Source organism: Oncorhynchus kisutch, linkage group LG19, assembly GCF_002021735.2.
Source record: "Oncorhynchus kisutch isolate 150728-3 linkage group LG19, Okis_V2, whole genome shotgun sequence".
NCBI classification, from domain to species: Eukaryota; Metazoa; Chordata; class Actinopteri; order Salmoniformes; family Salmonidae; genus Oncorhynchus; species Oncorhynchus kisutch.
The window spans coordinates 23,753,490-24,041,847 of record NC_034192.2 but is presented as its reverse complement, the minus strand read 5'-3'; the positions used below and the strand labels follow the sequence as shown (position 1 = coordinate 24,041,847).

Genomic DNA, 288,358 nt, shown 5'->3' with positions numbered 1-288,358 from the left:
CAACTGTATTGTAAAGTGGAAATGTCTAGGAGCATGGTAATCAGCTCAACAGCTCAGCTGCGAAGTGGTAGGCCACACAACCTCACAGAATGGAACCGCAGAGTGCTGAAGTGAGTAGCGCACAGCGAGCAGCCACACACAAGCTTAAGATCACCATGAGCTATGCCAAGCGTCGGCTGGAGTGGTGTAAAGCTTGCCACCATTGGACTCTGGAGCAGTGGAAACGCGTTCTCTGGAGTGATGAATCACACTTCACTATCTGGCAGTCAGAAGGACGAATCTGTGTTTGGCGGATGCCAGGAGAACGCTACCTGCCCCAATGCATAGTACCAACTGTAAAGTTTAGTGGAGAATGAGTAATGATCGGAGGCTGTTTTTTGTGGTTCGGGCTAGGTCCCCAGTGAAGGGAAATCTTAACACTACAGCAACCAAACTCAACTGGCAGACCGAGGTCCGTGTCCAGACCCAGAGAAAGGTCAATCCGGACCGGACAACATTTTGTTTAAAAAAAAAAGTATACTTTTATTTGACAGCTTTATAAAATCAACGAGGCGCAGCGGCCTCTTTAACTCAGCAACCTATCTTTCTAGCTCTCTCTCGAAGCAACACCCACCTCTACTAGTGCCCCGTCTAATCCAATCATGTGGTTCTATGCAAATACAAGAGGCTGCGTCTTGCCCAATCACATCAATCCAATTATCCTCTGCGGAACCTTGGGACAGTCAGGCAGAAAGAAACACACATTGAAGGAGCTTAGATGTTAATATATGGCTTGTTCAAAAAAATACAAGTTGACTCTGAAAACCGTATATTCAAAGACTAAACAGTATTTATTAATCCTCCCCGCAACTAGCACAAAATATGCAGCGAGTCCGTAGCTCTCGTGAAAAGTGCCAATGTAAAGCGCCATTATGACACCAGGCATAGTAAATTCGATCAGATGTATCCCCTGAACACGGAGGTGAGAACAAACAAGATTAACCAACTCAAATCCCAACTTGAGAGGTCCACCAAAGTCCTTGTCAATTCCCTGCCAGCCCAACAATGTACAATGGAGTGTTCACTGAGGACAACTTGGGTTTTGGAAAAACATTAAAAAAACATTTTCAGACACTGAGATGGTAAAAGAATGCATGTGTGACACCTTCCTTGTAGCTGAATAAAAATATGAGGTCAGGGAAAGATAAAACAGATCCCACTTTCAGATTCCATCAGCAGTGAGGAGAACTGAAATATTATCTGAAGACTTAACTTCACAACATGATGAGGACATTCAGAATGCACCATTGCATTTCATTAGTTGTGGATGAATCAACAGATAACACTGATAATGCCCAACTTCTGAAGGAATTCTGCAATGAGCTGTTGGGTTTAACACATCTAGAGGCACACACAAAGGGAGAGGGTATCCGTGAGGCCACCGAATTCTGACAAAAAGGGGAATAGTTCTGAAGTCAATGATCTCCATCACCACAGATGGAGCTCCAGCCATGATAGGAAGAGGTAGGGGACTGATTGCTTGTTTGAAAGAGGACCACCCTGACCTGATATCATATCACTGCCTCATCCATCAATCTGTCCGGTGTGCCAGTCTGGTAAAATAGTATTCTGAGGACATGACAATGATGATGAAACTTATCAACTTTTTGAGAGCAACATCATACCTACAACACCGCCTGCTACGAGGCATCCTGACAGAGGCCAATGCCAGTTTTGATGACTTACTACACACAACAATGTCAGATGGGTCAGCAAACGCAGAGTTTTGGAATGGTTTTGGGCCATTCAGGAGGAAATCAAAGCTTTCTTATCAGAGCAAAAGAGTGACAATGCAACTGTCATTGAGTTTTTGGAAGATGAGCAGAAGATTGAAACAGTTGCGTTTTTGTCAGAGATTACATCACACTGTAATCAATGGAATGTTACGCTGCAGGGACAATGCACAAAGTGATGTCCATACAGAAATGGTTTGTTGAGATCGGTGTGGAAGAACTTGACTGGCCTGCTCAGAGCCCTGACCTCAACCTCATCAAACACATTCGGGATGAATTGGAATACTGACTGAGAGCCAGGTCTAATCGCCCAACACCATTACCCAACCACACTAACGCTCTAGTAGGCTGAATGGAAGCAAGTCCCCGCATCAATGTTCCAAAATCTAGTGGAATGCCTTCCCAGAAGACTGGAGGCTGTTAAAGCAGCAAAGGGGGGACCAACTCCATATTAATGCCCATGATTTTGGATTGTGATGTTCGACAAGCAGGTGTCCACATTCCTTTGGTAATGTAGTGTATGTTTCCAATTGAGGGATGATGACCATCATTGACCCTGTTTTTCTGTTAGACAAAGTGCACAGTTGGTGCCAGACTTGATCCCCTAGTCATGAATGGATGCCGGGACCTACCCGAAGGAGCAAAGGTGGGTATCATAACATGTCCAATATTGTGATTGCAATGGTTTAGGAACCTCTAAAAATAAATTCAATCACTGTTCACTTGTTCACGGCTTGTCAGCCAAGACTTCAGAATAAAAATGTGTCATGCAACACAAGTAATCTTGTGATACCTCCTCCGTTGTTGGCAGAGTCTCTGTCGACTCCTATGAAATGGACACGCCATCATGAGACCTCTGATAGTGACCTGAGTTACTGCCCTAATGACACAGACGGAATGTGTGTTATGTGAAAAGTTGTATTAAAAATTAACTGGCTTGATAAACTAGTAGGCTAATTCACCAGCCAATCAGATACAACTAGTAGAGTCATTTTGGTTGTGAATTGCATTAGCAAAAAGCTTTGTCCTTTCTTTAGAAGAAAATGCAATGTACCAACTTTCTGTCTAATATAACACCCTGTCACAGGCACTCTCAGTCAACACCACCCCATAAGAAGTGTGTGACTGATAAGGGGCCTGTAGCTGATCTACGCTCTGGCAAAGACCTCAGCTCCAGCCTCACCTCTTGCCTGCTCACCATTGGTCATTAGTGGGAAGAACAGAATTAGGTATGTTTAGTCCGATCTTTTCAAAATTCAACATAATATATGTTTAACGGGTGTCTTTCTGGAAATGACCGGACCAAGGTAAAGCGTGGTGAGTGTACATTTTCCTTTATTTTATATAAATGTCGCCAAGAAACAAAGAAACGACCCTGAAGCTTCCTAGGGCTATAGTGCCTCTAACAAAGTAAACTACCCACTAAATACAAAGGGAAAAATGCTGCCTTGTATGTTTCCCAATCAGAGACAACGATAGACAGCTGTCTCTGATTGAGAACCATACCCGGCCAAAACATAGAAACAGAAAACAGAGACAAGATCAGCTACAGGCCCCTCATCGCAAAACCTGACTTTAAAGGAGAGGGTCCGGGTGGGCATCCCTTACGGCGGCGGCTATGGTGCGGGACGTAGACCCCTCTCCGCCTCTGGCTCCCCCCACTTTGGTGGCGCCTCTGGTGCGGGAACCCTCGTTAAGGGACTGGGAAACCTCGTTGCGGGCCCCGGACTGGGGACCCTCGTTGCCGGCCCCGGTCTGGATACCCTCACTGCCGGCCCCGGACTGGGGACCCTCGTAGCCGGCCCTGGACTGGGGACCCTCATTGCCGGCCCCGGACTGGGGACCCTCGCTGCCGGCCCTGGACTGGGGACCCTCGCTGCCGGCCACGGACTGGGGACCCTCGCTGCCGGCCTCGGACTGGGGGACCCTCGCCGCAGGCCCCGGACTGGCCCGTGGAGCAGGCACAGGACTCACCATGCTGGGGAGACCTACTGGAGGCCTGGTCCTTGGAGGAGGCACAGGATGATCCGGGCTGTGGGGAGCACTGGTGATCAGGTGCATATCATTGGCACCACTCTTCCAGGCTGAATAGGGAGCAGAATTTTCACTTTTGGATAAATAGCGTGCCCAATTTCAACTTCCTGCTACTCATGCCAAGAATATAAGATATACATATTATTGATAGATTTGGATAGAAAACACTCTGAAGTTTCTAAAACTGTTTGAATCATGTCTTTGAGTATAACAGAACTTATGTAGCAGGTTAAACCCAGAGGACTAACTGTTCAGAACTTTTTTTCTTTTCATCTCTGTTCCCTATACTGTCTTTGCCATGGGATATTTCATAGGAACCTATTTTCAGTTCCTACCGCTTCCACTGGATGTCGCCAGTCTTTGGAATTTGGTTGAGGTTATGCCTTTGTGCAATGAAGAAGTAGGCCAACTCGGAACTGGGGACACTTTTGTGAGTTGCGCAAGACGTGAAAAGCAGTGCTGGTTTCTTTTCTTTCCTGTATTGAATACAGATTGCCCCGTCTACAATTTGATCGATTATTAACGTTTAAAAATACCTAACGTTGTATTACAATAGAAGTTTGAAATATTTTGGCAAAGTTTATAGGCAACTTTTGAAATATTTTGTAGTGACGTTGCGTTTTTGTAAGCTGTTTTTTTCTGGATCAAACATGCTTTATAAATGGACATTTTCGATATATATGGACGGAATTAATCGAACAAAAGGACCAATTGTGATGTTTATGGGACATATTGGAGTGCCAACAAAAGAAGCTCGTCAAAGGTAATGCATGTTTTATATTTTATTTCAGCGTTTTGTGTAGCGCCTGCAGGGTTGTAATATGCTAGCTCCTTTGTTTACTGCTGGTGCAGATGGTGCAGGCTATCAGATAATAGCTTCTTATGCTTTCGCCAAAAAGCATTTTTTAAATCTGACATGTTGGCTGGAGTGTAGCTCTAATTGAGTGTCTTACATGTGTGATTTAATGAAAGTTTGAATTTTATATCATTTGAATTTGAATTTCCCCCAGCAATTGGCCAGTTGAGACATTAGCTTCTCGCCTATCCGTAAGAGGCTAGTAAATGCAGCCAGCTAGCCTACTCAAACACCCGGCTCAAACAGAGAGGGATGCTATGTTAGCTAGCTGGCTATGGCTATCCAACATTGGGACTCTTCCAAGGTAAGCTTTGGACCAGCAAATAATGTGTATGTGCCACCTAGAGTTTCAATACCAATCATGTCTGTGGGTGTTCATTCAGGTTGAAGTTCACTGTGGAAGAGATGCAGGGGTTCATTGTGATCGTGGAGGCAGACACTGGCACTGCAGAGAGCCAGAAAAGACAGAAACCAAATAAGTGCAAAGGTACATGGACCTATCTTACATTTTTCACTGACTATTTTATTTTTTCCACTGCCCACAGTACAAGTCTGGGCTGTCATTTCTATAGTACAGCACATTATCTTAGTTTTTTCCAGGAAGTACTGTCAGTATAGTCAATTCAACCATCAATTTAGAACATTTGGGCATTTATGAAAAGGTGTTGTAAATTACACAAAACCACAAAGTAAGCAATTGCAAATGTTCATAAAGGGCCAGAGAGAATTAATCAAATGGAAGCCATGCTCCTGGTAAGTAGGCTGCTATGCCACTATTACTATCTATTGGGAAATATGCAGTGCTTGACTTGGGTTGGAGCTCACCACAGCTGAGCACCGGCACCTCAGATTTACACTTGCTTAAGATCCTGTTCCTCTTATAGAATATGAGCTCAAAAGTATTGTGGAGTTTCTGCAACTAAAAATAAACAGTACCAGCACCCAAAATGAGTACCAGCACTTACTTTAATCACACACACTTATCTAAATATAATAAAACCTCTTCAGTTTCCAATGTGTGGTCTGTGTTTTATGAAGACATTGCTAAGAATTATTAGGATCCAATATAATCCTATATTATTGTTTAATGGCATAAACATCTACATGCAGTATGACAGATCTACATGTTGTACAATGAATCAGGAAAGAAGCAGATATGGAAATTGGCAGAGCCTGGATGACACAATGGTAGATGGCATACATGTAGCCTGTCAATATGCAATGGTACCAGGGAGGACAACAAGCTATTCCTCTATGACACTTGTTGTAATCTACCCAATTAATAATGGTTTATCAATTGTTATTACATGTGTATGCCTAATATGGAAATTAGTCTGCAATCACAGATTTTTTAAATTTGTATTAACGTTTATTAAACATGGAGTCACATTGACATCCAAATATTTTTCAAGAGAGCCCTGTATACGTTTACAAATAAAACCCAGTATATACATAAAACACAACAGCCCTTCATATACATTACAAATAAAACACACTATAATAAAACGCATAATACACATAAAATATATTTCATATTTATGAAAAGGAATCACATTCTTTAACAAAGTCTCCAAACAATAATTTAATAAGGCACCAGAATATCTAATTGCAAGGAATTGTGTCGTGGTTATTTCTGTATTATCAAATTAGGAAAGACAAACTTATCACACAAGTCAGAGTTATACTTAAACTAAATCTTTATTAACTTATTAATAAGGAAAGCATGCCACACCATACACACAAGTGAATGATGTGAGTGCTCTACAATAACGATGACTGGTCTACTAACCACCTTTAGATGATTAGTTGAGATCCCCGACACAAAGGATACAAAGATATTTTATAGCAAAGGTACACCCCCTAAGTCTATATGACAAACAACAGATGGGTGGAATCGGTCACAAGGTTAAGATTCGTATGAAAGAAATGAATGACAGTGTCTGCTGTAAAAACTGTTCTCATTGTGTCGAAACCAGGGCCTTGCCCCCAAAACAAGGATCCCCTCATCATTATTCATACACTAACTATCTCTCTCTGGTACCTTCCAGTCAGACCGAAGCAATCTCCAGACTTTCAATATGCTTTATAGGGATGGGCATTCTACAAAAACACTATTTACACATATGACCGATGATTGGCTGACAGAAAAAGATTGGTGTTTTGCTAGACTTCAGTGCGGCTTTTGACATTATTGATCATAGTCTGTTGCTGGAAAAAAATGTATGTGTTTTGGCTTTACACCCCCTGCTATATTATGGGTAAAGAGTTACCTGTCTTACAGAACACAGTACAGAACACAATATTAATTATTTAGTGTCTCCAACAAAATCAAGGTAGATTCAGGAATTCACCAGGGCAGCTGTCTAGGACCATTACTTTTATCTCTACTAACGACATTGAATAAAGCCAGTGTGTCAATTTATGTCGATGACTCAACACTGTGCACATCAGCTACCATAGCGACTGAAATGACAGCAACAGCTGAGGAGACTAAACTCCTTGGAGAAACGCTGGATTGTAAACTGTCATGGTCAAAACATATTGATACAACAGTAGCTAGGATGGGGAACATTCTGTTTATAATAAGGAGCTGCTCTGCATTCTCAATAGCACTACCAACAAGGCAGGTCCTACAGAACCAAGTTTTGTCACACCTGTACTCCTGTTCAGTATTGTGGTCAGGTGCCACAAAGAGCGACATAGGAAAAATGCAATTGGCTCAGAACAGGGCCTCACGGCTGGCCCTTGTATGTTCATAAAGAGTTAACATTAATAATATGCATGTCAATCTCTCCTGGCTCAAAGTGGCGGAGAGATTGACTTCATCACTACTTGTATTTGTGAGAGGTGTTGAAAGCACCGAGCTGTCTGTTTAAACAACTAGCACACAGCTCAGACACCCATGCATACCCCACAAGACATGCCACCCGAGGTCTCTTCACAGTCCCCAAGTTCAGAACAGACTATGGGAGGTGCACAGTACTACATGGAGCCATGACTAAATGGAACCCTATTCCACATGAAGTAACTCATGCCAGCAGTAAAATTTGATTAAAAAAAACAGATAAAAATGTAACAGCAGGGACTGTGAAGCAACACAAACATAGACATATGCAAACAAACACACAATAACAAACACACTATAAAGACATGGATTATGTGATATAGATACAGTTGAAGTCGGAAGTTTACATAAAAACTCAGTTTTTCACAATTCCTGACATGTAATCCAAGCAAAAATGCCCTGTTTTAGGCCAGTTAGAATCACAACTTTATTTTAAGAATGTGAAATGTCAGAATAATAGTAGAGAGAATTATTTATTTTAGCTTTTATTTCTATCATCACATTCCCAGTGGGTCAGAAGTTTACATTCACTCAATTAGTATTTGGTAGCATTGTCTTTAAATTGTTTAACTTGGGTCAAATGTTTCGGGGAGCCTTCCACAAGCTTCCCACAATGAGTTGGGTGAATTTTGGCCCATTCCTCCTGACAGAGCTGGGGTAAGTGAGTAATTTTTGTAGGCGTCCTTGCTCGCACACGCTTTTTTCAGTTCTGCCCACAAATTTTGCTAGGGTTGAGGTCAGGGCTTTGTCATGGCCACTCCAATACCTTGACTTTGTTGTCCTTTTAAGAACAGATGTAAAGAGAGAGGACAATGGCTAAGCATGGTCTTAAACTTGCGGTGCTCCAACCCCCTTCCAAATCCCCCCGCCAATCCACCAACCAGAAGGATGCCCGGTTCCGGAACATTCCAGGCATTCCCATGGTTGGCAGATAGCAGCTTAACAGGCATGTCAGACTGGTAAGTACAACACAACAAATGAACAGCATAACTCATAACACACAGCTGTCTGTGTTGGTCACTACAATATGTACAGGGCATACATTCATTAGCTGGCAATAAAAGTCATACTTAATCGGTATGTTCCTGGTCAATTTTGAAGTGTTGTTATAGTTTGTACCACCGACACAAAACATTTCTACGTGACCGTTCTGTAACGCTGAGCCCTGCTGAACAGGTCCCATATTTTTGGCAACAGCGACGTTTGCTAGTAAAGCTCGCAATTGCTTGTATTATTATTAAAATTAGACAAAATACATTGAACATTTTACAGGTTTTACTGATCATAACAACAGCTAAGTGTAACCGATGTGAAATGGCTAGCTAGTTAGCGGTGATGCGCGCTAATAGCGTTTCAATCGGTGACGTCACTTGCTCTGAGACCTTGAAGTAGTTGTTCCCCTTGCTCTGCAAGGGCTGCGGCTTTTGTGGCGCGATGGGTAACGATGCTTTAGGAGGGAAAAGGGAGAGGCTTGCAAGCCGAATAACCACATCCCAACCATGAAGCAGTGGGGTGGCAGCATCATGTTGTGGGGGTGCTTTGCTGCAGGACGGACTGGTGCACTTCACAAAATAGATGGGATCATGAGGCAGGACAATTATGTGGATATATTGAAGCAACATCTCAAGTTTTCCAAATGGACAAAGACCCCAAGCATACTTCCAAAGTTGTGGCAAAATGGCTTAAAGGGGCTTTACTATTCTTAGGTAGGGGACAGGTCTGAGGGCACACACTTTCTAGTAGGCTTGAATTTAAGATATGTCAAAAAGGGGTTGCAATATCGTCCGCTATTATCCTCAGTAATTTTCCATCAAAGTTGTCAGACCCCAGGGGCTTGTCATTGTTGATTGTCAACATACCTTTTGTCACTTTTCCCACACTCACTTTACAGCCAAGATAAATGCATGAGAGGGTTATGGACAAGTCTCTGAATGTCCTTGAGTGACCCAGCCAGAGCTCGGACTTAAAACCGATCAACATCTATGGAGAGACCTGAAAATAGCTGTGCAGTGACGCTCCTCATCAAACCTGACAGAGCTAGAGAGGTTCTGCGGAGATGAATTTGGAGAAACTACAGAAATACAGCTTTGCCAAGCTTGTAGTGTCATACCCAAGAAGACTTGAGGCTGTAATCGCTGCCAAAAGTGCTTCAAAAAAGTACTGAGTTAAGGGTCTGAATACTTACATAAATGTGATATCAATTTTTACATTTTTACAAATTTACAAAAATGTCAAAAACCTGTTTCTGTTTTGTCATTGTGGGGTATTGTTTGTAGATTGATGAGGGGAAAAAACTATTGAATCCATTTTAGAATAAGGCTGCAACATAACAAAATGTGGAAAGCGTCAAGGGTCTGAATACTTTCTGAATGCACTGTATGTGTGTGTCGTCAATGTCTATATGTATATATGTGCGTGTGTGTCATCCATGTGTACAAGCATAAAGTTTGTGTGTGTGCGTGTGGGCAGCACAACAGTACAGTCTCCCTTGGTTTCCTGGCAGGCCTAATCAGCTGAACGGGAATCGTGGCAGCGGGCCCTGAGAGGCCGGCTGCCCGATGCTGCGCCCCCTGCAGTTCACCGGAGGGGGTTCATCATCTGTGGCCCCGGCCCGCTGCAGCCCGGGGCGAGATAATGATGGATATAAACGGAGACTGACGTCTCTGCTAGCCATTTCTAAACATCACTGAGACATGCAGACCTCTGATTGAGCTCCGAGCCCTCTGCAGTAATAACCTCATTACCAGCTACCATGACAGGCCTGGACATACATATTCATGTTGGTCTCTGTGTGTGTGTGTGTGTGTGTGTGTGTGTGTGTGTGTGTGTGTGTGTGTGTGTGTGTGTGTGTGTGTGTGTGTGTGTGTGTGTGTGTGTGTGTGTGTGTGTGTGTGTGTGTGTGTGAGTTTTAGAGCGATGACTTCAAATCGGAGGCATGAAGGTAACAACACTAGAAAAGTGTTCCATTCCAATGTTTTTTTTTCTAAACCTTTCTTTCTTCACCAAAATATAAGTCTGCGGTATAGTCTGATTTCCTAACGGTAGTTGTTCTACTTTCATTCTATCAGTAGAGTTTCTCTGGAGGAACGCCGCTCTAGCCCATTGAGAGTACTATATTTTCCCTGTAGTGAGCTGGTCGCTCTAGACTTTCCCCTTCCCCAGGATTGTGTCCCCACTCACAGACACAGCCCTTCCATCTATAGGAGAGTTTTGTCTTCTCCAGTTTTAGCACATGTAAACAAAATGTAGGTTTGTCTGTAACCTATTCTTTTATTTTATTGAATACATGTCCCTGTTTGATAATGTCTATTCAGTTGACCGTTAAGTCCGTAACTCTAAGGTTCGTGTCTTTGAGGTTCTACTGTAAGACAGTTGAAAGACCACGTCTGGAGCGGATCTACCAGTGAACTTGTCATTCTGAATTGGAGGGTTAAATGGATGAATCTATCCAAGCCTTTCATTTAAAATTGAATGGATGAAAACAGAAAAACTGAAATAATTAAATGTATTTGTAAATATAATCTCTGGCAAAACCAAGTGTATTTAATTAACTACCTCTTTTTTTTAAATACATATAAATCCAAAAATCCTCCTCCTTATTTTCCCGTATGTTATGAATATCATTAGATTTTCATACACTCTCCTTACTCTGTAAAGCCAATGTACTGCAGAGTAGAGTCGACCATTTTGAGAACGCCCTTTATTTCTGGTCCCGTTATTCAATGGTTGTGCTTGACAGAGGAGGCTTTAGACCCAATCTGGAGGTGGTTATTTCTTATTCCCTGCGATGTCAAGCCATTAACTTCTAATGTTCCAATCAAACACTGCAAAGGACTACTCACAGCAAGCAGCGACCTCTCCAATGTTCTCCCGTCTTTAACGTCAGGAGAGTGATAAATTGTTTGTCCTCTTCTAACTGGACTGCTGAGACGGATGTAGGAAATAATTAATCTCCTAGCTGCTTCCCCATCTGAGAGAAAGATCTCAGCTCGTGGATTCAGAACCAGCCAGTCTGGCAGCTCTATGGGAATAGAGAATTAAAGGGCTATTGGACTTCAAATTCAAACTTTGTCAGATGTTTTCTCGTAAAAATAGTGCTCTGTTGAGACAAATCCACGCCCCAGACTATCTGTTTTGTAGATCCAGCTACACTGACCAAAAGTAAATGGACACCTGCTCGTTGAACATCTCATTCCCAAAATCATGGGCATTAATATGGATTTGGTCCCCCCTTTGCTGCAATAACAGTCTCCACTCTACTGGGAAGGCTTTCCACTAGATGTTGGTACATTGCTGCAGGGACTTACTTCCATTCAGCCACAAGCAGTATTGAAGTCGGGCACTGATGGAGGGCAATTAGGGCTGGCTCGCAGTCGGCGTTCCAATTAATCCCAAAGGTGTTTCATGGGGTTGAGGTCAGGGCTCTGTGCTGGCCAGTCAAGTTCTTCCACACCGATCTCGACAAACCATTTCTGTATGGACCTCGCTTTGTGTGGGAGGGCATTGTCATGCTGAAACAGGAAAGGGCCTTTCCCAAACTGTTGCCACAAAGTTGGAAACGCAGAATCGTCTAGAATATTATATGCTGTAGCTTTAAGATTGACCTTCACTGGAAGGGGCCTAGCCCGATCCATGATAAACAGCTCCAGACCATTATTCCTCCTCCACCAAACTTTACAGTTGGCACTATGCGTTTGGACAGGTAGCGTTCTCCTGGCATCCGCAAAACCGTGTTTCCACTGCTCCAGAGTCCAATGGTGGCGAGCTTTACACAATTTCAGACATCGCTTGGCATTACACATGGTGAGCTTGTGTGCGGCTGCTCGGCCATGGAAACCCATTTCATGAAGCTCCCGACAAGCAGTTCTTGTCGGGAGCTATAATATTCTAGACGATTCTGGCAACAGTTTGGGAAAGGCCCTTTCCTGCTGAAGTTGCTTCCAGAGGTGGTTTGGATCTCGATAGTGAGTGTTGCAACCAAGGACAGACTAATTTTACGTGCTACGCGCTTCAGAACTTGGTGGTCCCATTCTGCGATCTTGTGTGGCCTATCACTTTGCGGCTGAGCTGTTGTTGCTCCTAGAAGTTTCCACAATAAAAGCACTAACAGGGCAGACATTTGACGAACTGACTTGTTAGAAAGATGGCATCCTATGACGGTGCCACGTTGAAAGTCACCGAGCTCTTTGGTAGGCCATTCTACTGCTAATATTTGTTTATAGAGATTGCATGGCTCTGTGCTCAATTTTATGCATCATAAAATTGTGTGGATGAAAAAGCTGATTGTAGTAACTTCCCTTTAAAGAAACAGTCTGTCATATATCCTGTTTTCAGTAGTTAAATTAATTACAGGCAGTTGAGGTATCAGATTATGTTTTTTATAGTGCTCCTAAATGCCTGAGCTGAGAGATACTCTCACTGATGTGACCATGAAGATGGCACTGGGTGCTGAAGCCTTTGTTCAGTAATAAATTATTGGGAGTAATATAGTGCATATAGAGATTGTATATAGTAGTACAGAGTGTGCATCCTGCTTCAATTGATCATCATTGATATGTTTGTACAACTTGATTGGAGTCCACCTGTGGTAAATTCAATTGATTGGACATGATTTGAAAAGGCACACACCTGTCCATATAAGATCCCACAGCTGACAGTGCATGTCAGAGCCGAAACCAAGCCATGAGGTCTAAGGAATTGTCTGTAAATGTCACGCCTGCTCCCGCTCCCCCGTCCCTGGCACTCAAAGGCCAGGCAATTGTAGGCCTTTACGCACCAACCGGCTGGTCCAGTGCCCAGGCCTCGGTCGGCCCGTTAGGCTCGCCCTGGTGGGACGTCGGGTGGCACACCTAGAGGGGGAGGTACTGTCATGCCTGCTCCAGCTCCCCTCCCTGGCACTCGAAGGCGCCAGGCTCCCCGGTATTACGCACACCTGCCAACATCATTACGCACACCTGCTTCACTCATCACACGCATCAGTGATCATTTGGACTCACCTGGACTCAATCACCTGTGTTATTTTCTTCCCTACATCTGTCTGTCCCCCTGTCATTGTGTTACCCGTGTGCTGGCGCTGTTCCTGTCTTGTTCCATGTCTGTTCCTAATTAAATGTTTGACTCCCTGTACCTGCTTCTCATCTCCAGCGTCAGTTCTTACAGTAGAGCTCCGAGACAGGATTGTGTCGAGGCACAGATCTGGGGAAGGGTACCAAATTTTGTGGTACCAATCTGGAGAAGGGTACCAATTTTTGCAGTATTGAATGTCCTCAAGAACACAGTGGCCTCCATCATTCTTAAATAGAAGACGTTTGGAATCATCAAGACTTTTGCTAGAGCTGGCCTCCTGGTGACCAAGAACCCGATAGTCACTCTGACAGAGCTCAAGAGTTCCTCCATGGAGAGGGACGACCATCTCTGCAGCACTCTACCAATCAGGCCTTTATGGTAGAGGTGCCAGATGGAAGCCCCTCCTCAGTACAAGGCACATGACAGCCCACTTGGAGTTTGCCAAAAGACAACTAAAGACTCAGACCATGAGAAACAATATTCCCTGATCTGATCAAACCAAAGTTGAACTCTTTGGCCTGAATGACAAGCGTCACATCTGGAGGAAACCTAGCACCATCATTATGGTGAAGCATGGTGGTGGCAGCACCATGCTATGGGGATGTTTTTCAGGATCAAGGGAAAGATGAACAGAGCAAAGTACAGAGAGATCCTTGATTAAAACCTGCTACAGAGCCCTCAGGACCTCAGACTGTGGTGAAGGTTCACATTCCAACAGGACAATGACCCTAAGCACACAGCCAAAACAATGCTGGAGTGGCTTCGGGACAAGTGTCTGAATGTTCTTGAGGGGCCCATCCAGAGCCCCTTGAATCCGATCTAACAACTATAGAGAGACCTGAAAATAGCTGTGCAGCAATGCTCCTTATCCAACCTGACAGAGCTTGAGAGGATGTGAAGAGAAGAATGGGAGAAACTTCTCAAATACAGGTGTACCAAGCTTGTAGAGTCGTACCCATGAAGACTCGAAGCTGTAATTTCTGCTAAATGTGCTTCAACTGCAATGTAACAAAACGTGGAAAAAATCAAAGGGGTTTCCGAATGCACTGTACCTTCCCGCTAGGTAGATGGGGCATGCCAACCAACTTGGATGATGACGATGTTTACTTTAAATGACCAACACACAGTAATCTCAGAACTTCTCTAGGCAAGGTTCTTTGGAAAACTTTATTTTTCACTAATGTTTGTCATCATGCCCGTGTGGTGTTCTGTGTCTGACTGTACTAATTACAAACAATTGTGAAAATGAGTTAGTTATCTTTCACCGTTCAACCTACTAGAGATTATCCCCTGATGCTGCCAGTGATGCAGAAGACATGGCAGCTCTGCTTCTTGCTCCCAAGCAACTTTGCAGTATTTTTGTGTGTTATTTATTACATTATTAGCCCAGAACTTTTTTGGTGTTATCGCAATACAGCCGGAAATAACTTTTGGATATCAGAGTGATGGTAACTCATCAGCAATACGACCAGGAATACGATTTTCCTGAATTGGATCCTTTGTTCGTACCCACCACTGAACTTTTTCCAGAGGCTGCTCCAAGATGCCGCCGGTGGAGAATGGCATTCGGAGTGGACTTCTAGTCCGACTCAGGAGACATGCACAACGTCCCCCGTTTCTGAGAATATTACTCGCTAATGTTCAGTCTCTGGATAATAAAGTAGACGAACTCAGGGCGAGGATCTCCTTCTGGAGAGACATCAGGGACTGTAACATACTCTGCTTCACGGAATCATAGCTCTCTCCAGATATACTGTCCCCGTCCATACAACCAGCTGGGTTCTCCGTACATCATTTAGACAGGAATAAAGAACTGTCTGGGAAGAAGAAAGGCAGTGGTATATGTTTTATGATTAACCACAGAAACATACAGAAACATACAGTCCTTTTGTTCACCCGACCTAGAATACCTCACAATCAAATGCAGACCGTATTACTTCCCAAGATAATTATCTTTGGTTATAGTCACAGCCGTGTATATCCCCCCTCAAGCCAAAACCACAACAGCCCTCAAGAAACTACACTGGACTTTGTGCAAACTGGAAACCACATATCCTGATCCCGCATTTATTGTAGCTGGGGATTTTAACAAAGCAAATTTGAGTAAAACTCTTTTTTTTATTATCCATTCATGTGATTCTCCATTGTCAACTGAGCCAGTAACATCCTTTGTACATCTCCTATAGAGTTTTATAATGTCTCCTGGTCTCACCTGGTTCTGTAGGCTCTCAATAGTATCTGATGCCAGAAAACTTAACAAACCCGAACTATTAACATTAAAATGTAGACTGAAATTAAGTCCAGTGATTCCGCTGGTACTACCCTCCAAAACTCTCATTCCACAGGAAACACTGAAGACTAAATAGTCACTTTGTTTCTAGTCCCTCACTTAGAGTAGTAGTAGAAGTTGCATTTATACAGAAACACTATCCACTATTTCAATTTGTGTACTTACCACCCAACTGTTCAACCTCTGGGGTGCTGCATCTAGATTGTGGGGATCTCTCCAAGATCAGGGTTGAGGAGGTGGATTCGTCAGTCTCATCAGTGGACATCTCCTGGCTGTTCTGAAATCTAAGGCTTCGTGGCCTCTTTCTTGAAGGGGTCGCTCCCTGCATCTTTTTGGGGGTTGTCACATACTGAATCCTTTTCAAAAGCTGCTTCTGCACAGATTCCTAACAAACAACAAATTGTTTGTATTATAAATCACATGAACTTCTTCTGGCTGGGGGGCAGTATTGAGTAGCTTGGATGAATAAGCTGGCCAGAGTAAATTGCCTGCTACTCAGGCCCAGAAGCTAAGATATGCATACTATTAGTAGAGTTGGATAAACACTCTGAAGTTTCTAAAACGGTTTGAATGATTGATGTCTGTGAGTATAACAGAACTCATATGGCAGGCAAAAACCTGAGAAAAAAATCCAACCTGGCAGTGGGAAGTCTGAGGTTTGAGTTTTTCAACTCTTTGCCATTCCAAACTCTTTGCCTATTTGTGATTTTGGATTTGTGAACTAAACACGCAAACAAAAAGGAGGTATTTGGACATAAATGATGGACTTTATCGAACAAAATAAACATTTATTGTGGAACTGGGGTTCCTGGGAGTGAATATTTATAATGCTATTTCTGACTTCTGTTGACTCCACAACATGGGGGGTATCTGTATGCCTTGATTTTGTGTCTAAGCGCCGTACTCAGATTATTGCATGGTGTGCTTTTTCCGCTTTTTTAAAAATCTGACACAGCAGTTGCATTAAGGAGAAGTTAAAGTTCCATGCATAACACTTGTATCATTTATCAATGTTTATTATGAGTGTTTCTGTAAATTGATGTGGCTCTGCAAAATCACCGGATGTTTTGGAAGCAAAACATTATTGAACATGACGCACCAATGTAAACTGAGATTTTTGGAAATAAATATGAACTTTATCGAACAAAACATACATGTATTGTGTAACATGAAGTCCTATGAGTGTCATCTGATGAAGATCACCAAAGGTTAGTGATTAATTTGATCCCTATTTCTGCTTTTTGTGAGTCCTCTCTTTGGCTGAAAAAAATGGCTGTTTTTCTGTGACTAGGTACTGACCTAACATAATCATTTGGTGTGCTTTTGTCGTAAAGCCTTTTTGAAATCGGACACTGTGATGGGATTAACATCAAGTTAGTCTTTAAAATGGTGTAAAATACTTGGATGTTTGAGGAATTTTAATTATGAGATTTCTGTTGTTTGAATTTGGTGACCTGCACTTTCACTGGCTGTTGTCATATCGATTGCATTAGCAGGATTTCAGCCGTAAGAAGCTTTTAAACAAAATCTAATCCAGAAATGAAAATACAAGCAGACACATGTTGCCCTGATTGATCTGGATGAAGCACATCCCTCCTATTTTGAGAGTCAGATGTTTGCACTTTGGCTGCCAGGTATCCAACAGTACTGCGTTTGGAAACATGTTGAATACCTGAGTAGTGACTTACACACTCAGCTCCACTGGTTGTAGATCTGTCCCGCAGCATTGGGTAGTATTCTATGAGACGCTTCGCCATTACAGTGAGTTCACGGCTGCATGGATACTGGAATTCATTCCCTACTGCTCTCTTAATGTAAATCATGCTTGTTACTGTATTCCTGATTAACCGACAGCAAAGATCTTTGGAAAGGATATAGTCTCCTTGTCCAGCACGCTGTTAAAAAAAGGTGCTTCTTGATTGCTCCAACTCTGTGTCTGTGTATAAGACATACTGTGGGCTGACAAGCTGTATGGTTGGCACCATGTTGGTCTCTTGGGTTTGGAGAGGGGTAGATCTTAGATACATGTTTTGTAATGATGGCCAGGAAATGCTACTTTGAAAACAGGAAACACTGTCTGCATGGTTAGACTAAATGTCTCCCAAATGTCAAAATCTAACATTACCTAATTTACACCATGAGTAAATCTCCAAATGGTTCTCCTTCTGAAGAAGTGCTCTGGCCCGGGAAAGAGATCACGTAAATCCTCCTTAGAGAGGCTGGGCAGCATGTCTGTGCTTAAATTAACAGCTGAAAAACACATTTAACCACATGGTAAATAGTTAAGTCACAAAATTTGACTACCAATATCATTAACGTTGACATCAATTACTTTAAACCAAAAGATAGTGCAAGCGAATGAAACTAACGTTAACGCCAAATTGTCTCCCATATTGAAAATCTTAGTTGCTTGTCTAGCTAAGATTGTAGACAGACTGACACCATCGATAATTTAGCTTCGCCGTCTTTGGCTCCATTTCTATTTATTTTCAATTGTCAATAGAAAGGTCGCCAAAGACGGCGAAGCTAAATAATCGAAGGTGTCAGTCATTAGGGCACATTTACACCTCATTAACACTATTTCTCGCAAAAAGCACTCTCAATCTAACCAAAGTTCAAGTGTTTTCAACGAATGACCGTTTGTGCAGTTATTAACTGCTAACAGTCAACGTTACCTAGTTCAAATTAGCATGCTAACTTGGCTTGCCAACTTTCCAATTCAAATGAATGCTAGCTAACGTTAGCTTGCTAAGGAGAAAGGTAGACGGGGATAAACAAATGATCATTACCTTTCAATACTGCGGTTGATATATGATCCATGCCTGGATATGTGTCATCCATTCCATCTTCATTCATGGTGTTGTTAGATGACTCAAAGACTTGGACCGTCTTTGACTTTTTAGTTATAGGCCTCCCTTATGTATCTAGATAATGTGATGAACATACATCAGTTAAGCAATATCACACGAGAGGGAGTGCTGAATATGAGCACAGCTGTGATTCGGTCGTAGGTACGAGGCCACAGGCAGAAGATAATAATATTCAGTATAACAGCACAACCTCGAGTGTGATGTTGCTTTTATACAACAGTTCTACAAGCATGATTTATTAGTTAACAGTAATAAGTGACAACAGATTATGATTTGTTTATTTATTTAATCATTTATTTGGCTCCGCCAACACACATAGTTCCATAACTGAACTGGGACACATAGTTCCCCAACTGGTCTGGGACTGGTTTGTTGCAAAGCACCACATATACATTTTCCTACACACTAGCTTGCTACTGCTACTTTGTGTAGGTCTACACGTTACTGTCCTCTCCTGGCAACCATTCATAATTTAACTCACATGTTATTTGTGGAAATATGTTCATCTTTGTGGTGCGAAGTTTGTTACAATTTAAGATAGATAACGATCGTTAATGTAATTAACAGTCAACACCTGTAAAGCGGAGTGATACATGTATAGTTCAAAGCTCCAGTGCTGATGTTCTCTACTCCAATCAAATTACTTGGTCGTATTATAAATACATTTTCAGTTCTTTCTGCCCTTTTCATCGAAAGCAGTGGGAACGTTTTACTTGCGTTTTCTTTTAGGTACATTCAAGATGCTTTGGGGGTACATTATCTGCTGTGTTTTTAATGCTTTTTCATTGAAACTGTTATTGATTCATATCAATAGATTGCAGAGTCACAGCCCTGATTTCTGGTTTCTGGTTGAATATAGAGTGTACAATTCCTTCTATCATCGTGTAAAGAGAAACCACCTTCAACACCTACTTGATTTCACCCGACCAGATGAACAGCCATCAGAGAAAAGCCAAGTACCACCGGAACAAGTAAGTAGCTAGCTAGCATTTTTTTAATCTCTGGATTAAAAAAATTATAATTTAATGAACGGACGATACATCGACCAAAGTCCATAGGCTATTCAATCATTTTAGCAATAATGACTCTTATGGCTGAAGCTGGGTTAATGTGAAAATAATCAATGATAAATAGGAACAAAACACTTAAATAGCTCTATTTGTATAACTAAATACAATTTCAAATAATAAATCTGTTTCTTTGATGTGCGACGGCGACAAGACAACATTCAACCCGATCAGCTTCTACCTAAGCCCAGCATCACTGATCAGCAACTGCATTCATCTGACTCAGATGAAGCGCAATGGGGCATTGACCAACATGGAGCTGTCACGGTGACACAAGTAAGTTACTTGGTTGGTGGCAATCTACTGAAATTGACCATATTTTTTTAAGTACTTAGATTTACTAATAGCATTCATAGTCAGTCTTTGCAACCACTTCTCCTGTCACAAACATTATACTTGTCATGAACTAGTCATGTCCAGCCTCAGGACACTACATTCAAAGTCAACATTTTTTAGGATTTGACAACACATGCCACTGCTTTTGTGATAAATGCTAGAGCCAAGTACCGTCTCTCACAGGTAAGATACTTTTTTCTGAACAGAGCACAGCATTTGGTTTGTTACATTATGCAGAGCATTTTGTAGTGGTTCAGTGATGGTTGAGTTCATTCTCAGTGCTAGGTTGTCCACCTTACTATTGTTGATCCCTTATGTCCTTATGTTAATAAATATGTCATAAACAAATCTGAATATCATAGGTATACAAGATGGTATGTTCCATCCTCCATGATTGATGACATCCCCACCTCTCTCTCTCTCTCTCTCTCTCTCTCTCTCTCTCTCTCTCTCTCTCTCTCTCTCTCTCTCTCACTCTCTCTCTCTCTCTCTCTCACTCTCTCTCTCTCTCTCTCTCTCTCTCTCTCATTTTCAAAAGGTGTGAATGACATTGTTGCTGGGGTACAGCAGTATCAATCATCACTATTGGACAACCGCAGGAAGCAGATGGAGGTGGTGCTAAAGAAGCATTCAGGAAGCACATCAGGTCAACTTGAAAAAGATGCAATGGATATATTTGACAATTTCATTGACCCTTTTGCTTGCAACAACATTTAGATAGGACAGTGTTATTAAGAAGCAGTTTAGCTGTTTGGACGTAGAGGAAATTCCAATTGCTCGAACCATATGCAGGATGAACTGTGGAGGCTCAAAAGACATTTTCATCAAAGACAAATGATTTCATTATGTACCATTAGTCAAAAGTCTAGAACAGTTTTTATCACACCCAAGGATTTTATCTATGGTTGAAAAGGGACCCCGGATGTGCAGGGGAAGTTTTTTTCATGACATTGTTGATGGTGCTCTTCTAAAATCACATCCCTTATTTTCAGAGAAACCAAAGGCATTGCAGATTGTTCTGTACACAGATGAAATAGAGATCTGTAATCCACTAGGATCCTTTGCATCAAAAAACAAGTAATTAATGGTGTATTACACCCTAGGAAATATGAATCCAAAATAAAGGTCTAAACTGGGTGCTATCAGGCTACTTGCCATCAGCAGACCTCTGTCAATCTGGTGTATATGGTGCCATGGTCTCTCTCTGTGGAGACACCCTGCCACAACATGAACAAGCAGGGTTCAAAGAGGGTGTGGGCCTTGCCTACAGTAAGTGCAGACACTCTGAGTGTTCTTTTGAGGATATGCAGTCACACTTCAATGAGGATGCATATACTAAAATGACATTGGAGAAGCATGTGTGATGAAATAGATGGCACAGACAGACTTGCTTCGCAACAGCCTGAGAACAACATATGGGATCAATAGAAGGAGCAAGCTAGTTGAATTCCCAGTCTTTGATATCATACAACAAACTCCGCAAGACATTATCCATGTAATTCTGGAGGGCATAGCCCCATAGGAAATCAAATGTGTTTGAATCATCTTTTTGTGTCAGGACAGATTGATCTGGACTCAGTAAATTCTGCTATTCTTGGTTTCCCTTATTCCCTCTAGATGTTAGAGATCGGCCATAACCAAATTCTGTTAATACATTAACTTCAAGTGATGGTAAACTAAAACAGACATCTGGGCAAATGTTTGTCCTGCAAAAGATATTGCCCTTTGTTTTGGAGAGTTTGGAAGTCAATGCATATATACGACTGATAATTGAGCTAATAGAGATGGTACAGATAGTATTTGCACCTGTTCTTTCCATTGTGACTGTGTCTAGGTTGAAGTTACTCATTGAAAATCATTTGAAGCATTGGAAGGAGCTTTTTCCAGACTGCAATGTTACACCTAAACAGCATTATATGAAACATTTGCCATTGCAGATAAAGTCATTGGGTCCAATCGTTAGACATATGTATATGCGGTTTGAGTCTAAACATTGTTTCTTTAAATGGGCTTCCAAGCTCAATGTAAAAAATATTTGCAAGTCTTTGATCAATCAGAACCAAATATATGAAAGCTGCCAAAATGTTGACAGTTCAATGCACCCAATTCTTTCAAATTAAAGGGAGATGGGACCTGTATCAGTGGTTAAAGATCTACAATATTTACGTGGAAAATTGAGGGACTTCCTAGGTTTCAATGATATAAACCAAATGGCTTGTAATATATTCTAATAAATACATAACTCAGAAGTCAGAATTTGGACTGGTCAAAAACATATTTCTTGTTGATTCTAGGCTTTATTGTTTGGAATATCAACCATTTCAAACTATACGCTTTGATAGAAACGTCATGGCTTATCAAGTTGAGGTCCCACACCTTGCACAGGCCACTGAGTTAGTGGATGCTGAAAAGCTGGTTGATTTGACCTCTTATTACACAATTAGCAACAAGAGCCAAACTTATGTACAAGTCAAATACCATCTTGGGGATGTAATAGAATTGTACAACAGTTCAAATGACTCATACTGTGTTCCCCAGATATGAAAAGTGTACTGTCTTTGTTCTGTACTGTATTTTGTCTACCTGATTGCTGTGCTGTGTGTAAGATTGAAAATAACAGTGGATTCCATTTGGTCGTTATCTGTTCTTAATATGTGAAGAGATGAAAAGGATAAGATGCTTGAAATAATAAATTCTGACTTTGACAAAGCAGTTTTGTACTTGTCAGTGTTGATCAAACAGCTTTATAATTCTGGTAATTCTAGTTTCGAGCATTAAGTTACTCAGAACCAGTAATCCAATCTCAGTAACAAGTTATATTATCTTATCAAGATAATTAGGGACAAAAAAAGCTTGAAACAAGTGAAATGCACCAACGTAAAACTGGCTGATAAGAAGAAATATCTTGTCATACAAAAAACAAGAATATATTGCCTTGACTTAAGATATTTAATCTTACTTAGATTTCAATTTTGCAGCCCCTTCCTCCAGTTCCAGACTGTCAGTGTCTTGCTCTTTAATACTAATTGTTTGAGAGCTTTCTTAAGCAAAGCCCATTAATGAGTCAGGGGTTATTAAGTGCACTTCCCATTTGGTATCGTTTCCTAATCTCATCAAGCATCCTGGTGATTCTCCTCCTCCCGCACATTCTGAAGAGTCAGTGTGGAGTCTACACACATGCAGAGGACATACACACGGGCACACATGTGCATGTAGATATGTGTGCACACACATTTTACATTTTAGAAACGTATTTTTCACAAACACATGCAGATGCACACACACTTTCGAGGTGGCATTTAACACACACACACACACACACACACACACGTACACATTCCAGCAGATGCACACACACACACACACACACACACACACACACACACACACACACACACACACACACACACACACACACACACACACACACACACACACACACACACACACACACACACACACACACACACACACACACACACACTGTTCCTAAGCTGTCATTGAAAATAAGAATTAGTTCATAACTGACTTGCCTGGTTAAATATAAAATAAACACACACACACAGGACAGGTTCTTACTGCTCCTAGCAGAACTTAAGTGTCCATAAGAGCTGGAGAAAAACTTGCCAAATACCAAAAATGTCACAAAATGTTGTCACAATATATGCACCAACTGTTTCTATTTGGAAACATGGTGTGTTTAACTTGTGAACTGTGGAATGCATTTTTTTGGAAACTTATTTAGTTAACATGCTATTCTGTGCTGTTTGTCAACATTTACTTGACCATTTTACTTGAACAATTTACTTCAACATCGTTGTTGAAAAAAAACGTGATTTTGTTTTTGAGTATACAAAACATTAAGAACACCTGCTCTTTCCATGGCATAGACTGAGCAGGTGAATCCAAGTGAAAGCTATGATCCCTTATTGATGTCGTGTTAAATCCACTTCAATCAGTGATGATGAAGGGGAGGAGACAGGTTAAAAACGGTTTCTAAACCTTGAGACAAGGTGAATGGACAAGGCAAAAGATTTCAGTGCCTTTGAATGTGGCCAAGCTTCCTGCTTTCTAGAACCTCTATACCAGGTGGTGTCAGAGGAAGGCCTTAAAAATTGTCAAGGACTCCAGCCACCCTAGTCATACATAGACTGTTCTCTCTGCTACCGCATGGCAAGCGGTGCCGGAGCGCCAAGTCTAGGTCCAAGAGGCTTCTAAACAGCTTCTACCGCCAAGCCATAAGACTACTGAACATCTAATTAAATGGCTACCCAGACTATTTGCATTGCCCCCCCCCCATCTTTTACGCTGCTGCTACTCTCTGTTATTATCTATGCAAAGTTACTTTAAAAGTTCTACCTACATGTACAGATAACCTAAATCCCTTGACTAACCAGTGCCCCTGCACATTGACTCTGTACCGATAACCCCTGTATATAGCCTCGCTATTGTTATTTTACTGCTGCTCTTTAATTATTTGTTACTTTATTTAAAAACATTTTTAGGTATTTTTCTTAAAACTGCATTGTTGGTTAAGGGCTTGTAAGTAAGCATTTCATTGTTGTATTCGGCACATGTGACAAATACAATTTGATTTGATTTGATGTCATTAGGTACTAGGCGCATCGGTTTGAGTGTGTCAAGAACTGCAACGCTGCTGGGTTTTTCACGCTCAAAAGTTTCCCGTGTGTATCAAGAATGGTCTTCCACCCAAAGGACATCCAGGCAACTTGACACAACTGTGGGAAGCATTGGAGTTAACGTGGGCCAGCATCCCTGTGGAGGGCTTTTGACATTTTGTAGAGTCCATGCCCCAATTAATTGAGGCTGTTCTGAGGGCAAAAGTGCCAGGGTGCAACTCAATATTAGGAAGGTGTTGTTGCTGCTGGAGGTTCGTCAGGTCAATGTTTACATTATGCCTACCCTTCATAAATGTAAACTTCTTATGGCACACCACAACACAACAAAGTCAGTTTATCCAACAATAGATTACCGCCTAAAATAAAACTATAACCTGTAACCAAAACTATACCCTGTAACATCATTCCAAATGGAGGAAACAAGCATGCTTATCCTGGAGAGAAGTGTGCTAGCATGTCATAGGAATAGGCTATTAATGAATTTATTTATTTTTTATTTTTTATTAAAAGACGAGCAAAATAACAATATATGAATCAACTCATTGGTTCTGAAACACAGATTTTATTCAAACAAACAATTAAAAATAGTCTGCCAAAATACATAAATCACAGTCAAAGCAGAATTGCATACATTTGTAGAACATTCTTTCTTGTGTTTCTTTTCGGAAAAAAATCGAAATGAGCGATAACATCAGAATGATTGTTAAAGTTTTAACAGTGTTTATTTAATTTTTTTGAAGAGGAGGGTTAGGCCATGGTGCATTGGATTCAGCAATGAGTGATTGAAACAAAATAAATTAGTTGTAGACACACAGTAAAGGGCCCGGGTGTAGATTAATTAACACGATGTAAAGGTTTTCCAGAAGAAGTTCTTGCATCCAGCCTTGCGTTCACGTGGAGCCAGTACTGGGCCGGGTGCACGCTCCAGCTCGAGATCCACATCCTCCTGCTCCACGCCATGAGACATGTCATCCAATTCAATCGCCTCGTTCTCTACGTGTGCGAGCTCTGAGAGTAGCTCTACGAGTGTATTCCTGGCAAGCTCCTGAAAATAGATGAAATAAGATGAAATAGTTATTTTTTCTGTTTTGTGGAGACAGAAAATTTCACATTTTAGCAACAAGATCCACTGAAATAGAAAGAAATCAACATGCTTTTAAAAAAAAATGTAGCATACCCATTTAGGAAGGAAATCAGTGTTTGAATGTTGCTAGAATAAATAGATGTAGGCTATTCAATCTGCATTATTTCAATTTATTTAAGCTGTCTTCAAATCTATTAAAATGACCTTTCCAATGCTGTTACGCATGAATCGATCACTTAAACCGAGATGTATAAACTACTTTCCCATCATGTACATTTTTTGGCGAAGAACACTTTTCATTAAATAAACATTAGGTACTTTTTTACCCATTCTACCGTATGTTCTGACTATGCTATGTAATTGACAGCTAACTACAGCATACCCCAAATTCCAGAGACCTCTTTCGTTCTTATTTTACGTTTTTCATTTTAAAGGTTGATTTAAAATATAGAACAATATACATTCATATTTTGTTAGTTGCTCTGATACATATTATTAAGTGCTGAGGAAATATTGGTATTTCAACCTGTCCTGGCTCTAAGTAGAGGAGAGATTGACTTCATCACTACTTTGTGAAAAGTATTGACTATTGAATGCTGTCTGTTTAAACTACTGGCACACATGTCAAACACCAATGCAAACCCCACAAGACATGCCACCAGAGGTGTCTTCACAGTCCCCAAATCTAGAAAAGACAATTGGAGGCACACAATACTACATAGAGCTACACAGAACTCTATTACACATCAAGTAGCTCACACAAGCAGAAAGATCAGATTGAAAAAATGATAAATATGCACCTTATGGAACAGCATAAACTGTGAAGAGACACATACACAGTCATAGACATCCATACACACACATATGATAACATACGCACTATACACACACATACACATGGATTTGTGTTGTAGATATGTGGTAGTAGAGTAGTGGCTACTAGTTGTGCACACACAACTATGTTGTGAAAAGTAATGTAATGTTTTTTTATTGTGTATAAATCCATTAATTTTGCTGGAAGACTGCCAGCATTTAAATGGGGATCCATAATAAATTAAAATACTTCATTTCTTGGTTGCTTCCCTGCATCATACTAATTTCCTCAATTCATTTCCCTGTGCCTGCCAGTAAAACCAAAGAGTTAACTGTATGGCAACGCATGTGCTTAAATGTACATTTCTAGAAGGTATAGTCGCTAGACTCTAGAGGTAAATCTACTTAAATTGTAGTTTACAGCTGTGCCATCAAACTCAGAAAAAAATCATATAATATGGCCACTGCAGCCTGAGATATATGTTGTTTAAGAACAAATTCTAATAATGAAAGTCTGATTGAAGGTATTTACCTGTTTGCCTGCAGGTGCCATGAGTGACCGTTGGAGCAGCTGGCGGAGTTTGGCATCGGACGGAGCGGCAGAGACGCTGCTGATGGCCAGGGCTAGGGAGAGTAGTGCTAGGGCGCACTGGACACGCGTCGAGAGCATCTTCTTCTGGGTCTCGGGGGAGGCAGAGGATGGATAAAGGTGGTTCAATTGGGCAGACAATCGTTGAGATTGGCTTCTCTTTGAGTTCTGCTGCTCCTGTTGTTCTTGTCCCCCCTCCGAACCTGTCTTTTAAACGGTTCATCTGACGTCAGGTGGTAAGGGGGGTTTCCTTCTGGTGGGTAACGTTTGGGTATGAGTGATGATTCCAAGTGACAATGTTTCCACCGATTAGAGAGTCGTGCGCATCCTTTGAGATAAGGGAATTCATGATCCTTTCATTTGTTGAATATTGTTCGATTAGTGAAAAATGGTTTCATTTGTAGAGACTATCACTTCGTGTGGATCTTATTGAATTTCAGAAAATGTTAAGTTTTATAAAAGTTCAACAACTTCGTTTAGGGGGGTGTTAAGCAAATGAGATGAACTCAAGGCTCTGGAAAATGGAAAATCAACAACACATAAATCAAGAATAGGCTACTATGTGTCAAACCTGGCCTCAACTTTAATGATTATAAAACAACGTGTCTGAACGTCACTCATGCCTGAACTGTTATCGTTCTTCATAAATACACCTGTTGAAATGTTTAACATGTTGTTTCTTCATATAGGACATATATGTCTCCAATTAAGAGGACACTTAAACATATTCAAAACACTTCTCATATAGATATTTTCACTCACTAATTCACATCCTTATGCACGCCTGCAATGGTGGTGATGATGACCCTTTTGCATTTACAACAATTAAATTATTATCATACAAAATATCAGTATGAATATCTCCATATGAGACAAATATGCCTACATTTGGAATAAAACTAGGGAAGCAGCAAATGGATTTCACTTAAGCCTGCAGTTTCATATATTATATAAAAGAGGCACTTTTATTTGAAATATGGATTTAATTTTTCTTTATTTCATTCATTTTTTGGCACACACTTACAAGAAAAGACTCATGTTGACGTGCAATGGATGTGGAGTGTGTTTCGTAGACGAGTTCTTCTGAAGACCTGTGGAATCCTCAGAATAGCCTACTATCCCACTCACTTCCTTTCATTTAAAACTGTAGCACACTTGCTCTCCAACTAAATATCCCTTTTTATAGTCACATACTGTCACGATAGTTTGAAATTTCATGGACATTTTATATAACAAATCCTGGTGTAATATTTGTTTGCCAGCCGCATGAGCTTCCCGATGTCTTGCCTGCATGGGTAAAGCGTCATAGGTACACAATAGGCTCTATTTTTAGCATTTACCTTCTAAGCCATTGTAATAAGACTTCTAAAGAAGACAGACTGCTAAATAGATAATCAAATGGCTACCCAGACTACCCACATTTACCCTTTTTTTACACTAAGTCTATTGACTTTATGCACACATACTGGATTCTACCCACACATTCACACATACTTACACTGATACCCCAACACACACACACACACACACACACACACACACACACACACACACACACACACACACACACACACACACACACACACACACACACACACACACACACACACACACTACATGCATATTGACACCACACACACATACACACCACAATTTCACACTCACCACATACGCTGCTATCACTTTACCACTACCTGTCACGTTCTGACCATAGTTCTTTTGTGTTTTCCTTGTTTTAGTGTTGGTCAGGACGTGAGCTGGGTGGGCATTCTATGTTGTGTGTCTGGTTTGTCTATTTCTATGTTTGGCCTGATATTGTTCTCAATCAGAGGCAGGTGTTAGTCATTGTCTCTGATTGGGAGCCATATTTAGGTAGCCTGTTTTGTGTTGGGATTTGTGGGTGGTTGTTTCCTGTCTTTGTGTTTTGTGCACCAGTCAGGACTGTTTCGGTTTTCACGTTTATTGTTTTGTATCCTGTTCATGTTTGAGTTACCTTATTAAATTAACATGAACTCTAACCACGCTGCGTTTTGGTCCGCCTCTCCTTCCCAGTAAGAAAGCCGTTACACTACCTAAATGTACAGTACATAGCTACCTCAATTACCTCATATAACTGCACAACTATACTATGAAACAAATATAACTGATATAAAGAATGATAGTAAAAAGCATTGGAGCACCTCAAATTAACATTTTTGGGAAAAAAGGCAAACTCAGCTCCATCATTCATGAATCAGATGGCTCATACATCACAAAATCCACTGATATTGCCAACCACTTCAAGGATTTTTTCATTGGCAATATTAGAAATCTTAGGCATTACATGCCAGCAACAAACGCTGACACTACACATCCAAGTATATCGGACCAAATTATGAAAGACAAGAATTATACTTTTGAATTCCGTAAAGTCAGTGTGGAAGAGGTGACATTTTTTGTTGTTGTTTATTAACAATGACAAGCCACCGGAGTCTGACAATCTGTATGAAAAATTACTGAGGGTAACAGCAGACGATATTGCCACATCTTCAATTTAAGCCTACTAAAAAGTGTGTGCCCTCAGGCCTGGAGGGAAGCTAAAGTAGTTCCGCTACCCAAGAAGAGTAAAGTCTCCTTTACTGGCACAAATACTATTTTTTTTTTGACCAGATACAATGCTACTTCACAGTAAACAAATTAACAAAATGATTTCACAATGCTTATAGGGAAGGACACTCAACAAGCACAGCACCTACACAAATGTCTGATGATTGGCTGAGAGAAATTGATGATACAATGATTGTGGGGTTGTCTTGATGATAGACTTCAATGCAGTAGTGATGTAGTCGATCATAGTCTGCTGCTGGAAAAACGTGTGTTACGGCTTTACACCCCCTGCTATAATGTGGATAAAGAGTTACTTGTCTAACAACAGAGAGGGTGTTCTTTAATGGAAGCCTCTCAAAAATATTCAAGGTAGATTCAGGAATTCCCCAAGGTAGCTGTTTAGGCCCCTTGCTTTTTTCAATCTTTACTAATGCCACTGATTTTGAGTAAAGACAGAGTGTGTATGTATGCGGATGACTCAACACTATACACATCAGCTACTACAGCGACTGAAATGACTGCAACACTTAACAAAGAGTTGCAGTTAGTTTCAGAGTGGGTGGCAAGGAAAGATTTTGCATGAATATTTCTAAAACTAAAAGCATTTTATTTGGGACAAATCATTCACTAAAACATAAACCTCAACTATATCTTGTAATAAGTCATGTGGAAATTGAGCGACTTGAGATGACTAAACTGCCTGATGTAATCCTGGATTGTAAACTGTCATGATCAAAACATATTGAAAAAACAGATGGGGATAATAAAGCACTGCTCTACCTTCTTAACAACATTATCAACGAGGCAGGTCCTTACAGGCCCTAGTTTTGTCACACCTTGACTGCTGTCCAGTCGTGTGGTCAGGTGCCACAAAAAATGACTTAGGAAAATTGCAATTGTCTCAGAAAAGGGCAGCACGGCTGGCCCTTGGATCAACACAGAGAGCTAACATTAATAGTCACATGTTGAATGCATCAAGCTGTCTGTATGAACTACTGGCACACAGCTTGGACACCTGTGCTTTCCCCACAAGCCATGCAACAAGTCCCCAGTACGGAACAAACTATGGGAGGTGCATAGTACTACATAGAGCAATGCAGTAAAATGAGATTTTTTAAAAACTGATAAAAAAAACACCTTATGGAACAGCGGGGACTGTGAAGCAACACAAACATAGGCACAGACCCATGCATACAAACACACACTGTAACGGATGTCGTCTGGAGATAGAGAGGAGAACCAAGGTGCAGCGTGGTAAGTGTTCATGTCTTTTTAATAACCAAACGGAACACTGGAACAAACAATAAACGATGTGACCAGTACCGTGTGGCCCAAACACTCACACGGAAACAAACACCCACAAACCAAAAGGGAAACCAGGCTACCTAAGTATGATTCTCAATCAGGGACAACAATTGACAGCTGCCTCTGATTGAGAACCATACTAGGCCGAACTCAAAAACCAACACAGAAAATCAAGCAGACTGCCCACCCCAACTCACGCCCTGACCATACTAAAACAAAGACAAAAACAAAGGAACTGAGGTCAGAACGTGACAGTACCCCCCCCCCCCCCAAAGGTGCGGACTCCGGCCGCAAAACCTTAACCTATAGGGGAGGGTCTGGGTGGGCATCTGGGTGGGCTCTGGCGCGGGACGTGGACCCCACTTCACCATAGTTTTTTTGCGCCTATTAGCCCGCCTCCATGGCCTCTTTAGAGCGGCGACCCTTGCCGCCGACCTTGGACTGGGGACCCACGCCACGGCAGCGCCGGAGTGAAGGGCGATTCTGGCATCGCCGGCGTCACAGGCAGCTCTGCCAGCTCCTGGCTGACTGACGGCTCTGGCAGGTCCTGGCTGACTGACGGCTCTGGCAGCTCCTGGCTGACTGATGGCTCTGGCAGCTCCTGGCTGACTGACGGCTCTGGCAGCTCCTGGTTGACTGACGGCTCTGGCAGGTCCTGGCTGACAGACGGCTCTGGCAGCTCCTGGCTGACTGATGGCTCTGGCAGCTCCTGGCTGACTGACGGCTCTGGCAGCTCCTGGCTGACTGATGGCTCAGGACAGACTGGCGGCTCTGGCAGCTCAGGACAGACGGGAGACTCTGGCAGCTCAGGACAGACGGGAGACTCTGGCAGCTCAGGACAGACTGGAGATCGCTGCTTCTGCTGCAGTGTGGAGAGGAGGAAGGCTCTGACAGCACTGGACAGGCGGGAGCATCTGTAGGGAGAAGACGGAGAGACAGCCTGGTGCGGGGGGCTGCCACCGGAGAGCTAGTACGTGGAGGTGGCACCGGATAGACCAGACCGTGAAGGCGCACAGAAGGTCTCGAGCACCGAGCCTGCCCAACCTTACCTGGTTGAATGCTCCCCGTAGCCAGGCCAGTGCGGCGAGGTGGAATAGCCCGCACTGGGCTGTGCTGGCGAACCGGGGACACCATGCGTAAGGCTGTTGCCATGTACACCGGCCCGAGGTGACGCACTGGAGACCAGATGCGCTGAGCCGGCTTCATGGCACCTGGTTCGATGCCCACTCTAGCCCGGCCGATACGAGGAGCTGGGATGTAACACACCGGGCTATGCACACGCACTGGGGACACCGTGCACCTCATGGCATAACACGGTGCCTGCCCGGGGTCCCTCTCTCTCCGGTAAGCACGGGAAGTTGGTGCAGGTCTCCTGCGATCGCTGCTTCTGCTGCTGCTGCCCGTTACCACGCTGCTTGGTCCTTTTTGTGGTGGGTGTTTCTGTAACGGATGTCGTCTGAAGATAGAGAGGAAGACCAAGGTGCAGCGTGGTAAGTGTTCATGTCTTTTTAATAAACAAACTGAACATTGGAACAAAACAATAAACGATGTGAACAAAACGAAACAGTACCGTGTGGCCCAAACACTCACACGGAAACAAACACCCACAAACCAAAAGTGAAACCCAGGCTACCTAAGTATGATTCTCAATCAGGGACAACAATTGACAGCTGCCTCTGATTGAGAACCATACTAGGCCGAACTCAAAAACCGACATAGAAAAACAAACATAGACTGCCCACCCCAACTCACGCCCTGACCAAACTAAAACAAAGACAAAAACAAAGGAACTAAGGTCAGAACGTGACACACACACACGATAACATATGCACTACACATGAATTTAGTACTGTAGATATGTGGTAGTGGTGGAGTAGGGGCCTGAGGGCACACAGTGTGTTGTGAAATCTGTGAATGTATTGTAATATTTTTTAAATTGTATAAACTGCCTTAATTTTGCTGGACACCAGGAATAGCAGCTGCTGTCATGGCTCCATAATAAATACAAATGCAATTACATATCAGAAGAAAAAACATTATGATACATTTGTGTGTCAAAATTGGAATATTTCAATATATGTAAATGTATGTTTTTACTGTTTATATGCTCGCAATACCTGTTAAATGACATATAATAATATTATTATATAGTAAAGATATTGAAGATAACAAGCAGACAGTAAGTACTGATACAAAAAATCCCATAGCAATATTTCTCCATTGTCAATACTCACTAGCTAAATTGCATTCTTTTAATGGGAAACTCAACTGCCTGGTAGTGTAATGAGTGCGTACTGGCGGCAGAGAAGTCAGGCGCAGGAGAGCAAAGACTGTTACAATGGTGCAGTTTAATAATATAATCACTGTGAACAAAAACAATAAATATATACAATGGGACAAAAGTCCTTTGCACGCCAGACAAACGTGCACAAACACTTACAATAAACAATTCCGGACAAGGACATGGGGGAAACAGAGGGTTAAATACACAGCATGTAATTATGGAATTGGAACCAGGTGTGTGGGAAGACAAGACAAAACAAAAGGAAAATGAAAGGAGATCGTGATGCTAGAAGGCCAGCGACGCCGACCGCCGAACGCCGCCCGAAAAAGGAGAGGGACCGACTTCGGCGGATGTCGTGACAGGTAGAGCATATTTTTTTAAGAGTTCCTAAAATTATAAAACAACTGATTGAATTTTTCCAAGTCTTGTAATTGCCCATTTTATGGTCAATTAGAACTGAAGATGTGTGAATAAAGGAGATGTTCACTCAAAATCCAGAAACTCCCAAGTGATTCCATACATTGAAACTAACTGCCTGTAAAAGGGTTAATCATTTTAGGACTGATCTTTTACTTGTCCGAAAGCTCAAATAGCTTTATAGAAATAAGACATGATCTGTACACAATTGGCCAAATAGGTGACTGAAAATTGCGTTATTGTGTTATAATGATGCAAGAAACCCCTTTGCAAAATTGTATTCATTATCATTATTATTAGCATACAGAGAATCATACAAAAATGAATGCTATATTCTGCCTATAGGCTTATTTGCATATTCAAGCATGTCTTGAAATAGGACACTGTCCCTTTGAGGTAAAAAAAAAAGCTCTTTATTTGACTTGCTTTTCAACGACAGTAAGATATGTACACTACTGGTCAAAGGTTTTAGAACACCTACTCATTCAAGAGTTTTTCTTTATTTTTACTATTTTCTACATTGTAGAATAATAGTGAAGACATCAAAACTATGAAATAACACATATGTAATAACCAAAATAGTGTTCAACAAATCAAAAATATATAAATATTTGAGATTCTTCAAATAGCCACCCTTTAGCCACCCGGTGGCCTTTATCACGTTTTGGGGAAGTCCCAGATGCAGTCAGTGTCGAAGTAACAAAAGTTTGTTACTAGAACGACAGGTCAAGGGCAGGTAGATGTCATTCCAAAAGGTACAGAACGGCAGGCAGTCTCAGGATCAGGGCAGGCAGAGGTCAATAATCCAGTGTGGTGGGGCAAGGTGCAGTGAGGCAAGGCAGGCAGGGTCAGGAAACAGGAGACAAAGGGCTGTGAGACATGGGTTTGATTTTAGACACAGGAAAAGTGGGATGCATAAGGAGGGTACAGGGCAATGGAAGACGAACAGCAGAGGGGCTAATGAGATGGGGAAAGGGACGTTAATTAAACCAGGGGAAAAGCTTGCGGAACTCCATCCGGAGGGGCAGATCCCGGGTGGACAGCCGGAGTCCAGTGGTGGTCCGCTTGTTGTCGATACCTGGAGGTTGTCTTGAGAAGGGCCGACCAGGCTCTCCTCCAGGTACGACGACAGTGGTGGACAAACATCTGGGTCGAAAGGTATGCCAACCTCTTCCTCTTGCTCAGGGAAGAGCGGGGGCTGATAGCCAAGGAAACACTCAAAGGGTGAGATACCTGTGGCAGAGCAAGGAAGGGTTTTGGGGGTGTATTCGTCCCACACTAGTTGCTGGCTCCAGGTGGTGGGGTTGGCGGAGACCAGGCAGCGAAGAGTCATTTCCAAGTCTTGGTTAGCTCGCTCCGACTGGCCATTGGACTGGGGGTCGAACCCGGAGGACAGGCTGGCTGATGACCCAATGAACGTGCAGAATGCCTTCCAGAACCGGGACGTGAACTGAGGACCCCTGTCAGAGACCATGTCCACTAGGAGTCCGTGGACCTGGAAGACATGCGGCACCATGAGCCAGGCTGTCTCTTTGGCGGAGGGTAGCTTGGTGAGATGAATGAATTGGGTTGCTTTGGAAAACCAGTCCACTACCGCCATGTCTTTGTGAGAAGCGTTGTGGGTGAATGGATGATCTCCACATGTGTATTTCCCACTGTAAAGCATGGAGGAGGAGATGTTATGGTGTGGGGGTGCTTTTTTGGTTACACTGTCTGTGATTAATTTAGAATTCAAGGCACACGTAACCAGCATAGCTACCACAGCATTCTGCAGCAATACGCTATTCCATCTGGTTTGGGCTTAGTGGGATTATTATTTATTTTTCAGCAGGACCATGACCCAACACACCTCCAGGCTGTGTAACGGCTATTTGACCAAGGAGGAGAGTTTTGAGGTGCTGCATCAAATGACCTGGCTTCCACAATCCCCCGAACTCAACCAAATTGAGATGGATTGGGATGAGTTGGACCGCAGAGTGGAAAAGCTGCCTATGTGGGAACTCCTTCAAGACTGTTGGAAAAGCATTATAGGTGAAGCTTGATGAGAGAATGCCAAGAGTGTGCAAAGCTGTCATCAAGTCAACGGGTGGCTATTTGAAGAATCTCAAATATATAACATATATTGATTTGTTTATTACTTTTTTGGTTACTACATGATTCCATATGTGTTATTTCATAGTTTTGATGTCTTCACTATTATTCTACAATGTATAAAATAATAAAAAAATGAAGAAAACCCCTTGAAAGAGTGTTCTAAAACTTTTGACTGGTAGTGTACTGTACCCGGTTTGTGCTCTTTTAGGAAGCAATCACTCCTGACCAAAATTACTAGGCTATAGCTGAGCTAGTAACTCACTAACTAAGAATATCAGCAAATATACATTTTAATGAAGATCAATAGTGTGCGTTTGCACACGCTGGCAATTTTTCTGTGCAGGGCTGCTCCAGGAACTGGGCGGCCAGGTATGTGCGCAGTTTAAAGGGAACATTACTCGCAGCTATGGTGGGATCCCAGGTTGGCTCTTGAAATGTAATTTGGAATATACAACAGCGAAAGTTAACATGACAAGACCATCTAAAGTGCAGGAATAATCAGGGATGTACTTTTTCTTTTCTTCCCCTTTTGATTACATTTTTGACTTTGCTATTTTGAGAAGTGGGGATACAGGCTGCTGGTGTGAGATTGGTGGGACCTGTCCTCAGTGACAAATCTATCATTAATTTGTCTTTATTTGTCTTTTTGATTCATTGTAGGCTGAAACTGTAGGCTATGTATGACGTATGTGTTGACGGTGTTTGTTGTGTCTGTTCTGTTTGTTGGTGTTTATTTTTGTAAACGGGCCTCATTAGTGATATCATTGCAGTAGGGGAGAGCCAGGACAAATGTAACATGCAGCTAAAGTAACATGCCCATTTCCTCAGATAAGACAGCAGCTGGAATGACATAGTGAAGTCAGCATGTTCCTAATGTGGAGGAAGAGCTCCCTGCTTTAAACTTAGCTGAGTTCCGGTGCTTCGGAAAGTATTCAGACCCCTTGACTTTTTTCACATTTTGTTACATAACAGGCTTATTCTAAAATAGAGTACATTGTCATTTTTTCCTCATCAATCTACGCACAATACCCCATAATGACAAAGCAAAAACTGTTTTTAGACATTTTTGCAAATTAAAAAAATACAAAAATGAAATATGACATTTACATAAGTATTCAGACCCTTTACTCAGTACTTTGTTGAAGCACCTTTGGCAGCAATTACAGGCTCAATTGTTTTTGGGTATGATGCTATAAGCTTGGCACACCTGTATTCGTGGAGTTTCTCCAATTGTTCTCTGCAGATCCTCTCAAGCTCTGTCAGGTTGGATGGGGAGCGTCGCTGCACAGCCATTTTCAGGTCTTTCCAGAGATTTCCGATCAGGATCAAGTCCGGGCTCTGGCTGGGCCACTCAAGAACATTCAGAGACTTGTCCCGAAGCCACTCCTACATTGTCTTGGCTGTGTGCCTAGGATCGCTGTCCTGTTGGAAGGTGAACCTTTGCCCGAGTCTGAGGTCCTGAGCACTCTGAAGCTAATTTTCATCAAGGATCTCCCTGTACTTTACTCTGTTCATCTTTCCCTTGATCCTGATTGGTCTCCCAGTCTCTGCCGCTGACAAGCATCCCCACAGCATGATGCTGCCACCACCATGCCTCACCATAGGGATGGTGACAGGTTTCCTCCAGACGTGACACTTGGTGTTCAGGTCAAAGAGTTCAATCCTGGTTTCATCAGAAATAAATAGTTTAGGTGACTTTTGGCAAACTCTAAGCAGGCTTTCATGTGTATTTTACGGAGGAGTGGCTTCCGTCTGGCCACTCCACCATAAAGGCCTGATTGGTGGAGTGTTGCAGAGAGGATTGCCTTTCTGGAAGGTTCTCCCATCTACACAAAGGAACTCGGTCAGAGTGATCATCGGGTTCATGGTCACCTCTCTGACCAAGGCCCTTCTCTCCCAAATGCTCAGTTTGGCCAGATCTAAGAAGACTTTTCCATTTAAGAAGTTAATAGAAGCATAGAATATAAGGAGTGAAAGAGACTGTGTTTTTTGTCAGAAGTTAATGGTTCTCTGTGGAAAGACAGAGTGGCTGTGGAATGTGCTGGTTGGATGGGAGGAGATCAAAGGATTGCTATAGGGGAAGAAGATGGGCATCTGTGGATTAGGCGAAAGAGGGGTTGAAGTCAGGAGGTGAGGTCAGATCGCCTGAAGGGAGTAATAAGGGTTGGATTGGAGAGAAGGAGGAGTGTCTTAAATGGGATATTAATTGGGATCTTAAGTGAGATCACCTGTGATGGTGAGAAATGTGTGTATGTCTGAATACAGCTGTGTAGACCCTTTGGGAAGAATTCAACTTGGTTAAGCTTCTCTAGTGTCCGTGTGTTATTTACTCTGAAAAATACTAACCTAACAGACCTCATGGCTTGATGTTTGCTCTGACATGCTCTGTCAACTGTGGGACCTTATATAGACAGGTGTGTGCCTTTCAAAATCATGTCCAATCAATGGAATTTACCACAGGTGAACTCCACTCTGTAATGAACACGATGGGAGACAGAAAATTGGTTTCAATGGCAGGGCGCAGCAGTTGTTTAGGGCCACAGGGGCAGGCAGAAGGTCATACACAGCGCGTCTAAAAAGGCAACAGTACAGGCAGGGAAAAGGCTAGTAACTTCATCCGGGAGATCAGGCAATAGGTTGATAATAGGTTGATAATAGGTTGATAATTGGTTGATAATCCGAAATCCGGCTAAGGTACAGGCAGGGAATAGGCAAAAGTGTCGTTAGTGAGGCAGGCAAAAACTATCATACACAGGAGGATTAAATTACAGGAAAAACAGAGCTCCGAATAGAAGTGTGTCACAAAACAAACAATATCTCACATCGATGGGTGCAAAGAATTGAACTAAATAGTGTGTGATAATGACAGACCGGTGTGTGAACAGGTGATCAGAATTCAGGTGATTGGGATCTGGAAAGTGAGCTGCGGTCAGGGGATCTGTGTGTTTGAGAGTGTAAGTTGGAAGCAGATGTTACACACTCAAGTTGTAGAAACATCCCAAGGATGATCAATGGAAACAGGATGCACCTGAGCTCAATTTTGAGTCTCATAGCAAAGGGTCTGAATTATTATGTAAATATCGTATTTCTGTTCAAATTTGCAAAAATGTCTAAAAACCTGTTTTCGCTTTGTCTTTATGGGGCATTGTGTGTAGATTGATGAGAGAACAAAAATATTCAATCCATTTGAGAATAAGGATGTAACGTAACAAAATGTGGAAAATGGAAGAGGTCTGAATACTTTCTGAATGCACTGTAGAGCCATCCTCATCAACAGATTGGGAGGTCAGAGAGAGAGAGAGAGAGCGAGAGACAGAGAGAGAGAGAGAGAGAGAGAGAGTGTGAGAGAGAGAGAGACGCAGCCACTTCATGCACCATTAGCACATCTGATGTGTAATTACTCTTCTCTCACTCCTCCCTCTTCTTTCCCTCTTTCTTCCTCACACACAGACACAGTCTCACACACACACGTTGACATGATGGTTGTTTGTGTTTAATGTACTGGTTTGTCTTCTCTTCCGCATGGATCGCCAGCCCTCCCTCTCTGCCTCCCTAACTTGACAGCCATTATTCATGAGCAGTACAGGAGAGTGGTTTTTTAAACAAAGATTTGAATCATACGGCTTCAACGTCAGCTGTCACATTCCATACGTTTGTCTGTGTGTGAGCGTGTTTCTGTGTTTGTTTTCGTGTTTCCATTTTACTGTAATCTGTGTGTCTCTATGGCCATGCATGTTATGTATATGTACTTGTCACATTCCCTGGTTAGACATCCTTTGTTTTGGTCTTGCTCACTATTGCACTCAATCTTGTTTTTTTTTGTCGCTCATTTCTTTCTCTCCAGGTGTTTAACATGTGAAGGTTGGAGGATCATGTGTCAAAATGATTGAGTCACTGACAGGTATTCTAAATATTACCCATCAAGTTCAGGTGTTATGGTCACATGTAAAGGACAAGATGCTACTTACATGTTCAATGGTATCAATTGGTGTTAGGGACTGTTTGTAAAGGAATGTCGGGGAGGGTCATGCTCTTAAAATTTCAGTCCGGGGTATTAATTTTTATTTTTATTGATTTAGTCCAGGGGAGGGTCATGTAATTTCTAAATGAAATGTATATATTTCTCAGTGTTTTAAAAGTAGTTGCTTATTAGCTTATTATATCTCAATGTGTGTGTCACACCCTGACCATAGTTTGCTTTGTATGTTTATATGTTTTGTTTGGTCAGGGTGTGATCTGAGTGGGCATTCTATGTTGTATGTCTAGTTTGTCTGTTTCTGTGTTTGGCCTGATATGGTTCTCAATCAGAGGCAGGTGTTAGTCATTGTCTCTGATTGGGAACCATATTTAGGTAGCCTGTTTTGTCATTGTGGGTTGTGGGTGATTGTCTATGTTAAGTTGCTTGTTAGCACAGTGTTTCATTAGTGTCACGGTTGTCACTTTGTTGTTTTGTAGTGTTCAGTTTTTCCATTAAAATTACGAACACTTACCACGCCGCATCTTGGTCCTAAGAGGAGAAAATCTGCCGTGACAGTGTGCCTGATGCTCAGCAGCAGACCACCATTCTCCACTGAGCGAGCAAGGTCAAATGTGCCTATAATTTAGTGTGGTCTCAATAAATATTATCACAAGCCTAAAGGTTATACAAAGTGCATGCTCGAAGAAGCACAGGACAAATGTTTTTTCTAAGAAAATGTACTTCATATTTCAAATATTACTTTGGGTAGAGGGAGGGTCAATTGCTTTTTTCAAGCATTCAAGGAGGGTCATATGAGAATATATTTTGCTTAAAGATTTGATGTCCTTGTGAAAATGTAATTAGTCAAATAAAAAAATCCCCATCAAAATCCGTCAGTTATATCCACCTGTTGAGGCGAGGCGTACCCCGAGGGGAACTACACCCCCTTAAAACCTCTTACGTTGACCCGAGACGCAATCGTCTCATCTAGCCATCAGCAAATGCAAATGCGCTACGCCAAATGCTAATAGCACTTGAACTCAAACGTTCATTAAAACACACATGCAGGGTAGTGAATTAAAGCTACACTCGTTGTGAATCTAGCCAACAAGTCAGATTATTAAAATGCTTTTCGGCGAAAGCATGAGAAGCTATTATCTGATAGCATGCAACACCCCGAAATACCTGAATGCGACGTAAACAAAAGATTTCGCGTAGCCGCTACACAAATAGCAGAAATAAAATATAAAACTTTCATTACCTTTGACGAGCTTCTTTGTTGGTACTCCTATATGTCCCATAAACATCACTATTGGGTTTTTTTTCGATTAAATCGGTCCATATATACCCAAAATAGCCATCTATGGAAACTGTGTGATTCAGAAAAAAACACAGTTTGAAAACGCTACGTCATTTTTTTAAATTAAAAAGGTTGACAATAAACTTTCACAAAACACTTCGAAATACTTTTGTAATCCAACTTTAGGTATCAGTAAACGTTAATAATCTATCAAATTGATCACGGGGCGATGTGTATTCAATAGCTCCACGATTTCAAATCATCTTCCAAAATCTCTCTTCCAAACCTTCCTGTCGGAGACCGGATGGAAAGTGATCTCTCTAGTACGTTTGACCAAGAAACAAAGGCACCGGAAATGACGAGACTGGCGACATCGTGTGGAAGCTGTAGGAAGTGCAATGTCGGCCCCATTTAATTTAGTTTCCATTCAACAATACATACAAGTGGTGCATTGATACTTTTTTCAGTTTTCACGCTCTGTTATAGTCACAGCCGTGATTTAACCAGTTTTAGAAACGTCAGAGTGTTTTCTATCCACACATACTAATCATATGCATATACTATATTCCTGGCATGAGTAGCAGGACGCCGAAATGTTGCGCGATTTTTAACAGAATGTTCGAAAAAGTAGGGGGTCGACTTAAGAGGTTTTTAAGCAGAAAAGGTGGCGCAGGGAATGCAAAAATATTATTTAGAAATATTTAACCTCCACACATTAACAAGTCCAATACCTCAAATGAAGGATAAACACCTTGTTCATCTACCCATCGTGTCAGATTTTCTAAAAAAATTACAGCGAAAACACAACATATATTTATTTTAGACCACCACCAAACCAAAGAAAAAACGTAGCCAAATTTTCCAGCCAAAGATAAAATCACAAAAGCAGGATTAAAAATAAAATCAATCACTAACCTCTTGAAAATCTTCATCAGATGACAGTCATATGACATGTTACACAGTACATTTATGTTTTGTTCGATAATATGCATTTTATATCCATAAATCTCGGTTTACATTGACGCCATGTTCAGAAATTCCTCCAAATTATCCGGAGGAATTATATAAAGCTATGGCAGATAACAGAAATACTCATCATAAACTTTGACTAAAGCTACATGTTCTACATATAATTAAAGATACACTGGTTCTTAATGTAACCGCTGTGCCCCTTTTTTTTAAACGTTACGGAAAAAGCCTAACATTGCAATAATCTGAGACGGCGCTCAGACAATATTTCTCCGCCATGTTGGGTCAACAGAAATACAAAATTACAACATAAATATTCCCTTACCTTTGATGATCTTTCATCAGAATGTAGTGCATGGAGTCCTAGTTCATAATTATAGTAGTTTGTTTTGTTCCATAATGTCCAATACTAGTGTCCAAGTAGCAGCATTTGCTATCACTTTCAGCTCACATGCCCAAAAACTGACTTCGGGTCCAGGAAAACTTGCATGAAAACTTCCAAAAGACATATTCCAGGTCGAAAAAACTGGTCAAACTAAGTGCAGAATCAATCTTCAGGATGTTATAATCATATATATCCAATAACATTCCAACCGGATCATTCGTTTTCATCTGGGGCTGATTGGAACAGCCGTAGCACTCAAAGAGAAATGCGCCACAACAAAATGGCATTCTCTTGCGACACCGACTATTTTCCCTCCCATTAGGTCAAAGTTCACAGCAAATGCTCCATTGCACTTTCTACTGAATGAGGACATCTAGTGGAAGACGTTGGAAGTGTTTCCAGATCCATAACTTGTTGGGAAGGGAGGGGGCGATGACGTCAAAGTTGCCCCAACTTTCAGGATTTCAAAACTTGTTTGGAAGATTGCCTGCCCTGTGAGTTCTGTTATACTTACAGACATAATTCAAACGGTTTTAGAAACTTCCGAGTGTTTTCTATCCAACTGTAATAATACTATGCATATGTTAGCAATTTAGGACAGAGTTTGATGCAGTTCACTATGGGCACGCAATTAATCCAAAGTGAAAATACTGCCCCCTATCTCCAAAAGGTTGCTCCAGTAGGGAAATACTGATGTCATCAATGGCCACACCATGAGGAAAATTATAGATTTCCCCATTGGCTGTAAGGATCCACAGTCAATGTTTTAGAATGAGTTACAGTAATAATGATGAAGATGGTGCATAATCGAACCAGAGAATATTAGGGGCCTCTTTCTGTCTTGGCTGCAATTACTTACTTAGACCCATCTCCACATGAGGAGCATAGGCCATCAACGACGCCTCTCTATCGAACTTGACTTGGCTAAAATAGGGAATTCCATTTCTCATCAACAGCCATGCTGAGTAAATTATATACTGTAGATTCCTCTCAAACCTCTATTTAACTATCTACATAGTCCTCCTGTGCCATTGGTGTGCCATTGTGGGATGTAAGGGTGAAGGGATCTGGGTGTATGTCTATGGGGAAAGTTGTCATGTAAACTGAGACAGATCAGTAGGCTACAGTCTAACAAAATTATCAAAGTGAGCAGGTCAAACACACAGCCTTATGGCACCTTTCTATTTCTTAAATCTTATATTAATCTGTACTGCAGATTAGACAATGGAGAGTAATAAACCATGTCTGATATTACTGGTTGCAATCTCTCGGCTGCAGAGGGGACTCTTTCAAAATCAGCAGGCAAATTGTGAAAGAAATGACCACATTACAATCAAAATGAATCTCTGTGGGTATGCTTACACTGACATTTTCTCAAACAGAAATCCATCTGAAGTCTTTTAATTATGCTAAAGGTCATGTATAAGGGCACAAGGCGAGACCCAGATGCAGATACATGAGGCAGATGGTTAAAGTCCAATATGTTTATTAACAATCCAAAAGGGGTAGGCAAGAGAATGGTCGTGGACAGGCAAAAGGTCAAAACAAGTTCAGAGTTCCAGAGGTACAGAATGGCAGGCAGGCTCGAGGTCAGGACAGGCAGAATGGTCAGGCAGGCGGGAATGGAGTTTAGAAAAACAGGCAAAGGTCAAAACCGGGAGGACTAGTAAAACAGAATAGAAAAGCAGGAGCACAGGGAAAACACGCTGGTTGACTTGAAAATACATGACAAAGTGGCACAGAGAGACAGGAAACACAGGGATGAATACACCAGGGAAAATAAGCGACATCTGGAGGGGGTGGAGACAATCACAAGGACAGGTGAAACAGATCACGGCGTGACATCATGGCTGTTTCTTCTCTCTCGCTCTCTCACTCTCGTTCTGTTACTTGTGTCCAAAAGACAAACACATCAAACTCTGGGGCTGCAGTCAAAGTTATTCATACAGTGGCAAGAAAAACTATGTGAACCCTTTGGAATTACCTGGATTTCTGCATAAATTTGACATAAAATGTTATCTGATCTTCATCTAAGTCACAACAATAGACAAACACAGTGTGCTTAATCTTGGAACTACCCATCCCGGATCTGGGAGAATTGTCATCAACTACACTAATTAGCATAGCGCATCGGTCAAGAAATATTACTAGAAAATATTCATATTCATGAAATCACAAGTGAAAGATAGTGAAACACAGCTTAGCCTTTTGTTAATCACCCTGTCATCTCAGGTTTTGAAATGATGCTTTACAGCCAAAGCAGGACAAGCGTTTGTGTAAGTTTATCGATAGCCTAGCATAGCATTATGTCCAGCTAGCAGCAGGAAGCTTGGTCACGAAAATCAGAAAAGCAATCAAATTAATTGTTTACCTTTGATGATCTTCGGATGTTTTCACAGTTAAACCTCTTAAGTCGACCCCCTCCTTTTTCGAAAATTCTGTTAAAAATCGCGCAACATTTCAGCGCCCTGCTACTCATGCCAGGAATATAGTATATGCATATGATTAGTATGTGTGTATAGAAAACACTCTGACGTTTCTAAAACTGGTTAAATCACGGCTGTGACTTGAACAGAGCGTGTGTTTCAGCGAAAAGCGCAAGAAAATCTGGTCACTGAAAACGGAAAAAAGTATCAATCCGCCACTTGCACCTATTGTTGAATGGAAACTAAATTACATAGGGCAGAGATTGCAATTCCTACAGCTTCCACACGATGTCGCCAGTCTCGTCATTTCCGGGGTCTTTATTTCTTGGTCAAACCAACCTGAGAGATCACTTTCCATCCGGTCTCCGACTGGAAGGTATGGAAGAGAGATTTTGGAAGATGATTTGAAATCGTGGAGCTATTGAATACACATCGCCCCGTGATCATTTTGATAGATTATTAACGTTTACTGATACCTAAAGTTGGATTACAAAAGTATTTCGAAGTGTTTTGTGAAAGTTTATCGTCAACTTTTTTAATAAAAAAAAATGACGTAGCGTTTTCAAACTGTGTTTTTTTCTGAATCACACAGTTTCCATAGATGGCTATTTTAGGTATATATGGACCGATTTAATCGAAAGAAAAGACCCAATAGTGATGTTTATGGGGCATATAGGAGTGCCAACAAAGAAGATCGTCAAAGGTAATGAAAGTTTTATATTTTATTTATGCTATTTCGGGTAGCGCCGGCTACGCGAAATCTTTTGTTTACGTAGCATTCAGGTATTTCAGAGTGTGGCATGCTCTCTTATAATAGCTTCTCATGCTTTCACCGAAAAGCATTTAAAACATCTGACTTGTTGCCTGGATTCACAACGAGTGTAGCTTTAATTCACTACCCTGCATGTGTATTTTAATGAACGTTTGAGTTTTAACGAGTGCTATTAGCATGTAGCGTAGCGCATTTGCATTTCCAGATGTCTAGGTGGGACGTTTTCGTCTCAGGTAGGAGCAAGAGGTTTTAAACAGCAAATGTTCCTTTTGTTCCATAAAGATTATTTTTATACCCAAAATACCTCCGTTTGTTGGTCACGTTATGTTGAGAAATCCACCGGAAATAGCGGTCACGACAACACCGAAAAAAAAATCAAAATTATATCCATAATATCGACAGAAACATGGCAAACATTTTTTTATAATCAATCCTCAAGGTGTTTTTCAAATATCTATTCAATAATATATCAACCGGGACAATTGGCTTTTCAGTAGGAGCGAGAGGAAATATGACTACCTCTGTCTTTTATGCAAGAATCACTCTGAGAGCCCTCAGCTGGCCACTTACGCAATGTAGTCGTTTAAGCTCATTCTTCAACATAAAGGCGTGAAACTACGTCAAAATGCTGTAGACACCTTAGGGAATCCGTAGAAAAAAGGAATCTGGTTGATATCTATTTCAATGGCTAATAGGGGTGCATAGGAACACAACGGTTTCAAAATAAGAGGCACTTCCTGATTGGATTTTCCTCAGGGTTTCGCCTGCAATATCAGTTCTGTTATACTCACAAACAATATTTTTACAGTTTTGGAAACTTTAGAGTGTTTTCTATCCTAAGGTGTCAATTATATTGTAGCATCTGGTCCTGAGAAAAAGGCAGTTTACTTTGGGAACGTTATTTTTCCAAAAATAAAATTAGTGCCCCCTAGTTTCAAGAGGTTACATTAATAACACACACATTATTGTGTTTTTTATCGTCTATATTGAATACATCATTCAAACAATCAAAGTGTAGGTTGGAAAAAGTATGTGAACCCCTAGGCTAATGACTTCTTCAAAAGCTAATTGGAGTCAAGAGTCAACTAACCTGGAGTCAAATCAATGAGAGGAGATTCAATTTTGGTTAGATCTGCCCTGCCCCATTAAAAACACAAACAAAGTGTGCATTTGCTATTCACAAGAAGCATTGCATGAGAATAACCATGCCTCGAACAAAAGAGATCTCAGAAGACTTAAAGACTTGTTGCCCTGCATAAAGCTGGAAAGGGTTACAAAAGTATCTCTAGACAAATTGTCTATAAATGGAGAAATTTCAGCACTGTTGCTAGTAGTGGCCATCCTGCAAAGATGACTACAAGAGCACAGTGCAGAATGCTCTATGAGGTTAAGAAGAAATCTAGACTGTCAGCTAAAAACTTACAGAAAACTCTGGAAGATGCTAACATCTCTGTTGATGAGACTACAATACGTAAAACACTAAACAAGAAAGGTGTTCATGGGAGGACACAGCTGTCCAAATTTTTTGGGGAAAAGAGCACCTGGATGTTCCACAGCCCTACTGGCAAAATATTCTGAGGACAGATGAAACTAAAGTTGTTTTGTTTGGAAGGAACACAAAAAGCACAGTACACCAACATTAAAACCTCATCCCAACTGTAAAGTATGGTGGAGGGAGCATCATGGTTTGGGGCTGCTTTGCTGCCTCAGGGCCTGGACAGCTTCCTATCATCACAGGAAAAATAAATTCCTAAGTTTATCAAGACATTTTGCAGGAGAATGTAAGGCTATCTGTACACCAATTGAAGCTCAACAGAAGTTAGAAGACAACAACCCAAAAGACAGAAGTAAATACGCCTTCTGGAGTGGCCCAGTCAGTCCTGACATCAACCCGATTGAGATGCTGTGGCATGACCTCAGTTCACACCAGACATCCCAAGAATGTTGCTGAACTGACACAGTTTTGTAAAGAGGAATGGTCCAAACTCCCCCTGACTGTTGTGCAGGTCTGATCCGCAACTATAGAAAATGTTTGGTTGAGGTTATTGCTGCCAAAGGAGGGTCAACCTATTATTAAATCCAAGGGTTCACAAACCTCTTCCAACCTGCACTGTGAATGTTTACACGGTGTGTTCAATAAAAACATGAAGAATTATCATTCTTTGTGTTTTATTAGTCTAAACAGACTATTTGCCTATTGTTGTGACTTAGATGAAGATCAGATAACAATTTATGCAGAAATCCAGGTCATTCTAAAGGGTTCACATACTTTTTCTTCCCACTGTAGTTACGGAATGTTATAAAACTGTAACGGATGTCGTGGGTTGAAGAAGGTGAGGACCAAGGTGCAGCGTGGTACGTGTTCATCTTTTATTATGTATTGAACACTGAATGGAAAAACAACAAAAAAGAATGCACGAAACCGAAACAGTTCTGTCTGGTACAGAATACAAAAACAGAAAACAACTACCCACAAACACAGGTGGGAACAGGCTACCTAAGTATGGTTCTCAATCAGAGACAACGATTGACAGCTGCCTCTGATTGGGAACCATACCAGGCCAAACACATAGAAATACAACACACAGAACAAAACATAGAATGAAAAACATAGAATACCGACCCCAACTCACGCCCTGACCAAACCAAAATTGAGACATAAAAAAGGAACTAAGGTCAGGACGTGACAAAAACCCTGATTTATAACAAACCACAGTAGTTCAATGAATTGTCATCACACCCATAGAGAAAAGTATATACGTAGTAGTGCCATCATGCTCAAGCTCTCGATTATATGCTCAAGCTCTCGATTATTATTCTGTTCCACAGAATTACAGTGTTTATCTAGATTTTAAATGTATTAGTCCATCTGCAAAAACACAAATTCATCTTCTGCGCTGCTCCCACACATATCAGAAATGTACACACAGTTTTCAGGGAATCACAATAGATATGCGGTGCAGCACCGCCTGGAGCTATTTTGGTGGTCAATTGCCTTGCTCCAGGGCACAGTGATAGAATATTAAAATCAAGAGCATTTCAATCGCTATTTTAAAGTGCCAATTTGTACAGGTTAATTAACCTTGGATTTGATCCAGCAGCTATACATACAGCACACTCCTGAGAGGAAAAATATGTTACTGTGATGAATCTGATACATGTGAGAGCCTATTCCTGTAGTTCACGATCAGCTCCTTTGTCTTGCTCACATTGAGGGCGAGGTTGTTGTCCTGGCACCACACTGCCAGTTCTCTGTACATGATTCCATATGTGTTATTTCATCACATTATGATGTCTTCAATATTATTCTACAATGTAGAAAATAATAAAAAATAAAGAAAAAACCCTGAAATTAGTAGGTGTGTCCAAACGTTTTACTTGTACTCTATGTGTGTGTGTCTTTGAGATGTGGGCCATGTCTTATCTTGTGCGGGACAAGTAAAGAGACAAGCCACATCTCCCCCGATATGTTAGTCTGTCAAGTGGCAAATTCCATTCAATCTAAGCCTTGTGAAAGCGATCAGAAGACTCGGAATCACTCTATTGACGTTGAAATACTACCTCTAAGGCATTCAATTTATCTATCTGCATATCACTAATGTACCCTTCATCTAATCTAGGAATGTGATGACGTGGAATGGGATGCGTGTGTGCTCATGTGTGTGTGTCTTTGAAGGGAGTTTTCCCCAGTGTTAGGGGAAGAGGTTGTTTTGATTGATGGCTGTGATGCAGCAGTCTTATCTCAGGCTCCATGCCCTGGTCACTGGCTGTCAGCTGGTCAGATGGACCAGTTTTTTACAGTAGTGACAGCACACAGCAGCTAGCCTTATCTTAGCCAAGACACTCTGACTGCCCACGTCAATGGTTTTTTGTGCATGTCTCTGTGTAGATGTATATGCATTAATGTATTTTGTATGCTTTGTTTGCTTTTTTAGTTTTGTACTGTGAATATGATTATGTTTATCTGAAAGCATTTATGTGTTCATTTGTTTAATTTGTGTGAGTGATTTCTTTCAGTGTGTGTGTGTGTGTGTGTGTGTGTGTGTGTGTGTGTGTGTGTGTGTGTGTGTGTGTGTGTGTGTGTGTGTGTGTGTGTGTGTGTGTGTGTGTGTGTGTGTGTGTGTGTGTGTGTGTGAACCACTGATAACTCACACCAACATTTTTTGGGCAACAGTTCAACAGGTTTGAATGGGGGAATATGAACAGATAATCAATAGAAAACTATTTGACTTATCTCCTTCTCTCATATGGCACAGTCATTATTCCCCCCCATTATTTTACAGTCTGTAATCAACATGAGTCTGAATACCATCCCTAACCGAACAATCTGTAGAGCTGTTACCCACAGGAGGGTGGTGTCTCCTGTAACTCCTCATATACGCCTCAGCAGAATACATAAAAGGATAAGCCTACTCTTTCCTTCCTTCTCTTCTTCCTCCCTTCCATTTGTCTTTAGAATGCTGCTCCAACTCCTGGGGGAGATAGTAAACAAGTTTTTGGTGAAGCCATCCATGCACATCATATCCCAACTGTTAACCCTGAAATTAATTCCCACATTATATAATCTATTGTCAAATATTGCCACCTAATCAACATCCTTCAAAACATATTGCTGTTATTGGAATAGGATAATAGAACACCTGGGTCTGATTATAGGCGTGTCAGAAACAACAAAATTTGAATTGATAATGTATAGAGCAGTGGTCCCCCCCCCCCAACTCTCAGCTCTCACTCACTACAGACTAGGAATTAATGTTTCATTTATAAATTGTTTAAATTTATTACAATAGGGAGCCCATTGAGAGGTTTATTTCACAAGGGAGCCCTGCATTTTACATTTCACACCTTTTACAAAGTACAAGAGAATACAAAAATACAGACACACTAAAGAAAAACAATCACATTCCTCAACAAATAGGTTCTCAATCAACATTTTGAGCTGCCTGAGAGGCAACAATGTTCCATACTCTGGATTCCATACTCTGAGTTCCATGGAGTACATCAAATCAAATCAAATTATAACGCCCTTCTTAGCTGATGTCACAAAGTGCTGTACAGAAACCCAGCCTAAAACCCCAAACAGCAAGCAATGCAGGTGTAGAAGAACAGTGAATAGGAAAAACTCCCTAGAAAGGCCAGAGCCAAGGAATAAACCTAGAGAGGAACCAGGCTATGAGGTGTGGCCAGTACTCTTCTGGCTGTGCCGGGTGGAGATTATAACAGAACATGGCCAAGATGTTCAAATGTTCATAGATGACCAGCAGGGTCAAATAATAATAATCACAGTGGTTGTCGAGGGTGCAACAGGTCAGCACATCAGGAGTAAATGTCAGTTGGCTTTTTCATAGCCGATCATTCAGAGTATCTCTACCGATCCTGCTGTCTCTAGAGAGTTGAAAACAGCAGGTCTGGGACAGGTAGCACATCCGGTGAACAGGTCAGGGTTCCATAGCCACAGGCAGAATAGTTGAAACTGGAACAGCAGCACGGCCAGCTGGACTGGGACAGCAAGGAGTCTTCAGGCCAGGTAGTCCTGAGGCATGGTCCTAGGGCACAGGTCCTCTGGGAGAGAGAAAGAAAGAAAGAGAGAAAGAAAGAGAGAAAAAGAGAGAAAGAGAGAGCGAATTAGAGAGAGCATACTTCAATTCACACAGGACACCGGATAACACATGAGAAAAACTCCAGATATAACAGACTGACCCTAGCTCTCCGACACATAAACTACTGCAGCATAAATACTGGAGGCTGAGACAGGAGGGGTCGGGAGACACCGTGGCCCCATCCGACGATACCCCCGGACAGGGCCAAACAGGCAGGATATAACCCAACCCACTTTGCCAAAGCACAGCCCCCACACCACTAGAGGGATATCTTCAACCACCAACTTACCATCCTGAGACAAGGCCGAGTATAGCCCACAAAGATCTCCGCCATGGCACAAACCCAAGGGGGGATGCCAACCCGGACAGGAAGATCACGCCAGTGACTCAACCCACTCAAGTGGCGCACCCCTCCCAGAGACGGCATGGAAGAGCACCAGTAAGCCAGTGACTCAGCCCCTGTAATAGGGTTAGAATCCCAGTGGAGAGGGGGGAACCGGCCAAGCAGAGACAGCAAGGGTGGTTCGTTGCTCCAGTGCCTTTCTGTTCACCTTCACACTCCTGGGCCAGACTACACTCAATCATAGGGCCTACTGAAGAGATGAGTTCAATAAAGACTTATAAAGGTTGAGACCGAGTCTGCGTCTCTCACGTTGGTAGGCAGACCATTCCATTAAAATGGAGCTCTATAGGAGAATGCCCTGCCTCCAACTGTTTGCTTAGAAATTATAGGGACAGTAAGGAGGCCTGCTTATTGTGACCATAGCGTACGTGTATGTACAGTGGGGGGAAACAGTATTTAGTCAGCCACCAATTGTGCAAGTTCTCCCACTTCAAAAGATGAGAATGGCCTGTAATTTTAATCATAGGTACACTACACTTCATAGGACAGACAAAATTAGTGGGGTGAAAGCGCTTCCGGCTTGACATTCTTGGATCCCAGGCGGTATTAGAGGGAGAAGTTGAACCAGGTGAAGAGCAGGGCCCACCAAGTTTGTGATAAATACACCTGACTAACGCGTAAATATGAAGTTATTTCAGAATGAACATTAACTGGCTTGCGCATCATGCTTTGTGACATTATGTTAGCTAGCTATCTCTAGTTAGATAATGTGTTTTCACTTATTGCATCTGTATGCTTGTTGCATTCTCCCTAATGCACTAGTTTATTCATGAGTTGACTGCTCATTTTAAATAGTTTAAATCTAACCTGATCAAAACAGTGGCAGCATGTGCAGCAGTGGTCATTGGTTTTTAACATGCAAAAGTATAATAGGTGTATTTATGCTGTTGTTCAAATGCAAGGATCGCTTTATATGTCTTCTCAAAGAAACTACCAGTAGTTCGAAAACTTGACAAAATATTTCTGTCATGCTGCTTTGCTGACAACTCCAACCATCTACCACCCCTGTAGGCTGAGTTTACAGGGAGCAACAAACTAGTGGAAATGTTCTGTCAAAGCCACGTGATGTCTGAAGCAACAATAGCTCAATGCACAGTCATAAAAACTACATTCAAAAGTATTTTGTTTGGGTCCCACGGTATCGCTGGCACGTTTTTGACTTCCAACCTCTCTTAAACATTGTGTGTTTGATTGGATTAGTCAATTTCTTCTGCTTCCATTGCTACCAACAATTCATCTGTGTGATTAACGGCCGTGTTTGCGGATCCCAAAAACCATTCCTATCACAAAAACATCTGTCTGAAAGTCTGAATGGTTTGAGCTACAAACTATTATGACCCATCTATGAAAAGCAGAGACTCTTAAGAACACAAGCACTCACAAGCCACACAAGAGTCGTTAGAATGTGAAAAGTTATTCTACATAGAAGATCATTGGATCATCTCAGGACATATTGCCTATAACACTGTAATAAGCTTGAACAAACTCCACACAGTTGTCACTGACTGCATATTGCATATTCATGTCACACAAAGCAAACCATTTCTGAACTTACAGCATTCTTTAAAATTATTTTTTTATCAGGTTTCTGCTTGGCGGAACTTATTTGTTTATTGACATATATACTTTTCTAAAAACATGTTTTCACTTTGTCATTATGGGCTATTGTGTGTAGATGGGTGACAATGTTTTAAAAGAAATACATTTTGAATTCAGACTGTAACAGAAAATGTGGAATATGTCAAGGTGTATGAATACTTTCTGAAGGCACTGTTGCATTAATTTTTCACATTTTGTTGTGTTGATGCCTGAATAGGACGCCCACAAGCCACCACCATTCGAAAGTTTGGGGTCACAAGCAGTTTTTGCTAAGTATAACTCCTTCCACGTCTTCTGATCAAAGAACATCAAAGGTAAGGGAATATTTCTGTGTTAATTATGGGTTTCTGTGGACTCCGAGATAGAGGAGACATAATGCTAATTTCTGAGCGCCGTCTCATATTATAGCCCAGTGAACGAATTCTGTAACGTTAAAAATAAATGTAACACAGCGGTTGCATTAAGAAGAAGTGTATCTTTCTATCTATATATAGAACATGTATATTTAGTCAAAGTTTATGATGTGTATTGCTTGTTATCTGACATTAGCTCCGGCAGATATCATCATTTCTCCGGACATTTGAGTAGCATTTTGTGTAAATATGTGCTATGTTTTCGCCGTAAAACATTTTAGAAATCTGACTTGCTGGCTAGATGAACAAGGTGTTTATCTTTCATTTGAGCTATTGGACTTGTTAATGTGTGGAGGTTAAATATTTCTAAGAATATTTTTGCGTTCCGTGCGCCACCGTTACAGCTGAACGTGGGAGGGGTCGTTCCCAAAAGGGAACCTGCCCCGTCAAACTTAAGAACAAATTCTTATTTTCAATGATGGCCTAGGAACAGTGGGTTAACTGCATGTTCAGGGGCAGAATGACATATTTGTACCTTGTCAGCTCAGGGAACTGAGTAATCAACGTACTTTACTCAAAATATAAAAATACAAGGCAAATATTCGAGCCCACAATAACGGACCGATTTACAAAGAACAACCACTCACAAACAAACATGGGGAACAGAGGGTTAAATAATAAACAAGTAATTATATTAGTGAAGCCAGGTGTGTAAGACACAGACAAAACAAATGGAAAATGAAAAGTGGATCGGCGGTGGCTAGAAGGCTGGTGACGTCAACCGCCGAACGCCGCCCCAACAAGGAGAGGGACCGACTTCGGCGGAAGTCGTGACAAGTGAGTACACCTCAGCAATTTATTAAACACATTTTTACCAGAAAGGTGAGTTCCAGACCTTTGTAAAACTGTGCAACATTACCAGTTATTGTTTATGGCTATGTCATGAAAAATAATTATGTTTGGCTATGTCTATTAAGGTGGAAATCAACATTTTAAGGTGCATTGGCTGGGGGGTATTCTGAAGAAGTGGTAGGGGTGGGGGTAGAACTCATAATTTTCTCAGTGTATGCATGGGTGTGTGGTTTGCTGACTCACACCAAGACATGTTACGTACTCTTCAAGCATAGCCAATAAAACCCTGAGCCACCGTGGCACATGCAGACAAAGTCTCAAACAATCAACCAGCAGCCGATGCTCAGACAGGCAGCACATCCACCTAGAGACTTGATCACATACATTTATTCAAGTGAAGTGTACAGGCTTATCCTCCTTGATCTCTGAAAAACAGCCCAAATTTCATATAATTTAGTCAATTAGCAGCGATGTAGTTGGAGAGTGGGGTTTGTGTGTTGATGTGCATTTGTGTTGTAGTCTTAATGTCGTCTGATGCTGTTGAAAGCCCATTAGATCACACATTGAGGCCACCACTGCTGTGCGCCACAGACACACACACACACACACACACACACACACACACACACACACACACACACACACACACACACACACACACACACACACACACACACACACACACACACACACACACACACACACACACAAGCATACTGAGCGTCAAAACACACACAACACATCCTGACTCTCTGTGATCCCTTAAGATCTATGGCACTTATGGTAAGAGTATAGGTGTTAACCTGGTGTCCTGGCCATATTCCTAACCTGGCCCCATTTCCATCATGGCCACCAAATCATCATCTCCACCATGGTAGCTGATGTGTTGTGAGTGTTCTGGCATAAAGTGGTTATGCCATGCATCACCCTAGGATGCTACACATTGGTGGTTGGGATGAGGTGAGTTTACTAAATAAAGGTTAAATGTACCGTTTTTTACAATCACTTTGGCACTAATTTCAGAACGTTGTGGTCATTTTTCAAAACTCTAGACACAAAACTCAAAATGGTCATCACTTGTAACACAGGCTGTCGAATGTTCAAAACATTTCATTGTGCATTCATATCTTTAAAGAAACCTTACACTTGCAGCAATATTGGTTCAAATAACTCATTTATCATGAAATACCATAGGAACATTCATTTAGATCACCCACACAGAAGATACCGATAGTTTCACTGTGTAGTTGTTCGTACAATCATTAAATATTGTAGTACAAAATATGTAACACATGTTTCATTATGCTACTACACGTAAATACATCACTGTAAAAGGACTAGTAGAGAGAACACTACAGAGACAGTGGAATCATTGAACAAAATTTGAAATTTATTGATGAAATACAATAAAATCACAACAGGTTTCTTTGAATCAAAGGAAAAATAATTAGCTACAAAAAAAGAAAAAAACTTCAGTAAAACATCAACTGCAGTGTTCCTCACCTGGCTTACTGTAAAAAGCTAAACAAAGGATTGATTACTTCTATATTTCCCTCAACCCTATCTTGTGGATTTGGTCCTAGGTTCTCATCCACATCACAATGTATGTTTTCATTAGCCAAACATCTTGGGAAGAATCTTCTGGCATGGCGAATCCAGACTGGTCTGCCATGATGTCATTGCATGTGTCATCCATATCCATCATATACCTTCCACCTCCATGTGTGTCAGAAATATGTGTATAGGTGGCAGGGAAGTCAGGCGCAGGAGAGTCAAACGGAGTGTAAAATGGAGTCTTTTAATAAATGTCCAAGTAACTTTGCTCCATAACACTAATAAGAAAAATGAATATAAACAAATATGGGTACGAAGACCCGACGCGCACCTATACAAAAAACACTACACTGACAATAAACAATCTCTGACAAAGACATGAGGGGAAACAGAGGGTTAAATACACAACAGGTAATGAATGAATGGGATTGAAAACAGGTGTGTGGGAAGACAAGACAAAACCAATGGAAAATGAAAAATGGATCAATGATGGCTAGAAGACCGGTGACGTCGAACGCCGAGCACCGCCCGAACAAGGAGAGGCAACGACTTCGTGACGAGGCAACGAGTCGTGACAGTACCCCCCCCCCCCCCCCCCCCCCCGACGCGCGGCTCCAGCCGGGCCATCCGGATGGAGACGGTGGAATTCTGATAACATGGAAGGATCTAACACGTCCTCCACCGGAAGCCAGCTTCTCTCCTCCGGCCCGTAACCCTCCCAGTCCACGAGGTACTGAAGGCCCCTCGCCCGACGTCTCGAATCCAAAATGGATCGAACAGAATACGCCGGGACCCCCTCGATGTCTAGAGGAGGTGGAGGAACATCACGCACTTCAGCCTCCTGGAGCGTGCCAGCCACCACCGGCCTGAGGAGAGACACATGGAACGAGGGGTTAATACGGTAATTAGTGGGCAGTTGTAACCTATAACATACCTCGTTCACTCTCCTCAGGACTTTAAACGGCCCCACAAACCGCGGACCCAGCTTCCGGCAGAGCAGGCGGAGGGGCAGGTTTCGGGTCGAGAGCCAGACCCTGTCCCCTGGTGCGAACATTGGGGCCTCACTGCGGCGACGGTCTGCGACAATTTTCTGGCGCCTATGGCTGCCTCCCAGGTTTCCTCAGCGCAACGAAACCAATTGTCCACCGCAGGTGCCTCGGTCTGGCTCTGATGCCAAGGAGCCAGAACCGGCTGATACCCTAATACACATTGAAAAGGAGTAAGGTTAGTGGAGGAGTGACGTAGCGAGTTCTGAGCCATCTCTGCCCAGGGCACGAACTTCGCAGACCGCAGAAACCTACCCACATCCTGGTTAACTCTCTCCACCTGCCCATTACTCTCGGGGTGAAAACCTGAGGTAAGACTAACCGAGATCCCCAGACGCTCCATGAACACCTTCCAGACCCTTGATGTGAACTGGGGACCCCGATCAGACACAATATCCTCAGGCACCCCATAGTGCCGGAAAACGTGTGTAAACAGGGCCTCTGCAGTTTGTAAGGCCGTAGGGAGACCGGGCAAAGGGAGGAGACGACAGGACTTCGAAAACCCGATCCACAACGACCAGGATCGTGGTGTAACCCTGTGACGGTGGAAGATCAGTCAAAAAATCCACCGACAGGTGCGACCACAGCCGTTGAGGAACGGGTAGAGGTTGTAGCTTACCTCTGGGCAGGTGTCTAGGAGCCTTGCACACCGAGCAGGAGGAAACATAAATCCTCACGTCTTCAGCTAAAGTGGGCCACCAGTACCTCCCATCAAGACAGCGCATCGTCCGACCTATCCCAGGATGACCAGAGGAGGGTGACATGTGAGCCCAATAGATCAATCGGTCGCGGACAGCAGACGGAATGTACAGACGACCAGCTGGACACTCAGGGGGAGAGGGCTCTGCACGTGACGCCCGCTCAATGTCCGCGTCCAGCTCCCACACTACAGGCGCCACCAGACACGAAGCTGGGAGTATGGGAGTGGGATCCATGGATCGCTCCTCTGTGTCATACAGCCGAGACAATGCGTCTGCCTTAACGTTCTGGGAGCCTGGTCTGTAAGAAAGAGTAAACACAAAACGAGTGAAAAACATGGCCCACCTTGCCTGGCAAGGATTCAGTCTCTTCGCCTGCCGGATGTACTCCAGATTGCGGTGGTCAGTCCAGATGAGAAAAGGGTGTTTAGCCCCCTCAATGCCTCCACACCTTCAAGGCTTCTACAGCTAACAGCTCTCGGTTCCCCACATCATAGTTTCGCTCTGCCGGGCTGAGCTTCTTCGAAAAGAAAGCACAGGGGCGAAGCTTCAGTGGCGCACCCGAAAGCTGAGAGAGCACTGCTCCTATCCCAGCTTCAGATACGTCCACCTCCACTATGAATGGCAAAGAGGGATACGGATGAGCCAACACAGGCACCGAGGTAAACAGAGTCTTCCGGTGCCCAAAAGCCCTGTTCGCCTCAGCCGACCACTGCAAGCGCACCGGGCCCCCCTTTAGCAGTGAGGTAATGGGAGCAGCCATCTGACCAAAACCCCGGATAAACCTCCGGTAGTAATTGGCAAACCCTAAAAAATGCTGCAAATCCTTTACCGTGGTTGGAGTCGGCCAATTACGCACGGCTGTAATGCGGTCGCTCTCCATCTCCACTCCTGAAGTGGAAATCCGATGCCCTAGGAAGGAGATGGATTGTTGGAAGAACAAGCATTTCACAGCCTTGACATATAGATCATGCTCCAACAGGCGACCAAGCACCCTGCGCACCAGGGACACATGCTCGGCGCGTGTAGCGGAGTATATCAGAATATCATCGATATACACTACTACACCCTGCCCGTGCAGGTCCCTGAAGATCTCATCTACAAATAATTGGAAAACTGATGGAGCATTCATCAACCCATATGGCATGACAAGGTACTCATAATGACCTGAGGTGGTGCTATAAATGCCGTCTTCCACTCATCACCCTTCCGAATACGCACCAGATTGTAAGCACTCCTGAGATCCAATTTTGTGAAAAAGCATGCCCCGTGCATTAACTCAATAACCGTATTGATCAGAGGTAGCGGGTAACTATATTTCACTGTGATTTTATTAAGACCTCGATAATCAATGCACGGGCGTAAACCGCCATTCTTTTTTTTCACAAAAAACAAAAGCGAAGAGACGGGTGAAATGGATGGCTGAATGAACCCCTGATGTCTCCGCTTGCGACAGGGGAAACACGTGACTCTTGGGATATGCAGCGTCTACCAGGAGATCTATCGCACAATCCCCCCGTCGATGGGGTGGTAATTGAGTCGCCTTCTTTTTACAGAAGGCGAGAGCCAAATCGGCATATTCGGGGGGAATGCGCACGGTGGAGACCTGGTCTGGACTTTCCACCGTAGTAGCACCAACGGAAACCCCTAAACACCTACCTGAGCACTCTCGCGACCACCCCGTGAGAGCCCTCTGTGGCCAAGAAACAGTGGGGTTATGACAAGCTAACCAGGGTAGGCCTAGCACCACAGAATACGCAGGAGAATCAATAAGGAAAAGGGTTACCTCCCTGATAAACCCTGACCCAAATGGTCAACTATCTAAGGCATGAATAGGGAAAGGCATATCCACAGAAACAATAAGGATCCTGTGATAACATGCGTCTTGGTGAGAGGTGTAGGAGTCAGGCGCAGGAGAGAGCAGGGATGTCTGAGAAGCGTGTTTAATAATATAGTCCAGCAATACAAAAACGGCACAGACAAAAAAAAAAAAACTACGCTCTCGAATAGTCAGAAACTCGTGCAAACGCACGGAGGAACAAACACAGTTCCGACACTTTACATACACGTGCGTAATAGCGAAAAAACAACAAACATCAAATACAATCGAGCGCAATGCACACAAGTCTAATCCTGCACGAATTACGGCAGGTAACAGGTGCCCTATATACCCACAGAAATCAAAGCAATGAAAACCAGGTGTGAAAAGGAACACAGACAAAACAACCAGAAAATGAAAAAGGGATCGGTAGCGGCTAGTAGACCGGCGACGCCGAGCGCCGCCCGAACAGGGAGAGGAGTTACCTTCGGTAGAAGTCGTGACAGATCCCTAAACTATGAGCTAAACTTTTATTAATGAAATTCCCAGCCGCACCTGAATCTACTAGCGCCTTATACTGGGAATGCAGGGAAAAATCAGGAAAAGAGACCAAGACAAACATTAGTGCAACAGAGGGCTCTGGATGAGAATGGTGCCTACTCACCTGGGGTGATGCCAAAATGCCCTGCCTGCCTTCTCTATTCCCAGAGGAACCAACCCGGCACCGACCAGCAGTGTGCCCTCTGCGACCATGAATGGTGCTCGAGCGGGAACCCCCTCCGGTCTTCCTGCGCACCATCCCTCCTAATTCCATAGGTTCAGGAGAGAGGGTGCGGGAGGATGGAACAACCAGACCCCGATCTAGACATCCACGAGTGGCCAGCATGTTGTCCAGCCTGATGGACATGTCCACCAGCTGGTCGAAGGTGAGGGTGGTGTCTCTACAGGCCAGCTCCCGACGGACGTCCTCGCGTAGACTACAACGGTAATGGTCGATCAGGGCCCTGTCGCTCCATCCAGCGCCGGCAGACAAGGTCCTAAACTCCAAAACAAACTCTTGTGCACTCCTCGTCTCCTGCCTCAGATGATAGAGGAGCTCTCCCTCTGCTTTGCCTTCGGGTGGATGGTCGAATACTATCCGGAATTGGCGGGTGAACTCCTCAAAATGGTCCAACGCCGCATCCTCCTGTTTACACACAGCGCTGGCCCATTCCAGGGCTTTCCCGGTGAGGCATTAGACGAGGGCATAGCATAACTCTTCTCACGGTCAGATGGTACTGGGGAGACCGTGGCCAGATACAAGTTCAGCTTAAGGAGGAAACCCTGGCAGCCGGCAGTATCTCCATTGTATCCTGTGGGTAGGGTAAATGGATCTTCGGTTCCGGAGGGGAAAAAGCAACCCTCCAGGCAAGCTTCAATGCCATACAACTCTCCTTCCGTGGCCTCCAATTGCTCTTAAATACAAGTAAAACTAAATGCATGCTTCAACCGATCGCTACCTGCACCTACCCGCCTGTCCAACATCACTACTCTGGACGGCTCTGACTTAGAATACGTGGACAACTACAAATACTTAGGTGTCTAGTTTAGACTGTAAACTCTCCTTCCAGACCCATATCAAACATCTCCAATCCAAAGTTAAATCTAGAATTGGCTTCCTATTTCGCAACAAAGCATCCTTCACTCATGCTGCCAAACATACCCTTGTAAAACTGACCATCCTACCAATCCTCGACTTTGGCGATGTCATTTACAAAATAGCCTCCAATACCCTACTCAACAAATTGGATGCAGTCTATCACAGTGCAATCCGTTTTGTCACCAAAGCCCCATATACTACCCACCATTGCGGCCTGTATGCTCTCGTTGGCTGGCCCTCGCTTCATACTCGTCGCCAAACCCACTGGCTCCATGTCATCAACAAGACCCTGCTAGGTAAAGTCCCCCCTTATCTCAGCTCGCTGGTCACCATAGCATCTCCCACCTGTAGCACACGCCCCAGCAGGTATATCTCTCTAGTCACCCCCAAAACCAATTCTTTCTTTGGCCGCCTCTCCTTACAGTTCTCTGCTGCCAATGACTGGAATGAACTACAAAAATCTATGAAACTGGAAACACTTATCTCCCTCACTAGCTTTAAGCACCAACTGTCAGAGCAGCTCACAGATTACTGCACCTGTACATAGCCCACCTATAATTTAGCCCAAACAACTACCTCTTTCCCAACTGTATTTTATTTGTTTATTTATTTTGCTCCTTTGCACCCCATTATTTTGATTTCTACTTTGCACATTCTTCCATTGCAAAACTACCATTCCAGTGTTTTACTTGCTATATTGTATTTACTTTGCCACCATGGCCTTTTTTGCCTTTACCTCCCTTCTCACCTCATTTGCTCACATTGTATATAGACTTGTTTATACTGTATTATTGACTGTATGTTTGTTTTACTCCATGTGTAACTCTGTGTCGTTGTATCTGTCGAACTGCTTTGCTTTATCTTGGCCAGGTCGCAATTGTAAATGAGAACTTGTTCTCAACTTGCCTACCTGGTTAAATAAAGGTAAAATAAATAAATAAATAAAAAAGATTCCGGTTGTGGTGGTGGTGGCGCTGGAGAAACTCCCTGTCTCTCCCAGCGATCCATATTCTGGACAATGTGATCTATGACGGAGCTTAAACAGTCAATATCCTCCGCTTGTTCCCGGACGCGTTCCTCCACCTCCATGAGCGTAGTGTTCTCTCCTGCTGACTTCATCATTTATGGTCAGAGATTCTGTCAGAAATATGTGTATAGGTGGCAGGGAAGTCAGGCGCAGGAGAGTCAAACGGAGTGTAAAATTGAGTATTTTAATAAATGTCCAAGTAACATGCTCCATAACACTAATAAGAAAAATGAATATAAACAAATATGGGTACGAAGACCCGACGCGCACCTATACAAAAAAAACTACACTGACAATAAACAATCTCTGACAAAGACATGAGGGGAAACAGAGGGTTAAATACACCACATGTAATGAATGGGATTGAAAACAGGTGTGTGGGAAGACAAGACAAAACCAATGGAAAATGAAAAATTGATCAATGATGGCTAGAGGACCGGTGACGTCGAACGCCGAGCACCGCCCGAACAAGGAGAGGCAACGACTTCGGCAGAAGTCGTGACAGTGTGGAGAGAAATTCCTCAATTGTGTTAAGGATAGGAGAGTATGGGGGTAAGTACAGGGTGGTAAATTTTGCCTACATCAATGTTGTAGATGGTTGTTTGCGCAAATGTGAAGAAGTTGACAAGAGCATCATCATATGTCAGGTTAACGACAAAGTGGGCTTTGAACATTTCATCAAACGCACACAGACCACTAATTTCCTGGCAGGGAACAAGCCTCTTGTCCACCACAATGTAGTATTTGTTAATCTCGCTGTGTCTTCTTCCAATGACAAGGGGGTATGACTGTTGACCATGGTTCCCATCAAGATGGTCTTCAATGCTGCAGCATGACTGCAACACACAATGGGTCTTTTTAAGTCCCTCTCCACATGTTAAGACAACGAAGATGCAACCCAATAAAGTAATTACACAACAATTACTGTCTCTTCTTACCTTATGAAAGTGCACTAGTCTACCCACAGCATCACTGGCACTGATCTTGGTCCTCTTCCCTCCTGCTGGTGGTGGGATGAGATGAAGCAGCAGCAGCATCAGGGAGGACATATCATTGTCCCAGTCTTAGTGCAAGAAAAGGCAAAGACCCCAAATCACATAAAACAATATCACTGAGTTTGAAATATTGCACTGTCCACGAGAGAATCTACTTACTGGTTTCATTGTCATTCTCTGGTAGTTTTTCAGTGGTCGTAGTCAGGGATTTTGCCAGTTTGACGACTTTAGGCTTCAATACAGTGTCCTACTTTTCAAGGAGCTTGGCAGATGTTTCATCGTCAAACATCAGTAGAAAGTACTGATTCGCTTAAAAAAAGTGGACCAACTCAACTTCATGACCAACACAAATCATGTTCTCAATCAGACAAATAGCCTGTAGTTCTGATTCCAAGACATACTACATACTACATCACTCACCAATCCTTTGATGTCCAGAAACCTGGGAAAGACTGTGAGGACATCTGTGCTTCTGTATGGACTATAAACTAGCTCCTGGCGATACTGGAACACCTCCTTCATCTTCTGATAGATTTCTTTTTCATTGGCCGAGTGGACAAGGAATGATATGGCCTCCTTGCTGGTGGTGCAGGTCAGTCTTCCTCCTATTAGTTGGGCCTTCCGACTGGGGTGAAATACTCTTCTTGATGTGTCTTCAGGTGGTAATTCAGATATACTTTGCCTGTGTCAGGATCATAGAAGTGTTCCTTAGATTGTGGAAAAGATGACCAACAAGGGAGTCAAATGGTTATTATTTTTAGACTTGATTCTATGACTGTTTGATGTCCCATTCAGTCCACAGAACAAGTGTCAAAATATTACCACAAGCATGGTCTACCAGCACTTATATATATCCTTTGACAGAAAAAGGATCTCTCAATGAAGGAAAGAGAGTCACAATTCCAAGAGCATAACATTCTCTCTGTTGAAGAATGTGAAGCCTCCTGCTCAAAAACAATAAAGCATACTTTATTGTATCTTTCTACAGTCTCATAATGATGCCAAATAACATGAATGTATAGTTTGATTGTTTTGATCCATTGTTTGTGGCCAGATTGGCTAATGAGAAGCTTACCCATGCATCTCTTTCATGTGGCTGACTAAAATGGCAATCATCTCTCTCCTAGTTCTATGGTCCAATGTTTTGGTTGTCTGGTACTCTTCTAATACGTCTTGCCCACCAGGTCTACTAGTCAGGGCATCTTGGACCATCTATTAAGACAATAGAAAAGTGAAACAATTTAGAGTTGGTTTATGCTGTCGGAATCTCCATGAAGAGAAGACACAGAAATGGGATTATCAACATCCAATATCAGTTAGCATTACTCCTAAGGGTGTGTTGGCCTTTTTAAATGGTCTTTCTGGAGATATCACTTGACGAGAGGGACAATGGTTCAAAGCAATCAATCTATACATTCATGTTATTTGATAGCATTATGTAAAACTGAAGAAAGACACCTTCAATCAAGATCTTTGATTGTGAGACACAGGTCTGGATTGGCCTCAATCAGGTCTAGAAGGACATCCTCCTCCTTCTCAGTTTGGGAATCATAAAAAATGTGTATTTGTGCTGCAGAGGGCAGTCCAAACTTATTTTGGACTACAAAAGAAAAGAGTGACTTATCAGAATAGAGGGACCTAGGGGGCAACATAATGGGTCTGGCGCAAATCAAGGGTTCAATTACGAAAATACATCAGACAGTTCATATATTCACCTTGATTGATGAAATCTCCATAAGAGAACACAGGCTGCAACTTCATGAACTTGCATTTTTTATATTGGACCTTCACCAACAACACTGCACATTGTGTGCAATTACACACAATGTCATATTTAAGTTATATTTGGTTGCAAACATGTTATAGTGTAGCTGTACATATAGAAACAATCACTTAAAAATCACACAATGTGATTTTCAAAATTTTTGTTTTAGATTCCGTCTCTCACAGTTGAAGTGTACCTATGATAAAAATGACAGACCTCTACATGCTTTGTTAGTAGGAAAACCTGCAAAATCGGCAGTGTTTCAAATACTTGTTCTCCCCACTGTATCTCATGGCTCAAAGTGGAGGAGAGATTGACTTAATCATTACCTGTTTTTGTAAGAAGTGTTGACATACTGAATGCATAAAGGTGTCTGTTTAAACTACTAGCCCACAGCTCGGACACCCATGCATACCCCACAAGACATGCCACCAAACGTCTCTTCACAATCCCCAAGCCAAGAACAGACTATGAGAGGCGCATAGTACTACATAGAGCCATGACTACATGGAACTCTTTTCCACATCAGGTAACTGATACAAGCAATAGAATCGGATAAAAAAACTGATAAAAATACACCTTATGGAACAGCGGGGACTGTGAAGAGACACACACACAGGCACAGACACATATGCACATGATAAGACACGCAATCTACACACACATGGATGTTGTATTGTAAATATGTGGTGGTGTAGTGCTGGCCTAAGCTAACACACTGAATGTGTTGAGTTAGGTGTTATTAAATGTAATGTCAGGTAGTATTTTAAACTGTACGTTTCAACTGTATGTTGTCTTATGTTGCTGGACCCCAGGAAGAGAAGTTACTTAGGCCTTGGCAGCAGCTAATACGGATCCGTAATCATTAAAAATACAAATTATTAACCTGTTGATGTGCATTGCAACCACCTGTCATCCACTTACATGAGTGAATTATCTTAGCCTTCCTGGACATAAGCCTTTCTTTACCTCATCACCAACATTCACAAACACCGAACCTTTGAACTGCAGTCAATGGACACCCTGTACCCTACTATAATAATTCTGCCCAGGACTAACCAAATGATTTAGAGAGACAGCCATCCTAACCATTCCCATCAGGGACACCTGGGCTATGAAAACCAGACCTGGATTCAAAAGGCTATTTTTTTGTTTTTTGTTTTGAGTGTTTGAACCCGTCTGATGCTTGTGTAAGATGGACAGGGTTTGCACTTTTGGGACGATTCCATTGGTTTCATTGGGACAAGCTAGCTCAATCAAGTGGCGTTAAAGTATTTGGTGGAAATAACAATACTAGGGACATCTCTGTAATGGTGGCCTTTCCAGAGGCTTGATCACAGCACATCCATCAGACGGCAGTAGATTCGATTCATAACAACCATTTCACCACAACATACTGAGCATTCACTGCATGGATTTACCTGCTTCACAAAGAACATACACACATTCGCACAAATAGAAAGAGAGTGAAGAGAGGGAAAGACAGAGAGAGAGAGAGAGAGAGAGAGAGAGTTTAGGGTGCGAGAGAGATAACAGAGATAAATCTCCCTTCTCAGTAAACACCACAGTGCTAAGACATTTTAATGACTGACAGTCACTTCTCGAGCTCGATAATCAAGCACCCCAGTTGTGTCTAAATATTTGCATTGTTTCTGAAGCATAATTAAATAACAATTACTGCTGGCTAAATGTCTTTTCCACATTGTCGGTTGTCAAAACCCGCAGGGGAGAAAACACGCTAGAGCGGTTCCTGTTTTCACAGCTAATAAGCCTGTAATGAAAAATGCATCAAACGGCCCATTAGTCCTTGCCTGGAGCAGCTTAATCAGCCCGAGCACACGGGCAGAAGTCTGCGGCTTAATGCTTGCACTCGTGCTCGAGAGCCCCATCTCCAAACACTCGCCGAGTGGGTGCCATCTCTTAATGCTGTACGCCGCAGTGGTTTTTCTCCATTAGGATGGAAATCAGATTGTTTTTCGCTCTCCTCAGTGTCACTCTATTAAACAGGACGGAAGTATCCCTCGTGGCCGCTAATTAGCTATAATCATAGTAATGTGGCCGGGCTCTCGGCTCGGCTGTGGCCGGCCTAACCAGATCCTCTAAAACACAGTGTCAACAAGAGCACTGTGTGTGCGTGTGTGCGTGCATGTGCAAATGTGTACAGTTTAGGTCAGAAGGTTACATACACCTGAGCCAAATACATTTAAACTCGGTTTTTCACTATTCCTGACATTTAATCAGAGTAAAAATGTCTTAGTTCAGTTAGGATCACCACTTTATTTTAAGAATGTGAAATGTCAGAGTAATAGTACAGAGAATGATTTATTTCAACTTTTATTTATTTCATCACATTCCCAGCAGGTCAGAAGTTTACATACACTCAATTAGTATTTGGTAGCATTGTTTTTCAATTGTTTAATTTGGGTCAAACGTTTCAGGTAGAACTTCCACAAGGTTCCCACAATAAGTTGTGTGAATTTTGGCCCATTCCTCCTGACAGAGCTGGTGTCAGGAGTCAGGTCTGTAGGCCTCCTTGCTCGCACACGCTTTTTCAGCTCTGCCCACAAATGTTCTATGGGATTGAGGTCAGGGCTTTGTGATGGCCACTCCAATACCTTGACTTTATTGTCCTTAAGCTGTTTTGCCACAACTTTGGAAGTATGCTTGGGGTCATTGTCCATTTGGAAGACTCATTTGCGATCAAGCTTTAACTTCTTGACTGGTGTCTTGAGATGTTGCTTCAATATATCCACATAATTTTCCTGCCTCATGATGCCATCTATTTTGTGAAGTGCACCAGTCCCTCCTGCAGCAAAGCCCCCACACAACATGATGATGGCACCCCCGTGCTTCACAGTTGGGATGGTGTTCTTCGGCTTGCAAGCCTCTCCCTTTTTCCTCCAAACATAACGATGGTCATTATGGCCAAACGGTTCTATTTTTGTTTCATCAGACTAGAGGACATTCTCCAAAAAGTACAATTTTTGTCCCCATGTGCAGTTGCAAACTGTAGTCTGGCTTTATTATGGCGGTTTTGGAGCAGTGGCTTCTTCCTTGCTGAGCGGCCTTTCAGGTTATGTCCTGAGCGATATGATGGCTGCGACATCCCAGAGATGTCCCCTGATGTTTATACTTGTGTACTATTGTCGGTACAGATGAACGTGGTACCTTCTGGCGTTTGGAAATTGCTCCCATGGATGAACCAGACTTTTTTTTTTAGGTTTTGGCTGATTTATTTTGATTTTCCCATGATGTCAAGCAAAGAGGCACTGAGTTTGAAGGTAGGCCTTGAAATACATCCACAGGTACACCTCCAATTGACTCAAATTATGTCAATTACCCTATTAGAAGCTTCTAAAGCCATGACATCATTTTCTGGAATTTTCCAAGCTTTTTAAAGGTAGAGTCAACTCAGTGTATGTAAACTTCTGACCCACTGAAATTGTGATGCAGTGAATTATAAGTGAAATCTGTTTGTAAACAATTGTTGGAAAAATTACTTGTGTCATGCACAAAGTAGATGCCAAAACTATAGTTTGTTAACAAGACATTTGTGGAGTGGTTGAAAAACAAGTTTTAATGACTCCAACCTAAGTGTATGTAAACTTTCGACTTCAACTGTATATACTAGCTGGTGTCAGATGATGGCCCAAAAAATTGTCAAAAGCTCCAGTAACCCAAGTCATAATAAGGTCTGCTAATAAATAATAAAGCGCTACTCTGCCTTCTTAACAGCACTATCAACAAGGCAGGTTTTACAGTCCCTGGTTTTGTCGCACCTGGACCGCACCGCACCTGGTTCAGTTGTGTGGTCAGGTGCCACAAAGAGAGACTTGGGAAAATTGCAGTTGGCTCAGAACAGGACAGCATGGCAGGCTCTAAGAAGTACACGGAGGGCTAACATTAATGACATGCATGTCATTAATCTCTCATAGCTCGAAGTGGAAGAGAGATTGACTTCCTCATTACTTGTTTTTATAAGAGGTGTTGACAAGTTGAAGGTACCGAGCTGTCTGTTTAAAATACTAGCACACAGCTCGGACACCCATGCATACAAGACATGCCACCAGAGGTCTCTTCACAGTCTCCAAGTCCAGTACAAACTATGGGAGGCGCACTGTATTACATAGAGCCTTGACTACATGGAACTCTGTTCCACATCAGGTAACTGATGCAAGCAGTAGAATCAGATTTAAAAAGCAAGTAAAAATACCCTTCATGGAACAGCGGGGACTGTGAAATACACACAAACATAGGCACAGACACATGCATACACACACATGATAACATACGCACTATACACACACATACACACAGATTTTGCATTGTAGATATGTGGTAGTGGAGTATGGGCTTGTGAATTCTCTAATGAATGTATTGTAATGTTTTTAAAATTGTATAACTGCCTTAATTTTGCCAGACCCCAGGAATAGTGGCTGCTTGCCTTGCAAATAGACTGTTCTCTTTGCACGGCAAGCGGCACCAGAGTGCCAAGTCTACATCCAGAAAGCTCCTTAACAGCTTCTACCCCCAAACCGTAAGACTGCGAACAATTAATCAAATGGCCACACTGACTATTTACATTGAAACCCCACCACCCTTTTTGTTTTTACACTGCTGCAGCTCGCTGTATATTATCTATGCATAGTCACTTTACCCCTATCAACATGTACAAATTAACTCGACTAACCTGTACCCCCGCAAATTGACTCGGTACTGGTACCCACTGTACATAGCCTTTATCGTGTATTTTTTATTACATTTTTTACTGTAAGTATTTTCTTAACTCTATTTCTTTAACTGCATTGTTGGATAAGTAAGTAAGCATTTCACAGTACGGTCTACAACTGTTGTATTCGGTGCATGTTGATTTGGTTTGAAATATGGACCTGTAAGGACAGATATACAATAGGCGGAAATATCAACCATGAATATTTGTTATACTTTTTGGTAGTTGATTAATAGACAACTTTCCAAGTCAAAATTGTTTTCATCCAGTGCTGTATGGTCCTGAAAAAAATACATACAGTTACACATGTCGTTTGATGTTAAAGCTTTTGTAGTCGCCTCTCAGGAAAACAAGTGGGCTCCAAAATCAAAATGACTTTTTTGGGGGTCTAAAGTTCCTTGAAGCATTTTGTATCTTTAGCCCCTACTCTTGCAATTTAGTCAGGGTGCCACCACAGATTATCTTTGGGGCCACACAGGATATTGCCACAAATCCAATATGGAGTCCAAAATCCATAATGGCTGTCATAATACCCTTTGATGGAGGTTAAAATCACATGCAAATAGGAATTTTGTATATGAGAGTCATTTTTTTCTGAATTGTGTACAACACTCATGCTCATAAAGAGTGTTTTGGTTGAAATCATTTTTGTCTATTTTGCCCAACATAGTTCCACTCAAACAACTTCGCCTGCATATACAATGAGTCTACAAAAAAATGTAAAACACCTTCCAAATATTGAGTTGCACCCCCCCCCTTTTGCCCTCAGAACTGTCTCAATTCGTCGGGACATGGACTCTTCAAGGTTTCGAAAGCGTTCCACAGGGATGGTAGCCTATGTTACCTTTAATGCTTCTCCCAGTTTGTCAATTGGCTCGATGCCCAATGGGTGGTGGACCATTCCAGGGTTACTCCAAGCAGTTTAGTCACCTCAACGTGCTCAATTTCCACATTATTAATTTCAAGATTAAGGTAAGTTTTAGGGTTTAGTGAATGATTTGTCACAAATACAATGCTTTAAGTTTTTGAAATATTTAGGACTTACTTATTCCTTGTCACCCATTCTGAAACTAACTGCAGCTCTTTGTTAATTAAGTGTTGTAGTCATTTCACACTGGCTTTACTCAAGGCCAGTGCCATGTTGTTAGTAAAGATTGAAAAAAGACAGCTGCCCTTGGAATTGTTGATTTTATCTGAATTATGTTGGAGAGGCTTCCATTAAAGATCACTCTCTGTGTTCTGTTGGACAGGTAACTCTTTATCCACAATATTGGGCGGCAGCGTAGCCTAGTGGTTAGAGCGTTGGACTAGTTAACTGAAAGGTTGCAAGATCAAATCCCCAAGCTGACAAGGTACAAATCGTTCTGCCCCTGAACAAGGCAGTTAACACACTGTTCCTAGGCCATCATTGAAAATAAGAATTTGTTCTTAACTGACTTGCCTAGTAAAATGAAGGTAAAATAGCATAGTTCTACAAATGTTGGGCTACATGTTTAGATTTGTAAAGCCATAACTAGGGCTGTGGCAGTCACGAAATTTCATCAGCCTGTGATTGTCAAGCAAATAAATGTCAGTCTCACAGTAATTGACTGTTAATTAACATAAACACATTTAGCATATCCTGGCTTACACACAAGCCACTGATGCAGACCTTTGGAACATCTACATTTTAAAAAATCTAATAAATCTATTTAATATAGCCTACACAAATCCATTATTTATTTTAGACAGGTCTATATAAGCATGATATGAAGAAAGTGTAGTCTATTTCAGAATAACAGAATAGCATACTCTGAAGTGTCCTTATGTTAGGTCCTGATCTGGCTATGCTAAATGGCTGTGGGCTACACTAGTTCATTTAGCAGACAAGATTTGCTTAGAATTCTTTGGCATTATTTTATAGTATGAAGAATATAATTGAACAAAGCTGAATAAAATAGAAAGGATGTTTTCTCCAAACTTCAGGGAGTGCGCACATACGGCTATTCTGCGTTGAGCGGTTAATAAAAATAGGTATTCCTATGTGCTTCATTTAAAGTTATTAATGAAACTTTAGTTGTTCTACAAATGTTGGGCTACATGTTTAGATTTTTAATACATTGTAGGGCTACATCATGCAACTCTAATGATGATATGAAAAAAGTAACTTGAAAGGCATGAGCTCTGCTTAGTTTTTTGCACATGCTGTACACCAGTCACTCATTCACAATTTGACAAGCAATTGATCATTTCTAGAATTTCATGGTGGCATCCTCTTTGTGTGGCCGTAATGCACCCTAAAAAAATCCATGTCTTTTGCGGCCAGTGGCAGCTGTGCCCTTCTCTCTGAGTGCTGAGCGCTCCGAATCACCTTTCACTCACATGGCTCTCCATCACCTGATCGGGTCTTTCTCACAGGCTACAAGTGAAGATGGACACATCGGGAACCAAACTGCGTGTGTCCTTTTCCAATTCTGAGGTGCATATTGAATATATTGAAAGAACTGTCCACTTTTACTTTTCGTCAGCCAACAAGATGAATAGGCATAACGAACAGCAAAAGCACTAGCCTTTGTCAATCTAGTATCCCCCATAGTACAAAAGTCGACCTATTCTGTGCGAGAAATAAATATTAAAAACATGGTCTGGGACAGTGGTGGGATGCGATAGATGCCAAATTAATACAACCAATAGAATCCCCAAAAACTTTTGTACGCATGTAGCTGAAGCAACAGATCAGAACGTTTAGCTTAAAATGTTGATAATCTATTAGGCTACTTCTTCACATTATAAGCTGAGCAATTATAATGTGCACATGGTAGTAGGCTATAAACGCAAATGTTCCATTAGTGGAAAACATCATTATCCAAAGTGACCTCAAATGCAATTATGCATGTAATGCTTTTATTATGAAGGTGAATTTTTATGGTGAAAATGATCTTCCCCAAACTTGAAACTCACGCGCTGCTTATGTACGCCAGTTAGGCTCTACACTCCTTCTAAAGCGGATTAATGTGCTAACTTTTAAGAAGTTATTTGGCCACTTTAGTTGTGATACAAACCTTATCGAAACTATAGGCCTATGGTCTAGGCTACATGAGGTGTGCGACTACGATTCGAAAGAGTTGCAAAAAAGTAATTGCTTCTTATGGAAGGCATCATTCACAAGTGATAAAATATTATTCACAATTGATAGGCTAATATTGTTACCCATCAGACTATTCTTGATTTAGTATTGTCGTAAGGGTCCTATGTGTAGCTGGTGTAGAGAGTCAGGCGCAGGACAGCAAATATGAGTAATCAACATACTATAACATAAAATGACAACACGTAACAACACGAGCACACCATGATGGACCGAACATACAAGAAACAATCACTCACAAATACAACATGGAAAACAGGGGTTTAAATAATAAACAAGTAATTGATTGAGTGAAGCCAGGTGTGATAAGACAAAGACAGAACAAATGGAAGATGGTGGCTAGAAAGCCGGTTACGTCAACCTCCCAACGCCAACCGAACAAGGAGAGGGACCGACTTTGGCGGAAGTCTTGACAATTGTCTTGACACATACAACATATTTTCCGTGTAAAATTTGTTTTGATTTAGAATGTACCATTATCATGCACCTGTATCGAAACAGTGGCAGCGGGAAAAAATACATGTCATCTATGCACATAAATAACGAATGGAGGGTGCATTTCGTGTGGTTCATTTTCATGCCAGTCAGGTAGGCTATACTCCTGTTGTAAATATAAGCAATGTGCTTCATATTGGGAAAGTTGAGAAATAAATAAAGTAGGCCTAGAAAGCTGATGGGATCCTCATGTTTTTAGTAGAGGCCATAACTCTTTCTCACGCAATTGTATAGCCTATAGAAATATTGCGCAACTTGAGCTCATGGGCTCTCATGAAGTGTTTGATTAGATTTTTGATCACATTTGCATTGATGTCAGCGTGATTAGAGGGACAATAGAGTGCTGAGTATCAGGCAGTTAGCAAGTTTGGTAGACTACTAATGACCAGCAGCAGCATCAGAGCTCTGAGAATTATCATGGAATTTGACAGCCTTCATGACTCGTGACTGCCGGTATGGCGGTAATATGGTCACCGCAACAGCCCTAGCCATAACACCTATGTTTTTCCAGCAGTAGTGTCACGGGATTCTTCTGTTGAAGGAGAGGTGGACCAAAACGCAGCGTGGTTATTTTGATACATCTTTAATAAAGATGACAATAGAACAATATACAAAAACAAGAAACGTGAAAAACCGAAAACAGCCCTATCTGGTGTAACAAACACAAAGACAGGAACAATCACCCACAAAACCCAACACGTTTTGTGTAGGCTACCTAAATATGGCTCCCAATCAGAGATAATGACTAACACCTGCCTCTGATTGAGAACCATATCAGGCCCAAACACAGAAACAGACAAACAAGACATCCAACATAGAATGCCCACTCAGATCACACCCTGACCAAACAAAACATAGAACATACAAAGCAAACTATGGTCAGGGTGTGACAAGTAGACTATATCAAAAGCCTCACTGAAGTCTAGCAAAACAGCCCCCACAATCTTTTTATCATCAATTTCTCTCAGCCAATCCTCACTAATTTGTGTAAGTGCTGTGCTTGTAGAATTGTCTTCCCAACAAATGTGTTAAAAGTCTGTTATCATTTCTTTTGTAAAATATCATTGTATCTGGTCAAACACCATTTTTTCCAAAGGTTTACAAAGGGTTGGTAACAGGCTGATTGGTCAACTATTTGAGCCAGTAAAGGAGGTTTTACTATTCTTAGGTAACAGAATGTCTGTCACTTTGATTACTCAAATTTCTCTCAATCTTATGCACCTACGTTGTAAACTTTCATTCATAATCTAGGTTGGAGCAATCTCATGATGGGTTTAGGATTTTTTTTTGCATCATGTAGTAGCCTAAACCGATCCATGTTACATTGAGCTGGGTGAATGGAATATGAATGACAGTCATCCAATATGTAAGGGATAATCCTTGAGAGGCTATGCGTTCTATGGAAAATAATGAATGACGTGGCCCCATTATCCTTTTTATACCATGGCTATAAATGAACATATTTGCCGGGAGAAATGTGTTCAACATCCACTGAAGTAGCTAGCAAGTTTATTAGATAGCTACAGTAGTTGCCGTAGTAACCAAACAAACAATCCTGCTAGTTTAGCTAACCAATTCAACAATCCAAAAATGTTTTCAATTCCACTTTTGCTTTCAAAAGCAGCTCAAACATAGAACATGTAAGAATGAACTACAGTCATTGAATTCTACCATGCAAATATACCGTGCGTTATAGCGAAATAATGGATGCTCTAGCATGCCCTACAAGCCAATAGGAAAACAGTATTCAACAACGCCATGGTATAAACTGTATAAACTGGGTGGGTCGAGCACTGAATGTTGATTGGCTGACCACGGGTATGACAAAGCATTTATTTTTACTGCTCTAGTTACGTAAGTAACCAGTTTCTCATAGAAATAAGGTAGCTCGGGGGTTTGTGGTACATGGCCAACATACCACGGCTGAGGGCTGTATCCAGGCACTCCGCGTTGCGTTGAGTTGAAGAACAGCAATTAGCCGTGGTATATTGGACATATACCACACCACTTCGGGCCTTATTGCTTAAATCGAAATAAGGCCATGCTTATATAAAATCCTCAGAGGCTTGTGACTTGGAATACTTCTGCTGCCTTTTCTATATCCAGGCAATAGTGTTTGAGTATAATTCTGGAAGGCCTATTGGATTACCAACATAGCTGAGTTAAAAATAGTATTAAGTACAGTACACAAATTTGAGCGATGTCTCTCATTTAAAACATATACAGGTGATTAAACCACAATTTAATGGTATTGTGGACGCCATATGGATTTTGGACGCCATAATGGATTTGTAGTCAAATCTAGGGGGCCCCCCTAACTTAACTGCAAGAGGTGGAACATATAAAATGACAGTTTCCACTCTTAGCCCACTTGTTTTCCTTACAGCCGATTAGATTACAGTAGCCTCAACATACATGTTTAACTGCATGTTTGTCAAGCAGCACCATACAGCACTAAATGAGAGCAATTTTTACTTGGAAAGTGTCTATTAATCACTTACTAAAACCTACTAAAATGTAAAACTTACATTCAACATAAATATTCATAGTTGATATTTCCACCTATTGTATCTCTGTGTTTACAAGTACTTTATATAGTGTATTTCCAGGGTGCATTAAGATATCCTAATGCTGTTTATTTGTGTTTGTAGTGTAGGCAACTGACAACTTATATTCCACATTTTAGCAATATCAGAACTTGTAATATTGGGTTACATGAGCTTATGTGCCCCCCCTGCATGTTTTGATATTGGGTGTGACAGAATATCTATCAATTTAACCACTGTTGCAGTAAAATATTTATTTACAACCATCCATTAAAAAAATGGGAGACATTAAATATGTGAAAAAACATGATTGTGTTTAGTTCGACCTCAAGTAGGGGTATATCAAATACTAAAGCCCTTTTTAAGGATTGGCCATTCACTAGCCTAGTGTTAGTGTGAGTGTTTGAGTGTGACTGTATTTGTCAGTGTGTTACATCAGCCAGTACTAGATGCATGCATAAATTAATAAAGGGCATGTCAACCAAAACTTTTCTTTGGTAATACAAATAAGAGTTTATCAAAGAACTGACCCACTGAAATTCAATTATTTTATCTTTATTTCACAAATTAGACAGGTACATCATTCTGTTGATTTCAAGAACCGTCATCGGGCACAGCTAACTGTTGATTGGCTGCATTCGTCAGGTGTAAGTTGGCGGTGTGACGTGATTGGCAGCGTCATGTCATAAGGTGGTCAGTTTATTCTTCCCTCAGCAGGAAGTGAAGCCCTTCCAGTAGAAGTTTTTGCAGCCGGCTTTGCGCTCACGGGGGGGAAGGTTGTTGGGGTTGCCCACTGAGCGCTCCAGCTCCACACGCAGGTCCTCTTTAGCCCCCGCTGGGGACACCTCACTTTCCTGGGCCTCAGGCAAGGACAGTTGGGATATAATGTCCTCCACCGCTCGCTTACTCCACTCCTACATGCAGGAAAGACACACATACTTTGGGAGAATATAAACAGACACATATACACATCGGCACAAGCTAATATCAACAACAGCAAAAACAAACCTACACGTACACATACAGCAAAATACACTCACACAAAGCGAATCTCATGTGTGTGCACAAACACACACAGACACACACAAATGTAATCACCTCCACATTAAGGCAGTCAGTGTTAGTTTTCTTGTCTCATTATGGCCCCGATTCCGACCTCAGTTAAGCGCTGGTTTTTATGCACTTTTCTCTATGTGCGTATTCTGACCTTGAATTTAAGCATGAGAATAGCATGATATTCACCTGCTATTTATTCGGAGTGGAGATCTAAGAAAAGATGATGTGGTGGAGGTGTATCTACAGATAAGGAATGAATCAAACCACTGTATTTTTTATGAATCTATATATTTTGTGAGACAAAGATGCATAGGTTCTAAACCCGTTCTCTCAATGTATTCTATTGAGTTTGTCAATGAAATGATCATTAAAAGGTACACCGTATTTAATGGGATGACTGAGGATAAATATACTGAACATTTGTTGGCCAGCAAGTGGGAGGGTTTTCAGCGGTTGAATTACATTTATTCAGAGTGCGCAAGGTAAAACAAATAAAAATAGTAGCCACACCTGCAGAACACGTTACGCGTCTGAATAAGGTAAGTCTGAAAACCAAATGCTTAGATGTGCGTAGGAAAGGCTTATATTCCTAAATCGGAATCAGCCCTATCTGCACAGAGAACGAAAGCGTTGCTGTAGCACACTGATCCAGCCAACTGATTGACTAGAAAATGGAGGGGTGGATAGAGAAATATTTGTTTTCCATCAACAGATAATTGAGAACAGATAACTGTTGTGTGTACAAAAACACACAACAGCATACAAACAGTTCCAGTGACTTTTTCATGTTTGGTAGTAAACATTTAGTTTGTAAAATGAGAAACGTTCTAGATGAGGTGCTGCAATATGCACTGTCTGGGTGAGCGGTCGATGACCTTAACTAGTGAGTCATTAGTATGAGAAAGTGGCATTCAGACAGACGTGATTGTCAGTCATAGGAGGGAATGATGGAAATCTCCTTCTTGAGAAATACCATTGTCTATTGGAGTTCACACCTCTATTACATGTAACAACTGCATTTTCACAGTGTCTTCTATGCAGATGGATGTGTCTGTGACACAGAATGAACTAAGAGACACAAACTCCCTACTGGGCACACCACATCATTTCAACTTGGATAATTGGGAAATTGAGACAGTGATCAATGAGATTACAACTCACTCACCCAAAGCCCAAAATGTGTTGAATTTCCAATGTATTAACACTATGATTTCAAACATCTAAAAGCACACCAAATTACAATGGAAAAACAATGTCTGATTTTTGTTTGGGTTGTCACCTAAGTGTCTATAACTGCTCTTTCAACCATTTAAAAGCACAGCAAAGTTCAAATGGGAATACAATGTCAGAAATGTTGTTTATTCATACATCAGATTAATCTCACTGTGCTTCATCTAATAGCAGAACCAAATTACCTGGATTGCAGTTGAGATTACATTAAAAATACATGGTGCAAGTAAGTGATCAATGCCGTTCTAGATTCTGCTCAGAATATTATAGCAATTTCTTTTTTGCAAAATCACCACAGACCTGCGAAGACCTATGCATGCTATCTTGAACATGCATACTTTATATGATTACATAGATATTTATAGCTACAGTAACCTCAAAATGTGGCCATGGATGTTTTACTCATGTTAAGGTTAAATGTTACATTAGTTTGTAAGATAGCCTTAACTTTAGGCTATTCACTGTAAATACAAAAGTAATACTGAATTGTGTTTAGTTTACAATGCAACAAAATACAGCTTAAAGGAAATCTGAGCCACTGGTTTAATCAAATTCTTCAAATTGGAAACGTAAATTCAACATTTAACTTGTCGACAAGTTAATGGGCTGTCTATTGTATTTCAAAGGTGATATTGAATTGTGTTTGGTTGTCAACACAACCAAATATCAACATTTGAAGGAGATGCAAATTCTGCTTGGATAGTTCCACCTGTGCCACAGACTTTCATTCCAGTTTGTCTACAAATTAATAATTGATATGTTGGATTCACATTTCCATCTCAAACAAAAATCTAACTTAAAGAATATGACTAAATCAAATCAAATTTTAAATGCACTTTAAATAACATTTAATTTGATATAGTCCTATTATTTCATATTGATGTGCATGGCACAAATGAAACTATGCAAGCAGAAGATACCACTCCTTCAAATGTTGATATTTGGTTGTTTTGGCAACCAAACACAAATCAATATCACTAAATATCATTACATTTGAAATCAACCAGAGCTTGAAGCCAAAGGCCTATTGTATTGTCTATTTTAAGTTGAATTCTACGTGGGATTTGAAACAATAGCTGTTGATTACTTTTCAAATGCTATATAAGCCTAAATAGCATCATTAATGATATGAGTGATAAAGTATGGTCACATTTCATTTGCTCTGTTAAACCTACCCTTTGGAATGTCTTCGATAGCAACAGTGAATCTATTTCGTTTTTATGTAGAGATCTTTCAACAAACATTCTCACGATAGCACATTGGTAATTGTGTGACAAACATCATCACTAAACAGGGCTGGGCTTGGATAAAACCCTGGATGGGAGACCAAAAGATAGCTGTAGATAGATTCTCCAGTAGGAGATGTTGCCCAGCCTGTTTTCTTCTCTTCTGATAGTGGATATAACGTTGAAGATGTTGTTTTAAAGGTACAGATTCAACATATTTTATACAAGGTGTGTCTATGTTGAAATTTGGTTACCATGATGACATAATCCTGTGGTTGAAATATCACCCTCAAAACAACCGTTTACATTGACTTAAAAAAAATCCAGTGCATTTTCCCATGTAGATTCCACATCACAAGACATTGACAAATTACAGTGAAACAAAGTTGATTCAACCAGTTTATGCCTAGTGGGTCCTTTTAGAGAGTGTGTTGACTCTGTCTACCAACAATGACCTTAACCAAACCATTCCAAATCATGTCTTCAACACAAGAATGAGAGAAAATACTTATGGGATGGGAGTTCTGTATACAATAACAGTATATAAATAAAACAGCACTTCTACTGTATATAACTATCAGACCCCATTCACACTTGCATGTTTTGGCATGACAACTGAAGTTATTACTTGTAGTCCAGGAGTAATCAAATCTGAGCCTGGAGGTCCTGCATGATGCTGGTCTTCTGTTCAACCTGATAATTATTTGCACCCAACTTGTGTCCCGGGTCTAAATCAGTCCTTGTTTAGAGAGGAATAATGAAAATCAACCGTGGAACTGATTTGAGGTCCAGATTTGAATTTGCCTGATTAAAGAGGTACACCAGACCTGTTAGCTGTAGTGAGTCTATGCCCTAGTATGTGTATAGTTTGTGTCTGAGAATGTGATAACCTGAGCACAGACTGTTTAACTGAATTCCATTGTGGGTAGGTGTGTAAGTCTGTTCCACTGTGAAGCAAAGGGCAGTGTACTGTATGTTACAGTGTGGACTTTGCTGTACCTGTTTTACTAATGACACATTCTCATGTTCTCATAGTGTCATTAGTGGTGTTCCTGAATAGTTGTGTGAGTTGTACCCTACTGTACACATTATTTTGTGTCATGACACAAGCAGTGCATGCTATCTGCGTGAACACCTCACCTCACTTGAATAGTGTAATCCTGTGAGCGCAATAACGTAGCTGTCCTGTTTATTCTGGTATGGACCTCCTCCCTCTTTTGAGCCCTGTGTGGGCCACAGAAGGCTGCTGAGGGGAGTGAATGGAATGGTTTTAAACACATGGAAACAATGTGTTTGATACCGTTCCATTTATGCCATTGCAGACATTACTATGAGCCCGTTCCCCCCAATGAAGGTGTCACCAGCCGCCTGTGGTGTGTGCCAGTGCCATAGGCTGCATACCTGTGTGGCAATGCCAGCGGCACGAGCCCTCTGAAGGAGTCTGCGGCTGCGGAGGTCCAGGTCGGGCTGCGATGCGGCTCCTTGGCTGCAAATGGCCAGGGCCAAACCCAGCAGGGCCAGGGCACAGTGGATTCGGCAGACCTTCATCTCCAACAGAGCTGGGTTTTGTTTGCAGGGATGAGACGTGGTGAGACGAGCTGAGCTGGACCGGGCTATGCTGGATCTGGATCAGTCGGTATGGAGCAGGCCTGGTACTGTTGATGGGGGTTCTGTGGGGCTCTTATAAAGAGCTTGCCCTCTCAGCTCATCACTCTGCTTCCTGGGTTAAGTGACAAGTGGCCTGTCAGGGCATGGGGGGCTGCCCGGCGATGATGGAATGCAGTGTTGTAAAACCACTTAGAAACACTGGCTGCTTTCTTTTCGTCACAAAGGCAGCTCCTCTGAGACGTGTTGATTTAATATGGAGGCGCGACAATAAAACAGTTAGCCAATATGGATTTAGCACACACGGCTAATCTAAGTCAAATACAACCAGAAAATGTCTGCTTCATTAAAAGCCTTTATAAACAGGAAGCAGGAGTCATCACTTAAGTTTAAAATATTAAACTTACGTGATGACATCACGGAAGACTGCCAAACAAAAGATTCCTCTAGCAGATTTTTGGTGGGTTAATTAATTACCAACATATATCGCCATTGTGGGATCAGTAAAATCAACTGATTAGGCTTGGTTCACATACAATATTAACATAATTTAGTTTGCAATGGTTAACACAGTTTCCAGGAATTACGAGGTAAACATTGTATAAACCCTATCGTTGCACTTGCATACAGGATTGTGGATATGTATTTTGTTGAAGTGTGATTTGCATATTTGTAAAAGCCTATTCTGATAGGAATAATAGACTGAGTGCTGTCTGTCTGATATCCCTCAGACAGCATTACATAGAATGTCTTGGAATAAAACCAAATGTTTTATATCAGACTCAATCTAATTAATAGGATACATATTTTTCTATAAGAGTTATTTCAGTTTATGCTGAAATATCTGCTTATTTGCACAAAAGGCTGCATCATACTGTAGATATTACCCACTGTGTTAAATTTTACTGTAGCTCTTCACTGCTCCCCTGTGGCCATGGATTACAGACATAAACTACAATAAGCTTTGCCGGACATTGTCAATGCAATTTTAACCCTCATCCCCAGGCTTAATTGCAGCTGGTGGACAACATTATTGCAATTTTGATCAGGAAAAAAACACAATAGTATACTTCTTCATAAAAACTCATTGAATGTCAACAATATAAACTAGCAGCGAAAAATGAACACTCATTTATTACAATTCAATATTGTCATGCCTACTTACATTTCTCTAACTGTGTTACAACTACACTATTGAGCTTGGAAATTACAGATTAACTGTACAACTGTATGATTAATGGTATAGCAGAGCTTGAGGCTTGTTAAAAGGACATGTAAATTACATTTATGGGTTGCAGCATTTCAACGGCACAGAACATTTGCATCGGACCCACATGCACGCACACACACACGGACAATCGCACTGTGGCGGAATAATCAGAATTAGTTAGATAACATAGATAATTAAGATGTCTTATCCGGATAATATACTTATATGATATGCTTGTTATTAGAATGTATCCCTTTGGACTCTGGTGTTGGCAGTTGCACTTCCTCCCTCAGCGGGGCTCAGTCACCTGGTACCCAGAGAGGGGAGAAGCCAGGCTTGTCTTTCACATGCAGAAATAATTTCCACCACAGCACGCAAGCATGCATAGAAAACACACAGACAGGTGTGATGAACCCAGGCAGATTCCATTCTGAACGGTTTAGGTTCATTAGAACCATTGAGGGAAAACCATTGGGCATGCAATGGGGTCTGAAACTCTTATTTGTTTAATACATGTGGCTGCTGCTTGCAATACAGAGTAACAAGAGCGACCTTTGAGTTAATTTCCATGCGCAGTTATACATGGCAGTTTAAGTTATCATACCCCTATGCTTCTGGCTGAGATAAATTAAGATGATACAGTAGATGATATACACAGTAGTATGGCAGAAAGTTAAGTCATTCCTGTACCTTTGTGTTAATTTAGCACCTCCTGGAACAGAAAACCATTCAACTCAAGGCTGACAACATTCACCACACAGAAATGAGCATCGGAACACAATGTTAATGAAGTACATAGGTTATACAAAAGAGTGCAACAGTATCCACAAATTCATTAAGACAACACTTTTCTGGGTATTTATCTGAATTGCTTATGTTTGTGTCAAGTACAGTACAATATTTTGTTTGAAAAGCAAGGAAGCACTTGGTACACTATGTCAGTTAAAAGGCTGGAGGCAAGGCACAACATTGGAAAGCTATAAGGAAACCAAGGTGATATTATTGTACAGATAAATTGGAAATGCATAGCCTACTCACTTTGGTATTAAAAGTGATCAACACCAGTGGCCATGGTTCCATCGGAAAGAATACATAGAAAGAGTCTAAATTGAATTTTTTGCAACACGCCAATGGACAGTGAAATAATGATAACTGTATCTCTCCATATAAATACTACACTTAAGCTCAATATTTTTAAAGGGCCAAGTTGAGAGCATGTTAACAAATGCTTAATCATATTATTCAATATCTCCCTGACAAAGTGATTATTACAACATAATTGCTCCATGTCCATTGTGGGTATACAGCAGTATTCAACCAACTACAGTGTTTACAAATGTAAGATAAAGTTACTAAGAACTTCTAATGAAATCAGATCTAGTGATATGAGCGACACGTTTCATTGCTAAATGCTTTTTTGGTAATACTTTACTTATGTCGGTATAATGCATTATGACTTTTTATAAGCATGTATTGGCTCTCAATCTTTTATACAGATAAATCTGTTCAATCTTTCTATGTGACTCAAAAATATTGTTAATAACTCAGGATCACTGAGATGCTACTAAGATATTGTCAGAGTATCATATATTTTTTATGACAGTGCATTATACTTGCTGGCTTTAAGTGAAATGATAATGCTTTTCCCTCAAAACTCAATTGCAGATATCAAAACTGATCCTAGTTCAGCTGTCTGGCCTTAACGGCTGATCTGTAACTGACTGATCATCTTCTTTCATCCCCCTAATGGTTAAGATTAGCTTTTGGGGGTAAGGTACCCCCAATAAGGTACCAATCTTCTACCAGATTGCTAGCATACTCATAGCACCCAATGGACAACATAACATTCAACAAACAAACAGGCCATCAGGTAACTGGCCTGACAGTTAAAGTGGAATTCCACCACTTTTTAAACGTATATTCATTATTTACAACAACATTATTACTTTTTACTGTTGATGACATCATCATGTGGCACTTTCTTAGGACCTTTTCTTCTTATAATTTTACTACAGACCGTAAAACGTGCCGTTTGCACATATGTGGTATGGTGCTGGAGATAATGAATATGAGGTTTAAAAGTGGTGGAATTCAATCTTAACTTTTCATTCAAATGTGTATCCAGTCATGAGAAAAAGTTGTTTCTGCCCAGCCAAAATGTGTTCAGTCAGCATGCTGTAGGTATGGAGCAGTAGTTGCAGTAAGGTGAAGGAGAGGCTATGCACACTGCAAAACATCTCTGGATTCAGAGGGAAATTCATATTTGTGAAAGAGGGAAAGTTGCAAAAGATGATCACTTTTTTAAAAGCATGTTTCACTTTTGCACCATGAATTGTGGATTATTTTAGATCTTTTTTTTGTGTACTTTTTGTTTACTTTTGCACAACACAATTAGTATTATTTTTGACTTTTGTGTGAAGACAGCATTCCTCCTCCTTGTTACATAGCATCCAACAAGAGTCATCAGGCAGTCAGAAACTTTGTCAGGCAGTTAACTTTCCATTCAAATGTATAAAAAAGACTGGGGCCTAGATTCAATCAGTTCAGCATTAACCCACAATATTCAACAACTGCATAGCATATAATTTGTTTTGTTTAGGGCCATGTCGGTGGTGTAATTGCATTGGAGCTGTCAAATCCACAAGCTGCTCCCAACATTAGACACCAAGTCGCATTAGTAAACATCCCATGCCATTACAAGTTCAAACACTGGAAAGTGTGAATCCAGACCTTGATAAGGCTGATATAAATCCTTATTATTTTGTTGAATGATTTTTGAGTGTCATTATTTATATAATCAAGTCAGGTATTTTTATTTTACCTTTATTTTACTAGGCAAGTCAGTTAAGAACAAATTCTTATTTTCAATGACAGCCTAGGAACAGTGGGTTAACTGCCTGTTCAAGGGCAGAACGACAGATTTTGTACCTTGTCAGCTCGGGGATTTGAACTTGCAACCTTTCAGTTACTAGTCCAATGCTAGTAAGTTACTAGTCCAATGCTCTAACCACTAGGCTACACTGCCGCCCAGTGACAGTGACACAATTTGCATCATTTTGGCTCTGTACGCCACCTCAATGGATTTGAAAGGAAACAATCAATATGTGCTTTAAGTGTAGTCTTTCTGGCCATGCTGCTGCTCCAGTTTCAACTTCCACCTGACTGTGCTGCTGCTCCAGTTTCAACTGTTCTGCCTTATTATTATTCGACCATGCTGGTCATTTATGAACATTTGAACATCTTGGCCATGTTCTGTTATAATCTCCACCCGGCACAGCCAGAAGAGGACTGGCCACCCCACATAGCCTGGTTCCTCTCTAGGTTTCTTCCTAGGTATTGGCCTTTCTAGGGAGTTTTTCCTAGCCACCGTGCTTCTACACCTGCATTGCTTGCTGTTTGGGGTTTTAGGCTGGGTTTCTGTACAGCACTTTGAGATATCAGCTGATGTACGAAGGGCTATATAAATAAATTTGATTTGATTTGATTTGATTTCATATTTAGTTTAAGGGTTTTGTCAAAATTATTGTATGAACCGTGTAGGCATTTTTATGCATAGCCCCCCAATTTTAGGGGCTCAAAAGTAACTGGACAAACTAACAATCATAACTTAAATTGTGAGTTTTAATACTTGGTTGCCTGAATTCTGGAACCCATAGACATCACCAGATGCTGTGTTTCTTCTGTGGTGATGCTCTGCCAGGCCTTTACTGTTTCCAGTTCCTGCTTGTTCTTGGGGTGTTTTGCCTTCAGCAAGTGACATGCATGGATTCAGGTCAGGTGATTGACATGGCCATTGCAGAACATTCCACTTCTTTGACTTAAAAAAGTGTTGGGTTGCTTTCGCAGTATGCTTCGGGTCATTGTCCATCTGCACTGTGAAGTGCCGTCCAATGAGTTCTGAAGCATTTTGCTGAATCTGAGCAGATAATATAGCCCTAAACACTTCAGAATTCATCCTGCTATTTTTGTTCCATCAGACAAGAGGACATTTCTCCAAATAGTACGATCTTTGTCCCCATGTGCAATTGCAATCCGTAGTCTTGCTTTTTATGGCGGTTTTGGAGCAGTGGCTTCTTCCTTGCTGAGCGGCCTTTCAGGTTATGTCGATATAGGACTTGTTTTACTGTGGATATAGATACTTTTGTAGCTGTTTCCTCCAAGATCTTCACAAGGTCCTTTGCTGTTGTTCTGGGATTGATTTGCACTTTTTGATGTATGAAGGATTCATGATAGCTTTTTCAGCTTTTTCAGAATTATTGTACAGATGAACGTATGAATGTACCATTCAGGCGTTTGGAAATTGCTCCCAAGGATGAACCAGACTTGTGGAGGTCTACACAAATTTTTTCTGAGGTCTTGGCTGATTTATTTAGATTTTCCCATGATTTCAAGCAAAGAGGCACTGAGTTTGAAGGTAGGCCTTGAAATACATCCACAGGTACACCTGTGTCAATTAGCCAATCAGAAGCTTCTAAAGCCATGACATTTTTTTGAAATGTCAACTTAGTGTATGTAAACTTCTGCCCCACTGGAATTGTGATACAATGAAATAATAAGTGAAATAATCTGTCTGTAAACAATTGTTGGAAAAATTACTTGTGTCATGCACAAAGTAGATGCCAAAACTATAGTTTGTTAACAAGAAATGTGTGGAGTGGTTGAAAAAAAGTTTTAATGACTCCATCCTAAGTGCATGTAAACTTCCAACCTCAACCCTTCTAAACTCGCTTGAAAGAGAGTGACCCCAGCTGTCGACCTAAGCCCAACTGTGCATCCGGGTCACGCCACCACTGCTACTGACATCACACTGCTTGATTAGCAAGAACCACTTCCTCCTGATTTGTCTCACACTGAGGCTTAAACCCAGGACCTCTGCTTTGCTAGCACATGTGACAACATATTAACTTTTGGAGCTATCAAAAAACATTAATTTGATAGTGCCATCGGCTCCAACGCAGTTACACCTCTGTCATCGCATGATTATGCTAAGCAGTTGTCGGTTATCACGGCTTAATGCTGAACTGATTGAATCTAGCCCTGGATCACACTGACCATCTACCGTAAAACAGTCCAACAATACAAACAAAATACAGACAAGCCGTAAAACTGAGAACAATACGTCAGATTGAGCAGAGGCCACTACTGGGTTGCATCTCAATAGTATTTCCTAGTTTCCTTGTGCGCTCTCCTTCTGTCCTTCCCTTGCTGAAAACGTCAAAGTGAGGCGAGGAGAGGACTGGAGGGGAGGAAACATGGAAACGAGGATCAGCACTTGTAAGAACTGAGACATCCTTTGGTCTCCCAGGAAGCACCATGATTGAAATGCAAGAATTAATCAGTCTCGTTGTTGCCCTACAGTGGCTGATAGTGGGAGGTGCATCTCCAGTTCATTCCCCATCAGTTCTTTAGCTCTTAGGGTCGCTGCCACTGCTTCATACAGACCTGACAACGACTGACTATACTACCCGGGCAGTCTCCCTTCACTGTCTGAGGCCTGGGTTTACTGCGGGAGGAAGAAGTGTGAGCATACGTCAGACCACATTACAGCAATGCATTGATGAGTACTCTGCTGCGATGTTGCAGCTGTATGCACAAAGTCACTTATATAATTATTGAACTAACTGAGACATGGTTTTGAAATTAATATGAACGTCTGCATACGGCACTCACTAGAGTACTCAATAAAGTGAAAACTTTGGGTAAATGTGCACTGTATAATGAATGACTATGCTTGTTTTACCTGAACATGTTTTCGGGGTCCAGGGAGGCCAGCCAGTAACTGTAGGAGTCAGTGTAGTAGTTGCATGTCCCTCGCCCATGGCACTCAATGAAGGGAATCTTCCGGAACTCTTCTAGGCAGGAGCCCGGAGAGGCCAGGGGCTGGCCAGAGCCCTCCGCTCCAGCCCCTGTTTGCTGTGAACACACATGACATATATTACATGATATGATATGATATAGGACAGAATGTCATCTTCAGCAGAAGAGCTCTATTACCTGCAAACCAAGGCTCTGCAAACCAAAGCTCTGGACATATGCCACCCTATAGACATTTGTGGATAACATTTGCAGAGACACTAGTCTAAGAACGGAGCATCTTGCAGCGTCCATGAAGAACGGAAGTTGGACATTGGTCTTCTGCTGTGCCCCTCTGATATACACACACACATATTTGGGTCTCGATTCAATCTATATCTCTGAATCGTTACAGATTGCGCGATCTAAATGTAAAGGTGATTTCCAATTGAGCCCGACATATGCAGCATTTAACTGTGAATGCAGTCTCCGCTAGCGTGGGAACATTGCCTTTAAATTTGAATCATGCTGTAAATCCGAACTTCAGCACTACGGATTGAATCCAGCCCTTGGTTGAAGAGGGTGGAGTAGTAGCGCTCGCTGAGCAGTTTAGGGGTTAAGTGCCTTGCTCACGGGTACAACGGCAGGTGATGGCATCTAGGACACTGATGGCAGCAACCCTCTGGCACACTCTCAATCAGATTTTTCCCTATCAGACATGAGATTCAAACCAGCAACCGGCCCCCTTCTCTAGCCTCTCTATTGCTATGGCATTGCGTCACCATAAGCAAGTAAGCATAGTTTTCAGTTACTAATTAACCGCCATTATACTATGGCCTAGATTTCTTCCTGGCCTTGAGTTTTTGCTGATCAGGTAAAAATTCTGTTCAGGTAAAAATGTAGTTGCATTCCATTCAGCTACGGAATTAACCCATCCATACAAGTGTTCCTCTTTCTCTGTAGAAATGGTAGTTCCTACCATGACAAAAGAGTAGCCAGCCCAGAGAGAGAGCCAGCCGCGTGGACAAACAGGGATCTGGTTGGTCTGACTGTGAACAGCGATGATGTTTGCTTTGGTCTCACACACTGCACACCTGAAAGAGAGGGAGAGACCACCAAGTTATAATACAGTGCAAATACGCTATGATTGATTGATTGATTTTATTTGCCAGTTTTAAAAAATACATACTGTATACACAGTACATACATACACAGTACACATCGGTTCATAAACAGACATCACATTGACTCTGAAGAGCATGCTTGGGCAGACAAGGAAACTTGTCATGCCAGCATAATTGTCAATGACATTTAATTCACTTCAGTTTTGCACAATTGCGATAACTTTTACAAAATTCCCAGGTTTTCAAAAAATCCTGGTCAGAAGATTCCGCACTATTCCAACTGGGATTTCTGGATATTGGAAAAAGTTACCAGAATTCTGCAACCCTAATTTAATTCAATACATCCCCTCAGGGGAATTTTACCCAGCAGAGTGGGGATTTCCCTTATTTACTTATGGAGTGAAAATCAAGTTCCTTCCTGTGTTATGTCTAGGACAATCTGTTCAAACCAGTGTAAACTAGAGCAGCACCTGCTGACATAGCTCTCCAGTGAACCACCAGAGATGAGGGCCATGTCGCTTGGCATGGCCTCATCCGTGGACAGCCAGTAGGAGTAGTCGTTACGGGAGGCGTAGCGGCACGTGCTGTCCGTGTTGCAGAATAAGAAGGGCATGGTAGAGAAACGAGGCAGGCAGCTTCCCAGTGTACCTGGACAGCGGGCAAACCAGAGAAATAGAATCAATGTATTTCTATTGGGCAGACAGCAGCATATCCAGGAGACTGAACCGTTGCTCTGTTATCAAACAGAACGGCAGGGAGTGGGTTCTTCACCGGAGACTGTGTGTCTGTCTTTGGGTTATATAGTGTATGTTCATGGATATCTGTGTGTGTGCGTGTGGATGTGTGTTTGTGTGAATGCGTGCATGTGTATGTATTTATATGTGCATCCATGCATGGATGCGCATGCACATGTGTGTGTGTACTCATACCCAGATCCTGGCCATGACCTCTGTTGTTGCCGTTGATGAAGAGGAGGGAGTATCCGGAGTAGATGAAGTTGCTGCCCCCTGGGCACTGGGGCACATTCTGCCTCTGGCTGTGACGGGTGAATAGGAAGCCGTCCTCTATTGGCCCGGCAAAGTAAGGACCTGGAGAGCCCCGGGGGCCTTTGGCTCCTGGAGTCCCCTGCTCACCTTGGATACCTGAGGAAACAATCCCATGGACTTAGTCTCTTTTCACAGACACTGTTTAACACTTTTGGGCACTCTGCAATTGAGCCATTCAGGGATAATAAGTAAGATTCCATGTATGGATGAGGAGCCTCTGGTATACAGAGCCTTCGAAAGTATTCAGACCTGGACTTTTTCCAAATTTTTGCGATTTTTCTACAACTTGATTGGAGTCCACATGTGTCAAATTCAACTGATTGGACATGATTTGGAAAGGCGCACACCTGTGTATATATAATATATATATAAGGTCACACGATTCAGAGTGCATGTCAGTGGTCTAAGGAATTGTCTGTAGAGCTCCGATGCAAGATTGTGTCGTGGCACAGATCTGGGGAAGGGTACCAAAACATTTCTGCAGCATTGAATGTCCCCAAGAACACAGTGGCCTCCATCATTCTTAAATTGAAGAAGTTTGGAACCACCAAAACTCTTTGTAGAGCTGGTTGCCCGGCCAAACTGAGCAATCGGGGGAGAAGGGCCTTGGTCAGGGAGGTGACCAAGAACCTGATGGTCACTCTGACAGAGCTCTAGAGTTCCTCTGTGGAGATGGAAGAACCTTCCAGAAGATCAACCAGCTCTGCAGCACTCTACCAATTAGGCCTTTATGGTAGAGTGCCAAGACAGAAGCCACTCTTCAGTTAAAGGCACATGACCACCCACTTGGAGTGCAACTAAAGACTGAATCAAGATTCTCTGGTCTGATGAAATCAAGATTGAATTCTTTGGCCTAAATGCCAAGTGTCACGTCTGGAGGAAACCTGGCACCATCCCTACAGTGAAGCAAGGTGGTGGCAGCATCATGCTATGGGGATGTTTCTCAGCGGCAGGGACTGGGAGACAAGTCATAATTGAGGAAAAGATGGACGGAGCAAAGTACAGAGAGATCCTTGATGAAAACCTGCTCCAGAGCGCTCAGGACCTCAGACTGGGGCGAAGGTTCACCTTCAACAGGACAACAACCCTAAGCACACAGCCAAGACAACCCAGCCGTGGGTTCAGGGCAAGTCTCTGAATGTCCTTGAGTGGCTAAGCCAGAGCCCGGACTTGAACCTGATCGAACATTTCTGGAGAGACCTGAAAATAGTTGTGCAGCGACGCTCCCCATCGAACCTGGCAGAGCTTGAGAGGATCTGATGAAAAGAAACTTCCCAAATACAGGTGTGCCAAGTTTGTAGCATCATACCAAAGAAGACTTGATGCTGTAATCGCTGCCAAAGGTGCTTCAACAGTGTATAGAGTAAAGGGTCACTGTTTTGAGAAAAAGGTCTACAGTAGCCTCAACAGCACCCTTTAGGGCAGCACCATGGTGTAGCCAGAAGACAGCTATTTTCCATCTCCCTCTGGGTACATTGACTTCACAATACAAAACCTAGGAGGCTCAGGGTTCTCACCCCCTTCCATAGACTTACACAGTAATCAGAGCTCTTGCAGCATGAACTGACATGTCCATCCAATCAAAGGATCAGAGAATCTAGTACTGAGAGAATAAGCTACAGCTAGATAGCACTGCAGGGCATATGTGGTGAGTAGTTGACTCAAAGAGAGAGAAAAGTTTTAAACAAATTAATTTCTTAAAAAATGAAGAAGAAGCAGCAGAGTGTGAGAAAGAGGGACTGTTAAATATTCCCAATAGTTGGCCTCCGGCCAGTACCCTGCCCTGAACTTAGTCACTGTTACTTGCCGCCTGGTACTCTACCCGGCACCTTAGAGACCCTATGTATATAGTCAATGAACTCTGGTTACTTTAATAAGGTTTAAATACTCTTTTACCCATTTCATATGTACAGTGGGGCAAAAAAGTATTTAGTCAGCCACCAATTGTGCAAGTTCTCCCACTTAAAAAGATGAGAGAGGCCTGTAATTCTTCTTAGTTGAACTTTTACTTACTTAGCAAACTAATGCAGCTAATTTAGCCTACTCAACAACCTGACTCAAACAGAGAGGAATGCTATTTATGTTAGCTAGCTGGTAAAGGCTATCCAACACTGCAACTCTTTCAAGGTAAGTTTTTGGTTTTATTAATGTATTGCCAAATACAGAATTTATATATTTATATATATATATTTTAAATGCCACCAGGGCCCGCTGGTGTAACTGCCTAACTGCTTGCAGTACACTGTACTGCGTGATTGTACACATGATTTGTTGTACATTTGATTAGTAGGTTGTCCATTAAGCCCACCTTGTGGTCCAGGGAACCCTCTGTCTCCCTTGGCTGCCTGGAATCCAGGCAGTCCTATTGGCCCATCTAGGCCCAAGACACCTTTTGGACCTGGGAGTCCTGCAGGGGACAATAACACATGGCTTCAGTGATGAACTGGACATAATACTGATAATACTTAGTTTGAGGCCTATGAGGAACTGTGTCATCTACCTATGTAGTGGTTAGTGGATTTCACACTGATTAGGCATGATCACAGATGGTTGAAAACGTCAAATCTGCATGATTATTTTTTAAATGTCAAAGTTACTCAAGCATTTCATAGATAATGTACAGTACATTCGGGAAAGTATTCAGACCTCTTGACTTTTTCCACATTTTGTTACATTACAGCCTTATTCTAAAATGTATTGAATTGTTTTCCCCCTCAATCTACACAGAATATCATAGAATGACAAAGCAAAAACAGGTTAGACATGTTTGCACATTTATATAAAAAAATAAAAACAGAAATATAACATTTACATAAGAATGCAGACCCTTTACTTAGTTCTTTGTTGAAGCACCTTTGGCAACAATTACAGCTTTCTTGGATATGACACTACAAGCTTGGCACACCTGTATTTGGGGAGTTCTCCCATTCTACTCAGCAGATCCTCTCAAACTCTCAGGTTGGATGGGGAGCATCGTTGCACAGCTATTTTCATGTCTCTCCAGAGATGTTTGATTGGGTTCAAGTCCGGGCTCTGGCTGGGCCACTCAAGGACATTCAGAGACTTGCCCCGAAGCCACTGCTGCATTGCCTTGGCTGTGTGCTTAGGGTCGTTGTCCTGTTGGAAGGTGAACCTTAGCCCAATCTGAGGTCCTGAGCGCTCTGGAGCAGGTTTTCATCAAGGATCTCATTGTATTTTGCTCCATTCATCTTTCCCTCGATTCTAACTAGTCTCCTAGTCCCTGAAAAACATACCCACAGCATGACGCGGCCACCACCATGCTTCACCGTAGGGATGGTGCCAGATTTCCTCCAGACGTGACACTTGTCATTCAGGCCAAATAGTTCAATCTTGGTTTCTTCAAACCAAAGAATCTTGTTTCTCCATCGTCTGAGAGTCTTTTAGGTGGCTTTTGGCAAAATCCAAGTGGGCTGTCATGTGCCTTTTACTGACAAGTGGCTTCTTTCTGGCCTCTCTACCATAAAGACCTGATTGGTGGAGTGCTGCAGAGATGGGAGGACCTTTCAACAGGACAACCATCTCCACAGAGGAACTCTGGAGATCTGTCAGAGTGACCATTGGGTTTTTGGTCACCTTCGTGACCAAGGCCCTTCTCCCCCGATTGCTCAGTTTGGCCAAGTGGTTCCAAAACTTCTTTAATTTAAGAATGATGGAGGCCACTGTGTTCTTCAGGGCCTTCAATGCTGCAGACATTTTTTTGGTTCCCTTCCGTAGATCTGTGCCTCGACATAATCCTGTCTCGGAGCTCTACGGACAATTCCTTTGTCCTTGTGGCTTGGTTTTTGCTCTGAAATGCTCTGTCATGTGTGGGACCTTATATAGACAGGTGTGTGCCTTGCCAAATCATGTCCAATCAATTGAATTTACCACAGGTGAACTCCAATTAAGTTGTAGAAACATCTCAAGGATCATCAATGGAAACAGGATGTACCTGAGCTAAATTTGGAGTCTCATAGCAAAGGGTCTAAATTCTTATGTAAATAAGGCATCTCTGTTTTTATAGACAAAAATGTCTAAAAACCTGTTTTCACTTTGTCATAATCGGATATTGTGTTTAGATTAACGGGGAAATTGTTTTATTTAATCAATTTTAGAATGTGGCTGTAACGTAACAAAATATGGAAAAAGTAAAGGGGTCTGAATACATTTCGAATGCACTGTATACTTTTGTATTCATTTGAGTGCTGTGTTAGAGCTTTAGGGTGAGAGTAATCCGCACATCAGACATCTCAAAGAAACCCACACACACAGCCATGCATGCACACAAACCCACACCAGCTCACACCCACACCATACACACAATCCATTCATGTACCTGGTGGTCCGTTGCGTCCCTGAGCTCCTGTGGGTCCAGGCTCTCCTCTGCCCCCCAGGTCACCAGGCAGCCCCTGTTCTCCGGGGATCAGTACCACCATGGTGAGATCATCTTTCCCCTTAGGCCCTGCAAGACAGCACCATCAAACCTCAGGATAACCACTTAGTGCAACTGCACTTTCTTAGGAAAAAAGGTGCTATCTAGAACCTAAAAGGGTTCTTTGGCTGTCCCCATAGAAGAATCCTTTGAAGAACCCGTTTTGGATCCAGGAAAAACACTTTTGGGTTCCTATGGGGAAAGTGTTCTACATGGAACCGAAAAGGGTTCTTCAAAGGATTCTTCTATGGGGACAACCGAAGAAGCATTCTCACATAGGTGTTCCTTTTGTACAGCTGGGAAAGGGCAGTGTGGCGCGCGATTGAGATTGCGTCATCTGTGGATCTGTTGGGGCGGTATGCATATTGGAGTGGGTATGGGGTTTCCAGGATGATGGTGTTGCCTTTCAAAGCACTTCATGGCTAGGGTAGTCATTTAGGGAGGTAACCTTCACTTTCTTGGGCATAGGGACTATGGTGGTCTGCTTGACACATGTAGATATTACAGACATTGACACGGAGAAGTTGAAAATGTCAGTGAAGACACTTGCCAGTTGGTCAGCGCATGCTCGGAATACATGTCCTGGTAATCCATCTGGCCCCGCTTAAAGGACTTGCTCACATCTGCTATGAAGAGCGTGATCACACAGTTATTCGGAACAGCTGGTGCTCTTATGCATGCTTCAGCGTTGCTTGCCTCGAAGCGAGCATAAAAGGCTGGTAGGTTCGTGTCACTGGGCAGCTCATGGCTGGGTTTCCCTTTGTAGTCCTTAATAGTTTGCAAGCCCTGCCACAACCAACGAGCGTCAGAGCCGGTGTAGTAGGATTCAATCTTAGTCCTGTATTGATGCTTTGCCTGTTTGATGGTTCATCTGAGGGCATGGCGGGATTTCTTATAAGCGCCAGGAATAGTGTCCCACTCCTTGAAAGCGGCAGCTCTAGCCTTTACCTCGGTGTGGATGTTTCCTGTAATCCATGGCTTCTGGTTGGGATATGTACGTATGGCCACTGTGGTGACGACGACATCGATGCACTTATTGATAAAGCCGGTGATTGAGGTGGTGTATTCCTCAATGCCAATGAACATATTCCAGTCTGTGCTAGCAACACAGTCCTGTTGCGTAGCATCTGCGTCATCTGACTACTTCCATATTGACTGAGTCACTGGTGCTTCCTGCTTTAGTTTTTGCTTGTAAGCAGCAATCAGGAGGATAGAATTATGGTCAGATTTTCTAAATGGAGGGCGAGGGAGAGCTTTGTATGCTTCTCTATGTGTGGAGTAAAGGTGGTCTAGAGTTTATTTTCCTCTGGTTGCACATGTGACATGCTGATAGAAATTAAGAAAAACGGATTTAAGTTTGCCTGCATTAAAGTCCCTGGCAACTAGGAGAGACGCTTCTGGATGAGCATTTTCTTGTTAGCTTATGACCTTATCATGAGGTACTCTCCCTCAGGTGAGTAATACCTCGAGACTACCTTAATATTAGACATTGTGCACCAGCTGTTATTGACAAATAGACACACACCCCTAGTCTTACCGGACGTAGCTGTTCTGTCCTGCCGATGCGCGGAGAACTCAGCCAACTGTATATTATTTGCGTCGTTGTTCAGCCACGACTCGGTGAAACATAAGAAATTACAGTTTTCATTGACCCGTTGGTAAGATCGTCTCGAACGGAGCTTAATCCAGTTTATTTTCCAGTGATTGCACGTTGGCCAATAGAACGGATGGTAGAGGCGGGTTAACCACTCGCCGACAAATTTTCACAAGGTACCCTTATCTCCACCCCCTGTATTTCCTTATTTTCTTCATACGAATGATGGGGATTTGGGCCTTGTCTGGGAGCGAGCAGCATTATATCCTTCGCATTAGACACATTAAATAAAACATCTTTGTCCAGTTCGAGTTGAGTAATCGCTGTTCTGATATTCAGAAGCTCTTTTCGGTCATAAGAGATGGTAGCGTCAACATTATGTACAAAATAAGTTACCAACAATTAAAAAAAACACAAAATAGCACAATTGGTTAGGAGCCTGTAAAACGGCAGCCATTTTTACAGAATTCCTGGTCAGTTCGTGTCCATTGGAGGGCCCAACGTAACTGACCATGTGACCTGACCAGGAAAAACTCAGTACCCTAGGTGTGAGTGCTCATCCTACCTGGTGCTCCAGACTGCCCTTTCTGTCCAAGGCAACCTACAGGTCCTGCAGGTCCTGCATCTCCTTTCTGACCTGAAACACCACACATTGTGTCATATATTTGTAAAAAACAGAATAAAAAGGACATTGGTTGATTCATTGACACTGATTTAGTAGTTAAGATAACTGCACAAATAAATAACACTTACAGTATAGGATGTTGTGAGATGTTTGCTATACAGTAAGAGTTGCTGACTAGAGTATGTTAGCATGTCATTAACAGTTCTGCGGTCTGAGACTACAGTCAAATTTTGGATTGCCACAGTAACATTATGGAATGCCTTCCCCAGATGAAGGTTGCAGCCCTGACCTACAGTATAGTAACATAAATTACATTCTGAAAGTATGGAGTTTGTTAATAATGTCACAGATTGGTTATTACCGTTTGGTCCGATGTCTCCTAACTGTCCCATCTCCCCTTTGACTCCCAAACCACCTGGTCTGCCATCATTACCCTGTGAATACACATCCAATTCAGCACACCCATTCGGTCTTGGGTCAGTTTTGCATTTTCCCCACTACTGGTTAAGGTTAGGATTGGGGAGGGGGAAATGCTACTAGATTTGTAGTTAGGGGAAACTTCACCCCTAATTCACGTGTCTGTGTGCAAGGTTACATCTTTATGAATTATGATTATCGGCTCTTCATGTGTGGACTCTCCCTTGTTACACGTTCACATTGGGAAGGGGCAACAATTTATGTGGATATCTGGCTATCGGTGGGAAGTTGGCCCAACGTTTATGATGATGTCATCTTACGGAGTCTACCTTAAAGCATGGGTGAGTAAATCAGTGGTGTGTGACTCACCGGTCTGCCCTGTACCCCTGTGTCTCCTCTGTACCCAGGCGTACCCAGGAGACCCATGGCACCTTTGTTCCCTTTATCTCCTTTAAAGCCAGGTCCTGGTGGACCAGGAGGTCCCCGTGGCCCCTGCATACCTAAATACACAGAGGGGGGAGCAGGCTCAGAGGTCATGGAAGCAATGAAGCCAAAAAAATTAAACAGACGGCTCTAGTCACAAGTAGGGAAGAGGGTATCCTTTGTGATGCAGTCTACACACCTTGGGGTCCAGGGACACCATTTTGTCCACGGTCTCCTTTTAGCCCTTCAAAGCACATTCCATCCCGGCCAGGACTTCCAGACAGTCCCATAGGACCAGGGGGGCCTGGAGGTCCAATGTCCCCCAAAAGCCCTGAGGGACCAGGAGGGCCAAAGCGGCCAGGTATCCCCACATCCCCCTTAAGTCCTACAGAAACAGTCAGATGAACAGATCAGTGAAGGGATATCTTTTTGTAGCGTTCAACTCTTGGGAGGGAATCATTACCATCTGGTAGCACTATAGGTTGAGAGACCCAGAGCTGCTGATCCTTGAGGTGACTTTACTAACCCCATTTCACTGTCTTAACATTCGAAACAACATGCTATTTGAACAGAGCAAACGTCGCTAACTAGCACAGAGATGACAGGAGATATTATTGGTACGCACACATGGTTTACATGGTATATCCTATCGTCATGACGTTGCTCTGTTGGGTGAGGTTTGTGACCCCCCCATAAATACCTTTCCCCCTTTTCTCTCCACTCTACAGAATGGACTCTTGGAAAGCCCTTTGTTAACATATTGAAAGTATGGTAGCTTCAAAATGTTGGGGAATGGAACAATATTTCCTGTTCTCAACTAGTTGAAAGGGTCCGTTGGCACTTAAAGAATATGATGTCAGATCAGTTGTTGCCTGGGACATTATATCTGATGATAGGACGACATAAATTGTATCTTGGAAAGTCTACACATTCTAGTTATCAGATTCACATGGAATTGTTGTGCAATTTAAATGTTTAAATATGAAACTATTTGTGAGAAGATTAAATGTGATTTTAGCTTCTAAATGAGAGAATTGTTTTCATAAGTAAACTTATGCTCACTCAGTGGCCACGCCCAAGTGAACAGACATTGGTTGGAGAGGGATGACACACGCCCTTCACTTCCCCAGTACAAAAGCCCCCTGTGACCATATTCACGTTAGACTAAGCAAACCCTGGCGTGAGCTGTGGTTGCCAATGGTTGAACGACTACTCTATCTAACAGAATTTACATGAGACCAGATCACATGGAGGTGACGATCACCACGCTGAAATGGTTGTGATGGGGCTTCTTATGACATAATTAGTAATCGATGTATGATCTATCCTGTGCATATATATGTAATTCTGTGTGATTATTTAGGCATTTAGTAAATAAATAATAAAGCCAATTTTTGTATTGCTGATTGAACTTTTAGCCAGGGTTCGTGCATATAACCAAGTACTTTACGACCATCAGAATGAGACTGAATAAGGTGACAATGAATAATTCACTGCTATTGATATAAAAGATATTCAGATCTTTAAGAGAGTGGATTCGGGAGATAACCACTCTATGTAAATTAATGCTTTCGTGGTGCCCCAGGTTATTAATGGTTTAATTGTTGCATGGTTTAATTCAATCATGTAATCAATTAAACGTTAGGTAATCAATTTGATAAAATAGCATGTCATATCATTTTATCATCGTCAGAGACACGACACCTATATTGTACAACAAAACACATGCATGCAACTACAGTATGTGGACACCCCTTCAAATTAGTGGATTCAGCTATTTCAGGTACACCCGTTGCTAACAGGTGTATACAATTGAGCACAAAGCCATGCAATCTCCATAGACAAATATTGGAAGTACAACGGTCCGTACTGAAGAGCTCAGTGACTGTCAACTTAGCACCATCATAGAATGCCACCTTTCCAACAAGTCAGTTCGTCAAATTTCTGCCCTGCTAGAGCTGCACCGGTCAACTATAAGTGTTGTTGCTGTGAAGTGGAAACTTCTAAGAGCATCAAGCTCACAGAACAGGACCGCCAAGTGCTTAAGCGTGTAGCGCATAAAAATTGTCTGTCCTCAGTTGCAACACTCACTACCGAGTTCCAAACTGCCTCTGGAAGCAACGTTAGCACAAGAACTGTTCATCGGGAGCTATATGAAATGGGTCTCCATGGCTGAGCAGCCGCACGCAAACCTAAGATCACCATGTGGAATGCCAAGCGTCGGCTGCAGTTGTGTAAAGCTTGCCGCCATTGGACTTTGGAGAAGTGGAATTGCGTTCTCTGGAGTGATGAATCACGCTTCACCATCTGGCAATCCAATGGACAAATCTGGGTTTGGCGGATGCCAGGAGAATGCTACCTGCCACAATGCAGAGTGCCAACTGTAAAGTTTGGTAGAGAAGAAATAATAGTCTGGGGCTGTTTTTCATGGTTTAGGATAGACCCCTTAGTTCCAGTGAAGGGAAATTTAAAGCTGCAGCATACAATGACATTCTAAAATATTCTGTGCCTCCAACGTTGTGGAAACAGTTTGGGGAAGGCCCTTTCCTGTTTCAGCATGAAAATGTCCCATGAACGAAGCGAGGTCCATACAGAAATGGTTTGTCGAGATGGGTGTGGAAGAACTTTACTGTCCTGCACAGAGCCCTGACCTCAACCCTACCGAACACCTTTGGGATGGATTGGAATGACGATTGCGAGCCAGGCCTTTATTGCCCAACATCAGTGCCGACCTCACTAATGCTCTTGTGGCTGAACGGAAAAAGTCCCCGCAGCAATGTTCCAACATCCTTAAGGCAAATAATGCCCATGATTTTGGAAGGAGATATTCAACAAGCAGGTGTCTACATAGTTTTGGCCATGTAGTGTATCTGTGTGTAGCACAGACTCACCAGATTGGCCCGTCTTTCCGTCTGTGCCTTTTGGTCCAATGCCAGGGGCTGTAGAGAGAACAGACAATCAACACAGATATATCATTTCTGTGAATGTGTAAAGGGCTATTTATATCAAACGTTTTTCAATTTTCGCATTTTAAATTCAAATCACTTCCTGGATTGACTGACTTCAATTGGAATTGACCCCAACCCTGGAGGGAGTGTTTTATACTGTTAGAAAAAAAGGTGTTATCTAGAACCTAAAAGTGTTATTCGGCTGTCCCCATAGGAGAACTCTTTGGAGAAGCCTTTTTGGTTCCAGGTATAACCTTTTTGGTTCCAGATAGAACCCAGAGGGTTCTACCTGGAACCAAAAAGTCATGTCCTATGGGGATAGCCGAAGAACCCTTTTGGAACCCTTTTATCTGAATGTAGTAGGGTTCTCTGACCTCCCATGTCTCCTTTCTCTCCTGCTGGGCCAGGGATGCCGTCTCTACCCTGGGAACCTCTGGGGCCTGCAGTCCCTGGGTCACCAGCCAATCCTGGGCTCCCTGTGACACAGAGGCAGTGCTTAATAGGATCACAAACACACACAGACGGAAAGTCTAATGGCATTTCAGTAGGTGTGGACATGCATTATAAATTACCTTGCAGGCCATTCTGGCCATGACAGCCAGCATTGCCTGGGAGACCATTAATGCCCTTCTCCCCGGCTGGTCCCGGAGGTCCTAAGAAAGACGTGAGATACAGATACTGTGAGAATAAATATAGTGTGTGTGTGAGTGCATTTGTGCATGTGTGTGGAAAGTTGTTTTTGCAGTAGTTATTATAAATTAGTTCCTGAGGAGGTTGTGTGGGTTTTCATGTACGGCACAGTGATTGTTATTCGGTGGGCGACAGAGACCTCGTGATCCCTGTAGTCCTTCTCTTCCCTTGGGTCCTGTGGGGCCGATGGCCCCCAGGGTTCCGAACCTCCCTGCTACACCCATCTCCCCCTTCTCTCCTGGAAAACCTGGAAACCCTGGCACTCCCTGAAAGAAAGAGGAAGAGAGATATGAGAAAGTGAGAAGGAAAGAAAGAAAGAATGCAAGAGAGGAGAGAGAGAAGGGAGAGGAGGTTGTACTTAATTTCTGCTGAACACATTTGTACATTGCTAATCATTTGATATATTAATTGTTGCTGTTCTATATCAGTATGTAGCAGTTTTTCCTGGTCAGGTCAGGTGGTGTCAGGAAAAAAAACAGGCCCCTCACGGGTTCTGTACTCGGTGTTCACCTTTTCTCCTTGTCGTCCTTTAGCTCCTGGTCCAGGGAGGCTGGGCTCTCCTTTCACTCCATTTACTCCATTTGGACCTGGTCTTCCCGATGAACCAGGCTCTCCACGACCTCCTGTTCCCCCTTTCTCACCCTTTACACCTGGTCAGCAAGGACATAAACCATGATTAGGGTGAAGTTGCCCCTAGACGCTGATCTTGGGTCAGTCTTGCACAAGCTGATCCTAGATCTATATCTAGGGAAACTTCAACACAAACCTGGGAGTGTCCTTCTGTATATGTCAAGCCTCTAAAAATACTGATTATGTATGCGAAAATATAATATAATATTTTTAAGTATGTGAAATGTAGAACATTTTGTATGCTTTAAATGCCAGGATGTCATATTAATTTCAGCTTTTCATCTACATGTAGTAGGAATCCGTTGTATGCTATTGAGGAAGAGAATCTTGTTTTCAGACCCATGTGTGTTTGACAACAGCTGATAATTAGCAAGGGGAAACGCTATACCAAAATGAACAAATGGCGGGAAACAACGCAAATGCGCATTAGATGACATTTTTACTAACGATTAAGTTCTAAATAATATGTAGTACGATTAGTACACAGTATGTAGATTTTAGTAAGTAGTCGGCAAGACAGATTCTGGACACAGCCTGTTTCGCTATAATTTTTAGTATGTTACCTGGCACACCCATATCTCCTGCGACTCCAGGATTTCCATTGAAACCAGGACTTCCTTTCTGGCCATCTCTGCCTGGGTCGCCAACAGCACCTACAAGAAAAGTGTGAGGTAAAAATATTAACAATAAACAATTGTCTTTTAGGATTAATAAAGTGTCCTCAATCAAATTGAATAGCTAGGCATGGTAGTGATTTATTAAGAAGAGGGGTAGCGGGTAGGCAATTGAAACAGTTTTTTTTTCAATAGTGTGTCACGGTGCTTGGTACCTTGCGGCCCGGCGCTCCCGGGAATCCCATCCTTGCCACTGGCTCCATTGTGCCCTATCACACCTAGATCTCCTTTGGCACCTGTTAAGCCGCTTAGAGCTGGAGAAAAGAGAGCAGAGTCAGAGGTCAGATCTAAAAGATCTAAAAGGCCTTAACACATTTGGGACAGTATAACCATCATACAATTCAGAAGAAAATGTATATTGCTATCATAAATAATCTCTTCATTAATCCCCAAAAGAGAAATTGTCAACAGCATCAAATACATTTCCGATGTACTGCAAAAGGCACGTTGAGACGTCTTGCATTAATTAGTTGTTACTTCTTCATTTGAAAATAGCCCTCACAACAGAAAATATTGTTTTTTACGTTCAGGAACAGAGCATTACTCTCAAAAAAATGTCAGATTCAGAAACAAAATGTTGCTATTATCAATGAGGACAGTATATTTTTCTTCTGATGAAAACAGTACAGCAGTTTTGGTATTGACCAACATACAATGGTTGCTCCACTAAAGGTTTTGCGATTATGCTGCAGTACTTAAAGGGGTATTTTGTGGTTTAGTACGGTAACCTGCATCACCACTTCATTGCTCCAGACCAGAGCAAGGGGGAGTTAGAGCACTGAGTTAGAGCACTGATTATGCTTTTGGGTCCCACTGTGTCTCTAACTGATAGTGAATGGGCGACATAAACCTAAATACAAACTGATAATTGTGCACAACTTCAGTATTACTTACAAAAACTGTTGTTACACTAAGGTTTTTATAATTTTATTTTGTTAGGATTATTTTGTTCTTGCTGTGGTACTGTATCCCACTTCCGACCAGTCACACTGTACAGTGCCTGAGTGGTGCAATGGTCTAAGACACTGCATAGCAGTGCAAGCTGTGTTGCTACAGATGCTGGTTCAATACCTGTGCCGAGATCACTGTAGGCTTTTGGTTTTTCTCTCTCTAAAAACAATTCTAAAATGTTCTTGATAACAAACTGCTTTATTTACAAATTAGCAACAATGTCTCAACCCCTGTTCAAGAATGGCCTTTTTCTTGCTCATTTCACGTCATTTGAAAACAAAATCTCCAAAATATTGTTACTATTAATTTAGAATTATATAAAAGCTCCATGGATATAGTCTCACAGATATATTATTAACCCTGTTATTAGCAGGACAATATATATTGGTCATGGCTCCCGCACTCAATGGGATTGCCTTGCAGTTCTCCAGCTGTATCCATGGAAATAGCGGTGGATGCTCGAGGTTCAAGGCATGAGGGCAGGGGGCAAGGGATGGGCCGCAGAGCCACGCACAGAAGACAGACCTAGCCCATGGGGAATGGAGGAGGGCAGAGGAGGGTAGCACACTGGGAAGCACAGAGCAACACTTTAAGGGGCATTGCACTAATAATGGCGCTGACTAGGGAAACGCTACAGATGGAGGGAAGGGGGAGAATTCTATCGTCAAATGTATTTCTAAGTTAAGTATTGTTATTATTATTATGTATCACATCCAAACATGATTGGGAAACCCACAGTGCGACGCAATATTGGTGCAGTGTTTCTCTCCCTCTAAAAACAGAAATAAATGTTTTGGCCTTTACAAATGTTATTTTGTCCTTTATTCAGATTAGAAACACTCACTTTCGTTTTTTGAAAGCGAAATAACCTCAAAAATATTGTTATATATTATCAAGTTGATGGCACATTCATATAGCATCACCTACATAAAGCTGAGTGACTCACTCATTCATGGCTTTGGATCAAAATAAGTACCAACATTCTTTCTGATAGTCTTTAATAAATAAATGTTTTGGTTATCCTGACCTGGACACCATGTACAGTATTATAATAGCCCATCATGGGCTATTAGCAGGACAATATACCTTTACCTGTATTTTGATACTTTGTGGATGGGGCCTCCTCAGTGGTGCAGTGGTCACCGCATCGCAATGCTAAATTGCGTTGCTACAGATACCTGTGTCGGCCGCCACCGGGAGACCCATGAGGCGGCTTTTGGTTATAATTTAGAATCCTCCAATACTCTATATGTAATTATTGGTGGAGAGTCATGTCATATTTTGTCATATTAACATGAGTCTCACTAGTGTTGAGTAATGTGCTGTTAAAAGTGGTGTAGGTCTTATTTATTTATAGAGCATATTGAAGTTAGAAGCAATAGGATTTGAAGCAATTATCTACCCGCTGTGGTCAACTATTTTAGCATCGTTTCGCGCTGCTCAAAGACAAGCATCTGGACTGGTCTTGATAAATCTTGAGATTTTTATTTTGACTGAATCTTTGTTTGGGTATTGGTTAGACTCAAATTATGGTGTAGAAATGTTATGCTCTTAGTGTAACCTTTATTTAACTAGGCAAGTCAGTTAAGAACACATTTTTATTTACAATGACAGCCTACTCCTTGCTCCCCATCAGGGAATTAAACATCGGTCTCCCGCGTGCCCCTCTCATGCCCGCACGACACAGAGATTCTTTAGCTAAATAGCCCAGGACTGTGTAGCCTACTCCCGACAGTCACGTTGTACAGCTCCATATATTCCGTTCCATCCTAACGGAAACCCAGAGGGTTTTTCATTTTTCTTGGAATATAAACACCATAATTAATCAAATGAACCCAAAACTCTAAAAGTAATTGGAAAGGTAGACAAATTATTTGTGACATTGTGGTTACAATAAAGAATGTAAACAAAATGTAAATAAGATGCTGCATTTTTATTTACAGTAGTGATGGACAGCTTGTGGCATTTTGAAACACTTGTAGCTCGACTATCAGGACAATAGACTCTTTATAGCCCGGCTACTGTATGCAATGCTTAAGTAATCTGAAGTGTTACATTTCTAACTCAAACAGCCGTACAGTATTTCTTCATCAACATTTTTATGTTTTCATTAATAAAATAACTAGAAAAAGTTTAGTAGTTATTTAAACTACATTTTAGTTGCACTTCCACCCAGCTCACGACCACAGGTAAAACCTTGCTGAGCTGATCAATGTATTTGTTGCGTTATAGTTTCGTCAATTTCTCTAGTCAAAAGGCCTTGATGGCCTCAAAAGTTTGGACACACCTAATCATTCCAGGGTTATTCTTTATTTTTACTATTTTCTACATTGTAGAATAATAGCAAAGACATCACAATTATGAAATAGCACATACGAAATCAGTTAAGATCAAATTATGATTTACATTCGTATAAATTTTTTGGGCGGGAGGTAGCCTAGTGTTTAGAGCATTGGGCCTGTAACCGAAAGGTTGCTAGATTGAATCCCCGAGCTGATAAGGTCAAAATCTGTCATTCTGCACCTGAACAAGGCAGTTAACCCACTGTTACTAGGCCGTCATTGTAAATAAGAATTTGTTCTTAACTGACTTGCCTATTTAAAAAAATGAAAAAATAATACAAGGACAGCCTACTCCTTCCTCCCCGTCAGGAATTGAACCCCAGTTGCCTGCACGACACAGGGATTCTTTAGCTAAATTGCCCAGCACTGTAGCCAACTGTCACATTGCACAGCACTATATTTTCTGTTCCATCCTAAAGGGTTTTTCGTTTTTCTTGGAATAGAAACACCATAATATTAATCAAATAAATTAACCGCCATTTCTTAAAATCAGTCCCATATACTATGTTCTTATAAAAAAAGGTTTTACATTCTCTAGTACAGCCACTACTGAAGGCTATCAAATGCTTCTCAAAGATGCCCTTTGGTGGTCAAACTAACACTAACTAGCATTAATGGTACCAGTGGTTGGCACTTAAATAACCATAGAATTCTGCGGCACCACGCAAGCTGTGCTGCAGTACGTTGCAACTTTTAAAGGACGAACCACTGTAAATGTTTCTAAAAACTCAAGGGGAGAAGGGAATAGCCTACTACATATACTGGGTGTAAGTCTATAAAGACAGGGTGCTGCTAATGTTCTAGAATCAGCATTGGAGTTTATAGTGTTGATTGGGGGTAGGGGTCATTCAGAGACCGACCTGTAGGTCCTGGGTCCCCAGGGTCCCCAGGGACCTCGATGTATGTTGTGACTCCAATATCTCCAGGAGCCCCAGAATCTCCCACAGGTCCCCTGGCTCCTACACGGCCCTTCACCCCATCAGCACCCATCAGACCTGGAGACAGCAATCATTATCGTCAACATCATCATCATCATTATAGCGTGTGTGTGTGCATAAAAGTATTGGACAGTTCTACCTTTAGGGCCAAGTCGTCCCCCTGGTCCTGGGCCTCCGTCTGGTCCTGGTGTACCACACGCTCCTGATGGCCCCATGTCTCCTCTCAGGCCTTGGAGAACACACACACAGGTTCATAACAGTTGATCACACAATGGCACATTATCTTCTTCATCTTAAAGCAACAGTGGTCTAACCTGGTACCCCAGGTACACCATCTCTTCCTCTGAATCCATTCAGGCCGGCAGCCCCCCCAGGTCCCGGGGGTCCATCAAACCCGGGCCGTCCAAACGGCCCAATCAATCCTGGGGCCCCTCTGCCAGGCAGACCTGAATCGCCCTGTACCCCCTTCTGTCCTCTGGTCCCTGAAGCATGTAGAGATCCAAGGATACATAGAGAGGAGAGTGAGATGGGGGAGAGGAGAAAAAGAAAGGGGAGAGGACAGAGAGATGGGGGGAGAGGAGAAAAAAGGGGGAGAGAACAGAGAGACAGGGGAGAAGAGAGAAAGAAAGGCGAGAGGAGAACAAGACAGCAGGGAGAGGAGAAAGGGGAAAAGGAGAGAACAACCAGAGAGGAGTTTATGAGAGTGTCATACATGTATGTACAGTAGTCACAGCTAGAACTTTTATGAGCAGTGTTCTGACAGAGATGCTTACATGCAGTGAGTGTTCAGACAGAGATGCTTACATGCTTACAGCAAAGCTGTCATCAAGGCAGATGGTGGCTATTTGAAGAATCTCAAATATAAAATATACTTTGATTTGTTTAACACTTTTTTGGTTACTACATGATTTCAGATGTGTTATTTCATAGTTTTGATGTCGTCACTATTATTCTACAATGTAGAAAACAAAACTTGAATGAGTAGGTGTTCTAAAACCTTTGACTGGTAGTGTACATTCTGGGATAAAAACAAAAAAAACAAAAGGGCATCCTTTGCCACTTGTTGTGGGGCTAAGGATATGTACCTGTTAAGCCAATGATTCCTTTGAGACCTACAGCCCCCGGAGTGCCTGGAATGCCTAGAGTACACTCCCCAGCAACCCCAGGCAGACCAGGCAAGCCCTCAGCACCTTTACTGCCTGAGGATAGACAGAAGCAACAATCAGACTGTGTGTGTGGGTGTGTGTGGGTGTGTGTGTGTGTGTGTGTCTACTCACCTCTGTCTCCCTGTGGACCATCTCTTCCTGGTAGGCCAGGCGATCTACCAAGCCCAGGCAGACCAGAGTCTCCAGTCAGCCCCAGAGAACCATCCTCCCCTGGGGGGCCTGGTCTACCTGGCAGCCCTGGGAGCCCTGGTCTGAAATCACCCTAAAAACCCATACAACACAGAATGACTATGTATGGACACACAAAGACAGTCCACAGTAGGACACACACGCACGTTTGCACTCACAAACTCATTCAAACACCATCACGCATGTGCACACACACACAAAATGTTTGTGCTCCACTGACCTTAGGGCCTGGCATCCCGGGAGCTCCGGATGGTCCTGGTCGTCCCATACTACCAATCCCTGGGGCACCAGCAACCCCCGGCTGGCCCTTCTCACCTGAGAGGGAAACAGTCTCATGACTGAATCTGTACATGAGCTCCATCTGCAGTTTTTCTCAATCACGTACAAGCATTTATGGAACAGTGTAGTTCGAAGATACGTTGCCTTCTCTAAACAGCAAATACTTTCATCAAAACTATAAGATACTGTTAATTAAGCAAATACATGAATCATAAGAACTGCTTACAAAAAAGATTAAGACATCAATGAAATGAAAAAAATGAAAAAAATCTCAATATCACTAAACCATGATGATCAAAATTGGAAATAAAAATATCAAAAGGTGTAGAATTATGGGCAATTCTTCTCCTTTTACGCATTTTTCATTAAACGTTTACATTTACAAAGTGGTTATATCCTTGGGTTGGAGGATTTAGGGTCATTAAATAAATTCAACAGTCGCAAGACAGGACTTTAAATAGGCCTATGGCATGTCAAGGGAACTGTAGCTTACTGTTTAGATGGGTTAAATGGAAACTGAAATCTGGACATTGACTAACCAGAATAACCTACTGTTTTTTGGCAAACTCCGAAGTCCTCTAATAATACTAGTCCCATGTGAATCGACATCCCTGTGTTTTGAGAGAAATTTCCGTTTTACAGGTGTTGCTCAGTGTTTGAGCAATAACTGATTTGATAAATTTAACAAAGTGCTGCGTGTAGCCTATATATGAAGGCCTTACATGTATCAACTTTCACATTGAATGCTTTTGTTTATACGTTTTGTGCGAATGAATTGAACATTACCAAGTGCCTCCTAAAAATATTGTGCCTATTTAATGCAACCCTTGTTGTTAATAGATCGCAAATCAGCATACAACTGAGCTAAACAAGTTCACTTTCTCATCCATTGCCTAAAAACGCATATCAAGTGCAAGTTAGCTGTTTAGCTCACATCTGAAAGCTGCTGGGCATTTAGGACTTCTTCTACTGCGGATCGCTAAAATATGCTAATGTTTATGATCCCACTTGCTCAATTCAAATATTTTGCCGACACTATTAAATGGTTTGGTATGGTTAGGAAACTTGGGAACCAAGCTCGAGTTCAGTGTAGCCTGACAAAAGAGAAGCTACATGTATCTAATTATACAGTGGGGCAAAAAAGTATTTAGTCAGCCACCAATTGTGCAAGTTCTCCCACTTAAAAAGATGAGAGAGAGGCCTGTAATTTTCATCACAGGTACACTTCAACTATGAAAGACAAAATTAGGAAAAAAATCTAGAAAATCACATTGTAGGATGTTTTATGAATTTATTTGCAAATTATGGTGGAAAATAAGTATTTGGTCACCTACAAACAAGCAAGATTTCTGGCTCTCACAGACCTGTAACTTCTTCTTTAAGAGGCTCCTCTGTCCTCCACTCGTTACCTGTATTAATGGCACCTGTTTGAACTTGTTATCAGTATAAAAGACACCTGTCCACAACCTCAAACAGTCACAGTCCAAACTCCACTATGGCCAAGACCAAAGACCTGTCAAAGGACACCAGAAACAAAATTGTAGACCTGCACCAGGCTGGGAAGACTGAATCTGCAATAGGTAAGCAGCTTGGTTTGAAGAAATCAACTGTGGGAGCAATTATTAGGAAATGGAAGACATACAAGACCACTGATAATCTCCCTCGATCTGGGGCTCAACGCAAGATCTCACCCCGTGGGGTCAAAATGGTCACAAGAACGGTGAGCAAAAATCCCAGAACCACACGGGGGGACCTAGTGAAAGACCTGCAGAGAGCTGGGACCAAAGTAACAAAGCCTACCATCAGTAACACACTACGCCGCCAGGGACTCAAATCCTGCAGTGCCAGACGTGTCCCCCTGCTTAAGCCAGTACATGTCCAGGCCCGTCTGAAGTTTGCTAGAGAGCATTTGGATGATCCAGAAGAAGATTGGGAGAATGTCATATGGTAAGATGAAACCAAAATATAACTTTTTGGTAAAAACTCAACTCGTCGTGTTTGGAGGACAAAGATTGCTGAGTTGCATCCAAAGAACCCCATACCTACTGTGAAGCATGGGGGTGGAAACATCATGCTTTGGGGCTGTTTTTCTGCAAAGGGACCAAGATGACTGATCTGTTTAAAGGAAAGAATGAATTGGGCCATGTATCGTGAGATTTTGGGTGAAAACCTCCTTCCATCAGCAAGGGCATTGAAGATGAAACGTGGCTGGGTCTTTCAGCATGACAATGATCCCAAACACACCGCCTGGGCAATGAAGGAGTGGCTTCGTAAGAAGCATTTCAAGGTCCTGGAGTGGCCTAGCCAGTCTCCAGATCTCAACCCCATAGAAAATCTTTGGAGGGAGTTGAAAGTCCATGTTGACCAGCAACAGCCCCAAATAATCACTGCTCTAGAGGAGATCTGCATGGAGGAATGGGCCAAAATACCAGCAACAGTGTGTGGAAACCTTGTTAAGACTTACAGAAATGTTTGACCTCTGTCATTGCCATCAAAAGGTATATAACAAAGTATTGAGATAAACTTTTGTTATTGACCAAATACTTATTTTCCACCATAATTTGCAAATAAATTCATTAAAAATCCTACAATGTGATTTTCAGGATTTTTTTTCTCATTTTGTCTGTCATTGTTGAAGTGTACCCATGATGAAAATTACAGGCCTCTCTCATCTTTTTAAGTGGGAGAAGTTAAACAATTGATGGCTGACTAAATACTTTTTTGCCCCACTGTATGTGCACAATGCTCCCCATCCAACCTGACACAGCTTGAGAGGATCTACAGAGAAGAATGGGAGAAACTACTCAAATACAGGTGTGCCATGCTTGAAGTGTCATACCCAAGAGGACTGGAGGCTGTAATTGTTGCCAAAGGTGCTTCAACAAAGTACTGCATAAAGGGTCTGAATACTTACAGTACCGTTCAAAAGTTTGTAGTCACCTAGAAATGTCCTTGTTTTCCATAAAAACATACATTAGTTGCAAAATGAATATGAAATATAGTCAAGACGTTGACAAGGTTATAAATAATGATTTGTTATTTAAATGTGTTCTTCAAACTTTGCTTTCGTAAAAGAATCCTCAATTTGAGCAGTTACAGCCTGGCAGACCTTTTGTCACACATCCTCCGAAATCGGCTCCTCTCCTTGTTTTGGGCGGCGTTTGATGTCACCGGCTTTCTAGCCATCGCCGCTCCATTTTTCCATTGTTCCATTTGTTTTGTCTTGTTCCCTGCACACCTGGTTTTCATTTCCTAATCACACTGCATGTATTTATTCTTCTGTTCCCCTCCATGTCTTTGTGTGAAATTGTTTTGTTACGTGTTGTGTGTGTACGCGCCAGGCTGGGTTTTTCCTGTTATTTTCCGTGGTATTTCACGAAGGTTGGTTATTGTAACATTGTGCTCATTTTTATGACTGTTTCGCGCCTTGCACTTTTTTCCTTTGGCTGGAGGTCTTGACGCAGTGGCGTCCGTCTGTTTATTTGCCTCTGCCCAAATAAAGTGTGCTGCTGTTCACAACTCTCTGCTATCCTGCACCTGACTTCTCCTCCAGTAGCGCTCACTGTGACACCTTTGGCAGTGTAGTTGTCAATTTTTGGGGGTAATCTGAAGAGATTTCACCCCATGCTACTGAAGCACCTCCGACAAGTTGGATTGGCTTGATGGGTAGTCCTTACGTACCATGCGGTCAAGCTACTCCCACAACAGCTCAATAGGTTTGAGATCCAGTGACTGTACTGTCCACTCCATTATAGACAGAATACCAGTTGACTTCTTCTTCCCTAAATAGTTCTTGCATAGTTTGGAGCTGTGCTTTGGGTCATTGTCCTGTTATAGGAGGAAATTGGCTCCAATTAAGCGCCGTCCACAGGGTATTGCATGGCATTGCAAAATGGAGTGATCGCCTTCCTATTTCAAGATCCCTTTTACCCTGTACAAATCTTCCACCTTACCACCACCAAAGCACCCCCAGAATATCACATTGCCTCCACCATGCTTGACAGATGGCATGAAGCACTCCTCCAGCATCTTAGATTTTTTCTGCGTCTCACGAATCTTCTTCTTTGTGATCTGAACACTTCAAACTTAGATTTGTCTATCCATAACACTTTTTTCCAATCTTCCTCTGTCCAGTGTTCTTTTTTCCCATCTTAATGTTTTCTTCTTTATTGGCCAGTCTGAGATATGGCTTTTTCTTTGCAACTCTGCCTAAAAGGCCAGCATCCTGGAGTCGCCTCTTCACTGTTAACGTTGAGACTGGTGATTTGCAGGTACTATTTAACTTCTTTGGGGTAAGGGGCAGTATGGGTAGCTTGGATGAAAAACGTGCCCAAATTAAGCTGCCTGCTACTCAGCCGTAAAAGCTAGAATATGCATATAATTAGTACATTTGGATTGAAAACACTCTGCAGTTTCTAAAACTGTTTGAATGATGTATGTGAGTATAACATAACTCATATGGCAGGCAAAAACCTGAGACAAAATCCAACCAGGAAGTGGGAAATCTGAGGTTTGTAGTTTTTCAACTCAGTCCCCATTGACGATACAGGGTGATATTTGCTATGTTTCACTTCCCAAGGCTTCCACTAGATTCAACAGTATTTAGAACCTGTTTTGAGGATTCTACTCTAAAGGAGGGGCTCATTAGGGCTCTTTGAGTGAGTGGTCTGGCAGAGTGCCACAGCCTTGGTCTGGTGCGCTCATGTGAAAGGTAGCTACATTCCACTTCATTTGTACAGACAAAGGAATTGTCTGGTTGGAACATTAATGAAGTTTTATGTTAAAAACATCCTAAAGATTGATTCCATACTTAGGTTGGCATGTTTCTACGGGCTGTAACTTTTCGTCCGACGTTCTGCGCGACCTGAACGCGCTTTTGGATTTGTTTACCAAACGCCCTAACAAAAGAAGATATTTGGACATAACTGATGGACATTATCGAACAAATCAACAAGAATAGGCTGACAAGTTTCAGAAGAAAGTCCTTTGTTTCTGGTCATTTTGAGCCTGTAATCGAACCCACAAATGCTGATGCTCCAGACACTCAACTATCTGTTTAATTGCTTCTTTAATCAGAAAAAACGTTTTCAGCTATGCTAACATAATTGCAAAAGGGTTTTCTAATGATCAATTAGCCTTTTAAAATGATAAACTTGGATTAGCAAACACAACGTGCCATTGGAACACAGGAGTGATGGTTGCTGATCATGGGCCTATGTACGCCTATGTAGATATTCCATTAAAAGAATCTGCAGTTTTCAGCTACAATAGTCAGTTAAAACATTAATATCTACACTGTATTTCTGATCAATTTGATGTTATTTCAATATTTAAAAAAAATTAAGAAGCTTTTCTTTCAAAAACAGGGACATTTCTAAGTGACCCCAAACTTTCGAGCGGTAGTGTATGTAAATGTGATATTTGAATTTTTTAATGATTTAAAACCTGTTTTTGTTTTGTCATTATGAGGTATTATTGTGTATTTTATATTGTATTATACAGGGTGCATTTGTTAAAGAGACCTAGGTCTCAATTTGTCTTCTCTGTCAAAATAAAGGTTAAATAAAACCATTTAAAAATCATTGTTGTTCTACTATATGTATGTTTGACCACAGTTCCAAAAAACACTTGTATACAATGGAGTAAAACTGTAATACAGGATGTGCCGTTTGTGCAGGCTTTTATTCCAGCCCATCTCTAACTCCTGTGATTCACCTAATGGCTGTCTTCAAATGATCATGATTACCTGAAATAGGTGTGTTGTTAGTGCTGGGCTGTAACAAAACTCTGCACACTATATTGCCCTCCTAGGATCTTACCAGGGTACAACAGAGCTAGGGTTCTTGGGTAGCGAAGTCATTCTCACCTTTAGGCCCAGTGTTTCCAGGAGGGCCCCGGACAGACAGACCTCTATCCCCCTTGGCGCCGAAATTGCCAGGGAAGCCAGGATAGCCATTTATACCAGGATTCCCTGAAAACATATAGGCAATTATAAAATAGTTCACTGGGTTAGAAACTGGTGCTGGCAACCCCATGGATGAATGTTGGATTCCCACATGGGCCACATGTTAATAGTTAACCCTTGTGTAGTCTTAGCATTCTGTATACTCCCCTTGTCCTTCACTAAACCCCTCAAATAAAGCAGCTTAATTGAATGTTTAATGCCAAATCTATTTTGCATGTAGAAACAACCTGTCATTCATCACAAACTTTCTGAATATCTTGATTTTCCCTCTTCACAATGCAGAAAGACTACATTTAATCAGTGGACACCACTCGTTATTACAACACACCTGTCATAATTGTTTTCTTTCCTAAAGTAGAGGTTTCTTATTATTATTCTTATTATTGCTAAAGATAATGCATAGATGTAAACGTACATTTTTTAACAAGAGATATGCAGAAAGTAGTTTTGAATGCATTTTATTGAAGGGAAACAATAACAGTCTTGACCTTTTTTGGCAACATAGTGATATATTCTTATATACTGTACAATGAGGAATTCAACTACAAAATACTAGTCTCCTCCAATTTTTTTAACCAATGCCCCCACCCACAAGGTGTATAAACAACAACAATAAATAAGAATAAAATAAGATAATAGAACGTGAAGAACATAAATCAATCAACTCTAATTAACAAATGTAGGACAGTATGCAAGTGTGGTTGCATGGACTTTGCAGATGTATTTCTCACATGTGCAGCACATAGTATTTGTTTTACAGTCCTTCTTTGTGGGGCAGAATTGGCATCTCCTGGACAAGAACAAGAGTCAGCCCCATGAACAACTTTCACAAGTGCTGCAAAGGCTGCTGTGTGGGGGAGGCCCTCCCTTCTTTGAATGTGTGGGGTTACATGTGCCTTTCCCAGCTGCTCAAGGAACAGCCTCATCTTGTTCCGCTTAACAAGGAATCCAGGTAGGGTTGATCTTGTTCTATATCCCGAAGGCATTGTATGAGGACACATCAATGATTTTATGGAAGATGACCAGGGGCCAGCAGGCAGTCATCCTCCTGCAGCTGTATGTTCCAATCATATTGTCCAGGTTGTCCACACCTCCTTTGTTGTGGTTGTAGTCCAAGATGATGTCTGGCTTCCTGTCCTCACGATCACTGATCTCAGCCGTTTTGTGCAGTGTGCTCAGGAGGACCACATTCTTGCTCCTCTTTGGGATGTAAGAAACTAGAGTGGTGGTGGGAGTGAAGGCAAACTTTGATGAGAATGCCTCTCTCCCCCTTGTTGTGAGGAGTGCAGGGGGGAGCTCAGGCTTGTTCTTTCTAACCATTGTGATCTTCCTCTTCAGGAGATGTTGGCTGAGCTCAATCAGTAGCACACAATCAAAATGTCGCATTGTGTGTGTGTGTCTCTCTTTGTGGTTTTTGTGGTGTGTAAATGATTTTTATAACTGCCGGGTCAAAAATGACCCTAAGACAATCTTTGTACCCTGGTGGTGTTCAGCTTTCATGGAAATATGAACAAAGCCAATGTTTCACTTTTTCTAATGTTGGGGTCACTCTAGGAAAATAAATCAAATTTCAAGTTGAAAAAAACTAATTTAGGGTTTTTTCTCTGCTGTTAAACATAGTTGCGTGTCATTTTTTACTCTTAAGACAACACAAGGGTTAAGTAATTTGCTGTGGATAAAAATGTATGCAAAAAAACAAACAATAACACCATGACCAGCCGATGATCCTATCAATTCTCTGCTAATGCCGTGATACTACTGCTGGGCTGTTAGTGTATGTATGATATTGTCTTTATGTCAAGAATCTCCCCCAGAGCTCATGGCTAAAGCCCTCACCTGAAGGTCCTGGGTTGCCTTGATGACCCTTCTCTCCCTTCAGTCCTGGGTCTCCTGTGGTTGTTATCGTCTCACCCGCTGAGCCTTTCTCTCCTGCAGGAGGAGATGAGTGTGAGACAAGAGTGTGACACATTTACACATTCTGTAAAACAGATCAAGTGAGACACGAATTAGACAAGAGTGAGACACACTCACACATTCTGTGACATAGGTCAAATTGCTGGGATGCCAGGTTTCTCTTGAAAAAATAATGATCTTACTGTACCTGGATCTCCAGGTCTCCCTCGCAGGCCTTGCACTCCCAGGTTGCCCTTCTGTCCAGGGCCCCCTGGGGGCCCCACACCTGGGGGGCCCTGAGTCCCCATCTGGCCTGTCCGTCCACCTATACCCTGAGAGCCGGCATCGCCCCGATCACCCTTGGGCCCCGGAGGTCCCTACAGCAACAGACAGCAAACAGTTAAGTCTGGGTACATCATGGATAGGGCCCCAAGTTTTTCCAAACCACATGGCCTGGCCATGAGAAAACACAGGCACTAGTTACAGGCTATAACAACAGTCAGATCAGATATTACTGTTACAATAACCATTATTCAGTCATTGGCATTGATTGTACAGTGTGTAATGGTGGAGGTGGAGTGGGTCACACTCACAGGGTTGCCCTTTAGCCCAGGCTGGCCTTTCTGTCCTGGGTATCCAGCGACCCCGTCAGTCCCATCGCTCCCAGGAACTCCTGGAGCCCCAGGTGAGCCAACAGGCCCCCTGTCTCCTGGGGACATGGGACTTTTGTCCCCCGTGGGTCCTGTAGAACCTGGCACACCTGGTAAACCATAGGGACCCTACAGATACAAAGACAAAGGACAAAATCATTAGAATAAAATCTCCCACATACAATGTAAAAACACCTATATAAAGAATTTGTATCTGAATCTGGGGTTGATTCCATAATGTCTGTCCGTCCAGGTCAAGTCACCTGTGGACCTGGTGGACCTCCAAGACCTTTGACTCCTCTAGATCCCTTGGATCCAGGATCACCATCTCGACCTGGTGAAACACAAATGCTGTAAATACAGGGGCAGCTATAGAGTATTCCACACATACTAACCTATAGTAGAGAAGCAAACCTGTAAAAATGCTTGAGCTGTCATCCATGCTAGGTCAAAAAATGATGGGGTGATACACAAAGTTAGGCCGGATGTCATGTGCATTTTTGATTTTTAATGCCATTTTCAAGTTGTCAATGGTCAAATCTGGTGAAAATGTACATAATGAAATAGTAATAGATTTGGCATTAGGTCAAAGGTCAAACCTCCTGAAATTCACAACAGAAACTGAGGGGATTATCACACTCAAACATAAACACTTAAGACTGTGGAAGGGACATGTTCAGCTACAGTTGTAGTACTAATAGTTACTTTTCATACAGTTATTATGCTTTCAGACATGCAAATATACAGAAAATATGAATATTCAGACATGTTCAGCTACAGTTGTAGTCTGTAGTGCCACTAAGGACCATTCTCAGATGATGATATATGCTCTCAGAAAACTGAGAGAGACCCCACCAAACAAGGAAAACTTTACCTCATTAGAATCTGACTTTCTGGGCCAGAGATATTGGAACTTTAATGCCATTTTTTAAGGGGTACATGTACAAGCAGGCAAATAGGATAGTAACAGATTCTGACCAAATTTAATGAGCAGATCAAACTGACTATTTACTATTACCAACTGACTATTGAATCATTTATACATACCATAGACTATTGAAAAAACATAGTTTGGCATAATTATTATGCTTTAAGCCATGCATATACACAAGAAAAGCACATGTTCCATAATTTTTTGTCAAACTTGGGCTTTAGCAAACTAAAATACTTTTCTCAAACAGTTTAAATCCACTCTAGCTACCCAGAAAGACACTTCTGAACAATAAGCACTTTAAGATCATGTGCTACATGAGGATAGGACATTCTGAGGCAGAAATATTGGAGAGATACTATACTGGAACAAAGGCAGAGATATTGGACTAATGCAGTCAAAGTTGACAATGTTGAGGTAATGATAGATTTTGATCATACTTATATTCATGTCCATATGACTAACATCTGAATGTATACTTAAATATGCAGTACATACTTGGATTTTGGCAACGTCCATCATAACAGTTTATTGAATATTTTCTGATGATTCCAGCGTCAAATATGTTCAATTATAGCTGTGGTATAAGCGGGAAAATCAACTTGTATCGACTGTATGCGTTCACTGGAAAACAATGAAACTCTGGAGGGTTATTGCCACTCTGCTAGCTTGTCGTGGCACACACCTTCCACATTTTACATTATTTTCCATAGAACGCATAGCCCCTCGTTGATTATCCCTCACTTGTGATACACAAATAAATACACAGAATTTCTCAAGCATTTGATGACATGTGCTGTGTGGTACTATTCTATGGGAATTTAGCCACCCTCTCAAGTTTGTCAGGATAAAAACACTTCATCCAAGACAAATGTGTTATGCAGGGCCAGCCATTAGCATTTTAATATTATATCTAATGAATCGTGTGTACATGTAATTAGAAACCATAAACATTTGGATACGGTGATACATGTTTATAATTTTCATTGAATATATCAGTGTTTTTTTTAAATCTCATGTTTATATTTTATTGTGTGCCTGCTAGTAATGCTACCCCATAAAAGATAAGAACGAGAAAAGTATTTGACTTTGTAGCAAATTTGCTAAATAATTGAGTACAGTATTTACACTGTAACTATGGAATATAGTCTGTACTATTGCTCACATACACAAAAAGCTTGATTACAGTAATTTGAAATATGATTGCATTGGGAGATATTATCCATCCCGTGACTTTGGTCATATTCACTATCATACCTTGATGAATGTTAGAGTGAATCCTCTACCTACCCACACAACCTCCGTCAAACTGATATTCAGATCTTAGCACAGGCATTTGATTTTGTAAGTATTACAATAATTACAATTTTGTGACATTTTTATATTTGTTGACATTCAGAGAAAAATGGTGAAAGCTCTTAAAACACTTTTTAAATATCTGTCTAATTTGACAGTAGCCGTATAATGCATATCACATTGTCAATAAGTAAAGTGTGTTATGTTCCACAGAATCCTCCAGAATAGGGGGTGGCTTAAAACATCCAGCTTTTGTCATTCGGCCTATTTTGTAGTATTTATGGACTCATTGAATGTGACATTACAACATTTGTTATATTATATGTTATGGAATACCACCGATTTCCCTTGGATGAAGTGTTTTTATCCTGACAAACTGTAAAGGGTGGCTAAATTCCCCTTGAAAGGCCATTGGAGCACAAATAGCATCCAATGCTTTAGAAAGTCTGTGTATCCGTATGTCATTAAGATCAGCATATATCCAGTAAACTGTCATGATGGAAATTGCCATTTTCCAAGTGTGTGTATTTAAGTATACATTTGCCTCAGAATGTACAATCCTCACAAGGTAAAGTGCTTATTGTTCAGAAGTGTCTTTCAGAGTAGTTAGAGGGGATTGCACTGTCTAAGAAAACACAGACTATGGAGTATGCTTTTCCTGTGTATATGCATGGTTTAAGCCTTAATGCATAATAATTATGCCAAAAGTAACTATAATCCACAGTCTAAATATGTATAAATGATTAAAGATTCAGTTTGTATTGATATACTCATTACATTTGGTCAGAATCTGTGGCTGCTTGTATATTTTACCCCTTAGAAATGGATATACAGTTTCAATATCTCTGGCCCAGAAACTCAGGATTCTTACGAGGTAAAGTTTTCCTGGTTCAATAGGGTCTCCCCGCAGTTTTCTGAGAATCATCTGAGAATGGTCCTTAGTGGGCTACAGACCACAACAGTAGCTGAACACATTTGAATGTTCATATTTTCTGTATATTTGAATGACATAAAGCATAATAAATGTATAAAAAGTAACTACTAATGTATCCATTCCATAGTCTAAGTGTTTTTGTTTGATAATGCACTCCATTTTTGTTAAGAATTGCAAGATATTTGACCTAAATCTATTACTATTTCCATTATATCAATTTTCACCAGATTGGAAGCCTTAAATCTAAATTGAACATTGTGTATCACCACAACATTGTTTGAGCTAGCATGGATGACAGCCTTCAACAAGAAAATAGTTTTTTCAAGCAGTTTTTCCAGATTGGCTGATCTCCTACTAAGCCTAATAGGTCGACAACTGGAAATATTGCCTTTTTCCTGAACATGTGACCTAACATGGAAAAACTCAGGGCCATAGTGATATATGACCTGGTCAGACAAAACTTCTGGGCCTAGTCATTCTATGACATGACATGGCATAAAAGAGCTGTTGTTATGTTCATGTATTGGTGTTACCTGTATCTCCAGGCCTACCAGGCTCTCCGGCAGGTCCTGGTGGTCCAGGGCTCACATTAGTGGGCATGCAGAGTCGACAGACATCACCCTTCTCACCTAAGAGAGACATAATGACAGGGAGGAAGTGGTTGTTCAGTGGTTCTTGCCAGTGAAGCAACAAAGTAACTTGAGCTCTCAATCATTAAGTTTGCAGACGGCACAACAATAGTGGGCTTGATTACCAACAACGACGAGACAGCCTACAGGGAGGAGGTGAGGGCACTCGGAGTGTGGTGTCAGGAAAACAACCTCTCACTCAATGTCAACAAAACAAAGGAGATGATACTGGACTTCAGGAAACAGCAGAGGGAGCAACCCCCTATCCACATCGAAGGGTCAGCAGGGAGAAGGTGGAAAGTTTTAAGTTCCTGGGCGTACACATCACAGAGAAACTGAAATGGTCCGCCGACACAGACAGTGTGGTGAAGAATGCGCAACAGCGCCTCTTCAACCACAGGAGGCTAAAGAAATGTGGCTTGTCACCAAAGCCCTGACAAACTTTTACAGATGCACAATCAAGAGTATCCTGTTGGGCTGTATCACAGCCTGGTATGGCAACTGCACCGCCTTGAACCGCAAGGCTCTCCAGAGGGTGGTGCGGTTTGCATAATGCATCACCAGTGGCAAACTACCTGTACCCCATGACACCTACAGCACCCGATGTCACAGGACGGCCAAAAAGATCATCAAGGACTACAACCACCCGAGCCACTGCCTGTTCACACAGCTCTCATCCAGAAGGCGAGGTCAGTACAAGTGCATCAAAGCTGGGACTGAGAGACTGACAAACAGCTTCGATCTCAAGACCATCAGACTGCTAAACAGCAATCACTAACTCAGAGAGGCTGCTGCACACATTGAGACCTGCTCTCTGGACACTTTAATAAATGGATCACACTAGCCACTTTAAACATTGCCACTGTAAATAATACCACTTCAATAATGTTTAAATATGTTACATTACTCATATCATATGTATATACTGTATTTTATACCATCTACTGCACCTTGCCTATGCAGCTTGGCCATCGCTCATCCATATATTTATATGTACATATTCTTGTACACACCCCTTTAGATTTCTGTGTATTAGGTAGTTGTTGGGGAAATGTTAGATTACTTGTTAGATTTGTGTGTATTATGTAGTTGTTGGGAATTTTTTGATTGTTAGATATTACTGTACTGTTGGAAGTAGAAGCACAAGCATTTCGCTACACTCACATTAACATCTGCTAACCTTGTGTATGTGACCAATACAATTTGATTAGATTTTTTTACAAGACCTTAACCAACAATGCAGTTTTAAGAAAATAGAGTTAAGAATATATATACTAAATAAAATCATGTTTTTTTGTTTTAAAGAAACAAAATAAAATAACAATAATGAGGCTATAGACAGGGGGTACCGGTAGCTTCCGAGTCAATGTGTGGGGGTATAGGTAAGTCGAGGTAATTTGTACATGTAGGTAGGGGTAAAGTGCTTATGCATAGATAATAAAAAGCGAATAGCCGCAGCGTAAAAACAAAGCGGGGGGGTCAATGCAAATGGTCTGGGTGGCCATTTGATTATTTGTTCAGCAGTCTTACGGCTTGGGGGTAGAAACTGTAAAGGAGCCTTTTGGACCTAGACTTGGTCCTTGGCGGTAGCAGAGAGAACAGTCTACTGGAGTCTTTGACCATTTTTTGGCCCTTCCTCTGACACCGCCTAGTATATAGGTTCTGGATGGATGGAAGCTTGGCCCCAATGATGTACTGTGCCATACGCACTACCCTCTGTAGCGCTTTATGGTCGGATGCCGAGGAATTGCCTTACCAGGCGGTGATGCAACAGGTCAGGATGCTCTCGGTGGTGCAGCTGTAGAACCTTTTGACAATCTGAGGGGGAAAAAGGCGTTGTCGTGCCCTCTCCAAGACTTTCTTGGTGTGTTTGGACCTTGATAGTTTGTTGGTGATGTGGACACCAAAGAACTTGAAACGCTCTACTACAGCTCCGTCGATGTGAATGGAGTCGTGTTTGGCTCTCCGTTTTCTGTAGTCCATGATCATCTCCTTTGTCTTGCTCACGTTGAGGGAAAGTTTGTTGTCCTGGCACCACACTTCCAGGTCTCTGACCTCCTCCCTATAGGCTGTCTCATCATTGTCGGTGATCAGGCCTACCACTGTTGTGCCAACAGCAAACTTAATGATGGTGTTGGAGTCGTGCTTGGCCATGCAGTCGTGGGTGAACAGGGATTACAGGAGGTGACTAAGCATGCGTCCCCGAGGGGCCCCCTAGTTGAAGATCAGCATGGCATATATGTGTTGTTGCCTACCCTTACCACCTTGGGGCAGCCTGTCAGGAAGTCCAGGATGTTGAACACTGAGCTGTAGTCAATAAACAGCATTCTCACATAGGTGTTTCCAGCCTTTCAAGGCACTTCATGGCTACCGACCTGAGTGCTACAGGCGGTAGTAATTTAGGCAGGTTACCTTAGCTTTCTGGTCTGCTTGAAACATGTAGGTATTAAAGACTCGGTCAGGGAGAGGTTGAAAATGTAAGTAAAGACACTTGCCAGTTGGTCCGCGCATGCTCTGAGTACACATCCTGGTAATCCGTCTGGCCCCGCGGCCCTGTGAATTATGACCTGTTAAAAGGTCTTACTCGTATTGGCTACAGAGAGCGTGATCACACAGTCGTCCGGAACAGCTAGGGCTCTCATGCATGCTTCAGTGTTGCATGCCTCAAAGCGAGCATAAAAGGCATTTAGCTCGTCTGGTAAGCTGGCGTCACTGGGCAGCACGCGGGTGGTTTGTAGTCCGTAATAGTTTGCATTCAGTCCTGTATTGACGATTTGCCTGTTTGATGGATCGTCAGAGGGCATAACTGGATTTCTTATTAGTGTCCTGCTCCTTGAAAGTGGCAGCTCTAGCCTTTAGCTCAGTGCGGATGTTGCCTTCTGGTTGGGATATGTACGTACGGTCACTGTGGGTGTGTCGTTGATGCACTTATTGATGAAGCCGGGGACTGAGGTGGTATACTCCTCAATGCCAATGGATGAATCCTGGAACATATTTCAGTCTCTGCTAGCAAAACAGTCCTGTAGTGTAGCATCCGGGTCATCTGACCACTTCCGTATTGAGCCAGGCACCGGTACTTCCTTCTTTAGTTTTTGCTTGTAAGCAGGAATCAGGAGGATATAATTATGGTCAGATTTGGCAAATGGAGGGAGTGGAAGGGCTTTGTACATGTCTCTGTGTGTGGAGTAAAGGTGGTCTAGAGTTTTCTTTCCTGTGATTGCACATGTGACATGCTGGTAGAAATGAGGATAAACCCATTTAAGTTTGCCTGCATTAAAGTGCACGGCCACTAGAACCACCGCTTCTGGATAAGCATTTTCTTGTTTGCTTATGGCCTTTTAGTGCGGTCTTAGCGCCAGTAGCGGTTTGTGGTGGTAAATAGATGGCCGCAAAAAATTTAGACACACAGCCCCACCCCTCATCTTACCACACATAGCTGTTCTGTCCTGCCGATGCATGGAAAAGCCAGGCAACTGTAAATTATCAGTGTCGTTGTTCAGCCACGACTCGGTGAAACATAAGATATTACAGCTTTTAATGTCCGTTGGTAGGATAGTCTCGAACGGAGCTCATCCAGTTTATTCTCCAGTGATTAAACATTGGCCAATAGAAAGGATGGTTGAGGCGGGTTACCCACTTGTGACAAATTCTCAAAAGGAACCCTGATCTTAACCCCCCTTTACTATCTTCTTCAATCAAGTCAAAATGACATTTTATTCATAAAGCCCTGAAGAGCAAAATGTCAAAACAAACAAACACATCACTTTACAGTAAACAAGCCTATGAAACATACCTTCCATGAAGCTATGCAAAAAATGAACTGTTACACTTGTCAAGAAGACCCAACCCTTAACTTTTACTGGACATGACAGTTGCAAACTGCACAATAAATTCCATATCCTTATTCCTGCAATGCCCTTTACAGAATAACGTATTTGTCACAGAAAATACCTGTTTCTCCGAACCCGCCTCTATCTCCTGGTTGTCCTGGGATGCCTTTGATGCCTTTAGGACCGGGTGGTCCAGGGTTGCCTCTCAACAGATCTGTGCAAAGATCAAACCCACCGGGCAAAAACACGTTGAATGAATATTGTAGCAACATCATACTGCAATGAACTTAACGTTAAACGCCAATGGAAATTCCGTTGAATTTGCAGAAAGTAAGTTGTTGTTCTGAGTTTAATACTTCACCATTGTCAACCAAATAAAATATCAATGTACATTCAACGTAATGCCTCCTGTCATTGACAAATGTTCAATCCACTCTCATATCTAAAACTACAAATATGGAGAAAATAATACTTCACCCTCTCTGAGATGGGAGCCTGTAGTCACAGGCTAACTAGCTAACTCTAACCCTGCTAAACCTTTGTAGGATAGAGGCTATGCAGGGACTTGAATTACATTACAGTAGAATAAGATTGTGGTCACAAGTTACTAAATAAACCTAGATCCAGCCTTACCCTTTGCATTGCTGCGAATGTGGGATTATAGAGTATAGCAGCATAATATTAAAAGATAGCTAACTGCACCTTCAGAGGGTTTCTGAGTTAATGCTGTAGTAATTGTGGTAGCTTTGTAATAACCATTATGTCAGACTTTTGAGGATGACCTAAAGTGGCCAGTTGAGGACGACAAAGTGGCCAGGTGAGTTGAGCATGTACCTGGAATTCCAGGGGGACCACGGTCACCTATGGGGCCATCGTTTCCAGGGGGGCCAGTGGGTCCAGGGGGGCCAATTATGTAGGGGGCAGGCTCCCCCCTCTCCCCTTTATCCCCAGCTAAACCAGGGGGACCAGGATTCCCAGGGGCACCAGGGAAAGACAACCCTGAAAACACAATACAATGATCAGTTTGTTGTGTGTGTGTGTTCGCACGTGTACAAGGGACCACGTCACCGTGAAGGGCAATGCGTGACAATGTGTGACGATGCGTGTGTGTATGTTTGTCACTGTTCATGACAAATTTATGGCAAAGGGCAACCACTGTTGGCCACTGTTTTATCCCGGTGGTCTCTAGTTAAACTTTTAATGTGCGCTTAGATCATCCACACAGATGATCTTAATAGCTTCCAAAATGTCCTGCTCCCTAAAAGCAGAGCTACATGTGAGGTCGGTGATAACTTAGTCCTACTTTCTCCCCCAAATTTTAAAGCTCTCTACAGGGTTTTATCTTCAGTACAAATAAAACCTGGTAATCAAGCAGACTAAGGGGTGATTTAACTATTTGACAATCATTCAGTACAATTGAAATAAAGTCATTTTTCGTTTACGACAGCAATTAAACTGTGGCAATATATTGTACAGGTTATATGAATGGAAAACTCATGTTGGGGACACATTACTTTTACATTTCCAATATATTTATTTTTTGTATTACATTTTTTTAGGACGTTTACATTGTAATACTTCTGACAGCCAACTTTCTAACTCCGCCCATAACTTTTGGGTTTGATAACATTCCCAGAAGGCATGAATTATTGAGTCATTGTAAATGTAATACTTAAAACATGAATCTGCCGTTGTGCTGAAGAATTTGTGAATTTGATCTCTTGTATAATAAATTCTATACCTTCGTTTATGCTGGATTAAGTGTGAATTTTAACACATTTTGTTAGTGATTTGTTAAAATGTGTTATTTTTAAGTATAGTTATTTTCCAAGTTATGAAATCCAATAATTACAATTTGTCTAATCGATTTGAAGAAGCCTCCTGGAGCCAATGGCAGAAAGCCCTTCTTCCATAAAATAGCTGCACCTGTCATCTCCTCCCTCTCATCTCCTCAACCAATCCCAGGAGTCTGCCTCCATCCCCAAAGACTTGAAATCTGCATATGTTCAACCACTGATCAAAGATGGTGACATCACTGATCCCAACTCCTACTGGCCTATATCCATTTTCTGCCTCTCCAAACTCCTGGAGCAAATAGAAAACACCCGGTGTACCTAAGACCTGAGCCATAACAACAATGTCTCTGGGTTCAAGTCTAGTTTCTGAGAAGGTCACAGCTACATAACTGCCAAAACCAAGGTTCTCAATTACATGTTCACCTCCCTGTACAAAAAACACAACTGTGCTGCACTATTCATTGACCTCTCCAAAGCATTTGACACAGTTGACCACTCCATCCTCATCAATAAACTCAGACATCAGCCTCTCTGACAGCTCCCTCTGCTGCTTCTCCAAATACTTCACTGACCACTCCCAAACCATCAGAAGTGAAAACATTACATCCAAACCCCTGATAGTGTCCAGTGTCCTTTTTCTGATGCTTCAATCCACCTTTACGCTGACGATATCATAATCTACACTTCTACCCAACCCTCCCCTCTGCTATGGCCACTCTCCAAGCCAAATCCCAGCTAGCACATTAAGTTCCGTGGAAATTCTGGGAATGTATGTTTTTGGTTTCACATTGGTTGTGGGAACGAAGCCATATGTTTCCTTTAAACGTTTTGAGAACAGAAATGAACATTTCTCCTGTTCTGGGAACTTCTATTTTTAGGTCGCAGGGAGGTTAAATTTTTTTTATTTTTTATTAACAGTCTGGAAAAGGAAATTATAGTTTATTTGGAGGTTTTTGAATAACTTCCTTAAAACGTTCACTGAATAGGCCTCCCAAGTGGCGCAGCAGTCTAAGGCACCGCTTCGCAGTGCTTGAGGCGTTGCTACAGATCCTAGTTTGATCCCGGGTTGCGTCACTGCCGGCTGCGACCGGGAGACCCATATAGGAAAATCACAATTGGCCCAGCATCGTCCGGGTTAAGGGAGGATTTGGCTGGCTGGGATATCCTTGTCCCATCACGCTCTAGTGACTCTTGCTGCGTGCCCGGGCGCATGCACGCTGACACGGTCGCCAGTTGTACGGTGTTTCCACCGAACATTGGTGCGGCTGGCTTCCGGGTTAAGCGAGCAGTGCGGCTTGGCAGGGTCGCGTTTCGGAGGACGCACGGCTCTCTCCCGAGTCTGTACGGGAGTTGCAGCAATGGGACAAGACTGTAACTACCTACTACCAATATCACAAAATTTGCTGCACAGTTTGTTGCTCCATCTTGGTCAGGTTGTTATTGTAAAAGACAACGTGTTCTCTATAGAGCCTCACAGTGGACATTGTCATAATAGCCATAAAATGATAACCATGTAAATCTCTCCCAGACAAGATTACTTTTATCAATATATTCAGCTCTATTTACTAAAACATGCTAATTAGAATCAAATTAGACATCATGCCAGGTATCAACGAGAGAGGAAGAGGCGAAGTGAGAGGCTTTACTCGAAGTGAGGAATTTTGTATGGAGGCTAATGAGAGTGTTGAATTCGATCAACAAAATGTTTTATTCTTAATCTTTGGGCTAGGCGTCCCGCTAGCGGGACAATTTCCGGTGACACTGGAGGGCGCTCTATTCAATTAAATAATCATAAAAATTATGGATATTTCACATTTATGTACATACAAGTGTCTTATATCGGTTGAAAGCTTAAATTCTTGTTAATCTAATTGCACTGTCCGATTTAAAGTAGGCTTTATAGCAATAGCATGGCGTGAGATTGTTTGAGTACGGAGCCCCACATCAAAATATTTTTCCCACCGGCACAGGTTTCATAAATTCACAAATAGCAATTAAAAATTCACTTACTTTTTGAAAATCTTAATCTGATTTGTAATCCAAAGGGTCCCAGCTATAACATGTAGTGTCGTTTTGTTAGATAAAATCCTTCTTTATATCCCAAAAAGTCAGTTTAGTTGGCGCCATCGATTTGAGTAATCCACTCGTTCAACGGGCCAAGATAGGATTCCGAAAATCTACCCCTAAACTTTGTTTCAACATGTCAAAATACGTTTCTATCTAATCCTCAGATACTCTAAAACGTAATTAAGCTATAATATTTCATACGGAAAGAAGTATGTTCAACAGGAAAATGATATTAGCAGGTGCGTGTCCTCTTCGTTCTTGCATACATAAATTTCCAAGTCTGTGTCCCTGTATTAAAACTCATATTTCTTACTCGTTTTGGAAAAAACCTGAAACCTTGAACAAAGACGACTGACAGCCAGTGGAAGGCATAGGAATTGCATACTGGGAGCTATATTTCATTTCTTTACACGTTCCATTGGAAGAGCATGGGCTCTCAAAAAATATATATTCAGGTTGATTGTTCTTTGGATTTTCTCCAACCTTATCCATTGTGTTATTTATAGTCTCCAACATTATTTTAACATTTCTACAAACCTCAAAGTGTCTTCTTTCCACTGGTACCAATTATATGCATATCCTGGCTTCAGGAACTGAGCAACAGGCAGTTTACTTTGGGCACGTCAGTCAGGCGGAAATTGAGAAAAAAGGACCCTAGCCTTAACAAGTTTTAATTTGCGACATGAGGCTTATTTGATCGAATAGACGTTTTGTAATGGTTAGGTTGTTATGAATGCACTCATTTAAGTCGACGCATGTGGCATTTCGGCAACTTTGAAATAAATCAACTTTATATTGGAGTTGTGCCTGTTGTCAGAGATAGATATATGATCCGTTTTAACATGGACATTATAAAGTAGTCAATTTAGTGGGGATTTCTATGAGTTAGGAGCAAAAAAATGTGTTTGACTTTAAAAAGGAGATAGGATGGCCAGCGCCATTGAGGCTATCACAGATGCTATAATGGCAAAGACACAAAGATGAGTCCTGTGTCCATCTCTATGGTCTCTTGTTCACATGTGTATCTGATCTCTCATTGGCTAGAATGGTCCCACCTGTTCTTGCCTCCTTCCACCTTCTATCTTTGAGGACATGTATTTCCATTGTTAGAGTGGTCACTTGACTAACTTTTCAATATAACAGACAATCTTTGGATCAACTGATCTGCTAGTTTATTCTTGTGGATTTTTGGTTGCAAGCAAGTTTGTCTTAACACAGGTGCATGTAATCTGCCATTAGTAGCGTTTTAAGAAATCCAGCATTAACATACGAGTGTTCTGCCCGTTGGTTGCAATTGGCCAATAGTTCTAAGAGTAACATTGATAAACAGCAAATTAATGGATGGGAAACAAATAAAAATTTGATTAAAATATTTACCTGGTTCCCCCTTCATTCCAGGAAAACCAATCACACCTAGAGTAGAACAGAGACAGTACAGCTACTGACAACTGATCGAACATAACACTGGAATTGACAGTGGAATTAATCGGCTTTCTACTAGAGAGAGGGAGAGAGAGAGAGAGAGAGAGAGAGAGAGAGACTCAGTGGTCTACAGTGCATTTGTCTAACATAGGCTGCATCCCAAATTGAACACTATTCCCCATATTAGTGTACTACTTTTGACCAGAACTCTGGTCAAAAGTAGTGCGCTATATTGAGAATAGGTAATTAGTTGTCAGTGTGCTGGTATACCTTGATTACCACTATAGCCAGGGGGTCCGAGGGGCCCAGGAAAACCCTGCAAGCCTTTGATTCTCCCATTGATCTGAATCAACTGTAGGTGAAGGATGACAAGCAGCGGTTAAAACTAGCCAAAGTCCAAGGGACCAGCGGTGCAGATTGATACACAGTATAGTAGGCTGACTTTCAAGTGACACCCCATTCCCCTTAGTGCACTTATTATGTCCAGAGCTGTTGCATCTGTGGTGAAAAGTGCTAAGGCGCTTGTAAAAAGCAGTGCACTATATGGGGAATAATAATAACAACAATAATTTATTTAACTTGTATAGCGCTTTTCATTACAGAAAATAATATAAAAGTGCATAAAAAGCAAAGCAAACAAACAACAAATGTACATTGAGATTGTAGAGTTGGCGATTGAATGTCTAAATTTAGAATAGGGTGTATTTTCAGATTTGCACAAGTTGTGTATGTTAACTAAGTTAACTAATTGAAGGCACTATTGACTATTGTCAACTAACTAATATGATACTAATATAAACATGATAACAATATATTGTCACTCACATCCCCTGGAGGACCTGTGGGTCCGCGGTCACCTTTGTCACCCTGAATTCAGACAGCCACAGAGAGGGTGACCCACACATATACATTACAAAGACAGTAGAGCGAATGCAATACTCAACATGAGTGTAGGGCAGGGTTGGGGTCAATTCCAGGTAATTCATGAAGTAAACCAAATTCCAATTCCAAATTTTTGAAAATGTAATTTAAATCTAATTGAAAAGCATTTAAAGAGACGTGGAATTTGAATTTCAGTGTACTTCCTGAATTGAAATTGGCCCCAACCGTGGTGTCTAGTCTATTATTGAGGTCGGAATACTGACTTGAGATCCGTGCCCGAAACTCTGACTCTACCCATGCACGATACTCGTACAGAAAATTATCGCACAGATCTTAAGTGAGGATTCAGGCCCGTATGACTGACTGACTGACCGATACAATAGCCGATTGGAGGCAGTAGGACATACCATTGAACCTTCTGTTCCAGGAGGTCCCTGGTAGCCCACATCAGCTTTCTCACCCTGACAGGAGAAATAGAGAGAGAGAGAGGCTAGAGGTCATGATCAGATGAGCTCCTGCATTTTTCTGCATTTTCTAAAAAAAATATAGATTTAGAGTTAGATAAACTTGGCTTTTTTGTCAGGAACATATACAGGATGCTACCCTCTACAACATAACCCTCACTTCAAATCAAAACTCAAAACCTACAACCTGATTTTGGACGGAATTACGGAATCACCTGGAAGGTTTACAACTACCAAGGATTATTATTCTATACAGCAAATTCTCTGGAAAACAACAGAAACCTGAAAGCACCATCCAACCTGGAACTGAGTGAGTAATGTTTAGTCTGAATCTATATTTAATTTCCAAAAGCCAATAAGAAAAATACACTACATTACTTTATAAGGACTGAATGCTAACATAAGGCTGCCATGCTTGAAATAGCTTCAATTAGCACTGACGTGTCAAGTGAGAGGTGTCAAAGCCCTTTAACCCAACAATGGCAGGAGAGTCAAACAGTCCAACCAAATGGAGAGGCATTAGAAGCTGCCTCCCGCTGTTCAGAGGTAATTAAAATACAGTACCCTGTGTATGTAAAGAATGATAAGGCAAGTAAAGATTACAAAATTAAGCTTCTAATGGAATAACAAGAGACAGTTTTTGCTGACTATTACAAAAATGGGAACATCCAACATCCAGCCTTATCTTCCACACAAACCATCCCCTGGCATGGCACAGTGCTATATTAGCATACTATCCCTTTGTTAAGAGAGGGGGTGTTAACGAGGGGTGGAAACTCAGGATACTTGATGACGAGGACTCTGAGTCAGCTAATATAAATCTCTATAAGTCTGGAACAGCAATGGTACAGGGCAACCCCAAACAGTTTCAGCAGGACTTTCACTTAATCAAATAATTAGCCCAGCAGGAGAAGCTCTCCCTTGAGAAAGATACACCCACCCCGAGCGGGTCAGATAAGACCTCTTCATTATATAACCCCACAGACGAGCCACGCCCAGTGGAAAGTCAACCTCCCAGCACAGAGTACTACCCTTTCATTGAAATGAAGGATACATTTACCCAGCTGGAGGTAAGGCAGGTGGAGCTGGAACAGCAGGTGATTACACTCCAGTCAGCACAGACCCAGACAACAGTCCAGCACAACAACACTCTCTTCACCAGACCCGGAGTGCTGGAGGTGGAGAGAGACCTTTCTGCATTCTGGACAGTGGTGAGACAACTTCAACAGGAGAAAGAGCAGGATCAGGAGAAGAACAGAGCACTAGAGGAGAGGATCAGAGTGCTGGAGGAGAGGGTGAGGGGGATGGCGTGTGACAGAGAACAACCCGCTAGAGAGGTGGCTACCCCCGCAGAGAAGCAGCTCACCTCAACCCACCTCTGCACCCGACAAAAGTCTCGACACCACAGCAGAACAGTCCACACTAAACCCTGACCATAACATCGACATAACAGCAGAACACACAAATGAAGAACCCCAAGCCCAGAAGCTCTCACCCTCTCTGAGTAACCCCCCAGTCAGCCACCCTGATAGCCCCAAACACAGTGTGTCTAAACTCTGGTGTCCAAACACCCAACGCGCCCTAGACCTTCTGTCTGAGGACCAACTAGGTTCACCTAGCCACATAATAATACACACAGGCACAAACAACCTGAGAGCACAGCAGGAAAGAGTGGCCACAGCACCGAAGGGAGTGATTGACAAAGCTTCTTCTACTTTCCCCAACGCGCAAGTGGTTATCACCACCCTGCTACCACAAAAAGACTTCCACCCTGCCATAATACAGCGGGTAAACGCAAGTATTTCCCGTGACTGTGCCTCAAAACCAAATGTTTTCCTGGCCCACCACTCCACCCTGGACTTGAACAGCCTCTATGTCTAGGTCCACCTCTACAAGGCAGCAGGGCCCACCTTTGCCCGCACTCTAAAGGACATCACTCTCAAACGTATCCCCAACACTTCACACAGGAGCAACAAATCAATTGACACGCCGCCCAGACCAGCGAGACACCCTCCCAGACCTGCGGGACCCCCCCCTCCTGGACCTACACATAGAGGACCCATGCCAAGAGGACTTACATCCAGACCACAGCACCCCCAGCCACATCCACACCCCCACCCCAACCAATCAACACCCCCCCCACGTCAACCATGCCCACACCCTATTTATGCCACTTCAGATCAGACCTATGCCCCTCATGCCCACCCCATGCACGCCACCCCCGCAAACAGGGCCTGAACATGGAAGTCACACATACGCCCAGGCAGTGAGTGGGCAAACAGGCCCAACCCCCACTCTTACACTATCCCAATGGCATGTACCAGATGCTCAGCAGGCTCTGCTCACACTTATTGGCCTGAGGACAAACCACACAACCAACAACATTGGACACTTTATGGAACACAAAGCCTTCACTATATCATCCTGGAATATCTAAGGCCTGAGGTCATCTGCCTTTGGCCTAAAGAGCAGGAACCCGGACTTCACCAAATAAATCGGTAATACAGACTAGAGGTCGACCGATTAATTGGAATGGCCGATTAATTAGGGCCGATTTCAAGTTTTCATAACAATCGGATATCGGTATTTTTGGGTGCCGATTTTAAAAAATGTAAATGTTATTTACAATCTTGCAACCTTACAGTTATCTAGTCCAACGCAATAACGACCTGCCTCTCGATCGTTGCACTCCACAAGGAGACTGCCTGTTACGCAAATGCAGTAAGCCAAGGTAAGTTGCTAGCTAGCATTAAACTTATCTTATAAAAAACAATCAATCATAATCACTAGTTAACTACACATGGTTGATGATATTACTAGATATTATCTAGCCTGTCCTGTGTTGCATATAATCTGACTGAGCATACAAGTATCTAAGTATCTGACTGAGCGGTGGTAGGCAGAAGCAGGCACGTAAACATTCATTCAAACAGCACTTTCGTGCCTTTTGCCAGCAGCTATTCGTTGTGCATCAAGCATTGCGCTGTTTATGACTTCAAACCTATCAACTCCGGAGATGAGGCTGGTGTGACCGAAGTGAAATGGCTGGCTAGTTAGCGCGCGCTAATAGCGTTTCAAACTTCACTCGCTCTGAGCCTTGGGGTGGTTGTCTCCCTTGCTCTGCATGGGTAACGCTGCTTCGATGTGGTGGCTGTTGTCGTTGTGTTGCTGGTTCGAGCCCAGGGAGGAGCGAGGAGAGGGACGGAAGCTATACTGTTACAATACTGTGGCAATACTAAAGTGACTATAAGAACATCCAATAGTCAAAGGTTAAAGAAATACAAATGGTATAGAGGGAAATAGTCCTATAATAACTACAACCTAAAACTTCTTACCTGGGAATATTGAAGACTCATGTTAAAAGGAACCACCAGCTTTCATATGTTCTCATGTTCTGAGCAAGGAACTGAAACATTAGCTTTTTTACATAGCACATATTGCAATTTTACGTTCTTCTCCAACACTTTGTTTTTGCATTATTTAAACCAAATTGAACATGTTTCATTATCTACTTGAGGCTAAATTGATTTTATTGATGTATTATATTAAGTTAAAATAAGTGTTAATTCAGTATTGTTGTAATTGTCATTGTTACAAATACATTTTTGTATATTTTTTTTAATCGGCTGATTAATCAGTATCGGCTTTTTTGGTCCTCCAATAATCGGTTTCGGCGTTGAAAAATCATAATCGGTCGACCTCTAAAACAAACATTGTCATCCTACAAGAAACCTGGTATAGAGGAGACGGACCCACCCGTTGCCCTCTAGGTTACAGAGAGCTGGTAGTCCCATCCACCAAACTACCAGATGTGAAACAGGGAAAGGACTCTGGGGGTATGCTAATTTGTTATAGAGCAGACCTAACTCACGCTATTCAATTGATCAAAACAGGAACATTTGGCTAGAAATTCAAAAGGAAATTATCTTAACAGAGAAAAATGTCCTCCTGTGTGCTACCTATATCCCCCCCACTAGAATCCCCATACTTTAATGAAAACAGCTTCTCCATCCTGAAGGGGGAGAGCAATCATTTCCAGGCCCAGGGACATGTACTAGTCTGTGGCAACCTAAATGCCAGAACCGGACAAGAACCTGACACCCTCAGCACACAGGGGGACAAACACCTGCCTGCAGGTGACAGCATTCCCTCCCCCATATGCCCCCCTAGGCACAACTATGACAACATAACCAACAAAAACGGGTCACAACTCCTGCAGCTCTGTCGCACGCTGGGTATGTACATAGTCAATGGTAGGCTTCGAGGAGACTCCTATGGTAGGTAGACCTACAGTGGGGAGAACAAGTATTTGATACACTGCCGATTTTGCAAGTTTTCCTACTTACAAAGCATGTAGAAGTCTGTCATTTTTAACATAAGTACACTTCAACTGTGAGAGACGGAATCTAAAACAAAAATCCAGAAAACCACATTGTATGATTTTTAAGTAATTAATTTGCATTTTATTGCATGACATAAGTATTTGATCACCTACCAACCAGTAAGAATTCCATCTCTCACAGACCTGTTAGTTTTTCTTTAAGAAGCCCTCCTGTTCTCCCACTCATTACCTGTATTAACTGCACCTGTTTGAACTCGTTACCTGTATAAAAGACACCTGTCCACACACTCCATCAAACAGACTCCAACCTCTCCACAATGGCCAAGACCAGAGAGCTGTGTAATGACATCAGGGATAAATTGTAGACCTGCACAAGGCTGGGATGGACTACAGGATAATAGGCAAGCAGCTTGGTGAGAAGGCAACAACTGTTGGCACAATTATTAGAAAATGGAAGAAGTTCAAGATGACGGTCAACCACCCTCGGTCTGGGGCTCCATGCAAGATCTCACCTCGTGGGGCATCAATGACCATGAGGAAGGCGAGGGATCAGCCCAGAACTACACGGCAGGACCTGGTCAATGACCTGAAGAGAGCTGGGACCACAGTCTCAAAGAAAACCATTAGTAACACACTACGCCGTCATGGATTAAAATCCTGCAGCGCACGCAAGGTCCCCCTGCTCAAGTCAGCGCATGTCCAGGCCCATCTGAAGTTTGCCAATGACCATCTGGATGATCCAGAGGAGGAATGGGAGAAGGTCATGTGGTCTGATGAGACAAAAATAGAGCTTTTTGGTCTAAACTCCACTTGCCTTGTTTGGAGGAAGAAGAAGGATGAGTACAACCTCAAGAACACCATCCCAACCGTGAAGCATGGAGGTGGAAACATCATTCTTTGAGGATGCTTTTCTGCAAAGGGGACAGGACATGGGTCATGGCTGGGTCTTCCAGCATGACAACGACCCGAAACACACAGCCAGGGCAACTAAAGGAGTGGCTCCGTAAGAAGCATCTCAAGGTCCTGGAGTGGACTAGCCAGTCTCCAGACCTGAACCCAATAGAAAATCTTTGGAGTGAGCTGAAAGTCCATATTGCCCAGCGACAGCCCCGAAACCTGAAGGATCTGGAGAAGGTCTGTATGGAGGAGTGGGCCAAAATCCCTGCTACGGTGTGTGCAAACCTGGTCAAGAACTACAGGAAACGTATGATCTCTGTAATTGCAAACAAAGGTTTCTGTACCAAATATTAAGTTCTGCTTTTCTGATGTATCAAATACTTATGTCATGCAATAAAAGGCAAATTAATTACTTAAATCATACAATGTGATTTTCTTGATTTTTGTTTTAGATTCCGTCTCTCACAGTTGAAGTGTACATATGATCCAAATTACAGACCTAGGAAAGCCTGCAAAATCGGCAGTGTATCAAATACTTTTTCTCCCCACTGTATAGCTCATCTCTTGGCAGTAGTACTGTAGACTACTTTATCACTGACCTCAACCCAGAGTCTCTCAGAGCGTTCACAGTCAGCCCACTGACACCCCTATCAGACCACAGCAAAAACACAGTCTACTTCAACAGAGCAATACTCAATCATGAGGCATCAAAGCCAAAGGAATTGAGTAACATTAAAGAAATGCTATAGATGGAAGGAATGCAGTTTGGAAACCTACCAAAAAGCAATTAGGCAACAACAAATTCAATCCCTTTTAGACAATTTCCTGGGTAAAACATTCCACTGTAATAATGAAGGTGTAAACTTGGCAGTAGAAAATCTTAACAGTATATTTGACCTCTCAGCTTCCCTATCAAATCTAAAAATCTCAAATAGAAAACCGAAGAAAATGAACAACAATGAAAAATGGTTTGAGGAAGAATGCAAAAATCAAAGAAAGAAATTGAGAAACCTGTCCAACCAAAAACATAGAGACCCAGAAAACCTGAGTCTACGCCTTCACTATGGTGTATCATTAAAACAATACAGAAATATACTACAGAAAAAGAAGGCACAGCACGTCAGAAATCAACTCAATGTAATTGAAGAATCCATAGACTCTAACCACTTCTGGGAAAATTGGAAAACACTAAACAAACAACAACATGAAGAATTATCTATCCAAAATGGAGATGTATGGGTAAACCACTTCTCCAATCTTTTTGGCTCTGTAACAAAGAATAAAGAGCAAAAACATATACAGGATCAAATGCAAATCTTAGAATCAACTATTAAAGACTACCAGAACCCACTGGATTCTCCAATTACCTTGAATGAGCTCCAGGACAAAATAAAACCCTCCAACCCAAAAAGGCATGTGGTGTTGATGGTATCCTTAATGAAATGATCAAATATACAGACAACAAATTCCAATTGGCTATACTGAAACTGATCACCCCAATCCACAAAAGTGGAGACAAATTTGACCCCAATAACTCCCGTGGGATATGCGTCAACAGCAACCTTGGGAAAATCCTCTGCATTATATCATTAACAGCAGACTCATACATTTTCTCAATGAAAACAATGTACTGAGCAAATGTCAAATTGGCTTTTTACCAAATTATCGTACAACAGACCATGTATTCACCCTGCACACCCTAATTGACAACCAAACCAACTAAAACAAAGGCAAAGTCTTCTCATGCTTTGTTGATTTCAAAAAATCCTTCGACTCAATTTGGCATGAGGGTCTGCTATACAAATTGATGGAAAGTGGTGTTGGGGATAAAACATACGACAATATAAAATCCATGTACACAAACAACAAGTGTGCGGTTAAAATGTGTAAAAAACACACTTTTCTTCCCACAGGGCTGTGGGGTGAGACAGGGATGCAGCTTAAGCCCCAACCTCTTCAACATATATATCAACGAATTGGGGCGGACACTAAAAAAGTCTGCAGCACCCGTCCTCACTCTAATAGAATCTGAAGTCAAATGTCTACTGTTTGCTGATGATCTGGTGCTTCTGTCACCAACCAAGGAGGGCCTACAGCAGCTCCTTTATATTCTGCACAGATTCTGCCAGACCTGGGCCCTGATAGTAAATCTCAGTAAGACCAAAATAATGGTGTTCCAAAAAAGGTCCAGTCACCAGGACCACAAATACAAATTCCATCTAGACACCGTTGCCCTAGAGCACACAAAAAACTATACATACCTTGGCCTAAACAAGAGCGCCACAGGTAACTTCCACAAAGCTGTGAACGATCTGATAGACATCAGATCAAATTCAACATACCAATTAGGATCTGGCTAAAAATACTTGAATCAGTCATAGAACCCATTGCCCCTTATGGTTGTGAGGTCTGGGGTCCACTCACCAACCAAGATTTCACAAAATGAGACAAACACCAAAATGAGACTCTGCATGCGGAATTCTGCAAAGATATCCTTCGCATACAATGTAGAACACCAAATAATGCATGCAGAGCAGAATTAGGCCGATACCCACTAATTATCAAAATCCAGAAGAGAGACGTTAAATTCTACAACCACCTAAAAGGAAGCGATTACCAAACCTTTCATAACAAAGCCAACATCTACAGAGAGATGAACCTGGAGAAGAGTCCCCGAAGCAAGCTGGTCCTGGGGCCAGCTGTTCACAAACAGACCCCACAGAGCCCCAGGACAGCAACACAATTAGACACAACCAAATCATGAGAAGACAAAAAGATAATTACTTGACACATTGGAAAGAATTAACAAAAACCAGAGCAAACTAGAATGCTATTTGGCCCTAAACAGAGAGTACACAGTGGCAGAATAACTTACACTGTGACTGACCCAAACTTAAGGAAAGCTTTGACTATGTACAGACTCAGTGAGCATAGCCTTGCTATTGAGAAAGGCCGCCGTAGGCAGACATGGCTCTCAAGAGAAGACAGTGCACACTGCCCACAAAATGAGGTGGAAACTGAGCTGCACTTCCTAACCTCCTGCCCAATGTATGACCATATTAGAGACACATATTTCCCTCAGATTACACAGATCCACAAAGAATTCGAAAACAAACCCAATTTTGATAAACTCCCATATCTACCGGGTGAAATTCCACGGCAGCAATATTTCACGGCAGCAATATTTGTGACCTGTTGCCACAAGAAAAGGGCAACCAGTGAAGAACAAACACCATTGTAAATACAACCCATATTTATGCTTATTTATTTTCCCTTGTGTACTTTAAGCATTTGTACATTGCTACAACACTGTATATATATATAATATGACATTTATATATTATCTACCTCACTTGCTTTGGCCATGTTAACACATGTTTCCCATGCCAATTAAGCCCCTTGAATTGAACTGAATTGATATCTTATTTAAGTCTATTCAACCTTTAATTATCCAGATTTTGTGATAAAATATCTTATGCAAGAGAGATTTGAGGATTCATGTATACAGGGTAGGAGTGCTGATTTAGGATCAGTTTAGCTTTTTTGTTCACAATGAATGAGATTACATGGATAAGGCGGGCAAGACCTGGGCCCAGTTTTTCAAAACTTTTCATTTGGATGATAATGATTCGGATTCTGTGTTCCCCTATTTTGTAATCAATCTAACTGATTTTGAGCCATTTTTTCAGAAATATCCAGTAATAGAGGCTGCAATATGACTTGTAAGTAAGTACATGTATTTATTTGACACTTGTCAAAACTGACCACATACCTGTGCTGCAGTCAATTTAAAATAATAAAAACTGTTCATACAATTAGTAACCCTTGAAGATGACATTTACTCTGACATTTCTGATTCAGAGGGGTTGAGTTAAATGCGGAAGACACATTCCAGTTGAATGCATTTAGTTGTACAACTGACTAGGTATTTCCCTTTCTCTGTGGGATCAAGATTATCAAAACTGTTCAGAATAAAAACTATCCTTATCACTACTGCCTTTGAGCTTTGAAAAATGCAATTCCAAAATGTAATCTTGATTGTAAGCAGTGGTGGAAAGAGTACCAAATTGTCATACTTGAGTAAAAGTAAAGATACCTAATAGAAAATGACTCAAGTAAAAGTGAAAGTCAACCAGTAAAATACTACTTAAGTAAAAGTATAAAAGTATATGCTTTTAAATATTGTTGAGTATCAACAGTAAATGTAATTGCTAAAATATACTTAAGTATCTTAAGTATCAAAAGTAAATGTAAAAGTATAAATAATTGTACATTTCTTATATTAAGCAATTCCTTTTATTATTTATTTACGGATAGCCAGGGGCACACTCCAACACTAAGATATCATTTACAAACGAAGCATGTGCTTAGTGAGCACCAAATCAGAGGCTGTAGAGGGATGACCAGTCATGTTCTGTTGATAAGTGTGTGAATTAGGCCATTTTCCTGTCCTGCTTAGCATTCAAAATGTAAAAGTACTTTTGGGTGTCAGGTAAAATGTATGGAGTAAAAAGTACATCATTTTATTTAGGAATGTAGTAAAAGTAAAAGTTGTCAAAAATATAAATAGTAAAGTACAGATACCCCATTTTTTTACCTAAATACTTTATACTACTGGATTAAAGTTTAGATTGGATTACCAAATCCCAATCCGAATGATCGGAATCATAGTTTTCAGTTTTGAAATACCCAATTCTAAGATTTATTCCAATCCGATTGAAAAACTGGGCCCTGATCCTAGGGCCACACCCCTACTTTGAAACACTTAATACGTACGGACGCTGGTCAAGATAGTAAATTACAGTACATAACACATTTTGCCAAACAGTAAGCATGTCAAAAACAATTCTCAAGTCACATGTAGCCCTAGTGGTAAAGACAATTGGTTGGGAAAAGGATTGGCAATCAGGTGGGTTATGTTCAAGTGGAGTTGACATGGCAACATGGCAAAATGCATGTACATAATGCATGTACATAATAACCTTTTACAAAGTGAGCCACAAAGGACCATGTACAGTACATACAAGTTATGATAGTTGTCTGGATATTTGTTTTACCTGAATTCCATAGGTCCCAGGGTCCCCATCTTTCCCAGGTTTCCCCTGAAAAACAGAACCTCTGTTAGACACAGGTGTTTGTCAGTATTTGTGAGTAGGACTACTATTGTGAGTAGGACACATCCACATGTGAGAATGATAACATCCATAATTCCATTGTAAAACTCTACAGTATTTTAAATATGATATGCAGTGACTGGAGTCATAGAGCTACCAGAGCCCCAGGTTCTCCTTGGTCGCCTTTGTTCCCTTTATATCCACGACGCCCAGGGAGACCCTAAAAAAATGAAAAAAAGAATGTAAAATACCGACAGACAGGCAAGCAGACAAACAGAAAAGAAAGGACGGCCAGATGGACAGACAGACAAAACACAGACCACAAGTAGTAGTATACATGCAATGGGATTTTTGAACTGGCAACTTTTGTACTGGCTCAAAGATCATGTCAATTATTACATTAAAATCAATTAGTTTAATTTAATTCACTGTAATGATCCCCCATAGGTTATAACTCACATGCTGGCCTGTACACCCCTTCTCTCCTGTATCACCTGGCTCCCCCTGCAATGAGAAGAAAGTCAGAACACTTTTCTACTTGTGTGACAATATGATGTATACGGGTAATAATGATGATGAAGCTGATTTGGGTGATGGTGATTGGTAATTATGTTTGCCAGTAACCGAACGGTTGCTGGTTCAAATCCCTGAGCTGACTAGGTGAAAAATCTGTTGATGTGCCTTTGAGCAAGGCACTTAACCCTAATTGCTCCTGTAAGTCACTCTGGATAAGAGCTTCTGCTAAATGACTAAAATGTAAATGTGATGATCATGATTTGTGTCAGTGTGGACTAGTAAAAATTGCTGTGAGAGAAACCGAGTTTGTTAAGTGTGGCAAACCTTCAGTTCCTTGGGTCCCTCTGCATACAGCTTTATGCCCTTCTGTCCAGGTATCCCGGGAGGGCCTTGGTCACCCTGAGAACAAAACATTTACATTTTGTCACAATATACTGTACATTAGATACACTCAGCATGCATCCAGAACAAACTATACTGAGGCAGGATAATATGCAAGAGAGAGTTGTACTGTATGTGAAAGTAGAAAAGATCGATATCACACAGGTAGGTAATACCTTTTGACCTCTTGGGCCTGGAATTACAGGGCTTGGACCTTCCTGGCCCTGAAACAGAAATAAAGCTACTATAAATAGTGCAACACACCCCTCTAAATGGCAGGAACTGGAGAGGGACATCACTCAATATCACATTGTTACTATATTGTTAGTGCAGTAAGGTGAACCATGGACAGCTCCAAAACATCCAGGAAGAAACGCATGCACAAACATACACACAAATGCACACACACACACACACACACACACACACACACACACACACACACACACACACACACACACACACACACACACACACACACACACACACACACACACACACACACACACACACACACACACACACACAAATGGAAATAAGTATTTACTATAAGACTGACCTTCTCTCCCTGTACACCTGTTAACCCAGGTAATCCCTGGAAATATAAATAATAATTTAAAGTCTGTGATTTATACATTCAGGAAGAGCACATGGAATCATGAATGAGGACATTCAGAAACACATTACAGTAAAAGCCTTTCAAAATAAACATAGGCTAATAAGTAAAAGAGAGGACACATATTGAACTTCATTTAGGTGTTAACTGACTGGAGTCCCGCTCGGTCCCTCCAGCCCAGGAAGACCCGGCCGTCCAGGTAACCCTCGCTGACCCTAAAAAACAGTGGCCAGTCAGTCGATTACACATTCTATTATTTTTTTCTATAATATTTTTTGTGATTTTGTATTTATTTAATGAGATAGGACAATGTTATTGAGGAGACAGTAAAGGTAGGAGAGATTATGAGTCAAAAGTGCAGTGGGTCGGATTCCAACCCATCCTTTCTCTAGTAGCCTCGGCTATACACATGTAATGGGGTCTGTGGCACTAACTACTCAACCTCACATGCCACGATACACATGAAAGTATAACTGTAATATAGGGGCCCAGGAGTTTTGCCTGACCATGTGAAAACTCTTGGTCCAAGTTACAACTATAGGGGCTGTGGTCAGGAAAGAAACTCCTGGCCAAAGTAATGATAGGTACTAGGCAAGCCCATCCTTTTCCTATTGGAATAGAAGCATAAACTCAGAGACATGTGAGTAATGGATTGTGATCAATACAGTACGGAAAACGTATACACATAAAAATGTTGATTTAGTCTAGGTAATCCCTCCCTGTGCTAGTCAGCTTTCTTCTGTTTGGTGCGCAATGAACACAACCCAGGTGTAGGCAGGGTGGGAGGTCTCCTTACCTTGACACCATCTCTCCCTTGTGGTCCAAGATGTCCATCAACCTCAGCAGCGGGTGGGAAGTAGTAGGAGTCTCCCTGTAAGGACAATACTTTAATCTTAGGGTCCACAACAAAACACACAAATTGTTTAGAGGGTCAGTAGATATATTTGGATGTACCTTAAATCCTGGCAATCCATGAACACCCTTCAATAAAAAAAGATAAGTGTGAGCTGCACATCACAACTTTACTGTAAAAGCTAAACAAGACCTGACACAAATGTATCTACCACTGTGGGGGCAAAACCTGGAACTGGCAGCAAAGGTGATGGACAGCTACATATATATTTATATGTTTATAATGATTGAGATCACATGACAGACAGCTGTGATGATGTCTAGCTTTTACGGTGATGACAGACAGACACAGAAAGGTGCTTTGTTGTTACACCATAGCCTATGACATTTTCATAGGACTGAACACGGGGATCTTGTTTAAAAAATGAATTAAACACACCATTTCTATTTTCAACAGTAATTTGTTCATACACAACACTTGTAAGAAGTATAATATATTTTGTATATTTAAATGTTAAATTCATTAACTTTTATTTTGTTCACTCTTGGAAACCTTATTTATCAATTCCCATATTACAGGCTAATGATTAAGATCACATGATTGATGGCTGTGATTGATGACAGACAGACAGGAACAGTAAGGTGCTTAGTGACACTGGACACAGGATATTGACAGCACTTACTGGTAATCCAACAGGTCCCGGCACCCCAGGTAACCCTGGGTATCCACTGTCCCCCTGAAACACACACAATGATAGGGCATCAGACATGTACATACGTCTGTGTGTGTGTGTGTGTGTGTGTTTGTGAGCTTCAATAAGTACATAATATCTGTACCTTCGTCCCATTGCATCCTGGGGTTCCTGATGGCCCCATTGGTCCTTCATTTCCTGGGATTCCCTGGAAGAGAGGAAGTCATAGGGCCATTCACATACAAACACATCAATACTTACATGATACGGATTGCTTACAGTACACTAACACTAGACGTTTTGACCAGTGTTGGGTTCAAAATTTTGAACATTGAGATATTAAATGAATGATAGAGAAAGAAGCATAGAATCAAAGGAGAAAGTAAAGGTTTCTCTGTAGAAGGACAGATAGCTGTGGAAGGTGTTGGAATGTGTTGGGGAATGGGAGCAGAGCACCGTGTTGATATAGGGAGGACAGATGGATATCTGTGGATCAGGAGGTGAGGGGTGAGGTCAGTTCCCCTTAAGGGAGTAATCAGGGTTAGTATCTGGTTACCTTCTTTCTTTTGGGCATAAACTAAGGATTGGAGAGAAGGAGTGTCTTAAGTAGGATGTATATAACCAATGGAGAAAAATGTTTTGCTGTGTGATTACAGCTGTACAGAACCTTTGGGAAGAATTAAACTTGGTTAAAGCTTCTGTAGTGTCCGTGAGTCATTTACTCTGAAAAATAAGAACCTAACACCAGGAAAAGCCTGACTTGATCAGGAAAAACTATGGCCCCAATACTTATAATATAGAAAGGGTATGTTTTCAAGAAAAATTCTGTGACTTACTTCAGCTGACCAAAAGTATTTTTTATGTTGGTGGAAGAAGTTTAGAAGATGAATTGTTAGAGGCTAGAAGTAGTGACTGTAGTAGTAGTGGGAATAGTGACTGTAGCCCAGTAGTATTAGTAAACTCAGCAAAAAAAGAAACATCGCTTTTCAGGACCATGTCTTTCGAAGATAATTCGTAAAATCCAAATAACTTCAGAGATCTTCATTGTAAAAGGTTTAAACACTGTTCCCCATGCTTGTTCAATGAACCATAAACAATTAATGAACATGCACCTGTGGAACGGTCGTTAAGACACTAACAGCTTACAGACGGTAGGCAATTAAGGTCACAGTTATGAAAATTTTGGACACTAAAAAGGCCTTAATACTGACTCTGAAAAACATCAACAGAAAGATGCCCAGGGTCCCTGCTCATCTGCGTGAACATAGGCATGCTGCAAGGAGGCATGAGGACTGCAGATGTGGCCAGGGCAATAAATTGCTATGTCCGTAATGTGAGACGCCTAAGACAGCGCTACAGGACGGACAGCTGATCGTCCTCGCAGTGGCAGACCACATGTAACAACACCTGCATAGGATCGGTACATCCGAACATCACACCTGCGAGACAGGTAAAGGATGGCAACAACAACTACCCGAGTTACACCAGGAACGCACAATCCCTCCATCAGTGCTCTGATTGTCCGCAATAGGCTGAGAGAGGCTGGACTGAGGGCTTGTAGGCCTGTTGTAAGGCCGGTCCTCACCAGTCATCACCGGCAACAACGTCACCTATGGGCACAAACCTACCGTCGCTGGACCAGACAGGACTGGCAAAAAGTGCTCTTCACTGACGAATTACAGTTTTGTCTCACCAGGGTTTCGCGTTTATCGTTGAAGGAATGAGCATTACACCGAGGCCTGTACTCTGGAGCTGGATCGATTTGGAGGAGGAGGGTCCGTCATGGTCTGGGGCGGTGTGTCACAGCATCATCGGACTGAGCTTGTTGTCATTGCAGGCAATCTCAACGCTGTGCATTACAGGGAAGACATCCTCGTCCTTCATGTGGTACCCTTCCTGCAGGCCACATCCTGACATGACCATTCAGCATGACAATGCCACCAGCCAAACTGTTCGTTCTGTGCGTGATTTCCAGCAAGACAGGAATGTCAGTGTTCTGCCATGGCCAGCGAGGAGACCGGATCTCAATCCCATTGAGCACATCTGGGACCTGTTGGTTCAGAAGTCGGCTTAACTAAAGTAGTTGATGCAGTTACTAAAACAGCTGTATCTCTTGATTGGAAGTTGGTGGTTCTGTTCTGATCACAGATTTGAATAGCATAGACTAAGATTTCATACACTTACAAATGTTTTTGTCCAAGATGTAAGGAAAGTGATCAAAACGGCAGTTGTTTCTAAAAGTTGAGAGAAAATATAGTTGATTCGGTTACTAAAACAGCTGTATCATTTGATTGGTAGAATATATTTCTATTTTGATTCCAGATTTGAATAGTGGTAAGTTAGATAATGATTTCATATGCTCTGAAGCCAGATACAGATACAGATACAACAGCCGACATAAAGAGTGACGAGACAAAACTAGTCAATTTTAGATGTTGTGTTGCATAACAGCTGACTAAAGACGGGACATTCAGATCAAAAAGATGAAATGCACGGTTGAGACCGTTTCCATGGTAATTGTGCCTCTTTACAATGACAGGATTTCAACTAATCCAGGCACCAGGAGAGCCTTCCCTTCCTCATCATTGCACCAGTGCATAAAGGTAACGTTACCCCCTTCAGCCATGGAACTGCTCCGCGAGGAGCCATATTTTTTATGAAGCTGGACCCGCAGAGTGCCTATAATCTTATCCACATCCAAATGGCCTTCAGCTCGACGTCTGGGCACTATGAGTAATTGGTTATGCCTTATGGATTTGCCAATGCTCCATCAGTGTTTCAGGCGTTCGTGAACGAGGTGTTCCGGTACATGATCGGGCGCCAGGTGGTCATGTATATCGACGACATCCTGGTCCACTCGGCCACCTTGGAGAATCACATCACTCATGTCTGAGTAGTCCTGAGACACCACCTGGGGAACTGCCTTTATGTTAAAGCTGAGAAGTCTCCTTAGGTCGAGGTCTCATTGGAATACTGGATTAGCTCACAGGTGGTGAGCATGGATGAAAGGAAGGTCAAAGCAGTCAGTCTGTCCCAACCACCATAAAGGGGCTCCAACGGTTTCTGTGTTTGCCAACCTCTACCTTCGGTTCATTGTTGGTCCTGCAGAGGATGAAGCCTTCTGCCTACTGATTGGACTTTTCTCCTACGCCCCATTGCTGAGACACCCAGATCCTAATCTACCCTTCGTGGTGGAGGTGGACGCCTCGGAAGTGGACATGGAACCATCCTGTCCCAACATCAAGGTAACCCACAAAAATTGTATCCATGTGCATACTTCTCAAAAAAAGAGAGAGGAACTGCAGAGAGGAACTTTGATGTCAGTGACCGTTGGCATTAGAGGAGTGGAGACACTGGCTGGAGGGCGCCAAGGACCATTTCTCATCCTCACTGACCATGGAACCTGGAGTACATATGGACGGTGAGGTGAATGAACCCGGGCCAAGCAAGGTGGGCCCTTTGCTTCAGCAGATTCCACTTCACCCTGTCATATTGGCCAGCTTATAAGAACACCAAAGCCGATGCCCTGTCCCGTCTCCACGATTCAGAAGAGGTTACGATCCCGAGTGCTCCCATCATTCCACCCTCTAGAACCATTTCTCCCGTGCTCTGGGACGTAGATGTGGACATCAGCAAGGCTCTGGAGAGTGAACCTGCGCCTGCTATATGCCCTCCAGCGTGCATATACGTTCTCGCGGGGGTAAGGGATCGGCATTTGATTTGGGCACACATCCCTCGTCGCTGAACACCCTCTCCGATAATTACTGGTGGCCCACCTTGGAGCAGGACGTCACCCGCTATATAAACTCCAGCTCAGTATGAGCCCAAATCAAATCTCCCCAGCACACGCCAGCATGGAAACTACTACCCCTTTTGGTGCCTCATCGACCTTGGTCATGTCTGTCCATAAACTGATCTCCCCCTTTCTGATGGTTTTAACACTATATTATGGTTGTTGACATTTTATAAATTTCTCTGGTCTACTTACCGCTCTCCAGGTCACTGAGGCACTATTCCAGCAGGTGTTCCGGCACTATGGCCTTCCAGAGGACATCGTCTCTGACCATGGTCCCTAATTCACATTGCGGTTATGGAGAAGCTGGGGGCTACGGTCAGTCTCACATTCGGGTACCAGCCTCAGTCTGACGAGAAGGTGGAGAGGATCGACCAGGAGCTGGGGAGGTTCCTAATGAGTCACTGCCAGAACCGACAGGGGGAGTAGGTCTGGTTTCTTCCCTGGGCAGAGTACGCTCAGAAATCACTTTGCCACTCCTCCACCAGACTGACTCCCTTCCAGTGTGTTCTGGGATACCAACCGAGCCAGAACGTGGCCCGTGCAGTGGACGAGTGGTTCCGGCGCGTGTGTAACGCCACCCATGTGAGGCTCCAGCACGCCCTCCGTCATTAGAAGACATGAAAGGATGGTGAGATCCGGGAGTTGTGGACGATAAGTAACCTCATTGACCCTCCGCAGGACCTTGAAGGGCCCCACAAACCGGGGACTCGGCTTCCGGCAGGGCTGGCGGCGCAGGAGATTCCTGGTGGAGAGCCAGACGCGATCGTCAGGATGAAACACGGGAGCCTCACTACTGTCATGCTTACTCCCACTCCTTCTTCCCAGTGCTTGACGTCGCCGGTCTACTAACCATCAGCCCAGAAAACAATCATGCTCCCCATCATTACGCACACCTGGTCATCATTATCTACGTGATTACTCCCCTTATATTTAGCACTCCATAGACAGCAGTCACTAGGTAGTATTGTTTTTATCTGCATTTGTCATTATTAAACTTACCTTCTGCACTTGCTTCCTGTCTCCAGGTATATTACGTTAGTGTGGTCTTAGCTGCTGTATCTAAACCGAATTGAATTATTTGTCTAACTTGTTGGGAAATTGTTCAACATTTGAGAGAAAAAAGTCTTGCGACGAGCAATCCCGTATCCGGGAGCGTAATCATAGCCTCAAAACGCATTAGCATAACGCAGTGGACATAAATACCCCTAGAAACTTTTCCTATTCATGAAAATCGCAAATGAAATGAAATAAATATATTCAAACACAAGCTTAGCCTTTTGTTAACAACACTGTCATCTCAGATTTTCTAAATATGCGTTACAGCCAACGCTAGACAAGCATTTGTGTAAGGCATAATGCTATGCTAGCTCTGTTGGCAGCAGGCAACATTTTCACGAAAATAAGAAAAGCAACCAAATTAAATCATTTACCTTTGAAGAACTTCGGATGCTTTCACTCAGGAGACTCCCAGTTAGATAGCAAATGTTCCTTTTTTCCCAAAATATTATTTTTGTAGGCGAAATAGCTCCCATTTCTTCATCATGCTTGGCTGAGAAATCGACCGTAAAATGCTACAACTATAACGCCAAACTTTTTTCAAAATTTGCTCCATAATATCGACAGAAACACGGCAAACGTTGTTAAGGATCCATCCTTAAAAAAATGTCTACCTCAGTATTTTACGCGAGATTTTCTGCAGGAGACACCATGACAGCATGACAACATGCTATATATGGTCCCTTACAGCCATTCTTCAATGGAAATGCCTACAAAGACGTCACAATGATGTAGACACCTTGGGGAATACGTGGAAAACGTAAGCTCATTCGTAGCTCATTCACAGCCATATAAGGAGTCATTGGCATGAGGTGGTTTAAAAAAGTGCGCCACTTCCTGGTTGGATTTTTATCTGGTTTTCGCCTGTAACATCAGTTCTGTGGCACTCACAGACAATATCTTTGCAGTTTTGGAAACGTCAGAGTGTTTTCTTTCCAAAGCTGTCAATTATATGCATACTCGAGCATCTTTTCGTGACAAAATATCTTGTTTAAAACGGGAACGTTTTTCATCCAAAATGTTTAATAGCGCCCCCTACTGCATAACTGGTTAAAGCAGATGTATCTCTGAATTGGTAGACGCAATTTCTGTTTGAATTTGTATTTATTATGGATCCCCATTAGCTACTGCCAAGGCACTCTTCCTGGGGTACGTCAAAATTAAGGCAGTTATACAATTTAAAAAACATTACAATACATTCATTACAGAATTCACAACACAAGTGTATGCCTTCAGGCTCATACTCCAATACCACATATCTACAACGCAAAATCCATATGTACGTGCGTATGTTATTGTGTGTGTATGCATGTGTGTTTTTGTTACTTCACAGTCCATGCTGTTCCATCAGGTGTATTTTTACCTGATTTTGAATTTGATTCTACTGCTTGCATCAGTTACCTGATATGGAATAGAGTTCCATGTAGTCATGGCTCTACGTAGTACTTTGTGCCTCCCATAGTCTGTTCTGGATTTGGGGACTGTGAAGAGACCTCTGGCATGTTTTGTCGGGTATGCATGGCTGTACGAGGTGTGTGCTAGTATTTTAAACAGACAGCTCAGTACCTTCAGCTTATCAACACATCTTACAAAAACAAGTAATGAAGTCAATCTCTTCCACTTTGAGCCATGAGAGATTGACATGCATGTCATTAATGTTAGCTCGCCGTGTACTTTTAAGGGCCAGCCGTGCTGCCCTGTTCAGAGCCAACTGCAATTTTCCCAAGTCCCTCTTTGTGGCACCTGACCACACGACTGAACAATAGTCCAGGTGTGACAAAACCAGGGCCTGTGGGACCTGCCTTGTTGATAGTGCTGTTAAGGCAGAGCAGCACATTATTATGGACAGACTTCTCCCCATCGTAGCTACTGTTGCTCTGATTTGAATAGCAGCCTAGTTGACTATGATTTCATATGCTCTAACCTATTGTGAAAGTGGTCAAAATAGCTGATTTGTGTTAAGTCACAATGTTTTAGTAAATTGAAAACATCTCTTTAAAAAATCTCTTTGGTTTTAGAGGACTACAAAAGCTAGGCACAGTAGTCTGGACAGGTTTGCACTTTTAAAAGTTTGCATGGCATGTTTTAGCTTAAACGGTGTATGAAAAATAGTTCCAAAGAATAAGTATGTAGAAAAGGAAATGTAAATCAAATGTGTGTGCTTGCTTGCCTTGACGTATTTACGGTTGTGAAATAGTAAACATAAGAGAAGTGGCAAATCCAAAATGCACCATTAAAGGCTATGGAGCTTTTATGCAAATATGAAACAGTCAAATATAAATACTATCAAAAAGCTTCTGCCAAGTAATGTAAGTTGAGTCAGTCTGCACATTTCAACGTTGGTGTGGTATTTGGAGCATAAACGGTTCAAGAACAGTGGCGAATCCATATATTTCCTAATGAAACCTATAGGGTGCCATCTGAGACAGTCTAATAGTATTACTTACTGGCTGCCCAGGTGGTCCAGAGAACCCAGGTTTCCCAGAGAGACCCTGTTAAAACAATAGGTACTGTTAGAGTCGATCCTAGCAGTGGACTCAACTGACAAAACAGAAGCAGTGTGGGTGTGACCAAAAGCAATAGAGCAAACCCATTAGGAGTAACATGTAGAGCCTAGTAATGTAAACCAATAATCACGTGCAGTCAATCACACACACTGTTTTCCAAACACACTCCATACCCGTGAGCCTTTGGGTCCTGACAATCCAGGAAAGCCAAGATTTCCCTGTGAATCCAAATACATGCAGCCAGTTAGCAATACATTTAATGAACACAAAATCATTCTAAAATCTCACCACACGATTGTTTACTGATACAATGTTTCAACACACAGGCATGCAAACATACACACACTCACATAAAGAATAATGGAAAATAGTATTTACTATGAGACTGACACACACACACACACACACACACACACACACACACACACACACAAACACACACACACACACACACACACACACACACACACACACACACACACACACACACACACACACACACACACACACACACACACACACACACACACACCTATATCTCATGTAATAACAAATATAGTGAGACTCTCACCTTAGGGCCAAAAGGTCCAGGATTACCTTCAGAACCTGGATAACCAACCACTCCTGGCAACCCATCATAACCTGGATACCCAGGCTCACCCTGTGAAGAGAGAGAGAGAAGAGAGAACATTGATAAATAAAGGAAAGAGAGATGTTTTTTTCTTCTAGATTTTCATTGTTACTCATGCAGAATTACTACAATGTCCAGTTATCAAACAACAGGCTAGAAGAGCTGCAGTACCACCTTCAGCTGATGTAACACCATATTCATTGACTAGCAGCAGTCATTTCAATTGGTAAAACACACTTGATAGAACTGCTCTACAAATTCCTTACTGATTTGTGATCGAGAAATAAATCACCATTACTGTTCCCAACAGACATAGCAATCACACATTCACTAACCAACGCACATTCTAGTCCCTTTCTTTAAGCTCAGTCCTTCATGCACTGAGGTACAGGTGTGTGACAGCAGTGATAACATCTAGGCCTTTGGGAGTCAACGCGTTCACACACATCATGAGATATCATTAGATAATTATAGACTCACACACGCACGCACACACACAAATACACACACACACACACACTCACCTGAGGTAATGAACTATCTGGGTGGCCAAACCCTGACACCAGTTCCCTAGCAACTAACTGTGCTGCTCAGCAGCACAAGTGGGTTTTGTATCTATATGCAGTCAGAGAGTAACAGTTCACACCTGTCCCACCTGACTCAGCAAACTAACAAGCAACACTAAATGGATTGCAAACGGGTTAGCATAACTTTAAACAAACAAAAAATTGTTGTTCTAAATATTAGCTAGCTGGTGTGATGACTTTCCCTCCTGGATGGAGATCAACGGTGCCAGTTAAACAAAGGTTTCAAGACCCCCCTCTCCTGGGGAAGTTGGCCAGTTTTATGAAGTTGGCCAGTTTTATGACGGTCGTAAATACATTGTCTCTCCATAGCCATGCAGTATTGAGGGGAAAGAACCCTTTTGATACAAGGATATTCTTCCCGCCAAAACTACAACATCCAAAAGTAGATGATGAAACAATATTCCTAACACAAAGAATGTGGGAAATGATCGGGAGGGACATAAGAACAATCATGTCAGATCATTTATGGTTTGGTGATATCATTAAAAATGTTATTACGGAAATATTGTAACTTTAAGAGCTTTCACAATGTATATATCAGACTTACATCTAAATGTTGCCAAACTTATAAGATTAAATATGAAACTATTTCTGAAAAGACAGCAACGTGATTTTAGCCATCTAAATGAGAAATTGTATTTCATATAAAGTTTTATCAGGTCAGTAACCACGTCCACGTGAGCACAGACATTATGCCAGCAGGATGGAATGCCCCTTTTGACTAGAGCACTTCAAATGGACTCCTAACTAAATTTACATTAGACTAGAAAATGTGGAACAGACTATACCAAATATTCTCAGTCTGCAGCTGGGTAAGGTAACGTAGTCTAGGACACTCGACTGAAGATGAGAGACAAAGAACAATTTCCTTTCACCACCATAGATACCACTAAAGGATCTATTCTAACAAGTATAGTGTATAGTATAGAGTATAGTTTTCCAACTGTATGTACGATAAGTTGACTCTCTCTGTCTCTACCCCTCCTTACATGCCCCTCCCTTTTCATTATGTACCAAGCCGTCATATCGCGTTAGTCCACTAGGGACTTTTCAATGCATTATGTTAGTAATAGATGTATAATCTATCCTGTGGTTGTGTTTATGTAATTCTGTGTGTTTATTTCATTAGTTAGTAAATAAATAACAAGGTCAATTTGTGTATCGTTGAATCATCATGCAGACTAGGGTTCGTGCAGATTTAAAGTCAACAAAATTCAGAATGAGACTGATATGAGGTAATAATAATTAATGGTTGACTTATATGATAACGATATTTCCTCCAACGTTTTAATGAAAAGCTGCCTCTTGGTCCGAAAAAACACACGTTTTTTGGAGACTTGTGGGGGGAATGCTGATGATATCGTCCACTGTATGCGCTTTCGGTAGCCTGATTTGAGTCCAGACGGAGGAGAAATCTGCATAGAATGCATCCCTGACCACCTCCTGAAGTGCTCAGCCAGATCTGAACATAATCAGACCACAAAGCAACTTTTGTGCATCTAGAACCGTCTTTTCAATGCGATCTTCGTATTCTGATAGCATAAGTTGCATGTAAGTGTCAAGTGTAGACATGACCTTGCAGCTGGGGGCAGTCATATCCCAGTTTGCAACCTACGGTCACCGGGCCAAATCCTCAAGTGAGATCAGGTTCCGTATTCACAAAGAAGATCTAGAATTAAATTAGGTGTTTTCTTGCAGAGAATGGAAATGTGGCTATATACTCACAACCCAACCCAAGAAGACACACATACCCCTGAGGGGCTGGAAGTAATGGGTCGACCGCAAAGGAGCGCCCCTGGAGCAAATATTGGGTGCCTTGCTCAAGGGCACAATAGCAGGGGATGGTAACTAGAACGATGTCAGTGACCCAGATTTTACCGTCTGAACTGGGATTGAAACTGGCAACCCTCTGGTTGCTGGCCTACTTCTCTAACCACTAGGTAACCTGCCACTCTGTATCAGTTTTACCTTTAAGATCATAATTAATAAGATAACTGTCAGGATTTGACCAGGATTGTTCTGGTTTTGGCCAGTAGATGCCCCCATTGTGCTTTTTGACCCTTTTGTTTTCCCTTGTTTCCAGTTATTATTTGCCTCGTTTCCCTTGAATGTATTTAAACCCTTAGTTTTCCTCAGTTCTTTGCTCTGTGTTTGAATGTTAGCACCCAGCCTCAGCGATGCTGTGAACATTTGTTGCTCCAGTTGGACTCTCTTGTGGTAATCTGTTTTTGTTCTCGTTTATTTATTTTTAATTATCTTTTGAGGCTTTTTTTCTGCTGTACCTACCACCTTGTGGATTTACCTTTTGACTTGGAGGATTACCTTTATTCTCTTGGAATTACTTTTGACGTTGTGGATTTATATTTTTGCCTGAAGAACTTTCCTTTTTACTTTATTAAAACACAGTCTCAAGTACTGCTGTGTCTGCCTCATCTTATGGGTTCTGCCGACTATTAGTGGCTCAGTTTGCTAAGTGACTGTTTCTCACAACGGAGACCCGAGTTCGTAACCGGGTCTTGACAATAACATGGACAGGGGGACCTGATCCTAAATCTGCACTTCTACTCCAAGAAGCTTTATGAATACGGAGTGACTGTTCTTGTCCTGAAGATTCTCTGCGTGTGCGGATCCATAGACATTTAAACTAGTAGATAGTTGTAGCACTGAATTCATCCATGTATACCTATGGAAAACTCTCAATGGCGCATGAAGCCTGTACTTATTTGAATTTGAAATGTGCCATATTGCTGAATGGCACCAAAAAATCACGAAGGATCATGGTGAAAGTGACTGTAACTAGCAAAGGATCATGGTCGATGTAGAAGTTGTAATCCTGCCTGAGCGAGTCAACCGGCAAAGAGCGTGCATGAGAATCTCCTGGTAGCCTGCTGGCCGGTGATTTTTTGTATTTGTATTTATTAAGGATCCCAGGGCAGCAGCTACTCTTCCTTGGGTCCAGCAACATTAAGGCAGTTATATACAATAAGAAATCTGACATGGTATTACATTTCATAACATTTTTCACAACACATTAAGTGGTTGCCCTAAGGCCACTACCCTACTACAACATATCTACAATACAAAATCCATGTGTACGTGTGTGTAGAGTGTGTGCATCATTGGTTTGGATGTATGTGTCTTTGCCTGCGTGTGATTGGTCTGTGTCAGCACGTGGTCCTGTGTGACAACAAATGTAGTAGTCAGAATGGATCACACATTCATTTCTTATCTTGATACTGTATGTATCAAACTTTTGTTTAAAAATTACCCTGGGAATTGAACTTGATCATAATAAACACATTTTAGAGGCCGAAACGTCAGAACCCCCCAAAAATTGGCCCGTTCTGGTGATCACATTTTACATAGGCTTTTGGCACCACTAGGTTGCTATGCAGTAGCCGACCAGGAGAGCTCTTGACTACACGCTCCAGACTGGACACTAGGGTCCTGTGAGGATCACGTTCTGCGCATTTGTTTATGCTCTACCCTACTCATAGGGAATAGGCTACTACGGCAAAAAACTATAATACCTTGTGTTTCACCGAGTCGTGGCTGAATGACGACACAGATAATATACAGTTGGCTGGGTTTTCCGTGCACTGGCAGGACAGAACAGCTACACCTGGTAAGACAAGGGGTGATGGTGTGTGTCTATTTGTCAATAACAGCTGGTGCACGATTTCTAATATTAAGGAAGTCTCGAGGTATTGCTCGTCTGAAGTAGAGTACCTCATGATAAGCTGTAGACCACACTATCTACCAAGAGAGTTTTCATCTATATATATATTTTTTTTTTGCCATCTTCTTACCACCACAAACCAATGCCAAACTCAACAAGCTGTATAAGGCCATAAGCAAACAAGAAAATGCTCACCCAGAAGCAGTGCTCCTAGTGGGCCGGGGACTTTAATGCAGGCAAACTTAAATCCGTTTGACCTCATTTCTACAAGCATGTCACATGTGCAACCAGAGGGGAAAAAAACTCTAGACCACCTTCACTCCCCACACAGAGACACATATAAAGCTCTTCCCCGCCCTCCATTTTCCAAATATGACCACAATTCTATCCTCCTGATGCCTGCTTACAAGCAAAAACTAAAGCAGGAAGTACCAGTGACTCACTCAATGCGGAAGTGATCAGATGACGCGGATGCTACACTACAAGACTGTTTTTCTGTGCCTAAGAAAGTGAAGGTAACCAGCCTAAATTACTACCACCCCGCAACACTCACATCGGTAGCCATGAAGTGCTTTAAAATGCTGGTCATGGCTCAGATCAACAGCATCATCCAGGCAATGATGCAATCATGCTCTTGATGGTGCAGCTGTAGAACTCTTTGAGGATCTGAGGACCCATGCCAAATCTTTTCATTTTCCTGATGGGAAATAGGCTTTGTTGTGCCCTCTTCATGACTGTCTTGGTGTGTTTGGACCATGATAGTTTGTTGGTAATGTGGACACAAAGGAGCTTGAAACTCTCGACCCGCTTCACTACAGCCTTGTCGATGGGAATAGGGGCGTGTTCGGCCCTCCTTTTCCTGTAGTCCAAGATCAGCTCCTTTGTCTTGCTCATATTGAGGGAGAGGTTGTTGTCCTGGCACCACACTGCCAGGTCTCTGACCTCCTCCCTATAGGCTGTCTCATCGTTGTCGGTGATCAGGCCTACCACTGTTGTGTCATCAGCAAACTTAATGATGCTGTTGGAGTTGTGCCTGGCCGTGCAGTCATGTGTGAACAGAGAGTACAGGAGGTGATTGAGCAAGCACCCTTGAGGGTGTTGAGGATCAGCGTGGCAGATGTGTACCAGATGTGTACAGATGTCTACCCTTACCACCTGGGGGCGGCCCGTCAGGAAGTCCAGGATCCAGTTGCAGAGTATGATTAAGATGTGGCTAATTTTGTACAGTTGGATACTCTTCCAAGGCCACTAATCACTCCCCCTTTCCTAACCGGAAGCAAATACTTGACATGTGTCCCTGAAGATTGGGACCAAGTGATGGTAAAAGGAAAGTGTCAGAAGATTGCTGCTTATCAACCGTTGGGACCCAAAGTTTGCACTGTAACGAGGGTGTCCACAAAGGGGTGGGGTGTAGATCGGCCATGGGATGAGAGATGTGTACCTAACCTGAGCACAGGGAAGTATTATCCACAGATACTCACTGTCACTGTCGCAGAACATAGGATATTATTGGAGATGTTCGTGGCTAAAAAAACAGGTAGGAGTTGGGAGACAGGTAGGGAGTATCTGAAAGATTCAGTCCTAGATCTATCGGTGAACCACAAAGGCAATAGGAGATCCTCCACGGATACAAAAATGTATACTTTTTACCACTGGTACTGGTAAGTGTGGAAAGTGATCTGTAAAATTCAATAAGTGACAAACTGGGCATACATGAATTAGTCAGTAAGGATATAAAGAAGTTGAAGGCGAGCCTTGAAACAAGTGACGAAAGAGCTATGATAATGGCAACAAAAAAAAAACAGCTAAACGAACGTTAATGAATTAGGAGAACATCTTTCAGAGAGAAGCCTTACTAGACCTACAGACTAGATCTATGAGAGAAAATCTAGTACTTACGGGTATCCAAGAAAGAGAAGGAGAAGTTCCTGAAAACATAGAAGGAAGGAATTCTTTTTTACAGCACTTCAAATCACACTCGATGCTGTCGATAAAATCCAACTCGAACTTGTACTCCGTTTCGGACAAAGAGGACAGAGGTATGAGCGTCCAATCGTTGCCAAATTTGCTTTCTTTAAAGGATAAAGTAATGGTTAAAAGCCTGGGTAAAAGACTCGCTGGCATGAAAATAAGCATGAATGAGCAGTTCCAGAGGGAGATTGCAGAACGGTGCAAAGTTCTGTATCCAATCTTCATGAGAATAGATTAAAAGGGAAGCGTGTAGCTCTCGTAGTTGATAAACTGTATATTGACAACCAACCAAATGTTCCGAGACACAAAGACTATTCCATGGCTATTTTAAAAATTACAAAGTTCTCAGAGTAGCCAAAACAATGGAACACCCAATACTAGCCATTGTAGGGATTGTAATAATAAAATAAATAGATAGATAGGGCCTGCTATAAGCTGCCTATATGCAGCCAAAGCAGAAAGATACATGCGGTCAGAGCAGCACTGCCACCTCAAGATTCTGAGCCTGCCTGGCAGGGTTGGACCTACAAAGCCATAGCCCCCTGATGAGAAAGCATAACATACAAGGAAATTCTCAAAGCTGCAAATGTGAACCTTGACGACCTTGTACCTAGCCGGTGGGGATTCCGGTGGGGTACCCCCACCCAGGTAGTGGCAGTGCTGGCAACACTGGCTGCAGTAACCCATGGGGAGGGGGGTCACACTCTGACAATCAGAGAGGCCCTGGTGGCACAAAATAATCTAAGGTCTGACTGCACAAAGATGCTTGGGAAAATGGTCACAACTGGGGACCAGCATGTGTGTGTTTCAGGGGAACGGGGTGGATCTGATCTCCATCACCTAGGACTTGACAATGGTTAATCAAATCTAAACATTTTGCCAAGTTTTGCTCAATCTTGCATGCTTTCTCAAACCGATTTAGCTGTATATGCATCCATAAATCAGGTCCTTTCTTGAGTTGGGCTCTTGGGATGTAACAACCGTTGAGCATCTGAGCATATGGTTGATTGTGGGGGAAAGGGGTTGAGTGTGTGTGTGTCTGTGTGTGTCTCTGTGTGTGTGTGTGTGTGTGTGTGTGTGTGTGTGTGTGTGTGTGTGTGTGTGTGTGTGTGTGTGTGTGTGTGTGTGTGTGTGTGTGTGTGTGTGTGTGTGTGTGTGTGTGTGTATCCCATATCTGTTGCAAGGGGGTAAGGATATTAGGGATAATATAGGAGGAATCACAATAATTGTTTGCAAAAAATATTTACATAATTTGAGTCAATTGGAGGTGCACCTGTGGGATATACACTGCTCAAAAAAATAAAGGGAACACTAAAATAACACATCCTAGATCTGAATGAATGAAATATTCTTATTAAACACTTTTTTCTTTACACAGTTGAATGTGCTAACAACAAAATCACACAGAAATTATCAATGGAAATCAAATTTATCAACCCATGGAGGTCTGGATTTGGAGTCACACTCAAAATTAAAGTAGAAAACCACACTACAGGCTGATCCAACTTTGATGTAACGTCCTTAAAACAAGTCAAAATGAGGCTCAGTAGTGTGTGTGGCCTCCACGTTCCTGTATGACCTCCCTACAACGCCTGGGCATGCTCCTGATGAGGTGGCGGATGGTCTCCTGAGGGATCTCCTCCCAGATCTGGACTAAAGCATCTGCCAACTCCTGGACAGTCGGTGGTGCAACGTGGCGTTGGTGGATGGAGCAAGACATGTCCCAGCTGTGCTCAATTGGATTCAGGTCTGGGGAACGGGCGGGCCAGTCCATAGCATCAATGCCTTCCTCTTGCAGGAACTGCTGACACACTCCAGCCACATGAGGTCTAGCATTGTCTTGCATTGGGAGGAACCCGGGCCAACCACACCAGCATATGGTCTCACAAAGGGTCTGAGCATCTCATCTCGGGACCTAATGTCAGTCAGGCTGCCTCTGGTGAGCACTTGGAGGGCTGTGTGGCTCCCCAAAGAAATGCCACTCCACACCATGACTGACCCACCGCCAAACCGGTCATGCTGGAGGATGTTGCAGGCAGCAGAACGTTCTCCACGGCGTCTCCAGACTCTGTCACGTCTGTCGCATGTGCTCAGTGTGAACCTACTTTCATCTGTGAAGAGCACATGGCGCCAGTGGCGAATTTGCCAATCTTGGTGTTCTCTGGCAAATGCCAAACGTCCTGCACAGTGTTGGGCTGTAAGCACAACCCCCACCTGTGAACGTCGGGCTCTCATACCACTCTCATGGAGTCTGTTTCTGACCGTTTGAGCAGACACATGCACATTTGTAGCCTGCTGGAGGTCATTTTGCAGGGCTCTGGCAGTGCTCCTCCTGCTCCTCCTTGCACAAAGGCGGAGGTAGCGGTCCTGCTACTGGGTTGTTGCACTCCTACGGCCTCCTCCACGTCTCCTGATGTACTGGCCTGTCTCCTGGTAGCTGACAGACACAGCAAACCTTCTTGCCACAGCTCGCATTGATGTGCCATCCTGGATGAGCTGCACTACCTGAGCCACTTGTGTGTAGACTCCGTCTCATGCTACCACTAGAGTGAAAGCACCGCCAGCATTCAAAAGTGACCAAAACATCAGCCAGGAAGCATAGGAACTGAGAAGTGGTCTGTGGTCACAACCTGCAGAACCACTCCTTTATTGGGAGTGTCTTGCTAATTGTCTATAATTTCCACCTGTTGTCTATTCCATTTGCACAACAGCATGTGACATTTATTGTCAATCAGTGTTGCTTCCTAAGTGGACAGTTTGATTTCACAGAAGTGTGATTGACTTGGAGTTACATTGTGTTGTTTAAGTGTTCCCTTTATTTTTTTGAGCAGTGTATTTCTAGGCCTACCTTCAAACTCAGTGCCTCTTTGCTTGACATCATGGGAAAATCTAAAGAAATCAGCCAAGACCTCAGAAATACAATTGTAGACCTCCACAAGTCTGGTTCATCCTTTCCAAATGCCTGAAAGTACCATGTTCATCTGTACAAGCAGCCATCATATCATACGCAAGCAGCCATCATACCGCTCAGGAAGGAGACGGGTTCTGTCTCTTAGAGATGAACGTACTTTGGTGAGAAAAGTGCAAATCAATCCCAGAACAACAGCAAAGGACCTTGTGAAGATGCTGGAGGAAAAGTACAAAAGTATCTATATCCACAGTAAAACGAGTCCTATATTGACATAACCTGAAAGGCTGCTCAGCAAGGAAGACGCCACTGCTCCAAAACCGCCATAAAAAAGCCAGACTACAGTTTGCACCTGCATATGGGGACAAAGATCGTACTGTTTGGAGAGATGTCCTCGGGTCTGATGAAAGAAAAATAGAACTGTTTGGCCATAATGACCATGGTTATGTTTGGAGGAAAAAGGAGGAGGCTTGCAGGCCGAAGACACCATCCCAACAGTGAAGCACTGGGGTGGCAGCATCATGTTGTAGGGGTGCTTTGCTGCAGAGGGACTGGTGCACTTCACAAAATATATGACATCTTGAGGCAGGAAAACTATGTGGATATATTGAAGCAACATCTGAAGACATCAGTCAGGAAGTTAAAGCTTGGTCGCAAATGGGTCTTCAAAATAGACAATGACCCCAAGCATACTTCCAAAGTTGTGGCAAAATGGCTTAAGGACAAAAAAATCAAGATAATTGGAGTGGCCATCACAAAGCCCTGACCTCAATCCTTTAGAAAATATGTGGGCAGAACTGAAAAAACGTGTCTCGAGCAAGGAGGCATACAAACCTGACTCAGTTACACCAGCTCTGTCAGGAGGAATGGGCCAAAATTCACCCAACTTATTGTGGGAAGCTTGTGGAAGGCTACCCGAAACGTTCGACCCAAGTTAAGCAATTTAAAGGCAATGCTCCCAAATACTAATTGAGTGTATGTAAACTTCTGATTCACTGGGAAACTTCAGACTTCAACTGTATAGAGAGAAATTGCATTACTATAGACAGCTTCACTACAGTACAAATGTACCCCTAACAAGATGTTTATTCCCCAATATCTGATATCTTCCCATTGCTTGTTGTAAGCATAGATGTACTATAGACAAAGACAAACATATTGAATTATAGAACGGTTTAGACAAATTGAGTGAACAAACATGAACGATGACATGAACATGCTTGGCTACCAACTTGACATCCCTGAGCTGCTTGCCTCAATAAATTAATGCTAGAACATTGGTTGCCAGGATTAGCTATTTGTATCTAGCCTCTTAATAATTGCATAATGTTGCCAGATAGGCACATATTCATTATAGTAAAAATGAGTCGGTGATGCAATGATTCACTATCTTGCTAGATCCTCCAGAGACGCACATGGCCTATTGCATTTATTCACATAATAATGGAGTCAGATTGATAAATGAGAAAGGCACGGTTATCCCTCTCCCTCGGTTACATGGATACGGTCTTTTGTAACTCTTCTGTACAGGAGACAGTCTTTTGCAACATCCTTTTATCTCCTGGGGAAATTGATAATTAAGACCGAATATTGTCCCTTTGAGTTACTTTCCCCTTCTTTCGATCAGCTCCTTTTGTTGGTAGTGATAACATTTTGCGATGATTGATCATTTCGAGCTCCAAGTCTGTGCACTCTGAGGCTGAGGGGGAGCCTAGAGTTAATTCAGAGTGAAATTCTCACGCTCCACGGAGAGAACAAGCCACTCACAGCCAAGGTAAAAACCTTTTATTCAAACATGGACTGTGTACTCAGGGAAAACAGGGTGATGAAGGAGTAGCTGTTGGACATACAAACCCGAAGCATGCTCTCTGGAGGAAGTTTCAAGACGGACTGCATGAAATCTCTGATTGTGACCTCTGGATTATTGGAAGCATTTGGGAACTAGCATAGGTGTGATGAGGTATGATGAGGTAAGGTGATTAGGTGAGATGCAGAGCAGCAGGGAATTTGTCTAGAATCAAACCGTACAACATAAACAGAATAACATACACCCCCCTCCCCACCCACACAACAAGGTCATTTGTTAATTAGGTAGCAAGGGGCGAGTCTTTCACTCTCTTTCTGGAGTAGGATTAATAAATAAAATAAAGTATAATATAGAGGGTTATAGTGTTAAGCCACTTACCTTACTGCCTTTTACTCCATCACAGTGACACCTGGACTTTCCGGTGCAGCTACACACCTGGGGACAAACGGGACAACAGTCAGTTTAACACACCCAACTCACTAAGTTGGCCTGAATACAGTATAACATGGAATGGCAACACTCCAGGTAAAACCCTGACGTAACATTCAGGTGACATTGATAGAACCTTGGTTCAATTTATGTTTCCTAGTGGAGAAAAAAGTGCTAAAGCATTTAAAGTGTTTGGAAGTGTGTTGTTACACTGATGACTGGTCTATGTTTACTCTGTATTTGAGAAAATCCTCTCACACATCTTCTAACAATTATCACCAACAGCACTATTTAGTAGACAGAAATTCAAAGGATTCCTCGCTAAACACGACATTCTACAGAACCTCGGCACGTACATTTGCATACTGTTTTATATTCTGTTTGTCTTCCACTACTAGGGCCGGGAGTGCAAGTCATTGCGTGTGTGTTTGAGCTGATTATCCGCAGCGCTGTAAAGAACAACCAATCTTCACAATGCCTGGAGAGGCATTTAACCAGTCAATTTGCTATAATTATCCTATATTGTGAAATAATCCTAAATATAGCATCTTGAACACTCACGTTGAGTCAATAATCCTCTCACAAAAAGGCATACCCACAAACCCACCCAGAAACCCCAGTGGTTCAGTTCTGTCATGCTCAGGATGCTATGTTGACTTGAAACATGTCATATCTCAGACCTTCTTATCTCAGGTGAGTACCTTCCTGAAGTAGGTCAGACACAACAAGAATGCATGATAATCTTGTATCAAGTTAGAGCTGCTGGTTTGATTTGCCTTATTTTTCCTTGTTTCCCAAGGTAACAGAATCTCCTTTTGTTGACTGACTGTTGCGTGTTCCTAATGAATGAGATTGTCTGTGCCGGAAGAGAGACAGAGTTATCTGGGGAGATGCAGTGAGATAGACACTCTGTCCACAAGGATTGTTTGGGTTTCCGACGGAATGCAACACAAATGGAGCAGGGGTGGAGGGAGCAGGGGCGTATTTAGTCATTTGGATGCTCCAGGCAGAGGGCAGTCTGAGCCCCCCCTCCATCCCCTGTACTCTTGCACAATTTTTTAATGTCATTTTTTGCATTTAAAAAGTCATGTAATTTAACAGTAAAAATGTGTTACCTTTTAATATGGCAAGAACACAACCAGTGCAAGTCACTGATTGTCAAACACATCACTTCAAAAAGTATGTTACCTTTGTATGTTCATCCAAAATAATTTACAAGTGGCTGAAACTATCTCACCGAATAAAGCATCTGTGCAAGCAAAACTGCTCCCCTCTGTCTTAATATATGTAGCCCATGTATCTGATGCTGTCTGGACAAAAACAGTATGACATGCCATACTTTTTTGGGCAAGACAGCATCAGATACATGGGCTACACATACTGTACATGTCCTCTGCATCTGCCTCGTCGACAATGGCAGTATTATCAGCAGCACCTGTCTTTTTTACTAAAGAAATTAGTTAATTAGTTAATATTTTCTGTTAACATTTAATATTCGTTATTTCATTTTCTTTTCTCTGTCCCACTCTGAAAGCGCTTAATTGCTGCAGCTTAATTTAAATAAAAGTGCTGTTTGCAATCATATTGTGTGAAACAATGCACAGGAACGCTGTATGCGTAAAAAAGTCCATTATTATGAACCAGTCTGTGAGTGATTAATGACTTGTTTAAACTATTATGAGAACATCTTGGATTATATGATGGGGCCTTATTAACCTGGGCACAGTGGAAAGGCAAAACCTCCTTCCCTCCCCATTTCCTTTGCATCTTTGAAGCTACCTGCAGATTTTGCTGCTCCTCAAGTGGAGAATGGGGGGACAACAACAACAAGCAACAACAACAAAAAATATTACTAGCATTATTATCACAAAGCCTCTTGATGATGTGAGGCCTGAGGCAATTGCCTCTTCTGCTTAATGTTAAGTCTGTTACTGTGGGAGGGAGACAAGGAGATAGACAAGGTCCTATCTGTTGGAGACAAACACAAAGTCTCTTTCTCCCACACATGAGCACACACACACGAACGCATACAAAGACACACGCACACACTTAAACACACACAAACACATCCAGACATAAACACTTGGAAAACTTTTAAAAAAAAGATCAACAAAATAATAAATTGTATAGTGGTTTTACATTTTTATACTAACCATGTAAATAATATGATAGCAGAGTGATAGCAATGTAGGTGTCAAAAAACTGTGCAAGTGGAGAGGTGTGTGGAGCACTGTGTGCGTGTGTGTGCATCAGACTGTGTGTGAATTTGAATGATGTTATCGCCCTGGCAAAATCGCGGGCCCTGTGTGAAGGCTATGGCTCCACAGTCCCCTGATAACACATCATCAGACAGAGACCTGCACACACCTGGGGCATGCAGGAGAGAGAGAGGGGAGGAGGAGAGGGGAAAGAGAGGAGGAAAGAGAGTGGAGATGGAGGCAACATGAGGTGACAGGAAGAGAAGAGGAATCTGGAGTGAAAGAATGAAGAACAAAGTTGAAAAAGAAGAGGAGAGGGAGAGAGAGAGAAAACGAGATTAAGGATGGACACAGGGATAGAGACAAAGACAGCATGAAGACCTAAATTACTCTCACAAAGATTAACACTATTACCAGGGGGGAAAAAAAGAAAAAAAAAAGGACTGAGCGGTCATGGACACTAATACTGTATCATAGCTTTCATAATCGAATAATATATTAAGACATTTTAATGAGTTAATGAGTATATTTAAAGTTAAAGTTAAAGTTAATGAGTATATGTCTATTTATCAGTACCGAAACATAGTTTAGAGGAGTTGCATTTCACTACGGTTTCATCGAAAATGGCAACCTATTCTTTGTATAGCCCCTATGGGCCCTGGTTGAAAGTAATGCACCATATAGGGAATAGGGTGCCATTTAGGAAGCAGATTTTAACACCACCACTCAGTGTTAAGAGAAGAATAATGTGGAATCACTGTAAACCATTTCCTGACCACCTTTTTCAATATTTCCCTTTTGTCTAATAAATCACAATAGTGAATCAGTGTTTTGCCTATAGGCTTTAACAGGCTCAGTAATCTGACCACAAACCCTTACACATAAACCCTTACACGCGCACACACACACACACACACACACTTCATCCAAACCTGAGTGAGCCAACGCCAGCAGCCTTCCACTCCAACCCACCCAGAGTGGGTACAAATATACTGTAGGCATGTGGCACTCTCAAGAGATGGAGAAGATTAGAAAACACTGTATTCTCCAAGAATACCGGAGAACAGAAAACACTTTTCAAACCCATGGTGGCGGAACATCAAAGCCTGTAGAAAATGCAAAGGATTCCAAAACAAGGAGAAACGCTATATGTCAGTGTTCACAGATGGGCAAGCCAGCATGCTGGTGACGGCTGGTCTGTCATTTTCAGAATACACATCTCCAGATCTCTCCCCACCTAACCTCACCCCTTATAACCCACCTTGCCAGAAGCCTGCCAATATCCTCTGTAACAGTGAACTTCCTCAACCTCAGTGCTTACTATCTTACTTGTCAACCTCTCTCACCCCTTCCTTCACCTCTCCCCCTTCTCTCGTCCACTCTCAACCTCTGACCTTAGCAAGCACATACTGGCTCTGTTCTTCTCTCACACATCATAGTTGTCATAATCTAATAATATATTAAGACATTTTGATCAATGAGTATGTGTCTATATATCAGTAACACAACACAGTTTAGAGGAGTTGCATAATAACACTATGGTTTCATTACAAATGACAACCTATTCATTATATAGTGCATTACTTTTGACGTCGAAAGTAATGCACTATATAGGGAATAGGGTGCCATTTAGGATGCATAGGGTGTTCTTAACTGACTTGGCTAGTTAAATCAAGATAAAATTAAATTAAATTTAAAAATACTTGAACCTGAACCTATTTCTTTCTAATATTGATCCCCCCCTCCCCCATATCTCTCTATCGTTCTCAATGTCAATTTAAGGGCTTTATTGGAATGGGAAACATATGTTTACATTGCCAAAGCAAGTTAAATAGATAATAAACAATAACAAATGTACAGTAAACAATATGTTGTAATGATGTGCAAATAGTTAAAGTACAAAAGGGAAAATAAATAATCATAAATGTTGGTTGTGTATACATGTGTTCGTTCTTCACTGATTGCCCTTTTCTTATGGCAACAGGTCGCAAATCTTGCTGCTGTGATTTCACACTGTGGTATTTCACCCAATAGATATGGGAGTTTATCAAAAATTCTCTCTCTCTCCCTAATCCCTCAATGTCTTTATACTGTCTCACTCTCTCTCACTTCCTTTCTCACCCTGTTTCTCCCTGGCTCAATAATGACAAAAGGGGGGGGGGATCTCCTGGCCTCATCGCGCTGTAGCAACTCCTTGTGGCGGGCCGGGCGCCTGCAGGCTAACTGATAACTTTGGTAGTCAGTTGGACAATGTTTCCTCCGACACATTGGTGCAGCTGGCTTCTGGGTTAAGTGGGCGGGTGTTAAGGACTCATGACTCGAAGAAGTCGAAAAAGTCATAAGACATGAATAATAATAGTATGGTTGCATTGGAAGGCAGAAAACCCCCAAAAATGGCTGACTATCTAAAAGAGGAGACACTGAACTATTAGCTAGATTAATTATAATTGTAATGCACTGTTCCTCACTCTTGTGCATCCTGGCTTTAGTCTAGCTTGGAAGATCTTGCTGGGGGACTTCATTACTTATGTGGAGGGATGAGGAAGGGAGACAAGGGAACGTTAGAAGTGTGAAGCTTAAATCGGCCGGCATCAGAGCATTCACGGCAGCAAGCTTTGTCACGCCCTGACCATAGAGAGCCCTTGGTTCTCTATGGTGTTGTAGGTCAGGGCGTGACTAGGGGGTGTTCTAGTCGATTATATTTCTATCTTTGTGTTTGAGTATGATTCCCAATTAGAGGCAGCTGATTATCATGGTCTCTAATTGGGGATCATACTTAAGGTGTACCTGTTCCCACCTGCATTGTGTGGGATATTGTTTTGTGTCAGTGTGTTGAGCACAACGACTTCATGTTCGTTGTATTCTTTTCTTAGTTTCACTTTAATAAAATAAGTGGAATTCAAATCACGCTGCGCCTTGGTCCGTCCTTCATGACGATCGTGACAAGCTTGCATACTTGAACCAGGCCCAAGTCGTGAGCCTCGATGAATAGAAAATATCACAACAACAACTTGCTTTGTCTCTCTTTTCCCAGAGCATGCCTGAGCTGGGACAGACCTGTCCCACTCATGGTGGCAGTAGGTAGCCCCCTGGTCCAGTAGGCAGCCCCTATGCATAGATATTTAATCTCGTCATTGAATTTATATGGCTCTGTGTGTGGGAGAGAGTGATCGAGCAGTCCTATATCTGTCCACTGATGCTGATCTGAGCTAATCAAACAGAACAGCTACACATATTCACACTTAGACAAGTAGTGTGTGAGCGCATGGTTCCCTGACTCTAGAGTTTCAAAACAGCAAATATTCTTCCACTGTTTCATCTTCACTGCCTCCCTCAAGAAGCCAGGCGGGTAGATTGCCTCCCTACTGGGAGAGCAGGATGGAAGATAGGCCTACTGGCCTATTCTAATGTGACAATGTGCTGTTGCTATTGTAGCAACCTTAATCCAAAACCTAGTGACAGTCGCTGGACCCGTGCTCGAGTCCCTGTCGGGGCTAGCCCCCCCCCTCCAAATTCGTTACATTATAAGGGGTAGAGCATGGGTGAGTTTCCCAGAGGCCTTGTAGCAAACTCAGGACATTATTTTTATTGACAAACCAGCCACACAGCTGTGAGAGAGGGACAACTATAAAAACTATTTTTGATTGTCAATCTGTTGCTGTTCTGCTAGTGGAATAGGTCTGGGGCATCCAGAGAAATAGAGATGACGACAATCGCTAAAAGGCTTTCGGGAAACCCACCCCAGGTCAGTAAAGGGATTGACTCTGTTCCCTGAGGGTGATTCCCAGTGGGCAAAACAGGTTGAAATGATGCAGTCATTTCAGTTTGCCCAGATATGCCTGTGTGGCACATGGAGATATGTGAAACTTGCTCCTCAGTATTACGTGTACACATTTTCGCCACTCAATTGCTAGTTTTTGAGTAGCGAGACCGGTAGAGATGCTTGAGGGAGGACGGTGAAAGTGTGTTCGTGAATCAGAGGTCCCGGGGTCGAACCAGGTACTGTATGCGCCAAAACGAGAGGAAGTGGTACTTGCTAAGCAAGCAGGGTGATGTCCTTTACATCCGCTGGGATAACTTGCAGAGAATGTAAATGTGTATTTTATGCTCACAAGCCAAACCCAACAAGACACACACACACACACACAAACACCCTGAGGGGTTGAAAGCAATGGGTCAGCCGCAGTTCAGCACCACCGGAGCAATTGTAGGGGGTCAAGTGCCTTGCTCAAGGAAACAACGGCAGGGGATGGTGTCTAGGATGCTGCCAGCCCCTTACCCCACAGATTTCTCTAGTCAGATTTGAGATTTAAGCTAGTAACCCTCCTTCTCTAACCGCTACACTACCTGTGTTAGGCCTCATGCATGGTTAAGGAGTACCCAACGACTGTGTGTCACTGAGCAGAAACAAGAGTGAACTTAGAAGAGGCCGCATAGCAGTTTTGTCCCAGAGTTCCTGAGTACCTCTCTTGTGTGTGTGACTGGGGTTTAAACCAATACCATTATAATCCCTGAGGACTAATGTAGGGGGCGTAGGGGTTGGTGAGGTTGGCCGAGGGGGGAAATGTAGGGGGTTGGAGGGGTTTGATGGGGTGTCCCCATGCAAGGATGTCTGCGGTGCTGGGAACAGCACCCTCTGACCACCCGCTTTCCCCCGCCTCATTCCACCATCCCCCACCGGTGGGTGACTTCCTGGCGGATCGGCGTGCCTGTTGCTCTGTCTCATTCTGCTCGGGGTGTGAAACCACGCAGAAGACAAACAGGTCGGGATCCAAGCTGCCCATCGAAAGCCCCCGGGGAGGGACAGTGGTGGAGCTCTGGGCGCTTTGGTCTGAATAGGGGGGCACTCTGAAACAACAAAGCAACAGCACAAAGAGCTGAATAGGAAGACTAAAACAACAGGGGTTGTGGCTGTGGCTTGTGTGATGTAGGGATGTGAGACTGACCAGGACCCGAGCTCTCTGTCTGGATGTCTGTCTGGAGTAGTGCTCTGTCTGTCTGTACTTTGTCCGTCTGTCCATCTGTCACCACTGCAAATCACCACTGGCTGTGGAGACTGAACTTGTTCAATACATATAAATCAAATGTAGGTGCTACCATATCAAACACTTTGGACGCACCTAAGAATTTCTGACGAAAGAGGTTCATGCAAACAGTACTAACATCAATGAATAGCCCGGTCCATGACAAAAGAGCACATATCTGTGCAGAAACTAATGTAAACCTCACAATCTGGCAATCTGATTTAATTTGAAACTTCAACTATGTGTGTTATAAGGAGGCAATTATTTATAGGAGGCAATGCATAAATAGTTGCCTCCTTATAACACACATTGTTAAGGAACCGTTTCTGCCAGAGTGTCTTGTTGAGACCCAGCGCGTTCTAGATAAATGGTTGAACTGATTCCTGATTCCTGTCTCCAGTCTCATCATTATTGAATTGTTATAAAGACGTGGTTATAAAACCCACAAACTATTCTGTCTGGAAGAAGTTGGTTTTACATGGTCAATTTTTTTTATTTTCCATGGTACAGTCTAGGCTTATGTGAGCGCAGTGTATTGCTAGCAGAGGCAAGTTCATAGTAGAGCTATCAAGGAGAGCGTTAGCATGGTAATAGATGGAAGAAAGGAATTTGAGACGGATGTTGGAGCGGGAAAACAATGTGATGGAACAGTGAGTAAAGAACTTGGTACTTAAAAGCTTACATAGGTATTTATCTTGTCCAGCTGGGATAGGGCAGTGTGCAGTCAGTGACGATTGCGTCGTCCATGGATCTGTTAGGGCGATATGCGAATTGTAGTGGGTCTAGGGTGTAGGATAAGTTAGTTCAGTTACTTTCCCTTTATTGGCTACAAGAACAATGGTGGAATCAAGTGGGGACAACAGAGTGGGATATGAAGGGATTAAATATGTCTGTTAACGTTCCAGCCAGCTCTGCACATGCTCTGGGCCGGCAGCCTTTCAAGGGTTAACATGCTTAAATGACACGTCGGCCATGGAGAACTAGAGCAAACAGACCTCGTGAGCGTCGAGAGCCCGGGTCGGTGACTTGATGTAGTTTTCCTCAAAGCGGGCAAAGGTGTTTCGCTTGTCCGGGAGCGAGGAGTTGGTGTCCGCAATGTGGCTGGCTGTCCATTTATAATCCGTGACTGTCTGGAGTCCCTGCCACATACATCTTGTGTATGAGCCGTTGAATTGCAACACAACACTTTGTCACTGTACTGTCATATTGCCTCTTTGATTGCCTTACGGGGTTGTAGCTGGTCTGTTTGTACACGTCCGTGGTTCGCGTTTTCAGTTAATGCTCCAATCTATCCATGGTTTTTGGTTTGGATATTTATTTATTTTTTATTTTATTTTACCTTTATTTAACCAGGTAGGCAAGTTGAGAACAAGTTCTCATTTACAATTGCGACCTGGACAAGTTAAAGCAAAGCAGTTCGACAGATACAACGACACAGAGTTACACATGGAGTAAAACAAACATACAGTCAATAATACAGTATAAACAAGTCTATATACAATGTGAGCAAATGAGGTGAGAAGGGAGGTAAAGGCAAAAAAGGCCATGGTGGCAAAGTAAATACAATATAGCAAGTAAAACACTGGAATGGTAGTTTTGCAATGGAAGAATGTGCAAAGTATAAATAAAAATAATGGGGTGCAAAGGAGCTAAATAAAAAAATTAATTAAATACAGTTGGGAAAGAGGTAGTTGTTTGGGCTAAATTATAGGTGGGCTATGTACAGGTGCAGTAATCTGTGAGCTGCTCTGACAGTTGGTGCTTAAAGCTAGTGAGGGAGATAAGTGTTTCCAGTTTCAGAGATTTTTGTAGTTCGTTCCAGTCATTGGCAGCAGAGAACTGGAAGGAGAGGCGGCCAAAGAAAGAATTGGTTTTGGGGGTGACTAGAGAGATATACCTGCTGGAGCGTGTGCTACAGGTGGGAGATGCTATGGTGACCAGCGAGCTGAGATAAGGGGGGACTTTACCTAGCAGGGTCTTGTAGATGACATGGAGCCAGTGGGTTTGGCGACGAGTATGAAGCGAGGGCCAGCCAACGAGAGCGTACAGTTCGCAATGGTGGGTAGTATATGGGGCTTTGGTGCCAAAACGGATTGCACTGTGATAGACTGCATCCAATTTGTTGAGTAGGGTATTAAAGGCTATTTTGTAAATTACATTGCCAAAGTCGAGGATTGGTAGGATGGTCAGTTTTACAAGGGTATGTTTGGCAGCATGAGTGAAGGATGCTTTGTTGCGAAATAGGAAGCCAATTCTAGATTTAACTTTGGATTGGAGATGTTTGATATGGGTCTGGAAGGAGAGTTTACAGTCTAACCAGACACCTAAGTATTTGTAGTTGTCCACGTATTCTAAGTCAGAGCCGTCCAGAGTAGTGATGTTGGACAGGCGGGTAGGTGCAGGCAGCGATCGGTTGAAGAGCATGCATTTAGTTTTACTTGTATTTAAGAGCAATTGGAGGCCACGGAAGGAGAGTTGTATGGTATTGAAGCTTGCCTGGAGGGTTGTTAACACAGTGTCCAAAGAAGGGCCGGAAGTATACAGAATGTGACAGGATATGTTCTAATCATCACAGTGGGAACAACATTCTGATGAACCCAGCAATAAAGTCTGTGTATAGGTCTATAATATTCTCAGAGGCGACCTGGAACATTCCCCTGTCCACATGATTAAAACAATCTTGAAGCATAGATTCTGATTGATTATTTAATATATTCTTTGAAGAGGTAGGTTTCAGGTGCTTTCGGAAGATGGGCAGGGACTCTGCTGTCCTAGCTTCAGGGGGAAACTGGTTCTACAGGGGTGGGAGGGACAAGAGACGAGAGGTGGCAGAACAGAGTGTTCAGGTTGGGGTGTAGGCTTTGAGCATAACCTGAAGGTAGGGAGGGACAGTACCTCTTGCTGCTCCGTAGTCTCTGCTCCATGGTCTTGTAGTGGATGCGAGCCTGGACCAGAAGCCAGTGGAGTGTGCGGAGAAGCTGGGTGACATGGGAGAACTTGGGAAGGTTGAAAACCAGGATAAGTTACAGAGGTTTGATGCCACAAGCAGGGAGCCCAGCCAACAGCGAGTTGCAGTAGTCCAGACGGGAGACGACAAGTGCCTGGATTAGGACATGCGCCGCTTCCTGTGTAAGGTAGGGTCGTACTCTACTGCTGTTGTAGAGCATGAACCTGCAGGAGCTAGTCACTGCTTTGAAGTTGGCAGAGAACAACATGGTGTTGTCCAGGGTCACGCCAAGGTTCTTGGCACCCAGGGAGGACAACACTGGAGTTGTCAACCGTGATGGAGAGGTTTTTGAGCGGGCACGCCTTCCCCGGATCAAGAGCACTTCCGTCTTGAAGTTGATCTTGAGGTGGTGGGCCATCATCCAAGCTGAAATATATTTTTCCGCTGCTATAACAGCCTCCACTCTTCTGGGAAGGCTCGCAGTCGGCATTTCAATTCATCCCAAAGGGGTTCGATGGGGTTGAGGTCAGGGCTCTGTGCAGGCCAGGTGAGGCCACACCGATCTCAACAAACCATTTCTGTATGGACCTCGCTTTGTACATGGGGGCATTGTCATGCTAAAACAGAAAAGGGACTTCCCCAAACTGTTGCCACAAAGTTGGATGCACAGAATCATCTAGAATGTCATTGTATGCTGTATCGTTAAAATGTCCCTTCACTGGAACTAAGGGGCCTAGCTCAAACCATGAAGAACAGCCCCAGACCATTATTCCTCCTCCACCAAACTTTACATTTGGCACTATGCATTGTGGCAGGTAGCGTTCTCCTGGCATCCGCCAAACCCAGATTTGTCCGCACTTAACCTTTCCTGAAACAAGTCACATATACCCAGAGAGTATATGAGTATGTAAAACAGAGTATGTTACCATTCTTGTGAATGTTAGCGAGTAATGTACTCGGAAGCAGTGTATGGTGTGCACTCCGCCTGTCTGACTAGGGCCCCACTCCTATCTTTTCTCCAATGTCTGTTTTGGTGCAGCTCCCGGGATAAATAGAGCTGTCTCGGGAAGTTCAAACAAAGGATACATTTCAGGGAAGTCCAATTTCTGGTAAGTGACCGTCAATCTAATATCCAAAAGTTATTTCTGTCTGTAGGTAATGATACAAGAAACGTTCTGAGCATATATTGTAAAAAATAAGACAAAAAAAACCAACTAAATACGGCAAAGTTGGCTTGGAGCTAGAAACTGGGCGACGTGTCTGTCGAGGCACATGTTGCCGCTGTGGCAAAGTGGGACATCAGGTGTCTAGTATTGCAGGGTATACCGAAACATCAGTACATGTTCGATACTAGAACATAAAAAACTATTTTGTACTAGAATTTGTTTTACATTCGGGACTTCTGTATAATGTGTCTCAGGTCATATACTGACTTGGAGGATGAAGTCTGTCTATCAGAGCAGCCGATATCCACTCTAGTACGAGCACACCATGCATTTCTCTTGCCTGCTCTAATTACTCATTGCTAGAGCTAGCTCTCTAGTGTGGAGCTAACATGGTGCAGCCCAGACACCAAGTGCAGGAACCACTGCACTGGGAGTCTGGGCTGCATCATGTTAGCTCCACACTCATGCTGCACAGAAGTTAACACACTTGAATAATGCAACACGGCATGTAGAAATGTTAATTACAGTTAATTACTGTTTGTAAAACGATATCCATGAAGGCTAGAACACTTTACAATGCAAGAAGATACAGTTAGCTTCCAGATTTATAAGCTAACTTTCCTTGCTAGCTTACAGCTGAAGCTAACATCAATTCACTAAGCTAGTACTATGATTGTGATAATATGCAAACCATAACACAAAATATGCTGATTTTCACAACTTTATTTATTCACTTAATCATCTCCTTCACATGGAGATACTGAAGAAAAGCATATCTGCCTCACGTCTCCTTCAACCAACTCTGTGCAAAGCTCATGAAATACATAATTACTGGGTTAAAGAGACAGCGCACACTTTTATAAAAGAAGAGGATTCTACTTCAATGCAAATGTTGTTGATCGGTACAAAAACACAAGTCCCAAATGTAAGAGAAACAGATACTTTGTCATCTGCAGCCCCATGAAATCAGCCAAAACAAGCTCAATAACTCCTATTGAATATGCAGCACCTGTATTGTGAAGAAGCCCAGGCCACATCTTGATTTACCCAGTTTATCAACAGAGATTTACCATTCAAATCAAGTTTTACCATTAAATATGATACTCTGTGGGTAACGTCCATTTTGTTGTTAACTCTGCTACTTGAGTCTCTCCGTTCTCGCTCTCGCCATGCCGCTTTCCTCACAGGCCTAGCCCTGGCCTCTTGTCAATCAAGGAGTGCATTTGTTGTTGCTTGACTACGAGACACATGCGTTCAGTCTGCATGGTCAATGCAGCACATGCAACAATGTTGATGATTACGATGCTGTTTCCACTTTGTTTCTTAATATAAATCCCCAATCATTTTGTAATTACATTATTTACATTATTAGTTTGTGTTCCTTACATCTGCAAACAGCTAGTTTGTCTTTTTTTAGGAAGTTGTGGCTAAGTTGAGTCAGAGCAAACGTAACTATACAGCCTGATGGTCTAGGCCTAAATCTACATGTTGTGCAACAGTATCTTCTAAATCAAAGAGGAAAAGGCGAAGCATGAATATATTAGCTACATGAAGTAGCTAAGAGTAAACATTTAATGTAGCCAAAGATTATAGGGTCTCCAAGAAAAAAACTTACCAACACTTTGGTTCCTACACTGTCCCAATATCTCCTCCATGGTATTGTCATTCATTGTCAGGTCAAATACCACTGTATTCAAAATGCTCACTATTATCTTCTTATTATAGAATTAGAAAAATAATTTGTCTTCCATGATTCCAACAGTTCACCCAAGTCTTTTGATCTAAATCGCAGCATTTAGTTATAAATCAAGCCTATATACTTGGCCCATATCGTACAGCCCTACATGTCAGTGTGAAAATAATCTCAAATGAATGCAGGAAATGCAGAAATTCATGGAAATGCTGAAACTTATTTTGGGTTGAAGTTTCGTTGAGAAGTATAAAACAATCAGAATGGAAAGAGACCCATTGAAATCACATCTTAGAATGTATATGTTGCCACCCTAGGGTCACGCACTACCCATAAAGGACATTTTGATCTTTTATTATAAAAAAAATATCAAATACCGTTGTGCTGCCATTCTGTTAGAAGGAAACAGATTATTTTATTACAATGGTTAAATTGGATTTTCATTGTGTTCAATGGTGTTATTTGCCCCCTAGTAGTGGAGCTTTCTGGTACTTAGACAGACTACGCAAACAGGAAGTACAGAATTTGTTCTGCACGCATAAAGCAGCTACAAACAACACTACGGTGCAGGTCTTTCAATGTAGTTATTTCTTGTCAAGCTTCAGCCTTGGAAAACATTTGTTTGTAAGTTCGATTCAAGCATTTAGCTAATGATGATAATCTTGTTATTGATAGAGTTGCTTACATATCAATGTTGGTTGCATTTACTCACAAATTGCAATGCCTTTAATGTATGTCGTTAGCTGTATTACTTTGCTCGTGCGTCATGCAAACAAATTGTAAAATATACAATACTGTAGTTTTGTTACTGTTTCTATTGTAATATGCTTTGTTATTCTACATAGATGGTTGTACATTATTAGAGTAATGAAAGGAGCCAATTACCATATGAGTAACAATTAGCTATATGGTTTGGCATCATGCCAGATGCATAGTACCTTAGCACGTGCTTTGTATTTATGCAACTTCAAATGTTTAATGTACAGCTACAGTATGTCGGTGTGAATTGAATACTAAAGTATATTCTTTTCTGTATTTTGCAGTTTCACAACATAAACGTTTTCAATATATTCATTCAAGAAAAGTCACGCCTTGGTAGTTTTATTGAAGACTTAGATGTTAGCTATCTGTCTAGTTTTGCATGGGAACGCAACTCAAGGGCAGAATAACCGTCAAATTATAAAAATAATTTTTGGTGACATTTTGGTATTGAGTATCGTGATGGTATCAACTATTGTGATACTAAACGTTGTAAATTCTAGTATTGGATTGCCGAGCCTGTGGTAAAAAGAGCCACATCGAACAAGATTGCAGGAACAAAAAGAGCTCAGAGAAAATGTCAAAGCCTGAAAAAAAGGGGATTCCAACAAAAGAAAAAGAGACATGTTCACTCTGTTGAGCAAGAGAACGCAGAGGTGAGTGACTCATTAGACGAGGAAGTCACACTGAATATATTGACTGTTGCTGGGGGCACGCATGGGTACTATGTCTCTCACTTGCTAGAGGGGCAACCAGAGATGGGTAGTATGAAATACATTAATGTGAAGCTTAGCATTAAGCCAGACAGCAAACCAAAGTTTCTGAAAAAATGTCCAGTACCTTATGCTTTCAGACCAAAAGTTGAGGCTGACTTGGACGCTTTGGTCAAGAACAAAGTACTGGAGCCAGTCAGCATGAGTGAATGGGAAACACCCATCGTATCAGTCCTTGAGAAGGATGGTGGAATCAGGATATGTGGGGACTTTATAAAGTCACAGTTAACCCTGTGTTGTCCGCTGAGCAGTATCCGCTTCCACACAACAACCTTTTCACAAGTTTAGATGAGGGTCAAAAGTTCAGAAAAATTTACCTCTGCCAAGCTTACTTGCAGATGCATGTGGATTAAAAGTCAAAGGAGCTGCGGACCATCGTGACACACAAGGGGCTCTTCAGGTAATGTTGTCTACCGTTTGCAATCACAAGTGTGCCAACCCTATTTCAGTGGGTGATGGATTTGATCTTGAGTTCATTGCCAGGAGTACAATGGTACCTGGATGACATCCTCCTTACTGGAAAAGACAAAGAGAACTCTCTCCAGAACTTGGATACGACCTTACAGAGATTGAAGGACTATGGACCGCAAATTCGTCAAGACAAATGTGCATTCTTACAATCATTGGTTGAATACCTCAGACAAGTCACCGATGCCACAGGCCTTCACAAGTATCTGTTCACGGTCGAGGCTATCTTGGACATCCCAGCTCCTCAGAACGTGAGCCAACTAAATTCTTTCCTGGGGTTACTGAACTACTATGGATGCTTTATTCCGAGCTTAGCAAAAACTGGAGATGCTGCATTAGTTGCTTTGTCAAGACAAATTATGTAAATGAACTGAACAACACGAGGAAGCATTCGTGAAAACCAAGGAACCACTACTGAAATCTGAGGCACTGACACACTTCGACTTGTCATTGCCCATCTGACTAGCATGTGATGCTAGTCCATATGGTATGGGAGCAGTTGTGTCCCATATCATGCCATTCAATGAAGAGAAGCCGATCGCTTACGCATCGAGGACATTGAACAAAACAGAAAGTAACTATGCACAGATAGAAGCCCTAGGCATAGTTTTTGGGGTAAATACATTTCACCAGTATCTATATGGAAGGAAGTTCATCCTTCTTACAGACAATCATCTGCTAACGAGCATACTGGGATTCCGTCACTTGATGCAAGCAGAATAGAAAGGTGAACTTTGTTGTTGTCAGAACTGCACTGCAAAGCAGATGGGCTTTCTAGGTTGCCACTACCTGTGGTCAAGCTGGAGCCATGCCAAGTTGACATCTTCTACTTCAGACAAGTGGAAAACGCACCACTCACTTCAACACAAATGTGGAGAAACACCAGAGACGAACCTGTGTTATCTGAAGTGATAGAACATCATCAAAGGTAAAGACAATGCTCCAGAACTGAAACATTACCCTTCAAGGAGAACTGAGCTGTCAGTACAGACTGGTTGTTTGCTGTGGGGGAGGAGAGTAATCATTCCACCTTCGCTGAGGAAACCAGTTTTGCAACAGCACATTGTTGAATGGTTCACATGAATGAAATCACATAGAGCTACTTCTGGTGACCTGGATTGGATGGAAGCATTGAGTTGAAAGTGAAAACATGTTCCTCATGTCAGAAGATTTGCGTGGCAATGCATACACATCGACTTCCCAGGTCCATTGGAAGACATAATGTTTCTTGTGGTTTTGGATGCTCATAGCAAGTGGCCAGAGACTGCCATCATGAGAAGCTTGGGGAGGTGTTTAGTCGGTTTGGATAGCTACTCCAACTCGTTAACAACAACGGACCCAAGAAATGGCCACGTCCCTACAGGTGAATGGCGTACAGTACATCAGGTCTACACCGTATCATCAATCTACCAATGATCTGGCGGCGAGGTTTGTACAGACCATGCTTTTGTACAGAACATGCTTTAAAAGCATCTCAGGGTTAAGGGACACTGGACCGATGCTTGAACAGCTTCCTGCTATCCTACAGGCTTCGCCTGCATTGCTACTCATAAAGGGAGAGCAACTCACAAGCTTTGACCTACTCCAACCTCAGAATGCAAAGGAGACAGTGCAGCGTCAACAGGAGAGTCAAGTCAAACATTGTGAACTGTGAGTCAGGTTACTCTAGGAGAGATAGGCGGGCACCTAGATGCTTGGACTTGTAGAACACAGATTATAATGAGGTTTACAATATTTTAAAAATTAGATCTAAGCTTTTTACACCACATAAATGTGGTAACACTTGGTAACACCTTTATGAAACCAGTCATAACACCTTTATGAGTGTTGCAGTATCATTCTTAACAACCTTCCTAACACATTCATAAAAGGTTTTCAAAATAAAAGTCCCCGTATTTATCTATTATACAATGGAAATTTGTATTTTTACTGTCACAGTACCCAAACTCCTGACACATTATTCACACAGGCTGGAAGAAGCACAGGGCCAGCCTTACAGCATTAACTTGTACCAGTTAAGGGGTTAAATACCTTGCTTAAGGTCACAATGGCAGTAGAGGATGGCACCTGTTCTGGGTGTAGTATCTTTCATTTACATAAGTTAGCCGTGCTTGATTGAGCATATCTGACGCAATGGAATCAATGGAACATTACCAACAGTACAAACCCCACCCACCCATCTGGCACTCCAGCAGGCTCAAGCAAAAACTCATATAGTATATAAACCCATGGTACCTGAGCAATTGTTTGCCATTGTAATGGGTTAGTAAGCAATCTTATACACCCTTCAAACCAACATGTTTTTCTGCCAACTTTAGCATCCCGACAACTTTTTGCACAATTTTCTTTATATATGAAAGGTATTGCCGGTGACAAAGCCTCAACTTTTATTTCCGCCAACCGACCTAGTCATGATTGCGGTAAGGTTCTGCATACGGCTTCGTATGAAATGTATCCAGTATGCTGAGGTGGCATTGGCATGCACTACGCTCTTGATATGTGCTAGGCAGCGCCTGTTAATACTATCCTCCTGGTGGTTCTAGACTTTGCGAGGCATGTCACTTCACCCATCTGTTCGCATAGCCCACCACATGCACTGTTTTCTTAACCACAACTAGATGGATCCATAAAGAATTACTGCTTTGAGACAAGGGTGGGGACTCGTCTTGATAAATCAATCAATGTCATATGTTTATTTTCACTAAATCTCCGTTTGGATATTGGTTAGGCTATAATTTGGTTGTAAAAAATGTTAGCTTAGTTGAGGTGAGTGCTGCTCATGATCATCTTGTCTAGTAGAACTGATCAGAACAATTGCCAGCATGTTATGTAGCTTAACAAGTTGATTATTTTGCTCCTCACTCACAGTGCTTAGTAAATAGCCTATGCCTAGAGGAGAGGAGAGCAGAGAAGAAAGTAACACAGGGCGAAAGTAACTTGCCCATTATCTCAGATAAGAAAGAAGATAGAATGAAGTAGTGAAATCAGCATGTTCCTAATTTGGAGGAAAAGCTATCTGAAAACAAAACTCTCCGTGTTTCGCAAAGTTATGAACAAAAATTAGTTTTGAGCAGTGTAAGTTAAAAAAACTGACCCCATCGTGTTTTTCGGTTGTAGAGTTTTGTTGAGTTGTTTAAGGTTTCAAACATAGGTAATTTTCTTAACCCATCTAGTGACTAAATGACAGCATAGGCTTCATGTATCATGCTAGTTTGGGTGTTAGCCTGGGAGAAGTTACAGGAGAGACTGGTGGGACGAAAGAAACAAAATGTTAACTGAAGACCTGGAATAAAATAAAATAAATGTTTAAGCCAGGGTTAACACCCCTACTCTTACAATAAGTGTCATGTGATCTTTAGTGACCACAGAGAGTCAGGATACCTGTTTAACATCCCATCTGAAAGACCACACCCTACACAGGGCAACGTCCCCAATCACTGCTCTGGGGAATTGGCATATTTTTTTTTAGACCAGAGGAAAGGGTGCCTTCTACTGGCCCTCCAAAACCACTTCCAGCTAAATCTGGTCTCCCATCCAGGGACTGACAAGGACCAACCCTGCGTAGCTTCAAAAGCAAGCCAGCAGTGAGATGCAGGGTGGTATGCTGCTGGAAAGTTTAAGAAGTGGTATATCTGTTCTATGGGCGCCATTTCTATGCTTCCCTTGCTTAAGTTTTGTTTCTGCATTTTTTACTTTTGGTTTCGTACACTAGCTTCAAACACCTGAAAATATAATATTATTGGTTATGGAAAATACATTTCACAGAGGTTTAGATGGTATACTGACTCCCCACACTACACTTGCTTGTTCTGTCACAAACTGAAATTAGGCGAACTATTCAAATTTTTGCAACCAGGAAATGCCAGCCATTTCTGCATTATGCATCGTTAAGTCAACATTAAATGACTGTAATTGAAACTGTGCCCTCTCTGAATCGTGGCATTGAACGCTATAGCAGGATTCTTTCTCTTCACAACTGGCAACTTGATTATTGAAGCTCAATGAGTGTAACGTTTGTTGACAATTTTGATTCCTTTTGGAAACAAAACATGTTTTATAAGGTGGATGGGATCCACCCAAATGATTTGGATTCCTGGATCCTTTCACAGCATTATAAGGCTGCGAAAGGAGACAAGCACTTACCAATGACCCAAGCCCAGCTCAATTAATCCCTACCATTGTGTCGCTGACTCATAATGCTTTAGTAAATGTATATTATACCAGGGGCATTGGTAGACACAATGTAACTGCTGATCCTACAGCAATTGTACGCAGCAATCAAGTGCCTATGAACCAGATTTATGCTGTTAGCACACTACGTGCCCTAGTATGAAGTCCATTGTGTGCAGCTCACACTGCATAATCATAAATAGCATGAGAATATCTACTTCTGCTAAACTTCCCAGTAAAGAAATTAAAACAATCATAATTAAATAGCCCACGTTTACAAATGGAGCTTAAGAAACAAGGTTCTTGAAATGAATAACATGCTAGTAACCGATGAAATTCATATTCATATCTTTGAAACTCACTTAGACAATACCTTTGATGACACAGTGGTAGCAATACAATGTTATAGCATTTACAGAAAATACAGAATTGCCAGTGGTGGAGGTGTTGCTGTTTCTATTCCAAACCACATTCCTGTAAAGATTAGAGAGGATCTCATGTTAAATACTGTTGAAGTAATATGGCTACAGGTTCGTCTGCCTCACCTAAACCCATTCTTGTGAGAAGCTGCTATTGACCCCCAAGTGCTAACAGTCAGTATCTGGATAACGTGTGAAATGCTTGATAATATATGTGATATCAACATAGAGGTATATTTTCTGGGTGGTTTAAATATTGACTGGCTTTCATCAAGCTGCCCACTCAAGAAAACGTTTCAAACGGTAACCAGTGCATGTAACCTGGTTTTAGATTATCAGTCAACCTACCATTTTTAAATAAACCTTTTATTTAACCTTTATTTAACAAGGCAAGTCAGTTAAGAACAAATGTATATTTACAATTACGGCCTACCCCGGGCCAAACACTAACCCAGACGACCTTGGGCCAATTGTGACCCAATTCTGGAAACTAGGCGTATGCTGCAAGTCACATGAACATAAAAAATATATTTTCATCAAAATGCGTTTTTTTCATGTGCCTTAATAACAAACTTGTATGGCATCTGTAAATGAACTCAGCAAAAAAAGAAAGGCCATTTCATTGTCAACTGCATTTATTTTCAGCAAACTTAACATGTGTAAATATTTGTATAAACATAACAAGATTCAACAACTGAGACATAAACTTAACAAGTTCCACAGACATGTGACAAACAGAAATGGAATAATGTGTCAAAAGTAACAGCCAGTATCTGGTGTGGCCACCAGATGCATTAAAGTGCATCTCCTCCTCATGGACAGCACCAGATTTGCCAATTCTTGCTGTGAGATGTTACCCCACTCTTCCACCAACGCACCTGAAAGTTCCCAGACATTTCTGGGGGAATGGCCCTAGCCCTCACCCTCCGATCCAACAGGTCCCAGACGTGTTCAATGGGATTGAGATCGGGGCTCTTCGCTGGCCATGGCAGAACACTGATATTCCTGTCTTGCAGGAAATCACGCACAGAACAAACAGTATGGCTGGTGGCATTGTCATTCTGGAGGGTCATTGTCAGGATGAGCCTGCAGGATGGGTACCACATGAGGGAGGAGGATGTCTTCCCTGTAACGCACAGCATTCAGATTGCCTGCAATGACAACAAGCTCAGTCCGATGATGCTGTGACACACCGCCCCAGACCATGACGGACCCTCCTCCTCCAAATCGATCCTGCTCCAAAGTACAGGCTGCGTTGTAATGCTCATTCCTTCGACGATAAACGAGAATCCTACCATCACCTTTGGCGAGACAAAACCACAAATCGTTTGTGCCCATAGACGACGTTGTTGCCGGTGATGTCTGGTGAGGACCTGCTTTACAACAGGCCTACAAGCCCTCAGTCCAGCCTCTCTCAGCCTATTGCGGACAGTCTGAGCACTGATGGAGGGATTGTGCGTTGCTGGTGTAACTCGGGAAGTTGTTGTTGCCATCCTGTACCTGTCCCGCAGGTCTGATTTTCGGATGTACCGATCCTGTGCAGGTGTTGTTACACGCGGTCTGCCACTGCGAGGATGATCAGCTGTCCATCCCATCTCCCTCTAGCGCTGTCTTAGGTGTCTCACTGTACGGACATTGCATCTGCAGACCTCATGCCTCCTTGCAGCATCCCTAAGGCACGTTCACGCAGATGAGCAGGGACCCTGGGCATTTTACCTTTGGTGTTTCTCAGAGTCAGTAGAAAGGCCTCTTTAGTGTCCTACATTTTTCATAACTGTGACCTTAATTTCCTACCGTCTGTAAACTATTAGTGTTTTAACGACCCTTCCACAGGTGCATGTTCATTCATTGTTTATGGTTTTTTTATTTTTTTTATTTCACCTTTATTTAACCAGGTAGGCTAGTTGAGAACAAGTTCTCATTTGCAACTGCGACCTGGCCAAGATAAAGCATAGCAGTGTGAACAGACAACACAGAGTTACACATGGAGTAAACAATTAACAAGTCAATAACACAGTAGAAAAAAAGAGAGTCTATAGATTGTGTGCAAAAGGCATGAGGAGGTAGGCGAATAATTACAATTTTGCAGATTAACACTGGAGTGATAAATGATCAGATGGTCATGTACAGGTAGAGATATTGGTGTGCAAAAGAGCAGAAAAGTAAATAAATAAAAACAGTATGGGGATGACGTAGGTAAAAATGGATGGGCTATTTACCGATAGACTATGTACAGCTGCAGCGATCGGTTAGCTGCTCAGATAGCAGATGTTTGAAGTTGGTGAGGGAGATAAAAGTCTCCAACTTCAGCGATTTTTGCAATTCGTTCCAGTCACAGGCAGCAGAGAACTGGAACGAAAGGCGGCCAAATGAGGTGTTGGCTTTAGGGATGATCAGTGAGATACACCTGCTGGAGCGCGTGCTACGGGTGGGTGTTGCCATCGTGACCAGTGAACTGAGATAAGGCGGAGCTTTACCTAACATGGACTTGTAGATGACCTGGAGCCAGTGGGTCTGGCGCCGAATATGTAGCGAGGGCCAGCCGACTAGAGCATACAGGTCGCAGTGGTGGGTGGTATAAGGTGCTTTAGTGACAAAACGGATGGCACTGTGATAAACTGCATCCAGTTTGCTGAGTAGAGTATTGGAAGCCATTTTGTAGATGACATCGCCGAAGTCGAGGATCGGTAGGATAGTCAGTTTTACTAGGGTAAGTTTGGCGGCGTGAGTGAAGGAGGCTTTGTTGCGGAATAGAAAGCCGACTCTAGATTTGATTTTCGATTGGAGATGTTTGATATGAGTCTGGAAGGAGAGTTTACAGTCTAGCCAGACACCTAGGTACTTATAGATGTCCACATATTCTAGGTCGGAACCATCCAGGGTGGTGATGCTAGTCAGGCGTGAGGGTGCAGGCAGCGAGCGGTTGAAAAGCATGCATTTGGTTTTACTAGCAATTAAGAGCAGTTGGAGGCCACGGAAGGAGTGTTGTATGGCATTGAAGCTCGTTTGGAGGTTAGTTAGCACAGTGTCCAAGGACGGGCCGGAAGTATATAGAATGGTGTCGTCTGCGTAGAGGTGGATCAGGGAATCACCCGCAGCAAGAGCAACATCATTAATATATACAGAGAAAAGAGTCGGCCCGAGAATTGAACCCTGTGGCACCCCCATAGAGACTGCCAGAGGACCGGACAGCATGCCCTCCGATTTGACACACTGAACTCTGTCTGCAAAGAGTAGTTGGTGAACCAGGCACGGCAGTCATCAGAAAAACCGAGGCTACTGAGTCTGCCGATAAGAATATGGTGATTGACAGAGTCGAAAGCCTTGGCAAGGTCGATGAAGACGGCTGCACAGTACTGTCTTTTATCGATGGCGGTTATGATATCGTTTAGTACCTTGAGCGTGGCTGAGGTGCACCCGTGACCGGCTCGGAAACCAGATTGCACAGCGGAGAAGGTACGGTGGGATTCGAGATGGTCAGTGACCTGTTTGTTGACTTGGCTTTCGAAGAGCTTAGATAGGCAGGGCAGGATGGATATAGGTCTGTAACAGTTTGGGTCCAGGGTGTCTCCCCCTTTGAAGAGGGGGATGACTGCGGCAGCTTTCCAATCCTTGGGGATCTCAGACGATATGAAAGAGAGGTTGAACAGGCTGGTAATAGGGGTTGCGACAATGGCGGCGGATAGTTTCAGAAATAGAGGGTCCAGATTGTCAAGCCCAGCTGATTTGTACGGGTCCAGGCTTTGCAGCTCTTTCAGAACATCTGCTATCTGGATTTGGGTAAAGGAGAACCTGGAGAGGCTTGGGCGAGTAGCTGCGGGGGGGGGGGCGGAGCTGTTGGCCGAGGTTGGAGTAGCCAGGCGGAAGGCATGGCCAGCCGTTGAGAAATGCTTGTTGAAGTTTTCGATAATAATGGATTTATCGGTGGTGACCGTGTTACCTAGCCTCTGTGCAGTAGGCAGCTGGGAGGAGGTGCTCTTGTTCTCCATGGACTTCACAGTGTCCCAGAACGTTTTGGAGTTGGAGCTACAGGATGCACATTTCTGCCTGAAGAAGCTGGCCTTAGCTTTCCTGACTGACTGCGTGTATTGGTTCCTGACTTCCCTGAACAGTTGCATATCGCGGGGACTATTCGATGCTATTGCAGTCCGCCACAGGATGTTTTTGTGCTGGTCGAGGGCAGTCAGGTCTGGAGTGAACCAAGGGCTATATCTGTTCTTAGTTCTGCATTTTTTGAACGGAGCATGCTTATCTAAAATGGTGAGGAAGTTACTTTTAAAGAATGACCAGGCATCCTCAACTGACGGGATGAGGTCAATGTCCTTCCAGGATACCCGGGCCAGGTCGATTAGAAAGGCCTGATCACAGAAGTGTTTTAGGGAGCGTTTGACAGTGATGAGGGGTGGTCGTTTGACTGCGGCTCCGTAGCGGATACAGGCAATGAGGCAGTGATCGCTGAGATCCTGGTTGAAGACAGCGGAGGTGTATTTGGAGGGCCAGTTGGTCAGGATGACGTCTATGAGGGTGCCCTTGTTTACAGATTTAGGGTTGTACCTGGTGGGTTCCTTGATGATTTGTGTGAGATTGAGGGCATCTAGCTTAGATTGTAGGACTGCCGGGGTGTTAAGCATATCCCAGTTTAGGTCACCTAACAGAACAAACTCTGAAGCTAGATGGGGGGGTGATCAATTCACAAATGGTGTCCAGGGAACAGCTGGGAGCTGAGGGGGGTCGGTAGCAGGCGGTAACAGTGAGAGACTTATTTCTGGAGAGAGTAATTAAAAAAATTAGTAGTTCGAACTGTTTGGGTAAGGACCTGGAAAGTATGACTTTGCAGGCTATCACTGCAGTAGACTGCAACCCCTCCCCCTTTGGCAGTTCTATCTTGATGGAAAATGTTATAGTTGGGTATGGAAATCTCCAAATTTTTGGTGGCCTTCCTGAGCCAGGATTCAGACACGGCAAGGACATCAGGGTTAGCAGAGTGTGCTAAAGCAGTGAGTAAAACAAACTTAGGGAGGAGGCTTCTGATGTTGACATGCATGAAACCAAGGCTTTTTCGATCACAGAAGTCAACAAATGAGGGTGCCTGGTTCATTGAACAAGCATGGGAAACAGTGTTTAAAATCCTTTACAATGAAGATCTGGGAAGTTATTTGGATTTTTTATGAATTATCTTTGAAAGACAGGTTCCTAAAAAAGGGACGTTTCTTTTTTTGCTGAGTTTATGAATAAAATTGTTAAATTACGAGCCTTGTTGGTTAAGCCCTAGAAAACGTGGCTTAAAAAATATATATATTGTGTAGTGGAGCTGCATAAGTGTTGCTCTCCACTTTCTGGAGGATCAAGTTTGAAATCAGTGAAATTAGAGTATGATAGCCAAAGAGATGGAGAAAACACCTGTCTCCGGATTACATGTTCAAACTAAGGGCAACTGTGGTTTGGCATTCCTTACAGGGAGACGCGTCCATCATGCATGATCATGTATACAGGTAAGATAGTCTAGCGTTAGATAGCTACATTTTCAGATATTACACATTTCTAATTTTGACAGAAAGTTTCATTTCAAGCTAAACTGTACTGTTAACTAGCTAACTTTGAACCTGGTTGGTTAGCGTTGTTGTTTAACTAGCTAACATTAGCTGGCTGGATCATTAGCTAAAGTTACTTGACGTGTGTACAACACCCGTTGAATTTGGCCTGTGTCAGTAAACGTCTGCAAAAAAGTTTAATGAAATTGTTGCCAGCAGAGCTAGTTAGACTGTTTTCATGTTATCCATAGGTAAACAAATCATTGGCCAGGACATCAAGTGTGCGCTCCGAGAGCGAAACGAGATGGGTGGGGCTAAATCTTAAGAGGGTGTGAAGGATGCTGAATGGGTGTATACAAAGAAGAGCTCTTCACTAGATACCAAAACATTCAAAGGTCATTTTCTCAAAAGTAAGTTTACAAGTTGATCAAATTTCAAAGCAGAATTACTTTCCCATTGTTCCTCAAATGCAGTGTATGATATATAATTTTGTAGCTCTGAGTCACTACTTTCATCCAATGTAAAAAACAAAATTTTGCTACTTAAGACAAAATCCAGGTGGTGAGTCACAATTGTGCAACGCCCTATGGGACTCAGAATCACGGCCAATGAAACATTCTGGAATCGAGTGACACCTCAAGCAATGAGATGCCGTGCCCCACTGAGATGCCGCTGCGCCACTCGGGAGCCGAAAAAATATACATGTCAATCTCAAAGTGGAGAAGAGATTGACTTTATCACTACACTACTTTATCACTACTTGTATTTGTGAGAGGTATTGACATGTTGAATGCACCGAGCTGTCTGTTTACGACTAGCACACAGCTTAGACACCCACGCATACCCCACACAACATGCCATCAGAGTTCTCTTCACAGTCCCCAAATCCATAACAAACTATGGGAGACTACATGGAACTCTATTCCACATCTGGTAACAGTGCTTTTTAAATTATAATTTTTTTACATTTAACCTTTATTTAACTAGGCAAGTCAGTTAAGAACAAATTCTTATTTACAATGACGGCCTACCCCGGTCAAACCTGGACAACACTGGGCAAATTGTGCGCCGCCCTATCACGGCCGGATGTAGCCTGGCCAGTAGAATCAGACTTTAAAAAACATATAAAAATACAACTTATTAAACAGCGGGGACTGTAAAGCAACACAAGCATGCATTCAAAAGTATCCTTTATTTAACTAGGCAAGTGAGTTAAGAACAAATTCTTAATTACAATGTCCACCAGGCAACAGTGGGTTAACTGCCTTGTTCAGAGGCAGTACGACATATTTTTTACTTCGTCAGCTCAGGGATTTGATCTATCAACCTTTCAGTTCCTGGCCCAATGCTCTAACCACTTGGCCACCTGTCCCCCTTAATAACACATGATAACACATGATAACATAAGCACTATACACACACACTTACATATGGATTTTGTGTTGTGGAAGGGGAGTAGGGGCCTGAGGGCACACACTTAGTGTGTTGTGAAATGTGTTATGAATGTATTGTAATGTTTTTAAAATTGTATAACTGCCTTTATTTAGCTGGATCCCAGGAATAGCAGCTTCTGCCTTGGCAGCAAAAAGACGTTAGTCTTCATTGAGAATATCTGTGCTGGGGGACATCTGGTGCTGGTAGGCTTCTGGTGCTGGCGGCAAGATGGTGCTGGCAGGCTTTAATAAATGTATATCAAATCAATTGCACTAAGTCATTGTCCTTTTTGTTTGCTGTCACAGTTTACCATAAGGTGTCAAAAAATTACCAAACAAAATTTAGAAATAGTACTTAATTCGTTTTCTGTCCGGATACTTTTTTACTCTTAAGTAGTTTCCTAAGAAATAACATTTTACTTGAGTAAATTACAATCTAAGTAATAGATGTCGACCGATTAATCGGAATGGCCGATTAATTAGGGACGATTTCAAGTTTTCATAACAATCCGAAATTGGTAATTTTGGGAAATCCTTTTTTTTTTTTTTTACACCTTTATTTAATCTTTATTTAACTAGGCAAGTCAGTTAAGAACACATTCTTATTTTCAATGACAGCCTAGGAATGGTGGGTTAACTGCCTCGTTCAGGGGCAGAGAGGCAGATTTTCACCTCGTCAGCTCGGGGGATTCAATCTTGCAACCTTACAGTTAACTATACCAACATTAACGACCTGCCTCTCTCGCCACAAGAAGACTGCCTGTTACGCAAATGCAGTAAGCCAAGGTAAGTTGCTAGCTAGCATTAAACTTATCTTATAAAAAACTATCAATCATAATCACTAGTTAACTACACATGGTTGATGATATTACTAGATATTATCTAGTGTGTCCTGTGTTGCATATAACCTGACTGAGCATACAAGCATACAAGTATCTAAGTATCTGACTGAGCGGTGGTAGGCAGAAGCAGGCGCGTAAACATTCATTCAAACAGAACTTTCGTGCCTTTTGCCAGCAGCTATTCGTTGTGCGTCAAGCATTGCGCTGTTTATGACTTCAAACTGGTGTAACCGAAGTGAAATGGCTGGCTAGTTAGCGCGCGCTAATAGCGTTTCAAACTTCACTCGCTCTGAGCCTTGGGGTGGTTGTTTCCCTTGCTCTGCATGGGTAACGCTGCTTCGATGTGGTGGCTGCTGTCGTTGTGTTGCTGGTTCGAGCACAGGAAGGAGCGAGGAGAGGGACGGAAGCTATACTGTTACACTGGCAATAGTAAGGTGCCTATAAGAACATCCAATAGTCAAAGGTTAATGAAATACAAATGGTATAGAGGGAAATAGTCCTATAATAACTACAACCTAAAACTTCTTACCTGGGAATATTGAAGACTCATGTTCAAAGGAACCACCAGCTTTCATATGTTCTCATGTTCTGAGCAAGGAACTGAAACGTTAGCTTTCATAGCACATATTGCAATTTTACGTTCTTCTACAACACTTTGTTTTTGCATTATTTAAAACAAATTGAACATGTTTTATTATCTACTTGAGGCTAAATTGATTTTATTGATGTATTATATTAAGTTAAAATAAGTGTTAATTCAGTATTGTTGTAATTGTCATTATTACAAATAAAATAAAATAAATAAAATAGGCCGATTAATCGGTATCGGCTTTTTTGGTCCTCCAATAATCGGAATTGAAAAATCATAATCGGTCGACCTCTACTAAGTAACATTACTTTTACTTAAGTACAGATTTTCAGCATCCACCTCTGCAAGCTATTATTTTATTTATTTATTTAACTAGGCAAGTCAGTTAAGAACAAATTCTTATTTTCAATGATGGCCTAGGAGCAGTGGGTTAACTACCTGCTCAGGGGCAGAACAACAGATTTTGTACCTTGTCAGCTCGGGGATTTGAACTTGCAACCTTTCCGTTACTAGTCCAATGCTCTAACCACTAGGCTACCCTGCCACCCCAAAGTTATACATAGCCTAACTGTAAAACGCGTGCGAGCATCTCCCCGCAAGAAATGTTATCGTTCTCACAGTAGGCCAAGATCTGTCAATCAACTGATGGCCCAAATCAGTTCATCAATTTAGCCAGGGAAACACAAACAGTAGTTTATCGTTTTTCACACCTTTCATTATGTATTGATAAGCTAATGGGACTGTATGAATTGGGCTCTAAAAAACACTGCCTGAGATTTTTTTAACTTGCAACATACCATAAAATCTGTATGTTAAGGGTATTAGCTGAGATCTGAAGACTTGTATTAGCGCCACATACGAATGCCTAGCTTTTAGTTCCGCAGGCTAACACACTGTTGTAGTGCGCAGGAGACCTGAACTTGAGCCCACCCAGTCAACATCACCAGGCACCATTTGGCTCACTCAAGATTTGTCTTATAAAACAATTATTGTACTATAATAAGTATTTATTTATTTTGAAGACATGTTATGAATGATGTTGAATAAATGTGTTGTGAATGTTGTGTGAATGATACTGCAGCGTTCTTGAAGGTGTCATGACTGGTTACATAAGGGTGTTATGAATACTTTGTATACCCCCTTCATATAAAGTGTTATCAAAAATGTTGTCCATAGTGTATAGCATAGAAGTTAAGGCCATATGAATTGACTTAGTCACTAGACTGTGACATCAGACTGTGTGACTCCACACACCTGGAAAATATTATATATATTCTGTCTCTCTGCCTCTCTCTGTCCATCTTACCTTTTTGCCCAGAGGCAGATAGTTATTTTGAACAACTTTCTGCAGAACGCTATTTCCTCTTTCACATTCCAATAGTTTTCTATATTTCCTGCATTTCTGCTACTGAAAGCAGTCTTAAACAAGGGTCATAGATGTTTTGGAACTTCAAAAGTTGTCTTCTGTTGCGGTAAGTCTATGCCTTAGGCCGTCTGTTTTGTAGAGGCTATATGCCACAATACAAAATGAGTTGAAAAGATAAAGCACCACATATATTTGCTGTATTTATGTTTCCCATTACAATGGGGTTTAAATATAAAGATGGATCAATACAAACTTATTCTGTATTATACTGAACAAATATATAAATGCTACTACATGCAACAATTTGAAAGATTTTACTGAGTTACATTTCATATAAGGAAATCAGTCAATTGAAATAAATTCATTAGGCCCTAATCTATGGATTTCACATGATACAGATATGCATTTGTTGGTCACAGATACTGTGCCTTAAAAAAAGTTAGGGGTGTGGATCAGAAAACCAGTCAGTATCTGGCATGACCACCATGTGTCTCATGCAGCGCGACACATCTCCTTTGCATAGAGTTGATCAGGCTGTTTATTGTGGCCTGTGGAATTTGGCTGTGCTAAGTTGCTGGATATTGATGGGAACTGGAACACACTGCGGTACACGTCGATCCTGAGCATCCCACACATGCTCAATGGGTGGTCTGGTGAGTATGGAGGCCATGGAAGAACTGGATCATTTTCAGCTTCCAGGAATTGTGTATATATCCTTGCGTCATGGGGCCGTGCATTATTATGCTGAAACATGAGGTGATGGCAGTGGATGAATGGCACGACAATGGGCCTCAGGATCTAGTCACTGTGTCTCTGTGCATTCAAATTGCCATCGATAAAATGCCATTTTGTTTGTTGTCCGTAGCTTCTACCTAACCATACCAGAACCCCACCACCACCATGGGGTACTCTGTTCACAACGTTGACATCAGCAAACCACTCACCCACACAACGCCATACTCATGGCCTGCGGTTGTGAGGCCAGTTGGTCAAACTACCAAATTCTCTATAATGACGTTGGCGGCGGCTTATGGTAGAGAAATGAACATTAATTTCTCTGGCAACAGCTCTGGTGGACATTACTACTGTCAGCATGCCAATTGCACGCTTACTCAAAACATGTGTGGCTTTGTGTTGTGTGACAAAACTTCACATGCGTTGTCCCCAGCACAAGGCGCACCTGTGTAATGATCATGCTGTTTAGTCAGCTTCTTGATATGCCACACCCATCAGATGCATGGATTATTTTAGCAAAAGAGAAATGCTCACTAACAGGGATGTAAACACATTTCTGCACAAAATTTTAGAGAAATATTATTTTTGTGCATATGGAACTTTTCTGGGATCTTATATTTCAGCTCATGAAACGTGAGACCAACACTTTATATGTTGTGTTTATATTTTTGTTCAGTGTATAAACTACAGTAGTTTTAAAGACTGCAGCTAATCTTAGTACAAGTAAGTGGTGCTCATAGGTCTCTTCCCCAGTGGATGAGCACTAGTCCTACAGAGGGGGTGAACATTGTATCTGGGGCAGTAATGAGTTCCTAGTCCAGAGTCTCAATACTGAACCTGTGTAGTCATGACTAGTACAGGTGATGTGGAATCTATGATGCCCAAGAGGTGAGGCTGTGGAGCACGCAGCACACTGACTGTCTAAATGCAGAGTGATCTGAGATTCACAGTGACAAGACTGAGCCTGTGCCCCATCAGATGTCTACTGCAGATAACAGCCGCTGTAAAACAAATACACACGACAAGGGGAATTGTTCTCACTGCAAACTTACCACACTCTTACACTGTGAACACAAGCCACCCTTACACCAGCCTGGCCCTCTTCTCACCATACACACGCACACATGTACACACACACACACTGAGGACAACATTAACACATACTCTAATTTGAGCATTCTACTTTATACCTGCTGCCTCCATAACATCCATAACATTCGCTCCAGGCCAGTCACAAATATGCCTTCTCCGTTGAGCTTGTCTTAAATCCAGGACTACATTTAATCTGTGTCCGGGAAACCATCCCTTAACCTTCCACCAAGCCTTGCCTGAAGCAATTTCCCAAACCAATGGACTTGATCAACAATAAAAACTATTCAAACATTAGTACCAACATCCATAATAAGTTAGAGATGCCCAGTACAGTTCTCCAGCAAAAGACCGTTTTAAATGTACAAAAACAAAGCCAATATGTTGAAATTGTCACATATGCATGCATACATCCTTCATACCGGTCGCCCCAACAGGAATTAAACCCATTTAAAAATATATATTTAACCTTTATTTAACTAGGCAAGTTAAAAACAAATTCTTATTTACAATGACGGCCTACCCCGGCCAAACCCGTGGGACTTGGTATTGCAATCGCCATCCTACTGAGCCACCTACTAATTTCAGCTATAGATGAGTCATAATGTCTGGAAGAATGGAACCATTGACAATCAAAAGGCATTTATGCTTGGTCTTCTCAGCATAAAATGAAACGTTCAAAGCATTCTTGGGCTCACAAAAACTACTGATAGGATCAAACTAAGAATCTGTTGCATGGTTGCCTCTGCAAAGAAGAATGTATCAGGCCCACATTTCAGTTTTTATTTGTATATTTTGGGACAAAAACACATTAAATGTGCAAAACAAATGTTATTGGAACATTTTCACCAAACATTCTTATAACCGTTATGGTTTGTCCCTCTACTAATAGTTATTAAATAATATAGGGTATTTAACAACATTAACAGTATTTTGCCATGATAAAATTAGCTGAAAACAAAATTGGGTCTTTATTGGAATGTTTATTCATTTTTCAGGGAGGGAAGATCAGCTTCAAAATTGCAGATACAGTGCATTCGGGAAGAATTCAGACCCTTTCACTTTTTCCAAATGTTATTATGTTAAAGCCTTATTCTAATTATTTTCCTCATGAATCTACACACAATACCCCATAATGACAAAGTAAAAACATGTTTTTAGATTTTTTTGCAAATTTAAGAAATATCTTATTACATAAGTATTCAGACCCTTGGCTATGAGACTCGAAATTGAGGTCAGGTACATCCTGCTTCCATTGATCATCTTTGAGATGTTTCTACAACTTGATTGGAATCCACCTGTGGTAAATTCAATTGATTGGACATGATTTGGAAAGGCACACACCTGTCTGCATAAGGTCTCACAGTTGACAGTGCATGTCAGAGCAAAAACCAAGCCATGTGGTCAAAGGAATTATCCATAGAGCTCCGACACAAGATTGTGTCGAGGCACAGATCTGGGGAAGGGTACCAAAAGATTTCCCAGGATTGAAGGTCCCCAAGAACACAGTGGCCTCCATCATCTTTAAATGGAAGAAGTTTGGAACCACCAAGACTCTCCCTATAGCTGGCCGCCCGGCCAAACTGAGCAATCGGAGAAGGGAGAAGGGTCTTGGTCAGGGAGGTGACCAAAAACCCAATGGTCACTCTGACAGTGCTCCAGAGTTCCTCTGTGGAGATGGGAGAACCTTCCAGAAGGACAACAATCTCTGCAGCACTCCACCAATCACACCTTTAAGGTAGAGGGCCAAATGGAAGCCACTCCTCAGTAATAGGCATGACAGCCAGCTTGGAGTTTGCCAAAAGGCACCTAATGGACTCTGACCGTGAGAAACCAGATTATCTGGTCTGATGAAACCAAGATTGAACTCTTTGGCCTGAATGCCAAGTGTCATGTCTGGAGGAAGACTGGCACCATCCCTACGGTGAAGCATGGTGGTGGCAGCATCAGGCTGTGGGAATGTTTTTCAGTGGCAGAGACTGGAAGACTAGTCAGGATCGAGGGAAATATGAATGGAGCAAAATACAGAAAGATCCTTGATGAAAACCTGCTCCAGAGTGCTCAGGACCTCATTCTTGGGTGAACGTTCACCTTCCAACAGGACAACGACCCTAAGCACACAGCCAAGACAAATCAAGAGTGTCTTCGGGACAAGTCTCTGAATCTCCTTGAGTGGCCCAGCCAGAGCCCGACTTGAACCTGACGAATATCTCTGGAGAGACCAGAAAATAGCTGCGCAGCGACGCTCCCCATCCAACCTGACACAGCTTGAGAGGATCTGCAGAGAAGATTGGGAGAAACTCCCCAAATACAGGTGTGCCAAGCTTGTAGCGTCATACCCAAGAAGACTCAAGGCTCTAATCGCTTCCAAAGGTGCTTTAAAAAAGTAATGAATAAAGGGTCTGAATATTTATGTAAATGTGCAAAAATGTCTAAAAACCTGTTAACGCTTTGTCATCATGAGGTATTGTGTGTAGATTGATGAGGAGGGAAAAAAACTATGTAATCTATTTTAGAATAAGACTGTAACGTAACAAAATGTGAAAAAGCAATCTGAATACTTTCCGAATGCACTGTATATTTATACATATATTACTAATTTCTTCTTCCTTCATTTTCTGGATTTTCACCCACAGCAGCCAATCCACCATTCATTCTTAACTCCAACCCTCCAATGTCCACAGATTAACCCATCTTTCCCAGTGTAATGCCAATTTGTCATTTCCTTTTGCAATACATCCCAACATTTTACTGTGATGTCTTACGAGGGTCCTAAAAATCCCTATTTGTAAAGATTTTACTGATATTGCCCTAAAAATAAATACTTTACCCAAGAGTATAATGACATTTCCCATTGACTGATCGTGTTTTTTCAGATCCCCTAACAATACAGTTTGAATCCTGAACAACCATTCCTGGACCTGACTCCAAAAGCAAGCAACTGATGGACAGTACCAGAAAATATGTTCCATAGATTCTGTTTCCACCTGGCAGTCTGCACAAGGCAGACTGTTCAATGCCCCATATTGAGCATTCTTTTTGTAGGAAGTGTAGAGTAATACAGGTGTGCGCTGCTCATGAGAATATCAATAATTTAAATTACCATTCCCAGATTCCAGACTGTGCTTATAGATGGGATAATGATGATGAAGATTATGAAAAATTAATTTATTAACCAACAGCTTAATGAGCTATCTGTGTGTGTATGTGTGTACGTGTGTGTGCGCACGCACGCAATAGCGCCTCTGTTGGAGCTGGCTGAATCTTTTTAACCATTTCCATTCTACCATATTAAAATTGCCATCACTCTACAACTAAATGCAATCTTTACCAGTAACCTAAAGCTTTGCAATACACCCGTCATGAGCCCTAGACCTGTAGAGGCAATAAATGACATCAACATAATTGAACTCTGACATCAATGCATTTTATACCCATCTTAGCTCAACATAACGCTCCTGCTACACTAAAGTAAACCTAGACTACCTGTATGAGTTAGGCTAACAATAATACGTCTATTGGTGGCTATTCAGGTGACACATCATTTGAAGTCATTTCGGCTTGAATAACACGTCAACTCAGCTATATCAGCAACTCAGATTCATGTACGCAATAAACAATGGTTGAACAATATTTCCCATACAAATCAGTTATAACACATGCATGCACGATATGCTGCAGACTTTACTCTAAACTGAGCCCTTATAGCCTAATTCAGCGTGGTATTTTCATACTTACATCATCTGTGTATGCAGGTGTGATGATGCCACTGAGCAGTAGCAACAGGACGCTCAGGAGCAGTGGGGAAAAAGTGAGAAAGTATGTCATTTCATTACCTACAGCAGTTCCATACACCGTTGGCGTAAGCCCCGTTTCAGTTGGTTATCTTTGTAACTGTAAAATCGATGCAGCAGCCCCCCTGAATAACTCGCTTTTAGAAATAAGAAGAAATAGCCTACTGCTCGCTATCACTGCGACAGGTTTCTGCACTTTGATAGTTGGTGGTGTAACTCACTATCCGAAGATCCTGCGCGTGGCAAAGATAACCTCCCTCAAGACAGTGCCTTTACCCTTTGAGCCCCATTCACACCTGCGACAGCTAAGTATGTTAAGGCTAATTAATACACCCAAGTCATAGGCTAAAAAGTAGAACCACTGAAATATAATAACAACGAGTGGGACATACAAGGGTCGAAAAAAATATTGTCTATGTTGTGAAAGTGAGTACTGTCAAGTGTAAGAATGAGCGGTGTACAGGTTAACTTGCGGGCTTAAATACCGTAATACTTTGTGACTACCCTTTGAAGTTTATGTTTAGTTTTTAATGAATAATGATAAATAGTGATATGTTTTATATAGTATTATATACGTTTTTCTAAGGTAGCTATATTAATCAATTTGATAATATAAAAATAAACCTGTTAAATGTATTGTCAAATGTAGTTGCGCTCTTTAAGTTCGTTACGGTATGAGGTGCGGGGGCGAAGTGATAGCCTCTATTCTTACTAGCAGTTGTTGAGCTTTAAGTTTTTCTGTTACGTTTTAGACTTGTTGGTTGAACTGTTTGTTGTTTTATTTTCTTCCACGATATGTTTTTCGATTTAAGGAACAAGTGCAAGCGAAAGTACTGGTGGGACTTGAACTTGCACGACGTTTCGTCAACGGGGTCTGACACAGTGATTAAGACTGGGGTAAGCATGTTTTATTGCATAGCAACACCCATTGCCTACAATTAAACTGGATTTGGACGATTCTGTCACCCTAGCTAGGATATGATGGTGTGAGATTTGCTCAATAGTGCCTAGGCCTAATATACATTTAATGGGTGGCATTTGCTACGGTTTCATTCGTTGTCTCTGCCATAACTTCACGACGCGCTCAGTTATATTGTAGTTTAATTGAATTCGCAGGATTATTGCCGAGACACATTTGACCCAATTTGAATATTTCCGGAACATACTCAGACCATGCCTTTCAAATTATTTTTTTACTTGAGTAATTTAGGCTACACACATGTTTGATTCGGTAATTCATTTATTATAGTTTTAATTTTATCTGGACTACTAGCCTATTCGCAGAGGAAGGCTTGGGGGCCTATTTTGTCAACGTAATTCAGTATGCATGTATCACAAAATCAGCTAAATGTCCCCGCAATACTTTACACAAGCACACTTAGATTTATCGTGAATACAGTTACAGTGGTGCACCATTGAGAGCTCGCCAAATGTTGTATACATGCAAAATAGATCAAGTTACTGAAGTTACTGTATAACAGCAATAATAATAAGAGGTCATAATGATGATGATCATCAATATCATCGTCATCATCATTGTCATCATCATATCATAATTGTTTGTAGGTTTTGGGGTTTAGCCTAGAAAAAAATGGGGCACAAAAAGTTTTTGGGGGGAAATCTTCAACATGTGATCTAATGACCTGGCTTTCATTTTGATGTTTGAAAATATTCAAACATTGTAGTGTTAAAGGGTTTATCTCAGGCTGCCTGTCAATAAACAAGCTTGTTGTGGAATGAGAACTGATCCGCAATGTCCAACTTGTTCACAGTTCATCAGGTCGAAAAAACGTGTTATGACAATGTTCTGTGTGTGTGTCTGAATTCATCTATACATCCATTCATCCACTCTCTCTACTCAGTAATTTATTGATATTTATAAAAAAAAAAATATGAATGCATTTTTAATTGCACCTGTTAAGGAGATACATCTGAATCCGTTTAACAAACGGATGATTTTTCAGTTCAGGAATGAATATCTATTTGGTTTCTGAATTGACAACATTTAAATGGAATTGACCCCAACACTTTTACTGTGCATCAATTTACTCTATCTGCCTTCCTATCTGAGAGTATTTTGTCTCTTATCATTGTTTGTTTATATCACAGGAGAGGTCGAGAGGCAGAGTCACATTGTTGGTGTTACACCAATCAGAGGCAAGGCAGAGGTCATGGGCATGTCTGGAGGCAGGACACGCCCTAAGTGGCAGAGATGATGGTCTCTACCTGCTGCACCACCTGGGCCAAAATCTCTCTGGTCAGATTACCAACTCACATCTTATGATGATCCCATTGTCTCATTTTCTCTCATCTCCTTCCATTCTCATCTTCTCCAGCTTTCATCTTCTCCAAATCTCATTTTCCTCGTCCTTGGCCAAAACAACCCATAGTCCCTTCCCAGCATGGTGGCTGGTGGCACTTTAAATCGGAGGACAGGCTCATAATAATGGCTGGAACAGAATCAATTGAATGGTATTATCAAACACATGGTTTCCATTCCATTCACTCAGTTCCAGCCATTATTAGGAGCTGTCTTCCCCTCACCATCCTCCTCTGACCCTTCCCCCAACTAGCACCTTCCACTTTTATGTGTTTGCAGATCTGAAGGAGTCAGACAGGTATAGCAATATAGAGGAAGCTCCCCTGGGTCTATTGGAGGGCTAGGTGTAGGAAACATCATAATTTTGTTTGTACCCCTATTCATCTCCATTTCGTCAGAGCCCATCGTTTCTCTCACACACACACACACAATTCACACAACTCTAGGATAAAAAAGTTCCCTTGTACCAGCAACAACAAAAAAGGTTCTGGCCATGATATTTATTACATTTCCAATTACTTGTGGTCACCAACTGGTCGATCACTGGTCAATCTCCAATGAAATTATAATGCTCATTTACAGTAGCTGTGCCTCACAAGTAATACAACAAATGATCTATTACCAGTACGATCGTATAATTTAAATGGTATATCATTTCTAAATGGTCTGAGAAGAACAATATTGCCAGGGCAGTTCAAGCATAGACAATATGCCGTTTTAATTGGTTAATGTTGCATAGGCTTACGATTTTTAAGTAACGTTTAGAAAAATCTGAGCAGTAGATCTCGGCATGCGTTTTGACTCAGAAAGTAATCTTGACCCAGAAAATGTTGGTGACCACTGTTCTATAGCATAGACCCTAGGGCAGTGGTCACCAACCGGTCTATCGTGATTGACTGGTTGATCTCCAAGCCATTCCTAGTTAATCACCAAAAATGTCTGTAAAAAAAAAAACAATAAAGCCTCCCTCCCCTCAGACTGACCATCAGATGCTCACTTAGCTGTTTCTCACAAGTAATACAACAAATGATCTATTACCAATGTAATTTAAAATATAATAAAAAAATTGTCTGAGAAGAACAACATTGTCAGGGCAATTCTAGCATAGCCAATATGCAGTGAAAATGCAGTGGGCCTTTAGCCTACTGCACAAACCTCATTGCTACATAACTGTTTTTATTTGGTTAATGTTGCATAGGCTTAAGTCATGTGTATATTTAATATTTAATTTGTTATATTTTTGCTTTTACACCAATTTCGTGGTATCCAATTGGAGGTACAGTCTTGTCTCATTGCTGCAAATCCCATACAGACTCGGGAGAGGCGAAGGTCAAGAGCCATGCGTCCCCCGAAACACAACCCAACCAAACCAGAGTGCTTCTTGACACAATGCCCACTTAACCCAGAAGCCAGCCACACCAATGTGTTGGAGGACACACTGTACACATGGCAACCGTATCAGTGTGTATGCGCCCAGCCCGCCACAGGAGTTGCAAGAGAGCAATGGTAGAAGGACATCCCTGCCGGACAAACCCTCCCTAACCCAGACAATGCTGGGCCAATTCTGCGCCGCCCCATGGGTCTCCCGGTCGCATGGGTCTCCTGTTTTCAAACCAGGATCTCTAGTGGCACAGCTAGCAACTGTGATGCAGTGCCTTAGACCACCACTGTGCCACTCGGGAGGCCACCAAGTCATGTTTAAAGAAAATCTGAGCAGTAGATCTCTGCTTGCATTTTGACTCAGAAAGTGATCTTGACTCAGAAACGGTTGGTGCCACTGCTCTATAGCATATACCCTAAGGCATTCCTAGTCGATCTCCAAACATTTCTGTAAAAAACCCAATGATAAAGCCTTGCATTCCTATTAGTTTTATTCGTTTCACGCTGTTGCCGTTAGGTGCACTTGATTCAGCAGCCCTAGTGCCGGGAAGGGAAAGTGTTCCCATTTGTAACTATTTCATGTTTCGGAAGGTAGAACTTGGATTATGTCCAGTAATATGGCGATTTTCCAGTACCTAGACTGTTCTCCCAGAAGTAGTGAGCAGAATCAACATAGGATTAATTAGTAGACATGTGTAAGCAGAATAAAGGCTGAGCCCAGGTGAATGTACAGAGCTGGATGAACATAGAGTTAACCATTAGACATGTAAATACCAAATGTAACCAGAATCCATGGGAGTGTACAAGGCTGGATCAACATGGAGTTAATCACTAGACATGTACAAACAGAACGTAAGCAGAAATGTGTACCTTAGTTAAGTAATACAGGCACCACAAGCCATGTATCTGTAATAAGAAGATGTACTAATCAAATAATATTAGACAAACACGTATGTTGGGAACATATATATGTAATACATGTATTATATTTTGTATTAGCACTATGGTGACACCACCAATATAATCTAAAACGAGCATGAATCAGTCAGAAGTGGGTGTGGACAAGCCAGATGCGAGACAGGAAGATAATAGTGGCGAAAAGCCAAGGGGTGTTAATAATTTACAAAAAGAGGAGTGACCATGTGTGTTATGTAAGGGTACAACTGTATAAAAGCAGAGTGCTGAGACTAGAGAGGTCAGTTGTTCCATGGAATTGCTCGGCTCCTGTTACTTTTGTAATAAAGTCTATTTGAAATCACGAGTTCCGGTATCTGAGAAATATTTGGACCAATATTTCCACGACAAACTCAGCCTACCCGGCAGGCCATAGAGAGCAAATCAAGTGCAACAATAGGCCTACCGCTGGCCAATCAGATAGCTCAGATAACTATCTGCACAGTTTCCTCATGCTGTTTTTATGAGTAAGCTCATGTTTAAGTTGTTATTCAGCACTGTCAACACTTTGTTCAACAGTTTTCTAAGCCATAAAATGTGTGTTTTTCCTACTTCCACTCACGCTACAACCAGCACTGCAGCTGTAATTTATGAGTATAACAAAGTGTTTCGATAAGCTTGCAATGTTATTATTTGCGACTTGTGTCTTTTTTAATATAGAGGAATATTGCAACATGAATTGGTGCATGAGGCAGAAATAATGCATTGCGACTTAAGTTTCACAATCAGCTGTCATACTGTGTCCCCTTTTCTCAGTGGAGGGACGGAGAGAGGAGGGACGATGAGTCAGGTGAGAGGCAGCCTCACCGCTGCTCCCTCCCCTCAGACTGACCATCAGATGCAGGCCATCCCTTACCAACTGGCAAACAGTTGTGGCAAACCTTTGGCCATTTTGTCGCAAATTTGCGGAAAGCTCATATTTTCCCATGCAAATTAGTTTTATGGCACTGGCCAAACACAGCATTGGCTTAATTCAACCCAGTTGGGTTGGGTTGTGCTTCTAACCCAGCACCTTGAGTTGAACACTTGATCCAGCTGCTGGGTAAATTACACTATATTGTTGGGTTAAAACAACCCAGTGTGTTGGGTGGTGACGTAAACACAGCACATTGGGTTGGGGGATTGACCCAGCAGCTTGGTCATTTTTTATTTTCAGTGTAAGCCTAATTTCAATTTTGCTTATATATTTTTGTCTTCCCTACCATCCCACCCCCTCCCTTCCCTACACAATCAAGATACAATATTGAATTTATTATAATTTATTTGCATTGCCTGCATGAACTTCAGCTGAACTTGATGTGGACATCACTGGGACCGAGCTCCCTGTCATCCAGGACCTCTATAGGAAGTGGTGTCAGAGCAAGGCCCAACATTTTTTCAAAGACTCCAGCCACCCAAGCCATAAACTGTTCTCTCTTCTACAGCATGGCAAGCGGTACCAGACCACCAGTCTGGAACCAACAGGACCCTGAACAGCTTCTACCCCAAACCCATAACTGCTAAACAAGGCTGCTAAATCAAATGGCTACCCGGACTACCTGCATTGACCCTTTTTTGCACTGACTATGCACAAACACTGACACCCCAACACAAACACTACATCAAATCAAATCAAATGTATATATATAGCCCTTCGTACATCAGCTGATATCTCAAAATGCTGTACAGAAACCCAGCCTAAAACCCCAAACAGCAAGCAATGCAGGTGTAGAAGCACGGTGGCTAGGAAAAACTCCCTAGAAAGGCCAAAACCTAGGAAGAAACCTAAAGAGGAACCAGGCTATCTTCTGGCTGTGCCGGGTGGAGATTATAACAGAACATGGCCAAGATGTTCAAATGTTCAGAAATGACCAGCATGGTCAAATAATAATAATCACAGGCAGAACAGTTGAAACTGGAGCAGCAGCACGGCAGGTGGACTGGGGACAGCAAGGAGTCATCATGCCAGGTAGTCCTGAGGCATGGTCCTAAAGGCTCAGGTCCTCCGAGAGAGAGAAAGAAAGAGAGAATTAGAGAGATCATACTTAAATTTACACAGGACACCAGATAAGACAGGAGAAGTACTCATAAACTACTGCAGCATACATTTTGGAGGCTGAGACAGGAGGGGTCAGGAGACACGGTGGCCCCATCCAATGATTCTCTCGGACAGGGCCAAACAGGAAGGATATAACCCCACCTACTTTGCCAAAGCACAGCCCCCACACCACTAGAGGGATATCTTCAACCACCAACTTACCATCCTGAGATAAGGCCGAGTATAGCCCACAATGATGCACGGCACAACCCAAGGGGGGGCGCCAACCCAGACAGGAAGATCACATCAGTGACTCAACCCACTCAAGTGACGCACCCCTCCTAGGGAGGGCATGAAAGAGCACCAGTAAGCCAGTGACTCCGCCCCTGTAATTGGGTTAGAGGCAGAGAATCCCAGTGGAAAGAGGGGAACCGGCCAGGCAGAGACAGCAAGGGCGGTTCGTTGCTCCAGAGCCTTTCCGTTCACCTTCCCACTCCTGGGCCAGACTACACTCAATCATATGACCCACTGAAGAGATGAGTCTTCAGTAAAGACTTAAAGGTTGAGACCGAGTTTGCGTCTCTGACATGGGTAGGCAGACCGTTCCATAATAATGGAGCTCTATAGGAGAAAGCCCTGCCTCCAGCTGTTTGCTTAGAAATTCTAGGGACAATTAGGAGGCCTGCGTCTTGTGACCGTAGCGTACGTGTAGGTATGTACGGCAGGACCAAATCAGAGAGATAGGTAGGAGCAAGCCCATGTAATGCTTTGTAGGTTAGCAGTAAAACCTTGAAATCAGCCCTTGCTTTGACAGGAAGCCAGTGTAGAGAGGCTAGCACTGGAGTAATATGATCAAATATTTTGGTTCTAGTCAGGATTCTAGCAGCCGTATTTAGCACTAACTGAAGTTTATTTAGTGCTTTATCCGGGTAGCCGGAAAATAGAGCATTGCAGTAGTCTAACCTAGAAGTGACAAAAGCATGGATGAATTTTTCTGCATCATTTTTGGGCAGAAAGTTTCTGATTTTTGCAATGTTACTTAGATGGAAAAAAGCTGTCCTTGAAACAGTCTTGATATGTTCGTCAAAAGAGAGATCAGGGTCCAGAGTAACGCCGAGGTCCTTCACATTTTATTTGAGGCGACTGTACAAACATTAAGATTATTTGTCAGATTCAACAGAAGATCTCTTTGTTTCTTGGGACCTAGAACAAGCATCTCTGTTTTGTCTGAGTTTAAAAGTAGAAAGTTTGCAGCCAACCACTTCCTTATGTCTGAAACACAGGCTTCCAGCGAGGGCAATTTTGGGGCTTCACCATGTTTCATTGAAATGTACAGCTGTGTGTCATCCGCATAGCAGTGAAAGTTAACATTATGTTTTTGAATGACATCCCCAAGAGGTAAAATATATAGTGAAAACAATAGTGGTCCTAAAACGGAACCTTGAGAAACACCAAAATGTACAGTTGATTTGTCAGAGGACAAGCCATTCACAGAGACAAACTGATATCTTTCTGACAGACAAGATCTAAACCAGGTCAGAACTTGTCCGTGTAGACCAATTTGGGTTTCCAATCTCTCCAAAAGAATGTGGTGATCGATGGTATCAAAAGCAGCACTAAGGTCTATGAGCACGAGGACAGATGCAGAGCCTCGGTCTGCTGCCATTAAATGGTAATTTACCACCTTCACAAGTGCAGTCTCAGTGCTATGATGGGGTCTACAACCAGACTCAAGCATTTCGTATACATTGTTTGTCTTCAGGAAGGCAGTGAGTTTTGCGCAACAGCCTTTTCTAAACATTTTGAGAGGAATGGAAGATTCGAAATAGGCCAATAGTTTTTTATATTTTCTGGGTCAAGGTTTGGCTTTTTCAAGAGAGGATTTATTACTGCCACTTTTAGTGAGTTTGGTACACATCCGGTGGATAGAGAGCTGTTTATTATGTTCAACATAGGAGGGCCAAGCACAGGAAGCAGCTCTTTCAGTAGTTTAGTTGGAATAGGGTCCAGTATGCAGCTTGAAGATTTAGAGGCCATGATTATTTTCATCATTGTGTCAAGAGATATAGTACTAAAACATGTGAGTGTCTCTCTTGATCCTAGGTCCTGGCAGAGTTGTGCAGACTCAGAACAACTGATCTTTGAAGGAATAAGCAGATTTAAAAAGGAGTCCGTAATTTGCTTTCTAATTATCATGATCTTTTCCTCAAAGAAGTTCATGAATTTATTACTGCTAAAGTGAAAGCCATCCTCACTTGGGGAATGCTGCTTTTTAGTTAGCGTTGCGACAGTATCAAAAATAAATTGTGGATTGTTCTTATTTTCCTCAATTAAGTTGGAAAAATAGGATGATCGAGCAGCAGTAAGGGCTCTTCGATATTGCACGGTACTGTCTTTCCAAGCTAGTCGGAAGACTTCCAGTTTGGTGTGGCGCAATTTCCTTTCCAATTTTCTGGAAGCTTGCTTCAGAGCTCGGGTATTTTCTGTATACCAGGGAGCTAGTTTCTTATGAGAAATGTTTTTAGTTTTTAGGGGTGCAACTGCATCTAGGGTATTGCGCAAGGTTAAATTGAGTTCCTCAGTTAGGTGGTTAACTGATTTTTGTCCTCTGACGTCCTTGGGTAGGCAGAGGGAGTCTGGAAGGGCATCAAGGAATCTTTGTGTTGTCTGTGACTTTTGATGCTCCTTGGTTGGGGTCTGAGCAGGTTATTTGTTGCAATTGCAAATGTAATAAAATGGTGGTCCGATAGTCCAGGATTATGAGGAAAAACATTCAAATCCACAACATTTATTCCATGGGACCAAACTAGGTCCAGAGTATGACTGTGACAGTGAGTCGGTCCAGAGAGTCGATGATGGCTCCGAAAGCCTTTTGGAGTGGGTCTGTGGACTTTTCCATGTGAATATTAAAAAGTTACAAAATATTTGAATATTATCTGCTATGACTACAAGGCCCGATAGGAATTCAGGGAACTCAATGTGGAACGCTGTATATGGCCCAGGAGGCCTGTAAACAGTAGCTATAAAAAGTGATTGAGTAGGCTGCATAGATTTCATGACTAGAAGCTCAAAAGATGAAAACGCCTTGCAAATTGAAATTTGCTCTCGTAAATGTTAGCAACACAGCCGCCTTTGCGGGATGCACGGGGGATATGGTCACTAGTATAACCAGGAGGTGAGGCCTCATTAAACACAGTAAATTCATCAGCTTAAGCCATGTTTCAGTCAGGCCAATCACATCAAGATTATAATCAGTGATTAATTCATTAACTATAATTGCCTTTGAAGTAAGGGATCTAACATTAAGTAGCCCTATTTTGAGATGTGAGGTATCACGATCTCTTTCAATAATGACAGGAATGGAGGAGGTCTTTATCTTAGTGAGATTGCTGAGGCAAACACCACCATGTTAAGTTTTGCCCAACCCAGGTCGAGGCACAGACACGGTCTCAATGGGGATAGCTGAGCTGACTACTCTGACTGTGCTAGTGGCAGACTCCACTAAGCTGGCAGGCTGGCTAACAGCCTGCTGCCTGGCCTGCACACTATTTCATTGTGGAGCTAGAGGAGTTAGAGCCCCGTCTATGTTGGTAGATAAGATGAGAGCACCCCTCCAGCTAGGATGAAGTCCATCACTCCTCAGCAGGCCAGGCTTGGTCCTGTTTGTGCGTGAGTCCCAGAAAGAGGGCCAATTATCTACAAATTCTATCTTTTGGGAGGGGCAGAAAACAGTTTTCAACCAGCGATTGAGTTGTGAGACTCTGCTGTGGAGCTCATCACCCCCCCACAACTGGGAGGGGGCCAGAGACAATTACTCGATGCCGACACATCTTTCTAGTTGATTTACACGCTGAAGCTATGTTGCACTTGGTGACCTCTGACTGTTTCATCCTAACATCGTTGGTGCCGACGTGGATAACAATATCTCTATACTCTCTATACTCGCTAGTTTTAGCTTTAGCCAGCACCATCTTCAGATTAGCCTTAACGTCGGTAGCCCTGCCCCCTGGTAAACAGTGTGTGATCGCTGGATGATTCGTTTTAAGTCTAATACTGCGGGTAATGGAGTCGCCAATGACTAGGGTTTTCAATTTGTCAGAGCTAATGGTGGGAAGCTTAGGCGTCTCAGACCCCGTAACGGGAGGAGTAGAGACAAGAAAAGGCTCAGCCTCAGACACCGGCTCCCCGCTTAATGGGGAAAACCGGTTGAAAGATTCTGTCGGCTGAATGAGCGACACCGGTTGAGCATTCCTACAGCATTTCCCTACAGAAACCATGAGAAAGTTGTCCGGCTGCGGGGACCGTGCGAGGGGATTTTATAGGGGATTTATACTAACGTTACTATCTGTACTTACTGGTGGCACAGACGCTGTTTCATCCTTTCCTACACTGAAATTACCATTGCCTAACGATTGCGTGTGAAGCTGGGCTTGCAACACAGCTATCTTCCACAGCTATCTTCGTAAGGCGATCGTTCTCCTGTAGATTATGAGTACAGCGACTGCAATTAGAAGGCATCATGTTAATGTTACTACTTAGCTTCGGCTGTTGGAGGTCCTGATGAACCACGTCCAGATAAAGCGTCCGGAGTGAAAAAGTTGAATGAAAGTTGAATGAAAAAAAAGTTGAGTAAGGGAAAAAACAAAAATATAAACGGTAATTAAAAAGTAAAAACCGTAAAGTTGGTAGCAAAGTAACGCACAGCAACACATAAACAAGTCTGCTAGTTGTGACCGGAAATGCAGACTGTCGAAGTAACAATGTTTATTACAGCAACAGGCAGGGAAATGACAGGTCAAGGCAGGCAGCGGTCGATAACCAGAGTAGTGGGGGAAAGGTACAGGACGGCAAGACAGGCTCAGGGTCGGGTCAGGCAGATGGAGGTAATTCAGAGGTGGGGAAAGGGTACAGGATGGCAGGCAGGCTCAGGAGCAAGTAGAGTGGTCAGGCAGGCTGGCTCAGAGACAGGACAGGCAAGGGTCAAAACCAGGAGGGCGAGAAAAAGAGAGACTAAGGAAAAGGCGCTGAGACAAAAAAACGCTGGTTGACTTGACAAACAAGACAAACTGGCAACAGACAAACAGAGAACACAGGTATAAATACACAGGGGATCATGGGGAAGATGGGCGACACCTGGAGGGGGGTAGAGACAATCACAAAGACAGGTGAAACAGATCAGGGTGTGACAAATACTGTGAAATAACACATATGGACTAATTAAATAACCAACATAAATCTAAATATATTTTATATTTTGCCTTGATGACAGCTTTGAACACTCTTGGTATTCTCTCAACCGGCTTCACCCGGATTGATTTTCCAATAGTCTTGAAGGAGTTCTCACATATGCTGAGCACTTGTTGGCTGCTTTTCCTTCACTCTGCGGTCCGACTCATCCCACACCATCTCAATTTGGTTGAGGTCGGGGGATTGTGGAGGCCAGGTCATCTGATGCAGCACTCCATCACTCTCCTTCTTGGTAAAATAGCCTTTACACAGCCTGGAGGTGTCTCTCTCTCTACTTCCGGCGCCGGCAGAGATGGCCGCCTCGCTTCGCGTTCCTAGGAAACTATGCAGTTTTTTGTTTTTTTACGTGTTATTTCTTACATTGGTACCCCAGGTCATCTTAGATTTCATTACATACAGTCGAGAAGAACTACTGAACATAAGAGCAGCGTCAACTCACCATCAGTACGACCAAGAATATGACTTTCGCGAAGCGGATCCTGTGTTCTGCCTTTCACCCAGGACAACGGAATGGATCCCAGCCGGCGACCCCAAAAAACTACTTCGTAAAAGGGGAAAACGAAGCGGTCTTCTGGTCAGACTCCGGAGACGGGCACACCGTGCACCACTCCCTAGCATTCTCCTCGCCAATGTCCAGTCTCTTGACAACAAGGTTGATGAAATCCGAGCAAGGGTAGCATTCCAGAGGGACATCAGAGACTGTAACGTTCTTTGCTTCACGGAAACATGGCTCACTGGAGAGACGCTATCGGAGTCGGTGCAGCCAGCTGGTTTCTCCACGCATCGCGCCGACAGAAACAAACATCTTTCTGGTAAGAAGAGGGGCGGGGGCGTATGCTTTATGGTTAACGTGACGTGGTGTGGCCCCAACAACATACAGGAACTCAAGTCCTTCTGTTCACCTGATTTAGAATTCCTCACAAACAAATGTCGACCGCATTATCTACCAAGGGAATTCTCTTCGATTATAATCACAGCCGTATATATTCCCCCCCAAGCAGACACATCGATGGCTCTGAACTAACTTTATTTGACTCTTTGCAAACTGGAATCCTTATATCCGGAGGCTGCATTCATTGTAGCTGGGGATTTTAACAAGGCTAATCTGAAAACAAGACTCCCTAAATTTTATCAGCATATCGATTGCGCAACCAGGGCTGGAAAAACCTTGGATCATTGCTATTCCAACTTCCGCGACGCATATAAGGCCCTGCTCCGCTCTCCTTTCGGAAAAGCTGACCATGACTCCATTTTGTTGATCCCTGCCTACAGACAGAAACTAAAACAAGAAGCTCCCACGCTGAGGTCTGTTCAACGCTGGTCCGACCATTCTGATTCCACACTCCAAGACTGCTTCCATCACGTGGACTGGGATATGTTCCGTATTGCGTCAGACAACAACATTGACGAATACGCTGATTCGGTGTGTGAGTTCATTAGAACGTGCGTTGAATATGTTGTTCCCATAGCAACGATTAAAACATTCCCTAACCAGAAACCATGGATTGATGGCAGCATTCGCATGAAACTGAAAGCGTGAACCACTGCTTTTAATCAGGGCAAGGTGACTGGAAACATGACCGAATACAAACAGTGTAACTATTCCCTCCGCAAGGCAATCAAACAAGCTAAGCGTCAGTATAGAGACAAAGTAGAATCTCAATTCAACGCTCAGACACAAGAGGTATGTGGCTGGGTCTACAGTCAATCACGGATTACAAAAAGAAAACCAGCCCCGTCACGGACCAGGATGTCTTGCTCCCAGGCAGACTAAATAACTTTTTTGCCCGCTTTGAGGACAATACAGTGCCACTGACACGGCCTGCAACTAAAACATGCGGACTCTCCTTCACTGCAGCCGACGTGAGGAAAACATTTAAACGTGTCAACCCCCCCATTGTTCCTGTTCCCAAGAAAGCTAAGGTAACTGAGCTAAACGACTACCGCCCCTTAGCACTCACTTCCGTCATCATGAAGTGCTTTGAGAGACTAGTCAAGGACCATATCACCTCCACCCTACCTGACACCCTAGACCCACTCCAATTTGCTTACCGCCCAAATAGGTCCACAGACGATGCAATCTCAACCACATTGCACACTGCCCTAACCCATCTGGCCAAGAGGAATACCTATGTGAGAATGCTGTTCATCGACTACAGCTCGGCATTTAACACCATAGTGCCCTCCAAGCTCGTCATCAAGCTCGAGACCCTGGGTCTCGACCCCGCCCTGTGCAACTGGGTACTGGACTTCCTGACGGGCCGCCCCCAGGTGGTGAGGGTAGGCAACAACATTTTCACCCCGCTGATCCTCAACACTGGGGCCCCACAAGGGTGCGTTCTGAGCCCTCTCCTGTACTCCCTGTTCACCCACGACTGCGTGGCCACGCACGCCTCCAACTCAATCATCAAGTTTGAGGACGACACAACAGTGGTACGCTTGATTACCAACAACGACGAGACGGCCTACAGGGAGGAGGTGAGGGCCCTCGGAGTGTGGTGTCAGGAAAATAACCTCACACTCAACGTCAACAAAACTAAGTAGATGATTGTGGACTTCAGGTAACAGCAGAGGGAACACCCCCCTATCCACATCGATGGAACAGTAGTGGAGAGGGTAGTAAGTTTTAAGTTCCTCGGCGTACACATCACAGACAAACTGAATTGGTCCACCCACACAGACAGCATCGTGAAGAAGGCGCAGCAGCGCCTCTTCAACCTCAGGAGGCTGAAGAAATTTGGCTTGTCACCAAAAGCACTCACAAACTTCTACAGATGCACAATCGAGAGCATCCTGTTGGGCTGTATCACTGCCTGGTACGGCAACTGCTCCGCCCACAACCGTAAGGCTCTCCAGAGGGTAGTGAGCTCTGCACAACGTATCACCGGGGGCAAACTACCTGCCCTCCAGGACACCTACACCACCCGATGTCACAGGAAGGCCATAAAGATCATCAAGGACAACAACCACCCGAGCCACTGCCTGTTCACCCAGCTATCATCCAGAAGGCGAGGTCAGCACAGGTGCATCAAAGCTGGGACCGAGAGACTGAAAAACAGCTTCTATCTCAAGGCCATCAGACTGTTAAACAGCCACCACTAACATTGAGTGGCTGCTGCCAACACACTGACTCAACTCCAGCCACTTTAATAATGGAAATAGATTTTTTTATTTTTTTTATTTTACCTTTATTTAACCAGGTAGGCAAGTTGAGAACAAGTTCTCATTTACAATTGCGACCTGGCCAAGATAAAGCAAAGCAGTTCGACAGATAAAACGACACAGAGTTACACATGGAGTAAAAACAAACATACAGTCAATAATGCAGTATAAACAAGTCTATATACAATGTAAGCAAATGAGGTGAGAAGGGAGGTAAAGGCAAAAAAGGCCATGATGGCAAAGTAAATACAATATAGCAAGTAAAATACTGGAATGGTAGTTTTGCAATGGAAGAATGTGCAAAGTAGAAATAAAAATAATGGGGTGCAAAGGAGCAAAATAAATAAATTAATTAAAATTAAATACAGTTGGGAAAGAGGTAGTTGTTTGGGCTAAATTATAGGTGGTCTATGTACAGGTGCAGTAATCTGTGAGCTGCTCTGACAGTTGGTGCTTAAAGCTAGTGAGGGAGATAAGTGTTTCCAGTTTCAGAGATTTTTGTAGTTCGTTCCAGTCATTGGCAGCAGAGAACTGGAAGGAGAGGCGGCCAAAGAAAGAATTGGTTTTGGGGGTGACTAGAGAGATATACCTGCTGGAGCGTGTGCTACAGGTGGGAGATGCTATGGTGACCAGCGAGCTGAGATAAGGGGGGACTTTACCTAGCAGGGTCTTGTAGATGACATGGAGCCAGTGGGTTTGGCGACGAGTATGAAGCGAGGGCCAGCCAACGAGAGCGTACAGGTCGCAATGGTGGGTAGTATATGGGGCTTTGGTGATAAAACGGATTGCACTGTGATAGACTGCATCCAATTTGTTGAGTAGGGTATTGGAGGCTATTTTGTAAATGACATCGCCAAAGTCGAGGATTGGTAGGATGGTCAGTTTTACAAGGGTATGTTTGGCAGCATGAGTGAAGGATGCTTTGTTGCGAAATAGGAAGCCAATTCTAGATTTAACTTTGGATTGGAGATGTTTGATATGGGTCTGGAAGGAGAGTTTACAGTCTAACCAGACACCTAAGTATTTGTAGTTGTCCACGTATTCTAAGTCAGAGCCGTCCAGAGTAGTGATGTTGGACAGGCGGGTAGGTGCAGGTAGCGATCGGTTGAAGAGCATGCATTTAGTTTTACTTGTATTTAAGAGCAATTGGAGGCCACGGAAGGAGAGTTGTATGGCATTGAAGCTTGCCTGGAGGGTTGTTAACACAGTGTCCAAAGAAGGGCCGGAAGTATACAGAATGGTGTCGTCTGCGTAGAGGTGGATCAGGGACTCACCAGCAGCAAGAGCGACCTCATTGATGTATACAGAGAAGAGAGTCGGTCCAAGAATTGAACCCTGTGGCACCCCCATAGAGACTGCCAGAGGTCCGGACAGCAGACCCTCCGATTTGACACACTGAACTCTATCAGAGAAGTAGTTGGTGAACCAGGCGAGGCAATCATTTGAGAAACCAAGAGTGTCGAGTCTGCCGATGAGGATATGGTGATTGACAGAGTCGAAAGCCTTGGCCAGATCAATGAATACGGCTGCACAGTAATGTTTCTTATCGATGGCGGTTAAGATATCGTTTAGGACCTTGAGCGTGGCTGAGGTGCACCCATGACCAGCTCTGAAACCAGATTGCATAGCAGAGAAGGTATGGTGAGATTCGAAATGGTCGGTAATCTGTTTGTTGACTTGGCTTTCGAAGACCTTAGAAAGGCACGGTAGGATAGATATAGGTCTGTAGCAGTTTGGGTCAAGAGTGTCCCCCCCTTTGAAGAGGGGGATGACTGCAGCTGCTTTCCAATCTTTGGGAATCTCAGACGACACGAAAGAGAGGTTGAACAGGCTAGTAATAGGGGTGGCAACAATTTCGGCAGATCATTTTAGAAAGAAAGGGTCCAGATTGTCTAGCCCGGCTGATTTGTAGGGGTCCAGATTTTGCAGCTCTTTCAGAACATCAGCTGAATGGATTTGGGAGAAGGAGAAATGGGGAAGGCTTGGGCGAGTTGCTGTTGGGGGTGCAGTGCTGTTGTCCGGGGTAGGAGTAGCCAGGTGGAAAGCATGGCCAGCCGTAGAAAAATGCTTATTGAAATTCTCAATTATGGTGGATTTATCAGTGGTGACAGTGTTTCCTATCTTCAGTGCAGTGGGCAGCTGGGAGGAGGTGTTCTTATTCTCCATGGACTTTACAGTGTCCCAGAACTTTTTTGAGTTAGTGTTGCAGGAAGCAAATTTCTGCTTGAAAAAGTTAGCCTTGGCTTTTCTAACTGCCTGTGTATAATGGTTTCTAGCTTCCCTGAACAGCTGCATATCACGGGGGCTGTTGAAGACAGTGTATTGATGGGAAATTATGTAAAATATATCACTAGCCACTTTAAACAATGCTACCTAATATAATGTTTACATACCCTACATTATTCATCTCATATGTATATACTGTACTCTATATCATCTACTGCATCCTTATGTAATACATGTATCACTAGCCACTTTAACTATGCCACTTTGTTTACATACTCATCTCATATGTATATACTGCACTCAATACCATCTACTGTATCTTGCCTATGCCGCTCTGTACCATCACTCATTCATATATCTTTATGTACATATTCTGTATCCCCTTACACTTGTGTCTATAAGGTAGTAGTTTTGGAATTGTTAGCTAGATTACTTGTTGGTTATTACTGCATTGTTGGAACTAGAAGCACAAGCATTTCGCTACACTCGCACTAACATCTGCTAACCATGTGTATGTGACAAATAAAATTTGATTTGATTTGTTGGGTCATTGCACTGTTGAAAACAAAGTCCCACTAAGCCCAAACCAGATGGGATGGTGTATTTCTGTAGAATGCTGTGGTATCCATGCTGGTTAAGTATGCCTTGAATTCTAAATAAATCACAGACAGTGTCACCAGAAAAGCACCCCCAAAGCATAACGGTGGGAAATACTCATGCGGAGATCATCCGTTCATCCACACCACAAAGACAAGACGGTTGGAACCAAAAATCTCCAATTTGGACTCCAGACCAACAAAAAAAAGGACGCATTTCCAACGGTCTAATGTCAATTGCTCCTGTTTCTTGGATAATTTTGCACGCCCAATTTTTCAGTTTTTGATTTGTTAAAAAAGCTTGAAATATCCAATAAATGCCGTTCCACTTCATGATTGTGTCCCACTTGTTGTTGATTCTTCACAAAAAAATACAGTTTTATATCTTTATGTTTGAAGCCTGAAATGTGGCAAAAGGTCGCAAAGTTCAAGGGGTCCGAATACTTTCGCAAGGCACTGTATATATTTTTTAAATTAAGAAAAACCCTTGAATGAGTAGGTGTTCTAAAACTTTTGACCGGTAGTGTAAGTGTGTACGCAAATCATTAGTTAGCTATCTACCTATTACATTAATTGTACAAAAATATAATAGCTAACGTTAGCTAGCTGATCGCTAGCCAGTCAGTGGCGCTGACAGATTGAAACTGGTATCAACAAAATTCATTTCACTCTATCCCATACAACATGACATTACTATCTGGGCATCATTTAGCTAATAACATGTTAACGTTTATTAGGAAGTTGAATTATTACGTTAGACACTCACCGGCCAACTTTGTTAGGTAGCTAGCTAGATATCTTGGTTTCCATTTTTCAATAGATGTTTCTAATTGTCCTGATTGGTCATCAATGGTTACTGGTCTTGGAACTTGTTGCCAAGGTTTGCCACAGATTCAAATTGAATCTTGAGAGAATTGTCTGCCAGAAAAAAAACTTTGGCGAACTGTTTACCACTAGTGGCAATAAATATTTTTGTTGCCAAAGATTTGTCGCAGATTCACTACTAGTGGGAAACATTTGCAAGCTTCTGTCAACATTTGGTGCCACACTATTTAGTTTTCAGCAAATTTACCACAAAGTTGCGGAAGTTTGCTGCAACAAATTCATTTTTTAAGGGTTCAGTCCAGTAAAAAAAAATAAGCAAATGATTATGCTCACTCAGCCGTGCTTCAAAAGTAATTCAACAAATTATCTATTACCAGTCTGATCATACACCTAAAATGTTTAAATATAATTTCAAAATGGTTTTAAAAGAACAACATTGGTAGGGCAATTCAAGTGTAGCCAATATGCAGTGATAATGTATTGGGCCTATAGCCTACTGCACAAACCTCATTACGACAGAACAGTTTTTAATGGGTAATATTGCATAGGCTTACAATTTTTTTAAATCATGTTTAAAAAAACATGAGTGGTAGATCTTGTCTTGCATTTTGATTAAGAAAGTTCGCTTGCAGCTGTTAAGACATTTCCTGAATAGGACATAATGTGTGGATTGCAGATGAAAGGGTCTAGCTTTTTGGGTGCTTTTATTCAAACCTGGATTCAAATACAGATAATTTGTAATACTCTATCTGGGCTTGATTGAGCCTGCGTGGTACAATGGAACCTATAGAATAGTCAAAAAGGTGAAAACCCTGCCCATATGGCACTCCAAGTAGACAAGAGCAAACGCTAAAAGATATCAAATGGTTTTGAACCCAGGTCTGCTTTTCTTTACTTCTGAAACCAACTGGTACAAACACGGGCCCTACCTTTAATGTCTTATCTTCTACAGGTGGCTTGTGCTAATGGTCGTTGCTAGACAGACCGTAATGGGGGTGAGTGAGTGGTTTCTCCGAAATATATCATAGGTTACGTTACCCAATGACACAGGGATACTTTAGGCCAGAGTGATAAAATACAGGTTAATGACTGTTTACTTGCTTTATGTGCTTTATCCTTTAAATTACAGTGATTGTTAACGTTCATTGATGTGCATGCTAACCTCACAATGTCACTGGATCTGTCCTGTTACTACTATATATGAAGTAGAAGGAAGTCTCATCATGCTTTGACCCTTTAACCTCCACTTCCTGTCGAGTGTTTAGCATTTGGTTCGGACCAGGCCTGTACCCCAATAATATGTCCTTTCTCCTGAATTGCATATCTACGGGAAGTAGGGGTGCTGCTTCACCCCCTGAAAAATAAAAAATATAATTTCCTTTACTAGTCCTGTATTAGAAGAACGATATAGCCATTTATAGCGTGGGCAAAAAATTCTAAGCACCCCCACTCCCAAACATCTGCAGAATTGTACACTTCCCATCATGGATTTATCGAGGAAATTACTGATTTATGAAATAGACTGGAAACTCCTTCTAGCCCAGCGTTTCCCAAACTCGATCCTCGAACCCCAAGGGGTGCTCATTTACTTGTTTTGCCCTAACACTACACAGCTGATTTAAATGATCAAAGCTTGATGATTAGGAGATTATTTGAATCATCTGTGTAGTGCTATGGCAAAAAACAGGGACGCAACATTGGTTTTAGAAGTGGGGGGGGATAATTTGTTTTTGTTTTTAAATCCAGTCAGATAAACACTCCAAACAGCCTACCGACTGCTCGGAGGCATCCGCATGGTCCTAAAGCACACCATTGCCTGTTTTGTATCACATTCCAATGATAAAACTGGGGGGGGACAAAAATGCAATTTCAGAATGTAGGGAGGACATGTCCCCCTTGTCCCTGGCAAAAACACAAAACGTGTACCCCTTGGGGTCCCTAGGACCGAGTTTGGGAAACCCTGCTCTAGCCCATGCCTACACAAATCAAACGCTTTTACATTTGTGGGGAGAAGTGTACATGTGTACACCTCAGGGGAAAGGGACGCAGGGCTGCTTGGCACTCTGCTTTTCTCAATACTCAATGCATTATGGTAATGTTGGGCCAAAAAGTTAGTTTCTCCCCCACCACAGCACTTTTTATTTTCTTAATTTGAACAGGGACTCTTTCACAAGGGAGCCCTGCACATACAATTCATGAGACAAAAGCAAATCAATGTAAAACAAACTAAATACAGCACAACACACATATTCATTCAAAATAAAAAGTCAGGGCTATACAATTCTGACTTTCAAGGACCAATGTAATGCTGGTTTTCTTTTCTAACAGGTATAGCCTCGTATAGCCTCGTACGAACCAACCTGTAAACTGTCGAGATCAAGATGGTTCGTACGAGGCTGTTGGCCATGTCGTTCATTGGTCTTTGGCCATTGTCATTCATTTGTCATTGGACATTGTCATTTGCCCAAGTAAAGTCACACTGTCGGGGTTGCATGCATGGGACAAATTGGTTGCCTTGGAGAGTTGGCATATTACATGAGATGTTGTTTTGTGTGTGTTTTGATGGTGTATCAGGGCAAAAGGGTGTATGAGTATTCATCAATTTTACACAAAACTACCCTAGATCTTTCCACCAATATCGCTGCATATCCAAGATGCATATCCAAGACGCTTAGATAGATTTGCAAGTACATGTTTGTGTGTGGCGTGTGTGCGTTAGATGGATACAGAACATTACTTCTGATCTTAGATAGAACGTCTCATGGATATGCATGCACATTCTTTTTTTGCATATGAAAACCAAGCAATGAGAGTTGGAGGCTAATCTTAAATCAAAAGGAGAGATAACTGCACCTCTGTCTGCATGCCTGGCCGGCGCTGGGTTTACATAACCCCACCGGAATGTGGTAACACCATCAACACAAACAAGATTGGGGAAAAATATCAATCCATCTCACAGGAGTCCCTCTAGGCATAACACAACAGTGCTTATAGCCTTCTCGTTCCATATACCTGCATTGAGTGTGTGTTTGTGTGCATGCGTGTGACATGATTTGTGTCTGTGCGGAGGTCTGAGATCTGTACCAGGTCAGTATTTCATGCTGGTTGTGTTAAGAGTGCATCCTGTTTCATCCTGTCCATTGTATTCTGATCAGAGTGGTTGAATGAGACAGAGAGCGAGAGAAAGAGAGAGACAGAGAGAGGAGAGGGGTGAAAGACTAGGGAGGGAGAGACAGGAGAGACTCCCTGATACTGCTTGAAACTCTTTCCCCATGGCTATTTTGTGTGGTTTCAGGTGTCAACATACCACTTGATGCAGATAAGATATGCGCCAAGACTAATCGCATGTCATTTTGTATTAATTCATCGTGATTAAACTTTAATGAATTATTTCAAGAAATGGAGAACTCCAAAGTTGATCATTTTTACTACATGATGCCAATATCTGAAATGGACCAGTGTTGTGTGGTTAGTTACTGTAAGATTTTCATGCGGTAAGATTTAAAGTGTTTGTCTCTTTTAGAAGATGCCCACTTCTTTCCTACCAGTTTTGCACTATGTACTAAGAAAAATCCTTGAATTTATCAAAATGCAGCAGATCTAAAACCTTTGGATGCAGTCTACCATAGCCTACTTCGCTTTATCACTGGTGACAGGTTTTATACTCATCACTCCTTCTTTTATTTGAAGATTGGATTGTCATCACTAAAGTCCCATAGATCACTTTATTACTCCCTTTTTGTTGTACTGTTGTATTGTTGGATTGTTGTGCTCAGGGGGTACCTTCAAAAATGAGACCCTGATTCTGGTTTGTGGCTGTACTTTGCATGTGACATGACTTGTGCCTGTGCACAGGTCTGAGATCTGTAGCAGGATGGTATTTCAGGCTGGTTGTGTCTAGAGTGCATCCTGTTTCATCCTGTCCATTGTATTCTGATCAGAGTGGACGAATGAGAGGGAGAGCAAGAGAAAGTGAGAAACAGAGAGACAGAGTGAGAGTACGACAGATATAGACCTACAGCAGATCAATAGCAGCACCTAGATATTCTGCACAGATTCTGTCAGACCCTGGGCCCTGACAGTAAATCTAAGTAAGACTAAAAGAATACAAATCATTGCTCTTTATGGTTGTGACGTCTGGGGTCCACTCACCAACCAATAATTCACACAATGGGACAAACACCAAATTGATATTCTGATAATTACTTGACACATTGGAAAGAATTTACAAAACAACAGAGCAAACTACAATGCTATTTGGCCCTAAACAGAGAGTACACAGTGGCAGAATACCTGACCACTGTGAATGACACAATATTAAGGAAATCTTTGACTATGTACAGACTCAGTGAGCATAGCCTTGCTATTGAGAAAGACCGTAGGCAGACCTGGCTGGAGAGAGAGAAGACAGGCTATGTGCACACTGTCCACAAAATGAGGTGTAAACTGAGCTGCACTTCCTAACCTCCTGCCAAATGTATGACCATATTAGAGAAATATATTTTCCTCAGATTACACCCACAAAGAATACAAAAACAAATCCAATTTTGATAAACTCCTGTGTCTATTGGGTGAAATACCACAGTGTGAAATCACAGCAGCAAGATTTATGACCTGTTGCCACAAGAAAAGGGCAACCAGTGAAGAAAAAACACCATTGTAAATACAACCTATATTTATGTTTATTTATATTCCCTTTTGTACTTTAACTATTTGCACATCATTACCACACTGTAGACATATGACATTTGAAATGTCTTTATTCTTTTGGAACTTTTGTGAGTGTAATTTTTACTATACATTTTTTATTGTTTATTTTACTTTTGTTTCTTATCTATTTCACTTGCTCAGTCAATGTAAACATATGTTTCCCATGCCAATAAAGCCCCTTAAAATGAAATTCAAATTGAATTGAGACAGAGAGAGGAGAGAGGGTTGAGAGACTAGGGGAGAGAGAGAGAAGAGAGAGTTACACATAGTGTGTTCTACTATAGTTTTGAGTGCTTCTATTCACTTTCAAATGGACAATTGAGTTTTAGGAAATGTAGTTTTGTCCGTGTCCATTTAAATTGAGTAGAAAAACGCGAGTTAAAGAATGATCACTTCTTCAACTCGTCCTATCCCGGAGCGCGAGTAAATAACATGACAAAGCTGCTCATGAATGTACTACCTCAGCACATGAAAATTGATTCTATCGTAGTCCACGTGAGTTTTAATGAAATTAAGAGCTGATTGGCTCTGCTAGACACTAGCATAAGACCCATCATATCTGGCCCTGTGCCCTCTCTGAATCATGGAATTGAACGCTTTAGCAGGATTCTTTCTTTTCACAATTGGCTACGTGATTTTTCGCTACCTTTTGGAAACAAAACACGTTTTATAAGGAGGATCCAATTACCCAATTGACATGGTTTGGGATTAGTTGGACCACAGAATGAAGGAAAAGCAACCAACATGTGCTCAGCATGTGTGGAAACTCCTTCAAGACTGTTGGAAAACAATTCCAGGTGAAGCTGGTTGAGAGAATGTCAAGAGTGTGCCATGCTGTCATCAAGGCAAAGGGTGGCTACTTTGAAGATTCTAACATATAAACTGTATTTTGATTCGTTCAACACTGGTTTTGGTTACTACATGATTCTGTATGTGATATTTAATAGTTTTGATATCTTAACTATTATTCTACAATGTAGAAAATAGTAAAAATTAGGAAAAAGCCTTGAATTGTAGGGGTGTCCAAACTTTTGAATGGTACTGTATGTGCAATTTAAGCATTTTCAGTTAGGATTTTTTTATCAGACCCATATTGTACCCACACTGTATAATTAAATTAATGCAGCATTGCGTGAATCTTCCAGAAACATTGCTGCCACATTGTGTCTGTATGCCTGAGCTCCCAACAGTGCCCATGGCATTGTGCTTTATGCTGGATCGGCTGTGTGTCTTTCCAATTCTCATGCTTAATCATACACTGTCTTTTCAAAGGCTTGTAATTTTGCATTAATTCATCATGATTAAACTTTAATGACTTACTTCAATATATTAAATACTGATCCTGGTTTGTGGCTGTACTTGTATATTGCTGTGTCCGAAATCTGTCTTGCCTACTTATGAAAATTAAATACGGTGTACTAATTGTACTACAAACTAATTAGAAAGTACTCTGTCGTAGAAATGTATGCCGTAAGCAAAAAATATTAACATACTAGCCTCATCCATGCTGAGAATGCACCATTCATTCATTTTGGCACAGCCCGTCTCCTTATCCCCTTATCTGATGCAGTGAATCCATACTTGTTGAAAAGCCTAAATAATTTAGACTTTCTGGCATTTAAAGCTTACTCAATTGTCGAAGTTTCAAAGTCGAAGTTTACTATAAATGTTGATTTCCTATTTGTGCAAAGGCATACTCAATCAGTGCTGTTTAGAACGCAAATACAGGTATTCGGACAGGCCTAGTGTGTGTATAGTAGGGGAAGCATGGCTGTCACTCATGCGTCCACTCTCGTACCCCAGAACGCTTATCTGTCTCGTGTAACTGGGTTTGACAGCAAGGCATGCGGACACTCTGATCAGGGAGAGAGCCAATCAGCCTCAACATCTCTAATGCCACACAGGTGATGTCATCAAGACCATATAAACCATTAGGTCCTATATAAACCACTACCAGATCCATTGAAATGTGTGTCTAAATTCACAGCCACTGTGTGTGTCTGTGTGTGTGTGGGCTCTGTTGTTGATAGTTGTTGGCAGTGCTACAGTGCATTCGGAAAGTATCAGATCCCTTCCCTTTTTCCACATTTTGTTATGTTACAACCTTATTTTAAAATGGATTTTAAAATGGATTTTAAATCATCAATCTACACACAATACCCCATAATGACAAACTGAAAACATGTTTTTTAATTTTTTTTGCAAATGTATTCAAATATTAATTTACATTGAATAGGCCTTTATTGTAGAGTGGCCAGACGGAAGCCACTCCTCAGTAAAAGGCAAATGATAGCCTGCTTGGAGTTTGCCAAAAGGCAACTGTCATGACGTTGGCCTTGGGGTTAGGTTTATGACAGTCATAAATTCCTCTTCCCCCCTTTTTCCTCTCTACCCTACTGAGGTTACATTTGCAAAACCCTTGGTTAACATAGAGATTCTGGGAACGTCAGAATATGGGGGGAAATGAACTATATTCTGGTAATCCAACCAATAGAACATATGTGGTGGTACTTAATGAATATGATGTCAGTTCGGTTGTCATCTGAGACATTCTCATCAATGATAAGATGCCATAAACTCTACAGTGGAAAGTCTACACAGAGTTATCGGATTCACATGGAATTGTTGTTCAATTTAAATGTTTGAATATGAAATTATTTGTGAGGGGATGAAATGTGATTTTAGCTTCTAAAATGTGAGATGTGGTTTTCATAAGATAGGGCTGCTCACTCAGTGGCCCGCCCACGTGAAGATACAGAGATTGTAAACTATGAAACACACCCCCTTTCTCCCTTCCTATATAAAGCCTTGACGACAATAGAACTTCCTGTTCCGGGGATGTAGGACGACAGTCCTATGTCAAAATGGTTCAGATAATAACTACAGAACGAGGCCAACATCAGCGTGAGCCTTGGTTGCGAATGGTATGAACTTTGAACTCTTATTCACTACAGAAGTGATACCTCCTAGCCGTTGAGTTAGCAACCGCAGCTGCAAACGCAGGTTAGGAAGGAACAGACAGTTTCCCGTTTTGACCACGAGAGACATTCTTCAAAGGACTCGATTGGGCAACACGGCCTTCCATCTACCACCAACATACCGAAGCGCAGCTCAGAGTAAATATTTATTGCATTTTCCTTTTCCAAATGGGCGGTAATTTAGAATGCATACGATACTGTATTTACGATAGCACAGCTTCTCCCCTTTGTTCCTCAGTCTTCCCGATCTTTCACTCAACCCAGCCCCTTTTCTTTTGTGTATCAAGCTGTCATATCTGTTCCGCCCGCTAGGGACGTTTTCCTTTATGACGTAATTTGTTATCAAGTTATGCTGAATTGTGTGTATGTGTAATTCTGTGTGATTAGTTAGGTATTTAGTAAATAAATAATTAAACGCAATTTTGTATTGCTGATTCAACTTGTTAGCCAGGATTCGTGCAGATAAAAGAATTTACAACTTTCAGATGAAACTGAATTAAGGTGACGATTGATATTGACTACTATTGATGTAAAATATTACTAGGTCTTTAAGAGTTTATTTGGAAGATAACAGCTCTATAAATATTATTTCGTGGTGCCCGACTCTCTAGTTAATTACATTTACATTAGATTTAGCTCAATCAGGTGATATTAATTGCGGATAAATTATTTTATAGAATAGCATGTCTTATCACTTAATCTGGCATAGCCAAAGACACAACATACCTGGACTTTCAGACCATGAGAAACAAGATTCTCTGGTCTGTTTAAACCAAGATTGAACTTGAATGCCAAGCGTCACGTCTGGAGGAAACCTGGCACCATCCCTACAGTGAAGCATGGTGGTGCAGCGTCAAGGTGTAGGGATATTTTTCTGCAGCAGGGAGACTTGTCAGGATCGAGGGACAGATGAATGGAGCAAAGTAGAGAGAGATGCTTGACCTGCTCCAGAGCGCTGAGGACCTCAGACTGGGGCGAATGTTTACCCTCCAACAGGACAACAACCCTAAGCACACAGCCAAGACAACGCAGGAGTGGCTTCTGAACAAGTCTCTGAATGGAGTGGCTTTGGGACAAGTCTCCAGCCAGAGACCGGACTTGAACACGATCAAATATCTCTGGAGAGACCTAAAAATACTGTTCAGCGATGCTCCCCATCCAACCTGACAGAGCTTGAGAGGATCTGCAGAGAAGAATGTGAGAAACTCCCCAAATACAGGTGTGCCAAGCTTGTAGCGTCATACCCAAGAATACTTGAGGCTGTAATGGCAGCCAGATTTTTGAGGGGAAAAAACACATTTACTCCATTTTAGAATAAGACTGTACCGTGACAAAATGTTGGAAAAAGTCAAGTGGTCTGAATATTTTCCGAATGCACTGCATCTGAGTCTCTCCCTCCAGGAGACTGATGGCAGTAGTTGCGGTAGTAATCAAATGCTTGTGCAGGTGCTGTTCTGCTCCATCCTCTTATGTCAACAAGCAGCTCATCACTACCTCTTCTCCTCTCCTTTCCCCTTCAACCCTTCCCCAAACTGTCGATGTAAAGAACATACCTGGGTCATGCTCATTAGGACATCCAACGGAAAATATTTTCAATAATTTTGCAATGGACAACAGGTGGTTCAGTTAGTCCCTCCTTTTCAGTCTGTTTTCTTCAAATCCATACCTGTACTGAACTTCTCTTTGCTACAAGATTCACTATATATATATACAAAAGTATGTGGACAACCCTTGAAATTGGTGGATTCGGCTATTTCAGCCAAACCCATTGCTGACGGGTGTATAAAATTGAGCACACAGTCATGTAATCTCCAGAGACAAACATTTGCTGTAGAATGGCCTCACTTAAGAACTCAGTGACTTTCAACGTGGCACTGTCATAGGATGGCACCTTTCCAACAAGTCAGATCTTGTTAGAAATTATGTTGGTGATGGTCACTATCATGAGGAGCTGACCTGCATCTCCTTGCATTCCCTTGGTTTCTTTGGATCCTGAGGGGCCACATGTTTTTGTGGAACTGGGGTGTCCTGGGACCCCCATCATCCCCAAAGCTCCTCTCTCACCTTGACGACACAACAGCAGGTTTTGAGTCAATTTGAATTGAAGTCAGTTAGTTCAGTAAGTAAAGTAAAATTCATTAAATTATACATTTTTTCTTTCAGTTACTTCTCAATAAACCGAAAAGGAGAAACTATTAATTTCAAATGTTTATCCATCAAAAAATATATTATTCAAATCACTTCTGGCACGATTCAGACGTGTATGCCTTTCCTACATGTTTTGATTTAAGCACTTCCCAGTAGTTGGTATACAGACATACCTTAGGCTGGTGTAGCTCCCATGTACAAGCTGAATAAATGTAATTCAACTGCTGGAAACTCTCCCAACATATTTTCATTCAATAGGGTTTTAAGTACATTTATGTAAAGGCATCCCTTTAAATACAATGTACCATTAATTAGAATTGGTGGATTCGGATATGCAGCCAGACCGGTTGTTGACAGGTGTATTAAATCTCGCACATCTCCACACAATTTCCATAGACAAACACTGTAAGTAGAATGGCCTTACTGGAGAGCTCAGTGACTTTCTGCTTGGCACTGTCATAGGATGCCACCTTTCCAACAAGTCAATTTGTAAAATTTCAGCCCTGTTAGAGTTGCCGCGGTCAACTGTAAGAGCTGTTATTGTGAAGTGGAAACATCTAGAAGCAACAATGGCTCAGCCGCAATGTGTTAGGCAACACAAGCTCACAGAACAGGACCGCTGAGTGCTGAACCGCGTAGAGCATAAACATCGTCTGTCCTCAGTTGCAACACTCACTACCAAGTTCCAAACTGCCTCTGGAAGCAACGTCAGCACAAGAACTGTATGTCGGGAGCTTCACGAAATGGGTTTCCATGGCTGATCAGCCTCACACAAGCCTAAGATGACCATGCGCAATGCCAAGCGTTGTCTGGAGTGGTGTGAAACTCGCCACCACTGGACTCCAGAACAGAGGAAACGCATTCTCTGGAGTGATGAATCATGCTTCACCATCTGGCAGTCCGATGGATGAATCTAGGTTTGATGGATGCCAGGAGAACGCACCTATGCATAGTGCCAACTGTAAAGTTTGGTGGAGGAGGAATAATGGTCTGGGGCTGTTTTTCAGAGTTCGGGCTAGCTCCCTTAGTTCCAGTGAAGGGAAATCTTAACGCCACAGCATACAATGACATTATAGATGATTCTGTGCTTCCAACTTTGTGGCAACAGTTTGGGGAAGACCCATTCCTGTTTCAGCATGACAATGCCCCCTGTGCACAAAGCAAGGTCCATACAGAAATGGTTTGTCGAGATCGTTGTGAAAGAACTTGACTGGCCTGTACAGAGCCCTGACCTCAACCCCATCGAACACCTTTGGGATGAATTGGAAGGCCGGCTGCAAGCCAGGCTTAATCACCCAACATCAATGCCTGAGCCACTGTTGTATCAATATGTTTTGACCATGACAGTTTAGTCACCTCAACATGCTCAGTTTCCCCATTATTTATTACAAGATTTAGTTAAGGTTTAGGGTTTAGTGAAGTTCTTTCAGCAACAGAATATGATCGATAATGTCAAAAGCCACACTTAAGTCTAACAAAACAGCCCCCACATTTTCTCTCAGCCACAGTTTCTGAAATGCATTCCAGGTGACTACCTCATGAAGCTGTTTGAGAGAATGCCAAGAGTGTGCAAAGCTGTCATCAAAGCGTGGCTACTTTGAATAATCTCAAATATAAGAACCCGATGATCACTCTGAAATATCCAGAGTTCCTCTGTGGAGATGGAGAACCTTCCAGAAGGACATCCGTCTCTGCAGCAATCCATCAATCAGGCCTTTATAGTAGAGTGGCCAGACGGAAGCCACTCCTCAGTCAAAGGCACATGACAGCCCACTTGGAGTTTGCAAAAAGGCACCGAAAGCACTCTCAGACCATGAGAAGTCAAGATTGAACTTTGAATGCCTGAATGCTGAGCGCCACGTCTTGAGGAAACCTGGCACCATGAAGCATGGTGGTGGCAGCATCATGCTGTAGGGATGTTTTTCAGCGGCAGGGAATTGGAGACTAGTCAGGGTCGAGGGAAAGATGAACAGAGCAAAGTAGAGAGAGATCCTTGATGAAAACCTGCTCCAGAGCACTCAGGACCTCAGACTGGTGCAAATGTTAACCTTCCAACAAGATAACGACCTTAAACACACAGACAAGACATCGAAGGAGTTTGAATTTCCTTGAGTGGCTCAGCAAGAGCCCAGACTTGAACCCGATCGAACATCTCTAGAGAGACCTGAAAATTGCTGTGCAGCGACGCTTCCCATCCAACCTGACACTGTCAAAGCTGCTTCAACAAAGTACTGATTAAAGGGTCTGAATACTTATGTAGATTTCTAAAAACATGTTTTTGCTTGGTCCATATGTGGTATTGTGTGTAGATTGATGAGGAAAAACAACAATTTAATACATTTTAGAATAAGGCTGTAACATAGCAAAATGTGAAAAAACTCAAAGGGTCTGAATAATTTACAAATGCACTGTTTGTATGTCATTCAACCGTTTTAACCCTCATAAGTCTGCCGGCCCAGATGGCATCCCTAGCCATGCCCTCAAAGTATGAGCAGACCAGCTGGCAGTTGTGTATTTGGACATTTTCATCTCTCTCTAGCTCAGGGCGTTACCTCCTGTTCTTCGACTACAGCTCGGTCTTCAATACCATAGTGCCCTTTAAGCTCACTACAAAGCTCACAGCCCTGGGAATGAACTCCTCTCTATGCAATTGGGTCCTGGGCTTCCTGACGGGCTGTCCCCAGGTGGTGAAGGTAGGCAATGTTACCTGCTTGCTTCTCAACACCGGGACCCCACAAGGGTGCGTCCTCAGTCCCCTCCTGTACTCCCTGTATACCCACGACTGCAAGGACTCGTACAGTTCGAACTCAAGTTCAACTATTGGGTGCACACTGCCTGCCCTCCAGGACACCTACAACATCACATGTCGCATGAAGACCCCTCGCCCCCCTGAGTAGTGGTGTGCTGGTGCTCCAACCATAAATATTTTACAAAATCTAGAAAGGGTGCTCAGTCCTTGGAGTGTGTCACTGAATTGTTGAGAACAAAAGGTTCAAATTAAATACATTCAATAGTCCTTAATGCTGGTTTGAAAGTAAATGAAAATTGTGTTTTCTGTAGAAAATTGTGTTTTCTGTTTTCTGTAGAGAATCTGTAGGGGGAAGATTAATTGGGAATCTGAATCCAGGCAAGAGACAAGGTCAAGGTCACACACCTTTTTATGAACTACAGACAAGACACTAGCAACTAATTTATGACAGCTATGGTAGTGAAATATTGAGAGCATATGTAATCCACAGAGCAAACATTACACTACAAGGACCAGAGCTGTGTGGCACACACTCACAGACACTGACTTTGACCTCTCTCCTCGATTTCCGCAATAAGTAACGGTTTTTCCTCTCGACACCTCAACACATTCTTACATCTGTGACAAAACACACTCTAGCTGACACACCTGTTGTTATGTATGATTTGTGTGGTAAATACAGGTAAATTCTTTGATGTTATGTAAGAGTTGTTTAAATGTTGAGTTGGAACCACTAGTTGTGCTGATGGTGGGTGCACTGGTCAAGGCCTGGTAAGAGGCTGTAGGAGCTACTAAATTGCTGTATCTGAGTTGGTCACTGGCCTGTTTGCAGAGGCCTGGTGAGAGGCTGTAGGATTGACTAGCTAAGTTGTATTTTGACAGTTGGGGCGCGGCTGTAATTCGCTTTGCTAGCCTCCATGACCGGGCTCACACAATGGCTGTTGTGACATGGACTCAGTGGGAATCAGGGGTCTTAGTGATTTTCACAGGCCTGCGAGCTGGGAGAAAGACGGGCACAACAGCGTGTTCAGCACTGAGCTTCTGTCACATCCACTCTGAACACGCCAGTCAACACTGGCTCTATTTCCTAGTGCTGCACACACTCCCACTAAGACAAATACACACACAAGTAGACACGCATACAGTACATGTTCCCCGTCATACGCTTTTCAAATCCAGACACAAACACTCTCACAATGTAGTTTAATTCACTAGCATAACATTACCGTTTTATTCAAGTAAAACACACACTTTTACACTCACACTGTATGACTGTATCCACTAGGGTATTGGTTGACACTATGGCTAGAGTGTGTGTGTGGGAACAGCCTACTACAGTATAAACTAAGTCAGAGCTGTGCCTCCCTGGTATAGACCTTGACTCATAGAAATAGAACAACTTCCTACTTCACTCTTATGGGTTGCTACACCCACTATGGCTGCCATTCCACCATCACAGAAAATGTACTTGAATGGGAATTTCTCCTAGTAATTATATTTCTCTGCCTCTAGACCATGGCGACTAGAGACTAGACTCTGATCCATATTTTCTGTCTGATTCTAATATTTTAATCAGTGTGTGTGTGTGTGTGTGTGTGTGTGTGTGTACTTGCTACCTCCTACTGCCCCCTGTGACTTGAATGGGTCACACCCTAATTACAAAGTCTTCTGACTATGCAAAATCATTATATTGACTTATTGAATGTCTTCGAATGCATCATTTAATCTTTATAGGGATTACTGCCACCACCAATCAGTCACAGAAATAACCTGTACTGTATGTTGTCACAGTCTGTTTTTTACCAGGTTTGGTTATCTGCAAAGCGATAATCTCGGTTAACCCAGAACTAAAATCTTGAGCAATTTGGTCAGATGCTTATATTTCTGTTGTCTGTCCACAAAAGATTAAATAGGAGAAGCAAATAATCCTATACTAGATGTTAGTACTCTGTTATATATACTGAAAAATATATATAAACGTAACATGCAAAAATGTAAAAGATTTTACTGAGTTACAGTTCGTATAAGGAAATCAGTCAATTTAAATAAATTCATTAGGCCCTAATCTATGGATTTCACATGACCAGGAATAAATATATGCATCTGTTGGTCACATATACCTAAAAAATGGTAAGAGCATGGATCAGAAAACCAGTCAGTATCTGGTGTGACCATCATTTGCTCATGCAACACATCTCCTTCGCATGGAGTTGATTGTGCCTGTGGAATGTTGTCCCGCTCTTCTTCAATGGCTGTGCAACATTGCTGGATATTGGCGGGAACTGGAACACAATGGCGTACACATTGATCCAGAGCATCCCAAACAGGCTCAATGGGTGACATGTCTGGTGAGCATGCAGACCATGGAAGAACTGGGACATTTTCAGCTTCCAGGAATTGTGTACAGATCCTTGCAACATGGGGCCTTTGATTATCATGCTGAATGAAACATGAGATGGTGGATGAATAGCACGCCAATGGGCCTCAGGATCTTGTCACGGTATCTCTGTGCATTCAAAATGCCATCGATAAAATGCAATTGTGTTTGTTGTCCGTAGCTTATGCCTACCCATACCATAACCTGACTGCCATCATGGGGCACAATGTTGAAATCAGCAAACCACTCGCCCACACGACCCCATATACAGTACGTGGTTTGCGGATGTGAGGCCAGTTGGATGTGCTGACAAATTCTCTAAATCGACATTGGAGGCGGTTTATGGTAGAGAAATTAACATTACATTTTCTGGCAATAGCTCTGGTGGACATTCCTGCAATCAGCATTCCAATTGCACTCTCCCTCAACTTGTGGCAATGTGTCGTGTGACAAAACTGCACATTTTAGAGTGGCCTTTTGTTGTCTCCAGCACAAGGTACACCTGTGTAATGATCATGCTGTTTAGTCAACTTATTGATATGCCACACATGTCAGGTGGATGGATTATCTTGGCAAAAGAGAAATGCTCACTCACAGGGGTGTAAACTAATTTGTGCACACCATTTGAGAGAAATAAGCGTTTTGTGCAGATGGAAGATTTCTGGGATTTTTTTTTCAGCTCATGAAACATGGGATGAACACTTTACATGTTGCATTTTTTTTCAGTGTATATCATGTGCTCAGTAGGGGTTTCTAAAGACTTTCTATTAACTCCCTGTTTCAGTCAGTTTTCTTCCAACTGGTGCCTAACAAACATGACACAGGGCACAATGTTGTGGAACATCAGTTCAGATATAAATATATGTTGAAGACAAGGCATCCCTCTCTGACAGACCAGCTTTATTTGTGCTATAGACTTGTCGGAAGTTAACAGACACTTAGGTTGGAATCATTAAAACTTGTTTTTCAATCACTCCACAAATATCTTGTTAGCAAACTAGTTTTGGCAAGCCGGTTAGGACACCTACTTTGTGCATGGCACAAGTACTTTTTCCCAACAACTGTTTACAGACAGATTATTTCACTTATAATTCACTGTATCATAATTCCAGTGGGTCAGAAGTGTACATACACTAAATTGACTGTGCCTTTAAACAGCTGGGAAATTCCAGAAAATTATGTCATGGCTTTAGAAGCTTCTGATAAGCTAATTGACATCATTTGAGTGAATTGGAGGTGTACCTGTGGATGTATTTCAAGGCCTACCTTCAAACTCAGTGTGCGCAAAGTGCAAATCAATCCCAGAACAACAGCAAAGGACTTTGTGAAGATGCTGGAGGAAACATGTACAAAGGTATCTCAGTAAAAATGAGTCCTATGTCGACATAACCTGAAAGGCCGCTCAGCAAGGAAGAAGCCACTGCTCCAAAACCGCCATAAAAAAGCCTGACTACGGTTTGCAACTGCACATGGGGATGAAGTTCGTACTTTTTGGAAAGATGTCCTCTGGTCTGATGAAACAAAAATAGAAGTGTTTGGCCATTATGATCATCGTTATGTTTGGAGGAAAAAGGGGGAGGCTTGCAAGCCGAAGACACCATCCCAACCATGAAGCACGGGGGTGACAGCATCATGTTGTGGGGTTGCTTCGCTGTAGGAGGGACTGCTGCACTTCACAAAATAGATGGCATCATGAGATAGGACAATTATGTGGATATATTGAAGCAACATCTCAAGACATCAGTCAGGAAGTTAAAGCTTGGTCTCAAATGGGTCTTCCAAATGGACAATGACCCCAAGCATACTTAAGTATAAGTTGTGTATAAGTTGTGGCAAAATGGCTTAAGGACAACAAAGTCAAGGTATTGGAGTGGCCATCACAAAGCCCTGACCTCAACCCTATAGAAAATTTGTGGGCAGAACTGAAAAAGCGTGTGCGAGCAAGGAGGCATACAAACCTGACTCAGTTACACCATCTCTGTCAGGAGGAATGGGCCAAAATTCACCCAATTTATTGTGGGAAGCTTGTGGAAGGCTACCCAAAACGTTTGACCCAAGTTAAGCTATTTAAAGGCAATGCTACCAAATACTAATTGAGTGTATGTAGACTTCTGACCCCCTGGGTATGCGATGAAAGAAATTAAAGCTGAAATAAATAATTATCTCTATTATTGAAATTTCACATTCTTAAAATAAAGTTTTGATCATAACTGACCTAAGACAGGGACATTTTACTTGGATTAAATGTCAGGAATTGTGAAAAACTGAGTCTAAATGTATTTGGCTAAGGTGTATGTAAACTTCCGACTTGAACTATAAGTGACTGGGGGGGGGGTAGCAAAATGAGAAATTGTGTTTTTTAAATTGGACAAAAGTAGAGAATCAGAGCTAGAAAATGTTACACAATATCATACACTACAGTTGAAGAACAATGGGAAGGTAATTATGCTTTGAAAGTTGATCAACTTGTAACCCCACTTTTGAGAAAATGGTCCTTGAATGTTTTGGTACACCTACTGGAGAGCTCCTCTTTGTCTACACCCATTCAGCTTAATTTACACCCTCTTAAGTCTTAACTCCACCTATCTCTTTAAGCATTCACATGTGAGGCCATGTGCTATACAGAGTGAGTACGGTAGTGTAAGAAAACAAGCTCTACTTTCTATAGGTACGCCAATCTGTAGAGAGCTGACTAGCTCTACTTTCTATAGGTACGCCAATCTGTAGAGATCTGACGAGCTCTACTTTCTATAGGTCCGCCAATCTGTAGAGAGCTGACTAGCTCTACTTTCTATAGGTACGCCAATCTGTAGAGCTGACTAGCTCTACTTTCTATAGGTACACCAATCTGTAGAGCTGACTAGCTCTACTTTCTATAGGTACGCCAATCTGTAGAGAGCTGACTAGCTCTACTTTCTATAGGTACACCAATCTGTAGAGAGCTCTGAAGTAATTGACAATTCTGTATGGCACCATATACACACGCACAGTCCACTCCTTTATGAACTCAACCTGTGAATGATTAAGCATCCATTTACAATTTTCACAAAACATTTATATTATTTGAGTGTTTTCTGTCGCTTGTATATGGACTCTATCCATAGATCTTTAGATTGTTATGAAACGGGGTCCACTTTGTCAAAATAATAAAGTCACGAACATCAGACCTGAACATCAGACCATCAGACCTGATGATTAAAGCTTTTTATTTAGCATGGTGTTATGATTGAATAGTTCTTTCAACAGCTATTTATAAGTTAGTGATATAACGTTGAAGCAGAAGGAATTTCATATTTTATTCTGATAATTGTCTTTAAGATGTGTGTGTATATATATATATATATATACACAATATAATACCCCTCTTTACTTGGAGATACTGCTGCTTCTTCCCAAGAGACCTGGAGCCAGCTGCTGCTGTTGTACAAGTTGTTGTTGTGCTGGTGGGTTCCCATGCTAACACATATGGATGTTTCCAGGATCGTGTTCATTAGGGTACGCAACAGAAAACATTTGGAACAGAAAAGGAGCGTTTCTTATTGAACAAGTCCACATAGTCCCTCCGTTTCAGACTGTTTTCTTCTGTTTGGTGCCCAGTGAACACGACCAGGGGTGTCTGAAATGACGCTATGGTGCACTTTTGGCTTGTTCCCAAAATTCTGCACTATGTAGGGAACAGGGTGACATTTCAGCTCAGCCCCAGGTTCCACTGATTAAGAGATGATCCCTCTCCATCACAAGCACACATGTTCAGGAGAAACATCATCCCATATCACTTTAAATGTATCCTCTCTCGCACTCAATCACACACATATTCAACATGGATGAAGAAATGGAGAAAAAAAAATACATGTACATATTCATCCCTTCACTGATATTTATGAGAGCTAAAAGGATGAAGCATTATTCCAAGATGGCTGCCCACATGGGGTTAACAGTTAGAAGGTTACAGCACCCCCACCTTCACAGGATGGAATATCCTCCTTGATGTTTAAGTGAACCAAACCAGCTCCAACTTTTATGATCAGGAAGGTTGGGAGTGGCGAGGCCGGAGCAGATTCGGAGTACACACACAATCGACATTCCATGTGGACAGATTTTGTTCTCTCGTTCTCTCATGTCCTCTCTCTCCAGCTCTGTTCCTAGTGTTATCACTTCTCAAAATGAATAGTGTTCTCATTTGGTTTGTTTCTAGCTCGTTAGCTAGCTAGCTAAGGTTAAGTTAGCTGACTAGCCAGATCAATTACAGGAAAATAAACTCACAACAAGATAATTCTTTACAAGTTTATGGCAAGCTAATTACAGAAAATAGCTTATGGTTGTGGTTGAGACAAAATAAAAGCCCGGCAGTCTACTGGAGAATTTTTGAACTTGGACACTGTCTTGTTGGCCTAACGTTATATCTTTACGGTACAGTGAAATAGTTACTTGCATAGTGGAGTCTTTTGTTGAAACATGTAGCTAGTAAGCTAGCTAGTGTAACAATAAACCATTATCTCAACTCATAACGTTACTACCCTGTATGCATCTGCTGGTAGCTAAAGTTAACCAACAAGCTAGGTTCAATGTTAGCTGGCTAGTTAACACTAGGCAATAACTAGCAATGCAAATGTCTCTGAGATACAAATACTATTACTACACAGATCATGCATGTAATGTTAGCTAGCCAGCCAGCCAGCTAACATTAGCTAGCTAGCTAATAGACTCTCATCCATATACAAATAAAATTCTCCCTGAAGCTTGGACAGCAGAGTCCCTGTACATCTGCCGACAACATCTGAAATGCTACCTCTTCAAACAGTATCTGAAATAATCCTCCTCCTCACCTCAACCGCCCCCCCCCCAAAAAAAATAATAATAATACAAATTATACAAATCAAATCAAATGTATTTATATAGCCCTTTGTACATCAGCTGATATCTCAAAGTGCTGTACAGAAACCCAGCCTAAAACCCCAAACAGCAAGCAATGCAGGTGTAGAAGCACGGTGGCTAGGAAAAACTCCCTAGAAAGGCCAATACCTAGGAAGAAACCTAGAGAGGAACCAGGCTATGTGGGGTGGCCAGTCCTCTTCTGGCTGTGCCGGGTGGAGATTATAACAGAACATGGCCAAGATGTTCAAATGTTCATAAATGACCCGCATGGTCGAATAATAATAAGGCAGAACAGTTGAAACTGGAGCAGCAGCACAGTCAGGTGGAAGTTGAAACTGGAGCAGCAGCATGGCCAGGTGGACTGGGGACAGCAAGGAGTCATCATGTCAGGTAGTCCTGGGGCATGGTCCTAGGGCTCAGGTCAGTTGAAACTGGAACAGCAGCATGGCCATGTGGACTGGGGACAGTCACTATACACTAAAACAGCACTTGCACTTGACACCCCCCCTTCTAGCTCTGACTCTACTGACTCCTACTTTATTGAGGAAAAATGTACTTTCTATGCCTGTGATATGTGGTTATCCCACCTAGCTATCTTAAGATGAATGCACAAACTGTGAGTCGCTCTGGATAAGAGCGTCTGCTGAATGACAAACATTTAAAATGGTAAATCAATTGTATTTATAATGCCATTTTTACATCAGCAGATGTCAGAAAGTACTATACAGAAACCCAGCCTAAAATCCCAAACAGCAAGCAATGCAGATGTAGAAGCACGGTGGCTAGGAAAAACTCCCTAGAAAGGCAGGAACCTAGTAAGGAACCAAGAAAGGAACCAGGTTCTGATGGGTGGCCAGTCCTCTTCTGGCTGTGCCGGGTGGAGATTATTAGAGTACATGGCTATTAATCCGAACTCATCTCTTAGCATGTCCAGCCCACCCATTATCTCAGCCAATCATGGCTGGCGGGAAAGTATTTTTCCGTGGCTAACCTAACTAGGCTCGCAATTTAACAATTGTATTTGTATTTAAAGATGGCATACCATGATGTTAATGCACATGAAAGTTCACATGTTCCAGAAGGCATTTCTGCCAAAAAATGCAATTTGATCAAAAAAATTATGTTTACGTTCAAATGCCTCTCTTGTAAAGTACTGACGCGCAACATATGCCCAGTTTCCTGAAACGAGTCACATATATTAGTCATCCCAGCTTTATTCATGATATTTACAGTATATGTATTTGACCTCCACTGTTTGTGACGTGTCACTGTCATGTCCAGAGTGTTCCAGGAGCTTTAGGACGACATGGTCCTCAGGGGCCACCAGGGTTCCCGGACCCCCTCTTGGAGAGAAGGGACAACGAGGAGACGAGGGCTTCCCTGCCGTATCTGGACCGAAAGGGGACGTGGTAAATTAAATACCTTACATTTAGGCTTTCAGTGTCATAATGATAAGGAGAAAGAGAGAGACAAGGAGAAAGAGAGAGAGAGATCATGAAAAGGTTAAAGAAATATTAGATATTGTGTGTGTGTGCGTTCTGACTTATGATCTGTTTCTGCTTTTTTCAGGGTATCGCTGGCGTACCGGGATATCCTGGACTAGATGGTGTCCCGGTGAGTGTATGTGGGGAATCCAAGCATGTATGCACATGTGTGCACACCAATTCCTTGCCATGGCACATATTAGGTTAGCTTATGAACTGCAAACTACTCTCTGCTCATTACTCATTACGGCACATATTAGGTTAGCTTATGAACTGCAAACTACTCTCTGCTCATTACTCCATAGTAATATGTCATTCCTATGCCTTTTGGACCTCAAAACTGTTGAGTAATTTGTTTTATATTTTTCATTTCTTTAGTATATCAGAAAAAAACTGGTTTGACTTTTAGAAAAAAACATATTGGTCAAGCTCAGGCTGTTAAAACCAGTTGCGACGAGCAAATCCGTATCCGGGAGCGTAATCATAGCCTCAAATGCATTAGCATAACGCAACAGACATAAATACCCCTAGAAACTTTTTCTATTCATGAAAATCGCAAATGAAATGAAATAAATATATTCAAACACAAGCTTAGCCTTTTGTTAACAACACTGTCATCTCAGATTTTCAAAATATGAGTTACAGCCAACGCTAGACAAGCATTTGTGTAAGTTTATCATGGCATAATGCTATGCTAGGCTCTGCTGGCAGCAGGCAACATTTTCACAAAAATAAGAAAAGCAACCAAATTAAATCATTTACCTTTGAAGAACTTTGGATGCTTTCACTCAGGAGACTCCCAGTTAGATAGAAAATGTTCCTTTTTTCAAAAAATATTATTTTTGTAGGCGAAAAAGCCCCGTTTCTTCACCATGCTTGGCTGAGAAATCGACCGAAAAATGCTACAACTATAACGCCAAACTTTTTTAAACGTTGTTTAGGATCCATCCTCAAGGTGTTTTTAACAAATATATTCGATAATATATCCTTCGAGGCAGTTGGTTTCTCATAAGAATTGATTGGAAAAATGGCTACCTCAGTATTTTACGCAAGTTTTTCTGCGGGAGACCACATGCCATATATGGTCCCTTACAGCCATTCTTCAAGGGAAATGCCTAAAAAGACGTCACAATGCTGTAGACACCTTGGGGAGAAACGTGGAAAATGTAAGCTCATTCGTAGCTCATTCACAGCCATATAAGGAGTCATTGGCATGAGGCGGTTTAAAAAAATGTGGCACTTCCTGGTTGGATTTTTATCTGGGTTTCGCTTGTAACATCAGTTCTGTGGCACTCACAGACAATATCTTTGCAGTTTTGGAAATGGCAGAGTGTCTTCTTGCCAAAGCTGTCAATTATATGCATAGTCGAGCATCTTTTCGTGACAAAATATCTTGTTTAAAACGGGAACGTTTTTCATCCAAAAATTTAAATAGCGCCCCCTAAATCCAACTGGTTAAATACAAATTGTTCACCCATGTTAGTTGCATAATCCTAACAGTGTGAAACCTAACAGGGTGAACATTTGGAACCTAAATTAGCCATAGCTCCGTGGGTGATTGAGATTGAGCTAGTATAAAGGGTAAATATGGTAAACACTGAAAGATTTTATTTATTTATTTCTCAACAAAAAAAGAAACGTCCCTTTTTCAGGACCCCTCAAAGATAATTCCTAAAAATCCAAATAACTTCACAGATCTTCAATTGGAGGTGGAGGGTCCGTTATGGTCTGGAGCGGTGTGTCACAGCATCATAATTTGCAAATAAATTCATAAAAAATCCTACAATGTGATTTTCTGGATTTTTTTTCTCATTTTGTCTTTCATAGTTGAAGTGTACCTATGATGAAAATTACAGGCCTCTCATCTTTTTAAGTGGGAGAACTTGCACAATTGGTGGCTGACTAAATACTTTTTTGCCCCACTGTAGCTGATGTGTTCCTTTACATAGGGATCCAGGTTCAGACATTCATCAAGCCAGCTGATGGGAGGGAGAGATGGGAATGAGGGGAAAATCTTTCTTGTAAAGTTAGGAATCTGCAGGTACCTGAAGAATTGCATCTGGGGTACACTGTGCTCTCTAACTAGATGTTCAAAGGAGGTACATTTACGCTCATAGAAAATGTATTTTACACTCTTCAATATTTTCTGAAACCATAGCTGGAAAACTGTGTCTATGAGGGAGGGTGTGAAGAGTGGGTTGGAAATAAAAGGCATGGATGAGATAGCTTGTCTATGTCCAAAGTGGGTCCTAAACTGAGACCATATCCTGAGTGAACTTTTCACAATAGGGTTGTTTGAGTGGTATTGTTTGCTTGGTAGGGGTGCAAAGACAATGTTTGACATGAGTGCTTTTCCATAAGGAACCACACCTGTCCTTCCCCCTCTAAGAATGTAGAGACCCAAAAGGTTATCTTGTGAATATTAGCAGCCCAATAGTAATGGAGGAAATTGGGTAGGGCAAGACTCCCCTCTCTTTTCTGTCTCTCCAAAAACGCTGTACGCAACTGTGGGATCTTTTTTATTCCAAATGAAAGTAGAAAAATGTCTATCCAGTTCTTTAAAAAATAATTTTGCTATAAAGATGGGAATAGTCTGATGGGAATAGTTGAGTGATATGGGGAGTGTCAACCAGCGATTGAGGTCTTGCTTAGCCTTCTCCAAGGCTGGCTTGAAATTAAAATTGAACAGAGAGAGCTACCGTAAAGGAAATGAATCCAACAATTGCTTACTCATTGAGCGTAAAGAGTAAGCTTTTTGTGAAATTTATTTTGTAACCTGAAACATTGCTAAATCTGGAAATGATATCAATAGCGATTGAGATAGACGTGATTGGGTCTGAGATATACAGTAGGAGGTCATCAGCATACAGAGACAGTTTGTGGACCTGCCCCTCCTAGACTTATACATGTTGTCCCTGCGCCACCTCTCAGGGAGATGGCTAGGGGTTCGATGGCTATATCAAACAGGACAGCCCTGCCGATTTCCTCAATGCAGGGAGAAATATTGTGAGAGAGTGCTGTTAGTACAAACAGATGCCTGAGGAGCTGAATACAGGGCCTTTATACACAAGACAAAAGTAGGGCCAAATCCAAATGTCATTGGAAAACTTAATGATGGTGTTGGAGTCGTGCGTGGCCACATAGTTGTGGGTGAACAGGGAATACAGGAGGGGACTAAGCATGCACCCGTGAGGGGCCCCCTTGTTGTGAATCAGCATGGCAGATGTGTTGTTGCCTATCCTTACCACCTGGGAGCGGCCCGTCAGGAAGGTGGTGTTTAGTCCCAGGTTACTTAGTTTAGTGATGAGCTTTGACGGCACTATGGTGTTAAACGCTGAGCTATAGTCAACGAACAGCATTCTCACATACGTGTTCCTTTTGTCCAGGTGGGAAAGGGCGCTGTGGAGTGCAATGGAGATTGCGTCATCTGTGCATCTGTTGGGGTGGTATGCAAATTCAAATCAAATCTAGCAGATGTTAATGCGAGCGTAGCGAAATGCTTGTGCTTCTAGTTCCGACAATGCAGTAATAACCAACAAGTAATCTAGCTAACAATTCCAAAACTACTACCTTATAGACACAAGTGTAAGGGTATAAAGAATATGTACATAAAGATATATGAATGAGTGATGGTACAGAGCGGCATAGGCAAGATACAGTAGATGGTATTGAGTACAGTATATACATATGAGATGAGTATGTAAACAAAGTGGCATAATTAAAGTGCCTAGTGATACATGTATTACATAAAGATGCAGTGGGTTGTAGTGGGTATAGTGTTTCTGGGATGATGGTGTTGATGTGAGCCATGACCGGCCTTTCAAAGCACTTCATGACTACAGATGTGAATGGTACAGGGTGGTAGTCATTTAGGCAGGTTACCTTGGCGTTCTTTGGCACAGGGACTATGGTGGTCTGCTTGAAACATGTAGGTATTACAGGGAGAGGTTGAAAGTGTAATTGAAGACACTTGTCAGTTGGGCAGCGCATGCTCTGAGTATGCGTCCTGGTAATCCTTCTGGCCCTTCGATCCTGTGAATGTTGACCTGTTTAAAGGTCTTGCTCACATCGGCTAATGAGAGCGTGATCACACAGTCGTTGAAACAGCGGCCAACTGCCATGCTCTGGGCAGAAAGACAGATTTTTCCAACTTGCTGGCTCGGGGATTTGAACCAGCTACCTGTCAGTTACTGGCCCAATGCTCTTAACCGCTGGATCTGAACCCTGCCCTGTGCAGCTGTGTCCTGGACTTCCTGATGGTCCGCCCCCAGGTGGTGAAGGTAGGAAACAACACAACCACTTCACTGATCCTCAACACAGGGGCCCCACAAGGGTTCGTGCTCAACCCCCTCCTGTACTCCTTGTTCAACCATGACTACGTGTCCACGCACGCCTCCAACTCAATCATCAAGTTTGCAGACCACACAACAGTAGTAGGCCTGATTACAAACAATGACGAGACAGGCTACAAGGAGGAGGTGACTGCCCGGGGAGAGTGGTGCCAGGAAAATAACATTTCACTCAACGTCAACAAAACAAAGGTGCTGATCGTGGACTTCAGGGAACAGCAGAGGGAGCACGCCCCTATCCTCATCGACGGGACCTCAGTGGAGAAGGTTGAAAGCTTCAAGTTCCTCGGCGTACACATCACTGACGATCTGAAATTGTCCACCCACACAGACAAGGTGGACCATTTTAGGATAATAGTGGACGATATTGCCACTCCTATCTGCCACATCTTAAATTTAAGCCCACTAGAAAGTGTGTGCCCCCAGGCTTGGAGGGAAGCAAAAGTGATTCCCTCCAAGTGATCCCTGGCCTGAGAGTTATGCCTGTAAGTTCCTACCTTTATCTAGCTACTTGCTCACTTTCACATGTTTTTCTGTACACACTATGAAAAGGGATGATTTAATATTATTCCATGCCACAATTACATATTCTGTAACCTCCCTTGTGTTTATAGCATCCTAAATCACATGAAACACTAGTACACAGCCCTCTCCATAGGCTAGCTAGAATTGTGTCAAACTAAATCACTTTCTCTCATTAATTATCTCTCTCCCTCTACCTCTCCCTCTCCATGTCACTTTCCCAGGGACAGAAAGGAAGATCATTGCCAGGACAGAAAGGAGATGAAGTGAGTAACCCACAAGTGTGTCCATGACATCCCTCAAGTATGGCAATCAGCTCTTGTGCTGCCACTCCATAAGGGTGCGGATTGTAGTGATCTTAATAACGATCGCCCCATTTCAAGACTTCCTTGTCAAGCTAAGATTCTTGAATCCTTAGGAAATGTACAACTTTGCTCTTTTTTATCTGAGAAATGTATTTAAAATGTAAACCAATCAGGGTTTAGGCCTGGGCATAGCACCATTACAGCAGCCACTTTAAGTCTTAATGATCTTCTCAATGCTGTAGACACTAAAATCAAATGTGCTGCTATGTTTGTACACCTGTCAAAAGATTTTGATACTGTTGATCATGCTATTTTATTGAATAAGTTGTCCTCGATAGGCCTGAGCGCTGACACCTGTTCATGGTTTCATGATTATCTTTGTGACAAAATTCAGGCCATCATGATTGATGGGGTTATGTTTGAATTTCTTGAAGTACATGAAGGTGTACCACAAGGTGTCGATTTTGGAACTTTTTCTCTCACTATTTTTATAAACACTATTGGTCAAGCTGTTAAAAATGGAAAAGTTAATCTTATATGCGGATGATACTATTATGTATGCTATTGCCCCAACTGTTGATCTGGCTGTGTCAAAACTACAGTCAGGTTTTATAGCTATCCAGGAATCCCTTGCTGATTTAAAACTTGTGCTTAAAATAAGGGCAAAACAAAATACATGTTTTTAAACACTCGTAGTTCATCTGAAACATTCTTACGAGTTCACTCATTACATGGTTCTCCAATTGAACGTGTTCCCTCATATAAATATTTAAGCATTTGGATTGATATGGAGTTTACGTTTAAAAAACATATAGATGAGCTGGTTACACAGCTAAGATTTAAAGTTGGCTTTTTCTACAGAAACAGATCGTGCCTCTCTAAGCAGTGGGAAACAGATTATTCACTCAAACTTTTATCTGTTCTTGATTATAGTGATATTATTTATGAAAGTGCAGCTGCTACTACTCTTAAACATTGGGATGCCATCTAACATGGTGCACTACGTTTTGTTACAGGTGATGGTTTTGATACTCACCACTGTATCCTGTATCAAAAGGTTTGCTGGAGATCTGTTTACAGGGCCCTACTTCATAAACTTCCATCTTATCTAACTTTTCGGTTGAAGTATAGACACCTGAGATGCGTAACCCATTCACAGGATTGGTCAACTCTTGAGGTTCCTAGGGTCTCCACCGAGCGGTAAATCTGCTTTTATTTTAATGCACCGTATTGCTGGAACAAAATTCAAAATATTATTTTGATGTTCTGGTGCCGTTAGGTCAATTTAAAGCGTTGATTGGGGACTTATTTGTGAAGGAATGTATTTGTTTTTCTGGTTGATTTGTGACGTTTTACTTGTACTTCCCATGACAGTTTTTTATGTATGTTTATGATGTATCATACAAGGCAGGTTTGAAAGAGAGACCTACGTCTCGATATGTCTTCTCTGTTAAAATAAATAATAAAGGTTGTTTATCTAATGAGAATATATTCTCAGTCAAATAAAATAATGTAAAAAATAAATAAAAGTTTAAAATGTGTGTGTATGAATGCGCTGACAACCTCGCCTGTGTGTGTATGTTTTCAAGGGATCCCCAGGACCCTTTGAGTTTGTGGACCCCCCAGAAGACTACTAAATTAAAGAAAGACAGGTATGTTTGCTATAGCATTATTCTCATTGGTTGTGTGTGGGGTGGCAGGTACTCTAGAGGTTAGAGAGGCGGACCAGCAGCTCGAAGGTTGCTGGTTCAAGCTCTGGGGCGTGCATCACAAAACTGTGAATGGAACTCAAATGGCAGCTGGAAGGCTGCTGGTCTCTGATCCCAGGTACCATCTCCTGCCTTTGTGCCCTTGCGAAAGGCACTTAATCCCAACAAATAGCTCCATCTAGGGGGGCTGTACTGTAGCTGACCCTGTGCCTCTTAACATGTATGGGGTTGTTGGGAAAGGCAAAATACCAATGTATGTTCTAAACAATATACATTAAAGTATCTATTCTATATGTTATTTCATGATTCTTATTGGTTGCCTTTTTTTAAGATTCTTTGGAAGCTCTATGATGAAACTGGCTCTCATGAGGACCGCCACAGGAAAGGAAGACCCAGAGTTACCTAGGCTGAGGATAAGTTAGTTAGACCAGCAGCCTCAGAAATTGCAGCCCAAATAAATACCGAGTTCAAGTCAATCAATCAAATTTATATATAAAGCCCTTCTTACATCAGCTGATGTCAAAGTTCTGTACAGAAACCCAGCCTAATACCCCAAACAGCAAGCAATGCAGGTGTAGAAGCACAGAAGAAAAAGACACATCTCAACATCAACTGTTCAGAGGAGAATGTGTGAATCAGGCCTTCATGATCAAATTGCTGAAATGAAACCACTACTAAAGGACACCAATAATAAGAAGATAATTGCTTGTTGTTTTGTTAAGGTTAATGCTATTATACTTTGCAAAACCACCGTCAATTACATCTATTATCATCAACAATTTCCCAATTACTTGTCCTACTTGCCTACTTGCAATGGTACACTTACACATTACTGTTTTTATTCCCGTACATTTTTTATTTTTTATTCAAACAGTCTTAGAAACTTCAGAGTGTTTTCTATCCAAATCTACTAATGATATGCATATTTTATATTCTGGGGATGAGTGGCAGGAAGTTGAATTTGGGCACGCTATTTATCCAAAAGTGACAATGCTGCCCCCTATTCCGAAGAAGTTTTAAGTAAAAAAATAAAAACAACAGTAAAAAGACAGTGAAATCACTAGCGAGGCTATAAAAGTAGCGTGGCTAAATACAGACATCGGTTAGTCAGGCTGATTGAGGTAGTATGTATATGTAGATATGGTTAAAGTGACTATGCATATATGATGAACAGAGAGTAGCAGTAGCGTAAAGAGGGGTTGGCGGGTGGTGGGTGGCGGGACACAATGCAGATGGCCCGGTTAGCCAATGTGCGGGAGCACTGGTTGGTCGGGACAATTGAGGTAGTATGTACATGAATGTATAGTAAAAGTGACTGTATATATATGATAAACAGAGAGTAACAGCAGCATAAAAGAGGCATTGGGGGGGCACACAATGCAAATAGTCCGGGTAGCCATTTGATTACCTGTTCAGGAGTCTTATGGATTGGGGGTAAAAACTGTTGAGAAGCCTTTTTGTCCAAGACTTGGCACTCCGGTACCACGTGCCATGCGGTAGTAGAGAGAACAATAGAGAGAATTTACAAAAGTAAACCTTTAGGCAAAGTAAACCTTTAGGGAAATTGATTTTCAAAAGTAAACCATTCAATAATGAACAAACTAGCAATATGCTGGCTACTGTTTATAGTCTGCAAAAAGAAAGCAACAAAAATACACTCCGCAGGTCGAAATCTCTTTTGGAATGCAAATGTCTTAACGGGGCAGCATCCTATTTTGAGATGTAAAAAAATGAATGCAATTAATACAATGCAATTTTAAAGAAAAGAGTAATGGCCTACATTGCTAAATTATATTAAACAGCTTTTTAATACATATCATAATAACCTAATATAGCCTATTAACAGCTGCATATAGAGAGAAAGCATGCCAACCTATAGTCCATGTATTACCCCCAATGAATTTAAAACTACGCTGATGTCAGGGCCAGTAGAAATTCTGTTCAAGCCAGTAGATTTTTGGCCATCTGACCCAGTCGGGCCGGTGAGAAAAAAAAGATAACATTGGACCCTGCCATAGCTTACAAATAGGACCCAGAGTCCAGAAAATACTCCAGGCCCCAGAAAAGACACACACACACATTTGAACCTGTGGTGCCACCTCTGCTATATGGTTTTCTTCATTAATTTCTTATTTCGATACAAATTATGTTAGTTATAGATTGTGATGAGTTGAGAAGTATATTATGTCTGTTGGTCACACCATAGGACCAAGTGAATCTAATGTAGTGTTCAACACAAATAGGTTGCCTTACCCTGTACCTTACCCTGGTGTCTCAACTTACCCCTTTGGCTCAAATGACCCCACTCACCCCTACATAGATCATTAATTAGTTTTATTTTACATTAGATTTGTAATATATATTTCACCCAATCAATCTTTAGTTTTCAAATCGAACTACTGTATGGTGACAGCTTCTGAAAGTGTATTGGAAAAGAGCCCTAATGCCTAACCTGTACTTTCCCTATAGGACGTTGTCACTGTTATGGGTTTCCTCTTACTTCTAAGAAGCTTCTCTTGTAGTTTGTGCAGAACTTTACTGCCCTACTCCTACCTCTTTTCTGCATTTCAGGGCCACGCTTTGAAACAACATGTCTGCAGGGGATCGCCATCTTGTGGCGCATACACAACATCACACTCAAAAAGACAAATCAACTCTCTTTACTGTATCACATATGCAGTGGTGTAAAAACTAAAAACACCTTCATAAAAAGTGAGTCACCCAGTAAAGTACTACTTGAGTAAAAAGACTGGTTTTAAATTTACTAAAGTATCAAAATAAATATTAAATGCTAAAGTATACAGTGCATTCAGAAAGTAAGCAGACCACTTCCCATTTTCCACATTTTGTTACGTTACAGCCTTATTCCAAAAAGCGATTAAATATTTTTTCCCCCACATCAATCTACACATAATACCCCATAATGACAAAGCGAAAACAGGTTTTTAGACATTTTAGCAAATGTATTAAAAATAAAAAACAGAATGTACTTATTTATATAAGTATTCAGACCCTTTGCTATAATACTCCAAATTGAACAGGTGCATCCTGTTTCCATTGATCATCCTTGAGAGGTTGCTACAACTTGATTGGAGCCACCTGTGGTAAATTCAATTGATTGGGCATGATTTGGAACACACCTGTCTATTTTTGAAATATTTTTTTAATTTAACCTTTATTCAAGTCAGTTAAGAACAAATTCTTAATTACAATGAGGCCTACACCGGCCAAACCCAGACGACGCTGGTCCAATTGTGCACCGCATTATGGGACTCCCAATCACGGCCGGTTGAGATACAGTCCGGTCTATATAAGGTCCCACAGTAGACAGTGCATGTCAGAGCAGAAACCAAGCCATGAATTGAATGAATTGTCCGTAGAGCACGGAGACAGGATTGTGTCGAGTCAAAGATCTGGGGAAGGGTACCAAAAAATGTCTGCAGCATTGAGGGTCCCCTAGAACACAATGGCCTCCATCGTTCTTAATTGGAAGAAGTTTGGCACCACAAAGACTTCCTAGAGCTGGCCGCCCAACCAAACTGAGCAATTGGGGAGAAGGTTCTTGGTCAGGGAGGTGACCATGAACCCGATGTTCATTCTGGCAGACCTCCAACCATCCAGAAGGCCAATCATCTCTGCAGCACTCCACCAATGCGGCCTTTATGGTTGTGTGACCAGACGGAATCAACTCCTGAGGTAAAAGGCACATGACAGCCCTCTTGCAGTTTGCCAAAAAGGCACCTAAATGACTCTCAGACCATGAGAACAAGATTATATCGTCTGATGAAACCAAGATTGAACTCTTTGGCCTGAATGCCAAGCATCACATCTGGAGGAAATCTGGCACCATTCGGGCCGGTGAGAAAAAAAAGATAACATTGGACCCTGCCATAGCTTACAAATAGGACCCAGAGTCCAGAAAATACTCCAGGCCCCAGAAAAGACACACACACACATTTGAACCTGTGGTGCCACCTCTGCTATATGGTTTTCTTCATTAATTTCTTATTTCGATACAAATTATGTTAGTTATAGATTGTGATGAGTTGAGAAGTATATTATGTCTGTTGGTAGGACCAAGTGAATCTAATGTAGTGTTCAACACAAATAGGTTGCCTTACCCTGTACCTTACCCTGGTGTCTCAACTTACCCCTTTGGCTCAAATGACCCCACTCACCCCTACATAGATCATTAATTAGTTTTATTTTACATTAGATTTGTAATATATATTTCACCCAATCAATCTTTAGTTTTCAAATCGAACTACTGTATGGTGACAGCTGCTGAAAGTGTATTGGAAAAGAGCCCTAATGCCTAACCTGTACTTTCCCTATAGGACGTTGTCACTGTTATGGGTTATTGGTTACTGTTATTGCCAAAAAGGCACCTAAATGACTCTCAGACCATGAGAAACAAGATTATATCGTCTGATGAAACCAAGATTGAACTCTTTGGCCTGAATGCCAAGCATCACATCTGGAGGAAATCTGGCACCATCCCTATGGTGAAGCATGGTGGTGGCAGCATCATGCTTTGGGGATGTTTTTCAGCGGCAGGGACTGGGAGACAGGATCGACATAATTCAAACAGTTTTAGAAACTTCAGAGTGTTTTCTATCCAATACTAATACTAATATGCAAATATTAGCAATTATGACTGAGGAGCAGGCCGTTTGATATGGGCACCTTTCATCCAAGCTACTCAACACTGCCCCTGCAGCCATAAAAAGTTAACTGCTTCTACCCCCAAGCCATAAGACTGCTGAACAACTAATCAAATGGCCACCCCCGCTGTCATTCTCTCTCTCTAGCTGTTCAATAAATCCCGAAAATACCTTAAAATATATTTCAGAAAGCAACACTCAACTCTTAATTATTCACCATCCAATCTCACTGAAATCACCCATTTGATTACCTTTAATGTGGTGTTAATTAGTATCTTATGTGACATAACAATAGTGTGATATCTTTATAAATGTCTCCAAGGGGTTTCAAGGATATCTAGGTCCCAAAGATTAATAGAGTTCAGGCAGGTCAATTATACAATTATACAGTCTTCTCAACATCAATGACCCTTTAGTAACATCGTAGTAGATTAATACTCTCATTAACCCATGGATGTTACTGTGACTTAGCTTTACATTAGACTAGTTCTAGTTCTGTCTACTTCTGTGTTTCCTCAAGCATGGGACCTGAGATAGTGATATGAGTGACATCAAAACAAATGTTCTCACAAAACTGTGTTTACCAAGGCAAAACAAAACACAAAGCAGACTTAACTCCATGGTCCTCTAAGAACCTATGTTACATTAAACAATCAAATGCTACTCTGTTTGACAACATAAGGCTGTTTATTTCCAACATTAGGACTGCTATCCTCAGAAAATGAAGTCTGCTTCATGTTTAGTTTTCTTCCCACGATGTATCGTGATACTGAGTTTCACGACAACACTGTAGCAGCACTGTAGATGGAATGATGTGTAGACTACTCTATTTGTTGTTTTTCAAACCAACCTGTTCTTCCCCTCAACATGTATTAGACCTTGAGTCCTTCACATTATGATATGCTCATTGTATGTCAAAAATGTATAGTTCCACTGCTTTTTTCCCACCTATTATGTCTGCTTGTTGGTTTATGTTTATGTTTTGACACTGCATGCTGGCATGGTCAATAGCTTGTTTACCATTATCCTCTTCCATTTAGTCGCTTGCTCGCTCGCTCTCTCCCTCTGTTCAGTGACAAACATGAAAATGGCATTTTATTTAGCTCGACAACTGCATTGGAAATAAGTATTGTATAATGCTTTCATTTGTTTTCCTCTGGGCTTTGTACTGGGCTCCCGAGTGGCGTAGCGGTCTAAGGCACTGCATCTCAGTGCTAGAGGTGTCACTACAGACCCTTGTTTGATCCCGTGCTGTATCACAACCGACTGTGATTGGGAGTCCCATAGGGCTGTGCACAATTGGCCCAGTGTCGTCCGGGTTAGGGGAGGGTTTGGCCGAGGTAGGTCATCATTGTAAAATAAGAATTTGTTCTTAACTGGCTTGCCTAGTTAAATAAAGGTTAAATGAAATAAAACATTTTTACAATGTTGAACCCCCCAAAGTAAATAGACAATCTAATCAAATTACATTTGAGTGAACAAAGTAGAGGGCAGATTGTGGGTGGAAGCAGGTGTAAGACATGATTTTCCTTGACTCATCCGGATCTCAACTGAGACCCATAAGGAAACTGACAGGATAGACTGACTTACTGAACGATAAAGGCGAATGGGACTTTGTGGGCATATTGTGTGTGTGTGTCCTGGCATGATGTCATCATTTTTTGTCCCCCTGGCATGACATCATCATCATGTGTCTTTTGGGTCGTGGTGTGTTACATGGCCGTCAAACTGCTTGTAGAGATGAACACATTGCTTGTTTAGAAATTCACTCAATCACTAAAACACCTTGATAAAATAGATTTTCATAAAACAACCGTGATAAGACTTTATAACAATATGTCACTCTTGCCAGTTAGTCTTTATTGATTTCTCGGTCTTAGAAATAAATAAAATACATGTGCGGGCTGTAACATCCATTCACACTATCCCAGATATCAAATAAAAATTAATGTTTTTCATACACTCTTAGAAAAATTGTATGGTTTGATTATTATTTACATTTAGTAGTATGGCTCATCCAAAATGAAAGTTTGACAAAAATTTGACAAAAGGTTTCTAGACATTAATCCCACTGGTTTTGTGGGATTGAGATATGCCACCAAGAGATGTGATTCTGCATAATCTTTTAATAATAATAATCAATACTTACACAGAAACTTAAGAAGCTTCTTATTTTAAGAAAAAATAAGATAGTTCATAAGTGCAATTCCTCAACAATATCTTAAGATTTCATGATTTTCTTACGAACTTCTCAAATATTTTACAAAATTCATAAATATCTTCTTAAGATGATTGTTGTTAGGCAACCGCTTTAGCTAGCTATCTAGCTAGCAATGGCAATCATGAAAGCATATTTCGTACTGAGATTACTATTCTAAAACATTTTCTTGAGTTTCAAATAAATAAATACTGAAGCTTTCAGATTAAGTTTGTGAATTAATTAAACATGTTGAATTGCTTTCATTAGCTTAATTTATTTTTTAAGACAAGGGTTTAGCTATATTGTAAATAAGAACATTTCCAAGAACAAATCCAATAGCTTTATTTTAAAGAATCCAATTTCTTCTTAACTTCTTGCTTAAGCAAAGTTGTTATTCCTCAAAAAGTTGATTGGAAATGCTCTTGCGCTATTTCTTATGTTTCTCCTGAAGAAGATTTTTAAGCAAAAACTTAAGAAGCCTCTGAAGAATAAAAGTATAAGTTCATAAGATAGTTCATAAGTGCAATTTCTCAACAATATATTAAGATTTTATGATTTTCTTACGAACTTCTCGAATATCATCTTACAAATCTTCTTAAAATGCTTGTTGCTAGGCAACTGTTTTAGCTAGATATCTAGCTAGCAATGGCAATCATGTTAGCATATTTCTTACTAAGATTACTGTTCTAAAACATGTTCTTGGGTTTTAAAAAATCAATACTGAAACTTTCAGATTAAGTTTGTGAGTGAATTAAACATGTTCCATTGCTTTTATTAGTCTTTTTATTTCATTGCCCTGAGTTTAAGACAATGATTTAGCTATCTTGGAATTAAGAACATTTCCAATAACTTTATTTTCAAGAATCAAATTTTTCGTAACTTTTTGATTAAGGCGAAACATAAGTTATAGAGCATGATCATTTCCAATAACCTTTTTAAGGAATAGCAACTTTGCTTAACTTCTCTGGGATATGTTAAAAAAACAGGGAAAATGCAGAGTGCCAAATTCGAATAAATTACTTTCAAAATCAAACTTTCATTAAATCACACATGCAAGATAGCAAATTGTGAATCCAGCCAACATGTCAGATTTCAAAAAGGCTTTTTGGCGAAAGCAAACGATGCTATTATCAGAGGATAGTACCTCCGTAAACAAAGAGCGAAAGCATATTTCAACCCTGCTGGCGCGACACAAATGCAGAAATAAAATATAATTCATGCTTTACCTTTGACGAGCTTCTTTTCTTGGCACTCTAATATGTCCCATAAACATCACAAATGGTCCTTTTGTTTGATTAATTCCGTCGATATATATCCAAAATGTCCATTTATTTGGTGCGTTTGGATCCAGAAAAACCCCGGTTCCAACTTGCGCAACGTGACTATAAAATATCTCAAAAGTTAACTGTAAACTTTGCCATTTCAAACTACTTTTGTAATACAACTTTAGGTATTTTTTTACGTAAATAATCGATAAAATTGAAGACGGGATGATCTGTGTTCAATACAGGAAGAAAACAAACTGTAACTAGCTTTCTGGTCACCCGCCTCTATCTAACAGTACACTTCAAGTGACCCTCGTTCAAGATGGCCGTAATTCTTCATTACACAAAGGAATAAACTCAACCAATTCCTAAAGACTGTTGACATCCAGTGGAAGCGATAGGAACTGCAAGAAGGTCCCTTAGAAATATGGATTCCCAATGAAAAGATTATTGAAAAGAGAGTGACCTCTAAAAAAAAATCTGAATGGTTTGTTCTCGGGGTTTTGCCTGCTAAATACGTTTTGTTATACTCACAGACATGATTCAAGCAGTTTTAGAAACTTCAGAGTGTTTTCTAATCTACTAAGAATATGCACATTTTATCTTCTGGGGATGAGTAGCAGGCAGTTGAATTTGGGCATGGATTTCATCCGGACATGAAAATACTGCCCCCTGTCACCAAGAAGTTAACTTTCTTCTTAAGTCTATAGTTAAGGGGAAAATGGCAGTTAAGAACACATTTCTTCTTAAGATGTATATTTTTGTATATCTGGGCCCTAGTGTCTAGTGTCATTATATACATGCTGACACTCCTCGCATAAGGTTCCAGTACAACCACCCAAAAATAACCCATGCATGTAAACACAGATGAAATACAGTTAGAATAAAACAACCATAATCACAGCTACAATATTATGTGAAATAATGCAACATATGAACAGTAATACACTACAGGAATGCATTGCATTACCCACAACCATCTAACGAGAGGGTTCTTTGTAATCCATCAGACAGAGAGAACCCTCTTTTAAAAAAGGGATTAGTTGAGCAGAAAAAATGCTACATAGAACCATTACTCACTTATAAGAACCTCTGAAGAACCTTTTTCTAAGGGTGTAACTGATGTTTTCATAATGAAGACAATAACCACGTTTCCATCCACAGTTTTTATGCAAATAAAGTCATACTCGTACAGTAAAGTAAAGTCAGCTGTGATTGAAACAGGAAGTTTTGGTGCAATTGTATAAATGCCGACAGATAATCTGTTCCAATAAATATCGGTCTTATTCTGGTGACATGATAATCGATGCTTGACTGCCATTTGAGAAATACAAATATTCTTGCTTTTATCCATAATAATCTCATCATGTAGACTAGCCTACTCGCATAGCCTACCTGCACTGTATCTGTGAGCTGTTGGCTGGAGCGTAATTGCTAAAACCAGAATAGGCAGATTTGCTATTTAACGCAACAGTTTTAGTGACAAAACTATTGGTAGAGTTGAAAGTGCGATGGAAACACATTTTTATTCGGTACATTTTGTGTGCACTACACACTGATTTTTATCTGCAACAAGATTTCAGAATATTCCCAAGGAAATCTGTCACCAATTAGATGGAAACCTAGCAAGGGAAGAGTTACAACTACTAATCCATTTAGTGCAGTAATTGTGACTCCCATGATAACCTGTTGTTTCAGGGATACTGGGAGAGTTGGGGCTGCCTGGAAGACCAGGACCCACTGGGGATGTTGGGGAGATGGGGATGCACAGCCCCCCAGGGCTACCTGGGATATCAATATCAGGTCAGTGACCCAAATGACACCTGGCCAGTACTGATATCCCCCATCTCAAAATACTGCTCAGCCCCAGTGTGAGTGTGCTTGTTTGAGTGCATGTGTGTGTCTAATAGGGTCTTTGTACTGTAACTCTACCTTCCCATGCATACCATGCTGCCCAGCTCTGCTAGGGCAAGTAAAATGCTCAGAGTGTTCTTTCATTTGTGTCTGGAAGTAGTTTACAAGCTAATCTTCAGAAGATTGGAGGCATGGCTTATTGGAGGCGTGGCTTTCATACAGTTATTTTTGGCCACCCGTTAGAGTAAATTTCATAGAGTAAATGTCATAGAGTACCATTGAGTCATAATACCCATAACACTTAGCGGTCAAACAGGGAAAAATCTACCATTCAATTTTCCCATGTGGGATTTTAGAAACACTTAAAATAAGTGTAGGTTTACCATGACCTTTAACAATATGTTTGCCTGTATTCAACCTCAACAAATGAAATGCTAATTAGCTGCTAATGTGGCTATCATAAAGACCTAAAATGCCATGATGATCTATATTAGATTGCTGAATCAAGGCAAAGGTAAGAATCTCTGGATTAACAATCTAATGTTAGCTAAATGTAGTAATGAATGAATTGGCTAGATTTCATTCAATTTACCTGTTAGCAAAAGTGTCAGCTAGAGATAACTTGCAGGAGCTTACAGGGATTTGATTTGTAGTCTATTATGCTTATTAGCATTTCTGAATCTGAGAGTAAAAAAAAGACAAATACTGTATATGTGACCTGTTTCAGGAAACTAGGCGTATATCGCGGGTCACTACTTTTTAAAAATAAAAATGTGTTTTTGGCAGAAATGCCTTTCTCGAACATGTGAACTTTCGTGTGACTTCATAACAAACTTGTATGCCATCTGTAGATACGAATGTAAAATTACGAGCCTAGTTTGTTTAGCCACAGAAAAAGTCAGCAACCTTCCCTCTAGCCATGATTGGTTGAGATAATGAGTGGACTGGACATGCTGAGAGATGAGTTTGGATTGGTCTGCCATATAGCACACTCCTGTCTATTTGAGCTGGTCAGTATGTCTAGGTAATCCTGTCCAACACAGCTTTTTTTATTTTATGTATCGCGTAGTAAAACTGCATAAGTCTAATGTCAAGTTAAAGTGTACTATTAACTAGCGAACATTAGCTGTCTGGCTCGCTAGCTAACATTACGTGTATGCTCTCCACTTTCTGGGGGACCGAGTTTTGAAATCTGGAATTTGAGTATGATAGCTAAGGAGATGTATAAAACACCTGTCTCCAGATTACATCTTCAAACTAAAGGCAACCATGGCATCTGTGACAGAGAGGGAGAAGCCTCCTTCCATGTTTTTGGGTAAGATAGTCTACATTTTCAGATATTTCACGTTTCTAATTTTTACAGAAAGTGGTTTCATTTCAAGTTAAAGTGTACTGTTAGCTAGCTAACGTTAGCTGGCTGTCTCGCTAGCTAGCTAACATGAAGTGTATGATCTTATTATTCATATCTCAGAGCCATTTGCTTGACTCGTTAGAGCGTAATGTTAGCTAGCTAACATTGAACCTGGTTGGTTAGATACCTGCAGATTCATACAGGGTAGTAACATCATGAGTTGGGATTATGGTTCATTGTTTAGCTAGCTAGCTAACTACATGTCTTAATAGGGCTGAAATCCCGTTAGCGGGATCGATATGACAACAGCCAGTGAAAGTGCAGGGCGCCAAATTCAAAACAAATCTCATAATTAAAATTCCTCAAAAACATACATGTATTTTATACCGTTTTAAAGGTAATCTTGTTGTTAATCCCACCACAGTGTCTGATTTCAAATAGGCTTTACAGCGAAAGCACCACAAATGATTGTTAGGTCACCACCAACTCAGAAAAACAGCCATTTTACCAGCCAAAGAGAGGAGTCACAAAAAGCACAAATAGAGATAAAATTAATCACTAACCTTTGACTTCATGTTACACAATACATGTATGTTTTGTTTGATAAAGTTCATATTTATATATTTTTAAATCTCAGTATACATTGACGCGTTACGTTCACTAGTTCCAAAAACATCCGGTCATATTGCAGAGAGCCACATAATTTTACAGAAATACTCAATATAAATGTTGATGAAAATATAATTGTTAGACATGTGTCACGGTCGTCATATGGAGGAGACCAAGGCGCAGCCTGATATGACTACGTACTTCTTTTAATGAAGAATAGACACTGAACAAACTATACAAAACAACAAAACGAACCATGACGCTAATATGGCTAGTGCAGAACAGGCAACTAAACAGAGTAACAACCCACAAAATACCCAAGGAATATGGCTACCTAAATATGGGCCCCAATCAGAGACAACGATAAACAGCTGCCTCTGATTGGTGCTCAATCTAGGCAACCATAGATGTATAAGCACCTAGATTTACAATAAACCCTAGACATACAAAAAACCATAGACAATACAAAAAATAAACAAACCACCCTTGTCACACCCTGACCTAACCAAAATAATAAAGAAACAAAGATAACTAAGGTCAGGACGTGACAACATGGAAATATAGATATACCTCTCCTTAATGCAACCGCTGTGTCAGATTTTTTTTTTTACTTTACGGAAAAATAAAACCATGCAATAATCTGAGACGGCACTCAGAATTATTTTTTTTATCCGCCATGTTGGAGTCAACAGAAATCAGAAATAACATTATAAATATTCCCTTACCTTTGATGATCTTCATCAGAATGCCCTCCCAGGAATCCTAGTTCCACAATAAATGTTTGATTTGTTCGATAATGTCCATTATTTATGTCCAAGTAGCTACTTTTGTTAGGGGGTTTAGTACACAAATCCAAACGCTTGTGCAGGTCCAGCCGAACGTCGGACGAAAACTTCAAAAAGTTATATTACAGGTCGTAGAAACATTTCAAACTAAGAATAGAATCAATCTTTATGATAGTTTTATCACAAATCGTCAATAACGTTCCAACCTGAGAATTCCATTGTCTGTAGAAAAGCCATGGAACGCAGGTCGCTATCATGTGAAATGCGCAAGACCAGGACCTGGCTCTCTGCCAGACCACTGACTCAAAAGCTCTCATCCGGCCCCACATCACAGTAGAAGCCTCATTCAAGTTTCTAAAGACGGTTGACATCTAGTGGAAGCCGTAGGAAGTGCAACATATCCCACTGTGTATTCAATAGGGGCTAGGTTGAAAATCGACCAACCTCAGATTTCCCACTTCCTGTTTGGATTTCTTCTCAAGTTTTTGCCTGCCATAGGAGTTCTGTTATACTCACAGACATCATTCAAACTGTTTTAGAAACTTCAGAGTGTTTTCTATCCAATACTAATACTATGCATATATTAGCAACTGGGACTGTGGAGCAGGCCGTTTACTCTGGGCACCTTTCATCCAAGCTACTCAATACTGCCCCGGCAGCCATAAGAGGTTAAAGTGTTGCTCTGTGCTACCCAGTGGGTACAATACTACAGGAAAAGCAAAATAATCCTAACATTTCCACACCCTAATTGTAGTCTAAGTTTATCTTAGAATAAAAACCTTAGTGCAACAACAGTTTTTATAAATTAATACCGCAGTGGTGCACAATTATCAGTTTCTATTTATGTTTATGCCACCCATTCATTGTCAGTTAGAGACACAGTAGCGCCTTGGGACCCAAAAGTATAAACAGTGCTCCAACTCCCCCTTGCGCTGGTCTGGAGCAATGAAGTACTGACACAGGGTACTGTACTAAACCACAAATGACCTCTAAGTTCCACATTGTAGAATAATAGTGAAGACATCACTACTTTGAAATAACACATATGGAATCATGTAGTAACGAAAAAATATATTTTATATTTGAGATTCTTCAAAGTAGCTACCCTTTGCCTTGACAGCTTTGGACACTTTTTGCATTGATGATGGGGGAATCTCAAATATAAAATATATTTTTTGGTTACTACATGTGTTATTTCAAAGTAGTGATGTCTTCACTATTATTCTACAATGTATAAAATAATACAAGTAATGAAAAACCCTTGAATGAGTAGGTGTGTTCAAACTTTTGACTGTATATACCAGGGCTCTCCAACCCTGTTCCTTGAGAGCTACCGTCCTGTACGTTTTCACTCCAACCACAATTGTAACTAACCTGATTCAGCTTATCAACCAGCTAAACATTATAATCAGGTGCGCTAAATGAGGGTTGGTGTGCAAACCTACAGAATGGTAGCTCTCCAGGACCAGGGTCTGAGAGCCCTGATTATATACTGCACCCATTTATTCTTGGAAAATATAACTTAGAAATACCTCATGAGCTTAGTTCAATTGTCGTACCCAATCAGAACCCAAAATATAAGTCCAGGATTCAATCAGATCTGCAGTAACTTGCGTTAGCCGACATAGCTTTTCATTTATTTTGTTTAGGCAGTGTCTGAGGTGCTACTGTGTTAGAGCTGTCAAATCGGTGGGTGGCTGCTTTTGTGATCATTGTCACGAAATCACACCTGTGCTTATGTCCCACCCATGTTAGAAGTTCAGAACAAAAAAAGTGTAAACCGTATAGAAGTAATGACACTCAAATGTAAAATCATTAAACAAAACTATAGGGATTTATATCAGCCTAATTGAGGTGAAGATTACATCACACATTCCAGTGTTCAAACTTGTAACGAGTCTGCATGGGATTTCTACTGTGCATCCCAGGGCAATGTCCGGGGTTTGACAGCAGTTACACCTCAGGTTGCCAATTTTATTGAATTTTGGCATAAGGATTCAACTGTCACTTCCTTTGACAACCCCTGGCGTTATACCTATCGTGGACATTGCCAATGGATGCACCAAGTCACATAAGTAGAAATCCCATTCAGCTGTGTTACAAGTTCCTACATTGGAATGTGTGATGTAACTTACACCTCATTTTTGCTGATATAAATCCTTATTATTTGAATAATTTTCAATTTGAGTGTAATTACGCGTTTGTCAGTTAACGCGGGTTACGGCTGTAGTTTGTGAATTCATTTAATTGATTGATTGAATCACATTCCTTTGAAAAAGCAAAACAATTATTCACTATTATGCTCCCTTTAAGAGTAGCTAAATATCCCTTACATATCCATGTTTTCCGCCTGCATTTTCTCTTTGTCTCTTACTGTCTGTCATCGTAGGAGCCCCCAGGCCGATCGGGAGATGCCGGCAGCCAAGGCCCCACCACCACCTTTAACTCTGGCTTCCTGTTGGTGATGCACAGCCAATCAGACACATTTATTTCCTGTCCAGCAGACATGACACAACTGTGGACTGGCTACAGTTTGCTGTACCTGGATGGCCAACAGAAAGCCCACACACAGGACCTCGGTACGTTAGTCTACAATACTGTTTGTGTGTGTGCTCATCTGTGCACCTGTGTGTGTGTGTGTAAGTGTGATTGTAACCGGTAACCAGGCATGTATTTTCCTCTTTCCTCGGTCAGGCCGGGTCATGTATGCGTCTCTTCAGCCCCATGCCTTTCTCCTACTGTAAAATGGGCATGTGTGACTACGTCAGCTGCAATGACAAGTCCTACTGGCTATCCACCACAGCGGCAGTGCCCATGATGCCTGTGGCCCAGGACATCCAGCAGCACATCAGCCGCTGCGTAGTGTGTGAGGCCCCCTCCCCTGCTGTGGCAGTTCAACAGCAACCCCTTCTGTCCCCCCAACTGGAGGAGTCTGTGGGTAGGATACTCCTTCCTCATGGTGAGTTTATATGTGAGTGTGTCTCTGCATGTCTGTGTGTATGTGTGTGTATGCGTGTTTGTGTGCGTGTGCGTGTGAGTGTTTTGTTGTAAGAGTTCATCCAATGAACATACTTGATCAACGATCCTTCAGATTTTTTTCAGCTGAATTTTTTTCAGTTTTCTAGATTAGTAACTTTTTTCTCCTGAAATCTGTAACTTGGATGAAAGCTCTTAATTTGTTTATTATGTTTCCAGGTTTCAGTACCTAATATTACGTGTCAGATTATCTTTCGCTTGAAACTCCCTAGTCAACAACAAACAGAGTGGCTTCAAGCATCAATGTGGCTCATCAGACACTCAGATTCAGAAAACATTAATGTCCTCAATGAGGCAATTAATTCTGCAGCAATCGCAATGCATACAGACACTGAAATTGTTATTATGTCTTCACATACAACAGTGGTCCTCACACTCTTGGAGGCTAGGACCCTCCGAAAGCCTATGACATTTTCTTGTCACCCACCAAAGCCACAGTTGTGTTTATTAGAGCACTCAACAGAAAATATTTTAAAGTAGAAAGCAAAAATAAGCATTTTTGATTGAAGAAGTCCATGTAGTCTCTTCCTGTTCTGTTTTCTTCTGTTTGGTGCCTAATGAACACGACTCAGTTAGGCCTTGATTCAATCAGATCAAGCCTTAACCCGCATTAGTAGATATCCACATTTATGTTGTTTTGTCGGTGTTGGAGGTGTAACTGCAGTATGAGCTGACAAATAGGTGAGCGGTTGCTCTTGTGTGTCACAACCCAATCCCTTCCTTATTATCCCTGCTGCATTAGAAGTTCAAAATGGCGAAAGTGTAGGCTTATGCATGTTTTCATGTTGATTTGGATCTCAATCTAATCGAGATGTTGATAATATTACATCACACAAAGTGTTTAAACTAACACGGCTATAGGAAATTCTAACGCAGCTGCATGGTATTTGTAAGATTATGAATTTGGGTGATTCATTGCGTCAAATGGCAGTGTCCGCGATAAGGTAATGGAAGGAGCCGCTTGTGGATTTAACAGCTTTAACTCAGTTCCACCTCCGACACCACCAAAACAATCGCTATGCAGGTGTCCACTAGCGCAAATCTAGCCAACGTAAGAATCTAACATGCAAAATAATAACAACCAAATTAGTTATATTGACTACCTGTTAAACTGCTTTTTTAATAGACCGGATCAAAACAATATATCTAAGCCAAAAAGGTCTGTGCACTGTTCACCAAAGCATAATGTGTAAACTTTGTTACAACCCCATGTTTGGTCCACTTGAAGGAGAAATTAGGGGGGACACTTTAAGAATCCCATACAGATATATTGTTTCACACAGATCTGACACTGGTGCTTTTTTAATTACTTACAGTAGGCTATGTCTCTAGCTGTAATTTTGTCATTTTGACAGTGTTGATAGATGGTTGTTTGTCCTGTTATATAGATTCTTAAGCAGACATTAAGATACAATGTGATTTGAACGAAAAATGTAGAAGTTAAAACAAACACTATCTTAATGTCCTTCTATTTTGATATTTTATAGTACCTTGGTATCATGTCCACATCATCTGAAACACAATACCGCCTTCTTAGAAGGCTATAGACTACAACATGTCACAGTTATTGTCCCCCACCCTCTCTGCCCATCCCCCTCTCTTTCCCCTGGTAGACAGCACACACTACCACTGGTCCAGCAAGACTGTCCATTACCACTGAACCTTATTGTTGTCAATCTTTATTATAAGTGCCTGTCACTCACCTGCCTGTACCACCCCCTAAGGCAGTTTGTTGTTACCACAAGATTGCAATTCACTCACTTAGCTGACTCATTCTCATACCTGAATACCCATTAATTTAATAGTTCTAAAAGCAGTATAGTATCTACTTTATTATCTGTAAACTGTATAGTTTGTTCAACCATGCTTTAGTTTTGATGGTACACGTTTATAGAAACAAGTGGTCTATTCCTTCAGTTCAGTCCTCTCCTTTATCGGCCTCCTCGTTATTTAATTGGGCTTCCTTTCACTTGGTCTTCATAAAGAATTCTGTAAAATAACTTAAGACACACACATTGGCTGTCAAGGTAATGGTTAAAAATTCACCCATTTTAAGAGCGCTTGTCTTTTCTTGCACACTGCAGGATTCCTTACACCGATCTATTACGTCATGTCTGAACATTCAGCCTCATTTCTTGACTTCAACACACTACCCAAACTAACACAAGTAATTAATCCTTACTAACACACACACAGACAAACACACTCAGTATTCAGGACACTTCATTATCATGTGTATAACAGTGTGTAAGACTGAAATTTGCAACAGTCTGTAAATGTTTCCCTGCCCATTATTTTCTGTTGTATGTAAATATGTTCGCACTGTTGAAAGAACAGGATTGCTTTATATTTTTACTGTAAATGTGAAGAGTATTTATTTAGATAGGAATTATTGTGAATGCATGGTATTTCTCCAAAGAAGAAGAATATTATGTTGTCAAATGATAGACTCAGGCCAATGTTGGGAAGTATTTGTAGGCTGTGGACGAGAGGAGAAAAATAATAAAACCGAAAAGCATGGGCTCGCATTACTGTGCAGGTCACATAACTCGCATGTATAATTCTTTCACAGACTGACAATCTTACCCTGCAATGCCCGATGTGGGGATTTCTGTTCCAGTCAAGCAGTAACACACCTGACTCAAGTAATCATATCAAGATTTTGACAAGTTGAATCAGGTGTTTTGCTGCTGGGCTGGATCAAAAACCTGTACCACCACCCCTCCAGACTATCGCAGTTTGAGATCAACTCTATTTGGTTTGGACCAACTCTATTTTATATCATGTTCGTTATGGTGATGAGAAAGGGTAACATGTCTAAGGAGAATTTTTTCCCATACATCTCAACATTCTCCATTTCTCGGTGCAGACATACCCTTGCTGTCTGGTTACATTTGTACCCTAAGGTAATTTTGGGGTAAATGAGAATATTGTGGTCACCCGAGTATCTTTTTTAACTGTTATGTCTCATAAGATAACCAATGTCAGAGGGCAACAGAACATAACTATTGTTAAAGGCCCCCTATAAACAGAGCTGAGAGAATTCACCACAGCTTATGTACTGTTGGACTAGAGAGAGCTTCGCTGTGGAAGCCTGAGATTCATAAGCATGTAACATCACAGATGTTCACAGAAAAGTGATTATCTGCCAGATAACATAGGGAGTCGTTTCAGCTCTATTCATTCTATTTCTATATGCAACATTCGGAACGTTTCACATCACTGAATCATATACCCTGAGTCATTTCATGTGGTTAACATAATGAGACCCTCTTCTGAGCCAATGGGATTGCTGCGGGTGTAAATGTGTAGATTTGAAAACAGTTGATAAAATATAACCAGTCTGTCAGAAGTGGCTCTGAGTTGTTTACTGATTGACTGACTGACTTTGGTTCTGAAAAGGGAAGGAGCGTTCTTCTCCAAACCCCTCTTCCTCCCCTCTCTCAATGTGTGGTTACTCCCTTAACATTAGAGGCACATCAGAGGTTAAACATGGGACTCTCCAACATCACTGAAACAAACACAGGTGGGAAAACATGTACACAAACACACAGAAGCTGAGCCACCCCCAAGACCACCCCCCCCCTGTCTCAGCCTCCAGTATTTATGCTGCAGTAGTTTATGTGTCGGGGGGCTAGGGTCAGTCTGTTTTATGTGGAGTATTTCTCCTGTCTTATCCGGTGTCCTGTGTGAATTTAAGTATGCTCTCTCAAATTCTCTCTTTCTTTCTTTCTTTCTTTCTTTCTTTTTCTCTCTCGGAGGACCTGAGCCCTTGGACCATGCCTCAGGACTACCTGGCATGATGACTTCTTGTTGTCCCCAGTCCACCTGGCCGTGCTGCTGCTCCAGATTCAACTGTTCTGCCTGTGGCTATGGAACCCTGATCTGTTCACTGTGATTACTATTATTTGACCATGCTGGTAATTTATGAACATTTGAACATCTTGGCCATGTTCTGTTATAATCTCCACCCAGCACAGCCAGAAGAGGACTGGAACCCCACTTTGCCTGGTGCCTCTCTAGGTGTTGGCCTTTCTAGGGAGTTTTTCCTAGCCACTGTGCTTCTACACCTGCATTGCTTGCTGTTTGGGGTTTTAGGCTGTGTTTCTGTACAGCACTTTGATATATCAGCTGATGTAAGAAGGGCTATATAAATACATTTGATTTGATCATCTTCGTAAACAATTTGGTATGATTTCTGTCAGCATTCTTAATCCTTATAGGAGAAGCCTTTCAGTAATAATTCCTCTAAGCAACCAGTAGTCTTAAGTATTATATGTGGACTGTTTCAAGGTTAAATAAATGCATATAATTTCCAAGTGTCATGTGTGTGTGATTGCCAGTGTTTAGGTCATTGCAAATGGTTACTGGAGTGTTATTAGCTTCATAGTAGATCAAGTGTAGTCTTTAATGTACTGAACTAAGGGGAGAAATGCAGTGTTTACAATATATATTTAATATAAATAATATAAATGTTCTAAAAATAGTTTGTATAACAAACAAGATTATTTTTAGAAACACATCAAATTACTATCATGTTCCCTCTGGAGCAAAATGTAACACAATTTAAAACTTAGTTCCCTGCTCTCTAAAATGATTTAGTTCCTGTTTTATATTTGCTAAGAGACAGATACAGTATATTTTCTAATCCTATTATTACATTCAAATACTACAGGGCTTTAAATCTTCATTGATAGTTGAAAAGAATGAAATGGTAGCCCAATACGTATTCATATTTCATATTTATATTTATAATAATTACATGAAAATACACTGAAACTATCTTTTAGTATTTTGTCAATTTGTCCACTCCACCACATTTTTTTTGCATTTCAGCAGTCCAGTTTTCAAGATAAAGCCGTATCCGTTGAGAAGAAAAAAATTATGCATCAAGGAAAATGTTTGCTCAACTAAAGAAAAAATGAACAATGTAGTATTAAAGGTGGAGTCAGCGATATTACATACAATATCAGTGAAAAGTATGGACACCAACTGATTTATTATTTTTTCCCTATATTTAACTTGGCAAGTCAGTTAAGAACACATTTTATTTACAATGACGGTCTACACTGGCCAAATCCAGACGACACTGGGCCAATTGTGCGCCGTCCTATGCGACTCCCAATCACGGCCGAATGTGATACATGATGAAATAACACATATGGAATCATGTAGTAACCAAAAAAGTGTTAAACAAATCAAAATATATTTTAGATTCTTCAAAGTAGCCACCCTTTGCCTTGATGACAGCTGTGGCTTCGGGACAAGCCTCTGAATGTCCTTGATTGGCCCAGCCAGAGCCCGGACTTGAACCCAATCGAGCGTCTCTGGAGAGACCTGAAAATAGCTGTGCAGCGATGCTCCCCATTCAACCTGACAGAGAAGAATGGGAGAAACTCCACAAATACAGTTTTGCCAAGCTTGTAGCAACATTCCCAAGATGAATAGAGTCTGGAAACGCTGCCAAAGGTAGTTCAACAAAGTACCTAGTTAAGGGTTTGAATACTTAATTAAATGTTTTTTATTATTAATACATTTGCAAAAATGTCTTCAAACCTGTTTTTGCTTTGTCATTATGGGGTATTGTGTGTAGAATAAAGAGGGGAAAAAACTATTTAATCCATTTTAGAATAAGGCTGTAGCATAACAAAATGTGGAATAAGTCAAGGGGTCTGAATACTTTTGAATGCACTGCTTATACAAAATTAGTGGATTTGGCTATTTCCGCCACACCCGTTGCTGACAGGTCTATAAAATCGAGCACATAGCCATGGAATCTCCATAGACAACATTTGCAGTAGAATGGCTTTACTGAAGAGCTAAGTAACTTTCAACATGGCACTATCATAGGATGCCACCTTTCCAACAAGTCAGTTGCAAGGCAATCAGAGTCTCCCGTCTGTCCGGCGCTGCCAGAGTCTCCCGCCAGTCCGGCGCTGCCGGAATCTCCCGCCCGTCTGGCGCTGCCGGAATCTCCCGTCCGTCCAACTCTGCCGGAATCTCCCGTCCATTCGACCCAGTGCTAGGGTCCCCAGTCTGAGGTCGGCGGTGAGGATCGCCGCTCGAAAGAGGCCATGGAGGCTGTTGAGGAGGCGGACAAAGACTATGGTGGAGTGGGGTCCACGTCCCGCACCACCACCGCGGACAGACACCCACACAGACCCTCCCCTATAGGTTTAGGTTTTGCGGCCGGAGTCTGCACCGTTGGGGGGGATATTGTCACGTTCTGACCTTAGTTCCTTTGTTAGGTCTTTGTTTTAGTAAAATTTTAGTAAAATTTGGGATTTCTGTGTTCGGCCTGGTATGGTTCTCATTCAGAAGCAGCTGTCAATCGTTGTCCCTGATTGAGAATCATACTTAGGTAGACTGGTTTCACTTTTGAGTTGTGGGTGTTTGTCTTCCGTGTCAGTGCTTGTTGCCACACGGGGCTGTTTAATTTATTCACGTTTATTGTTTTGTTCCAGTGTTCTGTTGTGTTTTTATTAAACATTATGGACACTTACCACACTGCGCATTGGTCCTCCGATCCTTCTCGCTACTCCCCCTCAGAAGAGGAGGACGAGATCCATTACAATTGGCAAGATTAGCAAACTTAGGCATGAAATGACAGCAACACTTACACATCCAAGTATATCTGATCAAATTATGAAAGACAAGAATTGTAATTTTGTGAAAGTGAGTTTGGAAGAGGGGAAAAAATGATTGTTGTCTATCAACAATGACAAGCCACCGGGCTCTGACAACTTGGATGGAAAATTACTAAGGATAATAGCAGAATAAATTTCCACATCTTCAATCTAAAGAAAAAGTCATTCCGCTACCTAAGTAAAGCCACGTTTACTGTCTCAAATAGCCGACCAATAAGCCTGTTACTAACCCTTAGTAAAGTTTTTGATTTTTTTTAAACCAGATACAGTAAACAAATTGACAACAGACTTTCAGCACGTGTATAGGGAAGGACATTCAACAACCACAGTGTTACGGTTTTTTAGTGGTGATGAAGGAGAGTCGGACCAAACTGCAGCGTGTCGATTGCGATCGAAATAAACAAACACTACAAAACAAAGAACGAAACGAAACGAAACCGAAACAGCCTATACTTGTGTAAAACTAACATAGAGTACACATAGAACAGATAGGACAATCACCCACGACAAACTCAAAGAATATGGCTGCCTAAATATGGTTCCCAATCAGAGACAACGATAAGCACCTGCCTCTGATTGAGAATCACTCCAGACAGGCATAGACTTTGCTAGAAAACCCCACTAGCTACAATCCCAAATATCTACACACCAAAACCCCAAGACAAAACACACCACAATACAAAAAACTCCATGCCACACCCTGGCCTGACCTAATACATGAAGAAAAAACACAAAATACTTAGACCAGGGCGTGACACACAGCACTTACACAAATGACTGATAATTGACTGAGAGAAGTTGATAATACAAATGTTGTGGGGGCTGTTTTATTAGACTTCAGTATGACTTTTGACATTATCAATCATAGTCTGCTGCTGGAAAATGTTTGTGTTATAGCTTTACACTCCCTGATACATTGTGGATAAAGGGTTACCTGTCTAACAGATCACAGAGGGTGTTCTTTGATGGGAGCCTCTCCAACATAATCCAGGTAGAATCAGGAATTCCCCAGCGCAGCTGTCTAGGCCCCTTACTTTTTTCAATCATTATTAATGACATGCCACTTGCTTTGAGTATGTATGCGGATGACTCAACACTATACACGTCAGCTACTGCAGCAACTGAAATTACTGCAACACTTAACAAATAGATGCAGTTAGTTTCAGAGTGGGTGGTAAGGAATAAGTTAGTCCTAAATATTTCAAAAACTAAAAAAGCATTGTATTTGGGACAATCATTCACTTAACCCTAAACCTCAACTAAATATTGTAATAAATAATGTGGAAATTTAGCAAGTTGAGGTGACTAAACTACTTGGAGTAAACTTGAATTGTAAACTATCATGGTAAAAACATATTGTTACAACAGTAGCTAAGATGGGGAGAAGTATGTCCATAATAAAGTGCTGCTCTACATTCTTAACAGCCCCATCAACAAGGCAGCTCCTACAGGCCCTAATTTTGCCGCACCTGGACTACTGTTCAGTCGTGTGGTCAGGTGCTACAAAGAGGGACTTGGGAAAATTGCAAATGACTCAGAACAGGGCAGCACAGTTGGCCCTTGGATGTACACAGAGAGCATACATGAATAATATGCATGTCAATCTCTCCTGGCTCAAAGTTGAGGTGAGATTGACTTTTTCACTACATGCAATTTGTGAGAGGTTTTGACATGTTGAAGGCACCAAATTGTCTGTTTAAGCAACTAGCACACAGCTCAGACACCCATGCATACCCCACAAGACATGCCACCAGAGGTCTCTTCACAGTCCCCAAGTCCAGAACAGACTATGGGAGGCGCACAGTACTACATAGAGCCATGACTAAATGGAACTCTATTCCACATCATGTAACTGATGCAAGCAGTAGAATCAGATTTTTTTTAAAGATAGCAATATGCCTTATGGAACAGCAGGGACTGTGAAGCAACACAAACATAGGCACAGACACATGATAACGTATGCACTATACACACACGTACACATGGAATTTGTGTTGTAGGTATGTGGTAGTGAAGTATGGGCCTGAGGGCACACACTTAGTGTGTTGTGAAATCTGTAATTATTGTATTGTAATGTTTTTAAAACTGTATAACTGCCTTAATTTTGCAAGACCCCAGGAAAAGTAGCTGCTGCCTTGGCATATACAAATATACCAAAAAATACTCTGGTGGCACTTCCATAAACTCCGACATTCACAGAAAAAACATGATTTCCACTCCTGGTAGCATATGTCACTTTTTTGGTTACAGCGAGCAAAGACGACCATCACCATCAATCATAGTTAACAAGTTTTTAATGTTATTCCGCCATTGTCACACATATACAACAGGTGTTGTGGGGGCAGTTGTGTACTCATAGTTTTTGTATCATCATCTTATGTTTCCATTGTTCAATAAAAGTATAATATAAATATATATACGGTACAAAAGTCAAAAGTTTGGACAAACCTAAGTTACTCATTCCAGGGTTCTCGATTTTTACCATTTTCTACATTGTAGGATAATAGTGAAGACATCAACACTATGAAATAACACAGATGGAATGATGTAGTAACAAAAAAAGTGTTAAAAAAAATCAAAATATATTTTACATTTGAGATTCTTCAAAGTAGCCACCCTTTTCCTTGATGAAAGCTTAGCAGACTCTTGGTATTCTCTCGACCAGCTTCATGAGATATTTCACCTGGAATGTATTTCAATTAACAGGTGTGCTTTGTTATAAGTTGCCACGGTCTTCCTCCTCCTTCATCTGAAGAGGAGAGGTGAGAAGGATCGGAGGACCAAAATGCGGCGTGGTGTGTTCATGAATATTTAATTAAAGAAAGCACTGAACACTGAATAAAAAAACAATAAACAAATAACGACCGTGAAGCTATTATAAGGACTGTGCTGACACAAGCAACTAACATAGACAATCACCCACAAACAAACAGTGAAACCCAGGCTACCTAAGTATGATTCTCAATCAGAGACAACTAATGACACCTGCCTCTGATTGAGAACCATACTAGGCCGAAACATAGAAATCCCAAAATCATAGAAAAACAAACATAGACTGCCCACCCCAACTCACGCCCTGACCATACTAAATAATGACAAAAACAACAGAAATAAAAGGTCAGAACGTGACATAAGTTAATTTTAATTTCTTTCCTTCCTAATGTGTTTAAGCCAATCAGTTGTGTTGTGACAAGGTGTAACGGGCGTTGGTGGAAGAAGGTGAGGACGAAGGTGCAGCGTGGTACGTGTTCATATTGTTTATCCGAAACTGAACACTAAAATGCAAAACAACAAAGAGAACAACCGAAACAGTTCTGTCTGGTGCAGACACAAAAACAGAAAGCAACTACCCACACCACACAGGTGGGACAAGGCTATGTATGGTTCTCAATCAGAGACAACGATAGACAGCTGCCTCTGATTGAGAACCACATCCGGCCAAACAAAGAAATACAAACCATAGAAAATTAACATAGAATGCCCACCCTAGTCACACCCTGGCCTAACCAAAATAGAGAATAAAAGCCTCTCTATGGCCAGGGCGTGGGTGGGTGGTATACAGAAGATAGCCCTATTTGGTAAAAGACCAAGTCCATATTATGGCAAGAACAGCTCAAACAAGCATAGAGAAATGACAGCATCATTACTTTAAGACATGAAGGACTGTAACGGCCATCGTCGGTGGAAGAAGGTGAGGACCAAAGCGCAGCGTGGTAAGTGTTCATCTTATTTAATGAAAAAACTGAACACTGAAAAACAAACAACAAAGAAACAACCGAAACAGTTATGTCTGGTGTAGACACACAAAGACTGAAAACAACCACCCACAAAACACAATGGAAAACAGGCTACCTAAATATGGTTCTCAATCAGGGACAATGATTGACAGCTGCCTCTGATTGAGAACCACACCAGGCCAAACACAGAAATAGAAAATCATAGACAAACTAACATAGACAACCCAACCAACTCACGCCCTGACCATACTAAAACAAAAGACAAAACAAAGGAACTAAGGTCAGAATGTGACAAGGACAGTCAATCCGGGAAATTTCAAGAACATTGAAAGTTTCTACAAGTGCAGTCGCAAAAACCATCAAGCACTACAATGTAACTGGCTCTCATGAGGACCGCCACAGGAAAGGAAGACCCACAGTTACCTCTGCTGCAGAGGATAAGTTCAATAGAGTTACTTGCCTCAGATTGCAGCCCAAATAAATTCAGAGTTCAAGTAACAGACACATCTCAACATCAACTGTTCAGAGGAGACTGCATGAATCAGGCCATCATGGTCGAATTTCTGCAATGAAACCACTACTAAAGGACACCAATAAGAAGAGACTTGCTTGGGACAAGAAACACGAGCAATGTACATTAGATGGATGGAAATCTGTCCTTTGGTCTGATGAGTTCAAATTTGGGATTTTTGGTGCCAACCACTGTGCCTGTGTGAGACGCAGAGTAGGTGAATGGATGATCTCCGCATGTGTGGTTCCCACCGTGAAGCATGGAGGAGGAGGTGTGATGGTATGGGGGTGCTTTGCTGGTGACACTGTCAGTGATTTATTTAGAATTCAAGGCACACTTAACCAGCATGACTACCACAGCATTCTGCAGCAATACACCATCCCATCTGGTTTGCAATTAGTGGGACTATCATTTGTTTTTCAACAGGACAATGACCCAACAGGGCTATTTGACCAAGCAGGAGAGTGATGGAGTGCTGCATCAGATGACCTGGCCTCTACCATCACCTTATCTTGGTTGCTGCATGATTCCATATGTGTTATTTTATAGTTTTGATGTCTTCACTATTATCCGACAATGTAGAAAACAGTACAAATAAAGAAAAAACCTTGAATGAGTAGGTGTGTCCAACCTTTTGACTGTTACTGTATTTTCATTTAAAAAATATGTTTTATTATCACATACATCGGATAGGTGTAGTGAAATGTGTTGTTTTACAAGGTCAACTTTACAAAAACTGTAACAAAAGTGCAGTAACTGCAGTCGACTCTGGTATTTTGGACGCAGAAATCGCAGAATAACTGCAGTGTACTGCACTCTAAAAGCACTTATACTACAGTATACTGCAGTTATACTGCACTCTGACTGCAATCTTTTTTCATAAGGGCAGCCATAGCAGTAAGGCACGCCTGGAGCAAATTAGAGTTAACTTGTAGACTTGACTTGTATTTAACATTACAGGAGTGTGCACAGCTAGTGTGCACAGAAACACCATCACCATAACCCCTCCTACCTACATGTTCTTCATTGGCATCTTTATTGTTCTTGCTCTTGATTCTGTTCTTCTTCTTCTTCTACCTGACACTTTCGTAAACCCTAAGCTAGAACCATCTGTTTGCTCTATTCTTTCCATCCGTTCCTTCTTTAGTCAGTGTCTCTTTCTCCTATTCATCTATGTATCTGACTCTGATGGTGTGTGTGTGTGTGTGTGTGTGTGTGTGTGTGTGTGTGTGTGTGTGTGTGTGTGTGTGTGTGTGTGTGTGTGTGTGTGTGTGTGTGTGTGTGTGTGTGTGTCTGTGTTTGCGTGCACGTGTGTGTACCTGCATGTGACAGAGAGAGCATGAGTCTGCATGCACAAGTGTGTATGTTTGTTTGTGTGTGTGTTTTTGTATTTATTATGGATCCCCATTAGCTTGCTACTTCTCCCGGGGTCTAGCAAAATTAAGACAGTTCTAACAATTTAAAAACATGACAATAAATTCACATATTAAATGTGTGCCCTCAGACCCTTATTCTACTACAACATATCTACAACACAAAATCCATGTGTACGCATGTGTATAGTGCATACGTTATTGTGTGTTTGTATGCATGTGTCTGTGCCTGTGTTGGTGTTGCTTCACGTTCCTTGCTGTTCAATAAGGTGTATTTGTATCTGTTTTTTAAATCAAATTTTACTGCTTGCATGAGTTACTTGATGTGGAATAGAGTAGTACTGTGTACCTCCCATAGTCTGTTCTGGACTTGGGACTGTGAAGAGACATCGGTGGTATGTCTGGTGGGGTACACATGTGTGTCTGAGCTGTGTGCCAGTAGTTCAAACAGACAGCTCAGTGCATTCAAGATGTCAATACCTCTCACAAATACAAGTAGCGATGGCATTAATCTCTCCTCCTCTTTGACATGCATATTATTAATGTGAGCTCGATGTGTACTAAGGGTCAGCCGTGCTGCCCTGTTCTGAGCCAATTGCAATTTTCCTAAGTCTCCTCTTTGTGGCACCTGACCACATGACTGAACAGTAGTTAAAGTGCGACAAAACTAGGGCCTGCCCTGTTGATAGTGCTGTTGAGAAGACAAAACAGCGCTTTATTATGGACAGACTTCTAACCATCTTAGCTACTGTTGTATCAATATGTTTTGATCATGACAGTTTACAATCCAAGCAGTTTAGTCACCTCAACTTGCTCAATTTCCACATAATTCATTATAGGATTTAGTTAAGGTTTAGGGTTTAGTGAATTATTTGTCACAAAAATAAAATAATTTTTGAAATATTTAGGACTAACTTATTCCTTGCCACCCATTCTGAAACTAACTTCAGTTCTTTGTTAAATATTGCAGTAATTTATGTCACTGTAGTAGCTGACGTGTATAGTGTTGAGTGATCTGCATACATAGACACACTGGCCTTACTCAAAGCCATGGCATGTTGTCAGTAAAATTTGAAAAAATTAAGGGGCCTAGCTCTGGGGAATTCCTGATTCTACCTGGATTATGTTGGAAAGGCACTTCAACTATGACATACAAAATGAGAAAAAAAATCCAGAAAATCACATTGTAGGATTTTTTATTAATTTATTTGCAAATTATGGTGGAAAATAAGTATTTGGTCAAATGCAATTCAAATGCAACTTTGAAATATTTTCATGGTGCATTCCTACACACCTGCCATGCACCTGACAATATTAGGACATCATGATTCAAGTAAGACAGGGTTTGGTTAGACGAAATAAAACACTCTTATTTATCAAAACATCATGGAAATTAGTGTGGATTTGCCCTTGTAAACACTGGTGACACAGAAAGCGTCCTCCATGACACCTCTGTGTAATATCTTGGTGATATTCATGAATCAGAACGAGATAGAATGTAAGCTGGATGCTGGTTACTTTATCAAAGACCAACATCAAGTGTACAATACATCTGCTGAAATAACCATTCAACAGAATCCCAATCTCAGACTGTAGCTTTAACGGTGTAAGTCTTCTGTCAGTGTAGGCAGTTAGTATCTGATAATACTCATCGAAGTGGATACGCATGGATGTGCATCACAATATGTATATGAAAGCTATATTGACATCTGATTTGCCTAAAGGATACCATAATTTCGAAGTGAAGCTAGGTATACAGTACTATCATTCGTACATGGTTGTTTGGACCTTTGGAAGTTTAGAAGTTGTTACCATTAGCCCTACAAATATGATGACAAATTCATGATAATGACACAGCAGTACTACTTTAACTAACAATGTAGTGTTACAGTGATTGCTAACTAACTGTATACCATTTCAGCTCCCGCTAATCAATGTAGCTAACTGTGGCGCAAAACAACGTATTTGTCGTTATTTAGCCATCACAAATCTCTTTACTAGCAAGTGCGATGCTGGCTCCATAAGTGCAAGGTGTTTCCAGCAATGTTTACTTTTTGACGTTCTATGATGTCTCCTGTTTCCAAGCGTATAGTTTAGAGACATATCAAGCTTCAAATTATGGGCAATGCAGTACTTTTCCTAGTCTCTTTCTATCCCCACCCACGCTTCAAACACACACACACACATAATTTAGGCATGTAAATCTCTCATGGCTCAAAGTGGAGGAGAGATTGACTTGTTTTTGTAAGTAGTGTTGACATGCTGAATGCACCAAGGTGTCTGTTTAAACTACTTGCACACAGCTGGACACCTATGATCGAACACCCTTTGAAGAGACACACACACAGATACACATGATAAGACACGCACTCTACACACACGTACACATGGATTTTGTATTGTAGATATGTGATGGTAGAGCAGTGGCCTGAGGGAACACACTTAATATGTTGTGAAAAGTGTTCTGAAATATGTAATGTAATATTTAAAATTGTATATAACTGCCTTAATGTTGCTGGACTCCAGGAAGAGTAGCTGCTGCCTTGCTGGATATTCAAGGCTCTATTCAATCACATTCACTTTAGCCTACATCCGCATAGTGGTTGTTTTGGGGTATCGGAGGTGGAAGTGCATTGGAGTTGTCAAATCCACAAGCAACTCCTGGCATTATACCTAAAGAGGACATTGGCTGCACGCTGTCGCATTAAGATAAATCCCATGCAGCCTTGTTTACAAGTTCGAGCACTGGAATGTGAGATGTAATGTACACCTCTATTAGACTGAAACAAATCCTCATTATTTAGTTAAGTATCTTTCAATTTGAGCTTCATTATTTCTATATAGCCTACACTTTCTCATTCTGAATTTCTAACACTGTAACGATTGTCGTTGGTGGAAGAAGGTGAGGACCAAGGTGCAGCGTGGTACGTGTTCGGCATTTTATTAAATATAACGTAACACTAAATACAAAGTAACAAAAGGCACAACCAAAACAGCTCCGTCACACACTAAACAGAAAATAACTACCCACAACCCATAGTGGTAAAACAGGCTGTCTAAGTATGGTTCTCAATCCGAGACAACGACAGACAGCTGTCCCTGATTGAGAAACATACCGGCCAAAAACAAAGAAATACAAAAACATAGAAAAAAATAACATAGAACGCCTACCTTAGTCACACCCTGGCCTAACCAAAATAGAGAATAAAAAGCCTCTTTGGCCAGTGCGTGACAAACACGAATAGGAAGGTGTGGCTTCCTGACAATGATGAAGAGCATCTGCACACCGATTTGCCAGATCCAACACAGTTACACCTTCAGTTAGTGCTTGATCTGATTGAATCTAGCCCTCAATATAGCAGAGCACATGGTGAGGTCCAGCTAAGCAGGCTGTCTCTCTCTCTGCTGCCCTGTCTTTGTTGTCCTTCAGATTAATGATATGTATTCAATTTGAGATTATCCTCAAGGGTGTGGATTGTCTGTTTATTTAAGTTTGTATGTGTGGGTCTGTTTTTGTGTGTTGTTATTTGAGTGAAAAGAGGGGAGAGAGAAAATAATCAAAGTGTATATATGAGTAAATCCAGCTGTCTCTGTGTGTATGTGTATTTGTATTTATTAAGGATCCCCATTAGCTGCTGCCAAGGTAACATCCAAATGTTATATACAATTAAATATACTACATGACATTACATTTCTTAACACTTTCACAACACATTAAGTGTGTACCCTCAGGCCACTACTCTACTACCACATATCTACAATACAAAATCCATGTTTAAGTGTGTGTATAGTTCATGTGTTATCAGGTGTATGTGTGTGTCTGTGCCTGTGTGTGTCTCTTCACAGTCCCCACTGTTCCATATGGTGTCTGATCTGATCTGATTCTACTACTTGCATCAGTTGCCTGATGTGGAATAGAGTTCCATGTAGCCATGACTCTATCTAGTACTATGCGCCTCCCATAGTCTGTTCTGCACTTTAGGATTGTGAAACGACTTCTGGTGTGTGTGTGCGCATGTGTGTGTGTGTGTGGGTTGGTTGGTTTTTCTATTCTTGTGGGAACTTAAAATCCCTAAAAGTCCCCACAAGGATAGCAAAGTAGTAAAACAAGGAAAATTCACCCCTGTGGGGATATTTACCACGTCGCCTATTTTAAATGTATGGATTAGGTTTAGGGTTACAATTAGACTTAGGGTTACAATTAGTTTTAGGATAAGGGGTTAGTTGTTAGGTTTAGGAGTTAGGTTTTGGGTTAGGGTTTTGAATGGAAATGTATTTTAGGTCCCCACGAGAATAGAAGAACATAATGTGAGTATGGACGTGTTTAACTATTCTTGTGGGGACCAGAAGTACCTGGGGACATTTTGTTAGTCCCCACGAGGTCAAATGCTATTTCTAGGGGGTTTAGGGTTAAGGTTAGAATTAGTGTTAGGGTTAGAATTACTTTATGGGTTAGGGTTAGATTTTTGGGTTAAGGTTAGGGTAAGGGTAAGAGTATGGGTTAGGGTTAGGTTTTGGGGTAAGGGAAAATAAGATTTTGAATGGGACTGAATTGTGTGTCACCACAAGGTTAGCTGTACAAGACTGTGTGTGTGTGTGTGTGTGTGTGTGTGTGTGTGTGTGTGTGTGTGTGTGTGTGTGTCTGTCTGTCTGTCTGTCTGTCTGTCTGTCTGTCTGTCTGTCTGTCTGTCTGTCTGTCTGTCTGTCTGTCTGTCTGTCTGTCTGTGTGTGTGTGTGTGAGAGGAAGTGGCTCCACTTGGAGGTCAGGGAAGGTAGGCTGGCTGTGCTGTTGGTATTAGGGTTGCCCTGGAAACGGGAGTGGAATGTTGAGACCTGTTGTTCCTGGTGGGTACAACACAGAGAGCAGGGGCTTGTGGGAAATCTGCAGTACAGAGGGGCTCAGGATGGGGGCCAGGAACGACACGTCTGGCGGTCGTCTTGGTAACAAGGCCCACTACCCTGACCGGCCAGTTGGTCGGAGTGTGTGGCGTGACATACACACACACACACACACACACACACACACACACACACACACACACACACACACACACTCTCAAAATCAGACTCTCAACAACACCAACAAGTTAAACACACGAGAACTCCCTTAGACATTGACTGATATTTACACAACCAAACAGTTTACTATATATTAAAAAGAGCAAACACATTTATACTCCAATTGCTATCACACCCCCATACATGCTCAAATTTAATCCATACAATGAGTTTCACTTAAACTTTGCACAATTTCATTGCTTATAAATTCATGTCACATACCGTCCTATATATTTTCCCCTTTGGTGTTCAAGCCCCTTTTGTGTGCAATTTGTAGTTAAAATTTGGTTTTCAGTGAAGCATTTTGTGTGTCTTAACTAAGGGGGCGACAATCGGGTAAAAAAAAGGGATCAGATACAAAGAGAGCGAGATTAATGAGAATCCTCGCTGAGGAAAACTTTGGGCTTTTAAATTAGGGCTATTTTCTGTTGTCCCGATGCCGGAGTTACGAATACAGACAATTGTAAAATGGGTCTATTTGTGGAGATTCTCAGTCAGTTCCATAGCGTTGGTGGTATAGTGGTGAGCATAGCAGTCTTATAAACTGCAGTCCAGGGTTCGGTTCCCAGGTGAGGCGTTAACTAAAAAAATCATAGTTTTTGGTTGTAATTAAACTGATTGTATTGCAGAGAAAGTTATAGTCACTAGTACTGGTATAAGATTTAAACGGAACGTTTTAAAATTGTTTGTTTGGTTCAAATTGAAAGACTAATTCATTCAACTTAAAATAAGTACGGAGCGAATTTTGATGTAAGACGATGTCATTTCACTAAATGATCTGTTTGAATAATGTATTGGGAATAGAGTCGTAATTAAAATGCTAAATCAAAGACGAGACAGTTACTTCTGGGAAATATGTTGGGGAAATCAGTACCTGCAAAAGGACAGATAATGTTATTTCTGATGCGGCAAATGAGTGATTTGGCAGGCTGGTTGAGATCTGGGGATTTCAGTAAGATAAGGAGGCCCCGGGCTCACATCTGGTGGTGGTTGTGTGGGGGAATGACGTTATGGCCGAGTATTACTGGCTAATTGGACAGGGGTATGTGTACTGGTACTTTTGAGAATGCCTTTCATACTCATTCAACACCATGACATGATATTGACTAAACGGGAGAAAATAAGTACTCCGTCTGGGTCTTTTGATGATAGGGTTTGTATTAATAACATTGTGGTTCCACGGGGGCAGATGAGATCAAAGCTATAAATTATATCCTGGCAGGATTAGAGTCAAGTATTTTTTGGTGGTCCACTCTCAATGAGAATGTGGATTGGATCAATTATATCTATTTAAAATCCACAGCGCTTCACCAATTATATCAGAGATGTAATGAATGGCTTGGCAGAATAGAACAGTCTGCGACTGTTTTTTCATGAAGATTGTAACGGAAAATCCTGATAAGTAGAGTTAAGATTCTGATGTAAGTTAGAACAGTCATTGAAGTTGATTGTGTGTACATGTACATGTATGGGGTTGTCTTCTTCCATATTTCCATGTAGTGTTTAATGATGGTAGGAGTTGTTAAGTCATTTTTAGGGTGGATTGTTGGGAAAATTATGATTAAATGACTGAACAAATCATTTTAAATGGAACTGTCACTAAGTAAACTTATACTCTGTTTTATTATATCTGATTAACAATATGAGTTCATAAGAAGGGATTGTGAGACACGGACAAGGAGTAATTAAAGTTAATGAACACCATTCCAACGAGGAAGAAAATAATGGGTTGTGGATTAAGTAAACAGATAAGGTAGTTAAACAGTTATGCATTAGGGGGCGCTCTAAAAAAAATTGGATGAAAAACGTTCCAGTTTTAAACAAGATATTTTGTCACGAAAAGATGCTCGACTATGCATATAATTGACAGCTGTGGAAAGAAAACACTCAGACGTTTCCAAAACTGCAAAGATATTGTCTGTGAGTGCCACAGAACTGATGCTACAGGCGAAACCAAGATGAAATTTCAAACAGGAAATGCCCCAGATTTTGAAGGCGCTGTGTTCCAATGTCTCCTTATATGGCTGTGAATGCGCCAGGAATGAGCTTATACTTTCTGTCGTTTCCCCAAGGTGTCTGCAGCATTGTGACGTATTTGTAGGCATATCATTGGAAGATTGACTATAAGAGACTACATTTACCAGGTGCTCGCTTGGTGTCCTCCGTCGAAATTATTACGTACTCTCCAGCAGCGTGTATTTTTCCATTTGCTTCAGAGGAGAAACCAAACTGCCACGAATGATTTATCATCGAATAGATATGTGAAAAACATCTTGAGGATTGATTCTAAACAACGTTTGCCATGTTTCTGTCGATATTATGAAGTTAATTTTGAAAGAAGTTAGGCGTTGTAATGACTGAATTTTCTGGGTTTTTTTCTTAGCCAAACGGAGCGATTTCTCCTACACAAATAATATTTTTGGAAAAACTGAACATTTGCTACCTAACTGAGAGTCTCCTCATTGAAAGATCATTGAAAGTTTGAAGTTCTTCAAAGGTAAATGATTTTATTTGAATGCTTTTCTTGTTTTTGTGAAAATGTTGCCTGCTGAATGCTAGGCTTAATGCTATGCTAGCTATCAATACTCTTACACAAATGCTTGTGTAGCTATGGTTGAAAAGCATATTTTGAAAATCTGAGATGACAGTGTTGTTAACAAAAGGCTAAGCTTGTGAGTGAATATATTTCTTTCATTTCATTTGCGATTTTCATGAATAGTTAACGTTGTGTTATGGTAATGAGCTTGAGGCTATGATTACGCTCCCGGATACGGGATTGCTCGGCGCAAGAAGTTAACCAGCATGGCTACCACAGCATTCTGCAGTGAAACGTCATGTCATTTGGTTTGTGTTTAGTGGGACTATAATTTCTTCTTCAACATGACAATCACCCAACACACCTCCAGGCTGTGTAAAGGCTGTTTGGCCAAAAAGGAGAGTGATGGAGTACTGCATCAGATGATCTGGCCTCCACAATCACACAACCTCAACCCAATTGGGAAAGAGTGAAAGAAAAGCAGTTAACAAGTGCTCTGCATATGTGGGAACTCTTTCAAGACTGTTGGAAAAGCAGTCCAGGTGAACCTGGTTGAGAGAATGCCAAACGGTTGCAAAGCCATCATCAAGGCAAAGGGTGGCTATTTTGAAGATTCTAAAATATATTTTGATTTGTTTAACACTTTTTGGTTACTACATGATTCCATATGTGTTATTTCATAGTTTTGATGTATTCACTAGTATCTACAATGTAGAAAAGAGTAAAAATAAAGAAAAACCCTTGAATGAGTAGGTATGTCCACACTACTGTATACTTCAATAAGGTTGGCTTCATAGCAATGGTTATCAACTGTACTACAGAAATGGAATGTAAATCACAACAAATAGGTTCTGCAGAGAAGTATTTGGGTATAAGAGATTTAACTTCAGAAGAGTTACAGGATGTGCTGAGTGGCGGTGTTTCTGAGAAAGTGATACAGGCATTGGCACACTGCATTTCGATGCAAGCCTCAGTTCCAGTATCAAACCTAACATCACAAGGAACCAACCTGAAGCCAAAGAAGGCGCTATGTCAACAGTGTTCAATAATCGCCAGATAAGGGACGGTTGACTCCTTAGCATTGAATGAGTGTGGTTGATTCATAATTTCAGTACGCTCCCTCCTTCCCTGTGCTTTCTTCTCACCTCTGTGTAGCCAGCCAAAAAGATCATCAAGGACAACAACCACCCGAGCCACTGCGTGTCTACCCCGCTATCATCCAGAAGGCAAGGTCAGTAGAGCTGCATCAAAGCTGGGACTGAGAAACTGAAAAACAGCTTCTATCTCAAGGGCATCAGAATGTTAAACAACCATCACTAACATAGAGGCTGCTGCCAACATACAGACTCAAATCACTGGCCACTTTAATAAATGGATTTAATAAAAATATCACTAGTCACTTAAATAATGCCACTTTAATAATGTTTACATATCCTACATTACTCATCTCATATGGTATAAAATACAGTATATAAACTTCTATTGCATCTCGCCTATGCCGCACGGCCATTGAACATCCATATATTTATAAATTCTTATTCCATCCCCTTACATTATGTGTATAAGGTAGTCATTGTGAATTTGTTAGATTACTTGTTAGATATTACTGCACTGTCGGAACTAGAAACACAAACAGATCGCTACTTCCGCATGAACTTTTGCTTACCATGTGTATGTGACAATACGATTTGATTTGGATTTGAATGTGAATGGTGTAAACCCTGAGAGTGATCATGCATTCTTTTCTATGTTGCATGTTTGCATTTAGATTTTCCACTCTGCGTATTTACCTAGATTTAATCATGTGATGAATGTTATCAATCTATACATGAGCCTCTGTCCTTGCCCTTGATGGCACTAATGGTTTAATCAACCCACACATTTGTCAATTTTATTTATGCACTTCATTGCACCCTGTGTTACGTGAAATGAGTGAGGAGGTGTGGAGTCAGGCGCAGAGAGCAAAAGATGTGGGGAAAAACACGCTTTAATGTCCCGGAAACATAACATGAACCAAAAGTAGGAAAACAAATGATCAGAAATATAAACGGACAGCGTGAAACCCAAAATACAAACAAAAATACACTCAAACAACAAACAGACTGACAAGCCCGCACGAAACAGAAGCGGGCTGAACGAACTATATATAACCCTCCCCTAACAACCAAACAAGAAACAGGTGATACCAATCAGACAAAACCAAAGGAACACAGAACAACGGATCGGCGATAGCTAGTAGACCAGCGACGACGACCGCCGAGCGCCACCCGAACAAGAAGGGGAGTCACCTTCGGTAATATTCGTGACACCCTGCATATTTTGGGTGTCTAGCCTCCATATTTTCAAATGTGTGGTTATCTAGCCGTTTTATAACCCTGAGATTTAGACATTTAAAAACATTAAACTTTCAATCTTGTCTGTGTGGTGGCCTGGGATGTAGAAGCCTGTTCGCGACATACAACTCACGGCACATTGTACCCCCTTCATGGTCCCTCTGTCTCTCTATGATAACCTACATTCACTGTTTCCACATCACTTCAGTCCCGCAAAATGGCTCTTCCCACGCTGCCACTTTCGCCCTCTTCCTCTCCACACACGTTCTCTCTCTGAATTCATTAGCACAGTCCAGGACAGAGCACCCAGCTCAGCAGCTCATGCAGAAAAGAGCAGGCCAAACATTGCTAACCAGGCTGACAGTTGTACTAACACGTCAACGAACGTTTATTCCTTATTTTACCAGGTGAGTTGACTGAGAATACATTCTCATTTACAACAATGATCTGGGGAAAGTTACAAAACATATTAAAATACATAGTTAACATACAAAATATATAAGCAAACAAACACAAAATGTACAAATTAAAACAAGATCAAGTATAGAATCATTAAAAAACGGATTCTTCCTTAAGGTCCTCACACAGCCCTCCGAACTGCCTCAGAGGCACCAATTGAGACAAATGTGAAACCAGTCACATGGCAAGCTGAATCATATCGACATGTATTGCGGACCATTTTCCACAGTAGGTTATAAATGCCATTTTTCAGAATTATTCTTGTATGCTCTCATTTGTCTGGATGAAATTTGGAGATCCAAGCTATAAGCTTCCATAGGGACGAACCTGCCGAGTTGATGTATGCGCTTTAGAATATTTTAATTATATGCCTGGGCTTTACTCAGTTCTATTTGGCAATTAGTATCATATGAAATATTAGCCACTATCAGGAGCCACCATAAGTAATACCCACAAACATTTATAACTGTCACTTTAGTATTAGTTTCATTCAATTTGTAGCCAAGATTTTGTATTATTACATTCTGTTTAACTTTCTTTCCTTTGTCACGTACGTACGTGTAGTTGTTCCTGGGGGTTACTAGCATTAGTGGATCATATTAGACTTTCATTCTGCAATAATTTGGAACACGTAGCCTATTTGAATCATTATGGAACTGAGGCCACAAGTAGCAGTTTAAACCAAGAGACGATTGTTCAATCCATATTGTACACTTTTTTCCACCTTCCAAAATGTAATGAAATGAACTTGAATATGGCAACTTTCAGGATGACAATGCAGAGGTGGTTAGGTGAAAGGGCCTGGGGAAAGTTGCGACCTGGGCGTTACTTTCCTGCCTTCGACGATCCGCTCCGCCTGGCAAATAGCTTAGCCCCACTGGAAGTGGACTGTTCGCCCCCAGGAACCGGCTCTGGTCCTTGAAACCCTGATGCCAGGCAAGTGATCGCCAACGTCAAACAGCAGGTCGACAACAACAGTCCCTCTACCCATGTCCACCTATCTATTCTGCCTTCAGCTGGCAGCCAGACAGTGCCCCCTGTCCCCAACAGAGTACTACCTCATCACCAGATTTCCTCAACTTTGGACCACCAAGTTAGGATCGAGGGAATGATGAAGGAAGCAAAGTACCAAGAGATGCTCGATGAAAACCTGCTCAGGACCTCAGACTGGCAATACGGACTTTCAGCTCCCTCCCAATATTTTCTGTTGGGTTCAGGTCTGGAGACTGACTAGGCCACTCCAGGACCTTGAGATGCTTCTTACGGAGCCACTCCTTAGTTGTGGAGGTGCAGAAAGAAAAATGTTGCCCGCTCGACAGACGTCTAGAATATCGGCCCAGTACACGTATATATGTAGGTTTGTGTGTGTACCAGTCAAACGTTTGGACACACCTACTCATTCGAGGGTTTTTCTTTATTTGTACTATTTTCAATTTCTGCATCTGGTAACTCTAATGAACTGATCCTCTGCAGCAGCAGGGGTGACTCTGGGTCTGCCTTTCCTGTGGCGGTCCTCATGAGTGCTAGTTTCATCATAGAGCTTGATGGTTTTTGTGACTGCACTTGAATAAACTTTAAAAGTTCATGAAATGTTCTGGATTGACTGACCTTCATGTCTTAAAGTAATGATGGACTGTCATTTCTCTTTTGCTTATTTGAGCTGTTCAGAGAATTTGGTTTCATAATGGTCCAAGAGTTGACAAGAGTGTGCAAAGCTGTCATCAAGACAAAGGGTGTCTACTTTAATTTGTTTAACTTGTTTGGGGTAAGGGGCAGCATTTTCACTTTTGGATAAATAGCGTGCCCAAACTGAACTGCCTCCTACTCTGTCCTAGATCCTAATATATGCATATTATTAGTAGTATTGGAAAGAAAACACTGAAGTTTCTAAAACTGTTTGAATCATGTCTGTGAGTATAACAGAACTTATTTACCAGGCGAAACCCCGAGGAGTCACTGTCTTTTCAATATATTTTCATGGGGAATCCAGAATGCTAATTGACTTTCCTAGCAGTTCTTAGTAAGTGCAAAAAAGGGTGAATGCAGGTGTTCCGGGTAGGCATTTCATTAGTTATTTAGCAGCCTTGTTTAACAGTCTTATGGTTTTGGGGTAGAAGCTGATCAGGGTCCTGTTGGTTCCAGACTTGGTGCACTGGTACCTCTTGCCATGCCGTAGAAGAGAGAACAGTCTTGCATTGCGGTAGAAGAGAGAACAGGCAAGAAGGTTTGCTGTGTCTGTCAGTGTAGTGTCCAGAGCATGGAGGCGCTACCAGGAGACAGGCCAGTACATCAGGAGACGTGGAGGAGGCCGTAGGAGGGCAACAACCCAGCAGCAGGACCGCTACCTTCGCCTTTGTGCAAGGAGGAGCACTACCAGAGCCCTGCAAAATGACCTCCAGCAGGCCACAAATGTGCATGTGTCTGCTCAAATGGTCAGAAACAGACTCCCTGAGGGTGGTATGAGGGCCCGACGTCCACAGGTGGGGGTTGTGCTTACAACCCAACACCGTGCAGGACGTTTGGCATTTGCCAGACAACACCAAGCTTGGCAAATTCGCCACTGGCGCCCTGTGCTCTTCACAGATGAAAGCAGGCTCACACTGAGCACATGTGACAGACGTGACAGAGTCTGGAGACGCCGTGGAGAACGTTCTGCTGCCTGCAACATCCTCCAGCATGACTGGTTTGGCGGTGGGTCAGTCATGGTGTGGGGTGGCATTTCTTTGGGGGGCCGCACAGCCCTCCATGTGCTCGCCAGAGGTAGCCTGACTGCCATTAGGTACTGAGATGAGATCCTCAGACCCCTTGTGAGACCATATGCTGGTGCGGTTGGCCCTGGGTTCCTCCTAATGCAAGACAATGCTAGACCTCATGTGGCTGGAGTGTGTCAGCAGTTCCTGCAAGAGAAAGGCATTGATGCTATGGACTGGCCCGCCCATTCCCCAGACCTGAATCCAATTGAGCACATCTGGGACATCATGTCTCGCTCCATCCACCAACGCCACGTTGCACCACAGACTGTCCAGGAGTTGGCGGATGCTTTAGTCCAGGTCTGAGAGGAGATCCCTCAGGAGACCATCCGCCACCTCATCAGGAGCATGCCCAGGCGTTGTAGGGAGGTCATACAGGCACGTGGAGGCCACACACACTACTGAGCCTAATTTTGACTTGTTTTAAGGACATTACATTAAAGTTGGATCAGCCTATAGTATGGTTTTCCACTTTAATTTTGAGTGTGACTCCAAATCCAGACCTCCATGGGTTGATAAATTTGATTTCCATTGATAATTTTTGTGTGATTTTGTTGTCAGCACATTCAACTATGTAAAGAAAAAAGTATTTAATAAGAATATTTCATTCATTCAAATCTAGGATGTGTTATTTTAGTGTTCCCTTTATTTTTTTGAGCAGTGTATATATTGTGCATAATGTGTATATTTATATTGTATTATACATGGCACATTTGGGAAAAAGAGACCTAGGTATCCATATGTCTTCCCTGTTAAAATAAAGGATAAATAAAACACATTTAAAAATGCTCCATGTCTTAAACACCACATACCAGGAATAGTGAGGGCATGTCACTTGAACCGTGTGGTGGATGGAAGGAAGAAGGGAAGCTTATCTGTGTTACTGCTATTTGATGGAGTTTATCCCGACACATGTAAAGCTGGGTAATATGAGATACGCGGTGAGAGCTTTTGTGAACAGGCTGTTGCAATGTCTTAATTGTTTGGCCACGTGGAAAGTGTGTGCAGACTGAATAAATATGATGTTGAAGAGTCAGTGCTGCAATTGTTCATGAGTTCCAAGAGTGCAGTGAAGGAGGTCATAGCAGCAAGAATCAGGGCTGTCCCTGATGGAGAAAGGAGAAGATGGAGGGA

General features: G+C 41.8%; 4 protein-coding genes across 6 annotated transcripts; 1 reads left to right on the top strand and 3 right to left on the bottom strand.

Moving 5' to 3' along the window:
• Positions 1 to 25,322: 25,322 nt before the first annotated feature.
• Positions 25,323 to 27,442, bottom strand: LOC109864721 (somatostatin-1A-like). The gene is made up of 2 exons (XM_020452614.2): positions 27,206 to 27,442; positions 25,323 to 25,821 (listed from the first exon to the last, which is right to left on the bottom strand). Exons 1-2 carry the CDS (start codon positions 27,341 to 27,343, stop codon positions 25,615 to 25,617), a joined length of 345 nt encoding a protein of 114 aa, XP_020308203.1. The 5' UTR covers positions 27,344 to 27,442; the 3' UTR covers positions 25,323 to 25,614.
• Positions 27,443 to 76,541: 49,099 nt separating this feature from the next.
• LOC109864679 (somatostatin-2-like) lies at positions 76,542 to 81,193 on the bottom strand. The gene is made up of 2 exons (XM_020452546.2): positions 80,916 to 81,193; positions 76,542 to 76,916 (listed from the first exon to the last, which is right to left on the bottom strand). Exons 1-2 carry the CDS (start codon positions 81,060 to 81,062, stop codon positions 76,713 to 76,715), a joined length of 351 nt encoding a protein of 116 aa, XP_020308135.1. The 5' UTR covers positions 81,063 to 81,193; the 3' UTR covers positions 76,542 to 76,712.
• Positions 81,194 to 82,222: 1,029 nt separating this feature from the next.
• Positions 82,223 to 199,548, bottom strand: col4a3 (collagen, type IV, alpha 3). The gene is made up of 52 exons (XM_020452545.2): positions 199,068 to 199,548; positions 164,080 to 164,136; positions 152,690 to 152,779; positions 152,292 to 152,336; positions 152,059 to 152,103; positions 144,905 to 144,967; positions 144,751 to 144,804; positions 144,170 to 144,196; positions 144,012 to 144,086; positions 143,368 to 143,430; positions 143,159 to 143,194; positions 142,776 to 142,823; positions 142,543 to 142,617; positions 142,162 to 142,206; positions 141,860 to 141,922; positions 141,646 to 141,690; positions 131,293 to 131,346; positions 130,829 to 130,870; positions 130,274 to 130,355; positions 129,959 to 129,994; positions 125,553 to 125,717; positions 124,840 to 124,932; positions 120,793 to 120,888; positions 117,362 to 117,432; positions 117,042 to 117,227; positions 116,657 to 116,825; positions 116,392 to 116,484; positions 114,457 to 114,561; positions 108,532 to 108,626; positions 108,234 to 108,384; positions 108,042 to 108,155; positions 107,271 to 107,438; positions 107,096 to 107,185; positions 106,879 to 107,013; positions 102,881 to 102,979; positions 102,615 to 102,704; positions 101,932 to 102,071; positions 101,561 to 101,687; positions 101,304 to 101,384; positions 101,106 to 101,207; positions 100,675 to 100,722; positions 97,983 to 98,168; positions 97,730 to 97,860; positions 97,305 to 97,377; positions 96,884 to 96,955; positions 94,629 to 94,754; positions 92,601 to 92,699; positions 90,176 to 90,388; positions 89,717 to 89,894; positions 89,102 to 89,216; positions 88,070 to 88,242; positions 82,223 to 87,832 (listed from the first exon to the last, which is right to left on the bottom strand). The coding sequence occupies exons 1-52, from the start codon at positions 199,155 to 199,157 to the stop codon at positions 87,742 to 87,744; spliced, it is 5,010 nt and encodes a 1,669-aa protein (XP_020308134.2). The 5' UTR covers positions 199,158 to 199,548; the 3' UTR covers positions 82,223 to 87,741.
• Positions 199,549 to 199,806: 258 nt separating this feature from the next.
• LOC116355068 (collagen alpha-2(IV) chain-like) lies at positions 199,807 to 266,134 on the top strand. Of its 3 annotated transcripts, XM_031798317.1 has the most exons (10): positions 199,807 to 200,020; positions 201,233 to 201,380; positions 238,969 to 239,096; positions 239,257 to 239,301; positions 244,267 to 244,308; positions 245,937 to 245,999; positions 255,884 to 255,988; positions 261,174 to 261,363; positions 261,479 to 261,743; positions 265,582 to 265,631. In XM_031798317.1, the coding sequence occupies exons 1-6, from the start codon at positions 199,919 to 199,921 to the stop codon at positions 245,982 to 245,984; spliced, it is 513 nt and encodes a 170-aa protein (XP_031654177.1). In that variant the 5' UTR covers positions 199,807 to 199,918; the 3' UTR covers positions 245,985 to 245,999; positions 255,884 to 255,988; positions 261,174 to 261,363; positions 261,479 to 261,743; positions 265,582 to 265,631. The 3 variants fall into 3 exon arrangements, with proteins under 3 accessions (XP_031654177.1, XP_031654176.1, XP_031654178.1); XM_031798316.1 differs by lacking the exons at positions 245,937 to 245,999; positions 255,884 to 255,988; positions 261,174 to 261,363; positions 261,479 to 261,743; positions 265,582 to 265,631 and adding an exon at positions 245,364 to 245,730; XM_031798318.1 differs by lacking the exons at positions 199,807 to 200,020; positions 201,233 to 201,380; positions 238,969 to 239,096; ... (2 more) ...; positions 245,937 to 245,999; positions 255,884 to 255,988 and having other exon boundaries at positions 260,114 to 261,363; positions 265,582 to 266,134.
• Positions 266,135 to 288,358: the final 22,224 nt, after the last annotated feature.

Bases quoted from the DNA above. Each gene is read 5' to 3' on its own strand.
- LOC109864721 (XM_020452614.2), bottom strand. From the start codon at position 27,343: ATGCTCTCGACGCGTGTCCAGTGCGCCCTAGCACTACTCTCCCTAGCC. The intron at 25,822-27,205 runs GTAAATACCTTC...ATCTATTTTCAG, and splicing joins TGGCACCTGCAGGCAAACAG to GAGCTTGCCAGGAATACACT.
- col4a3 (XM_020452545.2), bottom strand. From the start codon at position 199,157: ATGACATACTTTCTCACTTTTTCCCCACTGCTCCTGAGCGTCCTGTTG. The intron at 130,871-131,292 runs GTATGTCCTACT...GTCTGAATTCAG, and splicing joins CTGGAACAGAAGGTTCAATG to GGTGACAAAGGTGACCGCGG. The intron at 102,072-102,614 runs GTAACATACTAA...CTTGCTGACCAG, and splicing joins AGGAGATATGGGTGTGCCAG to GTGTAAAGGGTGAGAAAGGG.
- LOC116355068 (XM_031798316.1), top strand. From the start codon at position 199,919: ATGTTTTTCGATTTAAGGAACAAGTGCAAGCGAAAGTACTGGTGGGAC. The intron at 200,021-201,232 runs GTAAGCATGTTT...TTTATATCACAG, and splicing joins ACACAGTGATTAAGACTGGG to GAGAGGTCGAGAGGCAGAGT. The intron at 201,381-238,968 runs GTCAGATTACCA...TGTCATGTCCAG, and splicing joins CCTGGGCCAAAATCTCTCTG to AGTGTTCCAGGAGCTTTAGG.
- LOC109864679 (XM_020452546.2), bottom strand. From the start codon at position 81,062: ATGAAGGTCTGCCGAATCCACTGTGCCCTGGCCCTGCTGGGTTTGGCC. The intron at 76,917-80,915 runs GTATGCAGCCTA...TCCTGCATGTAG, and splicing joins CCGCTGGCATTGCCACACAG to GAGTGGAGTAAGCGAGCGGT.